The 286,418-nt window shown below is 39.2% G+C and overlaps 16 protein-coding genes and 3 long non-coding RNA genes across 42 annotated transcripts in view; 10 read left to right on the top strand and 9 right to left on the bottom strand.

Annotated features, from left to right (window-relative positions):
• The window catches only part of nhej1 (nonhomologous end-joining factor 1), a 23,182-nt gene extending 17,042 nt beyond the window's left edge, over window positions 1-6,140 (top strand). The window contains exons 7-9 of one of the 2 annotated variants that reach the window (XM_042404517.1): window positions 4,654-4,831; window positions 4,914-5,026; window positions 5,622-6,140. In XM_042404517.1, the coding sequence (XP_042260451.1) occupies window positions 4,654-4,831; window positions 4,914-5,026; window positions 5,622-5,702 (372 nt within the window). In that variant the 3' untranslated portion in view covers window positions 5,703-6,140. The remainder of the gene's footprint in view (window positions 1-4,653; window positions 4,832-4,913; window positions 5,027-5,621) is intronic. The other variant, XM_042404519.1, reaches the window with a different exon arrangement.
• A 1,493-nt stretch (window positions 6,141-7,633) lies between these two features.
• On the top strand, window positions 7,634-22,451 carry LOC121891860 (indian hedgehog B protein-like). The gene is made up of 3 exons (XM_042404501.1): window positions 7,634-9,686; window positions 14,880-15,141; window positions 20,437-22,451. The coding sequence occupies exons 1-3, from the start codon at window positions 9,387-9,389 to the stop codon at window positions 21,132-21,134; spliced, it is 1,260 nt and encodes a 419-aa protein (XP_042260435.1). The 5' UTR covers window positions 7,634-9,386; the 3' UTR covers window positions 21,135-22,451.
• A 668-nt stretch (window positions 22,452-23,119) lies between these two features.
• bin1b (bridging integrator 1b) lies at window positions 23,120-50,011 on the top strand. 8 transcript variants are annotated; one of them, XM_042404492.1, is made up of 16 exons: window positions 23,121-23,283; window positions 34,523-34,603; window positions 35,445-35,499; window positions 36,615-36,709; window positions 38,016-38,111; window positions 39,998-40,105; window positions 40,562-40,654; window positions 41,625-41,710; window positions 42,142-42,217; window positions 42,325-42,380; window positions 42,487-42,531; window positions 42,972-43,014; window positions 43,316-43,462; window positions 47,147-47,200; window positions 47,345-47,446; window positions 48,463-50,011. In XM_042404492.1, the coding sequence occupies exons 1-16, from the start codon at window positions 23,203-23,205 to the stop codon at window positions 48,562-48,564; spliced, it is 1,320 nt and encodes a 439-aa protein (XP_042260426.1). In that variant the 5' UTR covers window positions 23,121-23,202; the 3' UTR covers window positions 48,565-50,011. The 8 variants fall into 8 exon arrangements, with proteins under 8 accessions (XP_042260428.1, XP_042260429.1, XP_042260433.1 ...); XM_042404493.1 differs by having other exon boundaries at window positions 43,325-43,462; XM_042404494.1 differs by lacking the exon at window positions 42,487-42,531 and having other exon boundaries at window positions 23,120-23,283.
• A 2,742-nt stretch (window positions 50,012-52,753) lies between these two features.
• On the top strand, window positions 52,754-54,324 carry LOC121891858 (tubulin alpha-1D chain-like). Its single transcript, XM_042404500.1, has 3 exons — window positions 52,754-52,970; window positions 53,057-53,205; window positions 53,298-54,324. Exons 1-3 carry the CDS (start codon window positions 52,790-52,792, stop codon window positions 54,270-54,272), a joined length of 1,305 nt encoding a protein of 434 aa, XP_042260434.1. The 5' UTR covers window positions 52,754-52,789; the 3' UTR covers window positions 54,273-54,324.
• A 2,962-nt stretch (window positions 54,325-57,286) lies between these two features.
• LOC121891854 (tubulin alpha-1A chain-like) lies at window positions 57,287-60,124 on the top strand. Its single transcript, XM_042404489.1, has 4 exons — window positions 57,287-57,304; window positions 58,118-58,340; window positions 58,503-58,651; window positions 58,734-60,124. The coding sequence occupies exons 1-4, from the start codon at window positions 57,302-57,304 to the stop codon at window positions 59,712-59,714; spliced, it is 1,356 nt and encodes a 451-aa protein (XP_042260423.1). The 5' UTR covers window positions 57,287-57,301; the 3' UTR covers window positions 59,715-60,124.
• A 1,263-nt stretch (window positions 60,125-61,387) lies between these two features.
• Window positions 61,388-65,304, top strand: LOC121891855 (tubulin alpha chain-like). Its single transcript, XM_042404491.1, has 4 exons — window positions 61,388-61,491; window positions 63,482-63,704; window positions 63,895-64,043; window positions 64,150-65,304. The coding sequence occupies exons 1-4, from the start codon at window positions 61,489-61,491 to the stop codon at window positions 65,122-65,124; spliced, it is 1,350 nt and encodes a 449-aa protein (XP_042260425.1). The 5' UTR covers window positions 61,388-61,488; the 3' UTR covers window positions 65,125-65,304.
• Window positions 65,305-67,363: 2,059 nt separating this feature from the next.
• ptprnb (protein tyrosine phosphatase receptor type Nb) lies at window positions 67,364-109,096 on the bottom strand. 5 transcript variants are annotated; one of them, XM_042404450.1, is made up of 23 exons: window positions 108,690-109,096; window positions 98,281-98,331; window positions 95,047-95,157; window positions 94,833-94,938; window positions 94,561-94,723; window positions 93,681-94,125; window positions 92,650-92,793; window positions 92,280-92,314; window positions 90,590-90,780; window positions 89,969-90,055; window positions 87,670-87,749; window positions 86,467-86,531; window positions 81,169-81,378; window positions 79,646-79,942; window positions 78,429-78,576; window positions 76,953-77,026; window positions 76,592-76,669; window positions 76,175-76,294; window positions 75,041-75,207; window positions 73,891-73,944; window positions 73,572-73,636; window positions 72,848-72,921; window positions 67,364-68,452 (listed from the first exon to the last, which is right to left on the bottom strand). In XM_042404450.1, exons 1-23 carry the CDS (start codon window positions 108,766-108,768, stop codon window positions 68,381-68,383), a joined length of 2,916 nt encoding a protein of 971 aa, XP_042260384.1. In that variant the 5' UTR covers window positions 108,769-109,096; the 3' UTR covers window positions 67,364-68,380. The 5 variants fall into 5 exon arrangements, with proteins under 5 accessions (XP_042260384.1, XP_042260383.1, XP_042260382.1 ...); XM_042404449.1 differs by having other exon boundaries at window positions 79,646-79,957; window positions 93,681-94,122; window positions 108,690-108,842; XM_042404448.1 differs by having other exon boundaries at window positions 79,646-79,957; window positions 108,690-108,842.
• A 1,915-nt stretch (window positions 109,097-111,011) lies between these two features.
• Window positions 111,012-124,228, bottom strand: LOC121891851 (aspartyl aminopeptidase). Of its 2 annotated transcripts, XM_042404487.1 has the most exons (16): window positions 124,131-124,228; window positions 123,994-124,052; window positions 123,614-123,704; window positions 121,898-121,986; window positions 120,575-120,688; window positions 119,809-119,934; window positions 119,292-119,416; window positions 117,847-117,931; window positions 117,250-117,357; window positions 116,753-116,830; window positions 116,222-116,302; window positions 115,324-115,484; window positions 114,842-114,881; window positions 114,193-114,294; window positions 112,213-112,380; window positions 111,012-111,395 (listed from the first exon to the last, which is right to left on the bottom strand). In XM_042404487.1, exons 3-16 carry the CDS (start codon window positions 123,693-123,695, stop codon window positions 111,345-111,347), a joined length of 1,410 nt encoding a protein of 469 aa, XP_042260421.1. In that variant the 5' UTR covers window positions 123,696-123,704; window positions 123,994-124,052; window positions 124,131-124,228; the 3' UTR covers window positions 111,012-111,344. The 2 variants fall into 2 exon arrangements, with proteins under 2 accessions (XP_042260421.1, XP_042260420.1); XM_042404486.1 differs by lacking the exon at window positions 123,994-124,052 and having other exon boundaries at window positions 124,131-124,219.
• Window positions 124,229-131,878: 7,650 nt separating this feature from the next.
• desmb (desmin b) lies at window positions 131,879-145,839 on the top strand. Its single transcript, XM_042404488.1, has 9 exons — window positions 131,879-132,550; window positions 137,222-137,282; window positions 137,993-138,088; window positions 139,196-139,357; window positions 139,755-139,880; window positions 139,977-140,197; window positions 140,715-140,758; window positions 141,050-141,138; window positions 142,898-145,839. The coding sequence occupies exons 1-9, from the start codon at window positions 131,973-131,975 to the stop codon at window positions 142,937-142,939; spliced, it is 1,419 nt and encodes a 472-aa protein (XP_042260422.1). The 5' UTR covers window positions 131,879-131,972; the 3' UTR covers window positions 142,940-145,839.
• Window positions 145,840-145,946: 107 nt separating this feature from the next.
• Window positions 145,947-172,461, bottom strand: tmem198b (transmembrane protein 198b). 6 transcript variants are annotated; one of them, XM_042404511.1, is made up of 8 exons: window positions 172,147-172,461; window positions 171,804-172,016; window positions 168,716-168,836; window positions 151,349-151,427; window positions 149,835-150,151; window positions 148,411-148,992; window positions 147,932-148,134; window positions 145,947-147,699 (listed from the first exon to the last, which is right to left on the bottom strand). In XM_042404511.1, the coding sequence occupies exons 5-8, from the start codon at window positions 149,992-149,994 to the stop codon at window positions 147,547-147,549; spliced, it is 1,098 nt and encodes a 365-aa protein (XP_042260445.1). In that variant the 5' UTR covers window positions 149,995-150,151; window positions 151,349-151,427; window positions 168,716-168,836; window positions 171,804-172,016; window positions 172,147-172,461; the 3' UTR covers window positions 145,947-147,546. The 6 variants fall into 6 exon arrangements, with proteins under 6 accessions (XP_042260445.1, XP_042260447.1, XP_042260448.1 ...); XM_042404513.1 differs by lacking the exons at window positions 168,716-168,836; window positions 172,147-172,461 and having other exon boundaries at window positions 171,804-172,140; XM_042404514.1 differs by lacking the exons at window positions 151,349-151,427; window positions 168,716-168,836; window positions 172,147-172,461 and adding an exon at window positions 160,504-160,683 and having other exon boundaries at window positions 171,804-172,140.
• A 2,712-nt stretch (window positions 172,462-175,173) lies between these two features.
• On the bottom strand, window positions 175,174-193,535 carry si:ch211-113j14.1 (sterol 26-hydroxylase, mitochondrial). Its single transcript, XM_042404476.1, has 10 exons — window positions 192,903-193,535; window positions 186,365-186,555; window positions 185,825-186,024; window positions 185,555-185,752; window positions 185,289-185,452; window positions 182,243-182,409; window positions 177,905-177,986; window positions 177,580-177,825; window positions 177,023-177,171; window positions 175,174-176,349 (listed from the first exon to the last, which is right to left on the bottom strand). The coding sequence occupies exons 1-9, from the start codon at window positions 193,158-193,160 to the stop codon at window positions 177,055-177,057; spliced, it is 1,623 nt and encodes a 540-aa protein (XP_042260410.1). The 5' UTR covers window positions 193,161-193,535; the 3' UTR covers window positions 175,174-176,349; window positions 177,023-177,054.
• Window positions 193,536-198,937: 5,402 nt separating this feature from the next.
• map3k2 (mitogen-activated protein kinase kinase kinase 2) lies at window positions 198,938-211,459 on the bottom strand. Of its 2 annotated transcripts, XM_042404464.1 has the most exons (17): window positions 210,366-211,459; window positions 204,951-205,023; window positions 204,277-204,395; window positions 204,088-204,128; window positions 203,898-203,997; window positions 203,509-203,622; window positions 203,288-203,384; window positions 203,036-203,166; window positions 202,299-202,378; window positions 201,976-202,040; window positions 201,706-201,798; window positions 201,385-201,618; window positions 201,144-201,292; window positions 200,513-200,644; window positions 200,181-200,310; window positions 199,866-200,043; window positions 198,938-199,640 (listed from the first exon to the last, which is right to left on the bottom strand). In XM_042404464.1, exons 2-17 carry the CDS (start codon window positions 205,003-205,005, stop codon window positions 199,421-199,423), a joined length of 1,938 nt encoding a protein of 645 aa, XP_042260398.1. In that variant the 5' UTR covers window positions 205,006-205,023; window positions 210,366-211,459; the 3' UTR covers window positions 198,938-199,420. The 2 variants fall into 2 exon arrangements, with proteins under 2 accessions (XP_042260398.1, XP_042260397.1); XM_042404463.1 differs by lacking the exon at window positions 210,366-211,459 and having other exon boundaries at window positions 204,951-206,526.
• Window positions 211,460-213,163: 1,704 nt separating this feature from the next.
• On the top strand, window positions 213,164-217,823 carry sumo1 (small ubiquitin like modifier 1). 2 transcript variants are annotated; one of them, XR_006094189.1, is made up of 6 exons: window positions 213,164-213,299; window positions 214,016-214,090; window positions 215,183-215,260; window positions 215,426-215,497; window positions 215,755-216,075; window positions 216,926-217,823. XR_006094189.1 is itself a non-coding variant. In XM_042404526.1 (5 exons), exons 1-5 carry the CDS (start codon window positions 213,288-213,290, stop codon window positions 215,821-215,823), a joined length of 306 nt encoding a protein of 101 aa, XP_042260460.1. In that variant the 5' UTR covers window positions 213,164-213,287; the 3' UTR covers window positions 215,824-217,823. The 2 variants fall into 2 exon arrangements, 1 of the variants encoding a protein (XP_042260460.1); XM_042404526.1 differs by having other exon boundaries at window positions 215,755-217,823.
• Window positions 217,824-218,452: 629 nt separating this feature from the next.
• Window positions 218,453-223,607, bottom strand: LOC121891869 (claudin-34-like). Of its 2 annotated transcripts, none has more exons than XM_042404522.1 (2): window positions 223,499-223,607; window positions 218,453-221,374 (listed from the first exon to the last, which is right to left on the bottom strand). In XM_042404522.1, exon 2 carries the CDS (start codon window positions 221,199-221,201, stop codon window positions 220,479-220,481), a length of 723 nt encoding a protein of 240 aa, XP_042260456.1. In that variant the 5' UTR covers window positions 221,202-221,374; window positions 223,499-223,607; the 3' UTR covers window positions 218,453-220,478. The 2 variants fall into 2 exon arrangements, with proteins under 2 accessions (XP_042260456.1, XP_042260455.1); XM_042404521.1 differs by lacking the exon at window positions 223,499-223,607 and adding an exon at window positions 222,115-222,799.
• Window positions 221,106-222,858, top strand: LOC121891892. Its single transcript, XR_006094213.1, has 3 exons — window positions 221,106-221,192; window positions 221,332-221,402; window positions 222,792-222,858. It is a non-coding gene; the product is annotated as an uncharacterized LOC121891892 (long non-coding RNA).
• Window positions 223,608-226,327: 2,720 nt separating the features above from the next.
• Window positions 226,328-257,811, bottom strand: LOC121891828 (protein Shroom2-like). Of its 3 annotated transcripts, XM_042404440.1 has the most exons (12): window positions 257,664-257,811; window positions 256,537-256,787; window positions 253,714-253,862; window positions 239,320-239,337; window positions 237,983-238,105; window positions 235,187-237,518; window positions 234,763-234,818; window positions 231,515-232,126; window positions 229,732-230,277; window positions 228,920-229,094; window positions 228,524-228,796; window positions 226,328-228,431 (listed from the first exon to the last, which is right to left on the bottom strand). In XM_042404440.1, exons 2-12 carry the CDS (start codon window positions 256,744-256,746, stop codon window positions 228,159-228,161), a joined length of 4,767 nt encoding a protein of 1,588 aa, XP_042260374.1. In that variant the 5' UTR covers window positions 256,747-256,787; window positions 257,664-257,811; the 3' UTR covers window positions 226,328-228,158. The 3 variants fall into 3 exon arrangements, with proteins under 3 accessions (XP_042260374.1, XP_042260375.1, XP_042260376.1); XM_042404441.1 differs by lacking the exon at window positions 239,320-239,337; XM_042404442.1 differs by lacking the exons at window positions 256,537-256,787; window positions 257,664-257,811 and adding an exon at window positions 255,952-256,016.
• Window positions 257,812-268,416: 10,605 nt separating this feature from the next.
• Window positions 268,417-269,853, bottom strand: LOC121891895. The gene is made up of 3 exons (XR_006094216.1): window positions 269,723-269,853; window positions 269,365-269,408; window positions 268,417-268,523 (listed from the first exon to the last, which is right to left on the bottom strand). It is a non-coding gene; the product is annotated as an uncharacterized LOC121891895 (long non-coding RNA).
• Window positions 269,854-274,946: 5,093 nt separating this feature from the next.
• Window positions 274,947-277,248, bottom strand: LOC121891889. Its single transcript, XR_006094210.1, has 3 exons — window positions 277,100-277,248; window positions 276,288-276,404; window positions 274,947-275,513 (listed from the first exon to the last, which is right to left on the bottom strand). It is a non-coding gene; the product is annotated as an uncharacterized LOC121891889 (long non-coding RNA).
• Window positions 277,249-277,838: 590 nt separating this feature from the next.
• Window positions 277,839-283,351, top strand: LOC121891866 (growth/differentiation factor 8-like). Its single transcript, XM_042404516.1, has 3 exons — window positions 277,839-278,365; window positions 279,828-280,201; window positions 281,216-283,351. Exons 1-3 carry the CDS (start codon window positions 278,038-278,040, stop codon window positions 281,594-281,596), a joined length of 1,083 nt encoding a protein of 360 aa, XP_042260450.1. The 5' UTR covers window positions 277,839-278,037; the 3' UTR covers window positions 281,597-283,351.
• Window positions 283,352-286,418: the final 3,067 nt, after the last annotated feature.

The following is a 286,418-nucleotide window of genomic DNA, read 5'->3' on the forward strand; positions in this document are numbered from 1 at the left end:
AACGTTCACACCCGCTTCACACAGCGATTGATCAGCCTTTCTTTTATCATTCTTTACGCAACTATTTTGACATTGTACAAATAAGTTCTGATTGTGCTTAAACCAACTCTTGTACTTTAATTAAATTACATGAAAATGACACCAAAATAATCAAACACACCTTTTAAAACACTGGTGACGTTTCATGTTAGATTCTTGAGATTGATTGATGCTTCACTGTGATTGGCTCATGTGTTTCAGAGCTAAGAAACCAGTAACGTGATTGGCTCAAAAACTTTTCATCCATTTTTTTTTTTTTTTTCCCTTTTCTTAGCAGTATTGATCTTCCATAGGAAGCAGAGGAGGAGCTTTAAAAGATCAAATAAGACAGTTGATTTTTAGCGCTTCAGGGCAGCCGGATCCAACAAATTGAGCTCAACATTTCAGATCAAATAATCTAAAGTGAGCTGGTTGGCAGCCAGAGAGGAGGGGGGGGGTGGGGGGGGTAAGTGAATAAAAAGAGAGAATAAGGTGGGCTTTCTGCTGCTTTCTCTCCCCTCAGCACATTGGTTTCTCTGTGCCCAAAGCAGAACTAAGCCTCACCAGAGCATACATTTATTTTTACGATATTTAAACAAACAAATAACAAAAATAAATCAATGTGAAACCTCGAAACCTGACCAAAGTGTGTTTAGGAGCCCCTCTGCCCTGACAGCGAGCGGGAGACCACCAATTTCTCCCGGTCAATATTTGAGGAGCTAATTTGGAGAGTTTGTCCTCTCCATTGGGGGAAAAAAAAAGAAGGATTTAGTGAATAGTGAGTGTTTTTCTACGCGTCGGCCGTGCGTTCGCATAATGTCGCATGAGTTTACACGCACCCTTATCTGTCAGGGTTGTGGTTGACAGAGCCGACGTGTGTGTGTGTGTGTTTCAGTTGTTCCTGTTCGCTGGTCTACCTGTGGTCAGCTGTGCCAATAATGCAGCTTTGATTAGAGGCTTATCGCAGCCTCGGCACACCCTGCATCACACCCTGCATCACACCTCGTGCATGTGACTCCCACAGCAGGGCCATAAAACAAACATACCCGACGGCACCAAGCTGTGTGCTTTAAGTTCATATGCACCTGATTTATTTCTTTTTTTATTTCCATGGATTCGTTGGCTTTCAGGCTGCAGAACAGAGCAGACTTTTTTATGTCCAAAAGTGATTTGATATATGTTCAAATAAAACCTTAAATCCAGAGAGGAAACATGCAGAATCTCATCACGTGAGGTCATGAAATAAACACTGATCATCACTGAAAGGAACAGCTCAAGACTGCAAGACTTTAAAGAGGCTTTAATCAATATTTTTCACAATAATAGCATCTCTGCAGCTCCTCTCAGCTTTACGGAGCTTTATAGTGAGTTTCAGCTCATTGTTTAGCTCTCCGGCTGCAGCTTTACTGTTTTCGGCTGCAGCAGGCAGCTGTTTTCAGAGAAGAAGCTGTAAAAAGCCACTGTACACTACCTGCTCAGCACCAAACAGCAAACAGACACAGTTAGCTGTAGACTAGCTGGTGAACATAGTGGAGCATTTAGCAGCTAAAGAGCCAGATATTTCCCTCAGGAGTTGGTAGAGAGCAAAAACAGTGAATATTGGACTTACATTCACCAGGTGGACAGAAACACGACTCCGAATGAATGATAATGTCGCTCCATAACTGCTTGATGTGGAAATAAGCAACTGTTTGCTAACAAGTTCAACTTAAAAGTTGATGATACAGGTTGTTTCTGCTGCCTCCAAGTGGCCAAAAAGATCAGTTAACGCAGGTTCAAGTTCATCGTTCAGGTCATTTGTAGGCGTTTGTATTGTCTTCTGTTTTCTCATATAAAAATAGTGTTAAACATAGAGCGAGTGACCCGATTTCATCACATCAGGTCTTAAAATAAAGACAGATCCTGGTGATTGTCACAGACAAGTTCATCATGGAGTGGATTTTATAGGCGGGAAAACTTATTTCCTGTGCCGATTAACTTCTGTTTCCTCACATAAAAATAGTGTTAAACACATTGAAGATCGACTGAGAGAAATACAGTGAAGAAATTCAGAGCTCAGAACGGTACACAATGTCCATTATGTAAGAACAAGCAACGCAGATACAGAATACAAATAGTTAGATATGAAACACACAGACTAGGGACACACTGTACTGAGAAGTCCACATACCAAAGAATACAAATGACCCTTGAGGACGGCCTTAAAGGGGACATATTCTGCTTTTTGTCTGTTGTTTATATCCTGATCTGATGTTGGATGTTAAGCAAGGTCAAAGGTGAACATATGATGAAATGCTGCCTGGGCTTCATAAAGAGCCAGTCTAAGATAAATAAGGTTTTAAATCATGCAAAGATATTCCAGTACAGCCCCAGAATATAAATATAGACCTGGAAACATGCATGACATGTCCCCTTTAAAGGTTTATTAATTATTAAGAGGGAGTCCCAACAGCGAAGGTGTGGTCCCGCTTCAGTCTGGATCAACCTGAAACACCCAACCACGCTCAGTCAGAAGATCTCAGAGAATCAGATGAGATCTGAGGTTTTAAAAAGTCTGAGATGAAGCCAGTTACCTGCCTTAAAAAAAACAAATAGTCTGATTTTAACATCTGTTCTACACAGCACTTAAAGCCAATGAGTGGAGGCCATTAAAGGAGTAATGTTCACTCTCAGGAAGCCGTATGTAGAAGGCTAATGGCAATTATCAGGGAATTACCAGAAATGAAAGGGTGAATAACTGTCTCCTTATAATGAGGCAGGAGGAAAGACTATTTTTGTTCCTTTGGTCATCATGAACTCACCAAGTTAATATCTAAGACTTGAGACCACAGTGACACCACTGAAAAGAAACTCTAGCAGTCAGACATTTATTCAGACTATCTAAAGCACTTTATTTGGAGGTCAAACTGAAAGTGAGCTCACCTTATAAATGCCAGTAAGAATCAGGCGCTGCAGGAAAACAGTGTGAGCACACAGTTACAGTAAGAACAGTATTATAGGTCAGAGTTGAAGCAGGAAGTGAGTCTGTAAACTGTGGGTCATAATTTCACAGTTCATCTTTGTTCGCCTGTTGGTTTGATTCCAACCTTTCTGACTGTGCTTGTTTGACAAAGTACAAAAATAGGACTTGTGACTGAGTTTATCATAATGTATCTCTAAAATAAATTTATTGCCATTTTGTAAATTGCTGGGCAGCACTGTACCAAACATTTAACCATTCAAAATGTGTATAATGGTCAATGTCAGGCCAATTTTTTTTTTTTTTTTCTTTTTAAAGGTTTCCAAATGACAAATACTTCATATGAGTAACAGGACTGAAAGTAACAGGACTGATTTTTTTTTAGCATAGCATTAGCAAATACATGAACTGTAGCCACATGGCATCAATGCTAATAGCATGAGAACAGTTAGCACCTTCAAATGGTTTTCCAAAACTATCTTAAAAAAAAAAAACGTAATATTTAAGAGAGGATTTAGGTAACAGGACTGAACACTGAGATTGACATTCTCAGTCACACTTACAATATCATCAAAAATACAGAAAATAGAGTGAGAGAACTTACTTTTGGCCTTCAGGAGACTCAAATGATTCTACTTCCTATTGATCATGTGACCTGTGTAACGTCTCAGATTTTTAGAGGGGGGAATGTGTCAGGGTAACAGGACTATAAGTAACAGGACTGAATTTTTAGCATAACATTAGCAAATACATGAACTGTAGCCACATGGCATCAATGCTAATAGCATGAGAACAGTTAGCACCTTCAAGTTGTTTTCCAAAACTATCTTAAAAAAAAACAAAAACGTAATATCTAAGAAAGGATTAAGGTAACAGGACTGAACAATGAGATTGACATTCTCACTCACACTTACAATATGATCAAAAATAGAGAAAATAGAGTGAGAGAACTTACTTTTGTCCTTCACAAGACTCAAATGATGCTACTTCCTATTGATCATGTGACCTGTGTAATGTCCCAGGGGAGAATGTGTCAGGGTAACAGGACTGAGTGAAAACCTGGGGACTAACATATTATGAATTTTCTGATGAGAAAATGTATTTTATGTCTAAATGGGGAATAGAGTCACACAATTTGCCTATTTGATGCTTTTTGTGTGTCATATATGATAATAAACAGAATATTTTTTGACTTTTGGTCAAATAAAATGACACTTTTGAATATGTTAACTTAGGTTTTGGGAATTTGTGACAATTTCTCACCATTTTCTCACATTTTATAGACAAAACGATGAATCAGTTAATAGAGAAAATAAAAAGCAGATTGATAATTGACCGATAACAAAAATAATCATTAGTTCTGGTCGTTCTTTGCACCTTTTACGACCTGCTAGTGTATTTTTTGTGTGTGTTTGTTTGTTTTGGTGTTTTTGGGGAGAATTGATTTTAATTATTTTTTCTGCTGTTGTTATTATTGAACTGATTTGTTTTCTGTAGTTTTTTAATGTCCAGCCAGCCGGTGGAGGTGTGGGGTTGACATAAAGGAAATGGACATTCTGTCGGGGGGATGAGGAGACGTTTTGTTCACTGTTGCTCCTTGACGTCTTTTCAGTTCTTCCTCCTTTAGCTAAATACAAAGATTTATAAAGAGGTCTCTCCCGTCTCTCCTGCGTCAGGCTCTTCCTCAGGTGTGCTCCGAGCAGCGGGACTCTCTGGGCTTCAGCAGTGACCTCCAGCAGCTGTACCGCGCCATCGTCGCCCACGGCAACACACGGAAACGCAAACCGTCAGAGGAAGGCTCCGTCGAGCAGGAGCAGCTCGCCACCGAGGAGCCCGACCTCACCCCATCTTTAGGTTTGTTTCATTAGCTGGAAGTCAGAGCTTCGCGGTTTACATCTGAACATTTCAGGCTAATAAACACCCTGTCGTCGTCCAGCAGGTGATGGATCGATCGGCGGGGAATCAGGTGAGACGGGCAGAGAGCAGAGCCAGAACAGCCAGGCGGACGCACCTGGAGACAAGATGGCCGACAGACCGACAGCACAGCAGGTAGGAGAGGAAGAAGACGGCAGCCTGAGTCACGTTTTACTGAAGCTTTTTATGAAAAGAGTCTGAAATAAACAGCAGAGTTTGATTTTAATCAAGTTAAATGAATAATCTGTGTTCACTAGAGATGCAACTCAGTCGACTGCGATAAAATTAATCCTCTATTTTGATACTCGATTCATCATGTAGGTCGTTTTTTAAGCAAAAATGACAAATATTTCATGGTTTCATGCCCTCAAATTTGAGAATTAGCTGTTTTTCTTTGGTGTACATTACAGTAATGTGAATATCGATTTCTTTTTTTAAGCTTTGATGACATCACTTTGGGCATTTTTTTGTTTTTTGATGTTTTATAGAGCAAGTGAATGGTAAATTAATTGAAAAAAACACGTGGTTAAATATTAAATACTACTAATAATAACAATAATTTAGATTTTATACAAAACTTTCACTAAACAGTGTTAAAAGTGACAAAATCAGACGATTTATGGATTGAAAACAGGAAATTAGATAAAACGAATTAATATAAAAGATGTTAGAGATAATAAGTAAAGAATATAAAAGACATTTCCCTCCTTCTCTGTCTTGTCGTCTACAGTCTCTCTCCGTCTCGTCCGTTCCTGCAGAGCGACCGTCCTCCAAACCAAAGAAGAAGAAAGTGGTTGGACTGTTCAGATGAGCCCGAGCAGTAGGAAACAAACACAGACCATCATTAAGAACTCTATTTAAAAAAAAAACGTGCTTTTTTTTTCCATTTGGTGAAAAATGGAAAAATGGGTTTTTATCTAAAAACGTATTTTTAAACATCAAAGCTTTTACAGTTTGAAAGACTTTAAGTGGATTTAAATAAAATCATATGTACAGATTTTAGATAAAAATGTGTCAATAAATCTGTTTTTCTATTTTTAATGATTTTTTTGATGAGATATTAGACTTAATATTACAATATTCCATCACGCTCATGTTTCAGAAACAATATTTAAAATACGCAGCTAATGAAACAGCTTAATCAACCTTCTTCTAGTTTGTAGCAGGTTTACATACACAAGTCTGGACTTTGGGGGGTTTTAGAGAAGTCAAACAAGCTGTTGATTAAAGATTAAAGATGTAAATATAATTCTGACGGCTGTTTTCTTCTGTTATTTGCAAAATCAACGACAGAAAATGGTCAAAATACAGCGAGACGTCCTAAAACAGCCGTAAACGTGACATGATTTGGCCTTTCTAGTGTTGAAAAAAGTGAGTTATTTAAGACTCTTGTCCACAATAACTTTCTACTTTTTAACATTTTTGCTCAGAAAACATTTTTGTCTTCTCATACACAAGCTTCCAGATCTTTTTCTTTACATTTCATCTGTGTTAAATCTGTAAAATCTTGTGTAAAGATGCATTGTGGAGTCACATCTCTTTGTTCCTGAGCTCAGACAGAAGGATGGAGGGAACATAATGAGCTGACAGCGGTCGATAGAGCAGCGGCCTCTCTCTCTCTCTCTCTCTCTCTTTTCAGAGCTCAGTGAGATGTTGACTCAAGGTGTTGCAGCATCTTGGGAATGCTATTGAAGTTTTTAGTTGAAAAGTCACTGTTTGCTTGCACGACTCCGACAGATTTCAAGTGTTTCTGTGTGACAAACGTTGCTGAAAAGTGGCTTCTTCTTCTTCTGCACGAGCAAAGATATATGTATCTTTTTGTAAGGCTTTATATCACATTTTATGTTTGTGTTTTCCTCCTTTATTTATCTTGTGATCCTGTGAATGGACAGACCCCTTGAATCCTTTGTAAAGGCCCGCTGATGGTCCTCGGACCCCGGTTTGTCCTCCATCAATGGAGGGTATGACATCAGCAGGGGGCTCAGCGGGCTCAGCGGCGGGGTGTTGGGTGTCGTGTCTCCGTTAGTGAAACCGGACCTTTCCCCTCGCTGCATTATCCACAGCTGATCTCCAGCACAATGACAGAGTCAGCCGGCTCAGTGCACGCTGCTGTATCTGTCTCTGCAGACGCCTCGTTGTCCTTTTATCTCACAGCTGATGTTTCTTATGAATCTTCATGTTTGGATCCAAAAACCATCAATGAACTGATCTACTAACAAGTGTTGTGTGTGTGTATCATAGTCTGATATATCTTATTCCTGCACTGGGTGACATGTTTGGTCACGTTAGTTTGTTTAGAAACGGCTCCAAAGACTAATAACAGCATCGTGTTTTCAGTCTCTGGAGAGTAGTTCTGTGTAGCAGACGCCACCGAGCATGTTGTTACCTCTTGACTTTGTACTACGTTATAAATTTCTCAAAGAACTGCAGTGAAGATAGGTAAATGTAATCTTATTAAGGCTGCAAATGTTTTCTATATTAATTGATTAGCTGTTTGGTCTTTAAAGTGTCAAAAAATGGTGAAACATGTCAATCAATGTTTCCCAAAACCTGAAATGACGACACAAAGATATTCAGTTAACTGTCATAGAGACTAAAGAAACCAGAAAACGAAGCTGGAATCAGAGAATTTGAACATTTTTTCTTTTAAAAAATGTCTCTGAACAATGAATCAATTAACAAAACTGGCGATTAATTTAATAGTTGACAACTAATCGATTAATTGACTAATCATTGCAGCTCTTCATGCTAGCGTTGATACATATATAACAGCAAAACATCATGTTTGCTGTGGCAGGATTTCAGTAACCTGATGCGTTAGATGGTTTGTTACATAGAACCATCTGAGAAGTCGACCGTGGAAACTGTTCGGAAAAGTTGCAGGAACTTTAAAAAAAGTACCCGGCAGGTGATTGGATGAACCATCTGTCTGTCACCTTGTGAGGCAGCCGGACACTGATTGATCCGAACCATCGGTGGTTCGGACACAAGCGTATAACTTGAAGCCTGACAAGATGGATTCTCACATGATCTCACAAATCCAGCTGCCTCTCAAAGTTAAGATTCAAGGTTAGACCCAATAGTTCCTGGTCCATTGGGGACTTCTTGGGACAGGAACTAAATTCAGACCCTGATTCCTGTAATTTAGAAACTGTTGTTTGATGAAATAACCAGATGTCTTTGTCTGTTTTTGGCTAATGCAGTGAATTAAATACCTCATAACGAAGGTTTTTGATCAGAGCAGAAAAGACCAGAATGCAGAACAGGATCTGAAGCTGTTTGCATTAAAAACAAACAATGCAATTTAAGAGCTCTTCATGTATCAGCAGTGCTCTCTGTCTGCATGTGTAAAGTTCAAGGCCGCTCTCTGTCAGGTTGTTAAAGGGAGTTCTGGGAAATGTAGGAAACCACTGAGAGTCACTGAGGTTGAAAAAGTTCAGAGAAACTAGTAAATTTCAACACTTTACCACCAAATACTCATTATAATCATGTTTTGAACTTCCAAACTGGGCTCCTGAGCCCTTGAGAGGGTCCTTGGGAGTTTCCCGGGAACATGAGGGCTAGTTTAATGTCAGTAAAAGGTGTCTGCACAGTGAGAGAGCGGATAAAGGTGTGTTCACGGTCAGGAGTTCATTACTTCCTCACCTACAGCTCAGACTGTTACGTCATTCTGTACCTAGTCTGAAATCTTTAAGGGAGGGGTGAGAACGTTTCGGAGCGCAGGTCTGAATGCGCGCACCTGCGCTCCTGCTCCCGCGTCTTGACTTGAAGACGAGGGTCCAAAGGGACAGAGTGAGCACGCGCCAGCCGTGACAGTCTCGTGGCACGGTGTTTGTGTGTCCTTTTGGCTGAAACACCGGCTTGACAATAAACAGATGAAGGCGGCCGCGGGGCCTGTGCCACCCCGGTGGGAGGAGAGGACGGAGCAGAGGGCAGGTCCAGCAGGGCGCGGTCTTCTTCTTCTCCCGCGGCACCTCATCTATACTGTAGTAGGATCTCTTCCATTTCCATTTCTGCCAACAGCCCTGCGCCACAGGGACGCATTGAGAAAAAACCCGAGAGGCAGAAACCGCTGCGGGGACACCCTTTGACCGCCGTGCCCAAAAGGCGCAGCCAGCCTACGCACCGCGCGCCTCTGTGTCTGTCTGAAGCCCGTTTCTCACAGCTCCGACACAGAGAGGCAGCTTTGAACCTGCCTGCCAAGATAAACTCACCTCGCCTATTTATGCCCCTGCCTCTGCGTGCACTCGGGACAGGAGAGTGTCAGCAGCTCAGAGGACAGGTTCAGGTCGTTCCAGCTCGTCTCCAGCGGCGCACTGGCCACTTTTACGCGCCGGGAATGGCGACTTTTGGGGACTCGGGGATGAGTCCTGCTCCGTTACCTCCACTCTAAAATTATAAAGGGGAGCCCACGCGGGGGGGAGGCACATCAAAGAAATACAGCGGTGACATTTTGGCCACCCGCCCGGGGGTTACACACCGGCCCCGGGGTGGAATGCTGCTCCCGACGCTGGTGACGTGCCTCGCCGGGTGCGCCTTTCTCCTCTCGCCGGTCAGCGAGGGCTGCGGGCCGGGTAGAGGCTATGGCAAGAGGCGGTCACCGAGGAAGCTCGCGCCGCTCGCCTACAAGCAGTTCAGCCCCAACGTGGCCGAGAAGACTTTAGGGGCCAGCGGGAGATACGAAGGGAAAATAACCCGGAACTCTGAGCGCTTCAAGGAGCTCACCCCGAACTACAACCCCGACATCATCTTCAAGGATGAGGAGAACACAGGTGCAGACCGCATGATGACACAGGTAACCCTCCCGGCTACCGTAGTGCCCTTTAGCCTGGTCTGTAAGCATTCAGTGCATTACTTTGCGCACTTTGCCCTGTCTTTAAACTCGTGGACGCTGTTATCTTTATCCTCATTTCTTGTTGACTCAAGGCTCGTCACTGCAAAATTACTGCAATCTGTCTTAACAACCCAATCCGTGTTTATCTTGTGTCTCCTAAGTTCCTTTTAAATCAAATGAGACATATTGTTTTCAAAGCTGTTCAAGAGCAACACGTGTTTTTACCGAAAGTCACAGCAGCAGCAGGTTCTCTGGAAGTTTATTTCTTTTAATAAAACTATTTTCCTGAGATGAAAATAGTTTTAAGGTGGATATTTTTGCTGCTCTTTTGGGAAACTCTGATTACAAAATCTTTCTGTTTGCACAACTCATTCTTCAGTCTTGTTCCAGAAAAACTTTGCAGCAGCTTTAACACAGTTGAGTTTGTGTGTGTGTGAATTGTGTAGGTGACCAGTTTTGAATCACAGCTCTTCTGCTCCAGTTTCAGAGGTTCACTGTGGGCAGCTCGTGCGTAAAAGAGGGCAACCCCGTCTAAAAATGTATGGAAAAGCGGTCGCTCTTAATTAAAACACTATGTCCTCTGTTTTACATCATGTTTTTTGGTGGAAAAACAGCCAAAAGTCGTATTTGGTTAGAGCCCGGGTCAAGCGTGTACTGATGTTTACCGTTTTCGTTTTTAGCCCGACTGGCCAGAGTTAACAGTCGCCTTTTGGACTGTCAAAAATTTTTACGACACCGTCATTGATGTGGCCCCGGGTGGAATTTATTTGACTCCCAATTTCCCCAGGAATAAAGTATTTATATCTGGCTCTTGTGACCGCGGGCTTCCTCTCCGAGCTGCAGCGTTTATGTCCACAGACCCACGTGGGGAATGAAAGCGCGCATTCCCGTCTGGAGCTGTCACCTCGCTGCGCGCACTGCAAGAAATGTCCACCCGGGGAAGAGAGTCACTAGAGCTTAGGGGCTGAGTGTGAAATAGAGCAGATAAATGTGTTTTTAAAGCGTGAGGCAGAATCTGCAAGAGTGGATGAGTTGATTTAAACAGACTTTTAATGCGAATAAACCTTTCAAGATCGAGTAAGTTTATCCAAATTTAGTGTTTCTGCTTTACTTTAAGATGTGCTTCTGTGAGACAGTTCCTGCAAAAAAAAGTGCAACCAAATAAATAAAAGAGAGATTTCAGTTAAGCTGCACATTATGAAAGAAAGAGGATGCTCATGAGTCTTTAAAAAAAACCCTCCCTAGACTGACATTTTTTGCAGCGCGCACCCCCGAGCCGCTGCGCGTCAACGGCGCTGACCTGCACACAATTTATGGGCTCCAAGCCGCAGCAGACAGCCTCCTGTTTGTCTTTTACTATTCCGTGTTACTTTTTGTTTGTTTTCGCAGCACACATGTGCAAAAATAACCCACTTCACTTGTGATGAAGCCTTAATTATACCGGGTTTTTTTTTTTTTTTTTCTGCCTCTTGAGTTTTTATTCGCTTTTTCCTGGGCGCTCCGCTGCTGCATACAGACGCGACTGTTCAGGGGAGAAGCCACACTGCAAAAAGAGTCATTTTGTCACATTTAGCTATTAGTAGATATGTTTTCTTTTCAAAGCACATGTTAAATTGCAAAATTATTTCACTTATTTCCATTACATGTTCTCTCATTTCAGGGATTTCGTGCAGACATTGATGCGTATCGCTCCAAAAAGGCAGATTTAATTCAAGAAAATCCTTTAAAAAATGAGCTCATTGAATTGGAAACAAGGGAAGTAATCTTTAGCCTTTTTTTTTTTTTGTAGATTTTTTGTCCCCTCATCTCAAGAACACAAGACTATTAGACGCCACATGTGACTAAATGGCCTGTTCAGAGAGACATTTTTTGCAGCGCGGAGGTGTGCATAGGCGCATGTTGTCAGCCTGTGCGTCCAATGTTTGTGCAGCCCGGCGGTTTAGTGCTAAAACCGCTCCTACAGAAACCCCCGTCGATCTGTACACCTTGAAAGGAAAACCAACAAAATCTATCGTCTGATTTATGAAGTCCAGCTCGTTGCTCTCGACCGCACAGAGAAAACACGAGACGTTCAGATCCACACTGAACACTGTGAAAAGGCATCTGTGGCCACCGAGCCACGAGCTATTCTTATCACAGCCAACATGGAAAAAGACATTTATAGGGTTTAATCCCAGTTTTCACCCTTAATAGACTGAGATTCATGCAGCGCTGCATCACTGAGAGAAGCTTTCAGAGGCTGCGAGCTGCTGATTGAGCCAAATCAGAGCAGTTAGACACTTTAAAAGTTTAGATTTTGACCTTTTTTGAATACAGGATGTTTCATATCTGACGGTGTAGGAGTTCACACTTTTTCATTCTTACATTGCAGGCCAATTAAACGGTCCTAATGGACATTTTAGGAAAGAAAAATGCATCATTCCTGCAAGTTAGATGAAGTACAGGAGGGGTAAAGTTAAAAATAAGCAAAACTAATGAAGAAAATAACATTTATTTTTAAAAGTATTACTAAAATTGCAGCCTCATTCTAGTCAACACACTTTTCCTTCATTCATTTAGAGGTCAGTGCTGTTATAAGTCTCATCCTTTTAAAACTTCATCCAAATCCAACAAGTAAAGGTTGAGATATGGAGACAAAACTACACATTTTAAACTTTATTTATATATGTTATATATTGTATATTATATATTGGACCAGTCTTGAAATGTCTTGACCTTTTTAAAAAGAAAAACAGCACCCTCTTCAGGTCATTATTTGCCATTTTTAATAATAAATTCTTCTCTTGTGGAAAATTGGACAAGATACAAGCTTTATACAGCCCAGGTTTATCTATCAGACAGATCTGCTGCTTAGAGAAACAATCAGTTTTTGTAGTTGGGATTAACAATGGTGTTCATTCATCGATTCAAAGCTAACACCACCACACCCATGAAAAACAGAAATATACGGTCATAAAAATGACGACAAACTTGGATGAGATTGACACAGTTGTACAAGTCGAAGGAGAAGTTCTCAGGTGTTTTATATGAACAGAGAAAGAGGTTTTCATTCCTCCTGTTCATACTGGCTGTTCAAAGGTCATCGTGTTGTGCTAAAAATGCATTTAAAAGTTAATGTGAAGCTTATATTCAGCTTCAGCAGTCTGAGTTAGTCATATCAAGTGGATATCTGACACATTTACAGTCTTTTTTAGCATCTTTGTGTTTCCCTGTTGAGCTGCAGTGGAAGTATAGTAAGAAAAAGAGGGACTTTGGCACTAAAAAGACTGTAATGTTGAAAGATATCTACTTGTTTTAGCTTCATATTAGCTTCAGATAAACTTTTAAATACATTCTTGCACAGAAGGAGGACTGTGGATTCATCACTTCCATTATAAGGTCATTATGATCAGGAGGAATGATTACAGCAAGAAAAACATGAAAAGTTACTGGTTGAGTAAAAAATGTTTAAATAAATAATGTAACTCAACATTAGACATTTGACACATTGAGTTTGGACTCTTCTGTGTGTTCCTCAGAGATTATTGGTGTCTTTTTCGTTGCTGAAAGACTATTTATAAATGTTTGGTGTGATGGGTGGAGCCGAACATGAAGCCCCTCCCTGAGAAAAAAATCAGACCAGGTGTGTGTTAGAGGTCACCTGACATGTTCTGACGCCCTCGGCCGCTTTAACAATGCGGCCTGGGTGTCGATTTGATAAACGAGGCAGACAGGAGGATTTATTAGCGTTATTTAGAGCAGGAGGGAGTTTACGAGTCCCTCAATAGGCCCTCTCACCTTCTGTTTGCTCACCCTGACCAGACTCCAGGTTTAGAGGGACGCTGAGGACCTCTTGTTCAGGTAGCAGTCCCCCCCCCCCGCCCCCCCTCACCCACTCACCCACTCACCCCTCCATCCATCCTTAACATAGCCTCCCGGCTCCCTTCGCTCACCACAGAGAGCAAACATGAGGCCGAGCTGGGACAGCAGGGGTGCATTGTGGGAAGGCTGGAGCCACAGAGGGGTGACGGGGGTTTGGTGAGGTTCATGGGTGCAGGCAGAATGAGTCTTTGTAAAGAGCTCAGGCGTCCTCTGATTGGTCGGGTTTAAACCTCCACGTCATCAAGATTTGAAACGCACAGCAGGAAGGAGTTCAAGGGTCAGAGAGAGGAGCGTCATGTGACAGGAAGAAGAGCTGAGGGAGAGAGACTGAAGGATTACTTTGCTTTTGGAAGAGATTTATATATATTTTTGGAAACTATGTTGAGCAAAAATCAGAAAACAGCCAAAATAGATGCATAAAGTTCTGTGTTTGAATAGAAAAAATAAAGTTTCAATGAAAGTTTTGATGGAACAAACACTGAGAGATCCAAAAACACTGAGTCCTACATTTCCCATAATGCAACTCAATAGCATATTTTAATTAAACTCTCTTTGCCTGTATAGCATCTGTATATATACAGTATATAAAATATGTAGACAACCTCAACTGACTTCTGAATGTACAGCACTGCTGCATTTTTTACATTTTTATTGTTGTTGTTTTTCAGTTATTTCTTCTTTTTAAGCAATTAATTCATATTTTGAATAAATTATATTTTAATAACACATTTTGATAATTAATAATGTATTCAACCATAATAGATGTATAAATAAACAAGTTCTGAGTTTTAAATGAAGTGCTTGTGGCAGAATAAAATGTTTTTACCCCCTAAAACACTAGATCATACATTTCCCATGATGCAATTGGATAGCATGTTTTCACTGGACCCTCCTTGCCTGGTAAATGTCCACATCTCTCAAACTAAGGCAGCTTTCTGTTATTATTATTATTATTATTATTATTATTTTTATTATTATGTAGTTGTTGAATATACTAAACCAACATTTAAACCTACTTTTATGTAACAAAGATGGATTTCTTTGCTGCTGGTACTCTTAAACTTCCATAGATTGATGCTGAATGGGATAAAATTCTGGTGGAAAGCCTGAAACTAGAAGATGATCACATGTTCAACTATCATTTGGTAGCAATATGCAGCTGTCCACATACTTTTGGCCGTATAGTGTATGTTTACATGCTGTATATGGACATGTATTTTGAGCTGTTTACCATATTTACATTCATTCCAAAATTCAAATTAACAATAAGTCCTGTTCTCTCGTCTTCTGCAGCGCTGCAAAGACAAGCTGAACTCTTTGGCCATTTCGGTGATGAACCTGTGGCCCGGGGTCCGGCTGCGGGTCACCGAGGGCTGGGACGAGGACGGCCATCACTCGGAGGAGTCGCTGCACTACGAGGGCCGGGCGGTGGACATCACCACCTCAGACCGGGACAGGAACAAGTACGCCATGCTGGCTCGACTGGCGGTGGAGGCCGGGTTCGACTGGGTCTACTATGAGTCCAAGGCCCACATCCACTGCAGCGTCAAGTCAGGTGAGGGACCACAGCGGCTGAAAACTGCACTACTGCTGAATGCAATTTTATAAATAACAAGATTTAGCTTTTTTTTTTTTTTTTTTTTGTTAAGGGAGAGCATGCAGAGAAAGCAAAACATGCGCCCTGTTCTTTTCATGCATCTGCTTTCTCTGAAAAATTTATATTCTTCTAATTTGCAGAATAGAAGAATACATTAGGCTTTCTGGGAAATGTTTTTAATGAAGGTAGAACTGGTACACACCAAACTCTAATATTAAGTTTAAGCCACAAAAACATTTTTTTTAAGTCCCCTTATTCAGCATTAATACTCACTATATAAACAGTTAATAAACCATTTATAACACACTATAAGTGAAGCGTTTGCTGCTGGATAAACAGATGAAATGAAAGCTGTTCCTAAAAGAAGTTATATATCATATCTGCTTATAACTACAAGATCTATTACAGCGGCTTATATTCAGAAACATTTAATGTTTTATAGAAGAACATGTTAATATTCCATAAAATAGTGGTAAAAGTGGTATTGATTGTTAAACTCGAGCACTAGTTTCAAAAAATGTTGAACAATACCCAGCCCTACAAGTAGCATGTAAATTTAGCTGTATTTAAAAATAAATAAATAAATAAATAAATGAATGTCTAACAGTAAGAGAAGCATAAATTACTCAACGCTGCCACAAAGATGCCTTTTTCTATCTGATATTCAAACACTGACAGAAATTTGACGACAGCATTTGGAAGAAACTGCTTCCGCTGCCATTTCCTTTTTCCATTCTAACAGTTTTGGTTTCACTCCTCTTCTATCTCTGACCGCCAGCTAACTCTCTCCCTGCTTGCATCTTATGGGCGCTTGCTGGCTCTTATATTTTTCTGTCATCTTCATCTCTCTCATCTGCCACTCACCCCCCCCCCCCCCCCCCCCCCCATGTTCCCTGAGTCAGGCCATGTTCTGCATCACATCTGAAACGTTGCCTCTGTGAGCTGTTAATGGCTTTCTCGCTTTACTCACACAGATGCAGGCTCAGTGGTACTTTATACAACCACTGTCAGGTGATTTAAGAAGGGCTATAAAGCCTGTATATTGTGCACAACGCAACAAAAACTTGAACATAATGGTTATTGCAAATGACTCTACAGAGAAGATTAGCATTTATGAGCTAACTCGTTAAATAATTTGAAATGTGAGGAATGATGAGTCAAAATTATGAAAAAATAGTGATATAAGTCAAAATATGAATTTGCTAGGCCAGAATTATGAGATTTAGTAAGTAAAAATTATCAGATATTAAAGATATTAAAGAAAAATTTGGATTTTCTTTTTGAAAATTATAAGATACTAAGTACATTTTTTGAAGTTACAATTTTGATATAATACACAGAAAACTACAGAATGCCAAATCAAAAATTTTGACTCATGGCATCAAAATTGTGACATAAGTCAAATTATGGACTTGCTAGGCCACAATTATGAGATTTGGTAAGTAAACATGATCAGATATTAAAGAAAAATGGGGACAATAGATCAAAATTACAACTTTTATTTTTGAAAATCATGAGATACTCAGTAAATTGTGACTTTTGAAGTTACATTCTTGAGATAATACATAAAAATTCCAATTTACTAAGTCAAACATTTTATCTGATTACATCAAAAATTTTGCTTTTTAAGTCAAAATTGACATGTCACATGAATTATACTTGGTAAACCAGAATTATGTTATTATAAGTCAGATTTTAAAGAAAAATTATGACTTATTTTTGAAAATTATGAGATACTTTGCAAATTTTTTTAAGTAAAAATTTTGACATATATCAAAACAACATACTAAGTTAAAGATTTTGACTCATGACATCAAATTTATGACTTTTTAAGTTAAAATTGTGACAAGTCACACTTGCTAAACCAGAATTATTAGACTTAGTAAATCAAAAATTATGGGTAGTTTAATTGAAATGATAAGTAGAAAAAAATCAAATAAAATGTATACTCCAGATTAGATACTGAAGCTTATTGAGATGTTTCTTTTCTCTTTTGGTGTCCAATCAGCTGCTGAGCTCTGCAGACATTTTGCTGGTGCTATAAAAGTGGTCAGGACGTAACACATTCTCATCAAGGTTCAACATATTCAACAGAGCGTCTGTGCATAACAACATATAGTGTGTTTTGGGAAAATGTGCAGTTAGCATGAAAAGTAACACAAGTGTGCCACCCAAAATGTGCTGAAAGTCACACATGCTTGTAAAAATGCATCAGAGTTTAAACCCCCTCCGACACATTTTACACTGAGTGGTAACTGAGATTTTCCTTTTTCCTACTGTATCTCTCTTTTCCCTTCCTTCTTCTTCCTCTCCTTCCCTCCCAGATCGGGTTGCGAGGGCCCAGTCCTTGACTTGATCAGACGGGCAACCAATCAAGTTGGTATTTTTTTCATGTTTTTGATTTCTCCTCTTTTTCCCCTGTTTTTTTCCTCAAAGTTCCTCAAAACAAGACAAGGAAAAGAAATCAGTCTCGGGAAGACAAATCCAGCCAGCTGAGGAAAAGAAAAGATTGAGTTGTAACTGAGGAGCTCTCCAACAACAAATCCCCCAAATCCTTCTTAAAGGCACTTAACGGGGGGCAGCTGAGCAAGAGGAAGTAACCACTAGGGGGCAGCAGGACCGCTGTAGATGAAGGACTGGACTGAAAAAAGGGGGGACACATGAGAAAAGGAGGAAACACGGGGATTAATGGAGTTTATTAACACTCAACACTTTCACCTCAGACTTCAGCTGCTTCAGATGAACAAGATGAGAATTATTTCTGTGGTCGATCCAGGAAGAGAGTTAGGAAGGTAATATCTTTTGTTCCATAGTGACATAATATGGGAAAATAATGTTATTTAAAAACTATTTATGGCAGTTTTTGTCTGATAATGGAGGAGCAGTGTCTGTATGATGAAGCATATGGTTCAGGATTAGGAGTTAGGATTAGATCATGCTCATGAGGAAGATTTTAAATCCATTGTTCTCTCAAAGGCAACGTGGAAAAGACGATTCATGAGATGCTGCATCACTTTTAGAAAACCTCCAGTTTATTTGTATCTATTTATTTAACCAGGAAGATACTTTATCTTTTTTTACAAGATAGACAAAGACAGAGAATTACACTGAAGAGTAGTTAGATTATAATAACATGACTACATTTCACAACATGCGAAGGGGAAGTAGTGTTTCTGCTGGTGGTCGGGCCTGGAGCCAAATTTGGATGTCAAGTTAAAAAATTGTGCCTACAGCATTCAAGGTGTAACTTTTTTTTTTAAAAAAGTATATAAAATTTTATGAATATTCTGTTGTAAAAAAAATAGGAAGCCAAGCAGTGTGGGGAAAAACAATTTGTGTGCACAAATTAGTAAATCATGTTCTCACATTTATCATTTGTATTCTCAAATAAATATTTCTTACTAAAAAACTAATTAACACAAGAGAATGTTAAACAGTGTTGTTAATATTTTATGTCAAAGATAATAAAGCAGGCTAATTCCAAAGTATATCTAGGTATCTCCATCCAAAATCAGTTTAAATTGCATTAAATCCAAGAGTGACAAGTCAAATTTATGATTTTATGTCAAAATTATTAAACTTTTGAAGTCAAAATTGTGATATAAGTCAAAATATGGACTCGCTAGGTCAGAATTTTGAGATTTACTACGTAAAATCAATGACATGTCAAAGAAAATTGTGATAATAGGTCAAATTTATGACTATGAAATTAAAAGATTTAAGTAATAATTTTGAGATAATACATCAAAATTGCAAAATTTGACTGATGAAATCAAAATTGTGACATAAGTCAAAATTATACCTGCTAATCCAAAATTTGTATTTATTACGTATAATATAATAAAATGTACACCTGACAAATTCCGGGCTCTGTTATAAAAAAATATTTAAAAAATATACAAAATACATATAATTATATAAAAATCTAATAAATTAGTGTACACAATAAATAATTTACAAAAAACATATATAAATTGAATTGAATTGAGTAATTTTATAATTATACTGTCAATTTATGTAAAAAGTCATAAATGTTTAATTATATCATGATTATATTTTTACAATGTAAACTCTTTTTACATTTTACAAATTCACATTTTTCGTCACACTGAAACTGAAAATTCGGTTCAATGTTAAACCTGGAAGAGATCTTTTAAAGCTGTGTTGCTGTCGGTTTGTCAGATGATTAACCTGCTGGCTGGTTTTCCTGCTCTGCTCCTTCCTCCTTCAGGTGACTTATCTTATCACCTGGCCTTGGCTTTCCTACCTTCCCCAAATATTTATCCCCAGATAGACTTGAGACAGTCCTCAAGAGTCACTTTCAAGTGCCTGGACGCATTGTCACGTACATAATCCTGCCCGGACACTCGTGTACACACACATGCAGGGTTGAAAAACAGGAGCTTTTATCTGGCAGCTTGGTTATTGTTCTTTTATGTCGAGTGTGGGAAAGAAAAAAAGTCAATATTTAGTTTAAGGGAGTTGGAAAGATTTATTGTGTGGCCAAGCTTTTAGTATGGAGGTCCATTTCTGCCAGAAAAATATAAGAAGAAATGTAAGGAACAGCAAATATTAAAAGACTCAGTGTAGGTTAAAATTCTGAGATAGTAAGTCTATATTCTGACTTTTTACAGTAAAAATTAGATAGTAAATTCAAATTTTAACACATAAATAAAAATTATGATTAAAAATTCAATATTTATCATTTTATTTCAAATTATGAGCCAAAATTTTGACTTTTCAATTCATAATAAGTTCATTTTTTTTTACCTTTTTAGTCAAAAGAGACTTGAGAGAGCAAATCAAAAATGTATACGTACAAATTGTGACATTCTAGGTCAGAGTTATGAAATATTTTGAGATAGTAAGTCAAAATGATGAGTTATTAAGCCAGTATTATTAAATTTCGTAAGTTTTTATTAAGTTATTAAGTCTCAATATAAGATATTAAATAAAAATTTTGACTTTCAAAATTATAAGATTAAGTCAAAATGATTATTTATGACAATTTCATAAATTTGACTGTAATTATCTCATAGTTTTGACCAACTACTCAAAGATAGAGAATAGTATCCATAATTTTGAATTAAAACAGCATCATTTGAAATTGTATCTTATAATTATGATTCATTGTTTCTGTCTTTCCTAACTTTTAATTGTTTACTTGTTATTTTTCTGGCAGGTTTGGGCTTCTATACTTCAGGAATATTTACATCTTTTAAAATCTTCTTGTGTCTCTTGTTTGTCTTTCAGATCACTCAGTGGCAGCCAAGTCTGGAGGCTGTTTCCCCGGCGAGGCGCTGGTCAGTCTGGAGGACGGCCATCAGAAGTTCATCCGTGACCTGCGACCTGGCGAGCGAGTCCTGACCTCATCTGGCAGCGACGGCAGCGGTGAGCTGGTATACGACGAAGTCGTGACCTTCCTGGACCGCGACCCAGTGACCCAGAAGCTCTTCTACACCCTCCAGACAGAAGCTGGTGCCCACCTCTCGCTGACCGCCGCCCATCTGCTGTTTGTATCCGAGGGTAACTGCTCAGAAGGGGCAGTGCCGGCCCGTGGCGCCCTGAGGACTGTGTACGCCAGCGACGCCCAGCTGGGACAGTGTGTCCTGGTGGTGGAGGGTAACGCGGGACAGAGTTACAGTGAGGGGCATCTGTCTCGGATTACCCGGGTCACTGTGAGGGAGAGCAGGGGGGCGTTTGCACCTTTAACCAAGCGGGGGACGCTGGTGGTGGACGGCGTGGTGGCATCCTGCTACGCGGTGGTGGACCAGCAATCCCTTGCTCACTGGGCCTTCTCGCCGCTCAGACTGATGCACAGCTGGACCAGCGCCGTCGGGTACCAAGAGGACGGGGTCCACTGGTACTCACGGCTTTTACACTGGCTGGGGGGGATGCTGCTGGACTCAGGACGCTTCCACCCGCTGGGCGTGGCTCAGGCCGACAGGTGAGGACAGAAACTCAACCCCCCTCACCTTGTGACTTGGATGTACCCCAAATACACGCCTGCTCTGACATCATCAGAGCTGTACGGGACCATGATGGACCACCTGACGAAATGCTGCTAAGGCCTCATGGGAGTTTTTCAACTGGAAAAACAGGGAAAAAGAAGAATAAGAAGCTGTGAACTGACACAGATAAATTCTCCCAAAACACAGACAGCAAATACGAGCACTCAGAGTCAGAAAGACCACAAAGAAGTGCACAAACAGACTTTTTATAACACTTGTATCCTTAAAACACTATGAAACAAAAATCCCTTAAAACACTCTTAAATAATCTGTAATTTACTCCTGAAAACACTGAACCAGACACCTCAATCATGTATCAAGGTGTTTGGTTTAGAGGTGTAAGTTAAAACCCATCATTAATTTTAGGGGCTACATCACTTTCCCCTTCATTTACACATAAATGAAGGTTTGGATCTGGGTTCACATTTGGGTTTAAGGTTGCAAATGAATTAACATTTGAAGGGATTCTTATTCAGTATTCAGGTATTTAATATGTTGACCTCATGCTTGGGGTTCATCAGGAGATAAATAACCAGATTATAATATATTTAGGGCTTTTAATGGGGTTTCCTCACTGCATTAAAGGGTTAAAAACACTTCACACAATGACATGAAAGCCATCTGTGAAATTTCACCATAAGCGAATAATTAAGGCACTTCTAAAGTATAAAATAAAGGATGGCTTTCATGTTATTTGATTAGTTTTAAAGGGTTTTAACCCCCTAAAAAGCTTCTAAACCATGCAGGTAATCCATTAAAATCCCTTCATATGCATTACAATCCATTAATTTACCCTAAATATGGTGCAAACCTATAAAACTCCTGAATACTGAATGAGAATCCCTTAAAATATCATTATTTTGCACCTCCTAAACCAAAATCTCAACCTTAATAATACATTCATCTGATCTGTCAAATACTTTAAATGTCTGTGTAAAAGTCTCTAATCACAATACGTTAATTGATCTATAATCATCCCTTAAAATCTCGTACAAAACACCTCAGTTTCATCACTATTAAATGGTAAATTAATGGTATTTCAAGGTAAAAATTTAAGGGATTCGGTTTCATAGTGAAATGGGGTTTTGTGCTCGAGTTGTATGTAACTTTTACTGCTTAATACAGAAATTTTTAGGACGAATGATAGTTGATATTTAAGTGTTGTTTGTTTACAGAAATCCAATAATGTTTATGAAGTTATTGTGGGTGAAGAGATATGAAAAGATCTATTTTTTAAATTAAATTATATGGAAATGAGCTGTGTGTGTGTGTCGTTTCATTTTCTGTGTATGTGGCTGATCAAGGTGTGCGTGACTTACCTGGCGTGAACGCGCCTTTACTGACACCTACCGGCTTTGTGTTGACAAAGCACGCGCACCCTGTTTTCCTGTCTGTCATTATATATCCGCAGCTGATGAATGCGCGCGTCTCCAGCGGGGATCAGGACTGATTTAGCCCTCACATCTGACTGGAAAGCGCTCCGTGTGCATAAATAGTTCCGTGCGTAAAAAGCAGCGACACACCAGTTGCATGTATGCAACAGTTGTCGGCTAATAATAACAACAGGGACGCTTCTGCTGCGCCTTTAAGAGCATGAGAAGGAAACCTAATATCTCTCCATATCCAGCTCAAGGCTCCATCAATTAAGAGTGAGAGCCGAGAACCGGACGATATCCGCATCTGCGCGTCTGCTCTTCGTCCAAACTCCACCTGCTTTTTGTTGTTGTTTTTTTGTTTTGTTACGCATAAACCGGATTAAATTACGCATTGCACCTTTAAGAAGTTGTCACCGGGATTAGAGTTACGCGCAGCGAGCCAAGTCGCCCTCCGGAGTGGGTTTTACGCACCGGAGGCTCTCTCTCCTTCACCTTCCTCTCCCCCCCTCCACCACCACCCCTCCTCCTCCTCCTCCTCCTCCTCCTCTCTCTCGACGACATTTCTCCCCTCCGTCCTCTCCTCTTCGTCGCTGGTCCTGACACCGCCGGGGAGCCCTGCACACCGCGCAGACATGGCCGAGATAGGGAAAGGGGTCACCGCCGGGAAACTGGCCATCAACGTCCAGAAGAGGCTCACCAGAGCGCAGGAGAAGGTACGGAGCAAAGTTTTCATTCAGCTTGATCAGCTCGCATGGCAGCGGGACACCGTGTCCTCCTCTGTCACTGTGAAACCCAATCCCTTAACTTTTCACCTAGACATGACACCAGAACACATGAAGACGTTTTAATGGCTTTTATTCATAGTTTTAAGGAGTAAAAATCCCCTTAAAATGTAGATTAACATTTACCTGAACTCCAAATGTGAGGTCTGTAACATTTAACATCCCTTAAATAAAATCCCCTTTAGAAACGTTAAATTGATCATTAAGGGATATTGAATACATGTGTAACCAAGAAGAAAGTCTCACTAATTAACTGCTCTTTTTAATGGACTTTTATGCGAAATTTAAAATCTCCTTAAAATTAACCAACCAGCACAAACTTCTACCCTCAAAGATTAATTTTTGCCCCTTAAATTCTACTTTTTCAGCTTTAAATGAATTAATTGACCTCTCTCAGGACACTTTAATCTAAACTGAGGCGTTCAGGGGTAAATTAAGGATGAATTAATTGTATTTTAAGGGATTCTTGTATCATAGTTTGATATCAGACTCAAGTGTGAAGCTGAAGTGTCCTTGAGCAAGACGCTGAACCTGCAACCAGCTGCCGGTTTGTGTCTGAGTGTTTCCACTGGAGGGCGACAAGTAGAGCCTCCATATCATATGTTTTACTGCTTCTTAATACTTCTGTAGCATCTAAAGTCAGAGAACAAGTCCTCAAATCCATCTAAAGATACTCAGTTTCAAGTATTATTATCCAAAGGATTTTTGTCTTCAGATCAGTTTCGGAAGCAAAGGAAAGAAAGTGAAGTAGCTCCTCTGTGTTTTCTATTGAATGTATTAACTTCTACAATACTGCAAGAAAAAAAGTCCTGAAATCCATTGAAATAGTCAAAAGTCCTGTTTTTTTAAAGTTTCAAAGCGTATCCACCGCAAAAGTATACATATTGAAGAAGAGTCGAGTTTAATTTGGCTGCTGTGTGAAAACCATGTCTCCATTTTTGGGTGATTTTTTTATGATTTCTGGTCAGTCTGGGAAGCAAAGGAAAGTAAAGTTTTAACTATTAACTACAATACTGCAAGAAAATGTCCTCAAATCCATCAAAATATTCAATTTCATGTCAAAATCCTGTTTTCAACTTTCAAACTTTTATTTAGATTATTGTTAAATTATACCAGCAGGTGTCCAAAGTAAATATATGTGAAATCCTCATACAGTTGAGGCTATTTTTATGCTTTCAAAACAGTCGGAGAAGCAGAGGAAGGAAAGCAAGAAATAAAGGAGAAAGAACAGGAGAAAACGCTGCAGATAATGTGTAAAATACAGCTTGTTATTGAGCTGAAATGAGGCTTTTTCTCTGATTACAACCGTCTTTATGCCACTTTAAAAGAAGACTCTTTATTTGCAAACTAACCTGTGAGTTTAAGAGTGTAAATGTAGGACAGCATGCAGTATTTGAGTATGAAAGGAGCCCTAAAAATGACCAAATGCAACCTGATCGAGCGTGTGCGTCCAGCTCTCTGCGACTGAGTTATTATTGTCTGTCCTAATCACTCTTGTTGCTTAAGCCTGCCGAGGTTTTACCCTCTAATCACCTCACGCTGTCAGTCAGTCGTCTGCCGAGTCTCTGGCAGTTAAATTATATATTTATTGTTTTTAGTTCGCTTGTCTTTGTGCTGTGTGGTCAGAAAGACACGTGGCTGTTTATGGAGCCTTGACAGGCAGCAGGGATCAAACTGGTAACTCTAACCCTCCTCTTCCTCGACACTCCTCAGATGAATATCAGCTCCTGGTGGCAGCTGCACATATTCAACTGCTTCATTTCAAAACAACTACAGTGTATTAGACGTTCAGACTCACCAGCGGGCGTCTTTTTCCTCCAGAATCTCCTTCTTTTCAAGTCATTTTATACTTTTATTTAGTTGTTATAGAGGCTTTAATCGATATTTTTCACAATAACGATGCATGAAATGACAATGTGTAGTGTGTTGGAGTGTTTTTAAGGTAAAAAACAGCTAAATTTAGTCCAGAATTAGATAAAAAATTGCATTTTCCACCAGAATTACATAATACTTAATAATGTAGGGAGATACAATTAACAGAAAATGTGATTTAATATGTAAATAGACAAATAAAATGTTAAAATTGTGATTTTTCTTAAATATTCATAAAGTTTTAAAGAGTTTGGTTGGTGACTGGACTTTGGCTCTTTCATGAATGTTAATCTTGAGGAAATCCACCTGTATAGATTGTGGAGAAGTTTGATTTTAACACAGAAAATAATCAACACCCATTTAAAGCAGCATTTTGATTTTTTCTTCTTTGTTTACTATCTAAGACTTCAGGAAGCTTCACCGACTGTTGTTTAGCTAGAAATAGTTGCAGCACGTAACTCACAAATTGTTGTTTTAGATTAAACAAAGACGAAGGTGACAAGACGAGACAAGAAGGTGTTAATCAGTGATTTTTAGAGGTGTTAGTAGGTGTATTTTTAAACTGTGGACAGAGCTAGGCTAGCTGTTTCCCCCTGCTTCCAGTCTTTATGCTAAGCTAGCTAAGCTAAGCTAAGCTAAGCTAACCACGTGCTGTCTCCGTCTTCTTCTTTCACTCTGACTATTCCTTAAAGATAATGTTGAGTTTTTAGGATTGTAGTGATGAGTTACAGATAAATATAACTTTATAAACTGTGAATGTTGTCATTGAGTCTCAGATTATGTTAATTTTATTTTTGTTGGTGTGTCGTCCTGCTGCTGAATGGATTTTGAACAGCAGCTGTTGAATGAACGTTCCTAATGTCTTAACATGAGCAGCAAAAATATGCATCCTGCGTTCACATGATAGTTAATAATGTGGGAAAATGACACCGACATGAGGAGTGAAGCTGGTTTTCAGGAGGAATTCTGGGAATTTCTGACTCAGTTTTTCAGATGTGGTGAATCAGAGAGTTTGATCCGTTCGGTGCTGCCGACAACGAAGGAAAGAAAATAGTAACCAGGCAGGAAAGAAGACTGTATGTAAGTCAGAGAAGAGTTACTTGGTTCTGGAAAAAAGAGGTCAGAGGTATTTTAAAGAGTCATTCTGGATATTTGGGAGGTTTATAAAGACATAAAGAGAAGTTTACATCCTGCAGTTATACATGCAGAGCTTTTTAAGGCTCAGTATAACAATATTTGGCTAAATTTGACAATTTTTAGGCAAAAAACCAGCAAATTTTAGTCTAACATTAAATGAAAATGAAATAGATTTTGTATTTTACACAAGAATTACATAAAACCTGGCAAGGTATCATAATGTAGGGAGATTTTAGACAATTTAGGACACCGTCATCATGTTTTTGGAAATATTTCTGGAAATTTGTGGGATTTATGACATAAAGAAGAGGTTGAGCTATTTAAGGCTGATTTTTTAAATTCATTTAAATAAAAATGAAGAGATTTAGTATTTTGCTGGCAACATACCATAATGTGGGGAGATAAGAGCAACAGAAAATATAATTTAAGAGTTAAATAGATCAATAACATTTTCAAAATGTGATTTTTTTTCTTAGATACTCCAACGTTTTTAAGAGTTTGGTTGGTTACTGGAGCGAGTTCTTTGGACTTCAGTATTTCTATTTTTCTGGCTTCAGCCTTGAAATTCTTGAAATTAATGTTTTTCTGCTCTTTCATGGACGTTTATCTTGAGGAAAATGCAGCTGCAGAATATAGAAACTTGTGATTTTAACACAGACAGCCAGTCTGACAAACTCGCAGCGATACTGAGCCTCTCAGCCGGAGCGCTCGGAGTAAAGAGGAAGGTCAGAGTATCATCTTCCTCCTACTGACGGCCCGGCGGAGGTGGAGGAGGGGAGCTTCAGTCGGCTTCAGCTGTCTGTCTGCTGGCTCGCCGCCCTCCAACCCTCCAAACCTGCATCTCATCCGACTCACAGTCACTTTTTTAGCGTCTTTCCTGTAAGCAGGAAGACTTTGGAAGATGATGTCATCAATCTGCACTGAGCGTGCTCCTGTTTACTAACCTGTGAGCTTCATGACTCTCCTAAAATATCATGACGTATCAGTATTAAGACTTTATTCTACTTATTTTATGACTTTTTATGTGAAAAATGATTATTTATCTGCTAATATTATTCCTTTCCACCAAATTCTGGCTTTTTCTGCTGTTATTTCTTTATAGTGTGAACATTTTCACTACAAAGTCTGGTCAACTTTTAGGAGTGAGAGCTCTGAACCTGAGACAAACATGTGACATCTCAGGTAGCAGTGATGTCACGTGTGACATGTGTGCAGAAATTTAAAAAAAGTTAAAGTAAGCTACAGAAAATGACCAAAAACAACCAGCAGTGATGTTAAAATCACCTGTAAAGACTACTGGTAGGTTTGTACTGTTAACAGGTTGACAGTCTGTTGTGTGCTGTGATCCAAACTCATGACTTTACAGGATACAGTACTCACATGCCTGTATATGTGTTGGTGGCTGTAATCATTCCTGCTGCTCAGACTGGCTGTAAAAAGATCTCGGAGGTTAAAATCCACAGTTCTTGTTCTGTTTTAACCTCTAAAGTTTAAACAAAGCTAATATGAGACTTTAAAGACTCGTATTAGCTTCAGCTGTATTTTAGACGTCATTTTGTCGTCCATCTATTACAACTGTGCTGTGCTTAAATCTAGAGTATGTTCAAAACAAACTAGCTGAGACTGTCCTCCCATGAAAACTACCCCAAAACAACATGTGCTCCTGGTTGCTGTAGTAATTATGATGAGAGCAAAGGAGGAAATCTGGTGACGTTATTACAGAGCGACAGATTCCACGTAGGGAAGGTCGGGTTGTTTGGTTCCTGTTTTCCACCACGATTCAAGATTTTTACCCTCCTAAGAAAATATTCATTTTAACCCAAAACTATGATCCTAAACTTACATCACATGACATGAAGACACAGACGGATGATGTCGTCAATAACTTCTATGTGTCGTTCTGGAGTTCGTTGTTTAATTTGGACGACTTGTTAGTTAAGTCAGAAGTTTTACAAACAGCTGCAGCTTTGTTCACGTGAAAAGTGACAGAACAGTCCGAATTCTGACGTCAGAAAAGTGCAGGAGGAAGAGGAGCAAACACCAGACAAGTATTTGACACCTTAGGAAGCATCTTTTTGTTGTCATTGAATGCTTTGAGTCACAACCTGATGATGAAGTTCAGAGTCAGAACATGCAGACGTCTTTAATTTCACTTTGAGTAATAATTTGATTCAGAGCAGCCTCGTCCGGTTGCCGCCGTGGTTGTCATAGTGATGTAATGTCACCCGCTTGTGAACCAGTCAGTTGTATCGGAGAGCATGCTGGGAACATTCCTCCCATTGGAATCCGGATGAGTGAGGCGATAGAGGAGGAGGAGGAGGAGGAAGGGGAGGGTGGAGGGTGGATGCCCTTTAGAAAGCAGTTGGAGACCCGGTGTGGTGCTGGGAGTCAAAGAGGCAGGACCCCATGACACTTACCTCTCCCTTCCCAGCACCCAAAGGTCTCACCCTCCTCCTCCTCGACTCCACAAAAAACCCCACCTGACCCCCCCCTTCACCTCACCTCCTGCCTTAAGTTACACTTTTACCCAAAATGTTTCCCCAAACTGCTCCTATCCTATTATTATACACTTTTAGAGAAGTTCAGTAAATATTCTCATATATGTTTTGTATTTTTGAGCTAATATGACCTCTAACTGAAACAACTTCAAAGGCAGGTAGCAGAGGAAGTGCAGATCAGGTTATATAGATGTACATATCAGGATATCAACAGATTAACTAATAATGAAAGTAATCATTAGCTATCTAACTAATACTGCAGTTTTAGGGTATTACTGTGTAATACCAACATCAAAATATCACTAATATAGTAACAGATTAAAGGCAGTTCAGAGTTTGGATCGAGGAAGAAATGAAAAAGCCTCCTACAGTAAAAGTACATAAGTATTATGAGCTTGATGTAGTTAAAGTATTGCAGTAAAAGTACATAAGTATTATGAGCTTGATGTAGTTAAAGTACTGCAGTAAAAGTAGTGGTTTGGTCCCTCTGACTGATATATTATTATATATGACATCATTAGATTATTAATAGTGAAGCATCAGTGTTAGAGCAGCATGTTACTGTTGTAGCTGCTGGAGGTGGAGCTAGTTTACACTACTTTATATACAGTTAGCTAGTTTAGTCCAGTGGTTCCCAACCTAGGGGTCGAGGCCCCTCCAAAGGGTCACCAGATAAATCTGAGGGGTGGTGAGATGATTAATGGGAGAGGAAAGAAGAAAAAACAAAGTTCTGATACACAAATCTGTTTTCAGTTTTTTGGACTTTTTTCTCTAATCTTTGATTTTTGCTGAAATATTGGATCATTTGAACATTTATTGAAATGAAAGCATGTGAGAAGTTTAGAGGGAAAAATCACTATTTGGTGGAGCTGTTAACAACTCATAGACATGTGAAATGTGACCCCGACTACACACTGCTTTTTGTAAGACGTCAAAAGCCAAAAAGGTTGGAAACCACTGGTTTCATCTTTAACAATGTGTTGTATTTTAAAAGCTTGTTATATTATCCATTGTGTCAAATCTTCATCTGAAAAGTAACTAAAGCTGTCAAATAAATGTAGTGGAGTAGAAAGTACAATATTTCCCTCTGAAATGTAGAAAGTAGCATCACATGGAAACATCAAAACTTATAGAATAAAAAGCACAAAAAGCTTATTGATTATACAAATACATGAAAATACAATCTTATTCTCTTATAGCTCAACACAGTCTTTAAAAAAATCTGTTTTAAAAGCTCAAATATGACTATTTTTATAACTCTTAAACATTAGTATTGTAATTTGGATCCAAACTTATTAAACCTTGAAGCTCCACTGTCACACCTGTCCCTCCCTCCCTCCCTCCCAGGACTCCCAGCATGCCTCACTGCTGTGGGTGGGGCTCACGTATGAGTGTGTGTGTGTGTGTGTGTGTGTAGGGAGGGTGTATCTATCTATAGCCCCCTCCTGGGCCTCTTCCTCATCGCTCTTAATACCCCACAAACTGTGTGTGTGTGTGTGTGTGTGCTGGGTGTATTTTTGGGGGGTTGAAATTGAACACCAGTGGGTGACAGGCGGCTCTGAACACACACACACACACACACACACACACACACTCAAGCATGTTCCTGTATACCTCACTTTACAGAATAAGTAATATTTAACATGATCTCACTTGATATTTCGAGGGTCACCTGAATGCACCGTGAAACATTTGACTTGCACACAATGAATGCAGAGGATGCACCAGCTGCGACGTCCAAAAATAGCTCCAGATTTTAATAGATACAACTGATCAAATTATCAGCGAAGGTATTCAGTTTGCAACCTGAACTCAATCAATAATAATAATGACATTTATTATGTCTGTCTGTCTGTTGACTATATTTCACTTAAGTCGTTAAATAAGCTGCACTAAGTTAATGTATTTTTGGGGAGTTTTGCAGTACATGTGCACAAAAATGCAAAAGTCTGACCTCATACATGATGTTTAAACTGTCAGCTTTGTGACTTTTTGCACAATTGTCATGTAAACTTTAAATAAAACAGTCAGTATTTGTCTAAATCTGACTTCAATAATGTGAAAAAGCCTTTAAAATTTTGAGGTCTTTCCTTTTGAGGTCACCTGAAACAGACATTAACAAGACTAACACTTTTTTCCAAATCCATACTGCAAACTAACTCTATACAGTACATAATAAATACAGTATATATCACACTGTAATGTTTTTGGAACAAATGAAGCCGACTACTCGTCTCAAACTAAACTGAAACAACTCGTCTTATGCTGATTTTCTTCCTGCTGTTTCTAGCAGACTGAACACTACGAGGTGAATAAAGCTGCCGTCTACTTTTGCAGTTTCTCCCTTGTTTGTTTCTGTTGCATTGTGGGACAAACACATCCACAGCTCACTCAAAACTCGACCGTATCTGGTTTGATATCCGTCAGGTTCGAGTGAATACACATGGTACGTTTTAGAGACCTGCCGATGGCTCCTGTATGAAATGTCAATTACAAGATCTGGACAGTTTTTACACTCGTGAGTTAAGTGTTAAAATTGTCCAGACCTGCAAAAACTTGACAGATGCCAGATTGAGATTTTGTGAAAATACAGATGTTATTGTGTCAAAGGCTCAGCAGCAAATATTTTATTCCTCTTTTATTGAAAGTATTTTAATCTAGATCCAACAAGAACCGACTACAAGTTGTTGTTAACAGCCCTGAAATTATTGACAAAACACAAAGATCCCATAAGATGATGAACAACTGACTGCTTTAACGTAACACCATCAGGAATATGTTTCAGGCCTTTATGTCAAACTAATGCAGCAAAGTTTGGTTTTATTTACACCAATAAATGTTCACTTTACCTCGATAAATAACTGATAAATGAACCTTCACAAGTGTCTCTGTGCTGCTGTTGGATATTGTTGGCGACTACCGTTAATCCCCATGTATTTTAACTCTTTCTAACATCGTCATATTTGTATTTTTAGATGCTCTTGAACTGTAAATATGTACTTTGTTTGCCTCAAATTGCAGCTTTTGTTGTAGTATTTTGAATCGAGTGAGGAACATGAACCGAATCTCACAGCTATAAGTTCAATAATTGTTGAGATATTTGACAGAATAAATGAAGACTTTGACCTCACGGTGGCACTAAAGGAAAAGTCAGAGGATCGTCACAGTCAGTAGGATTCATCCTCCGGGCAGCATGAACGTCTGCACTAAATTTCATGGTGATCCATCAAGTAGTTGTTGAGATATTTCAGTCTGATGACACTCTGGCAGCGAGCAGGTGTGTGTGTGTGTGGCAGCAGTGGGGAAGTCCCCGCCGTGGTGTTGCTGCTGGTTTGTGTATCTGTCACAGGATTAGGGCGGCAGGTGGTGGCGATGGCGGCTCGTCCATGTGCTTGCAGTCAGTCATCTGATCAGATTAGCCGCTGACCTTGTCTGACTAACAACAAAATCTCGATTTCTTTCTCTTTCTCTTTATCCCTCCGTCACCTGCGCGAGTCCACGCCGCTCGTTTTAACTTCAGTGAAGTAAACACATGTCATTATTAATAAAGATTAAATATCATGTGAAACTGAACTTTAAATTGGTGCCAAAACTATTTAAAATATTCAAATCTGACAACTGAAGTACAGAATAAATCTGCTCAATACAGGCAGACTAGTGTAATCCTCAAAAATAGAAATACAGCAGCAATAAAATAAAAAATAATTATATGTGATAAAAAAAATCCACTATTAAAGTACAATTTAATTTTAGAAAATATAAAGGAAATTAAAATAAATAACATGGAAATAAAAAATATAGAATATAAAACTTTAAAAAAAGAAAAATGTATGAAAATAATAAAACTTAATTAATAATAAGCTACTAATAAAGAAAATAACTATAAAATGAGTTTTAAAATATATAAATTAAAATACATATTTTCAAAAGATTTTAATTATTTATTTAAATTTCTTGATTGTATTGAATTGTATTGTAAATGTAATTTATGTCGGTGAAGCACTTTGTTAAATTGTTTTTGAAAAGTGCTATTTGAATAAAGTATTTTATTATTATTATTTTTATTTTTAAAAATCTGAAAATCTAAAAAACACAAATTTAAATAAAAAAAATTAAAATGATAAAATTGCGGTAAAAGAAAACTGCAAATTTTGAAAAAGTGAATTGTTTTGTCGTTATTTTCCTAAAATATGAAAACCTTGAATTTCTAGTTTGTTATTTTTTGGGGGACTAAAAACAATGAAAAACATGAACGTTAAGCTAAAAACAATTTCTTTAAAACAACCACAGAAACCCACTCAGGTGATTTTACGTCCTCTCAGTTGAACCCAGACTGGGATTGATCACACCTTCATCCTCTGGTCTGGACCAATCAATCACTGGACCAAACCAATAACAAAAACAACAAATCAATGACGTTCAGGTGGAACATTAATCTATATCAGCTGTCAAACTGCAGCAGGTGGTAAAAATGCTGTTTTTTAGTGTCAGCTGGTTTCATTCATCAACAAATATCCAAGTGAAATATTATTATTATCATCAGTCGCTACATGTTTGTTTACTCGTCACACAGATCTTTATGTGGATTTCCATCAAACTCTGTTGAGCTGTTGTTCAGTGATAAACGATAAATCTTCACAGTCGTGTTGCAGCAGTAGAAAGTTTCTTTATTTATCTCTTTATCTGATTCAACCTGAACTGAAACTCGCTCTCAGTTAACTGGGTTTCAGTGACAACGTTGTATCTCCAGTTTGATTTTCATGCTTTCCAATATGTTGAAGGACGACCTGCTCCTCCGTGAACTTTTCCCGTTTTTGCATCAGATTAGATGCAAAAAAAAACAACAAGAAATTGCATCCAGTTAAAGTCAGGATCATTTTCATGTCATGAGGTTTTCACTGACAAACATTTTGTTAATCCTGGATTTCTCTTGTCATACTGAGGCTTTGATCTTTGACCTCTATCACAGTGAAACATAATCCCTTAAAATACCATCAATTACTTCTTAATTTACCCTGAAAAATGTTCTACTTATTTTTCACCTTAATTGGTAAATTAGGGCCAATTAAGGTATAAATTCAAGGTGGTTTTTGGTCCATTTTAAGTTTTTTTTCTTCCCTTAAATACTCTTTAAATGCAAGTAATCTATAAAAAATATCTTAATTTATTTCATTCCATTAATTGTCCCCTTACAATCCAATTAAAAACACCTCAATTTTATCATGATTAATGGGTAAATTCATAAAAATTACTTATTTCAATCTATAAATGTATCCATTTATTGCTCCCTTTAAATCCTGTAAAAAAAAACCTTTTTATCATTTTAAAATTAAGGGATTTAGTTTCATATCTGAAGATATCTCACACACACACACACACACACACACACACACACACACACAGCTGGTGTTAACCGCAGACGTCGGGGAGACACACGGCTTTGACAGGCTGAAAATAGACAGATACATGCCTCCAGTTATAGATCTGAACAAAGCTCCATGAATGACAGGAGAACAGAGATAAAACTTATTCTTCTTATGGCTTCCAAAGGGATTTCCTCAAAAGTCGGATTGTTCTTTTCACTTTCAGGTGTGTGACGTAATAAAAATGTTCAACTGAAGCTTTTGTGGAGTGAAATTCATGGTTACTTTTCTCCTCTGCAGGTTTTGCAGAAACTCGGCAAAGCAGACGAGACCAGAGATGTTGTGTTCGAGGAGATGGTGGCCAACTTCAACAAGCAGATGGTCAGTCGTTCTCATCTTCATCACACAGTTTTAATCTTGATTTGTGTCTTTAATTCCATTTAATTCTTCTTGAAGCAAGTCAAAAAATCAGTGAAAAGATTGAAGACATTCAGCTTTTTTTAATGCAGCTGGTTCACACATAACTGAACGATTGTTTCTCTGTAATATGTTAAAATATTTTAACTATAATCTCCGCCAGACGTTTGGTTGTGTGTGTATCTGTCTGCAGCTAATCTCAAACACTACTGGACTCATCAGCGTTATATTTTCTGTGCACATTTATGACTTTACGCTCAAAGACGTCTTGTGGTTGCAGTGATTTACCATTTTTGAAAAAACAATTTGATAACACCATTCCTGGCCATTTTATGATATGTATTACGACATAGAAAAGGCATTTCCAGCAACTTGCTAGGCTAAAAACAAGACTTACCTACTGTTGCAGCCTTTTTTGACCTTTATCATGGCTCAAAAACTGACATCCAAAGAAAAGTTTGGTGTCATCTTGAACCGGAGCATCTGCAGATTAATTGTATACCAGATATGTTACGATCCACTAAAGTTAAGCACAGTACAAGATGAATAAACCATGTTGACTGTACACATCTCTTCTAGTTAAAGTATATTTTGGGGTTTTATTAGAGAGAGCTGACAGGAAATGAGGCAACAAGTCAAATATTTCCAATTTTTCTCACTTTTCGGACATTTTTCAAGGCTTACTTCTAGTTTTCAATACTCTATCTTCTCCTCCATTGTTATTATTTTTATTCATTATCCCTCCTGGTGATTAAGTCTTTTATTCTCCCTCTCAAACGCTCATCTTCCTCACTTGATCTTTCAGGGTGAAGGCACCAAACTGCAGAAAGACCTGAAAGCCTACCTGGCAGCAGTGAAAAGTAAGCGAGCACGGTGTGTTTAATGTGCTGTTCAGTTCTGATATATTGATTCCATTCATGGCAGTAATGGGATGCAGGAGTCACCACTAGATGGCAGCACTGGCAGCACTTTCAGCCTGGGTGTAGTTACTCCTTTTTATTTTTATATCTTATACGTCTTTATTCTCTGCCATAGACCTCCGTTATTGTCCAAAAACTCTTAAAAACTCGCTACACTGGGTTTCACAAGATCACAACATCACACCAGAATCCATTTTATCAGGCTTCAAGTTATGAGGATTCTCGCGTGACCTCGTGATCTGGTGAAACTCAGCTGCCTCACAAGGTAAGACGGTGATAGACGGATGGTTCATCCAATCACCTGCCAAGTATTTTTTGAAAGTTCCTGCCCCCTTTTCCAAAACAGTTTCCAAGGACGACTCCTCAGATGGTTCTGTGGGTGACATGTTCCTTCCCACATGCTGCCAGAAATACTCACTGGAGCACCAAATGTGGATTAATCCGCCTCCAAAAATAGTCCCCAACAAATGCTCTATTTCCTCATGTTTCAGTAACGTTTCCTAAAAACTGGCCAGCAGTCTTAGGAAAGACATACTAACACAGTTTTGGTCTTTTCATGAAGTTTGTTGAAACAAGAAAAATACCATTACCCTTTAAATCTAACACAAAGTGACAGCTCAGTTATTTCAGTGTAGTTTAGACCTTAATTGTCACACAAGAGGAACATAAAGATGCAAAAACATTAAACATGAACATAATAAAAACACAATACGACAACTGAAGACGAGCAAGCAACAAGGAGAATGAAGACAGACAAATGAAATGTTGTTATTTGCTGCTTTGACAATGTTTCCCAGTTGATTCCAAACCAACAAATCATTAAGAAGGTAAGAACTAACTCTGTGATAAGATACAAGAACCTTTATTGTCCCTGAAGGGTCATCCATGAGAGCATACAGATCTAAAAGACTCACTAAATAAATAAATGAAATACATATATGTACACAAAGACGAGCAGCAAAGAGATATTACATGTGTCCACTACAGATCGATCTGTAAGATAACACCATCAGCAGAAAATACAGAGAGAGAAACATTGTGTGTTTGTGTTTCAGCGATGCACGACGCGTCGCGGCGGCTGCAGGACTGTCTGGCTGACATGTACGAACCCGAATGGTTTGGCAAAGAGGAGATAGACGCCTTGGCGGAGGTGAGTGTGAACACCGAACAGCATATTCATATGTAAGGCTGACGGTTAAACAAGTCTTCATCTTAACTTCTTTACGTTACTGTGTCTCCGCTTTCACCTCAGCTATTCTCAGCTTGAAATGAGTGAGAATCCATTCACATGATATATATAAATTATACTAGATATACTATATACTTAGATACTCTCATGTCCCATTTTCAAACTTCAGTCTAGAAAAATAAAGAATAACGTTCATATTATTGTTATAAAAGCCTTTTTCTAATGAAATAATAAACATTTTCTTCCACAAATGAATCAGCTAAACAAATAATGTTAAATAAATGAATAAAATGGACTAAAATGCATCATCTGCATCAGGGACTTTCACTCATTCTCTCATTCTTGAGTGTCTTTTCCTTCTTTTTCTAACTGCTAACACACTTTCTTTTTCTTAACTGCATGCTTCTCTCCTTCCACCCTGAAGGAGTTGATAGAGAAGGAGATGGACATTAACTTGGAGGTAAATGCAGAAAGCATCCAGTGTTTCCCACAGTACTAAACTAACCATCTATACAACATTTCATGGCAAAACATCCGAGAGGTTTCAATATATGTCTGAACAAAAGAGCCACGATTGCAGTTTTATAAATCAGAAGCTCCAAAATGTTCCCTGGTGTTGAAGCTACATGTGCAGAGAAAGTCTCAAATATCTGTTTCCTGTCTCTAAATATTTTTCCGGAGCATTTTGAATCCCTAAAACAGCACAAAGGAATGTAAAACATGCACTTGAATTCATATATAAAGTGCTCACTGACTCTGTTTTTGGTCAGAGCCATGCAGCTGTCGTCTTTAGGTGGAAAGACGGAGCAAACAAACAAACAAAGGAGTTATTTCGGTGGTTATTGCTTATATTTTTGGCTGCATGTGGGAAACACTGGTTCAGCTCTGCAGTAGAGGAAGCAGACATGTTCGGTTTGGTTTTAGATCAGACTTTATTATAGATGAGACATCAGATCACTTTCACACTGCTGGACTGCAAATGTTTTAAAGCAAGCATCAAGCATCAGTTCATTTATTAGTGAAAATACACAAAAACACACCTTCTTTTTTTAACTTGGTGCTTAAAACTCATTTTAACCTGCAAAAAAGGCAGAAATTGCATAAAAAAACAACAGAAAACAGTCTGCAGCAGTTCTGGACTGATGTAGAAGCAGCATCGCAGTGTGAAAATAGAAAGAGATGCCTGATTTTAGTGAGAAGAAGAATATTATTTTATAAAATGTGTTGTTTGTTTGTTTGTTTGTTTGTTTGTGTGTGTGTGTTGCAGGACACAGACACTCTGTGGTTAGATTACCACCAGAACCTCACGGACAAATCTTTGACCTGCATGGACACGTACCTGGCTCAGTTTCCTGAGATTAAGGTGTGTACGTCTCTGTTCTCTGTGTCTGTGTGTGAAAATCCAATACAAATATCAGCTCAGTAAAATAAATCCAGTGTTGATCATCCAAATTCATCGAAATTAAAGAGGATCCTGTTCATGTTTAAGGACTCAAGCAAGTGTAAAAATGTTCATTTGTGGTGGATATTTCATTGTGGAGTCATATTTTGAGTTTTAGTTTGCAGGTTTCGGTTGGATATTTCACTTAAGATATTTTGAAAATTACTGTGTATTTTGTTGAGGGCTTTTTTGGGATTTGGGGAAGTTGACCACGTTCGCAAAAATATTTGCAGCCCCTGTTTCATTACAAAACTACATTTCCCAATAAGCCTTGCAGCTCTGTGCCTGTTTAGTCAATAGTTTTATCTTTTTTATTAGTATGGATGTATTTAATGTTGGAAAAAAGTTTTTTTTTAGCAGTTTTTATTGTGCTTTCAATGATTGGAACACGGAAAACACAACTCTCTACATGAAAGGACATACAAAATATAACAATTAAAATCATAAATTTATAATAAACAGTATATATGTCATACAATAAAAATATACAATATACAGAGAGACTTTAAGCTGCACCAACAGAGAAAAATAAAACAATGATGAATTTAAGAAAAAGGTAAATAATGATAATAAATAAAATAAAAAATGAGTAAAATATTGTCCTGCTTGTCCTCACAAGAAAAACAATAGTATAGGTCTAAAATTCAGGCTGACAAAAACAACATTTTACACCATCTAGTGGCCGTTGTAATTATGACCACAGGGAAGTGATGCTGTTCAGGTGACTTCCTTACCTGGCTAGATAGTTAGCAGTTAGCATGATGGCAAAAAGGCAAAAATTAGTCTTTGCTGCAGGAGACCAAACGGCTCAGGTGTCCAAACCGTGATCCCTCCCTAAACCTGAACCAGACCTGAACCACAGCGTTGTCCCACATAGCAGAATTGCTGTGGCCCAGATCCGACCCACATACTGCATGGAATGATGGCACTTGTGTGGTCCACTTCCTGTTTGCCATTTTAGGAGCATGTAAAAAAAATTAAAAAACCAAACAAACAAAAAAAACCCTAAAATAAACAGATTATTGTGCAGCTTAGTTTAAAGCCTTTTGGCTGATGGTAGTGTCGCTGTGGTAAGGACTTAGCCTCGAGATGTACCAGTGCTGACTGTGTCGTATCTTGGCCAAAACTGGCCCAGATATGTTTTAAGATGACTGGGCCACATTGGCTACATCATATGTGGGCCACTTCAGGCTCACATCCAGATTAGCAGGTACTAATTGTGCCGCATCTTTAACTAAAGCAGCCCAATACCAATATTTGGGGCATATTCACTATTTCAAATGTGGGTTCACACTCTGACAGCCAGTGGTGACTGTGCAGTATCCTTGTCAAAACTGGCCCAGGTATGTTTTAAGATAACCGGGCCACATTGGCTACATCATATGTGAGTCACTTTTGGTTTACACCCACATTAACTATTGTTGACTGTGCCAGATCTTGGCCAAAGGTGGCCCACATTTGTTTTGGGATATTTGGTTTATATTTGTTATTTTACATGTGGGCCAGAGGAAGTCCAGTAGTGCCGCATCATTGCCTGAAGTTGCCCACATCCGGATGCTATCTGGGAGTAATTTCCTAAAACAGCTGGTCTCTGTGCAGTAATTTTAAAAAAAGAAAAACAAAAAGGAGGAAATAGTGCATTTGTTGAGGACTATTTTCAGCGGCGGATGAATCCACGTTTGGTGCTGTAGTGAGTATTTCCAGCAGCGGATTGAGTCAAAATGTTCATGGTGATGAATGGTGAGACTGATTGACGTGTTTTTACATTATAAATTAATGCTGCTCTAATTAACTGACCTCTCCAACAGGCTCGTATAGCGAAGCGCGAGCGGAAGATGGTGGACTTTGACAGCGCCAGGCATCACTTCGCCTCCTTACAGAAAGGCAAGAAGAAGGACGAGGCCAAGATCGCCAAGGTAACCATCTCTCTGTGTGTGTGTGTGTGTGTGTGTGTGTGTGTGTGTGTGTATGTGTGTGTGTGAGTGAATGCTCAAGACAGCAAGTAAGTGCAGTGTGTAAATATGTTTTGTGCCTATACTGAAGTTTTTTAATGTTTTTAAAAGGAGTTTTTGACTTAAGGTGGTATGATTCACTCTCTGGTAGCGATTATTGATGCATGGACGATTCAAACCACCTTAAGTCAAACAATGCAATTTACTGCATCACTACAATTTGTTTAATTAATCCTTAATGAAGTAAAACTGGCTGTTAAAAGTGTGTTTTCTCTCACTTACTAAATACTAATGAACATGTTTGCGTTTGTTTTGAACTGTTTTTATTTGCTTTCCGTCTTCTCCACCTCCTTTTGTCTCTCTTCTTCTTCTTCTTCTTCTTCTTCTTCTCTCTCTCTCTTGCATGGTGTGTGTGGTTAGCCAACAGCCCTGTTGGAGAAGGCGGCTCCCAGCTGGGCTCAGGGTTTGATATCAGCCCACCAGGTGGCTCAGACTAACCTCTCCTACAACCAGGTGAAACTCTGGTTCATTACTGACTCACCTCCTCACCCCAAACCTGTAAACCTGGTCCTCCGCAGGCTCTCCACACAGGATCAGAGGCAGATGTGCACCAGGCCGCAGAAAATATGGAAAACCAAACATTAAAAATCAACTTATCTATAAGATCTGTCTTATATATGTATTGTCTGTCCAACATGCAGATGTTGGAACTCCATCTCCAAAACAAAGAAGAAGAAAAAAAAGTCTACTTTTATGATGTTTGCTCTGGTTTAAGGCTCTGATTGGGCTCTTTAGTCTTCCGTCTGTCAACACTGCGGATCTGTTATCTCATTGGCTGAAAGCTGTGATGCTTCATGCTGCTGCTTATCATGTGTAGAGAGCTTAACTATAATTTGATTCCCATTCAAAAACTATTGTTTACATTCCTGTTGTGTCATTAGAAACCTTCACATTTGACAGAAACACCCTTAGTTTGATTTGCATCATTTACACAGTAAATTATTAAACCCTGTATGTGTTCGTCTGCATGTATGTGTGATCATGAAAAACCAAACTTAAAGCCTCCCTCCACTCAAAAATGTTGCTCTCTTCTCTGTGCAGAGTTTGTTTCACATTCATCTGCTTCTCTGAGCTCATTAAAAAAAAAGAAGTTATGAGCAGGATTTGTGACATCACAACTAGTTTGGAGCCAATCGTGGTCCAGTATTGAACTTACACATTTACATGTTCATAGATTCTGGGTTTTTAATGAGTTAGAAGGAGGAGGCGTCATTTTAAGAATCACTAACTAGGTTTTAATTGATTCTTCTTTGGAAAAACCACATCAGACAGAAAATTATTATTCAAACATTTCTTAAAACATGTCTGGAGGGAATCTTTAAGTATTTTGTATTGCAGACACACAAAGATATATAAAGATATATAAATATTCATTGTGTGTGTGTGTGTGTGTGTGTGTGTGTGTGTGTGTGTGTGTGTGCAGGCGGAGGAGGAGCTGGGCCGAGCTCAGAAGATTTTCGAGGAGATGAACGTGGAGTTACAAGACGAGCTTCCATCACTGTGGGACAGGTCAGACACTTTTCTATACTAATTACCTGAGTAATTTTAGGTGCAATTTGGTTGAAATTATGAGGAAAAAAACAGGAAAAGTGTTAAGTTGGTTTGGTAAGTGCTGATTTACAGATTTTTAAATGTATTTATAACATAGTTCACAGCTGCTCTGTTTCTGTGACGCCTTGAAGATATAAAAGAAACTTTCAAAGCTTTACTTTCTATCATTAATTCGTCATTTTAGGTGTTTTTTTCTCCAAAACAGGAAGTGGAAGACGTTAACGATGATTCATGATATACAGAAGTGTTCAGTGTAGTGTAGGTATATGGAGATGTGTATATTTTTATATAATTATATGTGTATAAATGTGCAGAATGTATATCAATCCTACCTCTATGTTTCTATTAATTAACATCATGTATTATCATTATTATTATCCTTATTGCAGTCGTGTTGGCGTCTATGTTAACACATTCCAGGGCATGGCAGGTCATCAGGAGAAGTTCCACAGAGAAATGAGCAAGGTGAGTCATTGTACATGTGTGATTGATTAAACCAGTAGACCTGACAGATTGATTAGTCGATATATTGATCAGCCAGTAATATTGATCTGCTGCTCGTGTCTCTTCAGCTCAGCCAAAACCTGAACGACATCATGACCAAACTGGAAGAGCAGCGGCAGCTGAAGTAAGTGAAACCCAACAGAGTTTTCATTGACACATTGTCGATTTTAAAGACTTAAGTGCAGAACAAATGAGTGAACAAATGTCCCTCACACCGCCCCCTACTGCAGAAAAGATGGTACTGCAGCAGCCAAGACAGGAGATGCTGCGAAGAGGTAAAAACCTGCAGCACGCCGGCCGAGTGTGCACGATCGTCATGCTTCCTTTTTATCTAAAGAGCATGATTTTTGTTTTGTGAATTAATCTACAAGCATTTAACAGAAAGCAAAAACAGTTTTCTGTATTCTGGTTTTTCTAGCTGTTGTGTTGGAGTGACACTGCCTGTTTCATGTTTTTGTTGTTTGAGGTTTTAATACTTGAAAACAACATTTTTTAGATGCATGTTTAGCTCTGAATCCTCCAGAAGCTTATTGTCGCCCTCGTGTGGCCACAACTGAGAACTGATCCTCTTTTCCTCATTCTCTTTTATAACTTACACTCATTCTTTATGTCTCATCTCTTTATTTGTCCCTCTCTGTCTCTCTTTCTCCCTGCCTGTTTTCCTGCTCTTAATCACTCTTCATTTATGTCTTTTTTTCTGTCTGTTTCTTCTCAGCGAGGAAGCCAACCACAGCGAGGCGGCCAGCTCACCAGCAAAGGTAAAAAAAAAAAAAAATGTCCATGTGAATGTATAAACAAAGTCAAATCTTGGTGATGAAGTTACAACATGAGAATGAAAACTTGAGCTTTGTTGCGTAGATACAAAGCACCCAAATAAAGATACAAGAAGAAGAAGAAACTGATGATGGACTGAAGGCTTCACTACACTTCAAACGAAGCTGAATAACAATGAAAAACTCCACCATCCGTCCTGTTGTGTGTACTAACACGTCTCTGTCTCCCTCACTGCTTCTGCATGCGTGCACGTGTGTTATTGTTTTTTTTGTTTAACCCCTGCTGGCGGTGCAGAGGCCCGGGCCTCCTCCCAGCCGGCCTCCGCCCAGACTGACGCCGTCCCCAGACCAGAGGCAGCAGCCTGCCGACGTGTATGCGGACGAGGCCTCAGCAGCTGACGATAACACAGAATCCGCTGCCACAACACCGCAGGTCAGACTGACTGTACTACAACCACATAATAAAGCTTTAATAAAGATTTAAAAAGATACGTCTGCATGAGAGATGAGATCTTCTGCAGAAGAAAACCAAGAGGAATTTCTGTTTAGTAACATCTCTAAACAACTACAGGCTGGTTTGAATAGGAAAAGTCAACTCGATTAATATATTTGCAGAGCTGATCTTACCAGTCAATATTGGCTAGTATGTTTGTTTTATTTCCTTTTGTTCAGCTGTATGTAACGAGGAAAGTCTCGCTGTGACTAGCAGAGAGTTACAGACAAACAAGACAGAACACGTTACAAATAGATCAATGTGAAATTATATAAGTCAAGAATGATATAAACCATCACACCCTAAAAACAACAACCTTGAAGACAACCTGAGAGCAAGTATGAGATGCTAGCTACTGTAAGTTTCCATCTAAATTCAGTGCAAATTGTACCTGAATTTCCAGTAAATTGTTGCTGGTAAGATGCTTTTCCAGTTTTTTTTAGACAGAAGTGAATTTTAGAGGTGAGTCGAAGAGGTGAAAGAACACAAATTTGATGAAAAGAAGAGCAAAAAACGTCTGTAAATATACAAAAACACTTCAGCAGACAAATGTGAGCAAGGTGACAGCTTGCTTAGCGCTCAGTCTGAGGGAGAATTTGAACTCATGACTTCAGTATTTCTAAAATCCTCCGAACCTGTTGGTCTTTGTTAACTTTATTCAGCCAGAACAAACTGTCGGTTACATCCACTGAAGTTTAAATGAACCGCTGAGTTTATTTTTGCTTGCAGAGCAGCTCACGCAGAGAAATGTTTGCAGATCTAAAAGCTCCAGTTTGCTGAATGTGACGCTTCATATCTACAGTGTTCCTCTTAACCTGAGTGTCTGTGTGTGTATGTGTGTGTGAGGCAGTGTGAGCCCTGGTCAGGGGTGAGCCTGCTGGATTGGGATCTGGAGGTATTACAGCCCGTCACATTTCCAGCTCCCGAGGTGGGTGCGCTCGCTTTGTTGAGGTCAAAGGTCGGCGGAGTTCTGTCAGAGCTGAAGGGTTGAAGACTGTGTTTACACTGAGTTTAAAGAGCTGTTAATTATGCTTCAGTTCACTCTGAACCTCACAAAACCAAAGAGGGTTGAAAGTTTTTTAACAAAAACTCTTGCAGCAACAAAAGATACTGATCTCAGTATTTTAGGCTCAAAGTTTCAGGTTTGTATTTAAATTTAAGAGAGTGTGCAAAACATATGAGAAGGGACTGAACTTTATATCTTCAGAAAGCTTTTATCCTGCAGCAGCTCCCACCTTCACTTTATTCTGCATCGTATCAGGAAGTAGAACTACAGCAAAGTAAAATGTGTGAAAAGCCAAATATGATTTTAGAACAACAGGATGCATCGTTTTGTTGTGTTTGCCATCTTTTTGGATAATTCCACTTCTATTTATTTATTTATTCTGAGGTTTAAACTGGAGTTCATCATCTTAAACTGTGTATGAACTTTTGGTTATTAATGACAAAATGAATTGTACCAAATCGATAGTGTTATATTACTTTGAGATATTATTGTGGGAAGGTTGTCCAAGTTTTTCTAGCTGTTCATTGTGAAACTGTTTATGTATGTTATGATCACATTTTAGACTCTGTGTAAACACAGTCGCTGCTGTCTGGAGCTGAGGAAATATATTACTCTGTGTGTGTGTGTGTGTGTGTGTGTGTGTGTGTGTGTGTCTACTTTTTGTATATTCTAATTTAAACACATCCCTTGCATGGCTTTGTACACGCATGCTCATTCAACCTCACTTTGCATGTTTCTTGACACTAATAAGTTGATCAGACTGATAGATGATGGTGATTGATAAGGTATATAACCAAAAAGACCCTAATAGAGGAGCAACCGTCTGTCTTTACAGCTTTAAAATGCATTTATCTGGTGCTGCGGTGTGTTTTTGGTGTCTTTCTTCGGGAATCTTTGGCTGAATTTAGCTTTTGTGGTGGTTGACTTTTGGATTTTTTTCAACCATGCACTATTTTATCATCGTGCAGTCAAAAAGTATCTTGAAATGATACTGAAGACATATACAGTGTGTCACAGTGTGATAAAACAGTGCAACTAGCAGATAATTGGTGGTAAAACACTTCTCAGCTTTCATTTTGGTACTTTAACGCCTCAGTGTTGGTTTCAGTCATTATATCTGTGTAATTAAATTATGTGTGGATTTGTTCTGAATGCTTTGACACTATGTCACATTTGTTTTGAAATATATTCATATTAATTAAAGTTCAACTTAACTGCAGATTTTCTGCAGCTAAAGGCCGTACTAGTTAAGGTTTTTATGTCAATTTGTACTTTATTAGACTAAATCACAAAACAGGGAAGTGCAAGAGCATCCTATCAATACTAATTTTGAAAAAAACAGATAAAATGAAAGTAAAATCTCACTCACACATTACTATCTCTGCAAAAACTGTTTTTTAAGCAGCAGCGAGTGAGCACACATTTCAGACAAAGCTAAAGGATAAATGTCTCTCTCATTGTTTTGGTATTCAAGAGTTAAAGCTTTAAAGTTTACTGCCCTCATACTTAAAAATGTTTAAAAAATCTAGAATACAAACAAGTATAGAAATAAATACTGTATGTGTAAATCTCAAGTCTGATGTCAAGCAGTTGTGCAGATTTGTGAAGTCCAGATGTTTCTTAAACTTGACAAAATATGGTAGAAAGTATGTAATTAATCTATAGACTTGATGAATGATATTGACTGTAACACACAGTGAATTCATGTGTGCTTCGTGAATATTTGATGTGAGGATAAAGTCTTTGACAAAGTCTTTTTGCATGTTTTCACTTTACTGGATTTCTTGTCTCTTACTGCCCTCCGGAAGGCGCCATCATGGGACTCATGGGTAAGAATGGGTTCATCTGTTTTACAGCCTTAAAGGAGAAAAGGCCACTTAAATTTTATTTTTTGTGGTTATTTCATTGTATGGACTGCATCTTTTTTTTATCAAAACTCCTTCCTTTGGCTTTGATACCCAACACAACCCCGGGTCGTGACCATTATTACAACCCAACTGCTCTTCTGGCTTTCACCAATACATCCTCCTCCCATCCGTCCACTTACCCTTCCTCCCGCCTCCAAACCCACCACGCTGCTCCACAACCCCCTAACCTTGTAGCGAGAGCAGACCGCTGCAGAGCAGGAACCCCAGCCTGATGAAGACCAGTACCCAGAAGAGGCTCAGGGTGGCTGGGATTACCAGGAAAGCAACTCCCAGAGCTACACTCAGCCCCGCTGGGACGATGCAGAGACGGCTCAGGGTCAGGAGAGCTGGAGCGATGACGCCGTCTGTGCCGCTCAGTCGTACACCGAGCCCAACTGGGACGATGACGGCACCCAAGTGGGACAGGGTGGCTGGAGCGATGATGGAGAGGCCCAGGTAGAGTCGGGTGGAGAGGGAGGAAGGCTGGACCTCAGTGGGGTCATGAATAGAGCTCAGGGTAAACCCTGGGATTCAAGGATCTCTCAAATTTGGGTGAAAGTCACAAAAATCCCACTTCCTTTCCGATCTTTTCATTCTTTTTTCTTTTTAATGCTTCAGACTTTCATTATACATCTTGCCAGCCACGTTGACCGTATTATTGGACTTTCTTAATAATACACCTGGACTTTTTCTGCTTATTTCTTGGCACAGAGTGCGGTGACCAATGGCTCCGATGGCGAACTCCCTCCAGGATTCATCTACAAGGTGAGACTCGGAGCAGTCATTATATAAATACACTGGTTTTTAATAATGATATGCACTTTCTTGTTTTACAGAGCTCATACACAGGTTCCATATTCAATTAAAACTTGTATTTTGTCTGTATTCTACCTTAATAATTCTACTTAGGTAAAAGCAATACATGATTATGCTTCCACTGATGGTGATGAGCTGGAGCTGAAGATGGGAGATATTTTGCTGGTTGTGGCCTTTGATAACCCAGATGAACAGGTCAGTTACAAACACTTTGGTTAACTGTCAGTCAAACTTGTGTATATTTGTATTTACATTTAGGTGGAATTATTGTTTAAAGATCTATGTGTTTGACTTATCCCAAATGAAAAATATCCACTCCTCTATATCTTCTGTATGTGTTTGTAACTTTTATTCAGTTCCACAAACATTAGGTGGTTGTTTTTAATTGTTTTGATCTTGAAATTAATCCTCATCCTAATGCTGCTCTCCCTATAGATCCATCTGTTTAAGAGAATTAGCTAAATGCCTGAAATGCACATGTACAAAATTGAATCAGTAAAACAGAAGTACATAAAAACTATGTATAACATCCTAACTTAACTGTTAGCAACCAAGCTAGCTAGCTTGGTTGCTAACAAGTTCACACATTTCATTCAAGAACTTTCAAGAGAACTGAACTTGACGCAGAAATTGGCTTAGATTACTTAGCTGCCATGAAGATGGTGTCAATTCAAATTTAACTACTAAAACTGCAACAATCCAGTCCATTAATTGATGTTGTTGATTGACAGAAAATTAATAGCCCACTATTTTGATAATCGATTCTGTGTCAAAACCAGAAAAATAAATGTGTTCTGGTTTCTTTAGTCCTCTGTGACAGTAAACTGAATATCTCGGGGTTGTAGACAAAAAAAGATACTTGAGGATGTCATCTTTGGGTTTGGGAAACAGTGATCAACATTTTTCACAGTTTTCTGACATTTTATACACAAAATAACAGATTAACAGATAATGAAAATAATTGTTAGTTGCAGTCCTACTACATTCATTCATGTGTTACTAGATACTAAGGCCCAATGGGACACTAGCTTTAAAGGCAAAATTAGGCAACTGCCTTTGAGTTCATTAATGAATTTAATGAAAGGCAGACAAAAAGTGTTTTCAGTGTTATTTAAATTTAAAACTTAACTGACTTAATAGTTAATTGTTTATCATGAAATTGTCAAGATTTTTGCAAAGAAACTATAAGTTTGTATTCTGCCTCTCTACAGGATGATGGCTGGCTCATGGGTGTGAAGGAGTCTCACTGGATGCAGCATAAAGATATTTCAGTCAAAGGTGTTTTCCCCGAGAACTTTACCCAGAAGGTTTGAGGTTAATGCTGCATAAAGATTCTTCCCCCTTCCTCTGCCCCAACTCCCCAGATATCCTATTTGGGAAAGATATGGTTGAATGATTGCTAAATGTCTATCTACACACCAAAATGTAAAACAACATGATCAGAAATGAGCACTGAAATACAAAGACAGCTATGGCTATGATACCAAATGATTTGTTTGTGCAGTTGAAAACAGTGCCAGTTATGTTCAATGATCTCAATAACAAATTTACATTAAACAAATTAAACAACTGTTAAGTTAAAAGAGAGACTTTGGTTTTGCCCCGACTCATAACCTTGTGCTAAATGATGCACAATCTAAAATGTTTGAGATGTTAGATTATACACCCAAAATTACTTAACTTACCAATTTGTTTTGATTTGTTCTTACTCAATTATTTACATTTTTGCTGAACTCAGACGAAACACAAAGCAGTGTGTTAGTATTTGAAAATGAGAAGTAAGTCATGGATGTACTGTATGAATGTCAAAATATTTTATGTTGTGTATTGTCATCGGTTTTTGAAAAAAATAATGTTTTGAGAACTTTTCACAGTTCCTTGCATGAAACATAATTGTATCGTCATTTACTTTGTAACACAACAAACACTGTGACACCAGGTTTGGATAAACGTGGGATCGCTTATGAAATGTGGCTGTGATTGTCTGAAAAATGCAGGTGTCCTAGACTAGAGCCCTGAGGAACACCGCAAATATAAAACAGTATGTTTGCAGGGCTTTGCCTTGCATTATCAAAATCTTTTACAGTGGGATTTTAGGATTGTCAAAGGGAACAGTAGTTTTTCATTTATTTTATTGGCCATTTTGAGGACAGAACTTTGATGTGTGGCTTAAGTTTTCTAATGCACATACGGTTTTATTTTGATTTTTGAGTCATCTTTTCATTGACGGATGACATACAAAACCTTATCATCAAACTCAGCTGCTGATTTTTTTCCTTCATCTTCTTTAGTTACCACTATTTATGATCACTGATTTAGATGCTATACTCTTGAGACAGGAGATGTATGTTATTTGACTCTTTCTAAACATTTTTAATTTGGATTTGAGTCTGGATCTCTGTGCTCTTTTTTGACTGGACCTTCTTTTCCTGTATTAAGTATAACACTGGATCAGATCTGGAGATACAATTTATTTTATTTTTTCACTAAAAAAACAAGGTTAGACTGCATGCTGAGAGTCCATTGCGACAACGTAATCAGCTATATGAGAGGCTGAGGCGAAAACATAAAATTTAAACCTTTGTCTGGTTTAAAATGATGAGCCTGTCCTCCAGAATAGTTAAGGTCTAAACAAATACCCTGCAGACAACAAAGTGAAACTGAAAATATTTTAAATTATGAACAATGAAGCAGTCCGTGTGGTAACTAATGCACCATCTGTTGGTTCAAATCAGTGTCATTAAAGATGAATGAAACATGTGCTGTGTCACTGTGTGATGTGTCCCACTTTTTCACTTTATTTTGATTCTACTGATTAAGAGTGACATGTTTCATATAGATGGATATTTCATTTTTGAATAAAATTATTAACATTTTAGACAATGTGATCACTGTAATATACTGAATGACATACATTAAACTTGTCGCATCTTTTCATGAGCATCAAAAACTGGTTATACAGTATATCAAGCGCGCCTATATATGATTTATTTTTATATATTATTTATTTATTATATATTTTTTGTTGATACAGTTGAATTTGAACTTAACATATGAACATTTTAATGTGAAATAATTTTTAATTTTCACTTTTACACCCAAACTAATAATTAGGTTGACTATCAGGAAAGTGAAAAAAAGTTTTACTGCCTTTACAACACTGTTGTTGTTCCCTAATAGGACAGCAGGTGGCATTGTGGTCAGGATTTAGTTCTCAGTTTTACATGGCTGCTTTATCACCATTAGAAATGTAGGATTTGATTTAAAGTTAATTTTAATTCATGCTCACCACTCATCAGATCCTCTGCTTGTGTAAATACAGTATATACACTATGATTATTTCTTAGGAAAATATTACAACCTTTAGGAAACAACCAGCTTTAGAAAAATTGAACTTTGTATGTAACCTAGTTTTAATGTTATCTATATTATGTAATCTGGTTTCACTGAACTTGATCTGTGTATGAATTTAGTTTCAGTCCCCAAACATGCTGATAAACTTCCTGCCACTCTGGCAACAGGCATTACTGTTCTGTAAATCCATATTGACACTGACATTTTGAGCTTCAGACTAGCAACAGCAATGTGACCTTCACTGTTTCTGTAACAACAGGACACCCAATCATGTGGAAAACACAACAGAGCAGCCCAGGCAGGCCCTGCAGAGGGGGGGAGGAGGCAGGAGGCCACTTCCTCTACTGCAACAATAGATCAAACTGCAGTGAAGGAGGAAACAGGTTTTATTATAATGAGATTCTGTTGCAACATAACCAATTTCCCCCGTTTTTAGTGTCTGTTAGTTATCAAATTGTCAACAGAAACATTACCAACCACCCACTGTAGGACCACAGCAGAATGTTTTAGCCTTTATTAGAAATCACACAGACTTTACAATACAACTAACCATTTTGTTAACCATTTTAGAGATTTGAATGCATAAGAAAATCACTTAGCAAACTCTTAAATCTTGCTTGAATTTTATTTATCCATCACAGTAAACATTAAGTCAGCATTGCTTTTTTGTCAAAGTAACATAGCTCTACGACTTACATCAAACATGATGTTTCCTGTGATGGATTACATAATGCAAGAAAGTTTTAAGAGTAGGCTAACTGATTTTCATAGCAATGTGGATATGTTATATGGCATATAGCATACGGAAACATATGGAACATATGGATTCCTGACACAGTAGGAAAATACATCAGAAAGTCTAAAAACAGCATAGAATGCATTCAAAAATGGTTTGCAAAAATGTAAAATATATATAATTTGTAGTTGAGTAGATGAAAAACAGTAGTGTGGTTCTTTTAAAATGCACTGCAGTCATTTCTAACAGTGCAACAGCTCACCACTTGGTTGGACTTTGAGTTTTGGACATCAAAGTTATGTCAACACATTTGTTTATGTTTCCATATTCAAATTCATATTACCGACCTGCACAAAACTATACAAAACTCAATACCATATCATGATATTTGGTTTCCATTGTTTATTTAAATAGTAATTTAAATATGTACTTGATGTACAGAAGATTGATGGCCAACTATTTTGAAATTGATTAATTGTTTTGAGTAATTTTTTGGTTCCAGCATCTTAAATGTGAATATGATCTGATTTCTTTGGTCTTCTTTGATAGTAAACAGAATATCTTTGGGCTACAGATTGTTGGACAGGACAAAACAAGACTCAAGATTTTACTCCTCCAAATCTGGGATTATGACCCATTGTGTATATTTTGCATTTGTGTATTACTTAAAGTATTTTGTATGTTTTAAATGCTACTTAAATTCCTTGTCCTACTAAAAGTCCAGTTCACCCCTGGTTCCCCTAAACCTAAACCCTACAAATGGCAGCATTGAATCTGCATTCTGCATTAGATTACTAATCTGTTCACAGCCTACGAGAAAGACTATTTCTCGATACAAGTATTTTGGGATTTCACTCAATCTTCTTGACAGACTCTGGTAGATCTCCATGGAGATCTCAGTCCCCCTCAGAGCCTTGACTTCATTAATCTCAGTGTACTTCACAAACACTAAAACAATGCACTGTTTGCTTTTCTGCCTGTGACTTAAATGAGTTCTACATGCCCGACCATACGTGGGGGTCAGGGTTATATATTATCTTGGTGCAGGACGAGGGGTTATTGATGTGTGGCGAAGCATGTTTGCACAATGTGTTCCACAGCTGAGTTATTGGCTATCTCCCCTCTGCGAAACCCGGTTAACCCAACATTTATCAACAACAAGGCTTGTTACCATAGAGTTTAAAGGAGCTATAAGTAACAGGGAACTCTTGAGAGACAGTCAGCAGCAGGTTCCTTCTGCAGATCCTCAACATCAGCAGCAGGAAATTGTAATCATGGTAAGCTTCAACAGTTTTACACCTTTAATGTTTTGCTTTCTTCTTCAGTATGAGTAGAAACTGAAATGTGCAATTTCATTCTTTTATCTATTGCAATCCAACATGACCTCTATTTCTATACTTCCCCAGCGTGAATGCCTCTCTGTCCATGTTGGTCAAGCTGGCGTCCAGATGGGCAATGCATGCTGGGAGCTGTACTGCCTGGAGCACGGCATCCAGCCGGACGGTCAGATGCCCAGTGACAAGACCATAGGAGGTGGAGATGACTCCTTCAACACCTTCTTCAGCGAGACTGGAGCTGGCAAACATGTTCCCAGAGCTGTCTTTGTAGACTTGGAGCCAACTGTCATTGGTGAGATTATTATTTTCTGATGCAAATTCAATGTTGGGCTGTATTTGGGAACCACTGACTGCATGGTTAGTGTTTTCTGATTACAGATGAGGTACGTACAGGAACCTACCGCCAACTCTTCCATCCTGAGCAGCTGATCACTGGAAAGGAAGATGCAGCCAACAACTACGCTCGAGGTCATTACACCATCGGCAAGGAGTTAATTGACCTGGTTCTTGATAGAATTCGTAAACTGGTGAGATTTCCTGCAATAGTTTCACATTTCAGTTCAGAGCATAATCAAGAATGGATTAAAGATTCTGTTGTCTAATTTTTGATTATCTGTAGGCTGACCAGTGCACAGGGCTCCAGGGTTTCCTCATCTTCCACTCCTTCGGAGGAGGAACAGGCTCTGGCTTCACCTCTCTGCTGATGGAGCGTCTCTCTGTAGACTACGGCAAGAAGTCCAAGCTGGAGTTTGCAGTTTACCCAGCTCCCCAGGTGTCTACAGCTGTGGTGGAGCCCTACAACTCCATCCTGACCACCCACACCACCCTGGAGCACTCTGACTGCGCCTTCATGGTGGACAATGAGGCCATCTACGACCTCTGCCGCAGGAACCTGGACATCGAGCGTCCCACCTACACCAACCTCAACAGGCTGATTGGACAGATCGTCTCCTCCATCACAGCCTCCCTGCGCTTCGATGGAGCCTTGAACGTAGACCTGACAGAGTTCCAGACCAACTTGGTGCCCTACCCTCGTATCCACTTCCCTCTGGCCACCTACGCCCCAGTTATCTCAGCAGAGAAGGCCTATCATGAGCAGCTGTCAGTAGCAGAGATAACCAACGCCTGCTTCGAGCCGGCCAATCAGATGGTGAAATGCGATCCTCGTCACGGCAAGTACATGGCCTGCTGCCTGCTGTACCGTGGCGACATTGTGCCCAAAGACGTCAACTCTGCCATCGCCACCATCAAAACAAAGCGCACCATCCAGTTTGTGGACTGGTGCCCCACAGGCTTCAAGGTGGGCATCAACTATCAGCCTCCCACTGTGGTTCCTGGAGGAGACCTGGCCAAGGTGCAGAGGGCCGTGTGCATGCTGAGCAACACCACCGCCATCGCCGAGGCCTGGGCTCGACTCAACCACAAATTTGACCTGATGTATGCCAAGAGGGCCTTTGTCCACTGGTACGTAGGAGAGGGAATGGAGGAGGGAGAGTTCTCAGAGGCCAGAGAGGACATGGCTGCCCTGGAGAAGGATTATGAAGAGGTGGGAACTGACAGCATTGGGGAGGAGGATGAAGGTGAAGAGTATTAGGTCACAAACATCTACAGCTTGCTGTGGCTCCATTTCAGACCACCGCACTCAACTCGGGTTTTATGGCTCAGCAATGTTGGAATCATTCCTTTTTAAATTCTGCACTCTCTGAGTTTAGTGCCTCATGTTTTTCATGCAAACTAATAAGAGAACATAAAGTCATTCTTTGTCCTGTGTTTACTTTAGTTCAGGTGTCTTAAACGGAAACTATCTGCAAACTAACTGATTGTATTTCAATTGTAGCAAAACTGCACCAATGTCGGTCATTTATTTTACACTGCAAAACAAGAATATTACACAGAAAATAACGATAACTAAGAATTTTTCTGGTTTATTTGTGTTAAATTGTGTTAGAGAGGTAACTAAATTTTGTTAGTTACCTAAGACTGCACACCCGAACACTGTGTTCATCGTAGCCAGTGATTTCAACCACCGCAACCTTTAGAATATCCTCCCAAAGTACAATCAGCATGTGAGCTTTCCGATGAGGGAGAGTAACTTTCTCAACCAAGTCTACAACAACATGAGAGGTGCCTACAAGGCTGTGCCGTGGCAGCACTTTGGACAGTCCGACTACATCTCAGTGTTCCTCTATCCACCCTACAGACAACTCCTCAAGCAAGCTCCTCCAGTAAGTAAAATTGTTAACGAAGATGAAGGCGAAGAGTATTAGGTCACAGAAACATTAGCACATGCTACATTAGCACATGCATTGAGATCATTGTTCCCACAAAATGCTGCAAGACATATCCAAACCAAAAACTCTGAATTAATTGTAAAGTTCGGTCCATGCTATGCACTCACGCCACTGCATTTGTCTCAGACAATGCTGAAGACTACAAAAAGGCCAGATATGACCTGAGCAGATCAATCAAAGATGCCAAGAGACAGTACAGATTGAAGCTGGAGGGATACTACTCCACCCCAGATTCCTGGCGCATGTGGCAATGCCTGCAACACATCACAGATTACCAGCAGAGGAGCAGGGGGGCCACAACCAGCCAAGCCACACTGCCAGGTTAGCTGAATGAGTACTATGCTCGCTTCGAGGCCCTCATTACCGTCTGACAGAGAGGGATTTTGGCCACGGAGCGCAAACAGAACACATCGCTCGCTGTGTCATCAGCGGATGTGCGTAAGGCTCTGAGGGGAATAAACCCACAGAAGGCAGCTGGCCCAGACAACATCCCCAGCCATGCAATCAGGGTTTGCTCATCGGAGCTGACTGATGTGTTGGCAGACATTTATAATGTGTCACTCACACAAGCTTCTGTGCCCACCTGCTTCAAGTCCACCACCATTGTGCCCTTCCCAAAGAAAAGCATTGTGACCTGCTTAAATGACTATCATCCCATTGCACTCACCCCAATCACAATAAAGTGTTTAGAGAGGATAATCAAAGAAGGATGTTCAGTATTCACACAACTAAAATATGATTGTATTTCAACTGTAGCAAAAGTGCACCAATGTCCGTCATTTATGTTACACTGCAAAACAAGAATATTACACAGAAAATAAAGATAACTGTAAGCATTTGTCTGGTTTAAAATGTGTCAGAGAGGTAACTAAATTCTGTCTGGTAACAATGAGAGTCCTAGCTGGAATGTTGTAACCAACGCCTCCCTATTGTGTGCTGATGATTAGTTTCTCCCTCTAGCTCTGTGTGTACTCCAGCAACAAGAGTATTTGCCACTGAATGCAATGCACACACACCTCTTTGAACAACTATTTTGCCTGTGAACATCAGCTGACATCCGAGAGCAAACAAGACCTGAGGAAAGAGTAACTAGGGAAACTAAATGGGAGCATGTTCTGGCAGTCCTTACTTGGCAGTTGCACACAGTTTTTCATTATGTCTCTAGGGTTACCTTCAGATGCAGAGGTGAAACATTTAACAACTATCTGAACTCATACAATGGTGTAAATTGATAGAGACACAATAGTTTTTTAACCAAAAATGAACATTTCACTCTTGTCATGAAGGGAATGCCTCTGAAACAGCATCATTGAGCTCTTTAGAGCATTTTGATCAACAAATACCTTTTCAGTATCTGGTGAAAGTCTGCTAAAAACAATCATTCTTGTGGATGAAATTCCTTGGGAGTTGCTCATATGAACACACCATATATAATCCTTTGTAAATCTCTAGCTTGAGGTATTGCATGCACCCAGCCAGCTCAATACAAACACCAAGCTGCTTTTCTCTGTCTTTGCAAAGTGCAGACAACCTTCAAGTGTGATAAAACTGTGTGGAAATATTCATCACACACATCTGTGCTCTGTAACCTGCAGTGTTGATCTCAAATGTCACCTGTCTTTGAGAGAAGTGTGCTCTGATATTTTCCCTAGGTGCCTGGCTATCTTTGCATAGCAAATGAATCTGTACCAAAGTGGTGATGCAACAGTGATCTGTAACAAAAGCCTATTCAGGTCACTCTGGGGAGGGATCCGTTTTCTTTCCTCTGTGAGCTTAGCAAATGTGCAGTGTTAACAGGGCCCACTCTTAATTTGAACAATGCTCTATGAAATTAAACTAAGCAATTCCCTTGGAGACAAAACCTATTTATGGAGGATCATGAGTTTGATCTAATATCAGGCAAACAAATGTGTATACCATCACCAACTTGCTGAAGTGTCCTGAAACAATATGAAGCCCTATCTGCTCACTTATTGTAAACTGTTCTGCACAAGAAAAGCTAACAGGCCCTTAGTGTAAAAACATGAAATTGGAAGAGAGGGGTATGTGTCATATTTCACAACTAGTCAGGTTATTGTTGGTGGTTACTCATGAGTGTAACAACAGCCGTTATTCCTTAGATCTGTGCAGGGGAGCATACTAGTTGATTTTCTTTTTTGTGCTCTTCTTCCTCCTCTGGTGTTTGCTTCTCCGGCTCCTCCAGTTACCACAACATGCCAGTCTGTTGCCTAGTGATGCTGCGCTATAAAGTAGCTTACTGCACTTGTACCTGACACAACATCCCCAACCACTCATCTCAGGTGAACAAGGGACTGCTTCAAGAGACGAAAACATGGTGAGAACCACTTTTATCTTATGTTTAAGCTCCATACATGAGTTATGTGGAGATAAAAAAAAAAAACAACAACACAGAAATATAGAAGTATTAGCTAGATGTGGACATATTGTGTGATATTAATTGGTCTGAGTTTAGTCATGATAGCTGAAGAGGCAGTTTGACAAAAATAAAGTTTAGCACTTGTATTTGGGACTTTTTGTGACAACACTTCTGTTTCTGTGTGATGTAAAAAGCAAACTGGGCACCTGCTAGAATTTAAAGCTGCAAACATGATCTTATCATATAATTCTGCAATAGATTTACAGTATGACCCTTACATTTTCAATGTTTTTTCTACTTCCCAAATGTGGGACACACTCATGGATGTCTTTTTTAAAAATGTTCCAGCAACTAATTTTGAACATACTGTATGCTGAGTGGTGCAGTCCCTCTAGATTAGCTCAGTTACTAGGTGTCTAAGGGATCAAGTAGCAGCTCCTCTCTTTGGGAAATACACCTTAGTGCTGGGTTGAACACAATGTCTTAATTACATAGAACACATTGGGAACATTTTTATGTAAAGTAACATGAGGTCTGAAATTGCTGTGGTGCCTAAACATGAGTTGTCGGCCTGCCATGACTTAATAAATGTAACTGATAGCAGAAACACTTAATTTATAATGACAATGAAAAATAAACTGTTTTTTTAAGTGGGTTGGTTATACCTGGCCGATACCCAATCATGTAGTAGTTATTGTTTTCTTTAATTAAAGAAGGGTAGAATAGTAGTTTGCAAGTAATTTTCAACATCTGAACCACTTGTTCTTGCAGCGTGAATGTATCTCTGTCCACGTTGGCCAAGCTGGAGCTCAGATAGGCAATGCATGCTGGGAGCTCTACTGCCTGGAGCATGGTATCCAGCCGGACGGTCAGATGCCCAGCGACAAGACCATTGGAGGTGGAGATGACTCCTTCAACACCTTCTTCAGTGAGACTGGAGCTGGCAAACATGTTCCCAGAGCTGTCTTTGTGGACTTGGAGCCAACGGTCATCGGTAAGTTCATAGGGTTTTTTGAAAGTTGAACTGATAACAAATAGTGATATTTTCTTGTTACGTTTTCTTACCTCAATCCTTACCATTCAGGATACAAAACCAGAGGAACTGGCTCTCCAAAGGTGAACTTTTGATTGTATTGTCAATGTTTTTCAATTACAGATGAAGTCCGCACAGGAACCTACCGCCAGCTCTTCCACCCTGAGCAGCTGATCACCGGAAAGGAAGATGCAGCCAACAACTACGCCCGAGGTCACTACACCATCGGCAAGGAGATCATCGACCTGGTTCTTGACAGGATTCGTAAACTGGTGAGATTGCCTTAACAATAGTTTAATATTTAAGTTAAGATTGTAATCAGTAATGGCGTTAAGGTTTATTTTTTCCCTGTAGGCTGACCAGTGCACAGGGCTTCAGGGTTTCCTCATCTTCCACTCCTTTGGAGGAGGAACAGGCTCTGGCTTCACCTCTCTGCTGATGGAGCGTCTCTCTGTAGACTATGGCAAGAAGTCCAAGCTGGAGTTTGCCATCTATCCAGCCCCCCAGGTGTCTACAGCCGTGGTGGAGCCCTACAACTCCATCCTGACCACCCACACCACCCTGGAGCACTCTGATTGTGCCTTCATGGTGGACAACGAGGCCATCTACGACATCTGCCGCAGGAACCTGGACATCGAGCGTCCCACCTACACCAACCTCAACAGGCTGATTGGACAGATTGTCTCCTCCATCACAGCCTCCCTGCGCTTCGATGGAGCCTTGAATGTGGACCTGACAGAGTTCCAGACCAACTTGGTGCCCTACCCACGTATCCACTTCCCTCTGGCCACCTACGCCCCAGTTATTTCAGCAGAGAAGGCCTATCATGAGCAGCTGTCAGTAGCAGAGATAACCAACGCCTGCTTCGAGCCGGCCAATCAGATGGTGAAATGCGATCCTCGCCATGGTAAGTACATGGCCTGCTGCCTGTTATTCCGTGGTGATGTGGTGCCAAAAGACGTCAACTCTGCCATCGCCACCATCAAAACAAAGCGCACCATCCAGTTTGTGGACTGGTGCCCCACAGGCTTCAAGGTGGGCATCAACTATCAGCCTCCCACTGTGGTTCCTGGAGGAGACCTGGCCAAGGTGCAGAGGGCTGTGTGCATGCTGAGCAACACCACCGCCATAGCCGAGGCCTGGGCTCGACTCGACCACAAGTTTGACCTGATGTACGCCAAGAGGGCATTCGTCCACTGGTACGTAGGAGAGGGGATGGAGGAGGGAGAGTTCTCAGAGGCCAGAGAAGACATGGCTGCACTGGAGAAGGATTATGAAGAGGTGGGAACTGACAGCATCGGGGATGAAGGAGAGGAAGAGGGGGAGGAATATTAAGTGTGAAATGACCAAACAAAACCAACACTAATTGGGTTCTTTTTAGGTCTGAGTATGCTCCAAACAAACTAGGTCATACATTGGTTGTCCGACCACATCCATAGGCAAAGATATAACCTGTTCCACCCCAATTCTGCTGCAGGAAAGGGAGTTTTAGTTACTGCTGGATGACCCAAAAACCCCTTTATTTGAAGAATACTGAAGCTTTTATGCCATTCATGTCCATTGCCCTATGGCATCAAGATTGTGTAAAAGTACATTTAATGACATATTAAGGATTATTTTTCACTGTGGTCTGATTGGAAGTTCTGTTAAAATGCTAATAAATGTTTTGTCCCTGTAGGTACTCAGATTCCTTCTGTTCTTTGTCTCCTTCCTGTGCAATGCTGTATAACAACAGGATTCTGTTCTAAGATTGTACACTCACTGTAAGGCTGTATTGTATAGCAAGAGAAGGCAAGGAAGAGTTTCAGAGTTGCTGAGAAATGCTAATTAGAAAATGCACATTTTAGAGTGTTATTCTATATTTGACATATTTATTTTTAAGTCAAGTCCTGAATGATCTGAAAAATTATGTTGCACAGCAGAACTTTTGTAATTATTTAGAGACTAAAAAGATGAATTTGGTGTCCAGATATCACTTTGCCTATGTGTCTTTGTCTTGGACCAATAAACTGAGATGTTTCTGTTGGTGTAGACACTGAACATTTAATTCCTCCTCACAGTCATGTGCAATGCCTTATATAACAACAAACCTCACCTAGGTTCTTTGATGGTGTTAGGAGTAGGAAGTAACAGATGAATAAACAAAGACTTATCATTTGTCACTCATATATAGTTTTAGCTTTTCATCATTTGAAATGTAAGTAAAGTTCTTGATGACAAAATTGTTACCAAATAATCCTGTGTAATTTTGCGATATTAACTGACCAGAACAGAATTTCACATGAAGAGTCAACATACACTCCACATGGCAGTCCACATGGCAAAACTGAAGAGCCCATAAAGGTGTTATTGCTCGTTTTTACTGATGTGTTTTGGCACTGTTAAATGTGTTATATCCTCATAATGAGGTTTAACTAAGTCGTGAATTATAAATGAAACCAAATGAATGAGTATACAATGACTGTAGTTACTGGCAGAGAAAGCAGAAAGACGTTTGAGGACATCTTATTATACTTTCAGTGAGTGTACTTCCCTACATGAGTCATGCTGCATTCAAGTACTCCTCATAAATTGTCCTTTTCAATTGCGGCTATCACTAATAGGACTGTTAGTGCACTCAGATTTCTTTATTAAGAAGAAATTACCGCAAAATGTAGCCTGTAGTCTGTTTTTGCCATAAATAAAGCAGCACAGAGTGACTCCTCTATCTTGGTTCAAAACATAAGCAGCTGGACTTCTTAGCTTTCTGGTTGCCATCATGTGCCATAGAATTTATGTGATTTGAAAGTAAACGTCAATATAAAAGTCTCAAATGTGGCACAAACTGAGCCTAGGATCATCTCTGCCTCTAAGATAAGACAAATCAGTCAAAATTTCGTTCGCAGCGTCCATCAGATACAGCTCACATCGATAAATACTGGAATATTCAGGGCTGGACCTGAAGGTAGCACCGCGAAACGTTCGCTCCCGCCGAGAGGGGATTCAAACCGCTGCTTTAGCTCCGCCCCCTCCACAGACTATAAATACGACTGCCTCCATTTCCTCATCACAGTCCGCCTTCTGCATCCGATACTTCAACGTCGGCGAGAAGGAGAAAAATAATTCCAAAATGGTGAGTATGGATGGTGAAAATATCTGAAAATGCTCATTTAGGCAGCTATATTTATGGGGAAAAGGTAGCAAGCTGTTACTGTAAGAAATAGAGCGCAGTTTTTGTATTAAATACATATTCGTCGTGATTAAACATCTGATAAATATATTTTGATAATTTATAGTTAATAGGCTACAAATAATCTGTATTATCCTGTAAAAATGACCTAAATAGTATATACGTATTAGTACTATAAGAACCGACGGTTGGCTGTTCTGGTTTTGATCCCGCGTGTCTGCGAACGTTATGTTACGTGACGTGGAACGAGGCCAAACTACTGGCGCAGTTTCAAATTTAAAAAAGTGATTAGAAAATTACTGTTAAACCGTTGAAATAGCTCGTTTAAACTCTCCCAACATAAAAATGACACTATTAAAAAAAAGAGTCAGATGTTAGACCTTTAGATACCCGCGTTAAGGTGCGTTTTAAAGCAGGAACTGATACTTTGAGGGGATTTTTAAGGCGGAGAGTTGGACGGCGCCATCAGATAACGCCCCGGCCGTGATGGGAGCACAAAGGTAGGGTGTTGCAGTAAGTTAGGGTGGGGGTGGGGAGGATACCGCTTCCTGCCGGTATGGATTTTTCTTCCCTCCCCTCCCTGTTGAGCGCTTTTCACTGATCCTTTGCTGCTGTTCCGTCTCTGTTTGGGAGGGGCGGGAGAGCAGACTTATTTAAGCCGCCACCGGTCTGCAGTAACCCGGTCTGTGACTCAGCAGACATGATCATTAAGCCGCATGAAAGTCATCCCCTGCGGCTACGGACTGACAAAGTCTTCCCGCTCGATTACCTTGAAAGCGGATTTTGTACAAGTTAATTCAATATTGAAAGCCTTTGCAAGAGTACAAAAGATCGAAATATTACATGTGCGCCGATATTCACTAAAGCATGTCGTCATAAAGATGAATCGGCAGCCATTATAGATGATCAATAAATCGTTTCAGTTGAGGCAAGCAAAAATCTCTGGTTCCAGCTTCACAGAGGTCAAAAGAGGTCTGATGCTTTTTCTGCTTTTTATTTTAAATCGAACATTTATAAAATATTAATTTAAAAATCAAAGTTATATTTTTTTTAATTTAAAAAAAAATTTTTTTTGGACATTTTATAGACCAGTGGTTCTCAACCTGGGGGTCCTTGAATGGGTTCCAGGAGTCATAAGAATAATGGGGAATAATTTAATTTCACTATTTTAATGACTAGAACTGGCCCAAAGAAGGATTTATTCATGGGCTTCTGTTAATCTACCAATCTATAGATGGATATGAAATGGTTAAATCTTATCAGATGGGGATCTATGAGGCTACATCTTATCAAATACAGTCCCAGCCTGACGCGTATCAATTAGGGGGTCATTGACACCAAAAAGGTTGAGAACCGGGGTCATAGACTAAAAGGTTAACTTGAAATGTAAAGCAATTAGTTGCAGTCAACTTAACTTCCAAGATTACGGTGACATCAGCCATAGATGATTTTGCAATTTTGCTTGATAAGTGACTGGAACAGTTAATCAGTAATCAAAATATTTGCAGATTAATTCAATTAAAAAGGTTGATCACCTAATCAAATAATTGTTTTAGCTCTGCTTAATTGTTTTGTTTTTATTTTTTAATAGTGACCAACGTGTAGTGAGTGAGAAGGTGTCATAAACATTTCAGTTTTTATCAGAAATGCTTAGCTGTTCTAAAAACTCAGATATTGGCACATTCATCACTTTAGCTGAGAATTTAAAATGAAACTAGAACATATGATGAGCAACAGTCTTATATGGAGGCTCTGAGTGAGTGAGTGATCTGGGTCATTGAGGGCACTGCAGATGAACAGCTGTACGACTGCAGAAATGACTGCTCATCCTCCCAGTACAAATTTTAAATCCGCTTAATGGTGCAGAATGACATAACTGACTGTGCTTCCTTAAGGATGATGTGGTAACTGATCTTTCTGTCTTTCTCTGCAGCGTGAGTGTATTTCTATGCATGTCGGCCAAGCCGGAGCCCAGATGGGCAATGCCTGCTGGGAGCTCTACTGCCTGGAGCACGGTATCCAGCCGGACGGTCAGATGCCCAGTGACAAGACCATCGGAGGTGGAGATGACTCCTTCAACACCTTCTTCAGCGAGACTGGAGCTGGCAAACACGTCCCCAGAGCTGTCTTTGTGGACTTGGAGCCAACTGTCATCGGTAAAAATGATTTCACTAAAAAAATACAAATAATAAATGCTGTAGAGATGATTTCTTCGTATCCAATTTATGTCCCTGATACTTAAGCCAAGAAATGTCTCTTGCAACATGATATAAAAACATTTGGGGTGTAAACTTATGTTTTTATTATTGATCAATAGGAGTAATATTATTTCTCATTGCTCTGCAGATGAAGTCCGCACAGGAACCTACCGCCAGCTCTTCCACCCTGAGCAGCTGATCACTGGAAAGGAAGATGCAGCCAACAACTACGCCAGAGGTCACTACACAGTCGGCAAGGAGATCATCGACCTGGTTCTTGACAGGACTCGTAAACTGGTGAGATCATACACTCAAAACTAATAAGCCATTTTGGAGATGAAGCGTTTTCAGTCAGGGGAGACTTGACTTTACAACATTTTAACACCTTTTCTTAAACTTTCAGGCTGACCAGTGCACAGGGCTCCAGGGTTTCCTCATCTTCCACTCCTTCGGAGGAGGAACCGGCTCTGGCTTCACCTCTCTGCTGATGGAGCGTCTCTCTGTCGACTATGGCAAGAAGTCCAAGCTTGAGTTTGCAGTTTACCCAGCTCCCCAGGTGTCTACAGCTGTGGTGGAGCCCTACAACTCCATCCTGACCACCCACACCACCCTGGAGCACTCTGACTGCGCCTTCATGGTGGACAACGAGGCCATCTACGACATCTGCCGCAGAAACCTGGACATCGAGCGTCCCACCTACACCAACCTCAACAGGCTGATTGGACAGATCGTCTCCTCCATCACCGCCTCCCTGCGTTTCGACGGCGCCTTGAACGTGGACCTGACAGAGTTCCAGACCAACTTGGTGCCCTACCCTCGTATCCACTTCCCACTGGCCACCTATGCCCCAGTTATCTCAGCAGAGAAGGCCTATCATGAGCAGCTGTCCGTAGCTGACATCACCAACGCCTGCTTCGAACCGGCCAACCAGATGGTGAAATGCGATCCTCGCCATGGCAAGTACATGGCCTGCTGTCTGCTGTACCGTGGCGACGTTGTGCCCAAAGACGTCAACTCTGCCATCGCTACCATCAAAACCAAGCGCACCATCCAGTTTGTGGACTGGTGTCCCACAGGCTTCAAGGTGGGCATCAACTATCAGCCTCCCACTGTGGTTCCTGGAGGAGACCTGGCCAAGGTGCAGAGGGCCGTGTGCATGCTGAGCAACACCACCGCCATCGCCGAGGCCTGGGCTCGTCTCGACCACAAGTTTGACCTGATGTACGCCAAGAGGGCCTTCGTCCACTGGTACGTAGGAGAGGGAATGGAGGAGGGAGAGTTCTCAGAGGCCAGAGAGGACATGGCTGCCCTGGAGAAGGATTACGAAGAGGTGGGAACTGACAGCGTCGGGGAGGAGGATGAAGGTGAAGAGTATTAGGTCACAAACATCTACAGCTTGCTGTGGCTTCATTTCAGACCGCCGCACTCAAAGAAAACCAACTCCAAAAAGGGTTTCACGGCTCAGCAATATTGGGACTCATTCCTTCTTAAATTCTGCACATTCCTGAGTTCAGTGCCTCATGTTTTTCATGCAAACCAATAAAGGAACATAAAGTCATTCTTTGTCCTGTGTTTTTACTTTAGTTCAGGTGTCTTAAATGGAAACTATCTGCAAATAACTGGAATCAGGAAGAAGTATGAATGGCACATTTGAGTCTGAAATCAAAGTCTTCAATTTGTGTCATGAGAAAGTGTTTTATATTAAAACAAAAAGGTCTCTAAAACTGCAGCATATCACTTATAAAATCAGATTTGCTTCATACAAATTGTAAAACCAGAACAAACCTCAGCTGACGCCAACGCCAGCTCCTCTAGATGCAGATTAAATGTCCATTTTATTTATATATATATACATATAATCTGTAGGTCAGGGGGATAAAACCTTTAATCTTTGGTGCTGAGTGATCATTATGAAACTATTGTGATGTATCTTGGGTTTAGTCTAATTCTGGACCAGGCTAAATGCTGGAGCAGCTGGATAATTTTAGGTTAAACCCACAGGAATACGTAGCAGAGAACAGGATATTATTTTGTAGGTCAGGACCAAAACAACAGATCACATGACACAGAGCTGAAACAGGATGTATGAAAAGATAACAGTTGAGGCCTGTTTGAGATAAAGCCTGAACTAAACTGTCCTGCACTCACATCCGTACATTATTGTTCCTCCATCACAGGATTATTTCAGGTTTACATTAAAGTAAAGGCTGCACTTAATGACTATTGTCATTATCAATTAATTAGAAACAAAGTGCTCATCTTCAAATGTATTGTTTTGTCTGATCAGTAGTCCAACATGTAAAGATATGCAGCATGTATGACAGAAATGCTTCAAATTTTCACATTTGAGGAGCTGAAACCAGTACGTACTGGGCATTTTTGCTTAAAAAAATGGCTGAAAGGATTAATTGATTAAATATTTATTGACTAATTGTTGCAGCTCTGGATAAAATCATTTATCCTGAGATACAAAACTGTAGACAAGTAAAGCAAAATAAACAAGAAAAAACTAAATGCAAGTCCAACAAGAGCTCGCCATCAACTTCCAAACTAGATTATTTTCATTATCGATTAATCTGTTGAGTATTATCCTGATTAATCATCTATGAAAATGTAAAAAAAACAGTGAAAAGATGCATTTACGGTCCTTCAGACACCACAGTGACGTCTGACTAACAGTTTAAAACCTTCAGATGTTCAGTTCATTAAAGAAAAGCAGCAAATCGGCACAAATGAGAAGCCGGAACCTGAAAATATTCTGTGTTTTTGCTTGAAAAATGACAAATAGTTGCTGATTAATTTCCTGTCAATCGATCAATCGTTGCAGCTTGATTCCAAACTGCCCTCCTGCACTTTTATTTTACACTTTTTACCTGCACAAGACGATCAATAACTAGAGAAATAAACCGTTAACCCTGTCAGAACCTCCAGTTCATCATTAGTCTTAAATGATCTCATCTGCTTGTGTTTTTAATAATTTACACTCTACAGTAGGTGTTGACCTTTGACCTCTATGAAGTCAGAAGGATCAGTGTCACGTCTGACTTTTTCCATTTTTAGTTCATAGTCGAGACCTTCTGAAGTCTAACGAAGAAAAAAAAGATACATCCTGAATAAAAAATAAACTTGAAATAGGAGAAAATATTAAATTAATAATAAAAATTGCTAAATTTATATACAATGCTACTAAAATAAATACATTGATGATAGTAGTTTAAATAAAAATACATATATAGTCTATTGCCTCAAAAGTCTTTAATGCAACTATTCACATTAAATATTTCCTCATTTTCAAACAGATCTGGTTGTTCTGAAAAAGAAAATGTGTCCATATTCAAAACTTATGATAAGAAATGGATAAAAAGTAATAAAAAAACCCACAAAATTTGGCCTGAAACTGAACAAACAAACCAAATTTGAACAATATTAAGTCAAAAATAAACTTGAAATAGAAGGAAATATTAAATCTATAATAAAACTTGATACATGTATGTATAATATCGGTAAATTAAACAACCATAGAATTTCTTAAGTTACTAAAAGCTTCTTAAAAGGTTTTAAAATCAGGATTTGAAAGTACAGAAAGTCACAGAAGTCACGCGGACTGATTGCAGCACTTAAACACGAAAAGATTTATTGAAGGTTCTCACAGTTACAAAATAGCTTGTTTTTTTCTTCATAGAATAGCATTTCTTTTTTTTATTTCATTTTCTGACTTGCGTGAGGTAAACAACAATATATCCAGAGACTTAAAATGATCTGAATGGCACACGAAGAGAAGGACGCTGTATGTCGTTAGTCATGTGAGGAGAAGACAGGAAGTTACAACCAGCAGCAAATCTACACTTTATCAGTATCAGTACAAATTTAATACTTTTTTTTCCCCCCTCAAGATTATCATTTTAGAACAATTTAAGCTTTTATAAAAGCCTTTTGATGCTTTAAAATACATTTTAAGTCATGTTGCTTCCTCTCTGAGACAAAAACACGATGATCCCAACAGCAGCACAGTTTACAACAAACTTCAACCACAAACGACGGGGAGAAAAAAAAAAAGCAAATTTCTGCTTCAATCTGGCTTCAACTGGAAAATATCTACCGGGCGTTCAGGCTGGATTTCAACAGGTAGAAGAAAAATCTGATGTTTAAATAGTCTGAGGCTCATTCTCCAAGCTATCAGGTGGTTCGGAAAAAGGCGGGAAAGCAACATCAGAGGAGTTTGAAATTTCAAGTTATGAGTGTGTTAGTCTGCTGGGAAAACACACATTTAGCTTTATCACCTGTTTGTCTCAAGGTGTTTTAGTAAAATAGTTCAGATTACCTGTGAATGCAACACTTTTGAGCAGCCAAACATCCCTGATACACTTGAACGCATCATATTGGCTCCACAAAATACCTAAAAATCAGATCCGCGCCTGCGTAAATCCTTCCTGACGTCACCTGATAGGTTTGTTTATTGTGACATCACCGTTAATGTTTCAAGGCATCACAACCTCATTCTTCATCATGATAATCATCGTCATCATTGTAGAGAGAAAAAGGCAGAGTAAGACAAGAGTGTGAGTGCGAGAGGAGAGAAGGGGGAAAGGGGAGGGGGGTCAGGGTCAGCGGACAGGAAGCTGGTTTCACTGGTTTCACTGGGGCAGAGCTTTGAGGATGGCGTTGACTTCCTCAGCGACGGCCGTCAGCGCGAACTCAAACTGGTCCTGAAGACGAGAGAGAAAGAAAGAAAGATGATTTTATAGAGCTGAGAGACAGATTAGCTCGTGAGGTTTTAATTTGAATATTTTTGTTGTTGTTTATATTTATTATTGATATTAATTTTTGGGGGTTGTAGGTTTGAATCTGTTGCCAGGAAGAAGTTTTAAAGCCAAATACTGAAGTGAAGATTCATTTTAAACAAAATATGTAATGTTACACTTAACATTTCATTAAAACACATTTTCTTTGGATCTTCATTTACTGCTTCAGTTATCTCGTCTGCACTGCAGCTCCCAGTGTCACCAGTCTGATGACCAGCAACACAGTTTTACGTGGAGTGGGGTGTTACCCACCCTTGTGGTAACGTTCTAACTGAAGATCGAAGTTGTGGGTTCGACCCAGAGCCAATCAGCTGTGTGAAGCTTTAGCTCACTGTGTTTGACAGCAACCCTGAAGTTTTAAGGTTGTGGGTTCAATCCTGACTTGATCAGTCAGTTTTTGAAGTTAGCAGCTGTATTTAAGATGTAAAACATTTGGTAAAGGTTTGACCCTTGATGCTCACTGTGTTAAATTATGCCACTCAAAGGTTTTAATGTTCAAGCCAGACCTGCTGGGAGCTTTATTGAAGCCAATATCTTATGTGATGACTGTCCTGGTCCAGTAGCTCAGTCTGTTTAGCAACTGTTTAATGGTTTAGATGTTGTGGGTTCAATCCTGAATCAGTTAGACTTCTTAAAAGTGAGACACAAGATACATCACTGAAGACTGAAAACATTTATGATACCATCCGAGCCAGTGGTGCAGTGTGTTAGACAGTACTGTTAAAGATTTAAGATTGTGAGTTCAGTCCTGGCTTGATCAGCTACCTTGATGAAGATTGAAAACCTTTGGTGAAACCTCTTGGCAGCAGTTTCACTCTGTGGCTCATTGTGTTAGACAGCAACACTCAAGCTTTAAGATTGTGGGTTCAATTCAGAGAAGCTTTTTTTGAGCAAATAACTTGCATACAGATTTAGATGCTCTGTCAAAACCACCTTTTTAGGGACCTGGTCCAGGAGCTTGAACTGTTTAGTAACTTTTTGACTTTGTTGAAGCTTTGGGTTCAATCCAGTCAGACCACTGAGGACTGAAAACACCAAATGAAAACATTGTGTCAGTGTGAATCTGTAGCTCACTGTGTTGCACAGTGAGTCTGAAGTTTTAAGGTTGTGGGTTCAATCCTGACTTGAATTTTGAAAGTTAGCTTCTCAATTGAAGATTAAACAACCTTTGGCAAAAGGTGTTTATGGCTCACTGTGTTAAAAGTTTTATGGTTGTTGGTTCAAGTCGTGGCCATTTGGTAACTTTTGAAAACCAATATCTTGATTAAAGACAGAAATGCTCTGACGAAACATCCTTTCAGTAGTCTGGTCCAGTAGCTCAACCTGTTTGGCAGCTGGTTCAAGGTTTTGATGTTGTGGGTTCAATCCTCAGTCTATCATTGAGCTTTTTCAAGTCAGACACACTGCTGAAGATTGAACAGCTCCAAAGAAAAGTCTATTGTACCATCTGATTCTGAAGCTCACTGTGTTAGAAGCTTCTTTGAAGCAACTTCTTTTGCAGTTTTAGTAACTTTCTGACTGAAGATAGAAAACCTCAAATGTTCTTTTTTTCAATTGGTCCAAAGCTTTAGCTCACTGTGTTTGACAGCAACACCAAAGTTTAAAAGTTGTGGGTTCAATCCCGACTTAACCAGTCTAACAGCTGTGAGGAAGTTTTAAGGTTGTTGGTTTGATCCCAACTTTCACTGAAGTTTTTTAAGTCAGACACACAGCTGGAGACTGAAAATCTCATGAAGACACATCAATCATCTGAGTGTATAGCTCAGTGTGTTAGACAGCAGGTTCATGTTTTAAGGGTCTGGGGTTCAATCCCGCATCAGTCTGTGACTTTTGAACGAAAGCACTAAGAGGTGAGATTGAAAACCATTGACTAAAGTTTCAAGAACAGTATGACTCTGTGGCGCAGTGTGTTAGTCAGCAGGTTTGTGTTTTAGGGTGGTGGGTTCGATCTCGATCTGTGACTTTTGAATGACATCACTCAGAGGAGAGGTTGAAAAGCGCTCAGAGAAGAGATGTGAGTGCGAAGGGGACCTGGTGGAGTGACGGCTTCGTCAACACAGATCTCAGATACGTCTGCGGACGTGAGGTGGCTGGTTCGATCCCTCTCCTTCACCAGTAACTGGAGCAAAACAACTGTGTCCCACATGAGTGGGTATGGGGGGGGGCCCTTGTCCTCCCCCGATGTTCCGCAGGTATGTAAGCAGGGGGTTATGAAACAGGAAGTCCCGTCCAGCTGAAGTTTTACCGACGCATCAAGGTGCGAACAAGTTTTTAAAAATGTTGGAAGTAACCATTGCATGTTTGTTGCTTGTTATGTTGTGTCATTACTAATACACAAAACCACCGCCTTCCTATCGGGGTAAAATGAAAACTTCTCAGATGAGTCAGCAGACTTGTGTTTGCTTCACATGTAACTGTGTGTGTCTGCTCTGTGAAACACTTAATACACCAGATTAACCAAAGATATCTTAGTTACCTTAATAGTGAAAACACTTATTTACTGACTTATCTTCAGTTTTTAATACAGATATTTGCACCTGCATGATGTTGTGGGGGGAGACTTTGACTTTCTTCTGCAGGTGTGGGATTGAACCAGTGATGTTCTATCTTCAAGCCCTCTTCTCTAACCTTTACACCATCAGTTCCCACCACCCTCCCCAAGAATAAAACTCCCTCTAATGTTGACTGAGACAGAAGTCCCACTTAATCAAACAATCTACCTAATAATGTTTTAATGTTTCTTTTCGTCTTTCTTTGGAGCTGCAGATTAGATCAGTTATGTTATATATTTATTCATCTGTCTGTCATGTTCTCTACAGTCGGTGTATTTATTTATCATGTTAAAGACTTTGGGTTTAACGCAGCAGGTGTGTTGGTGGGAGGGGCTTCAGTAATGAAGGGAGGTGTAGCAGACTTACTGAGATTCAGGGTGAGAGTGAAGCCAAATCTTTTTATGTCTTCTAGGAAAGATGGTTTAACACAGTTCCCAGATGTCATTATGATCATTTAAAGTACAAATTAGTGTCTTGTGTTTAGTTTTTTCTTCTTTCTCTTGTCTTTCATGACAATAACAAACATAAAATTTAGTTTATGATAATCAGCTTGACTGGAAATAACAAGGTGATATTTAGACTTGAGAGAACAGAAGAATGTAAAATATTTAAAGTTTTACTGGTGTTGATGTTTTTCAGTAAATCTCAGCTACAGTCTCACAAATCAGGAAGTTTCTCAGCAACTCTGCTCAGTTTAGACAATTTAATTTAACATTTTCTCTCAGTTTCTCTACAAATTCCAGTGGTCATTGTAAATATTGTGACATTTAAACTAAATCACATTAAGCTTTATAAAACAATCACTTAACTGTTGTACTTTCAATTATCTTAACTGTATATTTGAGAACAATTAAACCAGCTTTCATAAGAGAAATACAAAGATTTGGCTTCACATAACACTTGGAACATGTTGCACAACATTTCTTACCCAGAAGAGCTTTAAAGAGACAAAGAAACCTCCATCTTGTGTTTGATTGCTGAAGCACCTCCCATTAACACACCTGTTTGTTCCTCCTCAGCTCCCAGTTAACCCACCTGGTCCTGATTCAATCACACTACCAGTTCTATGTAAAAATGCACTTAAGAGCCGATTTAAGAGTAAAAAAGTTCACTAGAAGAATAATTCACATTTATGAGATGACTCAAAGTGAAGCTGTAAACCTTCAACTCTCTGGTGGTCATGTGATTAATCACATGTTTGCTCACAGAGGAGGAGCCAATCAGACACAAGGATATACTTGATTGTGTGAAATTAACAACAATCTATTATATTTGAAAGACATAAGAAGGAATGAAACATCAGGAGATCTGATGAGATGGAAACAAAAAAAACAAAAGAATCTGACGTCCTCTGCAGACAATAAAGACACAGAAAAACAGCTTTTAATTAAAGTGAAAGCTTTTAAATTTAGAAGTAGTTTTCAGTCCAGTGTAATTTGATAAACCTAAATGTGGGCCCAGTCTGACACACTACACTAACAAGAATACGTCTCCTCTGTCAGGGATCGAAGCAGCAGTCACATTAACCAGCTCTTCAACCTCTGAGCTGCTCAGTTTTCAACATTATATTTGTGATGAGAAACATTTTCAGGGTATGAAAACGTTCAGGAAATTGTGTTAATTTGAAATGCAACACATATTCAACATAGACTGTATTAAACATGACGACAAACTATCAAAATATACAAATAAAATCATATTCCTCCACAAGAAAAACACAAACCATTCCTGTCGCAGTGAGACTCACCTTGGTACGAACCATCCCAGGTCTCTGGTCCCGAACGTGCTCCAACGTCGCAGCGATGTCGATCTCCTTCACACCTGCAGGACAACAGGTGACACACAGGATGATTTCACCAGCAACACACACACAAATACAACACACACACACTTAAACAACACACACACTGATACAACACACACACAAATACAACAAAAATACAACACATACACTTATACAACACACACACAAATACAACACACACACTTATACATCCTGAAACAAAACTCCCGAGTTTGAACTTTCACTCTGGAAGGACTGCGGTCCGCACCACGTCTCGAGTTTTTTGTATAATATTTCATTATTTATCTTTATTTGTTTTATATATGTTTACACATTTTATGTTATGTGTTATTATGACATTTAAATAAGAACACAAGTGTTTTAGTTGCTTTCACATAACCATAAAAACAATACCGACATCGCAGGGAAAACAAAAGAACACTGACAACAAGGTCGTCTCAATCACGACTTTTTGCTCCTAATCCTGATTGAATCCTGAGTATCTGCCAATTATTAAACTGATTCAGATCCAATATTATATTGTTGAATTGTGTTGAGTATAGAGGAGAGGTTTAGACAGCTGGTACTTGGAGAAAATAAGTAAAAGTTTGAGCTTTATATAATAAAAAAATGAGTTTTACATGAACTTCTTTCTTAGAAAACACACATTTATACACACAAATCTCACCTTTAGCCATACGATTCAAAACCATGTCAATCAGGATGTAAGTCCCAGTCCGACCTGTACCGTCACTATGGAAACAACAAAGAACAACAAATTAAACTTGAAAATACAGACAATTGTCTCTCTCACAACCAATCAATGGACTTTATCATTTATTGATGATGAACAACCTTTTGATTGTCAGTGTATTGTTTGTGTTTTATATCAGAGGAGAATAAACTGTCATCTGTCTGCCACCAAGTGGCCTCATGTGTCACTACAACTGACAGCATGTCTGAGTCAATAAATACAATAACTTGTATTTATAATCTGGATTGATTACCTGCAGTGGACGATGATGGGGCAGGATCGTCCTCGGTAGCACTTATTCACCTTCCTGAGGAGAAAGAAATGAGAAACAAAATATGATTAATTAAAAAACTTATTTAACTTTATTTATGAGGTTTTGTTCTACACAAGCTTCATCAGGTCATACGAACAAGCTTTAAAGCAGAAAAAATAGGTATTAAACTTTTAAATATATCTGATAACATCACTGTCAAAAGCTTAGAAAGAGACAGTAGGTCAATAAAAATGGCAAATCTTATTATTTTATCATGCAAGGAAAGTCAAAGTCAAAAAACTAGAACACCAGTATTCATAAATTAACAGATGAATAGATGAAAACGACTCGACTACACATACAGTAAACATATCATACATTGTAGAAATATAGACAGACAGACAAAATTATTGCAAGTTCACATATAAACAGATAAATATTGGACTTTTGCAGCCACCGTACAGATGATTGGCCACAAAAAGAGATTTACGCACCACTAATATCTTCTTCTCATCAAATCATTCAAGTCTTTAACTGAGTCTTAAACATGTGACAGTATTTCTTATAAAAAAAATCAACTTGTTTCAAGAATCTTCAGACTAGATGCACTAGAATCAAGAAAATACTTGAAACAAGTTCGATTCGCACGTTAGACAGATAGAAAGAAAAGACCGGGGAGGAGTTTCGGCGATGGACCTCCTGCTGCAGCCACATCAGTCCATGATCATTTTTGTGACTATGCAACTGGACCCAGACTACTAGCTGCAAATCACAAGAATGACACAGACAGATATGTTCAAAAAATTAAAACCAAGGGCCCCGCTGACCTCCATCGCACAAGGGAGGGAGGACGGGAGGAGAGGAGGGACAGAGGAGCGGGAGGGAGGGGAGGAAAGACAGAAGGATGAAGGAGAGAATCAGGATATTGTTTCTACGGCTGGGTGTCAAATGATACTAATGAATACTTTCCTTAGTATCAGTGTCTGTCTTACTTCACTTGCCTTCAACACAGACCATAATAAAGACACTGCAGCCTTTTTTTCAGACATATAAGATGTCCCGGCTTGTGAAAAGTGCTGCTTCTTTAAAGGTTCCTGCAGAGAAAAGAAGCTACTTGTTTTTGTCTGTGCAGTGTTTATATGTGAAGTACCTGCGGAAGTCCAGCAGGGGGCGTGTGGAGGTGGGGATGCCCTGAGCCGGCCAGCTGAGGAAGTGGAACTGAGTGAGCGTCCTGGTTTCCTGCGTCTGCACGTTCTTCAGGTAGAAGCTTCGCACCAGGAAGTCGTTACACCAGATGTGCTCCGACACCAGATTCACCTGCAGGACGGACGGCCAATAGAAATACAGATGCTGACTCATCAGACGTGTTCTTTAAAACCAGCAGAAGAAGAAGTACTCAGATCCTTTACTGCAGTAAAAGCACATAAGTATTATGAGCTTGATGTAGTTAAAGTATTGCAGTAAAAGTACATAAGTATTATGAGCTTGATGTAGTTAAAGTATTGCAGTAAAAGTACATAAGTATTATGAGCTTGATGTAGTTAAAGTATTGCAGTAAAAGTAGTGGTTTGGTCCCTCTGACTGATATATTATTATATATGACATCATTAGATTATTAATAGTGAAGCATCAGTGTTAGAGCAGCATGTTACTGTTGTAGCTGCTGGAGGTGGAGCTAGTTTCAACTACTTTATATACAGTTAGCTAGTTTAGTCCAGTGGTTCCCAACCTAGGGGTGGGGCCCCTCCAAAGGGTCAGCAGATAAATCTGAGGGGTCGTGAGATGATTAATGGGAGAGGAAAGAAGAAAAAACAAAGTTCTGATACACAAATCTGTTTTCAGTTTTTGGACTTTTTCTCTAATCTTTGATTTTTGCTGAAATATTGGATCATTTGAACATTTATTGAAATGAAAGCATGTGAGAAGTTTAGAGGGAAAAATCACTATTTGGTGGAGCTGTTAACAACTCATAGACATGTGAAATGTGACCCCGACTACACACTGCTTTTTGTAAGACATCTAAAGCCAAAAAGGTTGGAAACCACTGGTTTCATCTTTAACAATGTGTTGTATTTTAAAAGCTTGTTATATTATCCATTGTGTCAAATCTTCATCTGAAAAGTAACTAAAGCTGTCAAATAAATGTAGTGTAGTAGAAAGTACAATATTTCCCTCTGAAATGTAGAAAGTAGCATCACATGGAAATACTCAAGTAAAGTACAAGTACCTCAACATTGTACTTAAGTACAGAACTTGAGTAAATGTACTTAGTTACTGCTCTCACCTCATAGATGTGGTAGAGGGACGAGCCTTCATCAGGCCAGTAGCGGTCACACTGTTTCTCTCCGTCCTCCACCAGAGCCGTCATCATCACTATCACCGTGCAGCCGTTCTCCCAGACCATCTACACAACAACAACAACAACAACAACAACAACATTATTACAACAGTAAACCTTTGTGGTTCTTGATGTTCTGACAAACTTCAGTAAAAATGTATGTTTCCCAAAAGTTTTTAGCTCCTCTCGTACCTGGATGTGATTGTGATGGATCTGATAATAAATAATTGCTTGTAAGAATTCAACTTGTTTACATACATCTGAGTTTTTCTTACAAATAAACCAATAAAACATACATTTGCAGATGTTTTTAATCCACTTCAAACTCTACTTGTATTCTTTTATATTTTGTGTCACGCTGACCTGCCAGAAGTCGGAGATGGTGTGTGACAGCGGGCCCTGGGTGGCGATGTAAGCTGGCATCCGGGGGTCGTGTTCAATCTGGAGGAAGGGAGGGAGGTGAAAGGTCACACAGGGTCACAAGGTCAGAGGTCAAAGTCTCAGATCCGATGGACCGACTACATTCTTTCAGGAGACTTTTTTTCAGTTTGTTTGGCAGCAACATCACATTTTCTGATTATTGGAAACTTAGATGAAAACATCAAAAACATGTTGTTTCTCCTCCTACAGATGATGTGAAACATGAGATCAGGGCTTTCTCTGGGATCTTGGGGGGGTGAATAATGTGGTTGCTATAGCGACCGTTTGATGAGAAAGGACTTACTATGGTGCTGGCGTTGATGTAGTCGGAGCGTGAAGGGTTGATCTCCGCTTTCAGCTTCACCCTCGAGTGATCATCTGAAGGACAACAAAGACATTTAACTCTTTCACATCCAGTTTCCTCCTTTTTATTTCCCACTTAAGCAGGTTTAAGGTTGTTAAAATCATCTTATTCCATCCCGCCTGACATCATATCACATATATTCTGCACTGATCCATCAGATGCAAATATGAGGCATTTATGTGGTGTCAGAATAATCGGAAAAATTAGATCCTGACTAGAAAAATGTACATGAAGTTAGAAAAACAACTCAGAAAGTCAACAAAAATTTTGGTTCACGACTTGCTGAAAGTTGACATCATATATGCAGAAACATGGTGGACAAAAGTAGATGTTTGGTTGATGGTAAGAAATGTTTTTATTGATTCATTTATTGCATATCAATTTTTTGCTCACATGTAATTTGTAATATGGTTTTAGGATGTAACCGTTTCCTTTGCTATTTGTTGTCACACAAAAACTAGACACAGCTATCAACATGTAGAAACGCTCTGAGCAATAAAACACTATAATAATAAATGTCTTTTCCACATTACGATATTATTATAAGCTCACGAACACACCGAAGTCTGAAGAACAACTTCCCAGCTTGGGAAATAGGATCATCCGAGGAGCAAGTGAATGCAGCAATATTCCAGACACATTTTCCCAGATTCAGCTGGACATATTTGGTACCTTTGGAAACTTTGTGATGTCCACAAGAATTTCAAAATAAAGTTCTGTGGGTCTACAAAGAAAATTTGGCTGCACAGCAGGACTTTGCAATGGCTTAAGACGTATCACAGGTGTTTCTACTCTTTTGTAAATAATATTTAATTTAATTATTTTCTCACTGGCACAACTACTTCAATTACAAACATAAAATCAATAAGGTGCTATATATAATTCATATAAATATGAGATATACTTCTTTTCTACTTGGCTTTCTGCACATTTAAGGCACTTTTAGACCTTTAGACAACAACTATCGTGTAAGTTTATTACATGTTGGACTGTGCAAGATTAACAAAACCTCGGTCCTGATCTGAAGTAAAAACAGATCAGGACTGTGAAAAAAGGCCTCTCAAAATTCTCTAAACTGTAATAAGAATCAGAGGAAATGTAAATAATTATGTTTTTAAGATCTGACCTTGGTTATATGAGTCTCCTGACATCTCCTGATTATTATTAGAATATATTTATTACAACTTAACCAATAAAACAAGCTATATCTGCAGACTTTCTTGTAAATAGAAAAAAAATACACGAGAGCAGAGACACGTCATCGGCTTACATCATCCATCCTCCATGAGAGTAATTGGAGGAAACAGCTGCAGGTGTTTATAATAACGGCAATTAAATCTGGACTGTATATTTGACAGTTGCAAGTTTTTGTTCATATCTAACTGTACTGGAAGTGAAGCAGCTGTCGGGACTCACAGGGTACAGAGTCGGAGCAGCGGTTCTTCTTGGCGTTGGCGTCGCTCTGAGCCACGGAGACGGCGCTGGGCTCGGCCTGGTAGGAGCACAGAGCCTCCCACTCCTTCATCAGACGGTCCTTGTTCCTCAGGTGGTCCTCCATGTAAGCCTTCACACAGAGAAGGTACTCAGTTAGTTTATCTTTGAGGAACAATCTTTCAATGAGATGCAGCTGTGTTATCATTTAGATCGAACATCTTCCGAATAGTCCCCAACAAAAGCACATGTTCCTACTTTTTTCTATGACATTTGCCAAAAATTACAGTTTCAGCTGCTTTAGGAAACTACTGAGCCTTTTTAAACATGAAACTATATTTGTGAGCTGTTTTTAAAAATTTATGTCTTCAGTAGGAACCAATGGGTTTGGAGCTGAGAGCCACAGAGTAGAGAAGTCAGCAGACTTATCCTTTATAATTGTCTAGAGAAATACTCTGTAAGCACTGATGTAGATGTCTTTTGACCAGTGAAAGGTTTTCAACAACAGTTAATTGACTGAATATTAAGCTTCAAAATAAAACAGTTAAATGCGCTTTAAACAACAATTATATGCAAACTAGACCAGCAGTTCCAAAGATTATGTTTTCCTTGTCAGATTGATATGTTTTAATATTAAGGTCAAAGGTTATTCTCTCCATATACAGCACAATGCTTATTATGAAGTGGAACAGTTCACACAATACAAAAAAAACAGACAAGTAAAAAGTGCAATGGATAAAAAATGTGTGAAACGGTCAAATGTTTTAGTGTTCAATAGATCTGCAGGAACTAGTCGATCAGTTGCCAATGATTAAATTAATCACCAACAATTTTGATGAGCAATTAATTGTTTTTGAGTCATTTTTTAAGAAGAAAATGTCCAAATTCTCTGATTCCAGCTTCTCAAATGTGGTTTCTTCAGTCCTCTGTGACAGTAAACTGAATATCTTTGGGTTGTGGACATTTGAGGATATTTTTCACAATTTTCTGACATTTTATGGACCAAACAACTAATCAATTAATTGAGAAAAGAATCAACAGATCAATCAGTAATGAAAATAATCATTTAGTGTACAAGAAAAAGGTTTATGGAGATAAAATGGTCCAAAAACTCACAAGAGAAGGAGAATTATTAGTGATGTGACCATCAAATCACCAATCAATGACACTTAGTGATGTCATACGATGACGTCAGTACTGACCAGGATCATGTGACCGGTGGAGATGTCCATGTTGGCCTGCGCTGGCTCCTCGCACCATGACGGCGTGCTGCTGTGGGAGCTGGGGCTGGGCTGGGCTCCGTCGCTGAACTGTGACGAGACGCTGCTCACCCTCGAGTCGGCACCTCCGCCTCCTGCTGCTCCTGCTCCTCCTCCGACGCCAGCACCTCCTCCTCCTCCTCCTCCTCCTCCTCCTCCACCTGCTCCTCCGCCCGCTCCTCCCACAGCGCCCAGGGCGGCAGCTTCCAGGCGTCCAAAGGCGCCTTTGGAGGCCATGTGCTGGCGACACAGGTCCTGGTGAGCCAGTTATGCATTTTTTATACTGCTCCTTAATATATTTTTAATACTTTAAAACCCATTTCTGCTACTTTTATTATGTTTTTCATAAGTTGCGTTTAAAATCTAAATCGATAAATCTTTAAAATGTTCTTTAACAGTTTTAGATATTTCAGTTTTAGCTTGAGGCCAATACTAAGATCAATATTTGAGAGTTTAAAAACCTTTTTTTTAACCATAAACATAAGTGGTTGGTATTTAAATTGGTTATTAAATTGTATTGTTATTATTATTATTATTAAATGGCACATATATTTATGCCCATTGATTAGAGAAATATACTCATATAGCATTCTGACTTTGATCTTTTTTACATATATATATCTATATTTCTCTCTCTTGTTTCTTTTTGTGTTGCTGTAATGTTGAATTTCCCTCCAGTGATCAATAAATAATCAATAACTTTATCTTATCTTAAAGACCATTTGAATAAGATTTGTACTGTGAGTGTCGGTTTTCACTGGAAAAATATGTTTCTCAAAAACGCCACCAGAAACTAAAAAAAGAGTAAATCTTAAACAGTAATCTTTACTGGAAATTCAATTACTATCAATGACAACTATTAACAAAACAAATACAACAAATAATTAAGTTGCGATAAGAAAAAAAAGATAAAATATAGCCAATAAAATTTAATTTATAATCATGTAGATATTATATATATATTTGTTAGGGTTAGGGTTAGGGGTTAGGGTTATTTTGCTGTAATATACTGAAATATTTTAATTTAGGGTTAGGGTTAGGGTTAAGGGTTAGGGTTAGGGTTATTTTACTGTAATATGCTGAAATATTTTGATTTAATCATGTATTAAAGTTAATTTTTAACAGTTAAAACAGCCTGTCATGACTGAATCTTTGTATATTATTTATCTTCATTAACCAGTTCTTCTTCTTTCATTGGCATATTTATAATTCTGTTTCTTCTCATGTATGTTGGCCAACATGGATGTTATATATTGATATACTCAACAATATTTAAGTACTTCATATACTGTTACTGGCTGGTTTAACTGGCTGACTGAAATGTATCAGGGAGGAAGTATAACGTAGCAAATAATCAATGAAGTTCTTGAGTAAATATACTTATTATTGATATTTTGAAGTGTGTATTTCTTCTTTGTAGAGTGACATATTCTATATTTGCAAGTGTTTTTGCCCCCCATCCTCACCTGGTACTCCTGGTGGCTGAAGCTGCCTCCCTCGGGTCCCAGGCCCAGCTTCTTCGCCGCCAGCCGGTGGGCGTGGTGACGCAGGCAGGCGATGGTCATGGCCGCCACCAGGATGCCTCCAATGCAGGCCATGGCCACCAGCGCGGCAAACACCGAGCGGGAGCCGGGCTGGACTCTGGTCGCCAGGGGCAACGCTTTCCCATCATTCCTCTGTGGCGGGAGGACAAAGAGAGAAGGACAGAAAAAACAAAGTACATTTACTTAAGTACTGCACTTAAATACAATTTTAGATACTTGTACTTTTCTTGAGTATTTCCATTTGATACTACTTTATACTTCTACTCAACTACATTAAAGAGGGAAATATTGTAATTTTTACTCCACTACATTTATTTCACAGCTATAGTTACTTGAAGATTTTACGTGTATTTTATATTTCTACTATATATATTTATATTTGTAATAAATATAGATCACTTTCTTTTTTTGTTGCTCAGTGTCTAAAAAACACATGAAATCCCCTTTGATTCAATGTTGTAACAATAATAATACAATATATATATATATTTTAACATATACAGTATATATAATATCACTGAGTGGAGCATTTTTACTTTTCATACTTTAAGTATATTTTGCAACTCTTACTTCTGTACTTTTACTTACTACTAAGTAAGATTCTTAATGCAGGACTTTCACTTGCAACGGAGTATTTTTATACTGTGTTATTTCTACTTTTACTTAAGTAAACAAGCTCAATACTTCTTCCATCAATTTCAGTTTTATTTGTCCTCAACTTTCTTCAAGCACTGTTTCCAACCGACACCTTGATTTTTAGTCCACAACAAACTGAAACTAGTATTGACTCATAAACACCCTAAACTACAAGACACACACAGTATTCTGATATGTCTAATTCCTCCGTTGTTGTATAAAAACTATTAAAAACACATAAGTGAGTCACACCGCTGCACTGGGTGACATGTTCCTTCATTATGAAGAGTTTGGTCACATTAGTGGTCATGTTTGTTTAGAAACAGCTCCAAAGACTAATAACAGCATCATGTTTTCAGTCTCCAGAGAGTAGTTCTTTGTAAGATAGACGCTACTGAGCATGTGCAGGAACACAGTTCTGTTTACAGCTTCAGTAGCTTGTTGTGCTACGAATCACAACCTCTGGACTTGAAGTTCTTTGAGAAATTCCTAATGTACCACAAGAAGAAGAAGATTCAGCATTTTTTCACTATTCTTGCTTGAAAAATTACAGATTGTTCTTCAATTAATAGTTAAAAATTAATGATTGAATTAATTAAAGATCAATGCGTATGATGAGCAGATGTTTTACTGGTCTTTTTAGATATGATAATTAGTCAATTAATCAATTAGTTGCCAACTATTAAATTAACCGCCAACTATTTCATCGTTTTGAGTCATTTTTTTAAGAAGATAAGTCCAAATTCTCTGATTCAAGCTTCTCAAATGTGAATATTTTCTGGTTTCTTTCGTCCTCCATGACAGTAAACTGAATATCTTTGGGTTGTGACGTCATCTTGGACTTTAAGAAACACTCATTGACATTTTTCACCATTTTCTGACATTTTATAAACCAAACAACTAATCGATTAATCCAGAAAAGTGAAAGTGAGGAAACTATTTTTCTGCTTCTCACTCTATAAAGGAGAGAAATTATGACTGTTTTTAAAAAGGCAAACTAATTAAATTAACTATTTGAACTCCTCTCTTTTACCCCTCCCCTTCCTCTCCTTTTCATCATCCCTCCCTCCCTCCTTCTCCTCCCACCCTCTCCTCCTCCTCCTCCTCCTCGGATGAATTGTCTGTCTTGACCTTTCAGACCTCCTCCTTCCTCTCCGTGGGCCTCAGGAATGTGAGGCGCTTTCTCTCTGTGTTGGTATCTGATAGACATTAAGGTTGGAGCTGTGTTTGGGGGTAGAAAAGGGTACTTCACCTGCTATTATGAAGGGGCCCCAATGGGGTACAATGTGTGTGTGTGTGTGTGAAGAGAGGAAAAAAAGAAAATGGACGACCAGGCTACATGTGGTTGATGGATTTAAGACGGTTTGCTGCTTAACTGTCGTCATATCAACAAACATTTTAATAGATCAGGATTCATTCACCACATGTCTTCCTTTATCAGTCGTTTTTTTCCTTTGATTTATTGCCTCTACAACCGATGCAGTTCATTTATCACAGCTCATAAAACAAACATAAATCCTCAAAACAGTCCGATACACACCGTTAATGTTCTACATCAAATATCTGCAAACAGATGTCTGCCTAACAGATTGGAGCTGCAGGGATCATATGATACATTTCAGAGGAATATAAAAGCTTTAGTTGTCAAATAACGTAGAAAATACACGATTAAACGACAGAAAACAGCTGCAGTCACACTCAGTATTTACAGCCACAGATAGATTACAAGTCCATGGAGGAAGAGTATTTTTTAAACAGACTACAGTGAGCGAGGACACCTGGTCTTTATACAAGAAGAATATTTTAGGAATATAAAATACAACAAATGCAATGAGTAAAAAGGCAAATAGAAGTACAAAAATGTCACTATGTACACTAAATAAAGTAGGTAAACTGTAACGTAACACTGTTTAAATGGTGTTTTTTCTTTGTAACACTGCTTTTAAATGATAATATATGAATAAAGTTTATTATTATTATCATTATTACTATAAACTGACCATTGAGAACAGAAACTTGGTCTTTACACAAGAAGAATATTTTAGGAATATTACAAATGCCATCAGTAATTAAGTAAAAATGTCACCACAGACACTAAATTCTTATACTGTAGCATATTACAGAAACACCATAAATATTACAAGTAATTTATTATAATATAACACTATAAGCTGACTATTGAGTACAGACACTTATATTATAAGAGTATTTTTTGTGTTTTATCAGACAAATACAAACTTAATGGTACAAATACTGCATCTTTAATCATGTAGGAATACTATAAACATTGTATGGATAACTTAAGTGATATGCTAAGTATCTACAAACTGATTATTGAGTAGTATTGACACTCTTTATAAGAGTAAAGTATTTTTTCAGTTGGATAAAAAGGTTAAGTGTGTAAATTACATTCATAAATATGACTTTTATATCTTCTGGTTTAACGGCTCCACATATAAACTCTTTGTAAATAAAAATACTTAAGTATAAATGAGTTAATTTCATGTTTTCACTCACCAAACGCACGATGCAGAGCAACTCCTGACGCCCTGCTGCTCTCACATGGAGCCGGTCAGTGCAAACAGCAGAGTGTCAAGCTGGATGTCAAGTCAACAAACTGCACTTCCGAGAGAGACTTTCACAATGATGGTACAAAATAAGAGCGTAATTTAAAATGTAATTAGAGTATATTTCTCTGTACACGTTTAAATGAAGGATAGTTTTGCAGTGTCCTACTACAGTAAAAGTACATAAGTATTATGAGCTTGATGTAGTTAAAGTATTGCAGTAAAAGTACATAAGTATTATGAGCTTGATGTAGTTAAAGTATTGCAGTAAAAGTACATAAGTATTATGAGCTTGATGTAGTTAAAGTATTGCAGTAAAAGTAGTGGTTTGGTCCCTCTGACTGATATATTATTATATATGACATCATTAGATTATTAATAGTGAAGCATCAGTGTTAGAGCAGCATGTTACTGTTGTAGCTGCTGGAGGTGGAGCTAGTTTACACTACTTTATATACAGTTAGCTAGTTTAGTCCAGTGGTCCCCAACCTAGGGGTGGGGCCCCTCCAAAGGGTCAGCAGATAAATCTGAGGGGTCGTGAGATGATTAATGGGAGAGGAAAGAAGAAAAAACAAAGTTCTGATACACAAATCTGTTTTCAGTTTTTGGACGTTTTCTCTAATCTTTGATTTTTGCTGAAATATTGGATCATTTGAACATTTATTGAAATGAAAGCATGTGAGAAGTTTAGAGGGAAAAATCACTATTTGGTGGAGCTGTTAACAACTCATAGACATGTGAAATGTGACCCCGACTACACACTGCTTTTTGTAAGACGTCAAAAGACAAAAAGGTTGGAAACCACTGGTTTCATCTTTAACAATGTGTTGTATTTTAAAAGCTTGTTATATTATCCATTGTGACAAATCTTCATCTGAAAAGTAACTAAAGTTGTCAAATAAATGTAGTGGAGTAGAAAGTACAATATTTCCCTCTGAAATGTATAAAGTAGCATCACATGGAAATACTCAAGTAAAGTACAAGTACCTCAAAACTGTACTTAAGTACAGAACTTGACTAAATGGACTTAGTTACTGTATTTTTGCTGCATTTAATAATTTAAACATTACTAGAGAGTCCATCTATTCATGCACAACGGAGTGCATGAATAGATGGAAGTTGTTCAAGTGTTGCCACATTGAACAACTTCTCCTCTGGCGCCACCATGGTGCAAAAAACTCTACTTGTTCTCAACGAAGATCAAAACAAACGTGCAGATTGCAATGAAATTAACTTTACATTCACCTGACACACCTGAGACAATTCTCACTTTGGACACTTCATGATCTTTTTCCTCTTTTTTAAAAAAAAAAAATAATTTAGTAATTTTTTAATGATGTAGCTGATTAAAAGTTGATACCTGTGTAACACAAACTTTGATTTTGTAATTGTTAAACTAACCTGACTCACTGTCATCTGTATATGAACCAAATAGCTAAAAAAAATATAGAATTCTAATGTAATCAATGATTATTAAAATGAAAATTAACCTTTAATTATGTACAGTTTGATTCTGGACTGTAGCGTCTCCAGAGGACACATGAGAGTTGTTTTATAGTAATAAACTGTTGATTGTTACTTTACTTATCATATTATTAGAGCTGTAATGATTCACCCAATTAATCAATACATCAATAAACAGAAAATGAATCTACAAATTATCAAATATTCTCAAGTTCCAGCTTCTCAGATGTAAAGATTTGCTGCTTTTCTGTGTTTTATATGATTATAAACTGAATATATTTGGCTTTTGAACTGTTGAAGACATGAAGACATCATCTTGGTTGTACTGTTTATAGATTAAATGGTTAATTGATTATCTGAACGAGTAATGTGGCAGCAGTAGTAGCTTTAGTAGTAATATCATTCCTATAGTAGTAAACGCTATAAAGAAACACTATACAAATTTCCTTCCATCCCTGCGCTCATAATTCTGTCTTTATCCCTCTCTGCTCCTCATGTTGACCCTCTCTGCTACCTTTCTTCTTCTCTGACATCTTCTCACGCACACACTCACCTCTCCGACGCCGCTCTGCAGCACCTTCAGCCCCGTCTCAGACTCCAGGAAGTTCTTCTCTGCAACTGAGCGCGTGCAGAAATGCAACAACAAGAAAATAATTTTATTTTATGACATTTAATTCAACCAAACATCTCAGGTATAGTCACTGAATACGTCGACTTTTCCTGGATTTTCACTCAGCTTGCTTTGTCTACGTCTGTTATCAAAGAAGGGGTAGACAAATTAATGTGAACACTTCAGCAGAAAGCATGAAGGAAGCTGCTCACATGTGAAGATTTGCTGCTTTTCTCAGTTTTCTGTCATTGTAAAGCGGATATCTTTGGGTTTTCGACTGTTGAAAACATTTAAAGACGTCAGCTCGGTCTCTGGGAACTTGACAGGGACATTTTGTACTTTTTAAAGATTAAATGTTCAATTTTAATAACTGAACAAAAACGCCAAAACATGAGTTGGTTGCAGCTTCTCAGATGTGATGATTTGATGCTTTTCTTTGTCAACCATGACAGTAAACTGAATATCTTTGGGTTTTGGACTGTTAGTCAGACAAAACAAGACATCTTAAAACGTCACTATTGACTTAGATTTTTCACTAATTTCTAATATTTTATAGATAAAACGATTAATAGAGAAAATAGTCGTTAAATGCAGCTGTAATCCAGTGATTAATAAACTTGATGGGAGCTTTAGTTTGTGGAATGAGATCAAATTAATTGTTGTTTAACTGTGTTAAAATCACAAAGAGTTTATATTCTAACATCTAGTTCTGCAGTAGATAATGATTTGTCCTAGAATATGGACAGTAGAGCTGCAACAATTAGTCGATTAATTGATTAGTTGCCAACAATCGTTTTCAGCCATTTTTCAAGAAAAAAATGTCCAAATTCTCTGGTTCAAGCTTCTTAAATGTGAATATTTTCTGGTTTCTTTAGTCTCTATGACAGTAAACTGAATATATTTGAGTTGTTTTCTGTTTTCTGACATTTTATGGACCAAACAACTAATCAATTAATCATGAAATTAATCATTAGTTGCAGCCCTAATGGACACTAAACCATTAAAACACATTTCACTCTTTCACAGAGGCTCTTTTCATTCATTCTGGCTGCAGGAATTATAAAGACGAGATGCTAAGTTGTCTTTGTTTACACACAGAAACAAGATAAATGTGTAAAATCATGAAGACGACAGGACTTCATGTACCGGCTTTCTCCGCCACGTCTCCCGCCGTCAGGTTCTTGGAGTTCGGTCGGATCCGGAAGGTGATCGCAGGTCCGACCACACTGCAGAGGAGAAAACACAAGAGCCAAGATCCAAACATGAGTTATACAGAGAGAGAAAACACAATAACTGAAATATTAAATATAGACAATGAAGTGGAACCAACATCCAACAACATCAGCAAAAATCTCCTTCTGTTAAAGCATTTTTCTCTGTAACTGAGATTAATTTTCCTCAAACAGGTTTGTGAAACAATTTGCATAAACTGTGAGAATAAATCAACTTGTTTAATGTGTTTAAGTCAATTTAATAAATCATTTATTAAAAACTAAAATCATAGAAAAGTTTTTCTCAAAAAGTCACAGAATTCTCATAAAAGTTAAACAGTCATGGTGCAAGACTCTCTAGAATAATAATTATTATTATATATATTTTTAATATTTTTTCTCTTTTTAATCTAAATGTTATATATTAATTTTTCATATATATGTATGTTTATTATATGTATTTGTATTTATGTGTATTGTATATATATATATATATATATTAGAAAATATGGAAAAAAAACTTTAAAAAAAAAGTTTTACTTTATTTTCTATTGTTCTTTTGGACATTTTCACATCGTCCTCCGTTGATGCTGTGATTTTATTCTTTTCTTTTAATCTTCACACTAAAATATTCTGTATTTTTAGATTTTTTTTGTGTGTTTTTAAATTTGCAAACCAACTTGCCTCAAATTAAGTATTTTTGAATTTAAATTAATTTTATTTCTATTATTATTTTATATGGACTTCATGAGGACTTGCAATCATTTTGTGGCATCAGATAAAAATGACTTGATGAGGAGATTTTTGCAGTTAAAGGACGAGTTCAGTGAAAACAGTGAAAGAGGTTTTTCCTCGCTGTAATCAGTCCTCCTGTTCATACTGGCTGTTTAAAGATCCTCGTTTTGTGCTAAAAATGCATTTAAAAGTTGAGCTTATATTCAGCTTCAGCAGTCTGAGTTAGCCATATCAAGTGGATATCTGACACATTTACAGTCTTTATAATAATAATAATAATAATAATAATAATAATAATAATAATAATAATAATAATAAATTAGATTTATATAGCGCCTTTCAAAACACCCAAGGACGCTTTACAAAAAAGGAGAAAAAGAAACTAAGCCGAGCTTAAATAATAAGCAACTGAGAAGACTGTCTCCAAAATTGCGTCGGCTGGTGCGGGGGGGACGGAGTGCAGCCCCGCGTCCGAGGACCACAGGCTTCGGGAAGGTGTGTGTTGGTTGAGGAGGTCTGAAAGGTACTGGGGGGGCCATGGAGTGGAGGGATTTGTAGGAGCCAGTGTAGGTGAATGAGAGTAGGGGGTGATGTGCTGCCAGGGTTTGGTGTGGCAGCTGAGTTCTGGACATATTGGAGCCTGTCCGGGGTTTTACTGGGAACCCCCAACAGGACTCCATTGCAGTAGTCCAGAAGATTTGAGATGAAGGCATGGATCAAGGTCTCGGCAACGGTGTTTGAGAGCGACGGCCGGAGTCAGGAGATGTTCTTGAGGTGGAAAAAGGCGGATTTGGTGGCAGATTTGATGTGTGACTGGAAGGAGAGCGTAGAGTCCAGGATGACGCCCAGGACTCTACGCTCTCCTTCATCAAATTCACCTCTTTGTGTTTCCTCAGACAGTGTTTCCCTGTTTGTTGAGCTGCGGTGGAAGTATAGTAACAAAAAGAGGAACTTTGGCACTAAAAAGACTGTAACGTTGAAAGATATCTACTTGATTTAGCTTCAGATAAACTTTTAAACACATTTTGTCCTCCATCACTTCCACTGTAAGTGCATTATGAAGGGATCTTTCACTGTTGTTTTAAGACACACGTGAAAAATTGTGAACTCATCCTTTAAAGTTTTCAGTTTCAGGTCAAAGGTCAGGAGTTTAGTGGATAAGCAGGGAAAGGAGAAACGATGCGGTGAATCACTTCCACATGCAGAGAGTCAACACACACACACACACACACACACACACACACACACACATCACATCACACGCTCGTCAGCTCCGACACATTTCACGTCTCATTTGGCGTTCAGGTAGCTGCTCCGACCCGGGTTTTAGGTTTTTAATCCCACGAAATAAAACTCAGTGATCCTGCAAATTTGTTTCCAGCAGCAGCGTCAGGCGAGCAGGTTGAAGGGGGGGGGGTTATTTATTTATTTATTTATTTATTTATTTATTTATTCACTCTGAGGGTTCGTGAGCGGGCCGGCGTCTCCTTCGTTCCTACCTGATGTTGATGGAGGAGCTGGTGGAGAGGCCGATCCTCTCTGACAGCAGCTGCAGCAGACGCACCCCGTCGTTCAGACTGAGGGGGCTGCGGCGACAAAACACACACACGTTCACACACACACACACACACACACACACACACACACATAAACACATGAACACACACACACACACACACACTCTCTCAGGTGCTTATCAGAGGCGTCCCTCCCTCGCTTCTTTACTTATTTCTCTCCTTTTCCTTCCCTTTACTTACTTTTCCTCTTTCCTGTTTTCCATATTTTACTGTCATATTTCCCTCCTTTCTTTCCTTTCTTTACCTTCTTTTCTACTTTTCTTTCATTCTTCAGTTCTTCCTTTGTGATTTGTTTTCTTTCCAGCTGATCTTGGAAGCATGAAACTCTCCTCACTTGTTCACTTTTGTCACTTCAGAAGTCTTTAAAAGTGTTTCTGAGAACTTTACTTTGATAAAGTATTTGAATATTTACTCCTCTGAGCCTCCTGATCTCTTTAATTTCCCCTGAAACCTCTCACAGCATGAGAACAATAGAAACATTCATTCATTCATTCATTCATGAATTCATCGTGACTGTCGGGAGGAGACGAGCGTGTTTCGTACCTCTGGTTGGTGACGATGTAGCCGTACTCCTCCGTCTTGGACGCCACCGGTTCCTTCTTTCCCAGTTTGTCCTGATTGGCCGCCGCCGGAGGAGTCGTCTCCTTCTGAGCCCGGACTGGTTCGGCGGTCTTTATGGTGGAGGGTGGAGCCTTGAGGGCGGCCATCTTGTACGCCATCGAACTCTCTGTAACCTGATAAATGAAGACATGAAATAAGAAACATTAGAGTTAATAAATGACGATGTCATGTTGCTTCAGTTAGTGATTTCCTACATTTCCCAGAATTATTATTAATCTGAATCAGCTTTTATTTTAGCAAGTAAGTTTTTACGCACACCAGAAATCAGACGCAGGTTTCTATTGGCTCTCATTAGCTCACATATAACGAAGCCAAACATATAAACATATAAACATATAAACATATAAACATTAGGACTGATTTTCACTACACGATTATCGTGGCCAAAAGAATCACGATAACGATATTATCGCGATATATATATAGGTTTTTTTTTTAATGCTATCAGTCAATTTCAACTTTAAATTAGTTTATTGTGTATTTTGTCTCTTGAAAATTAATTACACTCAAAATACAAGTGTAGAACAGTGGCGAGAAAATCTTTAATTACACTTAATGAGTAGAAAAAAACTGATGTGTGTGTGATATGAAGATATAAAGTGAGAACAGAAAGAAACAGAAATGATTTAAGAGTTGTGGATTATTAACATGATAACAATATTTTCATTTTTTAAATATCACAGTTATCGTCAATACTGATATATCTGGCAACATCCCTAATATACATATAGAAACAATAAATAATATCTATATACAGGTAGAACTACAGGTAGAGTGTTTATATACATACAGTAGCTGTTTATGTACTGATTAAATATATATTATATAAATATATATTTCACAATAAACCTGTAACACTGAAACATCCACTGTACCTACAAATTGTAAATATTTATATTAGTTTAAAATACAAAATGTGCAAAATCCATTACTGTTAAATATATATTTAAGCAGGCAGTTTATATTGTGCGTAAAGTAACTTATTAACAATCACTATTTGACACAGATTTCTGTCTTTGTCATCATAGTTTTACCACGAGGAAGCGATTACACAACAACGACAATAAAAATACAAAATGTACTTAAAAAGGCTCCAGAGGTATTTTAGGGTGAATTCTGCCACCTGCTGTTTTATTTATGTAACAGCAATTTCCATCATGATAGAAACACATTTTACTTCTCTCTGCTGTGACTTTTTTAAAGCAAATAATAATACACCATATGGCCAAAAATATACGGACACCCCGTCTGCATACTTTTGTGTATTTACAGATTTCAGACACTTCTTCCGTCTTTGTGTGTTTGTCCCTCTCTGGTTTCATCATGACAGAGCCCTCAAGCACAAATCCAGCCACACAAAGAAATGATTTTCCCAGTTTGACTCCATCCAACACCTTCTGGGATGAACTGGAACACTGACTGGGAGCCAAACCTCATCACCCAACATCAGTGTCGAACCTCATTAATGTTTTTTTTTGTGGCAGAATGAGAGCGAATCCCTGCAGCTGACATCAGAAGAGTGGAGGCTGCAGATTTAAAGCCTGTTATGTTTAAAGGTGTCCACATACTTTTGTCCATATAGCACATTTAATAAAGAAAGAAACATGCTCACCTTCTTTCCAACAGCAGCATTGTTTCCATATTTATCTGCACGGTGGATACAAACATAATAAAATCATCAATAATGCAGGTTAAAAAAACACTTTTAATTATTAATAAGCAGTAAATTAACACCATAAATGTGTCTCTGTTAACACATTTTGTATTAGCAGCCACTTTTCCAGCTTATTTTTAGCACTTTTACCAGATTAAAACTGTTATTCTTTATCACTTCATGCATTAGATGACATGTTTGTGAGCAGAGGAGAACACTAGAGTCGGTTAAACGCTCTCTGAAGCTTCGTCGTCGTCAGCGGTGAAGAGCGACTGATGAGCGGATGACGTCAGCGGGTGAAATGAAGAGGCCTTGAAGCGACTACTACCTTTGCCTTGTTTGTTTGCGTAGGAGCTCTCCAGCTGCAGCTGCTTCAGAGTAGCCGGCAGGTCGTCTCTCTGCTCGGGGAACAAATCCTTCACGTCGAGGCCGTAGTGATCGAGCAGCAGAGCCAGACGCTTCAGAGAGCGCTCTGCAAAAAAAACACAACACGGACACCGATTATAGTCTTTAAAAGGTTATTTACTCGTGTAGTTTTCATTCTGTGAGACGTTTATTTTACTGGTTATTTTAACATTCATGCAACATTGATGCTGCTCAGTCATGAACTATCAGGTGTTGCATTATTTATTGGTGCATGTGATGTTTGTTATTATGTTTTATTCTGTTATTAGGATGCTTCACATGAAAACCAACCTTCTGTTGTTTAATGAACATCATCATCTCTGAGAAAAAAAGCACAAATAAACTAAAAAAAAAGCCTTTTTTTTCTTTGATCCGTCCTCCCTTCACTCTTGTGTTTTTACATTTATCTGACAGCTGGAGTCACTTTGCTCGTTGGGATTTTATATCCGACATCATAAAATCATCATGAAATCGAAGCGATATTGTTTTTCTTTCCTTCATCCGCTTCTTTTTTCTGTTTATTTCACCACATCTATCGACAGCTGGAGTTAAAATAAACTTCTTTCTTTCCTCGTTTCTGTTTGTTTATCTTTCTGTATCTCCGTCATTTCCATTCTTTGACTTCTTTATACTGACAGCTGTTATTACTTGTCAGGTTTTGTGTTCGACATGCGATAAAAAGCCTCTTGTTTAGTAAAAATCTTGTTTCTCAAATGTCTTTAGATATATAATGTATGAATCTTTGTTTCTTTCTGTCCTATTTTATTTATTTCCGTCCTTCCTTTCTTAGCTTCTAATTATTTTATACTATGACCATTTCCTCACTTACATATTAATAATTGATGCTACTTTCTTGACGTCACATGTCAGCGGGGAGGATTATTTTTTAAACACATATCAGGATGATATTCTTCTTCTTCTGTCTTTACATCTTTATTTTCTCTCCTCTCTCACCGTCCAGCCCTGCCAGGGCGTCGTACGCCGCCTGCGCCTTCTTCTCCGCCTGCTGCTGCTTGCTGAGCTGTGCGACCTGGGAAACGTAGTCCTCGCCGTAGTCCTCGCCGTAGTCCAGCGGGAAGTCCAACTCCGGGAAGAAGGAGGAGGACGAGGATGGAGAGGAGGACGAGGAAGGGAAAGCTGCTGCTGCTGCTGGTATCGCCCCCCTGTGGCGGGAGAGGGTCTGCACAGGGGAGGAAGAGGAGGAAGAGGAAGAAGAAGAGGAGGAGGAGGAGGGAGAGGTGAGGTAAAAGGAGACAAGGTCCTGGAGCAGCTGCCGGTCTCGGTCTATGGAGTTTCCTCCGGAGCTGGAGCGAGCAGAGGAGGCGAGGAAGGGGAAGGCTGGATTATCGTCCAGGGAGTTGAGGGAACGTTCTGCCTTCTCCTGATAGCCGAACTGCTGCTGCAACCACAGAGAAAAACACCTACTGAAGTTTCTCTGGTGAACAAACAGCTTCTTATTTCAACATCCAGCAGACACAGAACAACGTCATCGTCCCAGTAAAGTCATGTTTGTGTCCACTTGTAACTCTCCTTTTAGCTCTGGTTTGGTCTCCACCAGCTGCTGAGAACGATATCTTTACCTTTATTTGCTAAATGTTTCACTTTCTTCACCAGCTAGTCTGTAACTTTGTCTGTCTGCTGTCTGCTGCTGGACAGATAGTTTACAGTGAGCTTGTTTTATTAAAAAAAACAGCTGCTGTAAAACCAAAACTAGCAGCTAAAAGAGGCTAAAAAGCTGATTTGTATTGTGGAGCTTTACGTTTTCTAGATGTACTGTGCAACACACAAAGATGCACCATAATGCCAAATTGAATCACATGACATTTTGTCCCACCTGGCGGTACTTGTAGGGGTCCAACAGGGGCGTCTGCATGTGGACGGAGGATCGGGAGGGATCGAGGATCATGTAGTCCACGTACTGCTGCATCTCCTCTGGGTCGGCGGCATCCTCGGGTCCCTGAACCCTCCGCTGACCGGCGCCCAACAGCCTGGAGGACCTGGTTAATAAAACCATTACATGTTGAGTTTTTTTTGTTTGATTTATCAGTATTTTCTGTGTCAGATGATCCTGATGATGCTTCCTGCTGCTGCGTGTTGTTTTCTTACTGTTTGGGCGACGTCTCGTGAAGTTTTGAGGAGGAACTGATGGTGGGAATGCGGCTCAACTCTCGAGCGATGATCGCCTGGGTGACGTCATCCCTCCAGGTCAGACCTGCACAGCCATCAGGCGACAGAAACATCAATCTTTTGCTGCCTTTTGAGCAGAAGTTAAAGCTTAATTCTCCTGTTTAGCAGCTTGAAATGTGACTCTGAGTCTCACCTTGCACCATCAGATCTTTGAGGACTTCCTGCAGTTTGTGCAGTACAGGTACAGACACCCGGTAGAGGACGGGCTCCTGGTGAGGAGCCAGACACTGTCCGAACAAACCGTCTGCACAGGAAGACAATCAGAGTTAAAGGTCAGCAGAGTAAAACTATAAATCATGCAAAGATTGTCCAGAAGAATAAAGATATAAACCTGGAACTGTGCAGAATCTCAATATACAGACTGAAAGATTCAATATGCAGAATAAATGAGTGTGTTGTTGATTGACACCTTACAGAACTGCATACAGGAAATGACTAAAATAAGCAGCTCTCAGGAAATAAATAAAATAATATGAGGTAAATACATTATTGATAAATCCTGTGGAGTGCATTCATTTCTTATATGTTAACTGCCAAAACAGTATGAAGATTTTATATGATTCTACAACGATTAGTCTTGAATAACAGTTTAGTTTTGTCTCCAAATGTTTCGCGGTTTTCCAACTGACAGACGAAAACCCAAAGATTCAATTTAAAGTCAAACACAACAAAGAAAAGCAGCAAATTATCACATTCGAGAAGCTGAAACCATAAAGTTTTTGGTATTTTTGCTTGAAAAATGCAGAAGAAAACACACATACGTACTGAACAAACACTCCAGAGTATCTGCACATATGCACAAAACAGCAGAAACACACACACACACACACACACACACACACAAGTGAAACAGTGCGTGTGTGTGTGTGCGTGTGTGTGTGCGTGGGCTGTGGTGAGTCATCACCTCTGTCTGCCTCCATCTCTCATCAAACACACGCGCACACACACACAAAACGAGGGAGACACACAGTCGTCAGGCAGGTGATGTCACTGTTGTCATAGAAACGCCAGCGCGAGCAGCGATTGGCTGACAGCGGCTGACGGAGGGAGACCTTGTTTACGTTGCGCTCTCGCTCTTCTTCTCTCCTCCTTGTTTCTGTCACTCTGTCGATCTGCCCTCTCGCTCCGTTTATCTCTCGCTCTCTTTGCTCTGTGACGAATCTCATTGATAAACACAATAATTTTTCACACACACACACACACACACTCACACACACACACACACACACACACACACACACACACTATCACATTACAGCACAATTACTCACACACGTCACCGTCACAAACACACACACACAGTGTAGTGTAAACTGTGGACAAACACACTAAAATGTTTTACTTGCTGAATTTAAATTTATGGTGATTAAATAGTTTACAGATGTTTAAGGACATAAAACTGTAGTTTTGTTAATGGAGTCTGGAATTAAGTTTATTTTACTCAAATATTCCAGAGGTTGAACAGATTACAGATGTTTAAAGACACAAAATGTGTTATTTTTTAAATGCAATCTGACTTTGAGTTTATTCTATTTAAATATTCCAGAGGTTCAATACAGATTACAGATGTTAAAGGACACAAAAAGGGTCATTTTTTAAAATGTAGTTTGGAATTAAGTTTATTTTGCTAAAATAATACAGATTACAGATGTTTAAGGACACACAACTGGTAGTTTTGTTAATGAAGTCTGAAATTAAGTTTATTTTACTCAAATATTCCAGAGTTTGAACAGATTACAGATGTTTAAAGACACAAAATGGGTCGTTCTTTTAGTGCAGTCTGGAATTAAATTGATTTTACTCAAATAATACAGATTACAGATGTTTAAGGATACAAAACATGTTGTTTTTTTTCACGCACACTTAATTCACAGTGCAGAGTTTCAACAGAGATTGAAGATGTTTAAGGACATGAAATGAATCACTTTTGAATGTTTTTAAGGGTTTAAAAAATAGTTTTTCAAATGCAGTCTGGAATTTAATCGATTTCCCTCAAAAAATCCAGATGTTTAACCCAGATAACAGATGTTTCAGGCTACAAAATCCATTGTTTTTTCAGTGCGGTCTGAAATTATTTTTATTTTGCTCAAATATTCCAGATGTTTCACCCAGATTACAGATATTTCAGGCTATTAAACTGATAATTATTGTACAACCTGTTCCTCACTATGAATGCTGCACATGTTCCATAAATGTTCCCGTCTCTGGAAAAACAGGGAACAAAACATCCTCAGGGTGGACGCAGAAACACGCCGCCATCAATAATGCAGCCGCCTCTGCAGGCTGACACACACAAACACACACAGACACACACACACACATACACATACAGGTGCACGCTCGCACACACTCGTGTAATGACATCCTCATCATGTTTGAACAGGCGGGAGGAAAGCAGGAAACCCACTGAGGGATTATTGGACGGCCCTGTTAAAGCTGGCTGACCAGCTCCTGACTGTTTGATGGACAGGAGGCACGTCACAGCTTCCTGAAGCGTGTCGCTGCAACCGGAGCCTGCTGGGATTACTCACTATTGGTCGATTTACTATTCACGTCACGTCGCATTCAGGGTACAGTAAATATGAGCCTCCTCCTGAGGAAAAAGGTGTGCACGTCGGCCTCTAAGAGGAGGATACGTTACAAGTTTTAGCTGCAACTTGGTGTCTTGAGTGTGTGAAAAATATTTCTCTGTATCTTTTACTTCCTGCATGTTGTTAACAGTTAACTGTCCATTTATGTTTGCAATTAGAGGAACTGTTTTAAATGCCATGTTTTGATCCTTTGAGCCCTACAAATGTAATTTGCGTGGCGACAGAATCTGAGCAAAGAGTCTCTGTAACTGTAACATTAAATAAAACCAATTTTTTTTAACTTCTTTATAAATTTTTCCTTTTTAAACCATATTTATAGCTATAAACTAGTCTTCTTGTAAATAATGTTTGCTCTTTCTGTAGCTTTAACTGAATGAACCCATTAATTTTTGCTTTGCTTTTTCTTTTTTTATGTTTGACCTTGTCTGTCATATTTGCAATTGTGATGTGATGGGACCAGTTGCCAGGCAACGAGCGGAAATTTCCAGGATTCCAGGAAATTACAAGTTTTTTTTTTTCCTTTTTAAATATAAACATGTTGAGAGTAAATGTTACTTTACTTACTCCAATTAGCAGTGAAACAGCTGTGAGGATTTATTTAAAACGTGCGCATATGTAGAAATAATTAACACGCTGTTCAACATGTGAACTCGTTAACGCAGTGTCATTTCTACGGCGGCCATATTGAGCTCATGTTTTGTTTACATGGTCGTAAAAACAGGTATCATCTTTTTCATGCGGCGCCATAAAACGTAACGTAAAAGTTAAATACTCACCATCGTTGCACAGCTGGTCTCTGGCACAGAGCTTCTTCTCAAACAGACAGCCTGCAGAAATAAAAATAAACAACAAAAACAGAGAAATGAATCCACACTGTGAGTCCTGCAGCGTTCCTGAAAACCTGGATGAGCTGCAACAGACGAACATTTTCAACTAATCAGCCCATAAAATTGATTGTTTTTGTAAAAAACAACCAGCTTTTGCACATTCTTGAGCCTAAAATTCACAATTTTTTTGCATTTTTTTCTATTAATCCTGGTGAAGTTAATGCGTGCACACACAGTACAAAAGTCACTGTAACTTGAAGGCTCATTGATTCAAGGTTTTTACTTTTTTTGTTACTTTTTAAGTATTTTTTATAAAATTCTACTTTGTCAGAAGAAGAGCAGAAACAAACATGGAATTTAGGAGAAAATGTCTCATTTGCACCTGATGAAACTTTGCTTTTTAATGCTGTAAAACTGTAACATACGTCATAAAAATGCCACACAGACCAAGTTTATTATAGGACTCAATCATAGACAGAAATGACTCGGGGGGGAAACCCCGGCCAGAGCTGGCAGCTATGTTGGACGACAATTTTGTGTTGCTAAGTGTCTCTGAATGGGAATATATGTGTGTGTGTGTGTGTGTGTGTGTGTGTTACAGTTGACCTTTTCCCGGCTCCTAATCTGTTGCGAGGCAGTAAACAGCAGCAGATGTGAAGCTGTTCTCTCCGTCCTGTTTGCGTTGGGTTTTCATTAAGGATTTATATAATCCTGTCTATGTATTATTCATGTATCCTGTAGATAACATAAGAAAATACACCTTGTCCTACACAATCACACCACGCTCTCTTCTCCAATTATTTCACTTCCTTCGTTCGAGCTGTTTGAACAGACTTTCTTCTCCATTTTAATTACTGTTTCCACTCCCACAGTGACGCTGCCGGACTGACGTCAGCCCTCAAAAGTGGTTCTGTGACCGTAAAGTGAGCAGCAAAGGGGAGCAGAGAGAACATTTCTATCACTAGATTCACTGCAATAACTTCCTACTCATCATCTTTGTCTGGTTTTGTTCTGTTTTCATAAAGCAAATGAAAAAGTGGGAAAAATCAAGCGGTCGCCAATGGCAAACATTTACGGTGCAATGAGTCGCTGAAGAGCTCAGCGTGACTCTGTCATGACATGTCATCTTTCTTATTAGTCGGTTTGTCATCTGTAAGTGCTGTTATTGAGAAGTGAAGTGCTCGCAGAATGGAACAGCTGAGTACAGAAGCACTAATGGCACTTAAAAATAGTTTGTCATTCACTACAAACTGCCTCTGGAAGCAACATCATCAACGCTAAAAGTATTTAGTGGAAGCTGAGCTGAAAGCCGAAGATCATCATGCACAGCATTTTGGCGGATTGGATGGTAGTTTTTTCCTGGTTTCGGCTCCTTATAGCTCCAATGATGCTACAACATATAATGATATTTTAGACAATAGTGTTCTTCCATCTCTGTGTCAATAGTTCAGGAAAGGCTCTGCTCTGTATCGACAAGTCAGCTCCATAAAGAAAAAATGGTTTTCCCAGTCTGGTGACTTGCCTGCACAGAGCTTTGACCTCAACCTCATCCAACACCTTTAGGATGAACTGGAACATTTGACTGTGAGCCAGAACTTCATCCAACATCAGACAGGTTACAAAATCTGCCTGAAAACTGCAGAGTGGAGGCTGTTACAGCAGAAGATTAATGGTTTCACATACAGGAAGGGTTAGGGTTAGGGTTCGGGTTTTTGCAGTGTAACAGCACTTGCTTATTTTATCATGTACTTCTGCTTAAAAATGTTGTGTCTAATTGTACAGAAAACGTACAATCTGCAGCAATAAACATAATCTAGACTTATCAAGTCATTTCTGTCTGTAACTGAGTCCCAAAAACCTTTTCATCTTAACACAAGTGAAAGAATCTGATGGTACAATAAGAATATTTGAGCAAGTTTCCAGTACAAACCAGCTTGTTTCAAGAACTGAGCGTCTGTATCTTGAAACGGGAAAAAGAAAGAATTAATCACAGACAAAAACTGCTTGTTAAGAAGGAGATTTTTGCTTTTAATCGAATCAAACGAGCCCATCCTCACTCAGTGATGTCACGGCGCCACTTTTGAGGAGTCTGACATCATCTGAAATCTTTACACTTGTTTTTTAAAGGATAGAAGAGGAAAAAGGAAATCATTTCCTGTGAATCTCAATTATCGGAGATGGGATTTTCTTCTCAACTGCAGCCACTCGGTGCGACTCTGCCACTCTTTCGTTTAGCTGCGATCTATAAAAGGTCAGACTGAGTATCGACACACACACACACGACGATGTAAACAAACCGCCGGTTGCAGCAGCTATCGGAGGGAGAATCTCCATTAAACCAGAAAGCTGAGACGCAGCTAAACATAGAACGGAGAGATTCTCCATCCATCCATCCGTCACCCCCTCAGTCCAAACTCCACATGATGACTAATCTCTGCTCTGCTCTCTCTCCTCCGCCCACACACATCCCTCCCTCCCTCCCTCCCTCCATCTTATCTCTTCATCCCTGTTCTCCTGCCTCCTCATCCTCAACTGTTTCCAGAAGACCTCAGTCTTGTTAATCTCCTCCGTCACTGTCATAAAACGCTCTTCTAATACACAACTAATTAGAGGAAAATTTTGTGTAATTGCATTTGTAATGAGCAGACCGATGGATACACTGTAAATAATGGTCACTCCCAGTCTCATTTGAGCCTCATCTCACTGTATTTGTACAAATTTTATAAGATATGCAAGATGAAAACGTGGGCTGTGTTGTCATTCAATCAACCATTAGATCATTTTAACTCAAAGTATCCAAATATTAAAGGAGCATATGAGTTTGTTGTTGTTTTTGATGCATAATTTGTATTGTTTACTCTTCCAACTGTGAGTTCATTTTATGTATTTTCTGATTTTTGTGTTGCTTAATACTACTAAATGGGCGACAAAACAATTTCGTAGTAATTTTACAAATTTTCAAATTTGCAGTAATTCTACAAAACATACTACAGTCACTTAAAGGATTCTTTAAGAAAATGAGACTTTAAATACTCAATTACAGACAAAAATTAGATTATAAGAAGAAGATTTTTGCGGTAGAGTTGATTTAGTGATGCAGTGATGCTCCAGGGTGTCATGGAAACAGAGACAATCAGCTCTCCTGTTTGATTCGATTTCACCAGCAAAAAAAAACCCTTAAAATGACTCAAACCAGAGGAGGTTCCAGCCAGCAGCAGGTCTTTATATTTCTCAGGGGGGAAACTCCTCCAGTTTCTTCTTTTTTTCTGTTTAACTCACAAACTTCTTCACTCTGCAGCTAAAACTAATTAGAGAGAGTAGGCGTTGTGGACGGTCACCGTCTGGCTCGGTACCCTCACATCTCTTCCAGTAGCAGCTCCATTTTGTTATACGAGGAGGTTGTGTCTGTGCAGGAGAGCAGCCGACACTATAAGAGCTTAAATATGTTTAGGGTCCTTACATCATAGTAAAGGGAGACATCAGGAAGGTTTGTTTCATCCCTCACACATACAAATAAGCATTTTCAGTGTAATCTGACCAGAAAACAACGAACTCTGGCAACCATGAACAGCTATATGTGAATTACCTAAAGTTTTACATCACGCCGTCTCCGTTTTCTTATCCTGTGCTGACCTGGAGAAAGTTATTCATGTTTTTATCTCGTCCTGTATGAACTTTCTTTCAAAGCTGATAGGCTGATTCAAAACGAAGCAACGAAAAACTTGCAATTCAATAAAATGCAACAGATTCCCGCTTATCTGAGCTTCCTTAACTGGCTACTACGTTTAAACTGATGTTAAATTGTTACTATTATGTTCAAGGCAAGAAAAGGTTTGTAATAAATATACTAGGGCTGCAACTGACGATTATTTTCTCAAGAAAATGGTGAAAAATGTCAAGATGATGTCGTCTAATGTCTTGTTTTGTCCACAACTCAAAGATATTCAGTTTACTGTCATAGAGACTAAAGAAACCAGAAAATATTCACATTTAAGAAGCTGGAATCAGAGTATTTTAGCCTTTTTTTCTAATCGTTTATCAAAAGGAGGAAGTAATGTGATGTTGTTAAAGTGCCACAAAACCAAAAGCGTCTGACTTTAAAAACTGGAAACTGGGACTCACATTTCATTAGTTTCTTTTAACCATTACCAGAATATTTCCATATAGCCTCACCCAAGTAGGGCTGGGCGATACGGACAAAATCAAATATCACGATATTTTTAACCGAATACCTCGCTATTGTGATAATATTGTAGGGATGACGAAGTGGTTAAAGGCAAATAATAGAACAGCTAGAAAATTACATCACTTTACTGTAATGCAGCCTTTAAAAAACAGGAAACACTTTAATCACCCATATCACGATATTACGATATCAAAAAGACGATATCTAGTCTCGTATCACGATATCAATATAACATCAATATATTGCCCAGCTCTATACCCGAGTAGCTTTAGTTACCTGAACACAACCAAACCTTCATCACCATAGAGGTGGAAGATTAAAAAACATGGGTCATAAACTCTTTTAAAGATTTTATAAACTGACTTTTAATTAGTTTTATACTTTGATTAATTTAATCTATTTTAAGATTTGTACTTATTTGAACTTATTCTAATTTGTAACTGCACTGTGGACTTTCTGTGAGGCACTTTGGAAACGTGTTTTTTGAAAAGTGCTTTATTAATAAAGGATATTATCATGGGAGGCACTGACAGTACGAAGCCTTATTGCAACAGTATATTAACACAAAACAAAATAAGGGAGTGAGTTGAAGATTAGCAGGAAGATTTAAATGATAATTCAGTGTTAGAGAACGCCGGAGAAGAGATTAGGCTACAAATAAGCAAATAAATAAAGTGTGGGAACATTCCCTCTTATTTGCAGTTCCTACATGACTGCTGATATCCAGTATTTTTTAAAAAAAATAGCCCTAATATGTGCTGTATCTGGAACACGTTTGATTAAGAGAACGAGGCTGACTCATCGCCCAACTCAAAAGCCTCCAGGACGATCCAGCCCCCCGTCATCATCATTATCAGTGTCTCTGTGCTTTCGCTTTTATCGTCCATTAACTGCCCGCCAGATTGAATTCAGTGTCGTTTTCATAATGGTGCTGCTGGCGTTTGTGGCTGCTGCCGTGTGAGTGTGAGCTTGTCCTCCGGTCTGCGGGGCTGACAGAGGATATTTAAGGTGGAATGAGTCAGCCAGGATGTAGCAGAGTAAAGAAAAAAAAAAAAAAAAAGAGAAACCGCGTGGTGTTGCTGAGTGGCAGCAGAGGCAGCGAGGTTAAGACCCTCCTCAACTCAGTTAACCTTTTTGTTTTTTTAATTTTTTTCAGGCTTTTTGCCTTTTGTTGGCAGGCAGCGTGAAGGTGGAGGGATGGGAGGAGGGAGGGGTGTCACGTGGGTCGAGCTATGGATGTTGCTGTTAAGGCCACCAGAGAGACCCAACCTTTACCTCAACTAGAGGTAAAGGTAGTCAACTAGAGCTACAACAACTATTTTGATAGTTGATAAATCTCTCTGTGAAGATTCTCAGTCATCCAGGTCACGGTTGTCCAATGGATTATCCTCCTTGGATGATCTATTAATTGTTTTAGGTCATTTTTGAGTCACTTTTGTTTTATTTCTAGGCAGGCTTTGCTACTTTTGGAGTATTTTTGACCTGTTCCCACTTGATGTCATCGTCACCTGGGCCTGTCTCTTGACTCTTGTCTCTTGTCTTGCCATCTTGTTGTTTTTTGCCTGGTTTTTCTCAGTTTTAACTCCAGTGCTGCTGCTCCTTTCCTCACTGACATCCAAAAGTGATCGTCTCCATTGATCATTAGATGGTCTATCTGATTTCTGTCTCTTCCTTTGGGGGAACACCAGGTCGTAGGTGGTCCAGAGTCCTAACAGCCCTCCCTCTCCAAGGCTCGTAGTAGTTTTTGTCATCATTTCCTACTCTTGCATTCAAATCCCTCATTCTTATCTTTATATCATGTCATGGAGTACCTTCTACTTCTGCTTGCAACTGGTCATAGGATCCATCCTTTGCTATTTCTGTTATTTGTTGCAGAACAACACTGAATGATGGTGATGTTGTTTCCCCCATAATCTGACCTTTATGAGTCTGCTGTTGGCATTTCTCTCTTCCTTTTTTTTAGGACGATGGCTCCCTCCCTTCATGGTGTTGGTTGTCATCTCTTCCGGAGTAAAGAACTCCTTGATCTCGTCCATGTACTCTGGCTGATTCCAAGAATGTGCAGGTTCTCGTGTCGGCTGCCACATGAAGGAGCTGACTTGTTTCATACAAGGTTCGCACAGTCCAGAAACCAATCCCGGTCTTGCGTTTGGCGTTGTCCACCTTCTTGTCAGCAGCTTCCTTTACTCCTGTTGGCTCTGAAAACCCGTTGCACACAGTAGTGTTTATTTCCTTGATGCTGTAACTCTCTGTAACAGTGTTTTTTCTGGGTTGTTAGACCTGTGGATTGCTCTTCGTCAGGCCTCTACCCTTCGACCTGACCGACTTGGGTGTCCCAACCAGGAGACTAAGCTCCTGCCAGTATAGCTCTTGGGGTCAATGAGGCATGAAAGCCCCCTGACCATGATCAGGTGGCAATCCTTCAGGGAACAATACACTTCGAATGCCATTAAAATCATCAGAAATTCCACATTAAAATGCCCAAAAAATGGATCATAAGCATTTTCTCACAAACATTTGCTCTATCTGTCACATATTTCCGAATTAAATAGGACGTAACTGGTGGGATTTCACATTCTCTGCTGGTCGATATCCGTAATGTTGAAATATTCCGGCTGGTTGCCGTCCGCGGTCCTGGAACGCTGTACTGCTCTGAGTGCATCAAGGAGACAGGAAGCCATTGTAATTACTGAGAGCAGACGGAGCACAGAGGTCAGTCGTGAGTCATGACTGTGGTGTCCTTTAGTGTTAGTCTAATATTCCTGAAGGGATTTATAGTTCGTCTGGACAACTAAATGATGAGTTTATGGAGACATTTTTTTTTTAGGGGTTTAAAATGTTCCTCTAAGGATTTTGGATTTTTAAAGTGACCTTACAAGTCAATTTCTGACTTAATGGTGTTTAATTTGGGTATATTTATATGCATGTGTGGATTTTTCTGTTTCTTTTCCATTTTGTCCTTGTAAAACACTTTATAATCTTTGGTTTTGATAAGTCCTATATAAACAACCTTTATTATTATTATTATGTTCTATTATGTCCTTATTAAGGCCATGCTGAACAGGCATACTGGGGACAGATCCAGGAGCCACTGATCATATTTTTTGGGGGGTATTTTTTTTGGTCTTGATCTCAAGGTCTCCATTTTTTATTTCATTATTTTATTTAACCACAAACACCAGGTTTATCTGTTTAAAGCTGAGAAAAAGCTATGAAATGGACCTTGAGATGAGATTATTTTGTAAACTCGCTCTTTCCAAAGTCAAGAATGTTGTTTTACTTTCAACATGTAATGAACCTTTCATGGACAAGAAGGCGTTTAAGTGCTAAAACATTGAACTTTGATTGAATCAATTCCATGACCGCTGGGTAAACTCCATCTGCTGAGGACGATTGTGTGAAACAAATGGACCTTGTAGTGAGATTGTTATGTTTTTATTCATTTTTCCTACTTAAAACAGCACCACGGCATGTCCTTAGGCTACAATGAGCTTATATTACAACTGTTAAAGCAATTTAAATGTGTTTAACAGCAGAATAGTTCAGCTTTTCATCGTGAGCCATGATGTCCTATATGAACATTTGAACATTTGTAATTATCTCACATTAGACGTTTTGGTCTGTGCTGTTCTCTCTGTGCTCTTCTGACTGGTTTGAAGTGGGTGCGGCTCAGTTAATGAAATGCAAAGTCATGAACCTTCTAGCACCAATCAGGATTTCGTAATATTTGAATCAAAATCAATCCCATTTGATGAAACCGCAGAATCCTGATGAAGCAGATTAGCTGAGTTTAAACTCTTAATAAATAAAACATGGCTGAACCTTAATGTGATTGTTTCTTATTAAGCCAAGAACATCTACTGTTATAACCAAATACTTAACGATTTGAAGCCAAGTTTTCAGATGCACCACAGGTTTCCTTTGATGGTTTCTTTTAATATTTTATCTCATACTGTGTATCGATATCTGTGGAGGCTGGTGTCTGTGTGGATGGAGCAGGAAGCTTTGGCAAAGATTTATATAGCCTGTTTTCATCTCCTGAATGCACAAAATACTGAAATTCAGGTGCAGTTTTCAAGCCCACCTTCAGAAAAAACATGTAAAATGATCAGTAGGGGGGTGGGGGGTGGGTGGCGGGGGACTCTATTGTCTCCATCATCTCAATTTTTATTGATCCTATAAGACACTGACTGTTGTTTATTTCCTGTACAGCATGGTTATAGTATTTCTATTATATTCTTATGTGGACTTATCTGTGGAAGTATATATAGCAACCGTAAAGGCTTTTAAAGTAATTTTATCCCTGAACATGATCATAATATTCATATATAAGGACCCAGTGTGTCTCTGGCAGTCAATCACATGCTAAACTTAACTGACTTAATGATATTTTAATGTCCTCTATAATGTCGTCTGTGGGGACTATTATGTTACAGAGACTCATAATGTCTGTAGGCTCATTTTTTTAATATGTAAAGGAACTTAATTTATGTCCAATTATCGCCATTGAACAGTATATAATATTCCAACAGCCTGCATATGTTGTCATGATTTTGTTGTTATTAATCTGTTGACGTTTTTACTTCCTATTTATAATGATAACACCAATAATCTTCCCGTAGCAGCTCTGATGGTTCTATTGTGAGTCTTCATTGACATTATTGAGCACATCATGGTGCCTTTATCTCATCAAACAGGCTTCTTTTATAGGAATCAAACATGTTTTCTGCATTGTAGAAGGACACTTACAGAGGCAACAGTATTGGATTATGATGACATTTTATACATATTAGCTTCAGTTGCAACTCTGAAGCTCTTGGACACGAGATTTATTACCGCTGATAATTATAATGCTCATTATTGTGAGCTGTATGCTGAGGTTGTGTGATAGACTCTGGGTTTCATTTATTTATAAGGCCCTTTGTTGTCTTTTAATGCCCTTATCAAACACGCTCGAATTATTTGATTACATTGCAGTTCTTCACTCTGTGCACCTGAAACCTGGAATAACATGCAGAACATTTTAAAACTTACTTCATTTTTATCGTTAGGACATTTTAAATGTTTCATTTCATCTTGTTTCACTTCCAACTGTTTTTAGCTGACTCATTTGCTGTAAACTTGAACTGTTTTGTTTATCCAAAGGTTTCTAACATGTTACTATTTTTACTAATTTGTTTTTTATTACTTTTACTTTCTTTATTTATCGATTTTTTAAATCTATATGTCTTATCTGTGTTTTTGCTCGGCTATATTGTAAATATCTCAACATATTTCCAAGTCTAAATAAAGGTTGACTGAATTAATTAATTAATTAATCTCTATAATATTATCTAATAATACTTTTGGATGTGATATCTGTATTGTAGCCCTTTAAAATTGGCCACAGCACCACTGTATGTGATGTTTCAGAGGGTGAAACATCACAGCTGCAGCTACCTGATTCATATCCACTAACCAATCATATCATAAATCAATATCAAATATCTTGAATCAGATCTTTCAACCCAAACAAACCAAACCTCTCTCTCTGTCTCTCTGGGTTTCTGTCTCTGTCTCCTGCTGTTTGGTTGTGTTTTGTTGTTGTCGTTGCAGACTGAACAACACAATGATTCATTCAGGCAGCCAGACACATCCGAGCCGACCCTGGTCAGAGCATTTGCGTCAGTGACGCAAGTTAGCACCAGAGTAAACAGATCAGAGGCAGATAGACGGAGCCGAGCAGGAAAATATAGATGAAGTCTTTTAGACTGCTCTTCATTCGGATCATACATTTTGCAGGCGTGTCACAGCAAAATATAACTCATTATAGCCTAATTATTATTTTAAGATTTAATATATGGGATCAAACAAGCTACTTACGCATCTTTCACAAATCCTGCAGCAATTTTAAGAGAAATACACCTAAAATCTCAGAGGAAAAACTATATATTTTACAGTATTCTTAAGAAATGTTACAAAGAAGATAAAATCAGTGTCATAAAGTGCTGTAAGCTCGCTGAAAACTCGCTGTGAAGTGTTACAGTTACTATAGGAACACTGCAACAGGGACTTGTCATCGGGGGAAGTCGTGATTTACGCACCGGCTCCCCGCCTGGATGCAGTGAGTTCATTAAAAGGAGAAGTGCATCCGTCTCCATCAGATCTGATCTGATCCTGGAGGGGGGCTTACCGTGTCGGGCGGCCGCGCAGAGCCGGCAGGAGGCGGTGAGGAGGAGGCAGAGAGCTGCCCAGAGCCGCGGAGACCTCATGGTACATCCAACAACACCCACCGGAGCGAGGAGGAGGAGGAGGAGGAGGAGGAGGAGGTGGTGGTGGAGGGGAGAGCCGCCGCTGCTGCTGCGCTTCTACCAGCTCTCCATCTCTGAGGAGAAGCTGTTGCTGCTGCTGCTGCTGCTGCTGCTGCACAGGACTGATGGGGAGGAAGTGTTAGTGTGTGTGAGAGAGACACAGAGGAAGAGTGACAGAGAAAACGGTTGGTTGGAAAACACGGCCACAGGAGGCTCCACACTGCAAGAAATATCCAAAGACTACAAAACACTGCTCAGCTCTTACTCTAGAATAAAGTCAGTGGTAAAAGATCCTTTATTTCAGTAAAAGTACCAGTACAACAGTATAAAAATACAAGTAAAAGTCCTTCATTCAAAATCTACGTAATCTAAGTATTTTCAGCAAAATGTATTTTAAGTTTTATAAGTGGTTCTTGTTCTGCAGAAAAACTGCCCCTTTGATTAATAATTGCATATTAAATATTACTAGATTGTTCATACCAGTGTATCAGTGTGTAAGCAGCATTTACTTGGTATCATGTTTACTGTTACCATGTTGCAGGATCAGCCCCTCCAAAAGGTCACAAGTTAAATCTGAGGGGTCATGAGATGATTAATGGGAGAGGATATTCACATTTTGTGTTTTTCTGTGAAATACTGCATAATTTGACCTCTTTGGGTCATGAACAGTAATTGAAACTAAACCATGTGAGAAGTTTAGAAGGAAAATGTGACAAGGAGACACAAGCAGACACTGCTGTGTTGTTAGGGGTCTCAAGACAAAAAGGTTCGGAGCCCCCGGTTTAATATTTAACCAAATATTGTATTTTATAAGCTTATCATGTGTTTTTTAATGTAAAATCTTAATATGAACGTAACTAGTAACTACAAACAAATGTAGTGCAGTAAAAAGCAAAATATTTCCCCCTAAAATGTTGTCCAGCTTGAGTAACTGTACTTAGTTACTTCTCATCATTGAATTACATAAACGCTTGTCATTACACATAATTCAGTTGGAAAAACTTTACTAAACTTAGACCCTTAAATTATAATCAGCTGTTTTCAAATAGGCTACAATTTGTTGTATCTACTGTACTGGGAATGAACATTGAATCTACTGAAATCACATTTTCAGATGTGTTAATAAAATATTCAAAGTATGTTAAAAATACTGTTTGATTGCACTAAAAAGTGTATTACTAATCACATCTGTACTAATGTGCCCTTTTCAACATTATGAACTAATGTATAGTACTAGTTAAAGTATAACTAACTGCACTGTGCGCACTATTTTTGTACGAATCATACACATGAAATATAACTTAACTCAAATGAACATTACTGGTCTGATGTTTAGGTATTTTAAGTATATTCAACAGATATTTGTAGTGTATTAAATGTTTATTAATAGTTGTGACAATATAGTTTAGATATACACAAAGTACAAGCTCAAAAAGTCAGTATTATTGCAAAACAGTTTACTTAAATACATTTAATTACAACTTAATGGTGTTTTAAAATAGCAGTTAAGTACACTTAAGTATATGAAGTTGTACTAATTATGAATTTTTAATACATCGAGTACAAGATTAGTATAAATTTACATTAGTGCAGCCTGAATTGTTAAAATATATAAATTATATGATGTGTTACAAGTTAAAGCATGTTTGGTCAACAGAAGACCAACATTGACTTAAAAACTACACTAAAAACTACAAAAACGTCCATTAAGTTTAATTAACATCTCTGACAGGTTCAGCACAATATAATTATGAGCTTCAAAAGAATTATTTATTTATTATAAGCTGATTCAGTTATTTTTTTCACCTCCTGTATTTTCTCATTTCAGGATATTTCACTCTGCCAGGATCGTCCACTCCTTTCTAAGATAAATAAAGTGATAAAACTCAGAGTTAAGACTACATGACAGAGTGAAAACAGACATTTCTTGCAGCGTGGAGAGTTCCCATCTCCAGCCTCCTCACTCACTGCATCACGACGTGGCTCATGTGGATCTGAGGTTCACATCATTCTGACAAAAAAACACTCGGCAGAGCGGTAGACCTGCCTCCTCACATCGTTTTATTAAAACTGAGGAGGTGAGATTCAGTTACAGCAGCATCTCCTGCCATCATTTGTATATTTACTAAACTTCAGATGAGATATTTTGCTTTGTTTTTGACAGAAAGAGGAGACGACACACAAACTCAAACACCAGACGAGTCTGAGAAAAACTTTTCAATATTTTATTATTTTCTAAACAATTTCAGTCAGTAAGAAAGATGAAGAAGTGTTTGCCTGATCTGTGTTTGAAAGTGATTTCCTTTATTGGGAGTATAATCACAGCGTGTTGGAGTTTCAAGTAAAAGTGCACAATATTGTGCACGATAGAGGAGTTTTAAAAAAAGGATTTGACATTTTCAGCACACATTTTCGATGTTACCCTTCTTTGCATCAATATGTGTTGAAACCTGGATGTGCAGTATTACAAGTAGTGCAGCTTCAGGGTGAAAATGACACATGTGATCCTTTATTTCCGTCAGTAATAGTCCCTGCTTCTAGTCGACGACCAGCGTGCTCCTCACTGTGGGGAACAACTCGAAGAAACCCTGCAGGAGGAAGCAGACATGAAGTAGGACTGCAGTTTAAAACAGACACAAAATTAAAGAAAATGTGACACATCTGCAGGAGATCTACATAAAAAGAATGCTTATAAATGAAAACACTGTGACTCATCTGTTATTCGAGTCATTTAATTCCTGAATTACTTGCAGACCTGACGAGATATGTGAATAACGTCCATCTGCAGGATTCATGCGTGATGCTTCAGTGTTAAGAAATACAAACCAAGGAGAAAAAGGTGGAAATGTTTTACTCAAGATCTCCCTCTTCTCTCTGTTCTCTCCCTCTCGCTTTCTCTGTTTTCAGGGCGTTGGTTCAACAAAGTTTAAACGTCGGTATCATTAAATTAATTTCCATCCCTGATAGAAATGCCAGATCACCAAAACTGGATTGGCTGACACACATTGACCCATTCAGAAAGATCACGATGAGGGTTTGGCGTCACTCTGTCGGTCTGAATGTGGTGTAACAGTCCGAAACCCAAAGATATTCAATTTATAAAGATATTAAACAGAGAAAAGCAGCAAATTTGAGAAGCTGGAACCAGAGAATGTTTGGATCCAAACAGTTTTGCAATATATTCTAACTTTATGAAGCTCAGTTTTTGTTGAGACTGTCAGAGACGTGTTGATTCAACTCAAAACAAAGGGAGAAATTACATTATTGCCTTTGTAGTGTTTGTTTGCAGTAACGTTTTGACTTCCTACTCTTGCAATCATCACCAAACAACCCTCTGCAGTGGCGTTCTCACCAGGAGCCTCCCGCAGAGAGTGCAGGTGTGTTTGTTTCGCAGTTGAGGGTTACCTTGAAGAGGGAGGTGCTCTGCAGGACGCTGGAAGTGCAGCACATCTCCCTGATGGAGTGCATGGAGAGCTGCGGAGCTCCGATGTCGACCACAGGGACGCCGAGCCTGGCGGCCAGGATGGGTCCGATGGTGGTTCCACACGGGCTGTCGTTACGCACCATCACGTCCTGCAGGAGGAGGGGTCAGAGGTGATTAAAAATGATTAAAAATGACTGAAAACATCTGAATTTCTTTCATTTACTTCATTGTTTTCCAGAATAGATTTATTTAGTTGCTCAGTTTTAGCCTGTGTGCCCTCTAGTGGCCATCAGGAGGCTCTGCAGTGTCTACAAACAGCACTGAACCAGGATTCATAAGCTGTTCCCTCAGTCTTCAGGTCAAGTTGGAAACATCTTAACTATGACATGAACACTCCAACAGTGTAACGATTAACAGACATAAACCCAGAAGTCAGAAACTTTCTGACTTTTTGAGTTGGAAACATGTCCAACATTAAAAAGCTGCTCTGGTTGTTCGGAGTTAAAAAACTACAACTAGCTCTGCAGAGGAATTAGAGAAAACATTACAAACGGATCAAGAACAGTAAAGTACAGCTTTAATTAGCTATATGAGTCAATAAAACATAAACCTGCATTGTATTTGTCCACCAGCTTCCTCATGTTGTTTGTTTTCTCGTTATTTCAATCTGGTCCACGGTTGAAAATTAGCCACTTGGCTAACACTGATGCTGATAAATGTGCATTGTTCATGTTAAAAAAATTAAATAAATATGCATCATCTGTTCTTAATTTTGTTGCTTCTTTCTTTTGTTGGTTAAGAATCAGATGTAAATGACTCATTTTCCTAAACCTCTTCAACATGATATAACTTCAACTTTTGTTGATATTAAAGTGATTCAGCATCTGCTAGTTTCATTAAGCCAAATTAAAAACAGAAAATACTGATGAAGAGATTTGGTGTTTGTAGATATACTGTAGATTAAGATCCAGTCATAAACAACAACATCTTTTCAACGTGATCAGGGAACAAAAACTTGGTTTATTTGCATTTTGTTGTTGTTTTAGTTGCGCCTTGTTGTGTAATTGTGTTGTAATGTTTTAACTGGAGGATTTCACAGATGTGAGTCTGCAGCTGCGACGTTGCTGAAGCTGCTCAGGTGTCTCTGCTGTTATTAAACCTCAGCTCAGCTTTTCACTGCGGGCGACACACACAACAACCTTTCCCCCGTTCTTCCTCCTTATCTCCCTCTCAGGGGTAATTCAGAGGTTTTGTTCGCAGGACTGGAAAAGGATAATGTATGTATCACAGCTCTTTTGTTCTCTTCAATCTCCTTTTTCTCTTTTGTCGTGGTTTTTATTTTTTGTTCGGTTTATCTGAAGCAAAGCAGTGAATCGATATCTCACTTTACTGTTTTACAGCAATGTTTATAACATAAAGGAACATAATATGAACCCAAAATGTGTCTCATCATCATGTTTCCTTCACATTTTTTTTATTTGAAAAGTTCCTTTATTGACCACATATTTATGTCTTGTCTGAATGTGATTTTCATTAGTGTTTAAATGTCATTATGTCCAAAACAGATGATTCCTCACATTATAAACATATTGACTTGATGTTCTCAGTCAGATGAACACTGATTGACTGAGAACAATCTTTGTTTTGTGACTTTCTGTCCATTTCTGACACTGTTGCATGCGTGTTAGTCTGTCGACATCTGTGCACCATCCTGTTTTTTTGTAATTACTGTTGATGAGCTGCTCTTGTTTTTGTTCCCGAGTCTTTATTTCACACATATAAATTCTTCTCTTTTCCTCTCTTCCGTCGTCCTGGAGCAGCACAGCGCGTTGCTAGGATGCTGCGTTCGCTGCCGAGTGACTCAAGACACACAAAGAAATGAAAAGCTGCCGAACCTCCGTCTGCAAACAATACATCCGTAATCTCACACACACACACACACACACACACACACACAGTACCTGCAGAGGTACGTTGACCTGGCTGGCGACCTCTCTGATAACAGAAGCGGTGACGGCCGTGGTGGCGTAGCGCTGGTTGCTGTTGAACTTGATCACTGGACCCTGAAAGGAAAAAATGATATTGATAAAGGTGAATGACTCAGAACTCACACAGTATGTTATTAATATTACAAAACTTTATGATTTTAAGTAGCCTGAGTGTTTACATCGATGTTAATGTTTTTCTGAAAGTGAGGACAGTATGCTGGAAAGAAACGCAGCTGCTCATAATTGATTCTCAATTAATTTTGGTTGATGAATCATGAGACAGTTGAAACTATTGATGATCGATTAGCACGGTTATTAATCTGGTGTCACTGGAAACCAAAAAAAAAAAAAACCCAAAAATGCATCAATAATAAAAAGAAACATTATGTTTACATTGTTTTCAGTATTTTTACTTAAATAAGGAAGATTTTTAGGCAGCATCGATAAACAAAACTATCAAAATTTCAGCAAATATCAGATTTATAGTCAACGTACGTGAACCATGAGCCACATATGAAGCATTATAAACAGTATATGAGGCAGTTCAATGTCATAAATGTCTTTAAAAAACAGGTTTGTGTGCGTTTGTATGTTGTTATTTTTTATTGACAGATCTCTTCACCTTGTGGAAAGCTGGTCGATGGTTCTCATCGTGTTTCTCCCTGAAAACAAGATCACAAGTTTTTATTAAAAGTGAAAAGAATTCAACTTTCTGCTGTTGATTCTTTATAATCTGAAATAAAAAAAAGAACGACTGAACCATCATAACGTCTGATTAAATGATCTAAATGTCATTTTTTATTTCTTATATCTTCAGTTTCCTGCAGTATGTGTTTACATTTAGTTTATGTGCAACTGATGATAAAAATGACTGGATTTGAAGCTTTTTGATTGAGGATCAACTGTGATTCAGCAGTAAAATCACAATTATATGAAATAATACATCAAATATAAAGTAAAAGAAAATGTCAGTTTGCATGATTTCTTCTGTATTTTTGAACCAGAACTTTTCTGTTCAGTATTTCTATAATAAAAACATATTTTCATTCATCATTAAGGCTTCAGTCACTCTGCTGTGTTTCTTAGTGTGTCATTGTTACTGACTGGTAGTTCGGATGGACGGCGTGCGCCATGTCGGCGCTGATCATGAAGGAGAGCGGCGCCGCCTGCTGGAAGGCGGTGAGGTTAGACGGGGAGGCGGAGAGGCGGCTGAGGATGAGCTCCGTCAGGTTGGACTGAGCACCCTGAGCGCTCTCTGACCCCACCTGCAGGACACACACACACGGACACACACACACACACACACTTCATGAAGGCCCAAACACACTTTTTAAAACATACAGATGATACTCTGCTCATATTCAAATGTCTTGTTTTGACCAACCAACAGTTAAAACCAAATATATTCAGTTTACAAAGATGTGAAACAGAGAAAAGCTGTAATTCTTCACATCTGAGAAGCTGGAAGCAGAGAATATTTTGCATTTTTGCTTCATAAATACTGACAAGATTAATCAATAAACTGTTAATATCATTTCTGTGGATCAACAAATGGTTTAATCATTTCAGCCTTAGTTTCCGAAGCTTTTACTGAACATTATATTGATGTTTTTTAAGCCTTTGTTTCACTTCTTCCTCTGAAACTTCACTTTTTTTTCTCCTACAGACTCGAACGCGTCATCACAAGCTGACAGAAGAATGGAAACCACCTAAAAAGATCAACCACAGTTTCATTCTTTCTTCTTCTTTTGTTGATCGAAAATAAGTGAAACGTTCCAACACGACGGTCTGCAGGAATGAATCTGTTTGTTTGTACACTTGTTTCCCATTTTCCACAAGCTCTTTTTCAGCCACATGATTACTAATCACTTGAAACAATTGTGTGCGAAAAAACACAAAGCAACAGCTGTTCGGGAGACACAACACGCCACGAACCAACTGCCACGAGGCGTTCAAAGTCACTTTTTTTTCCCCCTCATCAGACGAGTCGAGGAGATCTCACCTCCTCGTTGTCATACAGGGTGATCATGCGGACGTTGGGATCTTTAGCCAGAGAGTCTCCTAAGCAGGACTTCATCAGGCCCTGAGAGGAAACAGAGACAGACAGAAAGAAAGAAGTGAGAACTGGACTGTTAAAACAAATGAAGCCGTCACTGCAATTACACACATCACGAGATATTATAAAAACATCTGGATAAAGTCTTTGTTAGCCAACAAGCTAATTTAATTGGATGTTTTGTGACTTTTTTAAAGAGCAAAAAGACTAAAAAGACTTTAAGCTTACTGCAAATTATTCTCATTTTTATGAATTAAGCAGATGTTTGTTGGACTGTCCAACAGTTGGGCTTTTAAAATAACCTCTATCATTGTTTTTAGACCAAACAACAGAAGAAGAAGACTTCTTAATATAAACAATATTTGCTTCTGAGTCTCTGGATAAAACCTTCAGATAGTAAAGGATGAAAGTATCGAGGCTGCAGGTTAACGGGTACAGAGATGTGATTATGTTGTGATGTGTAGTACAGACTCTGACCTGCAGGGCGCAGTAGCAGCTGTGCAGGTTGTCCAGACGAGGAGCATAAATGAACTCTTCATACACACCTCCCAACGCCTGCAGAATGTAAAAATACACAAATTACAAACAGATCTACTAAATACAAATAATGCTTTCATGTAAATTAATAATAATAATAAGTCTCTCTATATATTTTACCCTAATTTATCACTTCCTCATTGTCTTAATGAGACAGACGCAGCTGTGTTTTGACATGTTTGCATTTCTGGATGTGATTTCTGTTTGTTTTACAGTTTTTCTTGGATGAAAGATGAGAAAACAAACAGGTCTGAGTGTTATAAATGTTACATTATTTATAAAAATACAACAACCTGCTAATTGAAATATATATCTGATGGTTTAGAGACTTAATCGTTCTTTCCCTGACAAAGTCTCGTATGGTTCGTTGTCAATTAGCCTGACTGAACTGGACAACAGGAAGTGACAGGAAGTTAATGGTTTATTTGCAGACTCACCGCAGGCTGCGTGTCGGTCAGACAGAGCTCAAAGTCCATCAGAGCTTCAGGTTGGACACCAAGCTCCGAACACAAGACCTTCACCAGCGCCGGGTGGTGTTTCTCCGCCTGAGGAGGGAAAACAAAACACTAAATAATCAGCTCGCAGTTTCAAATCACTTGTTTTTAACATTTTTATTAACACAACAGATGAACAATCAGACATCAAACTAATATAATGTATTTATTCAGTAAGGAATATTTAGGTGATACAGCTTATGATTTCCTGACTTTATTTAACAATCTTTGTTTGTGTTCATGATATTATAAATGAAACTATGTAATATGAGTAAATCATTTTTCTATACAGTCAATTATTCAACCTTTTAAGTCCTGGAAATCATCTTGATTACGTCTCTGATCTCTAAAAAGTTAAAGAACTGCTCATATATTTTGGGAGAAGAGAGTTTTCTCTGAAAATTTATAAAGAAAATTATAACTTCCTGCTATGTGTCGCATTAAAAACAAACCAATAAATGCTCTTTTGGACTCAAGTGTTTATCCAGATCAGCATCTTAAATGTCAGAGAGTTAAATATGTGCGACTGTTGGTTTTTACCGTGTTGGCAGCACAGACGGCGTCTCCAGAAGATGCACTTCCTGTCTCCAGTTCCTCCTGGACGATAGTGGCGAGGATGGGGACGCTGAGACGAAAACACAAACAAACAAACAAACCAACAAGTAAGTTTGGGCACAAACTCCACATTTAAACGACATCTCATGTTCATTTCCTGTTAAACATCCAGTAGTCATGGTTCTAGTGATGTTTTGGTCCAATCGTGTAACGTTTTGTCCTTCAGTTCACACTTTAAATATTTAGAAAAATCACCCTTTTCCTACATGTTTTCTAAAACCACAATATAAAAAAATAATTATTAATTAAAATTTCTGGTGACGCTTTATCTAACAGATCCTTTAATTTTACAGTTTTGCTGTTTAATTTTTAGGACGTTTTGCAGAAGGTTTGATGCAATTTGGTACAAATTATAAGAAAAAAGATGTTAATTTGTAAAAATTCTTTTAAGAGTAGAATCTTAACAATTCTTTAGACAGAAAATACTTTGTTTTCAGTGTGTAGTTTGTGCATTAAATGATATATTAGCATATTAAGTCAGCACCATCCTCTCTGTAAAATGTCTTAAAAATTAACTACTAAATACCTGCAAAATTACCCAGAAAATTTCCAGATTTAGTGACATCCTTTTTCTACCCTGCTTATCCATCAGTTCACACTTTAAATATTTAGAAAAATCACCCTTTTCCTACATGTTTACTAAAACCACAATATATAAAAAATAATATTTAAAATTTCTGGTAACACTTTATCTAACAGGTCCTTTCATTTTACACAAATTTCCTGGAAATCTTCTGAGTTTTGCTGTTTAATTTTTAGAACGTTTTGCAGAAGGTTTGATGCAATTTGGTAAAAATTATAAGAAAAACCTGAAAAAAGTATTGAGTTGGTTTATTAAAGTAAACACTGATTATATTTATGTTTGTATGTAGATGTTAATTTGCAAAAAATCTTTTTTAGACAGAAAATACTTTGTTTTCAGTGTGTAGTTTTGTGCGTTTAATGATATATTAGCATATTAGGTCATCATCGCCCTCTCTGTAAAACATCCTAAAAATTACTACTATATACCTGCAAAATTACCCAGAAAATTTCAAGGAAATTAGTATAAAACTAAAGGACCCATAAAATGAAGAATAACCAAAGTATTTTCTGTTTGATCAAAATTTGTATCTCAGTTTCAAAATCATAATTATCAGTAAACATTCAACAAAACACTACAAGCTTAGGGTTAGGGGTTAAGGGTTAGGGTTAGGGGTAGGATTTAGGGTTAGGGGTTAGGGTTAAGGGTTAGGGGTTAGGGGTAGGGGTTGGGGTCATGGTTTTGTATAATTTTATCTGTTGTTCTTTTTATTCTATTTCCATCTGAACTCAGTATAATTAATTTTCTCCTTTAATAATCCCTCTAAAGCTCAGTGTTTGTTACTGACAGGTGGTTTTCCTTGTTGGGGCCGAAGGAGTCGTTGATGTCTCTCTGCAGGTGGATCGCCAGGTGAGGGATCCTGAGCAGAGGTCTGGACACGTGGATCAACCGGTGGACCAGCCTGCTGTCACTCTGCAGGAGGACGAAACACACACACACACACACACACATTTACACATTTTTAAGACTTTATTAACAGGTGTAGATCAGTTTAAATTCATTTTCACACAGATTTTATGTTTCGACAGATCAAAAAGTAGAAACAGGAGAAAAAAAACTACTAAAAATGACTGAAAATGCAAAATGTTTATAATACAAATTACATTTCTAAATCCAACTTTGACCAGTTTTTCTATTTAAGAGAAAATTAAAACTGTCTCACAAAATACTTCAGTACAAATATCTAAAATTGTACCGATTATACTGTGAAAAAATGACCTTTCCTGTCAACCAGATGTGCATCAGACATCACTAGTTTTACTTAAACTGTGAATGAATCCAGACCACAGTAATAATCTTCGTACCTTCACCATAACGCGGCCGGCGATGGTCAAGTCGCGGTCGAACCAGGTGTTCCAGATGCCGCCGCCGTAGCATTCGACCCCGACCTGCAGACAGCCCTGCTTCGTCTTCTTAGACCTCGGCTTCACCTGAACCACAGACAGTCAGAGATACAATCTGATAAACACACTTCATATTCACTCAGTTTCATGTTCTGGGTCGGATGCTGAACTCTCAGATTGACATAAATATGAGAATAAACAACAGAACAGTTCTACGTTCACTGTTATCACTTAAAAAGGTCATCGTATACATCTCAGAACCAGCTGGTGTTAAATCTGTTGCGATATACTGGAAAACCTGTTGCAGCAGAGACACTTTAATTGGGCAGTAATTAAAGTTAAAAGGAGACACTGTTATATAAGCTGCATGATCTGACTCCTAATAAATGTGATGCACTTACAATAAAAAGAAAAATGTTTTTATTTTTTAAAGTTACTTTCGATTTTTTGCATCATAGCGCAGCGTTTGGAGTCAAGACGCTGTCAGACTTTGGCTTCTACACGTCCAAACGTCTCATATTTAACACATAACTACTCCTCATGCACGACTCTTAGTATTATTAGTGTATCTTCACTCTGGGGAATTCTGTCTCCTCATATTTCGACTTCCCCGTCAAGACGTTAATTAAATGTGTTCAGAGTTTTTTTCGGGCTGCTCTTTGGGGATGTTAAGAAAAGTCAAAAAAGGTCGATATGATTGACAGGTGGAAGTGGGGCGGGCTCTCACCCTGAGGCAGGGACTATCTGTGTGGGCCCCGATCATGGAGAAGCCGTTTCCTGGCAGGTAGTGTCCGCCCACGGCGAAGGCGATGAGGCTGGAGAAGTTCCTGGTCACAAAGTACTGCAGAGAGAAGACGACGGAAATTAAATATTATGGACAAAGATTCTCATCTAACACTTAAAATTAGTGCTCCAATCAAACGATACCTGCATTTGATACGCAGATCTAGAAAAAATAAGACTATTTGTATGGTTTTGCTCGCAGCCAATCACAGCAAGCGTTCTTCTATTTAATGTGACGTGTGATTGGCTCACAGCAGCTACAATCCAAACAGTCTGTGGTGGTGAAAACAAGTGTGGTGTGTTTGACAGAGTTTGACAGTATGTTTATACTACACACCTGTCGACTGTAGAACTGTATTGGTGTCAGTATGACTTTAAGGGTCTGGTGTTGTAATTGTTTTCCTTAAAGTCAATTTGAAATAAAACATATTTCTTTTGAAACTCCTCACTCTCTATAATTTATAACTTTTTTGTGAAAAATCTTTTAGTTTTATTGGTGTTTGACAAACTTTCAAAAGCTTTCAAATCCTGCAACTTGTCTCATTTTCATATTTGTGGTTTTACAAATATATAAAAACACACTTTGACCTGAAAACATGAAGACCTGATGCGATATTTGCGTGTAAATCCCTTTAAGACCAGGCGCGACGTTCATGTGCTTCCCCCTTTAGAGCCGGACGTAATAAGAGAACATTTTAGATGATGTCATAGTTTTCAAGACAGGTGACCTATGAAATGTATCGTGATTTGCTGGGATACTTTTTGTTTGTTTGTTTGTTTGTTTTTTTCAGGACTCTTAGCCTGTTTTCAAACTATGCTTTAAGTTTAGGTCATAATGAGTTAATATACTGATGGATAATTTAAAAGCTGTATCATATATTGAACTTGCTGTAGCTAGAAAAAGAAACTGTCAAACTGACTTAAATTACATGATAAGTGTTTATAAATACTTATTCAACAAATCCCATTAAAAACCCAAAAAGTTCACTTAAAAAAAGTTCCCAACAAACATTTTATTTCTTCCTGTTTAAGTACGTTTGTTACAGTGGGCAGCAGATTTAGGAAATCACTACTGTAAACCTTTTTTATTTTAAATGAATCTATATATTTATGAGCCATTTTTAAAGCTTCAGATCTTCAGTAGGAACCAGAGGTCCCAGTATGTTGTTGGTTTTGGTCTTTTTCACAGGATTTATTGACCAAATATACAGTTTAACCTGCTTGTGTGTCCTTTTACTCCTTTGACCTTCCTTTAACCTTGACTCACCTTGCTGGACGGCTTGATGTCCCACTGCTCCGACTCCTTCAGCTCGATGAATCCCGCCTCCAACAGATGCCGCTTGCATTCTTCGACCACTGCGAGGGAGGAAAACGAAGAGGAAAATCTTCACGTCAGCCATGTTTCTCTTCTCTCTCTGAAGGTTTTTATAAAAGTCAAACTGATTTTTCACAGAAGCTGAAATTAGTTTCACCAGTTTGGCTACATGGAAATAAAAAGTACTTAATTTGTTGCCATTTTTCATGAATTTTCACCTTTTCAGCTCTGAAACTGAAGGAAAAAGAGACTTTGTTTTAAAAACTCATCTTTTGTTTTAACCTCTTGTTTGGGAAACAGCTGCAATAAACTACAAGTGTTGTACTATTGAACTTCATTTGTATTAAAGTCATGATCATTAAACACTTAATTTCAGCACTTTGCACTGTGACCTCTGAAGAAACTCTTTCTTATCTCTTATCTCAAGCTCAAAGTCGTCCGTCAACCTAAAAAAAAAACTACACATCTCACTTTCTAAACGCTGACACACTCACATCTCTTTGTCCTTATCAGATACGACTTATCTGTCCTGTTATTAAATCGTATAAATAAAAGCAATGATTCAGTAAACAGAACTCTAATAAAATATGAGCTTTAAAATAAATCCTCAACGGTTCCTGTGATGCGTTTGTGGTCCAAGATTTTTGCAGGAAAAAACAGTTGTTGAATTAATAAGCAAATCCGGATGATTTGATAAAATGTACAAAAGACAACGAGTCACATATTAAACAGCAAACTGCCAGAAGAGTGACAGGATGAGTTTTTTATGTTTTAATTTTAGAGGAATATTAAATGAAACATAAAATTAGTTGTAAAGAATCAACAAGGAGCTTCGTTTCTAAATTAAATGTTGATATTAGAGCTGAAACTGATCTGAAACTATTTTTTAATAAGTGAATTATTGTTTCAGTCTTTTTTTTTTAGCAAAAAAAAGCCAAAATTTCACCATGAAATGTGACTGTTTGATGCTTTTGTTTGTCGTATATGAGAATAAACTGAATATTCTGTGGTTTGGTTGAATAAAATGACACTTTTTAACATGTTAACTTAGTTTTGATGAATTTTGATGGCAGTTTTTACTTTTGTCTGACATTTTATAGACAAAAAATGAATTAATCAATTAAGCGAGAAAACAATCGGCAGATTAACTGATAACAGAAATAACCTATAGCTGCAGCCCTAATTGATTATTTTTTACATATCTGTCCCAATTTTCTGTCAGTCCGCATCAGAAGATCATGAATTAAGCAATTTGAAAATTTACCTACAAAAACAAGGAAAACAGCAGCTGACAGTTTAAATCAATGAGCAGGATTTTACATTATTACTTTAATGTGATGATTTGTTTGGTATTTTATTTACTGGATACTAAAAACCGACATTCCTGTCCAGAAACTTAAATATATTAAGACAAATATCAATATTTTGAGATAAAATTACAAATATCATGATACAGAATTTAGTCTAAATGCCTCAAAATGTATTTTTAATAAAGGCAAACATATAGTTCACCCTAAAAAGATATATTTCCAATATATATACATATATAGATATATATAATTTTAATGGTTAATGTGTGTGACCAGTCTAGTACAGGATGGGAAGTGTTGGTTTTGGGATAAAAGATGTCAAATTAAAGGATAAATCCGTAGTTTTTTCTGACTTTACCGTGATATGGAGACACTCCTCTGTTAACAAACTGCAGGAACTCTTTGGCAGCGGACTGCACGGCATCTTTGGAGCTCTTCATGATCAAAGACTGAAGGAAAAACAGCAAAAAAATCAGTGTCAAACGTTCAGAATCACCACAAGGAATGAGACAGCAAAGCCACCAGCTAACCACTTAAGACTAGTTCCAACATCGGACACAGCCATATAAAGAGCTCAGCTTTCTACTTTCCGATAAGCCAGAAATACATACAAATACACTTCTGCTTAATTATATTAAAGTAGTTAAAAAATTAAAAATTGGTTTTCTCCAGAGCAGGAAACTGCCCACTTGTCCGATAAAGGATGCACCAGCTCTTAGCTAATCTTTGCTAGCTAACCTGTACGACACTCGAGCTTTCCGTCTGTTGTTCTTTGCTCCTCTTCTTCTTCTGCGGGACTGAGTCAAAGCAGCTTTATGTGAAGGAGCAGCAGCTCCACATCCCGAGGAAACAATAATCATTTTTACGAGACTTACCTGCATTAATTGGACTTTGAAACTCTAAACTCCAGCGGAGAGAAACAGGAAACACAAACAGACACGGATCAGCTGACAGCAGCAGACAGAAGTAATCAGTGTTTTCAGACGCAGCGCCACAGCGACACCTAGTGGTCAGGCGGTGTAATTACAACACGCACATTATTTTATATTACAGATTTACTCTGCAAATTTTATTAAGAAAATTATAAATAAAATAGATTTTATGTTTATTTGTTTACACATATGCAAAATATGCAAACTGCTCTAAACATAAACAGCAGGAAACTATTAATTGCTCTCTGCATATACTGTTTACTCCTGGTGAACATTATGTACATTTAATTCAATTGACTTCAATTTAAAATTTATAAAAGTATATTTTACGTATTTTTTTATTGTAAATTCTTTCTATCTTGTTTATATTATTTAGCATTACTTCATTTTTGAGTATATTTTGACTGTTTTGTACCACAACACCAGGGCAATTTCCTTATGTATGCAAACCCACTTGGCAATAAACCTGATTCTGATTCTGAAAAAAAGGGTTTTCTGGTCCCCTGCTGCACGCATCCTTAATTGTATGTAAAGGAGAAACCCGTGTATAGGTACCAACACATTTCACTAAACACCAAGTGGCTGCTGGTGGAAAAGTCAGAGGATCAACAAATGATTCATCTTCTTCTACCTCATTGCATTTTTAAAACTTCAACAATTTTGCACACTTGTCTAATGTATAAAGTATGTTATCCTATGTTTATATTTGATATTTTATTATATTCATAGTGTATGCAAAGGTTTTTATCTCTTCTAGTGTTGATATGTATATTTACTGTGTATTTACTGCTGTAATTTATCTCCAGCTGCTAAATAGTTAAAGCACAGATAGACCCTACTTGCCCAATAGTGTCAATCAATTCTTAAAGTGCATCAATATCAATATAAAACGAAAATGAACAGTATATTTATACCTTGTTTGGCCACATACTTGATGTCTGCCTCAAAGTAACTCATGCATGTTTGTATTCTTTCCCCATAGAGGTATAAATAATATCTTGTAATTCTTTTGTTTCAGTCTTTGATGAGCAGCTTTAAGGCCTCCAGGATCTGGATCTCCCATTACAGACTGGGTGAGTTGTTGTGAAGCAGCAGCTACAATGTGGAAATGTGATGTAAACATAACAAGTACACTCGAGTACAGCTGAGTGAAAGCCAACTGACAAAAGCACGTAAACATCTCGGCGCCCAATAGCAAAACAAGAAAAATAATTAGTTTTTCTACTTCAACAGGTCCGGTGTGATGACTGCGGACAGATGGCTGAAGGCCAAGTGTCTGGCAACAGAATATGAAAAGGCCAAGAAAGGAAACTGGGAATGACGCTTCTGCAAATAGAGTGTTCCTCTGACATGTGCTTGAGTGGGATATGTGTTTTTTTTTCTTACAGTTACGCTTATCTCTATACAGCTTTTGCACCCATTAAAGGTATCTTGAGAGCTTTAGGCTTTAATTGTATGTGATTATCTCATCTATTTACAATAAATTCTTGGTAAATATTGGTTTTATACTGTACAAAAAAATAGGATCATGTGAAAATGGCTTACAAAAAGCATGATACATATTTTCTGTTTTTGTATTCTCAGGACAAGGCTTGCTGAGGCTCATTGCAGAGGATCACAGTCATCGTGACTTTCAATCTGCCGTATGAACTTGAGACTTTTTTTTAGCATGCAGATTCACATCTGTATGTTAACACTAATTATGTATTAGATTATTTGTTTGTGTCTGGAAGGAAACACTGATAAGACTCGACTTGACTTTGATTTGACTTGAAAAGACTTGACAGTTTTTATTTAGCTGAATTGCCTATTTGCATTATTGTAGATACTGAGCATGAACAGTTAACGTTTTGAGACATGTGTGTGCAGCCCAGACTTTAAAGACAGACCTAGAAAACACTGCAAGACAGGATTGAGCTCAAAGCTTGTTGAAAGCATTTTCCCAAGCCTAATATTACCAGACCGTTTCTGATTCAGACAAGACAGCTTATGAATTGACAGCTTTTCATGACAGAGCTTCATTATTCTGTTCGAGGTCCCTCACTAGTTCAAAGTCAATGTAACTCAACCACAGCAGAACGGTCTCTCCTTCTCTTTAATCAACTGTGTGACAAATGCAATCCTTCAAGATCAGGCAAACAAGATGGTGTTTTTCCTTGATGATACTTGACGTTTGAACAATTTCAGTCTTCTACATTAATGGATGTATTAGTCTACACAATCCACATTTGGCGAGTAAATATACTAAAATAGTCATGTGTTGCAGGCAGACACTCAGGCCGATGCTGGGCTGTAGTCCAATGTCCAAAGTAAATATTAGTACTTTTAAAATAAATCTCTGTAGAATAAGTAAAGGTTTTTTACTGTTATTTGATGGTAAGTGTTTGGCAACTTTTGCTACCAGACTTTTTACTGTTTTTTTACAGTGTAGATGAGACATTTTGTGCACTGTTTAACTTCTTGCAATGCATAATACATTAAAAAGAAAAAAAACATATATTCTCTACTTTCAGTTGTGACTCTAGACACCAAATTCTCAAAAAACTAATGTCATGTAATGTTATGTTAAAAAATCATTTTGAATTAGGGTTAATAAAGCAGAGTTACCCCCAATATTTTTGAATTAATTAGTAAAACGTCTCCCCTCCTCCTCCCTCTCTCATTCTGACTCACTGCTGTTAGTTTACATGCATTCATTTATCACTGTATCACCACAGGAACCGGCCTTATATAGTCCTGAACACCAAGGGAGGAGGAGGAGGAGGAGGAGGAGGTCTGAAGGCGATGAAGAGATGTTTACTTCAGCTGTCAGCTCACTCAGTCTCCTCTGCTCTTGAGGAAGCCCAGTGAGGCCAAAACACACACACACCAAAACACACACACACCAAAACACACACACACACACACACACACACTAGCTTTCAGGCTCTATTAATAGACGTGAGAGCAACAGGCTGTAAGAGTGAGAAGAGGAGGAACAGTAGTGATGAAGATACTGGGATCATATGAGTGTTTTTATAAATACACATCATTACTGTTGTGTAATTATACTGATATAATGGCAGCAGCAGAGTAACAGGGCTGAGCTTTCACTATACTGGAGTGTCTGCAGGTAAACGGCGTGCAGAGACCATCATGTACAGTTAATAGATTTATACACATGACTCTGACTGACATCAAAAGGCAAGAAGAAGAAGCTGCAATAAACTTTCCCATAAAGCCATAACTTTATTGCACGTGTCCCAAACACAGCAGCAGGTGTTCATACCGTAGCAGCATTTAACACGTTGGAGAGACAAGAAACCCAAAATATTTACAGTGAACTCTTTGCTCTCTGGAAGATAATCAAGACAGCTGTGAGAATAAATACGAGCACCACATGTTTACATTTTCAAGTGGTTTTAGTGTTACAGCAACTGAACTAGGCTTGTTAAAGAGTAGCCTCATAGAGAAAAAAGTTTTTTTTTTCCACTTTTTCACACTCTGGAGTACACTTCTACATCACTGCTGCACAAAAAAAACAAGATTTACAGCTGCTAACTTGCTCTTTAAATTTAAAGGACCAGTGTGTAGGATTTAGTGGCGCCTAGTGGTGAAGCTGCAGATTGCAACCAACTGAATACCCCCTCTGCTCCTCTTCCAAGCACGTAGGTGGCCATGAAACTCACGAAAAATACTAAAGGCCCTCACTAGAGCCAGTGTTTGGTTTGTCCGCTACTGTATAAACATGTAGGGCTGTAGTCTCCTGGTCGACTGGTCGACTGGTCGATTAGTTGGTCGATATGCTCTCGTCCAACTAAATTCTCATCGGTCGAATAATCTCCATGTTACTTTCATAAGAAGAAAAGTGCTACATCAACGGTCTTCCAGGATTAATCCATTATTTCCTGCGGCAGGAGGGACAGACTAACAAATTACCTGTGAATTACAATTACCTGTATTCAAAACACTCCCCGCTAGGCCAAAAGATATTTTTTTAATGCCAAAAATAACCATGAATATCGGTAGCGTAACTCCGTTTAGGAAAAGCTTAGCGATAAGTTCTCAGTCTGGCAATAAATGTACAATACAGACTCCAGTGTTAACAGTTAATAAATGCTAAAAAGTCAGGTCTGTTGTTTCCTCAAGTGCTGGAAAAGTGAAAGGGTTAGCTCCAAAGTTAGCAACAATAGGTTAGCCTAACCTGAAGAGGCAAAACGGAGAAATGTGAGTTCAGCCCTAGAAACATGGCGGTGCAACATGGCGGCCTCTGTAGAAGAGGACCTGCTAGCTATGTAGATATAAAGGGCTCATTCTAAGGTAACGAAAAAACAAGATGATTCTTATTTTCAGGTGATTATACACTAATTAAAACATACTTATGAATATTATATTCCATTTCTGCCAATAGATCCCCTTAAATCTTACACACTGGTCCTTTAAATTAAACACTTACTGGGCTGAACAGCTCAGTGTTCATCGTCTCTATTAAAATTATTTTTTTATAATAGTAGTTATTTTTTAAAAAGTATTAGAATTGCTTGTAATTAGATGCCATCTCATCCCAGATATCAATTATCTTTACTGCACTTTTACTGATGATGCTTTTGCACCTCGTTATTTGTATTTTTGTTGTATTTTATTGCTAATTTCATTTTATACTTTATATTTCTTATATTTTGTACTCATTCTTATTTATTCTTTGTAAACACATGTGAAGTCTTAAATACAAATGCACTATTTGAGGTTGACATTGTTCTTGCATAATGACTAATAAAGTTATTGAATCTTGAATCTATATAAGCCAGTTTTGGAACAGCAAGGAAAAAAAAAGTCATAAGCGGCGTCTAAATTCTCTCCATATGTGTTTAGATTATCTCAAATCAAATCAAAACAACTTTATTGTCCTCAGCTTGCATGACAATGAACAGATATCACATCATATGTCACAAAAACGACTGTAAATACATTTAAATACACTATATTAGATGCAACGTGTAAAAAAGCATGGAATTACTAAAAATGATTTGAAATAATTTGAAGTCCAAATTCCATTAATTACTAGTTTAACTGTTAGGTTACACTATAGTGAGCAGTAAATTAAGATTTTGGACACTTAAAAATCATTTCCTCTCATCACTAACAGGTCACCAGTCTATAATTTTCACACCAGTAATAGTGGGACCATTAGTAGGAAGTAATGGACATACTGCAACACTTTTTTATTCTACTGTTGGAATTACATAGTGCATAAAGTTCACACTCGGTGGACATTTTGACTTGTCACAGCAGGAAATGCACAGGTGCAACTAATGACATTAATTATATCCCAGTACACTGAGAATGAACCAGTCAACATGATACCAGTGTTGTATTACTGGAGCACTTAAATGAATTGCAGCTTTAATTAAGAATATTAGTTACACCTGCGTTAATCACAGTGTCAGCAGGGAGGAAGGTCTATTAATCCTTTATTGCAACAGGATGAAAAAGTAAAAACTTTCTGCTTTCCCGCCAAGAAAATGTGTTAATGTCAAACTTTTTAAAGACCTTTTCTCATTGGGATAAATATTTGTCCTTCAGGGCCACTTAAACCTTTTCAGCTTGATTATTTGGAATAACTAAAATCCAAGTCTAAAGTTTAGACAGTGTATAAAACTGGAATATCAAGCTTTTTAAACTCACTTTTGTCCCTTTTTTATTCTTTGATATATTCTAACAAGAGATTTCTTTATATAACGTGTAAATATCCAATAAGTTATCATACTGCATAAATTTAATACGTTTAATAAGTTTGTGGATGCTTCTGATGTCATTATAATAACAAATATCTTGCTAAACTATTCACAAACTGCACGTTTTGGCTTGCTGAAGTCAAATTAATCAAATCTGTTGCCAGATTTTCACCATCTGCTGTTTTTTTTAATCATCTCAGAACAACTTTTTAACAAAGTTTGCTTTAAAATTATCCCCCAAAATGGACGTACATCAGCAGTAGATGTTTTCGATCAGAGTTTTATTCCCTTTAAACATATTTTCGACACAGTTCGAAATGACTCAGAGCTCCTTTGAATCGGTGCGTGTGTGTGTGTCTGCTGGCAGTGGGAAACCTCCCTTTAAATCCACTTTACTGTCACACATCCTAATGATATCATCATTAATGGTGCGTATTGTTTGGGAATGTGGGCTTTCTCCGGCTCTGGGAGCGTCTGCAGGCACATACTGTACTTCTTTGTCTCTCGGGATGGGATAGTTTTCCTTTTTAAGGCAGGTTAGTCAAAGCTTTCCCCCCCCTCCCTCCCCACCTCCCCCAATGGATGCTTTCATTAACGACCTGCGCCGCCTCGCCATGTGAGGACGATTTGAAAGCCACCGTCCTCGCATTGTTATGTCATGAGATCACAGAGGCAGGAGGAAATTTGCTCATTTAACTGTGTGACCAGGATCCAACAAGTCCTCTAAACTAATTGGTAAAAGTGATGTTCGTCATCGCCTTCTGAAAACGACCCACGTGAGCATTTTTCTGCTCTGAAGCTCCTTCCAAAAACAGTAAAGACTCATTCATGACTGTTTTCTGATCTAACTGTGTTTGTTTAGATGATGGTTACAGTCAAAAACAGATTATGAGATCATTGGTTTAAAGAAAACATTGATGGTCAGTAGGAGCGTTGCACCACTAACCCAACCTCTTCCCAGACAGACATTAAAGGATAAGTTCACAGTTTTTCGAGTGCTTCTTAAAACAACAGTCTTGCTTGCTGTAATCATTCCTCCTGTTCATACCGACCATTAGATTTAAAGATTTAAATGTATTTATCTGAAGCTAATATGAGTTATTGGTTATTGGTGCTGAACTACAATGAGATTTACTGACACTAAGAGGGAGATTTGAACTATAAAGACTGTTATGTTGGAGGATATTAACTTCAGATAAACTTTTAAAAGCATTTTTTGCACAGATTTTGTCCCCCATGACTTAAATTGGAAAAATATATGCCAAGTATGAAGAGGAGGGATGATTATAGGGACCAAAACCTTTTTTGGTGTTTATTTAAGGACCTGACTGTTGTTTTAAGACAGATTTGAAAAACTGTGAACTTGTCCTTTAACACTACATGAGTTTATAGACTTCCTGTTAGATCACCTTGTTACATAGATGCTGTATTTCATTACAATTGTTGAGTAATTTGTTCTTTGGTATCTGGATTTATTACTCAAACTGTCCTTCCTGGAACACATTTCATTGTCTCGCTTGTACCTGAAGAAAACCTGACGCCACCATCACTGTCCCTCGCGTTTCCTGGGTCATGGTTGCCGTAACGACTTCTGAGAGTTGTAAAAGAAACTGTCTCATAGTATCATAAATTGCTGATATGATTCAAACTCATTATTAAAACTGAACCTCTTGGATTGTTACTCAATGTCTCACCTGTACTTGAAGCAACACACCAGTATGAACCCCCAGTAACACCACATTGAGACAGAAGCTGATGATGAAGAAGGAGAAATGAAGAGGATGAAAGGGGGTTTTTTTGTGTCGAGAAAAAGGGGGAATAGAAAGATAAAAGAGAGGGAAGTAATAAAGTGGTGAAGAAGGAGAGGAAGGGATAAAGGGCAGATGACAAAAAGAAAATAGAAGAGGGAGACAAACAGAGACGTCGAGACATACATGGAGAGCAGTTCACAGGGAGGGAGGGGTGGGTAAAAAAGCGAGGGAGGGGTAACTACAAATAGCCAGGGGCAGTTGCTTCTTCTTCAGTGCTCCTCTCTGCTGCAGCCCTCATCAGGCTTTCTGTCTCCTCCATCATGGCCTCCTACAGCTCCTCCGCCCAAAGCACCTCCTCCTACCGCCGTACCTTCGGTCAGGGCACCTATGCCTCACCCACCCTCAACCGCTCGCTGCTGGGCCACATTGGCGGTGGCGGCGGCGGCCACTCCAGCTCCAGGGTCTACGAGGTGACCCGGACCAGCGCGGTGCCGTCCTACCGGGTGTCCTCCAGCTACTACGGCAAGCCAATTTCAGCCTCACGAGTGTCTATGGGGCGCACGTACGCCGGCATGGGCGAGACGCTGGACTTCAGCCTGGCCGACGCCCTCAACCAGGAGTTCCTGACCACGAGGACCAACGAGAAGGCCGAGCTGCAGCACCTGAACGACCGCTTCGCCAGCTACATCGAGAAGGTGCGCTTCCTGGAGCAGCAGAACCAGGCGCTGACGGTGGAGGTGGAGCGTCTGCGCGGCCGCGAGCCGACACGCATCGCCGACTTGTACGAGGAGGAGATGAGTGAGCTGAGGAGGCAGGTGGAAATCCTGACCAATCAGAGGTCGCGCATAGAGGTGGAGCGGGACAACCTGGTCGACGACCTCGACAAACTCAAACAAAGGTGGGAGGAGCAATATGGTGTGTGTGTGTTTCTTTAAGAGGGGTTTAAGTGTGTTTGTGTCTATATAAGACATGTCTGTATGTGTGTGCATAAATGTATGTGTGTGAATTGAGAAGGAGTCGGTGTGTGCATGTGTGTGCATGTGTGTGTGCAAAAATGACAGAAAAGTAGAAAAAAAAGGGCAAAAATTCAACGAAACCGCTGACTTTAAGAGTAAAATCAACAGTGAAAGCCAACAGGACGATGCGGTTAAACGGTGCTGACAAAGTGTGAATCAGTCAAGCAAAGCAAGAAATATCTGGATGATTCACACCGACCACATGAAAGCGAGGGAACGTGTGGATGGAGTGATGCATGAATGGAGGGATGAGATGATACACAGACATTGTGTGTGTGTGTGTGAGTGTGTGTGTAATATCATGTCTGCTCAATTTAACCAGCCGTGTGGGAGATAAGTGTGTCTCAGCTGGCAGAGTTATCTGTTGTTTGTTGTGGTTACAGGAGGTATTTTTAAACGCTGATACATGGTGTTAAAGGGCCATTACAAGTGTTTTTACTGGTTTTTGGCCATTTTACAAATCACATATTTACGTTGCAGCTTATGATTTTGCCTGATTCAGTGTTTGAAGGCTCACATGTCCTTTTTGCTAAGAATCTTTACACATAAATAAACGTTTAGGACCATTTTTAAAACTTTTACATAGACAATCATGAGTATTATCAGTTTTTAAGTAATCAGTCATAAAACTCATCTCAGCATCTCATCAAATACACGTCTAACTCTTTCATTTGTATTGTGAGTCTGCCAGATCAATATTTTAATATTATATGTACATAACAAAAATGTTCCTTATGTTTAAAAGGGTATAACAACATCATAGAAGAGTGAAAATGTATTTAAAGACCTTATAGCTGCAACGATTAGTCAATAAATTGATTAGTTGACTGACAGAAAATGAATCGGCATCTATTTTGATCCTCATTTCAAGTCATTTTTCAAGAAAAACTCTTTTATTCCAGCTGCTCAAATGTGATTATTTTCTTGTTTGAGGACGTCACCTCAGGCTTGTGATCACTATTTTCTGACATTTTATAGACTAAATGACTAATCGACTAAAGGAGGAAAATAACGGAAATAATCGTCAGTTGCAGCCCAACTTATTTATCCATAGCTGTTGTGTCAAATGTCAAAAACCACTACTACCAACTACCACTACTAATATTTATACTATTTTTAAAAATTGATTTAGCCTTTATTTAACCAGGTTTGTCCCACTGAGATCAAAGATCTTTTTTACAACAGAGACATGGCCGAGAATAGCAGCAACACAGAGTTTCAACAATAAATAAACATAAAAGCACATAGATTTGAGTAACATTAAAATGATCAGATAAAACATTTCAACACAGACAATCTGGACTCAACAGATTTCACCATAGTTTTAAAATAAATCGTTCAGGATTACAGTCTGTAGATTGTTGTAGGTGCAGAAAACCTTAAAGCTTTCTTTCCCAGCTCAGTTCAGACTTTGGGAACGACAAATTGTCCTGAGAACAGAGATCATAATTCCCATATTTCAAGTTTAAAAGAGGAGATAAGTAAGTAGGAATTAAGCCAAGAATGGCTTTGTAAATAAAAACATACCAATGACTCATGCAGTGCACATTAAGAAGGCCAATTCACTTTTAAGTACAATGTTGAATAAGAGATCCACAGTTTGTAGTGAATCTCAGAGCTCCATGATAGAAGTTATCCAGCATGTGAAGACATTGAGCAGACGCATTCATGAACAACACATCACTATAATCAATGACAGGTGAAAAGGTAAACTCCACTAATTTCACACAAAAAGAAAAGCAAGACTTGTTTCTGTACTGAAATCCTCATAAAAGCTTCAGTTTTTTGTAACATACTGGATATGTACCTTAAAAGATAAGTGGTCATCAGTTAAAAACCCTACAGTAGGTACTTAAAAGTAGATACTGACTCAATTTGTTGACCATTTCTAGTAACAATTTTATCAGAAAATGCTAATCTTACTCATCTAATCTTAAGCATAAGCTTTGTTTTATCTGCATTCAGAACAAGTTGCAGTTGACAAAGCTGTTCTTGAACTCTATCAAATAAAGTTTCAGCAGGAGTGGATGCAAAGCAGTAAATGACAGAGTCATCAGCGTAGAAATGAAAGGCTGATTTTATAATAATCTGTCCAAGGAAATGTATTTGTATAGTAAATAACAGTGGGCCTGGAACTGAACCTTGTGAGACTCCCTTGTGGACTTGCAGTACCTCTGAGGTAGCACCCTCTTACTGAACAGCCTGAGTTGTGTCTGTGAGATAGTTAGAAATCTGCAATACACCCAACTGCATGTTCAGAAAAACCAATAGCTGTGAGACGTCCAATTAAAGTAATGTGATCAACGGTCTCAACGGCCTTAGAGAGGTCTATAAAAAGAGAAAGACAGCACAGCTTGTTATCTAAGGCCTCAGTTATATCATTTATGACCTTCATGGCAGCAGTTATAGTACAATGGTTTTTGCAGAATCCTGACTGAAATGTAGACAATATAGAGTCGCCTCCTTCCAAGAGGGGAATAACAAAGTCAGCTTTTCAGTCCTCTGGGTTTTTATTTATTGACAAGGTAAGTGTCATGCAAATTTAAAGGATGAATTCACAGAGAGCAAGATGCAAATCTTCCAGTTTGCTAGGATGAAAGAGATACCGTCTGAAGTTCGGTAATCATATTTGTATATACAGGCGTGCGTCACAGAACATCCCGTATTCATCATCCTGACAGGTGTCTTTTAATTAATGCACAATGTTCCTTTTCTATTCATTCAGAGTCTAATCTATCTTTCTTCTTCAGGGGGTTTCCTTCTCTGCCTCAGTCTGCTGAGAAGTAACAGTCGAAGGCCGAATCCCAGAGCTCACTTTTATTAACTTATCCACACCTGTCGGGAACCGGCGGTTAAACATGTTCACACGAGAAGCAGAGAAGACTATCATATTGTGCACTTAGCCGTAAGACGGTATAATATAATCTTAAGACAATAAACATAAGAGCATAAGCTTCCATTTCAGGACATTTAAAGACAGGCTCTAAGTTATCTGGACCAGCTGGTTTTCTAGGACTCAGTTCTTTTAGAGCTCTAATGACCTCTGTTGTGGTAAAAAAGGGTGAAGTTAAAGACCTGAACATTGCCAGTGGCCCTGTCGTTAACTGGAGATACTCTCAGTGTTCAACAAGACACCAGAGGAAATAAAATACTACCGTGAATACTTCTACTACTACTCTACATAATTACAATTAAATTTGATCAGATTAATGCAAGAAAACAAACATAAAGTAGATGTAAAAGAATAATTAAAACACGTTCCTCAAAACTAAAAGTGCCGAGAGCCTCGAATGAAAATTAGCATTAAAAATAGACGTGTGATTATAAAAGACATTTTCCAAGGCTTACACCAGTCTGGATCTATAAATATTAACATGCGTGCCGTAGAATAAATTTAGACCTGACAATGAGCCTCAAAGTGGACCAGGCACATGATAAGCTCTGATTCCTGCATCATCCTGCTGAAGTGCCTCTGAGCCAAAACACTGTGAACCCCCCAAAACTGCTTCATCCGTCAGCTGAGTCTCTGTTTTTAATCCGATATACTCTCTGTGTTGTTTAACTATGAAACTGATAAATGACGGACGACTGACGTGTGCGTGTTGCTACCCGAGTCTGACCAAAGTTAGAGCTCATCACACACACACACACACACACACACACACACATCATGTTTACACTGTGCTCTTCTATAAAAGGAGAGGAAAGAGCTCACACATATCTGAAGGATCTCTCCTAATGATCTGTCCTTTCTCTTTCTCCCGCCGCTGTTTACATTTTAAGTGCCAGTTTTGTGAGGATGCAGAGAGGAGAGAGTGCTACTGCAACTCAAAGCAGATATAAAATAGTCGCTGGAAGATCCAAGAGAGATTTAACTCAGAATAAAATAAAAATAGAGCTTTTATCTGAGGTTTTATCTCCTGTTATTGCTGCAGGGAGTTGATCCAATCTGGTTCTTTAACATTAAAACATACTTTGAATTTTCTGTCTCTTTCCCTTTGCAGGAACATCAATGTTATTCTCTTTTGCATATTTGGTCAGATGTTTCTTTGGCAAAATCATTTCCTAAACACATCTCACTTCAGATGAAGCAAACATGTAAATTACCTCTAAATGGTAACCAGGTGCTGTAGCTGCCGCCGAGGACGATGACGTCATGTCCTTCATCTTCTTACGGGAATTTAGGGGGTTTTAGCAACAGCAGGGATCTAACATCATGCAGTTAAAAACTTAATTTTTGGACTAATTCTAGTATATTTACATGTGACTACTTATAATTAATAGATTCTGGCAGAATGGAAAAGGCTTAGAAGTTTCCTGGATTCATTTGGTACTAATGAGGAAAACAGAGGATGTTAGGATATTTTATTATGGAGTGTTATGAGCAGTTATTGATTAAGAACTGGTTCATTTAAATACAATTTGCAGTATTTTTAGTGTGTGGTGGGGACAGAGGGAACAGCTCACAGCGTAAAATCCTCACTAAAGCTTTCATGTTGATCAGTGAACTAACATGTAAATGAATCTAAACTCGTTGTCCGTCTGTCCGTCAGACTCCAGGAGGAGATTATTCAGAGAGAGGAAGCAGAGAACAACCTGGCTGCTTTCAGAGCGGTGAGTCCTGCATGCCTCACTGATCCTACTGTATGTACAAGTACTCCAGTCAAACACATACACAGAAGTTCTTCATCTGACTTTCTCTACGATGTAAGACGTCGTTTTTATTCCAGTTATTATGAGAATACATGCAAAACATGTTCAAGCTTGATATGATGAGCACATTAGATGGTGACAGGTTGGGATTTGTTGGGTTCATTGGAATTTTCACTCAGTTTAGTGTTAAGTTGAACATTAATGAATAAAATTATGGTTTTATAAAACCTTAATCTAATTGAATCTGAATCTTTTCTGGTCCCTTATTGGAGCTACTGAGATTTAGAGACTTTCAACAAAAATAATCTCCTCTTTTGGTCCTTTTAATTGATGTTCTGGAGCTTTTGATCTTATTGCCCGATCTTCCTCAGTAGATGGAGTTTTCCCAGTTGTCATGTTTCCAGTTGTCATGAGAAGTCCTTAAAGTACTCTTTAAGGACTTCTCATCCATGTCAGTGGCTTAAAAGTGAAGTTTCAAAGTTAATTCTTGTCCTTCCAACATCCAGAATGAACTTTAAAACTTTAAACTTGAGATGTTATTGACCTTTGGAAATAAAGATTTCACATCCTCAGAACTTCATGAAAAGTTTGACATTGGACTTTAACTGTTCATTAAACACCTTTAACACAGTCGTGGATCAAACTCTCTGTTCTACTTTTAACCTCTGCAGGATGTGGACGCTGCCACTCTGGCCCGTCTGGACCTGGAGAGACGCATCGAGACGCTGCAGGAGGAGATCGCCTTCCTGAAGAAGATCCATGAAGAGGTTCTCTCCTCTTTTTTATTTGTCATTGCGACTGCTGTAAAAAATTGGCTTCTTCTCTGACACCTATCAGACTTTATTTACAGATTATTTACCCATGATGTGATATTTTCATAGTTTATAATATACGAATCATGAAAACTTTAAAAATCTATCACATCTGTTTAAAGATGAAGAAATCTTTCTATTTTGTCTGAATGCAGTTGGTCTGTCTGTCTGTAAGCGTCTGTTGTTACATCTGTGTGTGTGTGTGTGTGTGTGTGTGTGTGTGTGTGTGTGAGATGACAAACGAGAGGATCGGGGAAGTATACAGTTTCACGCACAAACACACAAACAAAGCTTGTAATGTTGGCAGCAGGCCTGAGCAGTGCTGCAGCAGAGCGCTGAGATCTCCCACAGCAGATGTACGGCTAAAATTACTCTGCGTACCAGCAGTTGATGTGAACTGTCTCTGAACAGCAGACGCTTGTAAGCTTAGATGTGTGTGTGTGTGTGTGTGTGTGTGTGTGTGTGTGTGTGTGTATGTGTGTGTGTGTGTGTGTGTAGCCCTGAGAATAATAAACACCATCCACTATTTTAGCTTTTCCAAAAATACAAAACAACACATAAGCAACACTTTCTCTGACTACTGCAACATGATGCCAAAGTCACCTGGTTGCTGCAGCATTAGCAGCTAATTGCTACGTGATCACTAGCAGTTTTTAAGTGATAATAGGTGATCAATACTTTGACTTCCTTTAAGTGTAAAATAGCTGCTTTCTCTCTGGCTATAACAAAATTAAAAATCAGGTTTTTTTACACATTTTAACACCTGAACTGGTAGATTTGTTGTAAATTAGGGCAGAAAGTGAAGCAAAATTGTGTAATTTGCACAAAATTCAACACATCTTCACCTCAGTGTCTTCACATAAATTGCATTTGTATGCATTAGTGATGTCTAAAATTCTCTTTTCTTCCTGTCTGAATAAACTTTATAGATACTTGTAACACCAGAAGATTGCAGAGTGAAATTTCTTGCAGTTACCTGAAGTTTTTAGGATGTTTCTAGCGATCTCATAGGGGATTATTAATGTAATCTGACCTTCCTCCTCCTCCTCCTCCCTCCTGCAGGAGATCCGCGAGCTGCAGGCCCAGATGCAGGAGACTCAGGTCCAGATCCAGATGGATATGTCCAAACCGGACCTGACGGCGGCGCTGCGAGACATCAGAGCTCAGTACGAGGGCATCGCCGCCAAGAACATTTCCGAGGCTGAGGACTGGTACAAGTCCAAGGTGAGAGAGAGATTATCGTCGGTCGCTGCTGGTTTCTTTCACTGATCTTTCTCAGAAGTTGTAAATACTGATCGGCTCTTTGAAAGCACAGCTGTGAGCTGAAATGCAGGTTTTACAGTTAAGTCAAACATGGACATAATATATTTAAATCTGACCATTAGAGCAGGAAATTAAGATACTGAGAAACATTTACCAACCAGAACTTGAACCTGCATTTAGAGGGCTTAGTACAGCTTAGTATTATGAGGTATTATTACATTATTACATAGTTAAGAATTAATTAATGAGACGTGAAAAAAGTCTAAATTAATGCGAATTTGACTTTGTCGTTTTAGTAGTACTGGGGTAGCAGTAGTAGTAGTAACACTATCTGACCTTTGACCTTTTGTCCCTGCAGGTGTCTGACCTGAACCAGGCTGTGAGTAAGAACAACGAGGCTCTGAAGCAGGCCCGGCAGGAGACCATGGAGTTCAGACACCAGATCCAAGCCTACACCTGTGAGATCGACTCGCTCAAAGGCACCGTACGTCTCGCACACACTCACACTTCTTCTCTCCTCCGTCCTCTCTGAGCTCCGTTTGACTCCAGCTTTGTTGTCTCCTCTTCAAACAAATCCCAGAACGAGTCTCTGATGAGGCAGATGAGGGACATGGAGGACCGTCACGGCCGCGAGGCCAGCGGCTTCCAGGACACCATCGCCCGGCTGGAGGCGGAAATCGCCAACATGAAGGACGAGATGGCGCGTCACCTCCGCGAATACCAGGACCTGCTCAACGTAAAGATGGCGCTGGACGTGGAGATCGCCACCTACAGGAAGCTGCTGGAAGGAGAGGAGAGCAGGTGACGCTGCACTCGGTGGTTTTTAAATATATTACAACCAGTTTTTTAGGGTTTCTGCAGCAGATTAAATGCTATTTCAAATGTAAGCAGCTGCTGGTTAAATCCTCTAATAGTAATTTAATCATTTGTGAAGCCAGAAAAAAGCTTCATCATCTTTAGACCAAATGGGATTTCACTCTTATTTGTTTCTAGAAAATTAATGCTGAACTGAAAGTAAACAGATGGACTAATTTCACTGTTGACTAGATTCATTTGTAATTGTCTTTTCTTCCCTTTTATGTCACAAAACAATATTAACTGACTGAAGAAGGGAAGAAAAACTGTGCAGAGTTTTTTTAATTGGAGAAGTTCTGTTAGTAAAGGATAAAAAGTGTGTAGGTGAGACTTTAAAGGACAGAAACAGAGAATCCAAATGAAGATAACGTGATAACAGAGATTCACTGATATTAAACAGTAGATTAATAATTTGCATCATGTTTTCAACACTCATAACTCGTCTGTTTTTATGTCTTTGCAGGATTGCCTTGCCTGTGCATAGCTACTCCACCGTGAGCTTCCGAGGTACGAACATGCACGCTGTTACCTGAACACACCACTAGAGGACTGTGTTTACAACCCACAATGCAGTTCACCTTCATATAGAGTTCTCAACACCAGATTTAAGATGCATCATTGTTTAAATGTCATTATTAACACATTATGAGTGTATCATAAATAATAGTAGTTTTCTCGTAATCTGCTTACTGGATAATAACTAAAAACTGAAAAAACAGTCTTAAGAGATTATTAACCTACTTTAGTTCATCTTTATATGAATAATATGTTTCATTCTGTCATGTTGTGTCGGTGCAGAGACGAGCCCCGAGCACCAGCAGCGCTCCTCTGAGATGCATTCAAAGAAAACCGTCCTCATCAAGACCATCGAGACCCGCGACGGAGAGGTACAACACACACACACACACACACACACACGCACGCACGCACGCGCACACACACACACACACACACACACACACACACACACACACACACACAAAGCCTTCAACATCACAACTGCAGGACATTTATCTCAAGTTTCCTTTTAGTTTAAGATTTTATGTGTGTGTATATACAGAATATTCTCAGTTATTAGTCAACAAACAGCCTTTTTGTTCAAATGATGCAACTATGACAAAAAAAGTCTCAGAATAAGTGAATTCGGGAGCATCTTTGCAGCTTTGTTGGTTAAAATTCATCTCATGAACTTCCTGTTTCTCTTCATTATAATTAAAACGAAGCAAAAACGCCCCAGAAAACAACTTTAGGTAGTAAAATCTGTGAAGTCTATGAAAGAAAGAGAGAAATATAACGAAAAACAGATTTTCTCAGCTGCTGCGGATCAACAGACGACATTTTAAACCTCTTAGTTCTTCACATATCGACTAGTTTAATCTCCCTCATTTCTAAAGCTGAACTAATGGGTTTACGTCTATATTGATCAGTATTCAGACTGGGTCACTTTTACTTAATTCTGCCCTAAATAGCCAAAGAATCAACTGACACAGAAACAAACTGTCCCTCTAAATGTAGTCTATTAAGCGGAGGTGGATAAAAGCTCTCTGTAGCTGCTATATGTACGATTCTAGCTGATTTTAAACCTTAAACATGACCTTTAACCTGAGTTTTTGATATCATTTATCAGCTGTGAGGTCTTTTTTTAAACAGAAGTATTCAAAATCTTTCCAAGTAAACACACCAACACACACAAGCAGCGACTAGTTCATCCAGAGATCCAAACATCCCGAGTGGAAACACGCTCCACCCGCAGCCTCATCTGGGGGGAAAAACACACGTCGCAGGCAGGTTGTGACTAGTCACAGTTGCTTCGTGTTACTTTTGTTTTTACATCTCTATCTTCCTGTGCAGCCTTGTCGACCGTGTTGAAGGATGGCGTGCGGCTGTTTTCGGGTTGAAAACATTTTTTCCACCTCTTGAAATAACAAAACCCTGTCAGCGCATAAAAACACACTGCGGAACATCTTATCAACACGTTCGTCTGTATCTGAGTCCCTGTTTGATTAAAACGAGAGACAAAATCTGGCAGATTATTTTAACAAGAAGGAATAAGACAGATGTTGCACTAAGAATAATAAGAAAAACTATATTTTAAACGTGCAATTAGGAAAATACTTGAAAATAATCTATATTCTTGCTGCACTGGCTGATTTCTACGTGTTTAAATTATTCCTCAAACTATGTTTTTGCCCCTATTGTAATCTCCTTCCAACCCTACATATATATAACTGACACATTTTAATATCTAGCTCACTGTTAGATCTCTGTACTGATCTAAAAACCACAAGTCACAAATATAACCGACAAGAAGAAACATCAAAGAAAAATTAAAGCGACAAGAAGAAAAATTAGAAATCAATAACATCTTATAATCCCTTCTTAGTTTATCCTCGAGCTACATGATCTTGAAAGATCATCTGTGCGGCTACAAAACATATAATTACCCAAGCACGTCTGCAGCTATAAATGTCAAAAAGCTGCAATAAATTACAAGACTTAGTTACAGATAAAAATACTTCAACAGTCCAGAAATGCGAGGATGCCTGCTGGCTGTTTATTGACAGCTCTGACTTGCAAATAAACAAACATTTATTCATGTAAATAACCCATCTGTTGACTCCTGACCGTCGTGTTTCTGCCCTGCAGGTTGTCAGCGAGTCAACGCAGCACCAGCAAGACATCATGTAACAATCTGAAGAAGAAGAAGAAGAAGAAGAAGAAGAAGAAACAATCTGTCCATCCTTCCTCTGAGCTGGATAGATGAGGAATAAAAGAAACAAAAAAAAAAAAAAGATGCACAAATAAAACTAAGCCTAAAGACTTTACAAACTCCTCGTTATGGCCTGTACTGTTCTTGTTTGTGAATTTAAAGGAGGGAACTTTATCCGGGTTTATTTATCTCTGCTTACTGATGTCTTCCAGCTGAATACAACATACATGTACGTCGCAATGGCTGCAAAAAATAATCTCCATCTCATCATTTACTGTCTATAACTGAATCCTAAAGACTCTATTTAATTTACAGATGTCTTAATAAGAGAAATCAAGAGAATCTGCGTCTTAAAACAAGACAGAATAAAGTTGCTGCACTAGAATCAAGAAAAAATACCCTCAAAGAAGTTTAAGGACTCAGTTGTAGATATAAAAATGACTTGATAAGATGGAGATTTTTGCACCGGATCACCAAAAATACAGCATTTATCCAAGAGGGACCCTTAAATAGGATATTCCAGTGCTGCACACAGTTCCTGCTCTGCAATTTTAAAGTTAAATGTCACAGAAAATTTGCTCTTTCATTCAAACCGAGCAAATCTTCCTGCTTTTACCACAAGACCGTGAAAAGGGCAGAAATATGGATTCTTCTTCTGGTTTCTCTTGCAGCAGCTTTTGTCCTGTTTCCTCAAGGTCGTTGTTTTGTCTAGTCAGTAGCGTTAGGAGAGCGAGGAGAACTATATGTGCGTGCATTTACGCTTATCGAACAAAAAAAGGGGACGCAGAGAGGACAGATAAAAAAAAAAAAAAGGCGATGGAGGAGGAGATTAGGAGGTGTCTGGAGATGAAGAGAGAGAGATACGAGGAGAGAGGTTGTGTGATGTAGAAAATACTAAGAAAGAGAAGGAGAGATGGAGGAGAGGGAGGGGGGGCAGCGATAATCCCTTGTGACTTTCAAATATTTGCTAATAAAAGTTAAGTGGATTACAAGTTAAAGCTGACTGACTTCTGTATGTTCTTGTGTCAAAGGACGACTCGCACACATTGATTGTATACAGGCCCATAGGAACACATGCTTTAATAATCATAGTTCAATATTTTTTTTTTCTTTTTTTAAAAGCATAGAGTTACTGGCCTACAAGTGATGAGATTGCACTCTCCTTTTACAGAACGGCTTGAGAAATAAATAAAAATCAGCAAATAAATACATCCGACTGGAAAAAGAAACATGTCTCAATTAAATTAGATTTCTAAGAAATGCAACAGAAATAGTTCAAATAAAACGGTAAAAATAACAAAAAGAAAAAGTTAGTTAAGTGCTGTGTTTTATGTACAAATTTCACATCGATGCACATGGAGGAGGAGGAGGAGGAAGAGGAGGAGGTGGGGGGTGTTTGGTGGGAGCCAAAGCGAAGCCAACGTGGCGGGGCAGATCATACGGGGGGGGGGGGGGGGGGACGGGACGGGACGGAGGGGTGAGATCATGCATTTCTGTTTCCAAAAAGGACGAATCAAAACGTACCATACATTCCCCCTTTTGCTTGCTGTTCCTTTATATAAAAAAAAATAAAATAAAAGGTAAAGACTATTCACATTTTCACTGTTGACAAAAATGTTATGTTTGTCCCAAAATGAAGAAAATCAATGCACATGATGGAAGGAGTCTAAGTACAAGTTGGTTTGGCCGCTAGTCCGCTTTTCTCATTCAAACTCTCTGAGCCTTAATTACACTGACATCTCAGCCTGGTTCTGTTTGTTAAAGGTGCTTTTGATGAGTCACATTTCAACCTCACTGAGTAATTATCATGATGATTATTATACTCTAAACGTAGAGAAGAAAAACAGGTTTCTCCGCTGTATTTTTAAACAGCTTTTTGAACCGATAGTCGGCAGTTAATCTGCTGCATTGCTTTACGGCGCAAAACAGAAAGAGGGCGCTGTTCTGCCACAGCAAATAGAGTTTAAGTTTCTCAGACTGGCAGGTGGTGAAACAACTGATTCTCTTTTTGAAATTTTAACAAATGAGTCAGATTTCATCAGAAGATCTGCTGCGTTGCTTTCGCTGTTCTGCCAGCGCTAACGGAGCTAAAGCTAACGCTAAAGCTAAAGCTAAAGCTAGTAAATGTCTCAATGCTTTCTCAGATGATGTGAGAGGAGTGAAACATCATCCCAAACTCAAAAACAGAAGATATTTGCACTACTTCACTCTCCACTTGCACAACGTAGTGTGACGTTTATCTGCTTTACGAACTTAACATATATTTACTTCCAGTCAACCTGCTGTCAACTCTACAGTAACGTGTCCTTCGCCTCCACCTCACTGTTACTTCACTTTTCACAGTTAATTTTGTACATATTGTTAATAGTATTTAGCACTTTTTGTATGTAGTGTTTTTAGCATTTTGGTATCACCTCAGTGTCTTTAAATAGCAAAGTTAGCCAATCAGCTATTCTAGCTGGATACCAAAATGTAGAAAAGCACCATTAAATTTATGAGGAGGGCCGTCAGCTCTACGGACTTTTGCTCAGTCCCTCTTTGCTTTTCATCAGTTGATTTCTCCTCTGTGAGCTTTTCATTCCTTTCCAGCTGATGCTGAGCTAAGGGCAAAGTAAAGGAAGATATAGCTGGAAACATTACAATTTAAACCCTTTATCGAGCAATGAGGTCGGAGATTTACTTGCTCGCTTTCGCAAGACGGTATACGTCAGTCACTTTTGGTTTTAGCAGCTTTTCCAAGCACCAAGTGTTAAAAAACAAGCAGCGACCCAACGTTAAAGCTGTGAAAATCAGCGTTGGTGTTACACTGAGTGACTAGCTAACATCGCTAACGGTTACCTAAGACACTGAAGTGATTATCAAAATGATCAAAAATACTTAAAAAACTATATACTAAAACAAACTGTAAATACTATTAATATGTAAAAAAATTAACTGTGAAAAGTGAAGTAACTGTGAGGTGGAGGTGAAGGTAACATTACTGTAGAGTTGACAGCAGGTTGACCGGAAGCAAACGAGACGTTCAGTTCATAAAAGTTCGGATATACGTCACACTACATTGTGCAAGTGGAGAATTACACTGTTAGGTTTACACAAACATGACCATCTCAGAGAAGATGACTGACCTGTCTACTGCATTTTTAAAACTTTCAAGATTTCAGCTAAAAATCTGCTGCGTTGCTTTACAGCACAAAAAAGGAAGACGGCGTTCTTCTGCCAGAGCAAAAGGAGCTTTAGCTTGAAAGTTTCTCTCAATGTTAGATGGTTGAAGGAGAGAAAAACATCCCAAACTCATCTGATTTTAAAAGGAAAACTTCAGCATTTTGGGAAAAATGGGATAAATTATTAATTTTAGCTATAGAATAAATATATTACTACTACTCTGCTTAGCAGCGTGAATAATCTCTTGGAGTAATCTCGTGAATGAAATTCAGGGATTGAGATTTCCAGCACTCAGAAATCCTCAATATCTTTTTACATATGTGTCTGTTGGGTGAAATATCTCATGAGGTGCCAGTGTAAATATGGCTTTCTCGCTGTCGACTGAAAGCAAATCCCCCTCATACATCCAGGCATCTGTGAAGACGACAAGCCAACAAGTCGACTCCGAAATTTTACCCTGTTCGTCAAGTCTCCTTCTGTGATCACATTTAATGCAAAAACAAGCCATTCTTCGGAGATCTGTCAGTAACCCCCCTCCTGTTGCTGAATGGTGCAGTCCGAGGAGGGGCAAGGCACCTGTTAAAGCAGAATCCCCCCGGCCTTCGAAGAGCAGTTTGATGCTTGAAGAGGTGTATAGTCCAGCACCATGGGTGACGAAGGATTTCCCCACCTTTAAAAAGGACGTTAAAGACGTCTCTCCCCGTTTCAAGAAGGGTTTTTGTAGTCCAGATGGCACAGAAAGCAAATAACGGACCCCGGTTTGCATTTAAGGGCCCTTACTTCCCTTCAGAGATGATCTTCGTTGGGTTTTTGGAGGCCTAATGAGGGAAGAGATGCTGCTTTTGCAGTTGAAAAACTAAAGCAAGCTGAACTTGGGTGATTTCTTTATACAATGTCTGTGTTAGATCCTGCTGCGGCAGGTTTGTACTGAAACTCTGATCCCTGATCTGGTTTGACTTGAGACGGTGACATACAGGCCCGGGGCCCGGTACGGCAGGCTGCTTCAGGTTTCCATGTCAACCCTTAAGATTGTAGCTGCGGTGTGTGTTTTGTGTAAGTGCATGCATGCATCTGTGCGTTTGTATCGACTGAAAGACAAGTGAAAAAAGGTCAAAACAGACCTCTGCACCATACTGACGGCTCCCATGAGGAGAACAGAGCCTCAGAGTCAAAGATTAAATTAGTAAAGGGTTAAACATGTTTTGCATTTTGGGTAAATCCAGCCCTACAAACATACTGTACAGGGGTGTGGCTAAACCCAGATTGTGTGTATTTAAACCCAGTATCTTTGCACCAGTGGTGGTTGTTGTTTTTGTAGCACAGGCGTGATGACACCCAGGTGGGTAAGTGATTGTAGAGTCATGTATCTCCCTGTTTAGTGGTGTGTTCAGGCTTCTGGGAGAAGGAGGAAGAGGAGGAGTGGTCAGACCCGTAGCGAAGGTCCTGCAGCGCCAGTGAGGGGCGTCGTGGAGCCGCAGTCGTAGCCCACATCCACGACGGCGTGAGGTCCGCCGACCAGCCGAGCCGGGAAGGGCTGAGCCTGCACCTGCCGTTCTCTGAAGCTCTGGATGTAGCTCTGAAAGAAAGAAAGTAGAGTGAATGACAACTTATAATATGAAACAATCTACAGCAAAGAAAATGGAAAAGAATGAATCCAATTACAAGAAACCTGATGCCAAAAAAAGAAGGAAAACATGTCAAAAGAAAATAGTTTCTTTCTCCCCCTTTTTAAAGTCTTAGTGGAAGCTTAAACAGAAAAAAACACGGAAAAAGATGACAACAAACACGGCATCAGCAAGGCTCCTCACCGGCGAAAGGACATCTGTGTCGTAGCGGCGGATGGGGTTGGGTTTGCGGCGGTAGGCGGGCTCCTGGTGCAGTTGCTTGGCCTGGTGCTGATGGTGGGAGGAGGAGCCGTGCTGCTGCTTCTTCTTCTTCTTATTGCGATAGCGGTCGTCCCGCTGTCGAATCCGCATCACCTGCATCCTCCTCTGCTGCCGGCTGATGATCACTGAGGGAGGGAAGTGGTTCAGTCAGTGGAACCCTTAACATCTAAAGATAATCTGAACTTTAATGAACACAGACGACCATTGGATGGTTTCACTGCTTCTTACCAACATGAGGAGCCCAGAGGAACTCCTTCACAGCAGGTTCATGAAATACACACACAGCTAAGTGGTTTTTAAACGATAAAAAGCAGCAAACAAGAAATACTAATAGTCACTGTCTATGTCATCATACTGGTGACAATCAATTGGTTTAAGAGACATTCACTAGCAGTCCTCACCCTTGGTATGGGAGTATCCCTCAGCGGTCACCTTCCATTGGACTATGACACCCAGCAGGGTGAGGGCAGGCCACACCCCGAGCACCACCCACGTCAGCCAGCACACCGGCTTGGCAGGCGCCGCTTTCATCCGCTCATACATGTACAGCACCAGGGCGAAGAGCTCCACAAAGTAGTCCAACGCCACAGTGATGACCGCCGCCCCAAACACCGCCGTGGACAGCGTGGTAAAGAGGCGCTGCCACTGCAGGGTGAGCACGGCGAAGAGCATGCCTAGGCCAAGCAGCACGCCCAGGGGCACCCAGACGGAGCGCGGCGGGCTGTCGGAAAGCTCCTCCATGCCTACCAAGGTGGCCACGGCCACCAGCAGGCCCAGCAGCAGGCCCACCATGAAGAGGCCCACGCTGCGAACCAGCATGGTGACCAGGCCGCAGAGCGTGCCGATGCCCAGGCCGATGCCCACCGAGGCCTCCACGCTCAGCTGGGTGTCCAGCACGCGCTCCTTGTAGCAGAGCATGAAGATGACGACGGAGCCGAACATCAGGCCGGTCAGGAACATCACCGCCTTGAAGCAGCGGTAACCTGCAGGGAGAGGAAGACATGTCATCATCAATGAGGGCCATGACTTCACAAATAAACCAATCACAGAGCAGAAAACTGCTGCTGCTTACAAGCATTTTGCACTTCTGTCCACACCTGCAAACACTGACGTCGCAACACATGTCTTATCTTATGCATAACCATAAATCCAGTGCAGGTTTGAAAGATTCATATCATATCATGGGAACTGAGCTGAGACCAGAACACTACTGTAGTTTAGTCTACGACCTCCAGTGACCCCAACTGACAGCCAGCAGAAATTGTAACCATGGAGAAAATAGTCCATATTTAAGGTACAACCTCAAGTTTCTGTCATTTCAATAAGCATCTTATCTGGACATTTACAATCCAACATTTGGAGTGAAACAGTTTCCCTACATTTTGTCATTCTCTGATGATGGCGGCTGCTACTGATTATAATCTGGACAGTCTGCTTTTGTCGTTGGTGCTCGCTGACTATATTTCCTGTTAGGACAAAGTGTGACAGATGAACCTCTTGAGATCATTTGTGGGAAGTTTAAAAAGGTTACAATGAATACTGCAGTGTCTGAGACAGTGGACAGAACAGATAAACAACCGTTGGCTGCAGGAACAGGTGGAGTCTTGATCTGCCATCATTTTAAATTGAAACAGACACATCTATTACAGTTATTATGGTAGCAAGCACTTCTATTTATTCTTCTGTTTATCTCCTGTCCAATATGCAACTGAAGTAAAAACTTATAGGTCAAAACAGATCCTCCTTCTCCATCCGTGATCAGCTGAACAATAGAGAAATCAGGAATATTCTCCGGTTTGGAAGAGAGCTGAGTTTTCCGACTCACCGAAGAAGCAGTAAATGATGCCGAAGAGGCAGCACATGGAGCAGACGACGGAGGGAACCACCTTATAGCGGCCGCTGGAGTCCTCGCAGCTGTCCAGCCGCTCGGGGCTCAGCTCCTGGTTGGACTGGGCCAGCAGCAGCGTCTCCAGGGTGGTCGTCATGGCGAACAGGAGGAGAGTAAAAGAGAGAAAAGAGAAGGAAGGAAGAAAGAGGGAGGAGGCTGGGGGGGGGGGGGAAGAGATGGAGGATGAGAGGTGATCAGGTGGGAGGCGAGGGACAGGGGAGGCTACGGAGCAGCGCCCAGCCGCATGGTTTCACCTGTAGATAGAGAGAGAAAACGGAGATATAGAGGGAGGAAATATTACTTTTTGTGTTTGATATGTATGAACAGAAGCAAACTGTGTGGTCTAAAGAGAGAACTAGTCCAGTTGCTAAAATCAATAAGTCGTAATGTCAATCCTAGGAATAAAATCTGATGTTATTCGGTTCACATAACGTTTCAAAATGACTATTTGGTGAATTATACCACCATCTTCACGTTAAAAAGTACTTATTGCGATCAAAATATGTCAGGTGGTGCATTCAATGTCCCTCTGACATCCGGGACTTCAGAATCAGGCATCAACAACAACCTTTATAGCACAAGAAACAACTTTATTCACATGATTAATGATTGATTTGGCAGTTTTGTCAAGTGCATGTGATTTGATGTTATAGACTAAACCATGAAAAACCTCCAGCGTGTGACACCATGCCAACAGCCGATAAAGTGGCTTTCAAATCTGCAGCAACATAAAATAGATCGCATGTCCACACACTGAGTTTGGCATCCCCCCCCCTGACGACGGAAACAGCAGATAATAATAGCTCAGATAACAGCGGGGTGTTCAAGCCGGGCGGACGAGGCCAATCAAAGCCTCTCGCTCTCTCTCCCTCTCTCGTTTGATCAGGAGGCATTTAAAAAAGGGGAACACGAAGTGACGTCCTCCAGGCCACAAAGCAAACACATTCCTCTAATGGCTCCTTTCCCAGTTAGTCAATATCCCATCAATCACTCTGACGTTCACGCTCTTACTCCAACCTGAAAATTAAATATCTAACAGGTGTCTTAAAGTGGGGATTCCTTACAGTCCTCCTTTGTTATGTGCTATAATATTACAGTTAGAGCGGTTTTAGCTCCTGTCGCAGCCTTTCTTACCACCTCAAGTGTCTTTTTCCTAACAATGCCACCTTCCTTTCCTTTGTTTCCTTCCCTGCAGCTTCATCTGTATTCTACAGTGTTGCTTTTATCTCCACTATGAGCTGCATGGTAAACGTACAGCACTTATATAGCGCTTTTCTAGTCTTATCCAAAGTGCTCGACAACACGTACCAACATTCACCTGTACATACATGCAGGATGCAGGGTGCTAACCTGCTCTTACTATACAAGCACGTTATTAATATATTTGCCTCGACTTCCTTCTTCCTCTTCTTCTTCGTGCTTGTTTACACCTGTCAGCAGCTACCTCTCACCTGGTTTCCTGCTGTCTTCATCCTTTCAGTCTCGTTTCCTGCCCTGTGCTTCTGTCTAGCACTCAGCACACACCACACGCTACAAACAAAAGGTTTTACAGGAAGTAGTTTGATAACACTATGATTGAGATAAATGTGAAGCTACAGAGCACAATATCATACAATCCACATACTACTGGCATAGAAAACAGATGCAAGACATGCAGCATGTTGCTATCTGAGAAGAGTATAACTGTTATATAAAATAAACTACATATAGTTTCAGTTTTCTTTCCTGTTTCACCTCCTCTCTCTTCTCCTCACGGCTCTTTTCATCGACTGTGGAAGGTTTTCTAGGTCTCGTCCGGGGGAGTTTTATCCTGATATTCATGAGCTCCTCATCCTTTCCACACTTTTCCTGTCTCCAGTCTCTTCTGGTTAATTACTTCCCTGAGGGTCGAATCATGAAGGGGCGGATAATAATTTGCTTGTGTCACGCAGGAGGTTGAAACAGGTCCGGCTTGTTCGACGGTATCATACGGAGGTGGGCGAACGAAGCGATGACGTGTTGAGTTGTACAGTAAATCTTTATTATATCCAGCTGACCTCTGACCTCTCTGAGGATACCAAACAATCAATAAACGGGGGCAGAAACAGTCTCGTTGATTGAGTCGACCCTCGGAAAGAATCGTTTCTATTTCCTGGTGGAGGCGAAGGTGATTGGATTTTCTCTTTGTCAATTTTCCAACTTTTCCCATTAAAATGTGCAAAAAAACAATATTTTATTTTTGTATTTGTGCTTTTATTTTGAATTTCTGGCATCTAAATTCGAGCTACTTCATGTGGAAACTGGAAAAATGCATAAAAACTGTGAAAAAAATGAATTGAAACTGTGAAGTTATGACAGAAAAGTGTCGCCTGCCTTCATCGATGGCTGGAAACAAAACACAGCAGAAACCATGAGACATGTAAGTTTAACAGGGTGAAGTTACTGTATGGCATCAAAAATGTGTCTCAGCATCTTTTTCTTGTTTGTTTTAAGCTACATTGACAATAGACGGTCAAATAAACAACTGTGCTGGAGACAAAATACTTTTTTTTGTCTTTTATGAAGCACTGAGTAAACTGAGAGTGTGTGTTTGGGACAATAATACAAACAGTCAATACACACACTCTGCTCAAACATATTCATACATTTTCATCCAAACATGTCATTAATAATCATCTTTTAGTGGAGGATTAGCAGGTCGCTGCCGATTGACCCTGCTGTGTGTGTGTGTGTGTGTGTGTGTGTGTGTGTGTGTGTGTGTGTGTGTGTGTGTGTGTGTGTGTGTGTGTGTGTGTGTGTGTGTGTGTGTGGAGGCATTAAGCCATTTTGTACCGCAGATCAAAATGTGCAGTTATTATGTTTGCAGACGGATCATCCTCTGGAAAAAAAAAAAAAAAAAAAAGACCCACAGAGGAGTTTCTTCTTCTGCTGTCCAAATCAGCAGCAACAACAACAACAACAAAACCATTCACCTCACTCCCGCCCCTGCTTCCTGTCTGTTGCCATGACAACGGCGGGATGCTGACAGACAGGCCAGGCAGGCAGTCAGCCTTGGTCCGAAGCCCGACCAATGGAAGAGCGGCTTAAACTCCCATAGCAACAGCGTGAGAGCCAATCGGTGGCTCCGTGTGTTCCCTCTGAATGTGTCGGTACACGTCAGAGTGTGTGTGTGTGTGTGTGTGTGTGTGTGTGTGTGTGTGTGTGTGTGCGGTGGTTCTGCTCCTATAGCAACACTCCTCTCACATATAAATAACAGATTCAGGTGTTAATGTAAACACACACACACACAGTCATCATCATCATCATCATCAATACGTTGCATTAACACGTCTGACGCACAGAATGAAACAAACTCTGCTTGTTTTCAACGACAAAATGATCAAATCCATTGATTATTTTTCTCTGAGTAAATGAATAATTTACTCTAAAGGTAATAATTCATTAGATGATCCAGAGATGACTGTTAACTGCTTATTTTGTCAGAGAAACTGCCAGAAAATCCTCAAAAATATTGACTTTATTAAGAAAAGTATATGTGAGACATTATAACCAGCATGTCATACTTGATTTCACCCCTAAAGAAATATGAAAATGATACAAAAACATCATTTTAGAAGCTTCCTCTTAATTTTCTTGAATCAATTAAGAAGTAATAAATATTAGTTTGGTTCCAGACCAGGTCAAAGGTCAGATGTTTGTCTCTATTTTTCCCATCTTCTGACATTACAATACAGATAAATTACTGCAAAGTAAACATACTATGTGAGATTGAGCTGAAGACAACTTTTATATTTCATAAAAATGTAATAATTTCTTCTTGGAAAACACCTGAACCAATCAGAGTCTTACAGGTTTGAGAGTGAAACAAGGAGAAAAACTTTATTGGGTGTTTCTCCTTGTTTCACTATCCTCCAACACACCTGTCGCATATGCAGTTGTACGTTGTTGACGACAGAATCCATCATAAACAAACATGTTGAGAAGCACAGATGAGCTTGAACACTTGTCTTAAATCTGCATTTTTCATCAAACAACATAACGTTAACGGCTCCTAGAAAACTTTACAGCAGCTTCGGTGTCAACTGAGTTAAAAGTGTTTAATATGAACATGATGTCAGACTGAATAATTAACAGACATTCAGTCTGATTATTGCAATAAAAACCATAAAAAGTGACAGAATCTTAGAGAAACTGTGTGTCTGTCAGCCTTAAATAACATTCAGATCATCTGAACTCAGTGCAGAGAGCCTCTTTAGTCTCTTTGCCTTCCGTGTAACAAATGAAACGTCTTTTGTAACCTTTTATCTTTGAACAGCGAGCAGCAGCAGCAGCAGCAGATCGATCGGCTGCGTTCAGACACAATGAAAACTACAACCTTGTCTCTCCGCTGTCTGAACAAGGACAAAACCCTCAAAACACAACACGCTCCGCTTTAAAAGGGTTTAAGCGGTTTGTGGATCAGTCAATAGGACCCAGACACACTGACACAGATGTGCAGCCGTTTCCACTGCTGACATCATCACTCTGAACTCGGCGGCGGCGGCTGAACCGCAGACAAAGACTCTTCATGAATAAAGAAAAGTGAGACTATTAATGCACAGAAAACACAGACTGAGAACCACATGCAGGCAGGTCTGACCTACATCATAAACTTTATACTACGACTTTATTCGCTGCTTTTCTCTTTATCCAGATACAGTAAATATCGGTTTCAGTTCATGTCAGTAAATTAGGAAAAGTCAACTTGTGTCATTGTTTCTGTGGAGGAGGAAGGAGGGAAAAGCATGATGTGTTCAAGTGCTTTCAGGAAGCTCCGACGTTCAAGCTGTGACAGCCAGGTGCTGAACGGTGATGCGTTCATGACAAATGTGGGTAGATTTTCTGTTTGATTATCAGCCACACTGGCGGGTAAACGTTTGTACCAACATACTCATGTAATAAAATATCTGGCGTGATGCCTCAGAGGGGATTACTCATGTTTGTCCCTACACATGTGTTTTCCTACATGCGTCTAAACAGCACTGTGAAATTGTAGGAGAGCTTGAGACAATCTGAGGTGAAGTTGCCGCTGGTCTGCTGCTTAAATAGCTATTATGTGGTGATATTATGGAAGTATACGTGACACAAAAAGGCAATTTATTATATTTGGCTGGTAAAAAATATGCTTGGCCGGTGGATTTTTTGGCAGGTGAGTCAAACTAACAAAACTGACAAAACGACGCTTTAACTGCAATGCAACTTCAGGGACACAAAACTAAGACAAACACACGTCTACAGCATGAAAACACCTCGTCCTGTTGTTTCCTCTGCTGCAGTTCAGCTTCAAGGCGCCTCGTCAACAAACATCACCGTCCTTCGTCTCACCGCTGACGCGTGTTGAAGCTCTGGAGAAGCAGCTCGACTCCTCAGATTGACACATCCTGGCTTCTGTAGCTCGACTACGTCTACCGTACGTGCAGCTACCGTGTCCTGAGTGTTACACTGGTGATGCAAAGCAAGTGTTATGATGCTCATTAACAGGAAAAGGCTGCTGATTCTCTCTATTTCTATTACTGTCGACAAATCTCATGTGCAGAGTCAAACCAACAACTGATCTACTTACAAGTACTGTTTGTTTACTCAAAGCCTTTTATACCTTATTCCTCTGTGCCGACTGAAAACATGATGCTGTTATTAATCTACAAACTAACGTGACCAAACTCTTCATGATGAAGGAACATGATGTCATCCAGTGCAGTGATGTGACTCACTGATGTGTTTTTTAATAGTTTCTGGACAGTAACGGAGGAATCAGATACATCAGGCTTTAGATACACACACAAAACTTGTTAGTAGATCAGTTCATTGTTGGTTTGGATCAACAGATGTTGACTGTAAGAAAAATACAGAAAATCCTTTAAAACAACAGAAAACAACTGTTCAAGAACTGAGAGCTGACTTAGCTTTTCTCAGATCTTCACTGTTAGCACACTGTGTCCAGAATACATATTAATGATCTACAGTTAACATGTTGCTCATTACACTGTGGAGGTTTTCCAGTTAGTATTGAACAAATGAAGCCGGCTACACGTCTCATACTGGATGGAAATGACTCATTGTGACGGTCACATCGTCCACGACAACCAACACATTTTAACCTTTTGTCCTTCTTCTCTTGATGAGATTCCCGCCAGCAGCAGTTCGCTACAATGCACATTGCATTGTGGGACACTACTGTCCACCTATACAACACATTCAAACATCTACTGGATTAAATATGCATAGTGAAGCAGTGATACTAGACGCTAGATACTCAAAACCTGCTTAGAATTAGTCATTAATATGGATTTGGGACACAGAATAAGATGCTACAGCGATGCTAGAAGGTTTAGCAGCAGTAGATGAAACGCCAGCGGATGAAAGTTATTATAATTCATCCTCTGGGGAGCATGAACGTGTGTAGCAACGTGTGTAGCAACACGTCTACTAGCTGTGGAGATATTTCAGTCTGCTGGACGACCGACTGACCGGCGCTGTCGTCACTAGTGGGGCTAAACTGAAAACAGTCCAGTAAAATATCACAACTTCACATCTGTACTCTCCATCTCTGTGATCGTGTCAAACAGGATTAAAAAGGGATTTTATCTTCTGTTTCCGCTGCATAATATAAGCAGAGGAGGGAGCCGGGGATTCATTTTGCATTCATGCATCGTTTCTCTGAGTCGTCTTTTTGTCTTTTTTTCTAGTTTCTTGTCTCTTGATGTGAGATAATTTTCCTTAAACGCTCAGTGGTTTCTCTTCCTGTGCAGATAAAATAAATTCAGTCAGCTGTGCTCGGTGCACAGAGGGCTATGCAGGTTTCATAACCCTGTGACTCATGAAAATCTGCTCATGATGCAGTTATTTTAAAATGTTCTAAATTCTGCTGTTTTTCTCACATTTTTCTCCAGATTCAGTTCTGCACAGTTAAAACTCCTGTCTTTGTTTACATCTATTTGTTTCCAACAGCTAGATATGAGAAAATGTTTAATCTACAAATTCTAATTGTGTAAAAAAACTAAAAGATTTTTGCATGTTTCCATATTTTAAGTCAGATTTTAAGATTTCAGCAGCGTGCGTGTGTGTTGAGCGACGTCCAGCTGTGTTAATCCCCCTCAGACGAGTCGGAGGATTCAGACGCTTCGACCTACGGCGACGACGTTATCTGAATGAACTCGTCTGTTGTCCTGCTTCAGCCAATGAGAAGGCAGAAAAACCCCTGTGACCTCATCAGCTGGCGTCTGGTCGGCCATATGTCGGTTCAGGGTTCAGCTTTATTAGTTGTACTTGTATTAATCTGGTGTATCAAAGTGCTGCAACGTCAGAAAAAAAAACTGCTTACTTGTACATTTAATCTGCTATTTTCGACTCAGATTAGTTGATTAATCGACTCACGGATAGTTTTTCTTAATCTTCTATGATAGTAAACTGAAGCTTTTTGGGTTAAATATGTCAAATCAGGGATTTTTCACTGTTTTCTACAGTCCTTCAAACCAGAACTTCTTCTCTAGTAGACGGCGCTGAAACGATGAGCTAATTCATCAAATATATTTAAAACAGCACAGATTCATGGATAATTAATTTGAGACTTTCTGCTTTTGTTCATCAACTGTTGTAGTTTTTACTCGGCTGTATTTATCTGACTGGTTACTTTTACACTACAAACATCAGATCATAGTGAAACATCATCTGTATTCATCTCTGCTTCTTATGATCTACTGATCTAAAAACATGGAAATCACCAAACGACTTTTACTTAAAGTAGATTTTACTGCTTCTTGTTAAAAAAAAAACAACTTCAGTGAAAGTTAAGTGTTACTAATTTTTCTCCTCGGGCCTTTTCTGACACAGTTTGGATGCTTTGAACTTTAATTTCTGTTTGAAACTGCAAATATTCCCAGACTTTTAACATGGAAAAAGGGAATTTTCGAGGTGCAACTCAGCTGCCATTAATAGAAGAAGAAGAAGCAACCTCCCAGTATGAACATGAAGACCATCTGCAAAACGCAACAAGTGCCTCAACAGATTTCACCGACACGAAAAACGACAGCAGCTAACGACGACGCACGGCCGAGTGTGTCACAGTCGTGACTGACGCCAAAACCCGGGTGATGGTGAGTAACAGCCCAGCGAGGAGCGATATGACACAACCGAACACCAACACGACTGTTCCTGCACCTGCTGCTGCGTGAAGCTCCGTTCCTGCCAAAAAAATATGTTGATCCAACTTCCTGTAAGGAGCCTCGGAAGCAAAAACACTGAAGTGAACTTACTTGAAGTGTAAAATAAAACAGTCACGCAAACAACACCCGTACATGTTCGCTTGTGTGCAGCCAGCAGAAGCAAAGACATGATGACGCAGATGAAAACTCCATGAAGAAGAGTTTAGTTTTAGTGTCAGGTAGAAACTCTTTATCTCACATCAGCTAAACAAGGAAGCAAGAAGAAAGATGGAAATTAAAGATATGTTGAAAGGAGTCGAGACAGAAGAAAGAGAGGAAGAATGATAGATGGTATCTGTAATATTTCACAATTTATCTCGTGTTATATATACAAATCTGACTCTGAAAAGTAAAAAGTGACTCCAGACATCAGATAAATGTCAAGCAAAGTCTCCCCAATACAAATGTGGTAAAACAAAAAAGCACTGAAGCACAGAACCCGACTAAATGTGTTTTGCACTTGTGATTTTAAGGGTTATTCAAGGTACAAAGTCATCAAATTAAATGTGAAACCTCTAAAAATCATTAAAATTAACAACCAAACTTATTTCTTAATAGATAATCCAAAGACACTGCATGACACCAATGAACCCAAAACCTCAAGAACCCTAAAAATATTTGACTAAAAGCCTTCAAAGACACATTCAAAGTCATATTTTAGACCTAAAGACACTATGTTGAGTCCAGGTGAGATCATATACTTCCTCTCATTTTATCTGCAGCTTGTGGATAAAAACTCACAGGAAGACGAACGCGTCGAAAAGGAAGGAAAGAACGAGAGAGCCGGAGCCGAAATGAAGGAGAAGGGGGAAGAAAAAGAGAGAAAAGAAGGCCAGTGGCCTTCCCACCATGTTGTTATGTAACTGCCTCATACTGCATTACTCACTGCACTTCAGCTGCTTTTCCAAAATCACTTTGCATTGGCAACGATTCCCTTGATTCAAAACAAGAAGAGAAGCACAAACCTCAAAAACATCTCTGATAAAATACACTCATAAAAACAGGAGGACTGTTCCTTTAGAGCCTGAGCTTAGTGACAGATTATCAATGATGGTTTTTACAAACTGATCAATTGTTCAGTCAATAAGGTGCCATAAATATTGACACATGGCCACGATAAGTTTCTAGAGCAAATGAAACCACAGCTGTTCCAGTCTGACTCTAAAATAACTGCTACAATGAACTAAATAAACTAAAAAAATACAATAAACATCTGATCTCAACTCAAAGCTTCACTGACACTTTATCTCACAACAAAATAAAATCACTGACAGAGAGACGCAGTAAATGATGTTATTCAGTCTGTTATGCAGCTTAATAAAAATCCAAACTGTTATATAGCTTAATAAAATAAAACAAATGTAAAACAGACTGATCTGTTTCATTTAATACATTTATATTTATGTAAATGTGGTGATATTTGTTCATATTGATCTCCAGCTGTTGTTCTGTCTGAAGCTTCACTTTACATTCAGACAAACTAACGTTGCAGCTTCAGTTATTAGATTTAATCTGTGAGACAAACGTTTATCATATATATCAAAATGCTGCGGAGACATTAGAGCCAACGATACGGATCAGTTCATGTTCTCATCGTCATGACGACATGTTGAACCGCCAGCGGCTCCAAACAGACGTTATTTGGATAAACTGACCACTTACTTTCTCGCCTGAAAAAACTTAATTAAGTCACATATTAACAGCTTGGTTCAAAATCTCCGCCATTGTGCAATCTGAAGAGAAGCAATGCATTGTGGGGAAGATGAGTCTGTCCAGTAATAATCTGATATACATCTATGCAGAGCGAAAACGACTATCTGATCAACAGAAAATTAATCTGCAACTATTGTGTTAACTGATGAACCGCTGAAACATCATCATTCACTTCTCAGTTTAACAAATATTCTGCTTCTCTTTCGTCTTATTTGACAATAAACTGAACATATTTCGGGTTTCGGACTGTTGAGTCGAACAAAACGAGTCATTTCATGGCATCATCTCGAGCTTTATGACATTTTATGGACCAAACAATTCATTAATTTGAGAAAATGATCAGCAGACTCATCAGTAAACCAACAAATAAAGATACTTGTCTGAGAAAATCTTTAGCTGAACATTACCATCTTGTTTGCACGCAAATATCACATGAAACAAGAAAAACATGAAAGAAACTGTTCAGATCAGTCACTTCTACGCTTCTCTTCAAATGTATAAAACTAAAACTTTCCACTGAAAGACAATAAATAATAATATTAAATAATTTCTCAGCTTTGTGTCCGTGTGAATCCTGCAGCTTCAACACTCAGTAAAACAATCTGATCTTAAAGTCAAGCGGACGTGGAGTTAAATCTCCTCCGTCGTCGTCGTCTCCTCTCTCCATCACTGACCTGCAACATGTTTACTCCTCCTCAATCTCGACGTCTCTCTCTCTCCTCTTCACCGTGTCTGAATGCCGGCGCTTTAATGAGAAAATGAGCCGGAGCGAGCGAGCACATGACGCAGACAGACCTCTCTCTGTCTTGCAGTGTTATTCATGAGCCATCCAAGGTAACAGGCTGGCGGGTGAGCTGCCAAAAAAAAAAAAAAAAAAAATTCAGGCCCTGTTTCACAACCGGCTCAGAGACGATTTTGTGCCAGCTCGCAGCGGAAGAACCGAGCGTGTCACCGGTTTACACGCCAGCTTCCGGGAAAGAGTGATGAGGACAGAGAAAGAGAAAGAGAGAGAGAGGTTGTTGTTGTCAATCGCCCTGCCGATAACCTGGCACATCCCTCTGTACGTGTCAATCAATACCGGCCGGGGTTGCTGTGGAAACGTGACCGTGTGCAGGAGGGGGGGGGGGATGGATGTGGACAGCAGGGTCGTGATGGCATGTGTGTGTCATCACGTGTCACGGACAGACAGAAGCTCTGACGACAGGCAGGTCAGGACGAGACAGGACGGACGGGATGCTGAAGACATGATGGAGGAATTCTGCTTTCCAGGGAATGTTGGGAATTTACACAGAAATAAAACTACAATTCAGTTTGTGCCTCTCGCTGAGCTTAACGCTTCTTTTCTGCTAGTAAATAAGTCCCTGGCGGTCTTTCAAAAACCCTGAAATATTCTTCTTGCTGCACAGCAAATTCATTTTTAACCCAAACTTGCAGCTCAACTTGCTAAAACAAAGAGAGATTGTAGCAGGAAGGGACGTGTGGTGCATATTTTCTTGCACTTTTGTAGGTTTTTCAGTAAAATTAGCATTTCATTGAGCTCCATTTTGAAGAATCTATTTCCACACCAAGAATATTGATGGATTATGGAATAATGGATGATGGAAACCTATTTTAAAGTAGCATCTATACAAGTACACACTATTTTGATATTGCACAAGATTACTGTTACTTTAATACATTCAGAGGCTGCAATCTCGGGTGATTTTCTTCCTTCAATTTTGTCTCCCTGCATAAACTTTTATGTATGAATCTGAATTTTCGACTGTTACTGGCTGATATCTGAGGAATGCAGCAGCAGACATTATGTTCCTATGTGACTGGGAAAATGATCCACATTAAGAATCTGTTGGCATCATTTTCATTCAGCTTTTTCCCCCAAAAAAACCTGCATAAATGTATAGTTTAAAGGATGTTATAAGTGCATTAAAATGTCTAAAAACATCTAGACCTATGCTATATATTTTGCTGAGTTGTGTACTCACATTATCTAAAATGTTTCCAACAATTTACAAGGTAACGGCCCGTTTCATTAGGTCATCTGTCAATGATGTCATACCAAAGAGTGTACGCACACAAGATGATACATCAGCGTTACTCAACAGAAACTGTTATAAATGGACTTTTATTCAGTTTTAAGCCACATTTTAATGATGAACTTTTTAGATTTTGGTCATTTTTAACTGTATCTTTTAACCAGATGAAGGATTTTAGTCATCGGACGTCTGGATCTTAAGTTATCAGAGAAACAAGCTGAGCAAATGTTAGCAGCAGCTCAGCTAACAGCCCCCACCGGAGGTCCAGTGCTCGCCGAGCAGTGTCACAGAAACACTGAATTTTTACATGAAACTGTTTTATTTGGTGTTTTTACCTGTAATCAGGAAAGGAGACCTTTACGGATAAAACATTCTGAACGATGAACACTGAAGGAATCCTAACCTGAAGAAGCTGGTTGTTTAACAATGAAGACAACAACTCCCATGATCCCTCACTACTTCACACCGTCATCACACTCCGTCTTTTGTTATTGTTTTGATCGAGAGACATGTAACGGCTGAAATTACGTATTGTGCGTTTAACGTGTGAGAAAGGCCAAAGATTATTTATAGGGATTATATATAACCCTAACCCTAACCCCCTAACCCTCTAACCCTACTCCTAACCCTACCCCTAACCCTAACCCTCTAACCCTAACCATACCCCTAACCCTCTAACCCTCTAACCCTAACCCTAACCTTAACCCTACTCCTAACCCTCTAACCCTAACCCTAACCCTCTGACCCTAACCATACCCCTAACCCTCTAACCCTAACCCTAACCTTAACCCTACTCCTAACCCTCTAACCCTAACCCTCTAACCCTAACCATACCCCTAACCCTCTAACCCTAAACCTCTAACCCTAACCATACCCCTAACCCTCTAACCCTAACCCTCTAACCCTAACTTTAACCCTACTCCTAACCCTAACCCTCTAACTCTAACCCTCTAACCCTACTCCTAACCCTAACCCTCTAACTCTAACCCTCTAACCCTACCCCTAACTCTCTAACCCTAACCCTCTAACCCTACTCCTAACCCTAACCCTCTAACCCTAACCATACCCCTAACCCTCTAACCCTAACCCTCTAACCCTAACCATACCCCTAACCCTCTAACCCTAACCCTAACCCTAACCCTCTGACCCTAACCATACCCCTAACCCTCTAACCCTAACCATACCCCTGACCCTCTAACCCTAACCATACCCCTAACCCTAACCCTCTAACCCTAACCATACCCCTAACCCTAACCCTCTAACCCTAACCCTCTAACCCTAACTTTAACCCTACTCCTAACCCTAACCCTCTAACTCTAACTCTCTAACCCTAACCCTCTAACCCTAACCCTCTAACCCTAACTTTAACCCTACTCCTAACCCTAACCCTCTAACACTAACTCTCTAACCCTAACCCTAAACCTTCTAACCCTAACCCTACCCCTAACTCTCTAACCCTACCCCTAACCCTAACCCTAAACCTTCTAACCCTAACCCTCTAACCCTAACCCTAACCCTCTAACCCTAACCCTACTCCTAACCCTAACCCTAAACCTTCTAACCCTAACCCTCTAACCCTAACCTTAACCCTCTAACCCTTCAAATCTTGCGCCTTCACAGATCAAGTCTCTCTCTTTTATTAAATGATTCCTGGTAGATTAATTACTACAAGAAGTGAACAAAAGCTCAGATACAGAAAGTCAGAAAAGGAGAAATCATCAAGTTCTCATAAAAGGTAAAAGTTAATTAGAAGAAGGTGACTCATGTTTCACAACTTTTTTTCACAACAGAACAACATTACGTGACTTGTTCAGATGAGTATTATTTGCAGCACTTGCCAGCTCTCACCCACAAACACCTGCACGACTCGGCAAAGATCAGGCACGACCGCCGGTGCCGAGAGGCCGAGGCGTTCTCACACCTCCTCAGACTCTCGCTGAGCTTGTTACATAAGGCTGCAACCAGTGAGTGAACGGCTCCGCTCCGGTTATAAAGACCACGTGTGACTGCTGTCATTTCCCCCTCCTCCCCTCAATTGGACAGAATGTGGAGAATTTTTGCTGATGGGAATCGGTGAGAAGAGGAAGAGGGGGAAGAGGAGAAGGGAGGAGGAAGAAGACACTGAGGTCTTTGTCCATGTTAGATTCTATTTTCACCGTGACAGACTGCTGAGTGAGCAGCAACTGACACTCGAAAGCTGCTTCTACATTAACTTCAGCCTCTAGTTCACCACCGTTCACACATTTTTTTAAAAAATGGATTAACTGAAAAAAAATAGCCTCAAAGCACAAGACTTTCTCAGGCGCTGTTATATGTTAAAAGTAATAGTTAACAGACTAAAAGGAGTCAAAACAACAGAAAAAGATCATCAAAAAGTGTCTAAAGTGATTTCTTCTTGATTGACCAACAGTCCAAAAACCAAAAACCAAAAAGAAAAAGAAGTTTTTACACTTTGCTAAGGTGGAAAAAATGTAAATAGACGTCACTGAAAACATCAGATCTGTGTGGAGAGACGAGGAGACTTTAACTTTCCTCAAATGAACACATGAAACAAACAGAAATGTCATATTTCCATCATGTTTTCCAGCTTTAAGTGGAGAAGATGGAAACAGAGAATTTGGGAAAAAAAAACGACTTAAACAGTTTTCTGTCGATCGACTAACAGATTATTTAACAGATTTTTTCAGCTCAATTGTTGTTGGATGTGAGATTTGACTCACTTGAGACTCGATTCTCTAAAAGATTTGATTTAACTAGAAAGAAAAACATTCAGGTGTCAGATTTTAACCTTGTAAACACCCCAAAAAAAATAATTTAAAAAGACGCAGCATCAAGACTTTGTGTCAGCTTTAAAAGAGATGATGTTGCTCAGGAAAAGCTGCTCCAAAAAGTCTGTGCAATTACCCTTTACTCTGTTTATCTTGGTCATATGATGTATGAAATGTTTAGACATAAAACTTTACCATGACAACAGTTTCTCCATCATCTCATCAGCAGGTGTAGAGATGAAACTCAACTCTTCCTTCACATCCTGAACTCGTTTTTTTATTTGACTTAAAACCAGGATTGAGAAGATAAAATCTCTGACAGTTTAATCGTCTTCACGCTGATCACTGGACATCCGTCTCTGTCTGAGCAGTGCTGATAATCCTCGTATCTGTGTGGTCGCTTCACCGCAGATACAGAGATAATGAGATTCGGCTGAACGTTGCCGCGGCGGCCGGCGGCGAGGTCGGCCGCGCTGTGGATTAACAGCGGCAGGCCTTTTACAAAAACACTGAGGACTGACTGTCTGAATCAAAAAAAAAGAGACGTCACATGACTTGACTCTCATCTGTTTCCTGCAGGTTCCTCTCAGGTGTCTTCAGTCCTGCAGCAGCACGTTGGAGATAAATACCCTCGTTTGTCTTCTAGTAGGTGAAGAGTCATTCTTATGTAACTGCCGCCCTCCTACAACAAAGGGCCTCTCTTTTTCACACCGTCTTAATCCCGCTGCTCAGTATGACTGAACATCCCCCGACCGAGCCGACCAGCTCGCTGTTTTCCTCCCCCGTCCTCCGCCGCCACTGCCACTGCCGCCGCCGCCGCCCTGAGGGATCCGCTCAGGAATATTAATGATGTTTGTTCCCATGGAGGAGAAAAGTAAACGCAGGGTCGCAGCAGCAAGAAACTGCTGCTGGAAGAGTTCGTTTTGATGAAGTGTGATGTCAAGAAATCTGTGAGGTTTTTTACACCAAACATTCACAAAAGGAAAAAAATAACGACACTTGTGACTAAAATAACAGACTCATCCTGTGTGCTGCACACTGAGTACCAGCTACTGCCGTCAGGGAGGAGGTTTAGAGCTCCACACTGTCGACTGAATAGATTTTAAACTCTTTTATCTCGACTTCTAGAGCTGTCGCAGTGAAGGAATTTCCCAGTCATATGCAGTATTGGCAACAGTTGTTTGTTTTTTTGAGAAAATCACAGTATGTTAGTCTGATTATGTGTCGGTCGAATGGAACAGCAGAACCTGACACACATGGAAAACTCTTTAAATCGTGTTGTGGCGGAAAATAACATTGGCCTACAGCTGAGTCCTCTTAAACCTGGGATTAATGAAAGGAGTCTGGCTGGACGCACCTTTAGATCCTATGATTGGTGGAAAACTACTTTACCTTGCATGTTAAATGGCAGCCTGCTCGGCCGTGTAGTGACCACAGATAATTTAAACATATAACCAAGACAAAATATTCACATGGGTGTGTTTTTTAACTACTGAGCATCAGCACCGACCCCCGGTCAGCTCACCCCGAGCCCGTCCCTGTTAGAAGGGCTGGGCGCCAGGTTAGCTACGAACATTCAAAACACACGCACTGAAGTGTAAAACAAGAAGGGCCTAGCCTCATGAAAACATGAACATAGCACGGTTGCGGCGGTTGCTTGTCATTCATGCGGTTGGCTTGTCTATAGCGCCGTACTGTAACAACCCAACTGCAATAAAAATTAAATGGCGGTAGATGAAATAAGGATGATGATTGACTATTTTCCAGGTTTGTATCTATTTAATATCAGTGTGTCTTTTTTTGTCTTGTTTATTGTTTGTTTTATTATCATGTTCTTAGATATGTTTTATGTATGTGAATGTTTTCTATGGATGCAGCGTTGGGTGGAAGTCTGATCCAAATTTCCAATAATGTGAAACAATAAAGTGAATCTTGAATGTTGAACAGATGTAAAAACAAACCAGCTGTTCATCACTTGTCTTCATCTGGAGGAGTTTTTGACTTTTTCCGCCCAAATCAGGTTTAAACTTTTTAAATTCTACTTTCCAATATTTAGCGGTGCTACAATTAGACACCAGCTGTGAACGTTTCTGACATCAGAGATTTTAGGCCAATTGAAATCCTCGGTTTTATCTTTAGGTGGGAACATTTTATCACATTTTTTATTTTTATTTGCTTTAATTATATGACTTTGGTAAATAAAACACCTTTCAAAAAGTGTCAGTGATGCTTATAAAGTCAATACAGTTGCCAGTCTATTGAACTTTTATAAAAATGACAAATGCAATCTGTCTTCTTTTCATAGTTAAACCAGCCTTTCAGTCTTTTTCTCGTCTTGACGTTCTGAATAAATCAAACATGTATAATATTATCGGTTTTTAGTCTTGTTCAATGATGTGAACGTTGTCAACAACCAACAGGTTTCGCTCTCTCCAGCACCAAACAGGAAGCAGCAAACCAGGTAGACAGTAAAGATGGCGGACGCTACAGGGAGGCACGACAGAAAAACTTGGACTGTAGAAAAGGAGGAGAAACGGGTGAGTAAGAGCTCCTCTTTGTCTCGTCCTCATATTTGTACCATGATAGACTGGAGAAGGACAAACAGTGGACAGAAATCGCTGGTTTTTCATAACAAACCACCGCACACAAAAGGGCAGCTGTAGCCAAAAGCAGCTTCTGTTTCTGCTCCATCGTTCAACAGTTTCTCTTCTTTTAAATTCCCACCAGGAGCAGGAAGGGAAATAATCTCAAAAGGAGTCTAGTTGTAGTCTTACAAATCACTGACTTATGACACAGTGTCTTTAGATATGATGGATGTCAGACTTCAGTCATTTAAAAGTCTTTTAAAAGTCTTCTAGTGTCTTATAGGCTTTAATTAAACTACTTATAATGTTTGTCTTGGTGGAGATTAAAAGATTAAAGAGTATTACAGAAATATAATGAATGGAGATGTTTCCATAAAGAACATAATATGAAAATGATGTGAATCTTCTGGCCTTCACAGTCACCACATCTCCAGATTTAAAGCAACCTGTGAAAGAAGTTCTCCACCACCATCATAAAAACACAAAATAAAAGGAATTCACACCTCCAGCAGAGTTCAGAGACTCTGAAGCTCGAGGCCCAAAGACGACAGCAGGAAGTAAACGTCTGTGTGACATCACAGACGGCCATGTTTTACTACAGTCTATGATTTTAAAACAATGTCAATACATTTAATCAAGCAAATGACAAAAACACAAATCTGCTCACAAAAATGATGATCAAACCCAGAAGAAACCAAAACCATCAAACACAGAGAACCAGCAAGAAAATCTATGAGGACACGCCAACAGTGGAAACCGCTGCCAACCGATCCATCACAATAAGAGCGCCCTCAAAACCACTAATCACCACCAGTACTCCATCATCATAAACTCTGCTGTAACAATCTGTTCAGATCTGACTTCATGATTCATTTTTTTTTTTTCGCTGTACGTGCCAGAAACAAACACAACCGTTTTCTGGCTCATAAAAAAACACTAAATTAAGCTGATTAACGTCTGCAGAAACACTTGATTACACTTAAGAGACACGTGCGGGGAGCGACCCATGATCCTCTCTGATCACCCTTTTTACACGCCAGCTGCAATAACAGCGCGGGCCCGTGTGATCACGCAGCGGGAGGGTCGATTCTGCTCGCAGGGTTTCCAACGTGAGGAGCTGCGATCATGAGCTGCCATCGACCCCAATTATCTGCAGCTCCAGCTGCCGTGAATAATGAAGCCGAGCGGAGAGAAGCAGAAGAGGAAGTTTGTGCGCTTTGATTTCCATTTTGTCACTTGAAAGAATCTAGTTTGACCTCTGTGCTCACAGCCTGCTGAGGTTTTATCCTTTCAGCTCAACTGGTGCTTTTAATTGTACCTGAAGAGCAAAATAAAAAGGAGGTTTTTTAAAATGTGAGTTTCTTTCAACGACAGTTATTAGAAGACTGCAGACTCTTCTCAGGCTGCTCGGTCTGCCTCTGTGCTCTAATACTCTAAACAAACATCTGGCCTTCAACAGCCTGCAGCTCAATGTTTGAGATTTCACACTAATTAGCTCACGTCGGTGAAGCGCCACACCGCAGGGCCCTGAACGCCTCGGAGGAAAACGCTGACATGGACACGATGCTTCCGGCTGCTTCTCAGGCTGCTGCTGCTGCTGCTGCTGACGCCGCCGGCAGACCTGAGAAGGTAGGAACTATTAAAAAAACAGGAGAAAACAACAACCGGTGTGTTTTTATCAACAGCTGAAGCTCTTCATCGAGGCTGAACTCACACAGTCACATCTGGTCAGTTCATGTGAAGGAATGTGGGAACAGACGCTGAACATGAATGCAACAGAATAAGAAGCAAATAACTGCAAAATCTTTTGTTTTAAACTCATCAAATGACAAATATTTATCTTTATCTGTTGGTCATATCGCCTGAGACTGGAAATTATGGACATTTTGCAGACTTTTATGGAGCAGATTCTTATATCTGTGACTTAAATCTATTTTTAAAAGTCTCAAATGTAAAAATCAATGACTCAGGAAGAGGCACAAGCTGGAGCTGGACCTGCACAGCAAACCTGCCGTTTATCAGATCATAGTGAAGCTTTAACAGCCAGAGAATAAACTTCACCACGTCAGACTGAGACAGACAGGACAGGGTGAGGAGGGGTGAGGAGGGGTGAGGAGGAGGAGGAGGAAGAGAGGGGGGGGACGGTGTGAGCAGCACCATGCCGGAGATGTTGACCCACTAGCGGATCTGAAGTAACGTGTTGTGGCGTTTTTCATTCCCCCGGCGGGCTGCAGAGCCCGAGTCGTGCCGCCTGACTGCGCTGATAAGACGGCAGTCTGACACGCATTGAATACACAAAGAGCTCGCGGAGCACGTTCAAGGTCTGCTGGGTTTTTATCAGGCAGCCGCTCGCAGTGTCTGAGCGGCTCCTGACATCCTCTCACTGTTTCATAACTTCAGTTTGTGATGTTCAAAACACATCGGGGAGCATTTTAGTGACTTCTTTAACCTGTCTCAACTGCTGCTAGCAATGTCCTACATTTCCCAGAATGCCTTTCAAGGACCTCCAGGAAGCATGAATCCAGTTAACTTGCACCTGTCATTTAAAAAAAGCTAAGAGTTAAGCTACTTAAAAGGGACATACTCTGCTTTTTGTGATTTTGTGTAATTTATATCCTGTTTTTGATGTTGGATGTTAAACAAGGTCAAAGGTCCAAAACTGAATGTATGTAAATTCTGCCTGCAAGTGAAAACTCAGGGCTTCGACCTGCTCTGAACGCCTCGTTTGCAAAGTTAACTCTACTAATTGTTTGCACATTCACACAAACGGCCATCCGATTTGTAGTTTTTGCTGCTAAGCTTGTTGCTAAGGTGGTTGCTAAGGTGTTTCCATGTGTTGTTCAGCTCCAACATGTACGGATGGAGTTGAGAAGTTGACATTTCGAGTAAAGAAGGAGAAAAAGAAGTGAAATCCTGCTGCTATAGTTTGTTTACGTAGCCTCCGAAGCTTCGGAGGAAGCTTCCTGAAACTGACCAATCAGAACAGAGCGGGCTCATCTTAAAGAGACAGGAGCTAAAACGGCCTATTTCAGACAGAGGCTGAACTGAGGGGCTGCATACAGGACCAGTAGAAGATAAATAAGGAGTTTTAATTGTAAACCATGCAAAGATATTCCAGTAGAGCCCCAGAATATAGAGCTGGAAATGTGCTTGAGATGTCCTTTTAATCTAAATTCTACCTGACGTGTGGCTGCAATGCATTCTGGTCCTGTGTACTTCCTGCCCCTATGGGTGTAGAAATGGTTGAATCTGTATCTGATGGATTTGTCCCACTATGATTATACGAATCAAAATAGCATCTCAGAGAAAACTGCCTCAGTTTGAGGGACTAATGCTGCCTTCAAATGCGACTCGTAAACCAGATGTTTGCCGTTGAAGTGGTTTACATCATAACAAACACTGTTGACTGACAATAAAAATGGTTGTTGCTGTTAATAAAAATACTTTAGTCAGCAAGAGTAATTAATAAAAAAGTAACTAGCATGGACTCCGGATTGTTTAAGTATGTTTCTAAATTAATTTGAATTAATTGATTGTTGACAGTTGACCAGTCTGTGTTAGTGAAATTAAATATTCATCAATACCTAAATTAAAAACCTGCTTACTCTTCGTCTTAGACCAAAAGTCCTAAAGTTCGGACCAAGTCATCCAGGATGTTTCATGAAGATCCCTCTCTCACTGTCCTCACTTCAGATTAATCAAATAAAGATGAAATTAGACTGGGTATGCTGGGAATACCTGTGGGTGTCTCCAACCTCCAAAGCTGCTTATACGTTTCCATGAACCGAAAATAGAAACAAATTAAAAACCTTAGAGTCCGAGTGCATCAGAGGCCTTTAAAACGAAGCCAGTTTAAGATGAGTTCTGGGTCTGTTTTACATCAAGTCTACAGCTGCAAATTAGGATTATTTCACTTATTTCAGCCAACAGATAATCTTTCCAATGTCAAAAAATACAAAAATACTCAAGGTGAAGTCTTTAAATGTCGACTAATACTCCAAAATTCCAGATTTAAGCAGGTTTAATCAGACAACTTATCCAGATAATTCAGTAAACCTGGTTCATGAATCCCAGATTAAACCAAGAATAACAGAAAATACATTTAAAATTCAATTATCGTGTCGACACACTAAATAATTAAGAATTTAAACTTAAACTGAGCTTAAAACTGCTCTTCGGTTTATTTGAGACCCCTTCAGGGACCCCTGGGAGAGCTCAAACTCCAACACAGGTCTAGACATCACGGATAAAGTCAACTCTGTCTGTCTGCTGAGCACATTATCATCCATCCATCTGCTATAATGAGAAGCAATTGACTGTGACTGGATGATCGACCCCGATGCGGCCATCAGGGTCAGACATCACCGACCTCCTCATCCATCACACGAAGCCAACTGACCTCAATTAAAGCCAAATATTTACTGTCGCCATCCGGAAGCCAGGCCTCTTGCTCCCGTCAAAAATCCCCTTAAATCACCGGTTCATCATGTGTGACAGCAGGTGTGTGTGTGTGTGCGTGCGCGCGTGTGAGTGTGTGTGTGTGTTTGAGACAAAAGAGACGCACGGTGCGCGTAAATCGGCCACTCACCATCATCACCGACAGGCTGACGCGCCTCGTCCGCGCTCACATGACCGCAAAATGAGCCTCCAGAGCCCGAAGCACCGAGCATTTTCATCCTTTTCAACCCCGAACAGGGTGTACTCCCGTCGGTGTGGAGCTCCGCGTCTCCCCGGCAGCCTGCAGGGCGGTGGATCTGACCTGACTAGTCCTCCATAGGGGGGGAAAAACACCAAAACCGGGCTGCAAATGAAGAATAACCCGGGTTACATGCTGGATAAGAATAAGGACTATGTGTTTTAAATGGAAATGAGCAGTTGGGCCATCCAGGCTGCAGTCTGGATGGATGGATGGAGGATATTGAGCCTCTCACATCAACACGGTGCGTCGGGTGAAGAAGGTGGCCGCTGTAAAAAATGACGAGTCCAGACATGTCAAAGCCCGCAGCCCATTACTTCTAATGTTAGAGGGAAAAATGTAAAGTGAGAAAACACCAACAGCAGCGGCTCCTAGAGGCTGAGATTTAAAATACATCCCAACAGAAATATCAACAAACAACATTAACAGCTTTTTCTTAGTTATATCGGAGGAACCATGAATGCATTTGAGCTGAGAAATGTACACAAAGCCTGTTTTTATAGTTTTATTTCATTTCCTCTGAGTGTTTACAAGCAGCACGTGATAAACCTTCACATGTTGTCAGAGGTGGAAAGTACATTTACTGGAATACTGTACTTAAGTAAAATTTTGAGTGATTTATTATTATAGATTACTGTAAGGTTTCCAGCAGTATATAAAGTAGTGTAAATCCCACATTTTACAGCTGCAACATTAAAGTGATGTTTACACATGAATGCATCAATAATATAATATATACTGTATTATTCTGAAATGAGCCATTCTGCATAATGAATACCTTTACTTTTGTTGCTTTATGTACATTTTGAATGGATGACTTTAACAGTATTTTTAGTATTCAAGTACTTTTAAACTGTGGTATTTCTACTTTTACTTAAGTAACAGATCTGAGTACTTCTGCTGCTGCATGCAGCCTGTAATATGTGATGAAATGATTTTTACATATATATTGATTGATAGTATTTAGGTCATCTATCTTTCCATATAACCACCATATATTACACTATTCTGGACATTTTCATACTGTTTTATTTTGCATAATATATCCTGTTTTTTTCTCTAAATGTGCTATGTGGCGCTCTGTACCTGTGCAAATGGCAAATAAAGTCACATGAACTTGACATTTTTTTGCAGTGCACGTGGCAGCAGCAGCACGACGTGCTCACGCAGAGGAAGGTGAGCGACGTCAAGTTAGAAACGATAAAGAGCACCGGAAGTTGAGATGTTTAACCTTCAAAACAATAATGAGATATTTGGGACAAACTGATGGTGCAGATTTTGAATGTTTAAGACCTTGTTCAGTACTAGAAAACGTTTGTCTTTTATCTTTCAGTGTTTTTATATGTTTTATTGTCTCTTCTGGTCTGTGTAAAGCTTCTTTGAGGACTTTGAAAAGCCCTCTATAAATGAAATGTAATATTATTATTATTATTATTATTATTATTATTATTATTATTATTATTATTATTATTATGTTGCACTAAGATCAAGAAGAAACATCATTTCCTTCCGCTGTATCTGGTATTTCAGGGCTCACACATGCAGTCCCAAACAATCTGGGACCAGATTTCCAGTATATCTGTACTGGTTTGTCTCTGGAGCTTTACAGTGAAATGTAATGAAGTTGGTCACAGTGTGCACTAGGGCTGAGTGATATGACCAACCCCTCATATCCCAATATACACTATGTTACCAAAAGTATTGGCTCACCTACCAATGACATCCCATTTTTAATCCATAGGGTTTAATATGACGTCGGTCCACCCTTTGCAACTGTAACAGCTTCAACTCCTCTGGGAAGGCTTTCCACAAGGTTTAAGGTGTGTTTATGGGAATATTTGACTGTTCTTCCAAAAGAGCATTTGGACGAGAAGTCCTGGCTCTCAGTCTCGGCTTTAATGAATCTCAAAGGTGTTCTATCAGGTTGAGGTCAGGACTCTGTGCAGGCCAGTCAAGTTCATCCTCACCAAACTCTCTCATCCATGTCCTTATGGACCTTGCTTTGTGCACTGGTGCACAGTCATGTCAAAACAGGAAGGGGCTGTTCCCAAACTGTTCCCACAGAGTTGGGAGCGTGGAATTGTCCAAAATCTCTTGGTATGCTGAAGCATTCAGAGTTCCTTTCACTGGAAGTAAGGGGCCAAGCTCATCTCCTGAAAGACAACCCCACACCATAATCCCCCCTCCCCCACCAAACTTTACACTTGGCACAATGCAGTCAGACAAGTACCGTTCTCCTGGCAACCGCCAAACCCAGACTCATCCATCAGATCGCCAGATGGTGAAGCGCGATTTGTCACTCCAGAGAACGTGTCTCCACTGCTCTAGAGTCCAGTGGCGGTGTGCTTTACACCACTGCATCCAACGCTTTGCATTGCACTTGGTGATGTATGGCTTGGATGCAGCTGCTCGGCCATGGAAACCCATTCTATGAAGCTCTCTACACACTGTTCTTGAGCTAATCTGAAGGCCACATGGAGTTTGGAGGTCTGTAGCAATTGACTCTGCAGAAAGTTGGCGACCTCTGCACACTACGTGCCTCAGCATCCACTGACCCCGCTCCGTCATTTTACATGGTGAAGAAGAAAATACACATTTGGGTAGAGACTTGGTAATCAAGTGATGTCTGGGAACAACTCCTTGATCAACAAGATGCCAACTGTGTGTCTTTCCTGCCTTTGACCCCTGCTGATTTGACCTTTTTGATCCTGCAGCACCCCCTCCTGTTTTTGCCCCCTTGATTTCACCTACCTGAGAGTTGCCCCAGTGACCCCAGTAACAAATTAATCTGGCCATGTGGTCCTCAGCCAGTAACATGTGACTGATTAAAAACAATTAAATAAATCCAACAAATCCAAAAGAAACAGCCGATGATGCCAGATGGAGCTACAGCAGCTTCATCATTTTCTCTGAAATTTGGTTCAAGATCAAAGTTGAGTTTTAAATGTTTTGACTTTATCCTCAATATACAAATCATTCCCTCGAATTTGATCACTTCAGTGATTCATATACTTCAGCTGGTTGCTCTAATTAATAATTTATGCCCTCAAATTACTTTAACCAAATGTTTAATAAGTCGAGTCAAAGCGTTTAACTCTTACTGACATTCACAGCTTTTTCTTTCAGGTTGGACAACTGCATGAATCAAAACAAGGAACATGTTCAGAAATAAAATACGATATTAGGTGCATTTCCTCCACATGGCTTTAAAATCATCTCTTTTATTCATACAATGAGATTTTACTTCATTTTGAAGCTTGTGACCAGAATTACAGTCGGTTTTTGTGTTTTACTTCCTCAAAGAATGAAAATACAGTGAAAATACACATTTATAGTTGTACAAAACCTTAAGAGCTAAATTACATCTCAAAATACATTTTAAAAGAATTTTATTCACAGTGTTAGCAAAATTACATCAGAAGGATATAAAATGTTTATTTTGCAAGTATATTAGTCATTGAGTAAAGATTTGTTACAATACGTAGTTGAGTATCATGTTGGGCGTTTTACAGAGATTATGTTGTTTTTACTGGTCAACAACAGAAACAGGATTTTAACAGTTGTCACCATTCTTCTCGTACAAGTTTTTAACTTCTGAGACATGAAACTTTTCTCTGGAGACTCTTAAAAGTCAGAGTGACTGAGTGTGACTGTCGTGTATAAGAAACATGTGCAAACTGCATTTTCTTCCCTACAGTTACTCCTCGTTTCCCTTCATCCCTCCTTCCTTCAGTGTCTTTTTGTTCCCTTCCCTGATTTTTCTTGTCGTTTCCGAACTTTCCCTACATCCTATTTTGTCATTTCTTCTTCTTTAAATCTGATTTTATGTTAAACAGGAACCTTGTGTAGGACGTGAAATACGTTCGAAGGTGACCAACAATCCAACAGTGGCCAAAATCACAGAAACAACTTCAGTCTTATTTAAATTTCTCAAAACTTAAGCCGGTCCGTACCACAGGCTGCTTTTACGCCTCATTGTCAGAGGGAGGCAGTGTGCATGTCCTCCACACACACACACACACACACACACACACACACACACACACACACACACACACACACAACCACACACACACTTCTCTTTCTATTTTAAACCCAGAGCTGTCACTTCAGTTCGTTCTGGCTTTGTTACAAATAAAAGCAATTAATAAAATCACAAGTCAGCAATGAACATGTCTGTGCAAAGTGCACTGAACACACATACACACACACACACACATACACACCTATACAGGAGGCTTGTTACTGCACACATACTGTCCATGCAGTGATTATATTTGTTATCGTACAGAAGGCAAAGTCTGAGCACTGAGTTAAAAGTTAAACACTCCAATAAAAGAGTAATCAGATGTGCAGGCTGCCAACATGTAGATTCAATTTGTCTGCAGAACAAAAAAGCCAAAAGTCTTCAAGTCCCTTTTTTTGTCTCCTGGAAACTCTGGAAAAAAGAGAGAAAACATCTAATTACTTCCAGTACAAAAAGGTTTTGAAAAGAACAGATTAATGCTGCAGTATCGCACTATCGAAGAACACAACTAACATTGTTCCCAGTTTTTGTTAAGTCAGTTAAGTTGAACTGACTCTGACTTTCGGTCTGAGCAACATTTTAATGAGATTTGGGAAACACTGACTCCACTGAGAATAATGTAGTTTAGGTAAATATATCACACCCATGTTGACAAATACCAGACTTTCCCTGTGATTTGGTCCCACAAATGAGTAACTTATGTTGTTCTTATTAATGTTCTTATTTATTCTCTAAATGTTCGTGCAAACATTTGACCCAAAGATACTCTGCGCAACAATAAGTCAAAGCTTTTTAACCGTCTCTGACTTTCACTGGAATCTTAAATCTTGTTTCATTTTAGATAAACACTGTGACACAACAGTATTCACCAGAAAGCACTATGAGTAGTGCGGATGGAAGAAAATACCTTGTCATGCCGCGTTCAAGTCATATCTAAGCTATCGTAATTAAGAGTTTCAGACTTGTAATTACAACAGAAAAACTCACATTTTTCTATAATATCTTTTAATCCGCTCATGACTATTTTATAGTGTCATTTAGACATTAACTAGATGCAGCCTGTGGGAATGTTTAATAGAAACACCTGTGCTGTGGCCTCTCAGGTTGGCCCTTCCCTCAGGCCCTGGGAAGGAAGCGCAGGTTGATGGGCTTTGCAGGGATGAGCAGGGTTCTAGTTTTGGGCTCTACAGTCGGTGCACCGTCCTCCGGCTCGACCTCGTAGTGCTGCATCAGCTGCAAGACACACAAACTGATTGCTGTGCTGCTCAAACAGTAACACTTTCTAATTGTTAAAGACACTTAAATCTGTTGGATATTTGACACTGACTTTAGTCTTTTCTTCCAAATCTGTACCTCTGCCAAGAAGGTTATTGTTTATATGGATATATAATATCTCAAAAACTTGTTGACAGAATTCTGTGAAATTCAGTGGAACTAATTATTAGTTTTTGGTTTCTCAGCATTGCAACATATGGCATGAAAGTGACTCTTAATGGCTTCCTGGAAGGCTGGAAAACATCTAGTCGAATTTAAAAATTGTTGCCAGGATTCAAAAAGAACTTGAGCGAAAAGTAAACAAAGAGAAATGCTGACGTGTCTAGCTTTTCTCAGATGAAGTAACTCTCTCTCCACGCCTCTCACCCTGGACAGAGCAAAGTACATCTCCATCTCCGCCACCCTCTTCCCCACGCAGGCTCGCACTCCCACGCCGAAGGGGATGAAGCTGTACGGGTGGTGTTGGAAGGTGCCGGGTGCCGCCCTGCCGCAGCCGCCACCATCTCTACTGGATGTCTCAGCACGAAGCCAACGATCCGGGACAAAGACCTCCGCATCTGCAAACTCTGATTCATCATGACAGGCGGTGTAATGACACAGATGGAACTGAGTCTGAAAAGAAAGAATAATTATTTAAATAGCACATATAAAGGAGCATAACTGCATCAGGTCCTGTATGTTGCTCCCTTACCTTCTTTGGGAACCAGTAGTTGTCCACAACCACCTCATTGTCCGAGATAAAGCGTCCGTTTCCAGGAACGACAGGATACAGGCTGGTGGAGGATGCAAGAGGACAATTAGAACTGAACAAGACCTGGAGCATGTACTCTATGTTGCCTCTCTGGTAATCACGACTAGTGTTTCATGCTTTGATTCACATCAGTTGTACCAGATGGCAAAGATAAAAACTGAAGTCAACTTCAACCAAAAAACACCAAACAGATGTGTCACACTGCACACACACAGGGCAGGGCAGAGTACAGCTACATTTAAAAACACTCCATTACAAGTAAAAGTCCTATCAAACTGTCAAAGTTCAACTATCACATCATAGTCCATATACCTTTTGCCCTGTAGTGCACACAACTTATTAATAATAATGATACTGATTTATCAGTCTGGATATATCAGCTCTGCATGTACAAACTTCATTCATGCGAAAGATGAATCAAGACTTTGTTATCAGGACTCTAATAAAGTATCAGGTGCGAACGGATTCAATAACTGTGTCAATAGTAATATATACTCTTGCATCATACAGTACCATATTGTGAAAGCTTTGAGTTTGTTCCAGGGCCGACACCTCTTACTTCCTCACAAGTGAACACACCATGTGTCACGTTACCTGTGAATTGTGTATTCAAGGTGTATTATTGATCAAAATGAGTCAGTTAAAACGAACTGAGCAAACTGGAGAGGAAACTTTCCACTTCCTGCGCCTGTCCAACTGTCAAAAACAGAGATCAAGGATCTATTGAGTTTCCCTCCATGTCTGAGAAATACCACCAAGCTGTAAACTTAATGGCGCCTGGATTTCTGCTCAGATTTTTGTGACATCTTCCCGTGTCAGAGCCAGAAAAACATGCATAAAACATGGCCAGAAAAATGGTGAGAAGCTTGGATGAGACTGATGCGACTAGACAGGTTGTTTTAAATCAATTTACAGAAATTAACAACTCTCAAATCGACACGTTTCTTTGTAGTGACCGCTACAGCACCTTCTGTGTCAGCTGAAAATTACGTAGATGGGATGGATACATTTCTGTCTACAAACATAACCAACATTAACACGATGGTGGGCTGAACAACAAAGTTGGAGCAACTTTGGAGCAACTACAGTCTAAGTGGAACGATGTGGGCGACCTCTAAAATTCTTCTACGACAGTTAAGGATTTAAACAATGTCAGGAAAGAAAAACTCCTAGTGTAAGCAATGAATTTGAATCTGTATTAAGTCACTATTGTTTAGTGTCTAAAATAGTGTAAACTACCACAAGTTCGGACAATCTGACATCATGATTCAGTTGTTGCGACAGTGTTGCAATAATGACTGACACCACTATCAGGATCTTGAATGCAGGTTAAAAAGTGCCTCAGTGAAATGTGAATCCACACATGCGTACATGCAATCGTTGACATTCATGAGAAATGCGTTGCACAAAAAGGCACTCGAGCGTTTGCAAATAGTGCAAATAGCATCCGTAAAAGCAGGAAATGGACCAGAATGCAAAAAAGATGTAAGACATGTTTTCCTGCACTTGTTTTAACTGACTGTTGGCAAAATTTGAGCCATAATAAGCAAGAGAAAGGCAGCATTAATTTATGTCCTTTCGGGTGTATTAAAGGCAAAAATTAGGCAGATTTTTTGGCAATCTCCAACATTTTCCTCTAATGAGAGGCACAAGTGTGGCTGACACTACAGTAAAGCTGGAAATGTTATTCGTGGAGTGTATTGAAAACCCCTGGATACAATTTTAAACTGCATTAAATGGATTAACAAGAACATTTAACAAAAACATAAATTCTAGCTCACCTGGCTTCATGTGTAAATAGATTAAAAAAAAGGCAGTGAATTGGGTCTTTTTGTCCAATTTTTTAGCCATAATTAATGTCAGAGACAAGGGAAAGTAAAGCCACTGACAGTGTTAAATCTACTAGTTTATCTTATTTCACCTTTATTTAACAAAGAAACTTTAATTGAGATTTTAGAAAATCTCTTTTTCAACAGTATCCAGGCCACAATATGTCACAAGATCTTAATTATATTGAAAAATCTACATAAAATCTCAGATAATAATCATTTGAAAGATCACGTTCTAAAGACGACCTAAAAAACCAGCAGATTTAACTGATTAACACCAACAAATTTGTTTAATTTGCATTAGTAAGTCAGTCTGACCGCACCCGCATGTAAGATTGCTTCACTACAGACGTGTTTCCTGCACGTCTGACTGTTCCAGGCTTCCTCTGAGGAATTAACCACATATAGAGGAAAGGCAAAAGAAGAGAAAAACAACAAGGGGTCACTGAATGGTTTGGTGAGTATGACAATGATGTGAATCATATGCTATGGTCTTCACAGTCACCATTTCAACACAACTGAACAGCTATGGGAGACTGACGTGTTAGACAGTGCTCTCCACGCCTTGGCATTGATCCTACAAGTCTCTGAACTATACTGGAGGGATTAACACCATTTTTCCAAAAGATATTCCCTTATTTGGTAGTTTGATGATGATGGTGTAGTGACCCTTCCCTCTAAGGGGACAATTGGACCCAAACCATGCCAGCAAAATCCCCCCCCCCCCCCCCCCCCCCCCCCCCCCCCACAGCATAACAGAGCCATCAGATCCCCTTATTGTAGGGGTCAAGCATTCAGACCTGCACTGGTTTCTGCTTTAATTTGTCACCCGTCTGTATCAACCACAAATTACACATATTGCACATATTATGCAATGAGTGACAAGAACCAGCAACTTATTTCACAACCCCTCTCATCATACCATGAAGCTAATGTACAAACCTGGCAGCCTCAAGCAACATTATTTAAAATTTTAATTGAGGTACGAATGAGTTTTTAAAATGATTGAGTTTACATTGGGGTACTTTATATCAGCTCATACTCTGTGTGGAGAATATGATAAGGATCAGACTCTATGTGCTTGTCTGGGAACAGACTGCTTATGTATTGGCTGGAGGGACTGGTGTTCATTCCTTCCCATAGCCGTCATGGCAGTCTGTACCAGATGATCAAGCTCAGATTTTAATTGTACAGAGAGGTTGCCATACCATGCTGACATCCCATACCCGACTATGCTCTCTAATACAGCCTGATAGAATAAAAACATAATCCTCTGATCCACAAAAAGCACCCTGAGTCTGCGTAGAAAGTATAATCTCTGCTGTAAACGAGAACACAACCCTTCAACACGAGCCCTCCAGCTGAAGGTGTTGTCCAAGTGAACGCCAAGGTACTTGTAGGAGCAAACCCGATGGATTGGTTCATGTGAAAGGAACTTGTGAGCTGACACAACCCTGAGGGGCCCCTATGCTGATGCATCTGGGTTGACCCTAACATGCTGGATTCGATTTGGTAACACCACTTAATTGTAAAAGAATTCTCATCTGTAAAAGAAACTCATCTGTTTCAGATTTTGGATTAGAAGATGGGGCCCCGCCACTTCCTGCGAGCAAATTCGAATGGATCTAGTACAGAATTGGCCTCTGCTTTGAGTAGAGACACTATGTATTTTTCAAAGCATTTCATCATAATGGAAGTCAGAGCCACTGGTCAATAATTGTTGTAAAGTGTAAAGTGTTTATTTGGAACTGGAATAATGATGCATGTGTGTTAATCAGTCACAAACGGCTGGGAAAACAGGACATCATGCTGGGGTGAGTTTTGTTAACACTGCAGAATAATCATTAGCTGTGTTGACAGCAACAAAAAGGAATATGTCACAGTATTTGTGCATTTTAAATTTTTAGATGTCAGTGGACTTCTGTAGCCTAGATCCATATGGTACAGTATATCAAGTGTGAGGGAAATGATTGTATGAATATGTATAAATGCTTGTGTGAACTTCTGACAGGTTTAAAACAGTCATAGGAACCATGTTTGTGTGTTTGAACAGTATGTTTCTGTTTGAAAGATGAACAGACATCTTTCAAACAAACATCTGTTCATGCTGAAGCATGTACTGCCGTTTCTCTACAGGTGGAGATGGATGGAAAAGTCACAATGACTCCCTGAGGTTGGTGTGAAGGAGATTTAAGAGTATTCACCCCATTCTTCAGGGTTCACTCCTCTGCAGCAGCTTGTATATCTGTATTGAGTGTGAGTGAGTCATGCTCTGAGCATTAAAGAAAGACTGACAATACTGTGTTGAGAAATTGTTTCTCTCCTCATTGAAGTCAAGTTCAAGAGGTGAATTGCCACGACACAAGTATCGGTTACACAGATAATTCTTGTTAGTTGGATAGGGGGTCACAAGCCAGAAAGGTTAGCTTAACAACAGCTGTCAGCTCACCGTAACGTTTCCTTTATGACGGCCTTCAGGTAGGGCATCCTGCTCAGGTCGTCTGTGGTCGGCTCCTGTCTGTCTGGACACACAGAGTTCACCTCCTGGTACAGACGATCCTGAGCCCCGCGGTCCCTCGCTAAATGGTACAACGCCCATGACAAGGTGTTAGAAGTCTGAGGTCAGGTGGGAGAAGATGAGTAGGCGAGAGCGGGGAGAAAAGAGAAAAAAAAAAGTTACTGTCCATCACAAGGTAAATTTGTCTTTCATGTGGTTCACACAGCACATATAGAATAAAAAAATGAACATTTTAAGACCCATTTACACCTTGACTCATGTGAACTCAAACCACTCTCCCAATTCCATAATACATACTAATTCTATGCAGGTTTTGAGTTTGTTGTTTTGACTATAGGTCACAAAATAAAATAAAAACCCTTTGTCTTTGAGTGTGTTCTCTATTCTCCCACAAAGAAATCCACAAAGGAAAGAAAGAAGCTAATCACAGCTAGAAAAGATCTAAATTAATTGTGGACGGTGATGAAACAGCACCAGGAACACCACATTAATTGGTAGATTCGTACTAAAGTTGCAATTTGATTGACATCCACAGACGTAAGTGTTGTATTATTTCCTCTCAGTATAAAACGGTTAAGTATGTTAATACTTTAGAACAGTATACTATAAAGATAGAATATACTTTGTACAATGAATATGTATTGCTAAAGAGATGTAGTACTCTGAGAATGTTTTAATTTGTTTTTAATGCAGAGGTTTTGAACCTATGTGTTTCAAGCAATACTGTTGGATTTGGAAGCATTAACCACTGCGTGTTGTCGCCTATAGGAGAGGAGGAAGTGAAAAAAGGAGGGTAAATGAAGGAGAAGAAGGGACAGACATAATGAACAAACATATAAAACAACAATCACACCTATAGTCCACACTGCAGTTTATGTTTCTTTTGTCTTTTGTCTTCTTGGATTTATTTTTTCCATCCAGTAGCGCATGAATGCAACACCCTTGTAGCAGTAGATTCAGATGTACGTTGGATGTTGAAAGATTTTAGAATTTCCTACTCACCCATAAACGCAACACAAACTGATCCGTCCACCAAATTTCAGTCACATTTGTTTGAATTTGAGACACCTTGACAACAAACTGATGCTTTATTTAAAAAGTATTTCAGCAAACAAGGAGTTAAACTTCCTTTTGACCTTTAAAAGAACTTCGTTTTTTTTTGTTTTGGCTAAAATATCGTGGTTTATCATTTAATCATAGTATTTTGACTTCAGCCTCAGCTCACGCTACAACTGTGACAACAGATTTAACAAACCTGCAAGCCTCAACCTCACCTGGGAATGCAGCCAAACGAGCTCTACGACTGCTCGTACATGCAGCAACAGAAGCAAAATGTCTCCTCTGAATGCGCTAGCCACCTGCATCCACGCGTGTTATGTGCAGAATTGATTGTCTGTTTTTGTTTGGTGCAGGTTTTGATGCCCTCAGGGTTTAACTGACCTGAGTTTACCACGAGCTGCAGAGCGCTTAAGGGAGTTTTCTCCCACAACAAAGGAAAACTGTGTCCCCTGCTGATTCAAACACACAGACAGACGGAAAAGATTAGTGATGACTATTTTCTGGGCCGTTCTACCTGTCAACACCTGCTCTTGCACAACCGTCACAGGTGACAGATTCTGATGATCTACAGTGTTTGAGAGCTGCCTGAGCATGCACGCTGGTTTTCACTGACACGTGTTACATTTTAGAGTACAGCATGACAGTCTTCAATCATTTGCCAATGAAAATCTCCACAGGACTGGAAAGTTTTAAAAACAGTAACGTAATAAAATTTAATAACTTTTCCTTAAAGAAAAGCATTCATCAATGGCATTCTGTGTTTAAACAGGGTAAGAAGATCATTCCCTCCATAGCTTGATGATGAGTCTATGTAATACTTTTTCCCATGTTGTCAACATAGACGTTAGCTTGAACTCTTTCTTTTCGGTCTTTGCAGTTTAGAACTGGCCTATGCATGAGCCTGGCAGAGTTCTTCTAACGAGACGTTTTGTTACGTAAAGCTTTCAGCTTGGCTGAGGTTCAGGTTTGGTTATCTCTGAATGTGCCACTCATCTGCATCCATGCATGTTATGTGCTGCAAAGCATAGATACACAATGCCCAGTGGGAAGTGGGAAAGAGACAGATGGCTTGCAAACAAATTAATAAACCTGTAGATGAAGCTATGAGTTCAGTCAGGTTGGGTCTTAAAAGACATGGGTACGGACCAGGTTTGAGTCTCTGCATGCAGAACTCAAGCTGGAATCCAATACTTCACTCATCCTCTGTTTGGAATGTTACAAACACTTAAAAGATCATCATAAACAGATGAGAGAATTGCTTCTTCTTCAATCATTGTGTACAAACATGTGAAGCTTGTTAGGGGTTGTGTAAAAGACCCAGCTCCTGGCTCATCCAAGTGTTAAAAGAAGTGTATTTAGTCATTATTTTTTTACAAAAATATGACTGTCTGGAACATATAAATGGACAAGGAGAAGTGGATTATACTGCAAGTAAAAGATTTTGGGCTTAGTGGCCTCTTTTAACTGCTCTCTGGGGTACAAGGACAGCTCAAAATTAGAGTCATGAATGTGAAAACTGATGCACATGAAACATATAGGCTTGTTGTTTCCTGTGATGCCTTAGCGTGCTCTGTGTATGTTGTTGTTTCTATAGTACCAGCAGAAACAGCAGCAAACTACTTCTTCTGAAGTAGCCAGCCCTTATCTATGCAACTGTAGCCCCTTTTACACAGCCTCATCAGGGCAGGAATGCTGCAGGATTATTCTACCTCGCTGATACAGCCGACACGGCGGGACAGGGAGCAGACGCCTCTGAATCCGGAACGCCGGCATGCTATTTGAAAGCACACACAGGGGCGGCGTTATGCCGGCTTTGTTTGGTTCAGTGCAAAAAAGCGAAGGCGGCTTGATGACAGATCTTCTTTACAGCTATAATGCAGGATCTCTGTATAAAAGAGCCTGTGCTTCTCTTCCTCACCGTGTCGACTCCTCCCAGCAGCAGCTCGGTGATGCTAATGTAGACTTCTGCTCTGGTCAGCTTGTCAGAGGACAGCAGGTAGGTCAGGTACATGCCCTCTGCCGGCTCGCCGCTGTGCAGCTGGGCCTCGATTTCAGCTATTCTCCTGTTGATGAGTTTCTGGGCTGCCATAAAAACACACACAAAACAAACAATTTACAAAATTAAGTGAATCCAAAACTGGAACCCCACAAATTTTCCCTTTTGTTGTTTCTGTTACTGCCTACCTACGTCAGACAGCTCGTCCCAGGCCTGAACAAAGCGTTTCCAGAAGGGGAGGATGCCACGGCTCCAGCGTGGGAAAAGGACCACCGTCTCAGACAGCGTCAGCATGCTGTTGACTGCGTTTATGAAGCGCAGCGTGTCTTGAGGAATTTCCTCCTGCAGGCAGCCCAGCCTGGTCTCAAACAAGATGGAGGAGATACCTGCAGGGAGTAAAAACAATTAAAAACTGCCCCCCAACCCTTCACCTCTGGTATCACTGTAGCAACTCCCACCTTCAAAGCCGAACTTGTAGAGCTCAGCAACCAGATCTGAAACAGTTGCCTGGTCCTCACTGCGAGTTCGGAGGAGCTCTATGCGATGCAGCAGATCTCGAACCACCTGGTGGATGATGGGGGCGTAGGCTGACACTTCCCGCAGCTTCAGCATCTTGGGGTTCAAGGCGCTGCGAATTCGGTACCACTCCGGTCCTGTGCTAGAAAGTAAAAGAGTTTTGGTGGTTCTTCAGATTACAAACTCAAAGAGGACCCGTGAAGGAGCCCGAAGGAACTCCTTCAACAGGTTCATGAAATCAGACTTCAAACACATGACTTTTTTATTCTAAGCAGATTCTTTAAGGGATCTTTGAAGGGAACTTTATCCACCAATTTGCTCACAGACCCTTGCAAAAGCTTTTCCATTTAAAATCTCAAAAACTGTTGTTAACCAAAGACAGAGAGGAGATCCTTGTCAGATCTAAACTTTGTCAGTTAATAAAATAGTTTAATAAAAATAAAGGTTTTTTGGTGATATCACTATAACGTCTCTCCACTCACTCCACGTGCAGACCGTAGGCTTGTCCCCTCAGGTCTCTGTACTCCTTCCAGTGCGGCAGCACGGCTCGGACCGGGTAGCGACCCTCCTGCCGGATCACCTGAGCAATGAGCTCTGGGCTCGCCACATTGACGATGTCGAATGGGCCGAATCTGGAGCGCCAGATGGGTCCATACAGACTCTTCTGTAGACCCTAGAAAATAATGTCAATGTTTAAAATTAAAAGTGTGAGCAGTTGTAGCTAACGTAGCTAAACATGCATTGTTGAAGATTAAACCACCCAACAGTATGTTAGGTATTTAAATTACATGTACCAGGTAAAGGTATATAATTAAAATTCTGCTTACATGTTAATGCATTAGTAAGAAGAACACAAGAATAAAATTTACGTAACAATACAACACTCTTAAAGGGGCACAATATACTGTGGTGGAAATCTGAAAATAAAAAGCCGAAAAAGACCAAGTTGTCTTTCTGTCTTTAATGAGAAACCTTGCAAGGGATCAGCATACAGTCACAACAGAGTGTAATTGCAGTCTGATGTCAGTTACAAAGTGTACATACTTTTTATAGACAAGGAGTGGGAAACAGTATCAGGATGTGTTTGTGTGGGGTCCAGTGATCTCATCAAAACTGTCAAACACTCAGGAAAATAACAGACGAAACTACTCCCTATTTGGATCCAGACCGTGAACAAAAACAAAGGTGAGCATAAACTAAATGATTACATGTTGAAGGATATACAATATGAGTTTTTCCAAAGTGCAAAGTTTAAAATGGTGTAGAGAACACAAAGTGGTTTTTTTCATTATAATACCGTATCTACCTGGATTCTTGCAAATATTTTCAAAATAAAGTTACTGACCAGTCTGCACAATTACAAATTAATTCATTACCATGCCATAAGTTTTATCAAGTACACGTTTTTCTTTCTTTTTCAGTCTTCCTTTGGTTAATACTGTTTCCCCCTTATGCTCTCTTTCCCCCCTGTATCTATCACACAGAAAACCCACACACACACCGATACACACACCTCCCTAAACACATGCGTGCTTTAATAAGAAAAAAAAATTATGTTTCGTTTTGTTTGAGTCTAGTTTTCCCTCTTGTCTTGTGCTCTGTCATATGTTGTTTGTTTTCATATCGGTCACTTGCACTATAAACAAACAAACAAACAAAAGAAATACAAGTTTTTCAGATTAATGATCTTGCCCTTTTAAACAGGTCTTTACACATTTTGTTAACTCAAATTGTTGTCAATAGTTAAAATACCTGCAAGGTTATTCTGACCTGAAGTTCATTTTAGAAAATATCTTATTTAATAAATAAATGGAGTCAATACGGCACAAACACTATTACCTATTGGGCTGCTGATACTATTACTTCTACTAGTACTACTACTAATAATAATAATACCACTAATTATCAGGGCCGTGCAGGGACCTTTAGAGGCGCAGAGGCCAAAGACAACATTCTCTGCAGGCTGGACGAGGTAAACTGAGATCTGACAAGCATAATGGCCACATCATAAACTGTGAGGACACTGTGAGGTTTTGTTATTGTAAAGGTAAAAGAAAGGCAGGTCAGGTGATGGTGACATGGACAAATTCAAAGCAGAAAAACTGGTAAGGAACTTGTAACTGTTTCTAGATGAATTACTGTTCAGATAAATATTTAAAGGCACCAAATTCAATTCAATTAATTCAATTTTTATTTATATAGCGCCATATCACAACAGAAGTCATCTCAAGGCACTTTTCACATAGAGCAGGTAAAGACCGTACTCTTTAATTTACAGAGACCCAACAATTCCACCATGAGCAAGCACTTGGCGACAGCGGTAAGGAAAAACTCCCCTTAAATGGGTTGAAACCTCAAGCAGACCACGGCTCTTGGTGGGTGGCCATCTGCTTTGACCGGTTGGGTTGAGAAAGAGAAAGAGAGAGGGAAAGGGGAAATGTAAACTAAAGGGCTCAGCCACTAACAAAAGTCAAAGCACAATATTGAAACTTGCGATAAAAGGATTTTTAAGGTTGTTGACCTCAGTAACTGTATAAACAAAATAGGTGACACGCAAGCCGAAATTTTTTTTTTAAAAATCTCTGTGTAAATATTTTAATACTTTGGAGATTATTCTGCCATACTTAGCAAACATTGTCTGGATGTTTCTGTTTGTTTAAAACAGTTTGTTAAACAGTTTGTTAAAAATGTGCCAATTAGAGGTAGAGATAGCAGAAAAGTGCCTTATAAATCAGAAGAAAGAAGTGGGAAATAATCACAATTCCTTTTGTTCTCATCTTGGTTGGGAAAAATGTGTATTAAAGTTTCCCACAAAGCTGAGTCTTTATTCAGTGACATCGAACATTTTAAAACAACATCCAGTAAGGTATTTCAGCCAAAACACAATGAAAAACATTATTCCGTTGTGTTACTTGGAGCTGTTTTGGATCTCAGAATGTTGATGTAAATTGAGATATCTTATGAAATGGCAGCCATGTGCAGTTTCTTTTAATATAAGACTTTATCGCTGTGTGGTTTTGTCTGTCTCTTGAACTACTTTTGAACTATTTTTTATTTTATAGTCTTTAAAGATTCTTCCCTTTCCATCCCAGTTGTTGCATGCTTAGCAATTTTTAATTTTCTTTGTAATTATGGGATTTGAAGTTCTACATGTTGTGCTCTGGATCAGAGAGATTGTCACCATATCAACAGTTTATTCTTTCTTTAGAAACTGTCACAAAGTAGCAGGAGATGGAGCTAAACACGGGACGCAGGAGCAGCAGGAACCGAAGAATAATTCCTTATTAAGGACATACAGGCACAGAAAAACTGAACCAAACAAAACAAAACTGAACACAGAGCTGAACAGAACGAAACAAAGGATCCAACGAGACTGAATTGAAAACACAAGTAGACTCAAGACAATCCCAAATACCAGCATGTAAAATACTTACAGAAAACAGTCTGTGACACAGAGACAAGAGAACTGCAAGACAATCTGAGATATGCAAACTCTTAAAGTTCATTGATCTCTTCCGTTACCCAAAAACTGATACATCAACACTTAGAGTATGAATTGCATGACAACTATTAAACCTGAAAACATTCTCAGAACAATGCGGCCATAAAACAAACTCATTCTGAACCAGATGAAGGCAAAAATATTTCAGACTTGACTTCAGTTCTTCATGTACATGAACTAGGCAGTAAAATGTCTGGACAAAGGTTCAGTGCAATGAGCAACAGTATCTCAAGTGGTCCTTTAATATAATCTACAACATATCTTATCTAACAAACAGGGAGAAAGTCTGAGGGCGACTGGTGGACTGCTGGAGAGATATAGAGCCAGACTGGGACAGAACCATGACAGAAACAATATGTTTAAGCTAAATGTCTGTAATGGAGCAGCCTTTTCACCACTCAGGGGGGGTTTTGTTATTGAAAGAGACTGAGACAAAAATATTTGAAGCCTAGAGCCAATTCTGCCTATAATAAATTTATCCTTAAAATGACAAAACCTCTGTCTTCTTTCACAATTTATGATGGGGATGTGCAAGCTAGCAGGGAATGTTGCCTTTGGCTGTGTGATGTTTAATGGGCGCCAACAGGCAACAAACACACACAATAGAGACATTGATATAGCATTTGGTTTTTACGGGTGAAGAAATGTGAATGCCTCTTGTTGTTGATAACATAGGTGCCTGAGCAATGGAGCAAGAGGACAAACGCATCCCTGTTGTTCAATCAGGGGGAGCAAAGTTATGGTTTTGACAGACTTGAGACTTCTTCTGTTAGACTTCTGCAGACTACTCTGCTTTAGTTTCAGTTTTGTCAGACTTTGGATGGAATTATTTTTAAATATGATGATCCATATAACGAGCTCTTATTGGACTGCTCTGCCCGGTGCTTTCATTATGATGATTATTCTCTCATTGCCTCATGCAGGGTAAATGAGATCTGAATTGAACTGATTTGAGATAATGTAGGTTAAAACAATAAAGTTAGAATTATTCATTCCTGTATAACACTACAGCTACAATAGCTCCCACTAGAACCTGAGAGTGGGATTAGATAGTTGCTGTGAGGCCGTTTCATTCTTCCAAACTGTTTTTACTTTGTTGCAGTTGTTAGACTTTGAAGATGCATTGTGAGTATTGAGAATAGCAACCCTGAGGTTTAACATTTGTAATGGAAAAAAACACACTTTGTATCCTCTGAATCACACAAACAGTTATTGCATTTCTGGTATTTTTGGTATAAACTGTAACATGTAATCATCTGTGCTCCTCCACTCATACTCTGATATCACATTCCTCGTCTATGAAGAGTATGCATAGTTTGTAACTGACATCAGTCTGTTGTGACTGTATGCTGATCCCTTGCAAGGTTTTTCATTAAAAGACAACTTGGTCTTTGTCAGCTTTTTATTTTCAGATTTCCATCACACATCGTTTAACCAGCTTTAATTATACAAATAATATTGCCATGTTGTTGTAAGACTATTTCATTTATATAAATTGTTTGTCCTAGTTTAATCTTGACACTGGCTTAGTAGCCTGCGACCTACTGACATTTTAGGCTAAATAATGATTTTATAAATATAATTTCAAATATGAAACAGTCATTCTTCTGATAATCATTTCCTGTCCTGATCCACCCAATTATAAACTGTTCTTGATTTAATCCAAGAGGTTAGGTAGTGTAGAAACGCAGGAATTTTTTTTTTTAATTACAATTTTTTGCTCCCCCATTTTTAAACTTTACGAGGTGCCACCATTTCATTTACAGAATGTTATACAGAAAGAACCAGACGAATATAAACTGGGTTGAACATACGATGCATCAACAGATGCCGTCACCATGAAGACCACGACACATTCCCCTGAAAGTCACCAATTAACAGCTCACCGGTTAAACCGAAACACCGCCAGCATGCTAACCTAAGCTAGCCGCTTTAGCTTCCCGCTCCGGTGTCACACGCTGACAAAAAACTCTGAATAACAGTAACTGCAGCAAACTGAAGTTCAGAGAGTTAAACAAGCTTCTTAGAAACAGAAAGAGACGACAGAAAGATTAAAAAAGAGTGAAACTAAAAGTGTAAAGGCGACAACAAAACAAACCCCGCGCCTCTGGTTTCCACTTAGGAGCAGCAGAGATACTAAACACCAGGTGATGTTTCATTTCCTCTGAATCCAGACACCACAGATGGACAAAAAACATACAAATAAAGTAGGAGTTTTTTTTTTCCTCCCTGTGAATTTTAATTTTATTTTTTCCTGAGCCTCATGGGCCCTTCCATGTCGTTGGGCCCGGGCTTGAACCCTGGTAAGCCTCTGTATTAAAACAGCGTTGAATCAGTTGCACCTTCGTCCTACTTTCTCCTTGTTTTTCTTTCAACACCGTTACATCCTGTGATTCCTCCTCACTTCTGTCTCCTCTCTCCTGATTCCTTCACTCTATCTGGAAATGTAAAAGCTTTCCTTTTAAAAGTCTAACAGAGCATGAGGCAGAGCTCCAACTTATATGGTTTTAATTACTGTCGTTGTGGACACACAGTTGGAATACACTAGGGATGGGCAGAGAGCCCAGTATTTTTGTATTGCTCATGGAGGTTTTATATTTGTAAAAACTTTCCTCGAGCTGAAAAAAACATTTAAAACCACTGTGCAATCAACACTTTCTTCTTAATGATAAGTTAATGCAAAAAAAATGATCTATTTCCAGTTTAACATCATTGTCATGTAAAGCAACAGCAGATAAACTAGACCATTAAAACCAGACCAAAAAAAGTGAATTTTAATAACTTTAGCTCCACTGTAGGAGAAGTGAATATCATAGGCCTATATGATCCTGTGAACCTCCTTTTGTTTGTCCCATGAAAGCAGCTCCAGTCTGCCTGCTGGCTTCCGCACAGAGGGTTCGTTTGTTTCAAAAACCCGCAGGAGTGGGCGGTGGTCTGTTGGTGCCCCTTGTCAACAGTAACGGATGGTACAGATACAATGTCCACTGTGCCTAGTTTACATTATTATTTTTTAATTGACATCGTGGGTGTATGTGATGTGCTGTTGTGTGTAGCTTTGTATTTTGTATGGTGTGTTCTGTGTGTTTTGTTTGTTTTTTGCTTTGTACTGTTGTGCCGTTCTATGTTTTGATTGTTGGGGACTACGGATGCAAATTAGCTTCAAGTTAACTCCGGTGCAGTGCTTCATTTATGCTTAAAACTGCACACTGTCCCAATCAATAAATCAAATCAAATCCAAAACGGAAAACAAAACGAGCGCTCCTTGAAGCCGCAATGTAAAGAAGCGGCGTAAAATGAACATAAAACAAGCTTTGACAAAAGGACATTTTAGACATCTAGGGACAATTATTATTATTGTTATTGCCTAATAATACAAACAAATAAACCTACAAAAATGATTTAATTGAAACGTGCTTAACACAACATAATTGTGCAGTTTAATATAAACCCAAATCCTTCCATCTAATCTTTATAATAAAAACTGAAACTTTGTCTGAAATATAAATATGGCTCTGTACCTGCAGTAAGTGGCTCTTGTCTGCGTATCCTTTGAAAAATAACCAGTACAGAGTGGTGGACAAACTGGGTCCCGGTAGGTCATCGATGCTCTTCAGTTTGCCTTCCTCAGCTGTCGTCTGGACGTTCAGGTGTCTTCTGGCCGAGACGGCAGCGGAGGCTCCGGGTCGGAGCTCCGGACCGGGTCGGGCCGCCGGTAGTATCCGAGCGCAGAGCGCATGGAGCCGGTGAGGTCTGGCTGCAAACGCCGGGGAGCCCATGATGGGAGCTGAATGTCAAGACTCGAATGTTCTCCTGTGCGTTTCCAACATAGACTGTATATAAAGATAAACGACGCGCCTCCACCTCCTCCCACTCTACTGAAGTTTTTTTATAAGGCAGACAAGTTCCCAAAACTAAAGGAGCATTACAAGTTAAAAAGCACCTTCAACTCTCTACGCAGACAGATGAGGTTCAAAGTGTGATGCACGTTTGAACTCGAAATGAGGCGTCAATAAACGCATCTGTGTAGTTATGATATCACCCTCTGCTGCTGTTTTTTTTTCATTGAAAACACCTCTTAACGTACAAGACACATTAGATGACAAAAAATAATTAAAAACGTAAAAAAGTGCACTCTAGATGTCAACATATATTTTAAGTTCTTCATAAGCTCTGAGAGACTTTACCTCCATCTGGATTAAACATTTCACCAGAAATATTAAGTTACTCTGAATTCCTTCCACGTTAACACCAAACAAAATGTTTCCTATTGGCAGAGCGGCAACCAGTTGGGTTTTCGTTGGCAGACAGGCCTGTAAATCCTCCCAGACTGACACAGAGTGAAATGAAAGCAGCAGTGATTGTTCTCAACATTAAAGTTCAATGGTTGGATAAATATTATTCAGAATTTACTTCTTTTATCTAAGGGTTTACAGGTGATTCTGTAGAATTTCTCTCAGCTATAAAGTCTTGAACATTAAATTGAAGCAAAGTTAAATCAAACAAGACTGTTTATGTTTTGTACAAATAGTTTTTATAAGACAGATAGTATCCCTGATTTAACTAGACGGGTTATTGACCAGATATTCGTTCCATCCGATGCTGTAACACATAATCTGTTGTTCAATTGGCAAATTTTATGAACTAAACCCCCTGCAGATGCCTTTCTAAACTGCAGGAAATGTTTACTTCAGTCAATTCATTTCAGCTGTTAATCATTACTTTAGTATCCTTGAATGGTGATAAAGACATAACAGCATATAAACACAATTTGTGCACAACAGGAGCCTAATAAAGCAATCAAATGTGCACTTATATCATAGTTAATTCAATCTTGTTTTAACGAGACCACAATCTCTTGTAATCCTGCCATCTAGTGGTCAGTTAGTGAAGGGATCTTAATAAAGTCCTGATTAGAAGAGAAGGTGCAGCAGTGTTTTATCACATCTCTGAAGAAAATGTTCTGAAACTAAAAAGTTCCATTTTTTTTTCTGACTAAAAGCATCTTGTGATCTGTCAGCAAGAGATTAACACACCTTTACTTCCTGCTTATGGATTAATCAATATGTACACGTGTTGTCTGGCATGGAGAGAGATTTTATGACTCATTTTTATATCTTTGGGTGTGAAGCGGTTACTCCAGGTTACGAGGGCAAAAGTCCAAATGAAGCTACAAGTCAAGTTCAAAGTCTAAAAAGTCACCAGATTCATGTCTCTAGTCTGACTCCAGTGAAAAACAATACACACAAACACACAGCAAAATAACCCAGCATGTGAAATAAATATCTTTTATTGTTTTCATCGTCATAATTGTCGTAATTATGAACACAAAGCTGTCGCAATACTCCAGAATTTTGCCAAAAAAACAGCAACTATTCAACGGCACCGCTGCGTCTCTCTGGACCCAACCATGCATAAAATCTCCCATTTAAAAAAAAGTAAAATAAAAAATATATATTAAAAAATTATGCGTACCACTGATATACAGATCTGATATAAACAGGCGTATTGGTCACAAACCAATTAGAATTATAAACATGGCTTCTTTTACAATACACAGAGACCAAACGTGGGATATAAGTGTACTTTTCTTTAAAAAAAGGGTACATTTTCACTTTATACATTTGTACATGATTTTTTTTTTTTTATTCATTTCATTTCTTTTTTTTTTTTTTTAATCATCATCATTATTTTACTGTTCTCACCCCTCCAGTCAGAATGCTCGAGGCATCTCGGGCGCAGTGTCAATTGAGCACAAATTGCAGTAAATGCACGTTTACAAACTCACACACACTCACACACACATACATACAAATACACACACACACACACACACACACCAGGAGTGGCAGCAGTGGCTTTAGACACTAAAAGAGAGAACTTACAGGTGTATCTTGGCGCTTGCAGGTGACAAATACTGGTACCGAAGAGTTAATCCACTGTGGTGAACGAGGCCATTTGAAGGTTAAAATGAGACTTTACATTCATGTACGAGTCATTGCTCACACACACACACACACACACACACACACGCGCGCGCACGCTCACACACACACTCATCTGCTCGCACTCACACTTTGTGTAAAAATAAAAAAATAGTATTTAAAAATGTGCAAAGAAAAGGTCGCTGAACTGAGCTGCACGAGCGACAGCTGACGAGTCGTGAAAAAGCATCAGTGAATTATCGATAGTGCATAATGGTAGTGCGTATCAAGGTTTAACCAGTGCTGGCGGCGTTTACAACTGAATCTCCATCTGTACCGGACAGTTACTGTCAGCCGCCTCCAACTCAATACAACCGCTAATGTTTTCATGACGGGATTTGCAGATTTTATGTGGTTTTTTTTTGTTTGTTTTTTTGTTTTCCTGTAGCTTCGTTCAGACGTGTTGAGAGTGCATAAACACGAGCGAGGGAGGAGGAGTTTGTTTTTCCCGGACAGAGGTTAAAAAGCTTCCACGGTCTGTGTGTGTGTGGATCCACCGGCTGATCTGCAGCGGAGGAGCGAGGATGGGTTTTTGTTGTTTTTTTTTTTTTTTAGACGAGCTTCACAAGTGCCTTCAGAGAAAATCAAGAGCTGTGATGAATGTTCAGCGACTGTAACTCTGAATCATTCAAGAATTGATAAGCAGAGGAAGAGAAATCAGTTTCTTTCTGCTTTCAAAAGGTGCTTTCAGTAAAAATGTGGCTCTCTAGTACCATCTAGTGGCAGCTGGAGGAAACTACAACATCTGCAAACATGATTCTTCTTCTCTATTCTTGTCTATTTACTGCTGATCATTGCAGGCAACCAAATATAGTAGCTGTTGTACCAAATATAACAAACTGAGGTCCTCTACACTGCGTTGTTTGCTGTACCACAAAGTTTAAGTACCGTAAGAACTGTAAAATCTATCAATTACCATTAAAATTCATACTGGCAAGTGTTCATTTTCCCACCAAGTACCAACTTTCTGTTCTGTTTACACCACATTGTGTGCACATGTGCAGACAGTCTCATAAATTCTGGGCTGCCTCTGAACATTTTGGAGGAATTAAACCAAGTGTAGAGCGAACACGACTCGTTCACAGCAACAAAAAAAACCCTGAAATATCCAGCAACATCTGCAACTTTGTGCAAAAAGCCAGTAAATATTACAGACTGCACCTTTAATAAGCAGAACTATTTCATCACCTGCTCTGCATTAACAGTCCAGCAAACTGCTCTCTAATGTCAGTCAGTCGGTCTGATTTTAATCAAACACAAAGCTGCAACTGACTGACAATTATTTTCATTGATTCATCCATTAGTTTGGTCTTTAAAATGTCCAATAATGGTGAAACATGTCGATCAATGTTTCCAAAAGCCCAAGATCACGTCTTCAAATGTCTTGTTTTGTCCACAACCTAAAGATATTCAGCTTACTTGTGATAAAAGACTAAAGAAACTAGAAAATATTCACATTTGAGGAGCTGGAACCAGAGACTTTTGGACAAAATAGTTGATTTCTTTCTGACTCACTAATCGTTGCAGCTCTGCACGTGCACGAGTCAAAGGTTGAGATACTGTCGGTTTAAATTATTATTACTGACTGACTGACGGAGCAGCTGCAGCAACTCACGCACGCACCAAGACTCGCTGTCGGATTAAACAACAGTTTAGTGGTTTAAAGTAAAGAAAACTCTCTACTTTCATTAAATAATCTGCTGCAAAGCTGTGGTTGCTTTGTTAATAGCAACACTAATTAATATTTAAGGCATTTTAAAAGCCTCAAAAATAATAATTTAAGTACCATTACTTAAATGCAGACGATCAAAAATCACTAATTCAAAAGTTGAAATGCTGCATCGGTGAGCGGAGTCGTTAGCGTGCACGTGAGCGTACAGTCACATCTCGCTCTGCAGAGACCAGGTCAGCATCAGCCGAGGTGTTGTTGGTTGTAGTACATTAACTTAATCCTGCTGTCCGGTGTGAACAGTGAGTCTAACTGGTGCATAGTTATGAGTCTTTACTATGAACGACTTCTAACGTATTCAGACGAGACGACGTGATGGAAGCTCGGCGAGAGAGAGAGAGAGAGAGAGAGAGAGAGAGAGAGAGAGAGAGAGAGAGAGAGAGAGAGAGAGAGAGAGCCGAGCGGCGGGTGACACAGTTCACGTTTTAACGGAGTGTTTGCGGTGTCGTTTAAAGTGACGAGAACTGATTGTTGTCCGAGGGAAACGAAGCTCTGCGGGAGTGCGCACATGTGGAGGAACTTTTAAATGTACCTGTTGGTTAAATGATGAGCAGCTAAGAAACGTGTCTTGTTAAGTTTGAAATAAAAAAAAATAAAAAAAACAACAACATCGGGACAGCGTCATACAGCCAGACTTCTCTGGCCAATCAACTGTGAGCTTCTCTGTTTCATGCAGCACCGGGGTCGACGCTCTTCAAATGCTCCTCTGCTGCTTCGCTGCTTCAAGTGATCGAACGGTTTTTGTTGTGGCAGAACTACAGCAGGGACTGAGTACCAAAACCTGGAGGAGAAGGAGGATGTTTCTCCATTTATACAGTATTTATTTTGTTTGTCTCTTGCTTGAAAGTGTTGTAGAAGTTTAGTTTGTTGCAAGAAAACTGGAGAAAACGTGTTTAAACTCATAAAAGTTTTGGTACCATTTCTGAGGACATCCAGGCCTGTGCAGGACTACAAAAGTCCAATTTAAAGACTTGATTTAGAAGTTAAACATTTCAGTTCACTTCCAGGGTTTTCAGTCATTTGTCAGAAGTGGAACCGACGTCCTGGTGGGAATTTCCTCCCAGCTGAACCACCTCAACTAATCTGCCGTTAACGTCGACTTCTACGCTTTCACTTAACACTTAAAGCAGCAGCAGGAGAAACATTTGAAGAGATAAAAATCTAAAATCGTCGACACTGTTCATGTGTCTAAAGACTGAAAGCTGAAGTCTTTTGAGTACCGCTTGGCTGCTGCGTCCTAAAATTCATCGGCGCGGCGAGTTTTTTTTTTTTTTTTTCAAAGAGTCTGAAGGATATTTGGTTACCAGCCGGAGCAGGCGGGTCGAGCAGGCAAACAAACTAAACGAGCTGAGCTGGGGATCAGACTGATCCCGGTTAAATAGCAGGAGTCTCTGTTACAGAAAAGGCAAAAAACAGACGTTATGGCTGAACTGAGATCAGCTGAGCTGTGATCAGCTGGGTTTTGGGCAAACAGTGCGAAGGCAGTTAATCCGGGAGGCAAAAAACAACGCTGAACGACAGAGACTCGTTCCTACACTGCGTTTCAAAAAACAGAAAAAGGCACATGGCAAAGAGCGAAGAGATGCGGGGGCGGGGGGGGGGGGGGGGGTGAAAGAGAAGGAAAAGGTGACAGTAAAGCAGAGACGAGACCACAGAGAGAAAGAGGAAGAGGAGGAGGAGGAGGAAGAATGAGGGCAGGCGAGTGGAAACTGTGTGTTCGGGGAGTGTTCTCTGCATCTGGGATTTAGTTTCGTCTATAGCAGCGGGCCCAGGTCATCACCATCTCTCTGGGTTTTGGCAGGAGACTACATTCTGGGGTCGGGTCAGCGAGATGGGGGGGGTGGGGAAGGCAGGGGGGGGGGGCCACTCCAGAGTCAGGCATCACCTTCCGTAGGTCCACAACACCGACACTATCCCACTCCGAAACAGGAGAGAAACCGTACAAACATAAAAAAAGGAGACGTTTTCAAAGAGTCGTTTGTTTTTTTGTTGTTTGTTTGTTTTTTTTGTCATCGTTTGAGGAGGAAGTGCTCGACGCCTCCTTGTTTGAGAAATTAAGGTGCAACTTGCGGAGAAAAAAATAAAATAAGAATTCATGTCCTCTATGGCAGTCTCATACAAACAGAGACAGGAGGCCGCCGACACGCCCCACCTTCTTCCAGCCGGTTCCTCCTGGTCCAATAAGGTTTCAGCATGGAGGTGGAGGGGGGTGGGGGGGGCGGGGTCAGAGGCAGGGACGCCCCCCGTCAGGTAAGGCCGTATCTGGCAGTTCGGCAGGCGGGCGGGGGGGGAATTAAACGTTCAGAGGGGAGGGAGGGGGGGGAGGTTAATGTACAAAGATGTGCCTCAGTAGCTCATCTGCAGACGGCCGCTGCTTGGTCTCTACGAAGATGCGTTTGAGGAAATCTCGGCAGTGGTCCGACACGTGGGCGGGCAGCACGGGGTTAGTGGGCTGAGTGGCGATCTTAAAGATGGCCGCCATGGCCTCGAACTCCGCCCACGGGGGTCGCTGGGTCAGCATCTCGACGACGGTGCAGCCGACACTCCTGAAGGCAAAACGATGAGTTTAATAACATCAGCAGGAGAAAAGAAGGAAGATTTACTGCATATGTGTTTGTTTATGTTTGTTTATTTCTCCTGTCCATGTTCCCCAGAGCAGAAATCATCCACAGGGTCCTTTAAGTCAAGCCAGATTTAATTTAACAGGTCAACTGTTTAATTTTTTGATGGTTGCCGTGGCTACAGGACTGTGTGTGTGTGTGTGGACCTACCAGATGTCAGCCTTCCTGCCGTAGCCTTCTCCACTGATCACTTCCGGGCTCATCCAGTAGGGGGTGCCGGTCACCGACTTGATGCCTGTTCCTGACAGACAGATGGTCTGTAGCCGCCGACTGGCCCCGAAGTCTCCCAGCTTCACGTTCCCCACCGAGTCCCGAAGGATGTTTGCCCCTGAACATACGAGAAAACATTTATGTTCCTGCTTCTACCTTTGGATTATATTCAGGGGTTCTTGTCTGAAATGGCAGAAGTTTCACATTAGACACACAAATAGCAGCGAAATAATGAAATTCAATTGTCGCGCTCACCTTTGATGTCCCTGTGGACGATCATGTTGCTGTGCAGGTAGGAAACTCCCTCCAGGATCTGCCGGGTGTAGCGGCGCGTCACGTTCTCCGTCAGCGCTCCGTACGACTTCAGCTGGTCCTTAATGGAACCCTGACGGCCCAACAAAGGAAAATATTAATATCACCTTCAAAAAAAACCTTTAAAAGTCTTTAATACTCACTATAAACACTATGAACAGCTACACTTGATCTTATTATTTAGGTGAGTGAGCAACATTGTACTGGTGATCTGTAGATAGTGATTTATTGCTCTATTAAAGCCTCAGCAGAGTAAACAGCGTGTGAAGACTCACTCCGGGCATGTACTCCATGAAGATGGAGAGCGTTCGCTCCATCGTGTCTCGCAGGCAGCCGTAGTACTGAACGATCCGCTCGTGGCACAAATTCTTCAGGAGCTGGATTTCACATTCCAACGCGCTCACCTCCTAACGACACAAACAATCACAAACATTTATTCTTTTCCTGCCATGCAGTTATCGGTCCACCTATAATTTATCATACATGATAATCCAGGTCGATATCACACTTAAAAGTCTTTCGAGTTGCAACGATTTGTCAAGTAAACTATTAGAAAATTAATCTGCAACAATTTTGATGATCAAATAATTGTTAAGTCAAGTAAAAACGCTGGTTTCACCTTCTCAGATGTGAGGATTTGATGTTTTTCTGTGTCATAAATGATGTTGAACTGAATATCTTTGTGTTTTGGTTTGTTGGTCATACAAAACAAGACAGTGAAGACTTCACTTTGAGCTCTAATAATGAAATTATAACGGCATTTTTTACTGTTATCTGACATATAAACAAAATGATTGATGATTAATTGAGTTAAATACTCTGCAGATTACTTGATAATGAAAATAATTGTTAGTTGCAGCCGTACAAACTTTAACTAACTGTAAAAAGCTTCAGAGGGAGACTGACCTTGCTGGTCTCCGGACTCTCCGGGTCAAACTGGACCTGTTTAACCGCCAGTTCCCGTCCAGTATCTGCGTCGTAACAGAGGAAAACTCGGCCGAAGGCGCCCTGACCCAGAAGCTTCCCCAGCCGCCAGTTGGTCGGAGCGCGTGGAGCTGATTAACAGATCAGATAGGATGTAATCAATCACTGGAAAAACAGCAGGTCAGATGCTTCGTATCTGCAGATAAAATCAACATCGACTCACAGCGGCTGGGCGGACTGATGTCCATGACGGAGAGGGTCGGAGCGGTAGTTGGGTTGGGGTTGGGCTCGATGTCGCTGCCCCTTCGTGGTCGCCTGGCGGGGCCTTCTTCCAGGTCAGGGGTGAAGACGCTGCTGCCGCTGCTGGTGCTGGGCGACTGTTCGGTGGGACTGAAGCTGACCGGCGAGCGGAAGCCGTGGACCTGCGTTCGCCGAGCCCGAGGGAAGGTCTTCCTCCCTGCCGAGCAGAGGAAGAGGAGACATTGGAGTTTGTGCTTCGCGCTAAACATTTGATCTTCCTCATACACTCAGAGAAACGACTCACCATCGCTGTAATCTTGAAGGCCGAAGGGAATGCCGTATCGCCGAGGGTACGTTCCCCCTTTCCCCGACTTCTCAAACACTGGGATGTCGTACTCTGCAGAGGAAGAGGAGACGATGAAGAACAACTCAGCAGAATTACAGCAGAGAGGAAACACGACGGCGCACAGAATTCATCTTTCTTTCTATATGTCGTTTCATGTGTGAGAGAAACTTTTTGGTGTTTTATTTTTATCGCCTACTTAGTCCAACACACACACACACACACGTTTACCTGGAAAGTCCTGGTGGTTGTCTGGGTAACTCTGTGCTCGAGGCATCCTTGATTTTGGGTAGTCACTATAACATAAAGACAAAAACAAGAAACAACACTGAGTATCAGACTTTAACTTTTATTTTAAATCACATTGATGCTGCTTCTCATAACTTTCCTCGTGTTTATCTTATATCCTGTTTGTGTGTTTTAAATCTTCTAATAGTGAAGAAAATTGAAACAAGGATGCTACAGAAGTGTCTTTTTACTGTATCTGTCAGCTTACAAACACACATGTATCTTGTATAAATGAGTACATGGTTGTATAATTAAAGTGTTGTAACCTGTCCAGCGGGCTGTCTAACGAGGGGCAACTTCCAGACGCTGAGTTCTCTGGACTGCTCATGGACAACGGGTCCAACATCTGCAGGAAGAGAAGAAACTCAGAAAAGGGAACTCTCGACACTGTCGATCATCACATCCTCTACGGCGCAGGACTCAAGTTATACTTCCTGTATCTGCACAGCTGCAACCCTCCGAATGACATACGATTCATTAACTGCTCATGCATGTTGCATCAGACACTTGAACACGTCCTCCACCAGTCACAGTAGCAGGTAAAACGTTCGTAGGTTACATCACGGACAAGAGGTAGGAAGGATTACTCACTGTAAATAATAACTAATAATAACATTTAGCTGCTTAAGGTACTTTCAGACAGCGAGAGTTTGCCAATATATCTGCCTCAGTAAACAAGAGGACAGCTGTTGCTGTCAGGAAGACACAAACAGCTATTTGTAGATTTTACCCCCCCCCCCACCACAAAAACCACAGCGAGGAAATGATAACAGCTCATTTTTTTGGAAACAAGCAAATCAATGAAGAGAAATTATCTATCATTATCTGGTCTCAGCCAGCGGTAGCTGCTCACAGTCTGAACAGCTGATGTAACAGCTGATGCAACAACCATGAAGAGTGATTCATATTCATATCTACAATATTACAACATCCCTAAATGACGACTACATGGTGGTGGTGGGGAGGGAGTGGGGGGGGGGGGGGGGGGGGGGGGGGGTCGTACCTGGTCCATGCTCTCAGGGATGAACTCTCCCTCGCTGTTGATGCTGGTGAAGGAGCCGTTCCTCGCCACCTGCTGGAGCGCGTCAGGGATGTATCCTGGTGGAGGAGAGCTGCGGTCCGTCGAATGGGAGCCTGAGGTTGGTTTAAGGACAGAGATGTTGTTATTTAATCAGCTGAGCACTAGAAGCAGATATTTCACACAATAATAACCTCGATTTCAACATTTTATTCTCTTAATTATTATCTCTCTCACCTATCAAAGCCAGCATGCTCTTCTTGTCCGCCACCCTGAATCCCGTGTTGTCCAGCTCCTCGTGGGACGGCAGGAGGTCCATGTTGGAGGAAGAGTTCTGGAGAAACAGAAGTAAAACAAAAAATAAATAAATCAACATTCCTCACAGTCTATAAATTATAAGTATTAAAACATGGGATGAGGATCAGTCTGGAGGTCGACTGAACCTCGGAGCAGCTGACCTGAGAGGAGATCTGGAGCACCAGGAGGATCTTCAGGCTCTTCATGTGAACGCTGCGATCCAGCAGCTCTACGGCCTTGTCCAGGTCGTCCTGAGTGGTCAGTGGAATCACCAACTGAGGAGTGAACACCGAGAACAATTAGGGACGAGAAACCAGTGAAAAAACACAAACAGACTGGGATTAACCGCCAAAAATTTGCAACTGGGAACGTTTTACTCTTTTAAGGATTGATATTAAATTAAAAACATGCCGTCTCTACAATTTATGCCCAGATTCATTTTAATGCGACACAGTGTCACAGTAAAGTACATCAAATCTTTAAACATCTCATTGACTAAAAACATGTGTCTAATGTTCTCCAGACCTACGAGATCTTTTCTCTTTTATACCTCGTTGTTGGTGTAGTGAAGATCCATCGTCTGACCGAAAGCCACTTTAGCTTTCGACCTCAGGTCGTCCAGCTTGACGGGTCGAGGGAACTGCAAGATCCTACAGATATGAAGAGAGGTCAGAGGTCAGGCTACAGGTTCACAGCTACAGGTCTGCACTGACAACATTGAGGTGATGGCGAAGCCTCACCTCTTTTCCCCTTTGAACTCGAACTTGACTCTGACATCGTTCTGTTGGACAGAAGAGTCACGTTAAAGTCAGCAGCAGATATTTTTATATATGAAGGAAGTCAATTTATAGCTTAATGCCTCCGCTGCCATTTGATGTATTTAAATAGACATGCGTGGACACAGTGTTGTTTATTTACTGTTTGGTTACCTGGTTCTTGGGCGAGGAGGCTTTGGGTTTGCCTAGGTCCGACAGGAACATGGCAGGACGGCTGGAGCGGTGCAGTTCGGCCAGGTCCTGCATGATCGAGTTCAGCGCCTCCTGCTCATCTGAGGGACGACGTTATTCCAGTTTATTTAAGAGATTTTCATATTAGAGAAACGGAACAATCAATAAAACAAGCATGAAACAAAATCCAAGTGATAAAAAGGGTCAAATATATGAATTTTAATGACAATTACAGCTTAATTAACAGGAGACTAACTACATGCTTCCTGTTTCAACATTAAATATTATTTAAATAACAATTGGATGTTAACTGTAGCGATGCTAATAGGAGCAACATGACTACAAACATCGTTCTTCTTCACAAAAACAAATGTCGCAGTATGTTTATTAGTAGGACGATACAGGATCTGATGTGGTTCTGTTTGCAAATTTGAAACTTAAGACGTATAAAATATTAAAAAGATACTTTCATTGGATTTCTAAGAATGCATTAATAACAATATTTAAACCAAAGCATATAACAAAAGGAGGTGATGTTGAGAGGCAAACATGTCAGAAATACTTAAAAAAAACATTCCATCAGTTGTAGTTTTGACAAAAGACGACCTCGGCTCACTGCCAAACAGTAACACTATCTTATAAACACACATACGTACCCATCATCATGGCACGGCGATTGACCCAGGAGGCCAGGAAAGAGGATTCTCCCATCAAAGGGATTCCTTTCTCCTGCAACGAGGAAAAAACAGACGACGTGAATCCTGACATGCAGTCGGATCAGAGCCTGAAGCTGCCGAGTGATCAGCGGACTGAAAGTATTATCACAATAAATAGAAAACATGTTTAATCATAATATCTGTTTCAGTAGCGGGAAAAAAAAAATCAGATGAAAGTCGTTTAATTGGTTCATTACGTTGATTTGCATGATAGTGGGAAGTCAAAATGTAACTGTCATTTCCAGCTTTAGATGTCTAGATGCCAAACTATTAATACTGTAATAATCATCCCTTTAAATCGATGAGCAGGACTGATTAATGACAATATTGGATCTTTATATGATTTTTGCATCTATCTGATGGTTTGTCAGGTATTTACACTCAACATGAATATAAAAACACAACACTTTTGTTTTTGCTCTCATGTTTTCATGAGTTGAAATGAAAGTTGTAAGACTTCTTCTATGCACACGAAAAAGGTTTATTTCCCTCAAATTTTGTTCACAAATGTATTTAAATCCGTGTTGGTGAGCACTTCTCCTTTTGCCAACAGGTGTGGCAGATCAAGATACTGATCAAACAGCATGATTACTGCACACATTACTGTGTGTTGGGTTGGTCACAATAACAAGGCAGCTCTAAAACGTGCAGTTTTATCTTGAAAAAAAGACATTTATTAGGCACTGAACTATGGATTTCACATGACTAGTGTATTCTGGGGGCACGCTGGCGTACACGCTGATCCAGACCATCCCAGACATGCTCAGTCTGGTGAGTATGCAGGCCGTTGTGTGCAGATCCTTGCAACATGGGGCTGTGTGTTATCATGCTGCAACATGACGTGATGGCGGCGGGTGAACGGCACAACAACGGGCCTCAGAATGCCGTCACGGTATCTCTCTCTCATTCAAATGACCGTCAATAAAATGCACCTGTGTTTGTTGTCTGTAGCTTATGTCTGCCTGTACCGTAACCACGCACACGCCGTCAGCCATCTGCAGACAAGGTGCAGAGAAAACCGGGATTCATCCGTTACGAGAACACTTCTCCGAAGAGCCAGACGCCATCGAAGGTGAGCAATTTCCCACTGAAGTCGGTCACAATGACGAACCGCAGTAAGGTCAAGACCCCGGTGAGGATGATGAGCTTTGGTTATGCAAACCGACTGTTGCGTCAGCTGGTCTCAGATGATCTTGCAGGTGAAGGAGTCGGATGTGGAGGTCCTGGACTGGTGTGGTTACACGTCGTCTGCGGGTTGTGAGGCCGGTTACGTGTACTGCCAAATTCTCGGAAATTACACAGGAGACGACTTACGGGAGTGAGATAAACATTCAATTCATTGGCAACAGCTCCGGTGGAAATTCCTGCAGTCAGCACGCCAACAACACGCTCCCTCAACGCCTGACACATCTGTGACGTTGTTGCTGTGTGATAAAACTGTACATTTTAAAAGCAGCCTTTTATTGTGACCAACCCAACGCACACCTGTGCAGTAATCACGCTGTTTAATCAGACTCTTGATATGCCACACCTGTTGGCAGAGGAGAAGTGCTCACAAACACAGATTTAAACAAACCTGTCAACGACGTTTGAGAGAAACGAGCCTTTTGTGTGCATAGGAAAAGTCTCAGATCTTTGATTTCAACTCATGAGAAACGGGAGCGAAAACAAAAGTGTGTTTATGTTTTTGTTCGGTGTAATTAGCCGAGAAAACCAAAAACAGACTTTCCTGTCTGGGATTTATTAACAGTTTCCAGATAATCTCTTTAATCATGATACACTTAGTTGGCAGTTTATTAGGTGCAACTAGTTCAAGCCGCAGCTCTGCAATCTACTTATGAAATGTATGATGTTAAGTTTTTGTTGGATTTGAACACAATACCCCCTTTTTTTTAAAGGATATGGATCTTCAGGATTGTGATTTATCTTCAGTGTAACTACAGGTTGTTTAAGACGTGTCTCTCGCTTGGTTCTGTGTACAGAATAAATCTGTCTAGATTTCACTGTAGCAGTCATAATAATAACAACAATAAGAAGAGTTATTACATGACTATGTCCCTTGACCATGTACTTAATGTTTGACAGGAGATCAAGGTGACAAGTGTCATTATATATTAGCTTTAGCAATGAGAGAAACACGAGTTGAACCATATTATTGGATTAATTTAATCACTGCGGCATTTAAGAGTATTCATAATAATATACAAAGTTAATCCATCTCTCTACATTTGTTAAAATAATAAAGGCTACTTTTAAGTCTGTATTGAATATTTACCAGAGAAGCTTGTTTACCAATTTGTGTATTTGTTTATGTATATACTTATTTTCTTCTTTCTCATTACTGGGAGACAAGCGTCATTCTGTTTCTTCAGCTTCTGTTTCTTTTGCTTCTTCTGTATAACTACGTCCATATATCTCCTTGAAGGATCATCATGGAATAAAGTAAGCCTATAAGTCTGAGTGTGTGTATATATATATATATATATATATATATATATAATTACATATCCCACTGCAAGATGATATATTTGTCTTTAAAAATAGCAAACATTATCTGGTTTCAGGTTCTCAAGTGTAACAATGTTCTTCTGTTCCAACCGAATGCTTCCAAAACAAGTAATCTGATCATTATTTTGATATGCAAATAAAAAAGATACATGTATGACAGTGAAAATAATCATTATTTACAGCTGTGGTGCCTGACAATTAAGGGATAGATTCACAATATTTCAAGTGTGTCTTAAAACAGCAGTCAGGGGTCCATATGAACAGTGAAAGAGGTTTTCCTCGCTGTAATCATTAAAAGATCCTTCAAATGTGCTTTAATGTAAGTGATGGAGGACAGAATCCACAATGTGTCCACACAGTCATTTTGATCTGAAGCTTCTATCAGAATCAGATTTATTCACCAAGCAGCAAGTACAAGTTCAATGTGGTTCAGATGTCAACAGAAAAAACAATAAACATGAACATTAAAAAGGTGCAACATGTAAGAATTTTAGTTTAAAACATTCAAAAATGAACTAAAAAGATCAACAAAATGTGAAGAAATAAAAGCCTGTGGACCGATTTCTATGAAAAGGACTCAGGACGGTTTTGCCGGGAGAATCCAAAGGATTTGATGTTTACAGCGCCAAGAGGATAAAACACTAGCTAACGTTAGCTTAGAAATGGAGTCCGCTAAGGACCGGCACCCACCACAACACAAAGTCCAACTAAGCCCCTAAAAACAAAAGTTTTATCTAGTGAAGCCCCCCATCAGCACGGCATTTGATTCATGGAGGGACCTTTGTTTGGTTTTGAAGATCAAAACCAACCCTGAGCTAGCTTTCTTCCTACTGAACAGGGACAAGGACAAGCTAACATCACTGCAAAGCATGTGAAATATATTGTGATGTTGTGGTTTTGGTTGGCTAATGTTAGTGCTGAGCAACAGGATGCTGACTGCAGCTCACTTAACGGCCAGCAGTGTCATTAATGAGAAGGAATTTCTGATTCTTACAAATTGCACCTTTATGTTCATAAACACAACTATAACAATGTGAGAAAGGACTAATTTACATTTCTGTGTAGCAGGGCTGGACTATGTGTTTGTATATTGACATGATGATGTTTGCATAAATAGAAATATGAATACTAACGTAGATATAAATATACAGAGTGTAAATAAACTGCGTGTGTGTATTAACAGGATATATATGTAAATCTATATATATCTACACAGTGCAGTGAAGTTGGTATGTTTACAGACTTTTACTGTCCTTGTTAAAGATCTATAACACCTATATGAGGCTTCAGCAGTCTGAGTTAGTCATATCAAGTGGATATCTGACACATTTACAGTCTTTTTAGCATCAAATTCCCTCTTTGTGTTTCCTCAGACAGTGTTTCCCTGTTGAGCTGCAGGTGGAAGTATAGTAACAAAACGAGGGACTTTGGTACTAAAAAGACTGTAACGTTGAAAGATATCTACTTGATTTGACTCATTTGGACGCTGAAGCTTCATATCAGCTTCAGATAAACTTTTAAATACATTTTTGCACAGAAGGAGGACTGTGGATTTTGTCCCCCATCACTTCCATTGTAAGTGCATTATGAAGGGATCTTCTGATGGTCAGTATGAACAGGAGGAATGATTACAGCAAGAAAAACATGTTTCACGGGTCATTTGGGCTCCTGACTGTTGTTTTAAGACACACTTGAAAGACTATGAACTCGTCCTTTAAGGCTTTTTTACTCAGCATTAGTGGTAAGTTGTATCTCATTTTTCCTCTTCAAAGTTTATTGCTATTATGAGAATTGTACTTTGACAGGAGAGATAATGGTAGTTAGTACCAATAAAAAGGCTTTTTAAACCTTTAAAATTGAATTGTTGACTTTCCTTAGTGCCCATTTAAAAATTAGTAGTGATTTTGTGCCATCAGCTATCTGAAAAACTAATTTTCTTTTATTTTTTCCTCCTATAAAACTGGAAGATTCAAACGGTAACTCAGAAACTACATTTTATAACATTCAAGTTTATCAATATGATGGAATAATCTAATCTTATGAACCTCAAAGGTTGAAAAAGCTCTTTCAATGTTCATTTGGGCTCCTGATTGTTGTTTAAAGATAACATTGTGAATATATCTTTTAGCAGCAAGGTAATATTTCCCCCAGATTCTCTTCTACACAACCATCACTCATCATAATATTACTATTAAATGTTGATTATCGGTGTTAAGTCGTGATGTTACCATACAACACTGGACACAAAGGCTCTCTGTGAGTCTAGAAATAAAAAATATGGACACTGTACAGTGAAGATGGCCTCTGCTGATTGAATATTGCTGATGAGAGTCTCTGATCATCAGTTATTGATCCCTGTCTGCAAGTGACGTATAAATTAACAATTCCATCACGTTGATGAGAGCGAGCTGCAACATTAACAGCAGCTTAGCACCACGTAATAAGAAATAACGTCCTCTACAAAGCACAAAGTTGACACTATTATGGCCTCCTTTGGTAGATAATTAGCTTTAAATGAACACGCTAGCGTTAGCAGTCTAGCCCCGCAAGCTACAATTAACTAACAACTGTTGCTAGGCAATTTGGCATCACAAGCTACACCATAATGTGCTTGATGAATGATTTGGCATCTTGTAATATCACCAAAACACACATGTATCTACACAAATCTAGCTGTTGAGGCAAGCTAACTGGCTAACATGTACAGCTAACTAGCTGTCAGGCCAGGGAAGTTGTCAAGCTAAGCTAAAGCTAACTGGCCGCATAGCCGTTCAAAGCCATAAAACACAAGCGATAAACACACAAATCACAGGGTTGGATGCAGCCGTTGCGTCGTTATTCTCTTACCTGGAGGGTTGATTCGAGTTTAGTTCACTTCCTCATCCACAGGGCCGGTGACAGGAGCCCCGGGCCCCGCGGAGAGCCGCCGGAGGAAGCAGAAGTTTGGCGGTCCGCTCCCAACTTCACTCGAGTCCTGCTGGGCCACGACGGCGAGGCCCGACGGCTGTCAGGTTATAGCCCGCTGGGTCTCTCCAGGCAGGAAAAATGACAATAATAAGATATATCCAGCGGAGTAGCTCCTTGTCTGTGCGGTATTAAACAGCAAACTTATTCGACAGCTTTCATTTTGTGGTACTTTACACTCCGGTTGGACCACGGCAGCTTTGCTCGCTGTCGCCTTTGAGCTGCGTCAAGCTAACGGATAATTCATATTCATGACAGGAAGTGCGCTAAATTTGATGACAAAATAAAAGCGCAAAAACGGTAAAATAATGGTTTCGTACATTAGCGGTTTTATTTTGAGATATTTTGTCCGGAAATGGGATTTCTACTTGTGACATACTTGACAGGTCTTAACCCCCCCCCGACCTCGTTGGAAGAGTCCAACAAAAACACAACCTGTGATGTCAGATGTTAGTTTCCTGGATCGCGATTGTCAAATCAAACAAATATATACTTGGTTGGTTTTATATAAATATATATATAAATATTTTTAGAAATAGAAAGTATATGACCAGTTCGAGCATTGAGAGTAAAAATATTTGCCCATAAAACTTCATTTCTGCAATGAGAAATTATGCAAAATTGTGGTTGTTGATCCTGTTTATATATAGCTGAAGTTTGGCTAAAAAGCTAAATGTATGCAGCCACAGCACCAAAATCCAAAAGGACTGCAACCTACTGTCACTCACAAATTGACTGACAGGTCATTAAATACACAGACTAAATCTAAATTAAACATTACAGTAATTAAACATTTTGTCAGTAATGTTTTTAAATAAAGGAGTAAAATGGGAACTTATTTTTTAATGATTATCTGCTTATAATGCAAAAAGATATATATTTTATCTATAGCTATAAGGTTATATCTGTAATTTATGTTCAAACAATTATAAAGCCCACAATAAACAAGAAAATGTTGCAAAAAGTGATTTACAGCAATTTAATTATGAAGCAATAAAAATATACAATAAAAAAGTTAAATATAGCCAATAAGAGATTAAAATGGCAAGTAAAAATAAACCATTTAGCCTTTAAATCATAAGTATATCCTACTTACTGTGAATGTTTATTATTATTAAGTTATTTGATTATTTTGATTATTAAGTCATTTGTAAATAAAAAAATATACAATTTCCTTCTATTAAAAATACACTATTCTTTAAATTGTGCCGACATTGTGTAAAACAACATAGAAAATCTGATTTTGTGACAAAATTGCAGCTGTAAAAGAGATCAGTGGGTGAGTGTTATTTGTTTTTACAAAAAGTACAAGTGACATATTAGGGAAGCATAAAATTAAAACCTTAGAAGTGTGGTTCCATGCATGGGCCTTGATGTTATGCAGGATTTTGTGTTTCTCTATCTCTCTCTTTATATGAGAGTTAAATTGTCTTAACTGATTTAAAATATTCCAAATGTTCTTTCACTGTCTATGCAGTTAATTTCGAATATGCTCATTATAGTTTATTATTTGAATCCTTTATCTTTTTATATCCAAGATGGCTTTTCATGAAGTGAGAGAGCCCATTCAGTGCAGCTTCTCAGGCAAATTCTCAATAAATGACAGGAATTCATTGTAAGTGTATAATATGTCCATTATCATTAAATGAATCAGAATGCCATGAGGGGGCTTATCTGTAAAAAAAATATGCATTTATTTTACACTTTTATATATGAATTAGTCTATTTAGTTATTGTATATAATTTATCCTTTAATTATATTTGTTTCTTTTACCTACCTCACTGTTTTTTGTATTTTTGGCTGCTGTAACACTTTAATTTCTCTTTGGGATTAATATAGTATCCTGTCTGCCTACATGCCTGTTTTGAAGCCTCGAGTTTGCATTTTGACCGTCGCCATCTTGGATTTTTGGAACCAGAAGTGACCATATTTGGACAGGAGGTTGGAGCTGACCCTAACGTTAGCTGCTAGCTGTTAGCTTGGTTGGCACGGTGCATTTACAGTCTACAGTTAGCTGTGATAATGCTAATGCTAATTCCCGCTAGCAAAAAACAAGCTTAAAACATTAAAACAAAAAGCACTTACCCGATAAACTGAACATCCGACTCCTTTGTCTTTTAGTACAACCAAACGCTGAACAAGACTTTTTTAGGCGACTTGTCAATCACAGCGCAGCCAAACCCTAAAGCATACAATGTTTTATTGTCTATTTTAATCTAAATGGGACCATAATTTACTTAATGAACAGCATGCTGTACTGACTAGCGATTAAGACCATAAACTCATTAGGAAACAGTTTACTGAGGTAATAAATCAAGTGAGAAGGTGGCCCATTTTCTCAGAGACTTCTATACAATCGGGCTTTTATTTGGAGTCAGTGGCGCCTCCCGCTGGCCACCAAAGAGAATGCAGGTTTAATTAAATGGCTTCACTTTACATTTTTTTTTTCCTAGGATGGCGAAGTCATGACCCGACCTACTCTGCCTCTGATTGGCTAATACTCGTTGCCTTCGTGGGTTGGGTTGGTTAGGTTTAGGCATGAGGAGTGAGATTGGTTAGGCTTAGGGTAAGAATATCAAGGTAAGCCAATCAGAGGCAGAGTAGGGTTCGGTATGACTTCTCCATCCTAGGAAAATAAAATATCGCGACCGGAAGCTTGTTTATGAGGAGTTTTATTTTGAAAGACAGGAGTGACGCATGCTTGTTTCCGGGTGACTTCTCACAACATCAGACTGAGCTGCGTCTGAGGGCTAACGCTACATCCATTGTCATTGTATTTTTCACATTACACACAGGGGGAAAACATGTCAGACACGGTAAGATATCATCTTTAAAGAGTCATAGTTGTTTATAATCTGTGTGAAATGATAAAAGAGACATACCGGTGTTTTTGTGGCTCCTACCTCGTATCAGGTTATCTAACATGCTAACTGTTAGCTCATGTAGCTTCAGGCCCACAACTCACTGCTTATTTAGCTGTTTAGCTTAGCAGCTAGCTTTGGTTTCAGTTCATTTTCTTTTAAAGTTTTGTTATAAAATAATAAGCGTTACAGCACGTTACGTTCAGCCACGTTTGTATTAACGTCAGAATTCATCATTAAAAGTAAAAATCAAGCTCTTCAGGCCTGTTTGGAAATGTGTGTGACGTTTAAAATGTTTTATTGCTGCTGAAATATTTGTTTTTGTTTCACTTCAATTCAAAAATACTTTATTTGCCCCACAAGGGGCAATTTGAGGCAAGGACGTTTGCAAACAAGCATACATATATAATTCATTCATACACATTTTAAAAGATTTAAATAAAAAATACAAATATTATAATGTCAGAAAGAGTTTAAACACATCAAGGATTAATGGCAGTGGCAGGTCTACAGCTGGACAACAATAATTAACACCACAAAGGCACAAAAGGGTCAAAGTGCGAGAACATGAATTTATCAGTCTGTACAGAAAGTAAACTGACTATTTCTTGTACTGTATGCTGTTCACAAGTCTAATGTCTCGGTCTGTTTGCTTGTTTTGTTTTGTTTAGGAGACAAAACCATCCAGCCAAGACGGGGGGGATAAGAAGGACGGAGAGTACATCAAATTAAAAGTGATCGGTCAGGTATGAATGAATGCCGGGATGACGGATGTGTCTCTACTTCCTGTTTTAAAGTCCTCTCACCTGATATTATCTGTCCCTCACCTGCAGAGTGTGTTTGAATTGTTGTTTGGTTGTCTAAGAATGTAAAAATATCATGTTTTCATCATGAGCTTATTTCCCAAACGCTGCGTGTTGTATTGGAAAAAATAATTGAAGTTTTCCTTTTGACTGTTGCGAGAGTTAAATCTATACAGTTTCACACTCACACAATCCTCTAAGGAATATGAGCTTCCAGCATCTTTTATGTTATATTATTTAAAGGGGCACACCAGTGATTTAGTAATGCACTGCTGTAAAATTGAGGGACTTGTGAGAGACAGAATAATAACAAAACATACAAAATTAATGCAGCAGAGGCCGAGAAACCCTGACTTTATAGTTAGTTGTATGGATTGAGCTCCAGAAACTTTCTATAATGCAATTTGTTCGAGTTCGTAACACTCAGCTCAGCTCAACTTTATTGGTATGGCACACAGAGGACACAAAAACAAAATACAGCAGACAAAATAAACACAATAGAGGCAAAGAAAAACGTTAGAATAACAACAGTGAAGGAATAATAGTACAAAGCTTATAGAGACAACACAGATGTACAAAGACGTAAGCAGAAATACCTGAGCTGCTTAAGTTTGGCATAGTTGTCTCTTGAAAATCTCAAAAGAAGGGGACGACTGGACGGAGAGAATTCCACAGTTTAAAGCTTCCTTCCTCGTACAAAACACGACTTTTAACAGAAAAGCTGTGATATCTGTCTTAGACTAACAGCTGATGTCATTTGAATAAATTTCTCAGACTTGACAACTGTTTTCACAGGATGAGAAAGACTTTCTGTGATCAAATTCACCTGCACTAAATTGTACAATTCCCCAAATGTGATCTAGTTTTAATCATAGTTTCCTTCTTGCAGCTTTTTCCTAAACTCCTCACAGTCATATCATTTAATGCATGTGTATTTATTCCTGCTGCTTCTAATCCTCTCTCTCTCTCTCTCTCTCTCTCTCTCTCTCTCTCTCTCTGTCTCTCTCTCTGTCTCTCTCTCTCTCTGTTCCACAGGATAGCAGCGAAATCCACTTTAAGGTGAAAATGACGACACATCTAAAGAAGCTGAAGGAGTCTTACAGCCAGAGACAGGTAAGAGGGAAGCGGGGAAATTAGCATCATTATCCACTTCCTGTAACTGAATGACAGCATCCAAAGACATGAACAAAGCTTCTAGTAAATGTCTCATGATTAAATGTCAGACTTTGAGTAGAAGCTGCGACTTCACGTCTGTGTTTTTTGTTTTGTTTTTTCCAGGGTGTCCCAGCAAGCACGCTAAGGTTTCTGTTTGAAGGACAGAGAATCGCAGACAACCAAACTCCAAAAGAGGTAAATTCATCATCAGTTTGTTGAAATATATTTTGATCCTGAGTGTCCAAATTTATTCAAGAGTCAAGAACTTTATTGACATTATGCAAGAGCAACAAAACTGCAGTTGCATCATTTATATTTAAGACTTCACACAGATTCACAAAGAATAAATAAGATGTTTATATGATTTAACTTGTGACTGTAGGTAAACATGTTGAGTATCTGAACTACATAATAAACGTGTCTCGTCTCTGTTTGTTGTTGTTGTTTGTCAGCTGGGGATGGAGGACGAAGACGTCATCGAGGTGTATCAAGAACAGACTGGCGGACTTTGGAATGATTAAACTTCCTGCATTTCTTACTCTTTTTTTTTTTTTTTTCTTTTTTTTTGTATTTTATTTTGTATGTATGTATTTTTTGTTCAGTTTCAAACCATCTGGATCAAAACCGACTATCAGGGCTTCCATGTGTGAGGGCAGAAAGGTGAACAGACCGAGGTAAGGACGAGGAAAAAAACGGGACAAGACGAGCTGTCGTCGCCGGTTCTCCGGAGCGCAGGGACGCTCGTGTCGTTGACCTGTGCAGTAGCATTCAACGTGAGTGTTGCACCTAAATTCACAACATGGTTTTTGCGTTGGCTTGTTTTTTTTATCCCTTTGTCTTTCCGGGTGGTGTCAGCAGGAGCGAATAATGCGATCAAGCTGCATTAAAGGAATAGCTCACCCAAACGTTGACATTATCTTCTCAAGGAGTGCAGTCGTACAGCTTTGTTTGAGCTTCCTGTAAAGTAGATAAAGTGGTTGAGAAGAAGTTTGAAAGAAGTCGGCGTTCAGGCTGAAACAAGGGGCTGCGTTGGTGGGTGTGTTCCTTCATGTACTGGTAACCAAGGAGGGACCAGTTTGAGTTAAAAGAAAGCGATACAGTTAAAAAAAAATCAGATCTTCACGTTACAAATGAAGCTACATGTGCTTGCATGTGTTTGATTGGCCGTCGCAGAGCTTCGCTGGGTGACGTCAGCTGACTTTTCTGGGGGACCCTGCTTTTTTTTTTTTTTTGTTAAGCTGGGAGTTTCTGTGTTTGCTGCGTCGAGGCTGAAGTCGTCGTGAGCTTCGACTTAGAATCATAAAACCAATTTTAAACAGCTGAATCAGAACTTAAAGATGAGATGTCTTAAACATTAAATGTCTCTTCATCGGTTGGTTTCAAAATCGGGGGCGCTCACTAAGAAAACGCTGCTCGTTTTTTAGGATTTTTGACCTCTCGGTGCTCGGAAATGCTGAAACTATGTGATCATGAAGCCGCTTGAGAACATCTGGACTCAAAAAAACACACACAAAGAGGCTGAAACAAAGCTGCATCAGCTGAGCAGATAATGACAGAAATGTAATTATTAATGCACTGTTCCTTTAAGTCTGGCATCGTATTGCATTTCCCTTTTTTGTACAGGAAATTAAACGTTTGCTTTCATACAACGTCGTTTTATTGAGGAAATGTGACTCGAGGAGTTCGACACACCAAGTTAAGACGTCAAAAGATGCAGCAGCTTAAACACGAGGCAGTTTCATTCCACGTCTTCTGTATTTACATTCAGGGCATTTCTTATCCGGAGACGGGCAGGCTGGACTCTGTGTCCTCAGCACATAACGGGGGGGGAAAGAAAAAGGAGTTTGTCAACATTTGTTTCTGTAGATTTGAATAATTTGCATTTACAGCCTCCGTGTGCCATGTTTTAAAGAACTGCATCATCATCAAATTGTAAAAAAAAAACAACCTGATAATATCTGACCTGATTCGGTAATATTTGAGATTTGAAACATCTTTTTTAAAAAATAATAATTGTGCTTTACTTGTATATGTTGTATTCAGTATTAGAGTGTGTTTGAATGATATGCCATATGTATCTCCAGTGTCGTCTTATATTTATATTTGAGGGTTTCATTCTGTAATGATGCATACTATATATACCTGGTATGGAAATATTTTTTTGCTTGCTGACAGCTACACGGTATTTTAAACTCAGATAATTCTGCTTTCCAGCAGTTTGTTCAAGGAAAAAATCCTGGAAATAGTCAAAAATAGTCATCAGTGACATGTGATACTGTGGCGTCAGCATTTGTTTTTAAAGCTTTTTTGTTTTTTTTGTTGTTTTTTTTTGTTTTTTTTTGGGAATGAAACTCTTAATCTGTGTACTGTATGAAGTTCCTCAAGAAGGTTAAGATCATCAGCAGCCCCCTCCAAACCGCTTCATCGTTGAAATTAGTGTGTAAGTGAATGAAAAACAAAGATATTTTGCATGATGGAGATGCTCAACTCCTAAAGGATGAAATAACCCCCCCCCCCCCCCCCCCCCCAAAAAAAAAACAAAACAAAACATGTTGATGTCTGTTGACAGTCTGGTGGTTATTTCACTCCTTAAATCACACCTCTGGGTCGGATCAGCTGCCTCTACTGACAAACACTTCTAGAAAATAAGACTTTTACAAAAGCGGCTTTTAAAGGCAACACATTTTCTAAATGAAGTGAAGCAGCGACTCGGTTGACAGATCATCTCATAAATGGTCATAATTTCCCCAGAGGTGTGTGCAATAATATATATATATATATATATATATATATATATATATATGAGAACTGTCCCACAAACTAAAAATATTGCCTCAATTGGATTTTCTGAACCTGACCGACTGTTATCGTCTTTCTTTATTGCTTCAGTAAACGGCTCAGGTGAACTCGACTCTACACAAAAAAAAAACACCTCCCGAGGCAGGAAGGGCTGTGATTTGAGCCATAAACACTGATCTCAGTGAGGTGAAGGGACTGTTCACCACTAGAGGAACATTGATACAGATGGTTTGAAATCCTGGAGATGAGCTTTTTGCTTTTTTTGAATAAAATATTTAAGAAAAAAAACACCCCAAAGTTCTTTGTATATTTTATTGAATACTTCTGTTCCACCACTAACATATGGATTCAGATAGCAACTCAAAATTTGTAGAAACTTTTATCAGTCAAAACATTTTGAGGTAATTTATTACATTATTACACATTACTGGATGTTGTAAACATTCACAATTATTTTAAATGTCTCTGAATGTCTAAAAATGATCCCTAAACAACCAATTCCTTCCCATTTTCTCCAGTAATCCACTTCATTTATACAGCATGTTATAAAAATCTGTAAAAACAATAGTTAAATCCTGTTATACTCATCAGCTACATCAGTTCTACATCATGTAAAAACCACCAGAGAACATGAGCACGTTTCCACCCAATTAAAGCCGCTCCTCAGGTGCTTCCTAAGCAGGAATAAAACTGGTAAACAACCTGCAATTAACACAACAGTTTCATTATTACTCCCACACATGAGACCAGATAATATTTACGGTGCAACAAAGGACAAAAGGGGTAATTCACAAGCGACGCCTTACAGGTGAGCAGTCATGAAAAGGTCGAAGCTCAAAGTCCTTTAGATAAAGAGAGTAAACGACAAAACTCTTCTTCACCTTCTAATAATAAAGGTGTTTAACAATGAAGACCAAAATGAAGCATCTGTATACTAAATAACAGACATTATCTATGTAGTTCTGTAATTAAAGGCGTTTTTAACCCTTACATACTGTTTAGATCAAATTTGACCCATTTTGACATTTGAAAGCAATAAAAACAACCTATATTACATTCTCAGAGTCTGAAATTTTATGACTTCAGTGACCCAGAATATACAAAAATGGAAATATTTGAAAATTAATTACTTTTTCCACACATAGAGTGTGTTCTGGGTCAGTGTTGATTGATGGTTTTAATGAAACCTACCATTCAAATGTTGTTGCATCCTTTACTTTCAATAAATTAATAGAGATAATTATGGTTGTTATGATTTAAATAACATGAGATCATAATATAGTGTGACTGTGTGTTTTCTCTCTAAACAAATAGTGTCAAACCAAAAGAAAACATTGTCTCACTGGATTAATCACCCATTTATTAATGACTGATAAGATATCTGTGGATGCTGTCAACTGGAAACTGGCTCAGAATAAAAACCAGTATGTAAAGGTTAAAGGCTCAAATTCAGTAAAACAAAGAACATCCAATGTTTCAGTGCAAATAAGAAACAAAAATTCAAAGCCCATCTTCTTGTAGGCTCAATAATGCTGCTTTTACCTTTAACTTACACATAATACAATATAGTAATTAATACAAAATGTCATGAAATCTGGTGAGAAAACTGCTGCTGACACAAAATAATCATGAATGTATTTACTGCAGTTAACATACAAGTACATATTTTTAATTAGCATACAGTGTGCTACAGTATATATTTGCAAAAATGTAAAAACGTGTGCACACGTAAAATGTTAAGCAGTTAACACACAAACACTGCAGCTGTAAATTAAAGATTTGAGAACCGTATTTATACGCAGAGAAAAGATTAAATGACGTTATTGTGAGAATGTTGCTGTTTTATTGACCTATAGATCCGTATTATTAACTCTTTAACTTAATTACAGCTGAGGTTTTTCTGCATCATCCCTAAAAATAAAAAATAAAAACATATAGTGAACAAAATAGTAAACTTTAAAGTTATTCTGAGGCACTAAGATGATGACGTCAAGTTTACTTGTTGTCGCGTGATGAAGATGAATCATCTTATTTATTCTCCCTCGAAGTATAAAGTTAGATGAGTCACTGTAATGTTAATAATTAAATACAAATCTATCAGCTGCTTGTCCATGTTGCAAACAGATCAAACCGGAAGTTGGTTTATAAAGCATTATATTGTATTAAATTTTGTGTCAACAGCAATTATTTGGAGATTTTATACGTCACATTTCAACTTGCACAACTACACACATGTATTCATGGAAATTTATTTCTTTCCTCTCGTGCTTCTCTGTCAAACTGAATTTCCTGTACAAAGGATCAATAAATGTACATCTTATCTTACATAGTCCTCCACTTTCACATTCACTGAGTCATCAACCACCAAACAAACTGATCATAAGTGTTCATGAGACTCAAACACCAGGTTATCTTTGCCCCTGGAGCTCGTTAAAGCTCCCCGAGCTACTGTCAAAGATGGCTGAATACTGGGCTGTGTCCTCACCGGTAACCTGTATCTACAGTAAATAACCCCAGAGACGACCATCAGGACCGAACCCACCAACCCGACCCAGATGCCGCTCCCCACGCGCTGAGAGTCAGGTGCTTTGGGCATTTTGAACTCAGGGGGGAACTTGATGGTCTGATTGGTCGCCACTGAGCTCAGGTTCCACAGGAGAGGTATGGACGACATCCCGGCGGCCGTCAGACACAACGCCCCAGCGGTGAAGAACAATAAGCGGATGGGGGAGGTCTTCTCCATCCCAAAGTAGACGTTCCTGAGGGCGTAAACACCTCCAGCGTTCCCGCAAAGCCCCGCAAGCAGAGACAGGAACATGAGAACCTGACCTGTTATGATTTCCGGCGGCGTGAACGCCTCAGTCAGACTGATGTACTTGCAATGCATGATCCTGAAGCCAGGGGTCACCAGGACGTGGCTGTTGAAGCAGACCCTCCAGAGGCCCACCCAGGCCACCCCTGAGCTGATGACCTCCCTGTCGGACACCTGCCAAATCCTCCACTGGATGAGTCCGAGGGCCACAGCGGTGAGAGTCCAGCCCACACAGCCCAGCCAGAGGGCGCCGAGCTGGGCTTGAACGGTGTGAGCCAGGTAGGTCATGACGATGAAGACCTGATCCCAACCAGACTGGGCTTCATTAGAACATCAAAGCTGGGCTGAAGGTGTCATCTCACATCCACCATCTCACTCACTCACTCTTGTTTTTCTTTCTGCTCGCGTCACCTCGCAGGTTGTTTCCTCTTTCTCGTCACCAGGGTTACCTGCAGCTTCCTCTGAGAGACCAGAAACACACACACACAGGTGAACATAAACAAAACTCCTCCTCACTGTATCACTGCATCAGCACTCACTAAACAAATCATTCTCTATTGTAAAACTGTTGTTAAATGACAAAATATTTAAAATAGAGCATTTATGAGCTGCTTCCTGTCCGGCCACAGAGGTGAAAATACATTTAAATAAGATGTGAAGCTTATATTCAGCTTCATCAGTCTGAGTCAGTCGTATCAAGTGGATATCTGACACATTTACAGTCTTTTTAGCATCAAATTCCCTCTTTGTGTTTCCCTGTTGAGCTGTGGTGGAAGTATAATAACAAAAAGAGGAACTTTGGCACTAAAAAGACTGTAACGTTGAAAGATATCTACTTAATTTAGCTTCAGATAAACTTTTAAATACATTTTTGCATTTTCTAATGGTCAGTATGAACAGGAGGAATGATTACAGCAAGAAAAACAGGTTTCAATGTTGTTTTAAGACAGACTTGAGAAACTGTGAACTTGTCCTTTAAGCCTTTTTTTTTTCTCAGAGTTATTATCTTATTTTTCATCCAACAGTTTTTCCTCTTCAAAGTTTTGTTTATTGCTATTAGGAGAATTATTGTCATGAGAGATAATGTTAGTTAGAACCCATAAAAAGGCGTTTTAAACTTTGAAAAATTAATTATTGACTCATGTCACATGTGGACTCAAATGCAGAGACTGAGGCAGAATGACTTATTTAAGATCTTTACGTAGACTTCAGCAGTCAGTTGACAAACTGGCATGAAACAAGGAGCTTAAACAAGCTGCAACACCAGAAACATAGACAACAATCTGACAAACAACTAGGAGAACAGACAGGTGTATATTACACAGCGGGACCAATCACAGAACACGGCACAGCTGGGACCAGAATAAGGAAGGAACATGATGATTAGGTAATAAAGTAATTAGGAGGAACACATGGAAAGGCTGACGAGGCTAACGTAGGACAGGTGAGCAGGGCTACGGGAACACGAAGAACACATGAGGTTACTAACCGGCAAGAATAAAACCAAAGCAAGGCGGATAAAACTACAGAGGAAACAACAAGCTGAAGCACTACACAAAGAAACAGTCATCACAAACAACTTATAACCCAAAGCACGTTAAAAACACACGCGATCCTCTTTATCACTGAGACAGATTGTGTGCAGTGCGAGTTCAGACCGGAGTGAAAACAATCAATAATCAATAACGCAACAACAGTCTTCTAAAATAACAAATCAGCTTTCTCCCACTCGGTCCAGTCCAGAACAAAAAGGTAGTAAAAGTCTGAGACGACTGGAAGCGTTACAACTTAGGCGCCATTTTAAAATTAGCAGTGGTTTAGTGCGTTCAGCTTTCTGAAAAACAATTAATCTTTTTGTTTTTCCTTCAACAAAACCAGAAGATTCAAATGGAAACTCAGAAAACTACAAAAATAACATTCAAGCTCATCACCATGATGGAAAAAACGAGTCTTATGAACCTCAAAGGTTTAGTTTTTTAGTCACACATCAGGACGTCTGTGTTCATTTAATCACCGTCTATTGATTGATTATCATAAAAGCAAATTGCAAATCTGTTCAACAACTAAACAAGAGGACAATAAAGTATCATCCATCATCTCTTTCTGCTGCCTTGAATCAGTTCAAATAGTTTATTTTGTACATGTTTGTCTCCAGAAGTAGAAAAAATGTGTTTTTATTAAGCTGTGAAACCAAAGACTTAACTTTATGATATTTCCAGTGCAAAAAACAATATATCTTATCCAAATTGTCATGTGAATTATTACAATATCTTAACAATAAGGTATCTTAATTATTGTCCAGTGACTGAAAGCAATGTTAGCAAAAGAGGAAGCTTGATTAAAATCTAAAAATAAGAAAAAAAGGTGTAAAGAATAAAAGGAAATGTTGCTTGTATATACATTTTCTCAATCTATGACGACAATTCTGTAGCAACGAGAGAAACCTGATCAAGTACATCAGAGACTTCATATCTCCACTTATCCTTTTTATATCAGTTTTACAGTATCTTTCTGCTAAAGCAATTAATATAATATAAAAAAGATTAAATCAGGTGTAAAAGATTTCTCTTGGTTGTGTCACGTACCTGTTTCGTTCTTCCGTATCTGAAGGATGTTAAAGTGAGTCGTCTTCAGACTCTTCTAGAGACGATAAAACTGAGAGAAAACCTTGAGCAGCTTGAGCAGGAAGGTCTTTTTATTCACTGACACAGCTCAACACTTCCTCATCCTGCAACCGATAGCCTTGATAGTTTATTGTCACGTCTGAGAAACTGTAAATGATTGACAGCATAAAGGCTCTAATGGAGAGAAAAGGCGTTGTTGTTGCTGTAATTCACCAGCATGTGTTAATCGTCATTGTGTAAGTGCTGTAGGAAGTAAATATGACTTTCCTCATTTGTTTGCTGAAAAAATGAGGAACTGACTAAAAGATAATAAAATGTGTTTTGAATCATGTTGAAATGTATCAGTGCAGCAGTTTTTCAGAGTAAAATGTGTTAAAAGTTGAAGTTGGTTTGTGGACGTTTGTTTTGATTATATTTTGTATCATATCAGTATCATTGTCATCTTTATTATTGCCAGTATCATCACTGATTTATCAATTTTGTGGGTAAAAAACCTGTAAGAAGTTTTATAATATAATAAAAATTAAATGTAGATACACTAAAAAATTTGTACAACTACAAACTACAACAGGAAAACATGAAAATGTGACTTTTGTGTGTGTGTGTTTGTGTGGCTGGTACATCAAAAATCATAAAAAACAGAATGTGTTTGCAGTTTTGGATTATTTTTGAGTAGATATATGATTTATCTATAAACTGGTGTTAGTATTTAGATGTACACCTACACTTTAATCGGGTTTTTCCTTTAAGGATAATCTGATTTAACCCGAATAACTCGCAGTCAAATGAAAGAAACATGAATATCACTGAATAATGGGGACTAAGAGGACTTTTTTTTTTAAAAACATACTTACTTAATTTAAACGTATTCAGCTTAAATCACTTTTCTTCTGGTACGTTTACATTTCACAGATAAAATTTCAACATTTTTCCACAGTATGATACTGTGTCCATGCCTGAAAACTAAAGTTTGATGTCTCACTAAGGCTCAATAAGTGAAGAAGGACTCTGTATAAAAGTGTATGTTGAGATATTCTTCAGTGATGATGAGGAAGGATGAAGCTGTAGAGTATTTTATTCAGATCCTGTGTGTGTTTTACTGGAAAATTAGCATCAATTTTCTACTTTCTTAAAGGTAAAAAAAAACACAATGTACTCAAAATTTAAGTACAGTTCACATCCAGAATGATGTTTAACTGCCAGCATGAAGCTATAAAAGTCTGAGCTTATGTTTACTTTACTTCTTGTAATTCTGAGTTGAGCAATAGATGAAAAAAAACGTCATCAGAGATTTGAAAAACAACAGGAAACTGAAGACTCGCTGTGTTGTACATGACTATGTGTACAAGCTAAATCCTGACAAAAGCACTAAATGCTTAGTCATGTTTCAGGAGGATTTTTTAAGCAAGAATGTCTAACGATAAGGAATAAAAATAATGACTCATTTATTTTATGCTCACCTGGGATCAGATCTAACAGCTATCTCTCTCCCCTGCCTGCCTCTTCCCGCTCTAACTGCGCCCAACCCAAGTAAACAATAGAAAGCACTTTTAACTGTTTCAAAGGTCGTTTTTAAGTCTGATACTGACAAACTGAAGCTGTTGATGTTGTTTTGTGCTTCAAATATGATTTTCTTGGCAATAATTACCAGAAATTAATTCTAGTGTGAAATAGCAGACCAAAACTGTTCACTGAAGTCCAATACTTGAAGATATATTCAGTCTTTAAGACCCAATCAGTATTTCTGATCATCTAAATTGAAGACATATTCAAGATATTGAGAAAAAAATGCATTTTACTTTTTTCGTCCTGTCATAAATTAAAAAGTCTTGTTTTAGTCTTGATGACAAAACTTTCAGATGAAAATACAATATTTCACATCTAAAAACATTACAAAGTGAGATGTTGTTCAGTAAAAGTCCTTGTGTTATGACATTGAGAGTATCAGCAGGTTCCAACATTGTGATTTGATTATTTGTGATGGACACAAAAGACTGGAAGCAGAGATAACTGCTGAATAAGCACCATCACAAGTGAAAACCTTGTTGTTTGCTTATTGATCGGGTGCAGAAACTGTTAGCGATGTATAAAGAAGACACTGCTTTTAGCATTTAGCAATTTGTCACAAACTTGCCCAGAATCAGTGGCAACAAAGGGAATCACACATGAATGAAGTTATTATATGATGTCAGTCAGCTACATGATTAATTAATGCAGTGTGAGGATGAAAGTGTGTGATTCATGTAAACACCAAAAACCTAAAACCTTAACCGAACCGGCCGGTGGAGGCTTCGGAGGAAGAGAGAGATGTTAGAAATGAAGCCACATAAATAAGCTGAAGCCCAGTTTACTCAGGTGAAAACAGTTTCCTGATGTCTTCTTCAACTCTGCTTATTGGCTCCTGAGCTGAGAAGCCAAATCAATCACGGGAGGAAGTGACGTCACAAATCTTCTTGTCAGGAAGGTAATTTTTATCTGTATTTTCTTAAAACAAGCCAAATTGTGTTTGTTTTAATTGTTTTCTTAATTAAGTGTCATTTTTCTTGATTCCAGAGCAGTGAGCAGCCTCACTCTTTCTTGTTTCAAGATAAAGACGTTCATTTGTAGAACATTTGAAACAACTTCATTTCTATTGTTGTTCTTACAGCACTGGCAGATTTTACTTGATTTGAGAACGTTTTAGGGCTTAATTATAGACAGGATGTCTTGACACGTGTGGACAATGATTGTAAAACATGAAAACAGCCAACCTGCTGCCAAGTTATTAGATACAAAACAAACAAACAACTCTCAGCTTAATCATTTTATTGCTTTCATTGGGTGAAGAGCGCACTGCATACAGGAGGTGTGGGCCGTACACGGTACCCTGCTGCACGCCTTCATCAGTCCATGGAGATCACAGTGGTGGGAGGCTACAGTAGGCACGTCTTCAGATAAATATATATGCAGAGAGACCCCTAAAAAAGGGCCAAACCAGAGAGTAAAGTGCTAAACTTTTAGATTAACCTCCACAGAAAACACCAGCTGCACCTCAGTCCTTTTAGTCTGAGAGTGTAGAAAAGGTTCAACAGCCAGTGAAGATCTTTGGATGGGAGCTTCAGCTAAAAGCACTGAATGAAAACCTGTAATTTATTAGCAGTATATTATTTTATAGAAAACAAGAAGGAACAACGTCTGTACTGCTGGAACCAGTCAGCATCGTCTTTATGAGAATAAAGTCCAGTTATCACATTCACCTCTTATTCTAGTATAATTTAAATAGTTCCACTCCAAAATGAGATATTTGCCGTGTGAAAAAGTGACGTCTACTCTTATAGAATGAAACGCTACACAAAGAAGACGTGGTTTGTTGTAAAAGCAGGAAAGATATCTTAATATCTTGCTTGACAACATGATGACACTTTTAAAAACTGGATTGTAACCTAAAAACAGATTTATAGCATTTTGTAATCTTCATTTCATTTAATTAGAAAACAAAAAGTACATCATGAGTGAAATTAAATTACCGGGGAAAACACCTTCCCCTTCCTCCATAGAAGTTTTCAAATTGGCTACAATAAATTACTAGAAAATATTAACTTTAAAACACACGTGATGATAATTAATTACAAACCCAGCCACGTACGGCAGGAGAGCGAGCTTGTGATACAACTTAAATACAACAAGTTAGAAACACAAATATTAACAGTAGACTGAAAATATAAAGAGACAACCAAAGTTTTGTGATCATAAATGTTGAGGATATGGTTTGGTTTGTATATATATGTGTGTGTGTATCTTTAAAGCTCAGGTCACACTGCAGTGTTTCACTTCACTTTTGTTCAATAAAATATGATTCTGATTAAAGTTTATGCAAGGAGGCTATAAAAAGTTAGTAATTTCTGGAGAATGGAGGCTCCAAAAGTGACTAGTTTTAAAGATAAACCATGAATACTTTAACTTGAGGATACAAATATATGGTTCACAAAAGGAGAGCATCTGCCTCTAACAGTATCTAGACCAAAACTTTTTCAGATTTGTCAGGTTTTTATGGAAAATGTCCTTTATGTCATCTTGCAACAGATTGTAAAAGGAGTGAAAGATCGACATAAAATCGTCTGTTTATCCTCTTCAGTATGAGAAAAAAGACATTTGTTTCCTGACTATCATCTTCGTTTAACTGCAGGAACTTTTACAGGAATCCAGGAAGCTATTTAGGACTTAACCTGTGTGTCTACAGTAGCTCATTTGTTTAACCAATGCAGTTACATATGTGCTTAAGCAGAAAAATAATCACTCTACAGAGAGGCGTCTTGCCTTTCTGGCGTTTTCAGTCTCCCTCTATCTCTGCACGTCTCTTGTCCGACATCTACAAACATCAGTCGTGAATCAGTTAATCACAAAGAACAACACGATAATTGTGTTCTTGTCTCGTCATGTGCAAAAACTTCATCGGAACATGGGAAAAGTAGTATCAACACCACTGGCATGCAACAGAGGCTGAAAATAGTCTCAATCATGTACTCAGTTTAACAATGATACGTCGGTGTTAAAAATGCTACATGGGTAGGAGTTCTTCCCGGAGCCCCAGTCTTGATCCAGTATTTCTCTTGAAAACCAGATGTTTTTGAAGCGAACGGTATCAGAGCAGCGGCCTCTGCTCCAGCGGCAGACTGTCCACCAGGCACTTCAGCTGCTCCTCGCCCAGCTTGATCTTGTCCTCCAGTTTGCGCTGCTCGATGATGAGGGCCGACTTCATCTTCACAAAATGGCGGTAGTCGTCCAGGCTCTCTGTGGCTAGGTGGGCCTCCATGATCCCAAAGACCAGACGCTCCCGACGGTCCAGGTTCTCCTTCAGCTCCTTGGCGTCCTCGTGCTGCCGCATCAGCAGCTTGCGCTTCTCCGTCAGGGTGCGCTGATGGAGGGAGATCAAGGATGGATGTTAGAACTGTTAAAATGTTATCTAAGTATTCACACCTGCAGTCATGTGACCAGGGGGGCGGTTACCTTCTCCTCTGGAGGGGCTTCGTCCTCCAGGCTGTTGAGGGCGTTCTCCACCCGGGCGAGACGTCCCGACAGCGACAGCAGCAGGCTCACCACCTTGTCCAGGTCGCCCACGAACATGCGGAACTTGTCGAGCTGGTTGGGCTGGCAGAGTCGCTGCACGGTGGCCTCCACCTCGCGGCCCAGAGCCTCGTTGTCCTCCACGTCCTCCTGCAGGCTTTGCCGCGCCTCCCGCAGCACCTCCAGCTTCTTCGCTAGGCTGGAGATCAGCTCTTGCTGGAGAGGATGAAGAAGACAAATGAGGTAAAACACTTAAAGAGGATTATAATTTCTCTGTTCTGTCAACATTGACTGTTTAAGGCTGATTAAGGCTGGTTAGTGTAGTCTATTTTTTTTTACCTTTTTACTGGCCAGGTCAACGTCCAGCTCGTCCTCAGAGTCCTGCTCCTCCAGCTGCTCCTGCATGTCCTTCATCTTGATGAGGAGCTCGGCTTTGGGAGCTGATGTGTTGTAGTAGGAGGAGCTGGGCACCAGGGAGGCCGCCGCCGACACAGACACGTCCTCCTCCTCCCTCCTAACGCACAGGAGAGAAGAGTATTTTCAGTTTCAACTTTTCCCAAAGGCAGTAAAGTCAATCTTTTAGTTCTGGTTGGAAGCTATAACTGTAATGCAACCTTTGACCAGCAGAGGGCAGGCTGAGAGAAGGTTGGAGAGGCTCATTTCTAGGCTGTTTACAAAAAGGCTTTAAAACTTTATTGGTGTGTAACACTTTAAATTGTCTTAATTAGTTCATTTAATTCATTAGGAACAGAAAGTTCATTGATTCCTTAGAGGGCAGGAGGGAAAATAAATTTTCCACACAACCAGCCACTTTGTCAGAACATCATATTGAGCTCCTATTTGATTGAGAACATCATTAAAATTGTGAAATTGCGGATGATGAATTCAGGATAAACCAGTCAACCTTGAACCATTCAGCTGCTACAGGGAGGTCAGAGTCAGTTAGAGAAGAGCTGACAGTAATTTAGTGTCTTGCATAAAGAACACTTCAGCAACAGATGCTCGAGGAGATGGAAAGTTTGGTATGCAATTATGCAGCCGGCATGCACAAAGACAGAATATTTAACAGGCAGAAGGGCTTAAATGTTTTTTGCTGCTGCGTTTCCGAAATTGCAAAAGTTACTGCACACCTGACGGATAAAATTTCCCACCTCTCTATGCTCCTGGGTGATGAGGTGAGCAGCCTGGAGCCAGCGGAGGCCCTCCTGCGCTGGTGGGCCCCCTCCAGGATCTGCTCCTCTGGGGGGAATAGTCCCTCCATCAGGTCCATGGTGGTCTTCCTACCGCTCTGGTCCAGGATGTCCACCAAGGACTTGTCTTTACCCATGATGTCCCTCGCCAGCTCTTCTCTCTTGACGTCCTCCTCTGAGTGGCGAGCCCCCATTGAGCTCGACTCGGGGCTGCTGGGGGTGGAAGCGCTTTCGACTCCTTGTTGGCCTGATGTCGCAGCATGACCCGGGTCCTGAGCGGTCTGGCGGGTGTAGGCACTGAACAGGGAGGAGGCCGGGCGCTCCGTGGCGCCCAGGGAGGAGATGTAAGAAGGCGGGTCGAAGATGCCGCAGGTCTCGCTGCTCTGAGGCAAGTAGGCTCGGCCCTCCCGCTCTGAGCTGCTCTCAGTGTGGACGATCCTCACGGGGACTTTCCTCACCACACTGTTCACATCCATCACTTCAGGGAGCCGCGATTCATCTTCAGACCTGGACAGGAACAAACCTCCATATCAAAGCCTGAAATTATTCCTCTGTAAACCCCAAACATCTGATCTGGCAACGAAGTTTTATTTTTAATTTGTTGTCCTCAGTCTGTTATAATGTAGAACAATATATTTGATGTTATATGTTGACATTTCCCACCAAGTTTCTTCTAATCTATTGATGGCATATCTTTCTTTTAAGGAAATAATTTCATTGTAAAATTGGTTATGGACTTTCACAAGAGAACCGATTTTTTTGTATTAAATTAACATGACTGACACTTAATATAGAATGGATTAAGGTAGATATACGAGGAGTAATGTGATTGGATAATAACATACTGATGTTTAACACAAATAACTTCACTTAAAAACTCTGAAAAATGCAAAATAATGCAAAAAAAGTGCAGAAAAAAGAGCAAAAATAGTACAAAAAGGCTTTTCCGGCTTAACACCTTGATTATGGGTATTTTGGGTATTTTGATGGGAAGAGGGAAATCACTGCTTTGTTAACTTCACTTTAAAGTCTCAAGAAAACTGAACACAAGGCAGAATGTTGTAAGATGAGGTGCTGTTCTGTACTGTATTCAAGGGGCAAATGTTACACAACTTCACATTTTTCATGATTTAGCAAGAAAATTCACCAGCAGTGGAATAATGAAACTTTTTAAATGACATGACATAAACTAAAAAAGTAGCATGGCTGAAAACACAGAACGCAGCAGATTGCAGAGTAAGCAAACTCCAACCAAGACGAAAAGGTAGAGAGCTAAGTTTTTAATAAACAGCAGAGCTACACAGTCAACCGTTTCTAATTAAAGGATGGATCGTACAGTAGAACTGCAATGGAAACCAAAGGTCACAGCAGCCATGTGGCTTTAAGAAAATTACAGCCTCCAGTTTGATTTGTCTCAGACTGAAAAGGAAATCGACTACAAACATAAACTCTGATCTTCCTTTTTGTCAGCACATTTTCTATTATAGAGATTCTATTTTTTCAACATTTTAACATTTTTAAACATGGCCAAAGGTTGTGATTCTTGCAGAGTACAAATTAATTACTCTTCCTCTTTTCTTTCAACTCTCTGTTATTGCCTCATTCATCAGTGCCTGACTTTCCTTCAGTGGTTTTTCCTGTTCAACTAAGACTGTTTCTACTGGAGCAGAAGGGAAAACCTTTACGTAACGAGGGGCTGAGAGGGGACAGAGCAGACCTGAAGCGCTTCGGCTAAGCTGCTTACCTGAGCGGTGAGTCATCCTGCACGGACACTGCCGGCGGTTTGTCGGTCAACCTCAGCGGTGCAAACTGTGGCGATGGTGACCGCGCTCGATCCCCTACAGGAAGGGACAGAGCGTCCGTCCAGGAGGAGAGCGGGGATGAAGAGGAGGAAGGTGCAGGCTGCTGCTGTTCCTCCTCACTTTCTACACCTCCTCTGCTCATATCTGGTCCAGGCGTCCTGCTGAGGCGAGGGGAGCCTGCCGGGGCGGTGCCCTGGGCAGTGTTATGGTGCTGGGTGTCAGAGTTGGAGCTGGACAGAGGCTGGAGCGCTGCCGGGTCTGCCTGGGCGCCAGTGAGGAATTCCAGGGAGGAGGATGTGGTTTCTGGGCCTAAATGGGGCCTGGGTGGCGGCAAGAGGCCCTTGGTTTGTGGAGGCTGGGCTGGGTGCTGGGAGCCAGGGTTGGGGCTGAGGCTACGAGGGCCAGAGGAGAGTGTGGTGTGGGAGGGATTGGCAGCATCTGGTTTGGACTTGTGGTCAGGGAGGCCTGGGACCGGGCCCTCGTTTTTGGGGACTGATGGGGCTGACTGTGGGCTGTGGTCAGGCTGGTATCGCTGCCTGCTCTCTGTCTTTCCTCTAGAGGTCAAAATAAAGACAAACTTCATCAGTACCTAAGGGTAACATGGGAAGGTTAAGGTTTTTTTTTTCTCACACACACTGACAATAAAACTGCACTAGTACTTAAAATCTTTACAAAGCAGTAAAAAGTGAAAGTAAAAGTGGAAATTAAGACGTCTGTACTTTATAAAACCCAAATACTTTTCCTGATCTTCACCCAGCAAAGAACTATTTAAAAAATGCAGGCAAATACTGACATTAGTTAACTTTTGTGACAACCTATTGTCAAATTTTCTGCCATAACTTATGTGTCTTTATCAAATTGTATCTTAATTTTGAAACATGTATTGTTTGGTGTTCTACAGGATAACAGATAACAGAAAGAAAACAGAACAGTAATGATTAGTATTCATACATTTTTATGAAGTGTTAATCCCCTGTAGCATAAAGCTTTTCTTGTAAATTAGGTGTACTTTATATTTATCTTTTGTCTTATATTTTATGGATGTTTTAACAGAAAATATTAGTTCAGAACAACTTCCAAAGCTGTATTAAAAGCTCTAAGTATAATTCTTTGCCATGCTGTAACCAGATTGTGAAAATCCTCCAGCTTCACATTTCCCTAAATATACAATGATCCAGGTTCCAATGAGAAAAGTTTGTTTATACTTTGGAAGAAATTGGGCATGAGCTCCAACTCCATCAAGACAACATGAGTCAGAGGTGGCTGGTTGAACCACAACTCTGTGTAGAAAAACAAGGCAGTTACTCTTTGGTGGTTTGAGTGCAACTAAAAAAAAAACTGTAATTCTGAAATAAAATTAAACAGTCATTTCCATATCTCATTTTGAAAAAACAGGATGGAGTTTAAGATTCTTGTGCAGAGTTCATCAGAAGTTGATTACCGGACAAAAGCATCGCCATGTTTACTCTACTAACGTGTTGTCTGATTGGTTTATTTGAATCACATTGAGACACTGTGTCGCCAGGTGAGAACAGGTGTGTGTTACAATTTAGGAAACCTGAGCCAGAGTGCTAAAAACCAAACGCGAAGGTTGGATTACATGTGAGCACAGACAGGACAAGTCTGACTACAAGGATGACTTCATATAGCTAGATAAATATCCTTTATACTATTTTTCACATGTTTTAATCAACCCCATGTGATATTTACATATATTAATTATCCTCTTCCCCAATATTTGCAGCTTTAATGCAATAGTGATTTAACTACAACCCTATCCAACATTTGTAAAAAATATTCCTTGGTTTATTTGAGTGAACACAAAAAGTGCTGAGTTGTTAAAGGAAGAGTTCACTGTAAAAGTGCAGATTCTAAACTTTAAAACACAGCTGTAATCTCTAGATTGTGAAAATCAGATTAGGTTGTGTACTTTAATTGTAGATATATTTTTGGAACTATTGTTTGACCAAAAAAAAAAGATTAGATTAAGATAAGAAGACAAATAAACCTTACATTAACTGGTTAAACCCCTTAATCATTGATGTGGAGGTAAACTGAGGATAATGAGCCACACTTCATTGTGTCTTGTTAAAGTTTTAGGATCAGATTCACTAGTTTTATTATAAGTAACTTTATGGGGTTTTTAATGAATAAAATAAGAGACTCCGCAAACCCTGATGCCTGTAAAGCAAAATTGCAAAACTGACCTCAGACGTCAGTGGTTGGAATTTTGTCTTGTTCAAACAATGCCCACTGAAAAGGTGTATGAAGTAACACTAGAAAGAATGAATTGGAGCAACACTTCAGCTAAGTCTTGGTGTAAGGTTTGTTGACACTTGTGGTTGAATGTCATATTTCCTGAAGGGTGCTTAACGTCCCACCCTGCACACAAGGCAGCATCAACAAAGGAGCAAATGCTATGGATTAATTTCACCAGTTTACCAAGAAAATGATCATGTAGGCTGCAGATAAGTCTTTGTCAACAAGCAGCTTAAGAATAAAATGATACACTCTCCACCCACCGTAAATCACCTGTGATTGCACAGACACTTTTGTAAATCTAGGTGTAGTTTACCACAGGAGTCCAGGAGATACTGTTCACCTCAACATGAGCTCTAACAACAGGAGATAAGGTTGGAAAGAGATCTAGAGTGACAAAAAATGAACCTGAAATGGGAAACTGTTCTCTTTCTGCGCGGAAATCTCACCAACCAACTACATTCCACATTTACATGAAACTTCACAAGCATTTCTTTTTGGCAGCTGTTCTAGAGGAATTGACAGGTCAGAGTGAGCAGGTAGGTGCTCAATATTTTGCTAAAACGCATGTGGAATCCTTTGGACAAATAGCACTCGGCTTTGGGGTCAAACACTCCTTCCGTAAACATGGACACATGGTTTTGCCATAATCAGGTAGATAACATCAAAAATAGCATCCACTTAAATATATTTAAAGGTAGTTTGCACCAGAAACGCCTGAACATCATGTCAAAAATTGTTTTCTTCTTCAATTTACTGATTTCAAAGACCTGCTGCTCTGTTTCTGTTTCACCTAGAATGTTTCTGACACTTTCACAAGACATTTTTGGAGGTTTCCTTTCTGGCAAGATCTTGTTTATGCATATAGTTGCTCTGGTTCAGGAGCTACAGCCATTTTAATTTGTGTATGTCATTTTAGGCATTTTCTCACCTGGTGGTGTAACCGCTCTGCCGAGCTTGAGGGTCTCTCCACGACGAAGGAATATTCTGCAAAAGAACGGTACCGTTACAAGTTTCTTTGCTAAATGGAGGGTGTCCTCAACAGAAAATGTTTGTTCAAACACTTTAAACAACATATGCTTGGATTGTGACCTCTTCTGGTCAGGCAAAATGATGACTTTATTGTCAGGAGCAAAGGCAGAAGTACCATAACACTGTTTCTTTTAACCATGAGCACAGTCTTTGCCTAATCCTAACCAAGCAGTTGTAAATGCCGTAACTTAAAGAAACCCTAACCATAGAGGTGAAAGGCACTCAGAAGCAATGTCAGATCAGAAAACGCTTTTATTGATATTTTGAAAAACAGACTTCTTTCACCATTCAGAAAAACGAAAACCTACATAATCTTGGCTCACCTGTATATAGAAATCTGCAGAGGGAGAAGATCTGGATCTCTCATGGACGCAAACTGTGTTTTCCTCTGCATCTGCATCCAAGATGTTCTCTGCTGAGTGATACCTCCCTTGCGTCTTGGCCTCAGATGACTTCTTCTGTTTGTTCCATGTGGCCTGATACTCAGCAAAGGTCCCAAGCCTCTGCTGCTCTAGTAAGTCCTGCTTACATCCAGGGCTGAGGCGGTTGGGGTCTACGGATGGGTTAGCCTCCTCGGGCTCTCCTGACGGAGTTCTCTCTTTGTGTTTGTCTGTCTCACCAAGGTCTGGGTTCGAGTTTGTACCCTGACTGGACTTGGGCACAGGCCTGGAAAATGCTGGTTTGGCCTCAAAGAACTTCCTTCGCTCTCCAAAAGACCCTGTTTGAAGCTCTCCCTCTACTCCCACTTTGTCTATCTTGTCAGGCTCTGAGAACGAGTGTGTCCTCTTGGCCAGGGGGAAGCGCTTACGTCCTCTAATGCGTCCATTAGAGGTTTTAACTACTGGCGCCTCTGGTCCGAAGGGCTCTAGGTCACGTCTCTGGAAGGAGGTGGCCTGGAGGACCCTGGCCTGAGCCTCTTTCAGGTGGTCCTTGTAGGTGCTTGAGAAGGAGACACCAGAAGATGTAGAAGTCTTTGTGGATCTCCACTCCTCTGCCTCCTCATCCTCGGCATCACAGGTGAGGGTCGCGGCGCTGCGGCTCTTTTGCAGCTGGGCTCGCTTCTGCTGGATCTCATTGCGGAGGGTGGTGGCGTACCGGTCACTGCGCCGATTTGCTTTCCCACCACTGGTGGCCATGGCGTCACCAACATCCTGGGTGGACATGACACTTGTGGTTGTAGTTGCTGGTTGCCTCTCAGCCAGACTCCTACTCTCCTGGGCCAGGGAGTGGAGAAGTGGGGTTTTCAGGGGGGATATTCGGTGGTCTTCTTGAGGCACCCACGGGTCCTGGTGCCTTGAAAGACTGACCTTATGATCATTGCTTTGATGAGTTGGGAACAGTCTTTTCATGTCATTAGAGTGTCCTTCACCCCTCTTAGCAGCATCCTCTGGGCTGCGGCTTCGAATAGAAAGTTCAGAAGTTTGGTGGTCATAGTGTAGACCATTCCCCAAATGGGAATGGCCATTGCGCTCCTTATTATCACTGAAAGGCATCTGGGACTGAGGTAGGTAGTACTTTGCCTTAACGTTCGTCTTCAAGGAACTTGGGAGGCCTTGTTCATTGCTGTTTACCCAGTGGGGTCTCTCTGCTTCCCCCCTCCAGCCCTCAGCTTTGCCCTGCCTGGTTTGGTGCTCGGCAGTCTGAACTGAATGCTTGTTCACTAGGCCGTAGTATCTGTTGTACCCCCCATTCTCTGGGTTTGGGTTTGCAGCAGAACTTACCATGGATGCTGTAGAGTGCCGGACATGTTTGCGGCTGAAGACATTTGTGGGCAGATCCTGGAGGCTGCGATAGTAGCTTCCTACACTCTGAATCTTGGTGGGGGGAGCGGACCTCGTCTGGAGGTAGAGGGGGCTTTCATCACTGTGTTGCCTCTGATGGGCAGGTACATTGGTGTAATGAGGCTGTCTGACATCATTGCTGGACAGGGAGAAGAGTTTGTTGGGGTGTAGCTGGTTGTGGTCAGCTGCCATGTTGACATGGAGGAAGTCTTTGGTGGGCAGGGGGTTGAGGCTACATCTGGCCTCTGAGGTTTTCTCCTTGTGGGATCTGAGGCCATTCTGGTTGTTACTTTCTGTCAGTTTTTCAATTGATCTGCCGTGGCTCTTCGTTGAACCACCAGGCCCTTCAGAGTAAGGGAACACCTTTGTGGCGGCAAAACTGTCGCTGCGCAGGGGAGGAGGGGGAGGAGGAGGAGACTGGGACTTCTTCTCTGGTACCTGCCACACTGGGCCGATGCTGGGCCTTACTCCACTGGAAACCCGAGAGGTAAGCTGCTCCTCCATGTGGGAACCCTCCCAGCCACCGTTCCCCAGCGTTGGCTGCAGGTACTTGGGCCGCTCGGCCTGAAAAGGCCCTTCGTTCTGAAGGCCCTTGAAGAAAATATTTTCAGTGCTGGTACCCTTCCTACCAGGTGCACTGAGGTCATGAACAGGAGGACTGGAGCTGCTGGAGAAACAGCTGAATCCAGAGTCTCTTTTGCCTCCTGGTCCACCGAATGGCTCAGGGCTGCTGGTGTATTTAGTTGGGGAAAGACGACCTTGAGGATAGGGATGAGAGGGACGCTCCAGTCTCTCCATGTTGTTCACTGAGCTGAGCTGGCTGGTTAGCTGACGCTGGTTGTTCTTGACCTCTTGACAGGAAGACTCTTTGGGCCTGGTGTGTAAGAACGGATAAAAAGCTTGTACCCTTAGTGCATTACAATTCTGAATCCATCCCTCTTTATTTTGTTAATTTTGTGTCTATTTCTTAGGACATTCATAAAGTAAACAAATCCCTACAAAAAAGCTGAAATTTGTGATTTTAAATCAGTTTAAAGTCAAACTTTTAAACAGTATGTGCTGTATTCAGAAGTTGAGTAGAATTTTCATTAGCCACCACAAAAATCTATTTGGTACTTTACATCTGAGATTTAAAATTAGAGAATAGAAAACCAGCCTTACCCTGAGTCTAGATCAGGAATGAAAACCACCACTCTATTCTACCACACAAATTACACTCTCAGTAATATTTTAAGCAGTTTCGTTTTGAAAGTAGCTGTTTAAATTGAACCCCCATCTCTTGTAGTTGTAAATAAAAAAATATCTTCTGCCCTGGTTAACACCAAAAGAGTGGCTCACCTTGCTTCATGTTTTGGCTGCCAAACTGGTGCTGGGGTGGCCTCTTTCCCGGGGGGCTCTGACTCCTCTTCTGTCAGCTTGGAGGTGTGCCAGGAGTGGGGCCGCGAGCTTGGATCATTCTTCCTGCAGAGCAGAGAGGCAATAAAACCCTTTACACAATCACAAGGGAGTATCTGGCATTTCAGCTTCTTTGGCATTTTCCAACCACTTACACTACAAGAAAGAAAGGACCCCCATCATTCCCCAATCCGTCAGATTTGCTGAATCTTTGAACTGTTTTAAGCGGTGTCTAAAAACTCATCTGTATAGGCAGGCGTTTTTATAGTTCTCCATCCCTGTCGTATGTTTTTGTTTGTTTTAGTTTGGTCTGTTTCTCAGTGTACTGTGTTTTGTAATTCATTTTGCTTTATTTATTTATTTGTTTATATTTTTATAGTGTGTGTGTGTGTATGTGAAGAAGCTTATTTTTGATTGTTTTTTGTATGTTTTGAAAAGTGATATATATAAATAAAGATTTACTTACTCCTCCAAGAGATGTGCTCAACACAAATACTATAAATATTCATACTTTAGCAGAGAGTAGCACAGAGTTGAGGAGGTGCACGGATTCTTCAGCCTTTTTTCTTGTTTTTTTAAAAAGGTATTTTTAGTGATTGCATGACTTTATTAAACAGTTGACTGTACAGAGATGACAGGAAACAAGAGGATAGAGAAAGAGGGAACAGCATGCAACAAAGGTTCCCGGTAAGATCAAATATCAAATATTTAATGCAAAGTTATAAACATTCAGTTGACTGGGTTGTTCGTCAAGGAGATTAAATTTCCAAATAACCAGAGGAACATTTGCAGATGATCCAAAAATCTATATTTAAAGATGTTACAGTCTTTCAATACGGATTTGGCTGTTGTCAAACTGTTGTCTGACTTTACTGTGACTTTAATAATCTTGCATTTGTGACACAAGTATTGGTACACAATAAGAATCAGCTAACAATCACTATGTATGCCTGTGTTGGGTTTCTACATAATTTGCAATTCTTCACTTTTCTAATGTTGAATTTCATAACTGGGTTTGAATTTGGTTTGTTGTTCAGTACGATACAGATAAAGGTTTGTCAAGCCAAGGACAGTGAATATTTTTCTAAATTTTTGTGTGCAAATGCCAAACATTACTCATCTGAGAATCAAATAAATTTCTCATATTTTCTAGTAATATCCATACTTTGTTAAGAATTCTTGAAGGATTATTTTTAAACAACTGATAGTGATGTTGCATTGTCCTAGAACTGATATAATTACTGTGCAATCCACTTTGCTCACACCAAACTTGCACATACCCTTTGAAGCGGTTCTTCCTGGGAAGCATGTTGGAAATAAAAATAATTATACTTCTTCAATAGATCATACACCTTAACTTAGCACAACATGCAAAACTAGAGAGATAATGATATAATGTATAATAAACTTTCACAGACACATGACACGTAAACAGGACAAAACCAACAAACAGGGCACAAGGAGGACTTTACATAACTTAAGGACATAAAAATAAACTACCACGAATGTACAAATGACAACTATGGGAATCTGATGAAAGCTGATGAAGTATGGGGGGGAATAAATCCTGGAGAATACTTAAGGGATCACACAGGACTATGAACAAACACGGCGACCAAAGACCACGTGGTTTCAGCAGTCGGAAACCGCAACAGGACGTGGCCGGGTGATGGTACCTCATAGAGCTTCGCAAAATCTTGGTGAGGAAGCTCCTCGCCACGTGAACCTCGGTTTCTGAGGGCATTGTGTGTGGCGATACAACATCGACCATTTTAGCCCTGACAGGCAGCGAGCGAAGGAAGGAGAAAAAGGAAAAAGGAGGAGGGGAACACATCGGCATCAATTGACAACAGAAGATATGACAATATCGTAGAATAACACACAATCAAATTGAATTTTTGTTCTTTCTGAAGTAGGGATAGCGTGAGGTCAGTCTTGGTTTTGCTATTACACAAATCTAATACAAATGAATAAAATCTGGCTTAACTTCAGGCTTAAAATCAACCATTTTAAGCCTCAAATACTAACCAAACCACCACCAATCTACCTGTGACATTAATTTTTCCCTAAACCTCGACCTCTAATCTTACACAACCCCGTCTCTCTATCAACCTTCCAAAAACTCTACAGGGATTGGACCACCTGTTTGAAAAAAGTAAATCTGTCAATCTGCATGAATGATGCAGGCGCTCTGTGGACCTATCAGAGCCAAGATGAACCACCCCTCTAAGTTACATCCAAGCTCGGTCTAAAGATGTCTGAGAATCATTGTTTTTAAATGCTTAAATGTCCCTGCTTTTTAGACCAGACCATGGAATGGACTTTCATCAAGAGTGTTTCATACTGGCCAAGCAAACAGGTGTTTAGTGCCTTGCTTTTCATTGGCTGTTGTTGAGAACGAACATGTGACCCCCCCCTTTTATTCATTCATGCTTCAACAACAGGAGAAAGACACAGATCTCTCACAGCCATATGGCTCCGGACGAGGCTTATCGCTGCTTAGCTTTTAGAAAAATTAGATGGAAGTGAGTCGGATCCACAGGATGGAAGTAAATCTGACCCTGAACCACCACAACCTCCTTCACATCCAATTTATTAGTTTAATTAAATAATCTTGGCATAGATATGAGGAAAGAGGAAACAATCAGGAGATTTAGTGTTCATCTTAAACGTAAGTCATCAATGATTTTAAATTAAAAGAATGTATTTTGGGACATTTTCAAATACTTGAAAATATTTCTCCTCAAAATTTAAAAAGTTGTTGTCTGAGATGTCCAAGTTCAAATGTCAGACCATAGTGAAAAATCACAGTCAGATGAAACTTTTTAACTCTGCCAGGCCATGATGGAGATGCTGCATTCTTTCAGCGGAGGAATGCAGGGAGGTATTTTTCCCTTCCTGCCGTGCCCTCGTTTCAAGTGGGACTGTTTGCCATCTCCCAGGAGTCTGAGAGTCTCCAACACTGCAGCGGCATAAAGGTGTGCCGCCTTCTTTCTGACTTCCTAATACTCCATCTGGCTCTGATTTCGTTGCTGATGCTGCTTTGTTGCACATAATAAATGACTTTTCACTTCCTAGTTTGCTTGTTTTTGATATTTAAACCTGCATTAACTGATTTTTTGGTGGCTTCGGGTCAGCGGAAACAAGTAGTGAACACAACACTGACGTATCATTACCTTTTAAGTTGATATGTTGAACTTGTTAGTTTCTTATTTCCACATCCAGCAGTTACGGAGCAACATTATCATTCATTTGGAGTTGTGTTTCTGTCCACCTGGTGAATGTGAGTTCAATATTCACTCTCTTCTAGCTCTGTTTTTGCTCTCTACCAACTCCTGAGGGAAATATCTGGCTCTTTAGCTGCTAAATGCTCCACTATGTTCACCAGCTAGTCTACAGCTAACTGTGTCTGTTTGGTGCTGAGCAGGTAGTGTACAGTGGCTTTTTAGAGCTTTTTCTCTGAAAACAGCTGCCTGCTGCAGCCCAAAAACAACGCTATGAGAGCGCTGAGAGTGAACCAAAACAGTAAAGTTGCAGCCGGACAGATAAACAATGAGCTGAAACTCACTATAAAGCTCTGTAGAGCTGCGAGGAGCTGCAGAGGGTTCATCACTACGAGCCAAACACATTACACACTGACGGATCAGACATTGTTATTACAAAAGATGCTTATTGGAAACTTTATCATCCATATATGTTGAATTATATGCTTGTGTGTAGACACATTTCAAATGATTGCATGTTCAGCTGACCTGCTGTGCACTGAATGAAACACTCATTAATTGCAACTAATTAGGAGTGCACCAAATGAGCTCTGTCATTGGTTTCCCTTTAATTGGCACCAAATTACATGGTGCGTTCCAGGAACCGTCCAATAAATGTACAGTTCCATATGAGTTCCTTTCTAGGAAATAGGAGATTCTAGGAAACTATGGGATCCGTAAATGATAATTATGAGTGGAAACTTGAAATAATTACTTCAATGTTTAAAACTAAAATGGCATTTTAAGTTAGTTTTCAACTCTGAGTGTAACTAAGAAGCTCCTCTTCTTGCTCTGCATATTCCAAACAAACCAGAAATGTGCCACAGAAAATGTTGTTTAGAACAGCAAAAGAAGAATCTTTCATATAGTGACCACTGGTTTCATCTCAAACTTCACAAAATATCACTTTAACTTACAAAGCTTCCCTCCCTCTGCTCAGCATGACACACAAAAGTGAGAGTTGTGTTGCCTCCTAACAAGCTCCTCAACAATGGAAATGCAAATGTCCTTTTTTCTAAAGAGCTGAGGGTCTATTGTCAGGGGATACAGCTGGTCTGTCACAGATATTCCACAGGGGAGGAGACGCCACCGTTTACTCCCAGGAAATATGAGCTGAATTCAAGAGAAAGAGCTAAACATGAAACTGAAACACAGATGACCCAGTTGGCTGCGAGTACATCCGTCATCGAGAAGGTTTGATAGAACTGAAGAAGTGCAGCAGAGGAAGAAAGATATTAGCAGTGAGCTGAAACTAGGTGAAGACTTAATAAAGACACATAAAAAAGGACATCAATAAATAAAAAAAATCCTTGAAGATGCTTATAAAAATCCTTATATCATTGAACATCATACTTTCCAAGAACTCTCTTATCTCATGCAGAACTAAAGAAGAACTAAACTTCTACAATAGCAAATAATTAAGAACAACATGCTGGACAACTAGTGGAGATGCGACAATAATATGACAAAGATGGTAGTTCATTTAGAGTCTTAAAAACTTCAGGTTGTGTCTTAAAAGAGCATGCAAACATTGATAATGATGTTCTAATATTTGTATAATCTGTATTTTTAGTTGATTAATTGATACGTTGCTTATCGAGTAAAATGACTAAATATTCTCTTCTTCCAGCTTCTTAAATGTTTAAATGATTTTTTACTGTTTTGTGTTTTATATCATTGTAAATTTAATATCTTTGTTTTCTGGACTTTCTGTTTGATCAGACAAAACAAGATGTTTGACGAAATTGTGATCAACATTTTCCCCTTTTTTAACATTTTATTGACTGAATGATGCAGAGCTGCAACAATTGTCAATGTCAATTAATCGATCGACAGAAAGTTAATCAACAGCTATTTTGATAATCGATTCGGCCTGTTTTTTGGGTTTTTTTTTAAAGAAAAATGCCAAAATTTTGCTGGTAGCAGCTTCTCAAATGTGTCATACGTGATACTACTACCACTACTACAAGACATTTAAAGATGTCACCATGGTCTCTAAGAAATTATAACAGCAATTTAAAAATTATTTTCTGACAATAAATTCCGAAAAATAATCACCAGCAGCTGTAATCTCGGTAATATTTGTGATAAAGGCCAAATGGCAACAAGCTACGCCAATCTCATTAAAATGTGATTTAAACAGCAGGTGTGACGTTGAAAAGTAACTAAAAAGTCGAATTACACGCAAAAATCTCTACAAATAAATTGATTTAATTGGGTGTCTCTTAATGAAACAGATAGAAGTTAAACAGCAACAAAACATGACGACTTACCCGTTATCTGAATCAGTTTTTTGTGTTTTGCTCTCTATGACAGTTGTAGCTCAGACTTTCACATCACTTCTCTACTGCAGACTCCATCAAAAAAAAAAAAAAAAAAGGCGCATTTTGACACCACAACTCACACCAGTCTGACAGAGACGAGCTGTGAGGAATCTGAGTGAGCTGCTACCCTCCTCCTCCTCCTCCTCCTCCTCCTCCTCCTCCTCCCTGTATGAACACAAACACACTCCACCTTGTGCTGCGGAGGAGATTTCCTCGGGGGATTATAACGGGGGATTTGAGACGAGGGGGAGGAGTTATTGTCCTGTCCGGCGTCCTTGCTGTAACCTAGTGTTTGGGCTGTAAGTGGCTGGGCGTGCAGAGCCGCTGGCTGACGGGACGTAACCATAACAACAGCTCACACTTTGTCACATGGTAGATAGATAAAGGACTTCATGTCAAAAATGTAATAAAAGCTTCTTGGTTGCAGAATGTTTATGAGTCAAAATCTGTTATTTAAGCATTTAAAAACAAAAAGATGCAAAAATATCTCAATCTGTTTGCAAAGTTTAGAGTATTTTTAAGTTTTCTTCTAACATCATATCTAACCTTTTAACTATTTTTGATCGTTAGAATTTGGACAGTCAAAGATTTATGACCTTATTCGACTATCAGACAGTTTTGAGGATGTAGAGACACCATATTTTTTAAGGTTTCAGTTGTGAATCTTGTGTACTTTGATTATTTTTACGACCATAAAGAAAATCGACCCATTACGACATATTACAGGCTCATATTTGTGCAGCTGTGTAGACACATTTTTACACAATGATAGTGTCCTGCAGGTGGAACAGTCGGTGGTAAATGGTTATTACTATTGGAAACAGATTCCAATAGAAGAATAATGAATTAGTCTTTTTGTTATTCATAATGTTTCACTTGTTTTAAGAAAATCAGTTGTTTTCAGACTGAATTTACATCACAGAAAGGATCAGTTGGAGGTTTTTGATGTCAGTCATCATTTATTTGCTTCACTTTCAAGCTTGCAAACAAATCCAAAACAAATAAACTGAAGTAAGTTGAATGTTTGAACTCACACTCTGGGTCGACGCCAATGTTAACTTGCTGTTGGATTTTGCCCTTTTTTTTTGTTACTCTACACTTTCTTCTTACATTTTATTATGACTTTTCTCTTGTTTTGTTTTTTGTTCAGACATTGTGCTGCTATTTTGGCCTCGAATTTCACCATAAAACATGTCATGAAAACATAAAAACATACAGACGACAACACATCGTCTCAGCATGCACATTCATAAAGAGGAGCACCACCCTGTATCCTCGTCTACCGAAACCTGGTTTCATTTATAACCTTGACGGCTCTCGGGACAAAGGATTTCCTGCAGATATTTCTATACTGAAAAGGAGACTATTCTGGTAAAATGATAGAGAGAAAGATATAATGAAGTCAAAATGTAGGATTTTAAGGCTTTAACTTATTTAAAGTGTCAGATTTAGCACTTTTTCAACCAAATGTGGCCCAGTTTTATAATAGTTTGTTATCTTTCTGAATGAAAAACTAGTAACTTTTTTGTTTAAACTCAGCTCTGACTATCAAACTTCTTTATTGGGGAATTTTTGATACCAATACTGTGCTTCAGCCTGATCTCTGATACTTCTGTTACCTCTAAATTCCATCATGACTCTATATTTCACAACCTTGTTTTTCTGTTGAAGATCTGATTCAGTGTCCTTGTCAGGAAACGCAGCACAGACAGGAATGTTTGGCTCGAGCCCACGTCTGTTTTGAGAGATACCAGCCAATGTCAGTCTGAGTGAGGGAGGGAGGGAGGGAGGAGGAAGATACTGAGAGACTCCTTCACCTCGACAAACTCCTCCACTGAAGGAGAAGAGAGGCTGAAGGCTCTGCAGGAATTTAAAAACACAAATCAAGTAGAAGAGAAGTTAACTGTTCATATAGTATTATGCACTGGGCCTGTGTGTAAAAGTATTATTTTAAACCTCGTCAAATAGCAAAATTTGGTTTAGCTGCTATAGAAATGAGAAAGATCTTTACAACGGTTGACTGTAAATTAGTTAAAGTCCTTGTTAATAAGTGATTTGAAGAGAGGATATGCACTGTTGACACTGGGAGCAAAACAAACTAATATTTAGAAAAGTAAAGGCCATTAAAATCAGAAATGATCCATATCATGTATAATGGATAATCAGTAGTGTCTGGACATTGAAATATGGTTGGGATTTGATCTTCCTGGCTTGTTCAAAACTAGCCGATACAAAAAAAGAGGAAGGTTGACAGTGAAAAACATGACTTTAAGGATGACTGGATCGAGAAATATGTGTTCATTTTGTGCCACTACGACACCAAACATGCCTGTTGTGAACGAAACTATCCCAAACACACGAAGACAAACCACAAAACTGGACCAGCTGAAGCCATGATGCAGTGAAGAACTCACTAGTGAACACTAACAACAGTGTCTCCGCCTGATCAACACTCCTTTTTATGCCCACGTTTAAGGACGTCTCCCATTAATACAGAAATGCTGTTGATGTGCAGAGTTTTGGAGTTTTTGTGCTGAAATATCATCATGTGATGCAGCCTCACTGGACCTTTGATGCTGTGGAAGTAAATTAAGTCGACCTCTAGGACTTAGTATTTGAGTAACCCTGATCTAGATTGTCTTTGAATCTATTTCAGTGTGAAGCAGATCATAATTACACACTGAAAAGCTGCTGAAATAACGACATGCTGTGTCCGAAAACTCACTCGCAGGTTTGATACAGTAAAACAAATACAAAAAGGTATAAAAGAGCTCAATATTCTAAAATAAACTATTTCCAAAGGCAGAAAAAGACACTCACTCAACAAGATGTTAAATGTGCATGTTCAATTCTTGGTTGACAAACACTAAACTATTATACTTTTAGCATCATCCCCAGACATGTACCAGAATAAAGAAAAGACTAATTATATTTATCTGTCTGTACAATAAGTAATGAACTGCTGGGACCATCATCTATCACTCCCTCGCCTTTTCATTTCCAGCTTCTATCAAACAGCTCAGTGGTGACACATCTTGCTGATTCACCAGCTTGAGCCCAAACAGCAGCAGCAGCAGCAGCAGCAGGAGCAGCAACAGTAGCAGCAGCAGCAGTAGTAGTCGTAGTAGTAGAAGCAGAAGCAGCAGCAGCAGCCTGTGGGGCCGATTTCGCCCCACTGAGCTCTAAACACGACGACACAATAGAAAGTGCCAGCGTCATCACAGCTGGGCTTATCGGTGTGTCACTGCCTGCACCGGCAACAAAAAAATAAAAAGAGGAGGAGGAGAATAAAAATGTCCAAACAAACTTTGACAGAGTGCAGACCTGAAGATGACAAACAGCTGGAACATCTGGACTGATATTAGGCCGATATTTGGCTTTTTTTTTAATATCAGATATCAAGTCGTCCACTTCACCTCAACAGAGTGTAAAAACCAAGGCTGCAAATTTTCATTTCTTGATTAAACTATTAATCATTTGGTCTGTAAAATGGCGCAATTTCATGTCATTTCCCAAAGACAAAGTTCACACATTTCAGTTTCACTTTTCCTGATCAACAATATTCACATTTAGGAAGCTTGAATCAGTGAGTTTTTGGCAGTTTTGCTTAAATAAATGACTAAAACAAAAAAACTGACTATCAAAAATACAGCAGATTCTTCTTCTGGCAGTCAGCTAACAGCTTCTCTACACAGAAGGTGTTTCAGATAGAAGATCTGTTAATACAAGCGTTTTATCAGCTCATGATTCACTTGTGCTTTACACACATAACTGCGACCTGAAACCGATTTTAATGCTTCAAGTCTATTCGCCAAAACGCAAGTGACCTACAGTCAATACTGCGCCTGAACACATCCTGAAAAAAGGGAAATTTTAGCTTTTATATATTTGTTTTCTCATTATTTACTCATCCAATAGTTAATATAAAGTGTAGGGTTCACGCTGTATGAAAGAGCTGATAATCATCTTAAAACTGGAATTATTCTGGAAGTTAATGGTTGGTTTTCCACTCCGCACTACACTCACATTTATTTCCGTCTGCATTAACATAAGACGTAAGAACTGACCCTTTAATGACCTCATCCTTAAAATTTATGGATATCAACTATTTATGCAATATATCAGCCTTTAAAACGCCACATTAGTCCAAAAAAAAACCCTGCGAATAATTCGTTCAGCTGCATAAGTGTCAGGTATTGATCTTTGTTTAGTTTTTAAACACATACATCCCATAACCAGCTTTCACTGTGTATTTTGGTGCAGACACAAAAGATTTTCTAAAGGCTTTCTAGTCTCTAAATAAAATGCATCTTCCTTGTTTTAGACCAACAACTCTGCTGCTGAGAAATGTCTCTCAAAATAACACTTGTTGCTTAATATGGACACTTAAGGAGAGATTTTCAGTCCTATGAATCAACACAAAAAGCTCTGGTGACATTAAGTATCCGTGGTAACAGTCACCTGCATGTGAGACAAGGACAACAGCTTTCAGACACTTCATTTGTCTTGTAAATTCACCTTTCTGCTACAGCTGAAGAATCAGTTACACACTGAGATTTAACATCCGTTTACCTGCACTAACGTTGTCATCCATCCTTTTTCCAACATCACATAAATCCTCAGGACATTTAAGAGCTTGCCAGGTTTTTTTTTCTTCCTAAATTTACAGCTGATCCTTTTGAGAAAACAGGTCACTGCTTCTGAACCTTTATGTGTCATCTAGCTGAAGAAAACCTGACGTTATCTCAAACTCATTCACTGCTTCCTGATCTAATCCCTCTGCTCAGGAAACCCAAAATGATTGAATCAGAGGTGAAATAAAAGAGAGAAAGAGGAAATACCTGTGAGTGAAAATCCTCTTTTATCTTCTAAAAAACAAACATGTCCAGAGAAAGAGAGAGAGAGAGATAGAGAGAGAGAGAGAGAGAGAGAGGGAAGCAAAACAGACAGGAGCGTCCTCTCTGTGCTTGCTGGAGTAGCCAAAGCCCCTGAAAACAATGAGCTCTGCTGATATGGCCTATCCCACTAAGCACTGTCAACTCACCTAGGCAACATGGACTGTACCACTCCTCCTGCAAACAGGGGAGGACGCCTGGACTGAAGCAAATCTGAGGACGACTCAACGATCTCTCCCAGCTGCTTTTTAAACGTCCTTTCTCAAAACGAGGCTGGCGTCCGCTGTCTCGACGCCGCTCGGATCGGGTGTTTCCTCAACCGACGCGGGTTGTTGAAACACATCGGCGGTCCACCTTTCCCTCCTGTTGACTCAACCCGACTCTGCAAAGCTGAGCCCACGCCTGTGGCTTTGCAACTAGTAATTGGATTCAAGCTTTAAGACTCTTGTTGCCATTTGCCAGTAAGCAGATGAGTATATAATTCTGACAGGACAGGACACCAGCGACACATGTAGTAAAAAAGATTTAAAGAAGCAGCGACGGAGGTTGTTCTTAAGGAGAAGCCCAAAATAAACACAAGAAATACTATTTAACTTTCTTTGTAATGTGGATGTTTAAATGAACTGACATTTACTTTAGTGGGTCAATGATCTATTTAATGTTTTGTAAGTTAAAAGTTTGGATTTTTGGATTTGGCATTTAATTGGTGGAGGCTATTGGAATAACTGTATTATATATTATATGTAATGTAATCAATATTTGTTGATATTTTGTATTTTCTAACCTTTTAAACTCTTAATTTTCTCTTAAATTTCCTTTAATTTTCTTTGATCCATTTTAAAACCATTTCTAGTGCTAAAAGGATCTGTTAATTAATCAGTTAGTCAATTGAAAAAGTCAGTTTATCAATTAAAATATACCAAATATTCTCTGGTTCCAGCTTCTCCAATGTGTTTTTCTGTTTGATATCGTTGTAAACTGAATATCTTTTGGGTTTTGGATTGTTGGTCAAACAAACACAAAGCCTTTGTTGACATCACCATGAGCTCTGGGAAACTAACAGACATTCTTTGCCACCTTTAACCCAGAAACAAAAAGCATTTTCCCGCCTTTGTTTAGTTCAGAATGTTTGTTTTTTTGGAGGTGGATACTGTCTGTGTTTATCTCTTCATCACAAATGATAAATCTGATGATAAACCGAATAGTAACCAGTAAACTTGTCCTGAAGCCAGGAGATTTAAAAGGAAGGAATGAAAAATATTCTCAAGTAACATCTTGTTTTCATTTTACTATCATTATAAGAACATTTGGAACATTTGGTCCTCATAAACATAACAGTTAAATACACGCACTCTTAAAAAAAAGAAATAACTTAAAATATGGCTAAAATCTACTCAGATGTGTGTTCATTAAGTGTTTTATACTTGTTTGACTGTGTTTTATGTTTAACATTGTTAAGACAGAGAGTTGTGTAAGATATTTTCCAGATTTTTCCTCTTATTTTGTTTGTAATTCTGCCGTATATGAAGTGTTTTATCCATTTAACAATCTTACATTGAGTTGGGACTATTAACCCCGGCACATTTACACTGATGTTGTTAAAATGTAAGTGATTAATGTGCAGTGTCTCCTGTAAACAAACAAATAAATAAATAAATAAAAAACATAAATGACACAAGCCTCCACCAGGTGGAGCTAATTCTATCAGGGGTTCATTATCTGCTTCCTGACTCTCAGGTCTGCCAAACTAGTGCAAAATGTGTATTTTAAACACAAGCTGTGGAGCACTGACATGCTGTTGCAAATATTAGTACTAGTATATTGTGGAAATTGTTTGAAAGTAAAGTTTTGGATATATATTTGTGGACCACATGACTGTCCACCTGTTGTTTTTTTCAATGAATGTATTATTTTTCAAACTCCCAAACCAAAAAGCACATTGCATATTTTCTAACTGATATGTTAAATGGTATAATCTCACAGCTTGACAACCAGTCAAAGACACAGAGCAGAATCTCCTGCATTAAACCAAACGGAGCATCGTTAAGACAACGAGCAGCAGGTGTGCAACAGCATGTTCACCTGTCAGTTAATTTTAGGACTGATAGTGTTAAAAGTTCCCATGTACAAGATGAAATAAATAAACTAAAATTAATTATGGAAACAATAGGAAAAGGATGAAAATATTCCAAAAAAGTCAAATTCAAATTAAATTTAAATAAAACCAACAATAATCAAATGAAACAGAAACTACACATATAGAAGATATCTGGTCTTCTGTATTATGGCGCAGTTAAGTCTAAAAAATATATAAATATCTGCACCATAAACATTCAAATACACATAAATCACAACATAATTGTAGCTGAAGACATTCTGTCCCACACCTGCTGCTTGTTTCATTATCAGCTTATATGTAGATTTTATGAACAATCAAATAATTTAATTATTTGTTCTATAAAATGTCAGATATATTAAAAATGTTTTGTCTGACCAATGGTCCAAAACCTAAAGATATTCTTACTTTCACTCATAATAAACAAAGAGAAGCAGTAAATCCAGCCCGTCCTCACAAGAAAAACGACAGTATGGGTGTAAAATTTAGAGATTTATGGTTACATTTACGCCATCTAGTGGCCGTTGTAATTAGAGGTGACGTCAATATAAAGTGATTTCATTATCAGGACGAGGTGGGGGGAGGAAGCTAGATAGTTAGGAAAATGGTAAAAAAAAAGGGCAAAAAGTGGCGTTTGCTGCAGGAGACGACTGTTCACTTCCTGTTTCTAACCAAGTGTCTTTCCCCGCAAAAGACACAGCGAGTCACCGCAGCTCAGGTGTCGAAACCGTGGTCTCTCCCTAACCCTAACCCTAACCCTAACCCTAACCCTAACCCTCTAACCCTAACCATAACCCTAACCAAGTGGTTTTTGTCCCTAAACCTAACCAGACCTGAACCACAGCGTTGTCCCACCATGAAACATCATTATATTATAAAATGGTTCTTTGGGTCGTTCTTCTTGTCCCCACACGTCCTCTAGATGGCGCTGAAAACACTCATATATGTTGTTTTGGGACCTTTTCTTGACGTTTTGGTACAAGGATGTGTTGGAAAAACAGGCTTTTTGCTTGATAAATTACATAATTTATTGACTGATTATAAATTTTAACTCTTTAATCTTTCAAACTGACATGGAGCAGAACATGGATTAAATCTCAGTTCTGCTACATTTCAACTTAATTTCAGTTTTACTTTGTTTTTGCAAACTTTTAAGTAAAAACTGGATAAAATAAGTCTTTTTTAAAGCTTAGTAGCACGTCTGTCAGTATCCATATAACTGTTGTTCATTATTTTTGTTGACCTGAAGGTTGGACTGCGCTAAAGGTCGACCCTTCTTGTCCCCTAGCACCACCAGTATAAAGTTGCACTGGTTTGAGGCTGGTGAGGTTTGGTGGGTCAGTGTCATGCCAGCTGACAGAGGGGACTCCTCTCTGTCTCATTTAGGAGTCATTATCTGCGCTCTGAAATAACACTGTTGGCTGGAGCTCGACTGCCTCCACAATACCCGCTTTTGTTTTACCCTCAGCGGGCAAACAAGCAGCGAGAGGCCCCTGTGTAAGGCTGTCAGGCCGGGTCCGCCTCAGCCGACCCCCCTTAATAAAAGAAATTAATGGCTGCTGAAGAAGCATGATGGGACTTTAGGATTTTTAGGACACAGTGTGATGATGAGCAACATGTTACTTCCTTTACATTCCTTACATTTTCTCTTCAGCTTTGGATAAGACCACTAAAAAGTCACCAAATTACATTGTTATATTGATCTGTTGTCAAGGAGCTCTGGCTTTGACCTCTGACCTCCTAATGAGTGGGTGTTTGTTAATCTAAAACAACTACTTCTACTGACAAAAACCGACCAATAAATTACACAAGAATCATGAATACAGCTGTGTATCAAACCTCAAAACTTTTTTGGTTCTGACAGAAATGTGTCGAAAACTGTCAAGCATCAAAAGCATCAAATGGTCAGATCTGTAATGTTTATTTATTAATTGATAAGACAGTTCCTGATTTCAATCCAAATTTTGCCGGTTTTTGACTGTTTTTCAATTAGGCAAAGATCTTGTGTTTCCGATTGTGTTTAGACAAAATTAAACATACAAAACAAAGGGATATGTCGAAAAACATGGTTACATATCGGTATTAGGATTGAAAAATCTCAAACTGTGAATGAACCAGGGAGTTTCTGTCTGCAGAAATACTATTTGATCTATGAATAATTCTGTTTTAACATTCAAAGCAACCAATTCACTGAATTTTTGCTAGTTCTTCTAGTGTTTTTGTAGTGTGAAGTGTTTATAGTTGCTCAGAACGGCCACACTCGAAGGCGGAGGAGTGGAAAGCTGTCTGTCATACGGGGGGGGGGGGGGGGGTCACATTTTCAGACAGACTCTGCTGGGAGGCAGTCATAGAGTTGCAAGAGGGCCTGGCTTATCACTGCATGAAGTCAGTGTGAATGTCAGATTATCAGTTTTGGGGAGTTATGGACAGCCAGACACCCCCCCCAATTCTGGCATCAGGAAGGTGCGGGGGGGGGGGGGGGGGGGTTGGAAGCTATTCAACCAGCCGAAGTGCAGTTGTGATGGAGTATACTGACAGCTTTAGTCTTCCAGATTAGACCTCAGTTCATGTTCAAGCTGGGGGTGTAGCAGCCCTGGTCAAACGTTCAGGGCAATTCATGAGTCATTTTGAGATACCAGAATAAATACTGAGGTCTGATGTTGTTCTCATGACCCAACATGCAGCTGTGGCCACGTGCAGGCAGTAGACTGACAGGTCAGTCTCTAAACGCTTCACTTATAGAAACTCCCAGCTTTCGTTGTTAAAACTGGGTGGAAACAATTAAAGTTTAAAAAAGTCCCTGCATTGCAGAATCAATCCAAAGTCTTTAGGACAGCTCTTCATATTGGAGCAGTGACATACAGGTCATTATGGGGGGAAAGCATCATTTCCTGTAAGGCGTGCTCTTGTAAGGGACGTCGGTTTGTTAGCCGCCGTTCAAGCAACTACCGTGCATTTAGAAATCCCCAGACTTCATTAGGCAGAGATCTCCGATAGTCTGGTAACAAGAGACTAGCGGGCGGTGACTCATTGATTCATGTCTAAGAACTGAGGACAGGCTGAGTAAATGCGGTACCTTCGGACCACCAGGGTCAGGGTCTTATGGGAGCTTTTCACCAGGCAGATGGCCTCCTGACGGGAGCCGCTGAGGGGAACGGCGTTCACGCTCACCATCTCATCACCGGCCTGGAGACGGACCGCCGACGCCACGCTGCCCTCCTCCACCTACAACACACACACACACACACACACACACAACCAAATCGTGATGCACATACAGTATGAAGCTGATTTCTAAGCACCTTTAGCCACTAGATGCTGGTTTCTGCCTCTTCTGTTTTGTTTATTTTGATTGTTGCTGTTTTTTGGGATATATTTATTTGTATATATTTGACATATTTGTATATTAACAGTTTGGTCTTCCGTTGTAGTTTTAATGCCTGCTGCAAGGTGGCTTTATTATAATTTTTCCCACAAGACAGCTAAAAATGCATCTAAATCCACCTCAATCTTGGTGGCATTTATAAACTATCTTAATAAAAGAATATTAAGACACCAAACTGAAATATGTTTACTTGCTTGACTGATAAATCTGAGCCTGTCAATATAACATGCAAAGTAACATTTAGTATGCAACGTGTAATAATGTTAACATACTAGCATGTATAGAACCACTATCATTTAGTATGTTGGAGTGTGTTAAGATAGAAGAAAAAGCCAATTTTAGAGACAGCACGATTGTTTTTGAAGTCAATGCAAAGACTCATGTGATGCATGAATTCATGAATGTATACAGAGAAGTAACACACTGACTAAATGTTCCTTTGCTAGACATTTTAACATAATAGCATAAGTAGAGCTGAGGTTGACAACGTCCTGCTTAGACTGAAAGTTCAGCCAAGTCTGACAATATAAAGCTGAGTCTAAGATGTCCTAAAATGGCTGCCATACAGAGGAAAAACCTCTTTGATTTAAGTAACAACATGACGCCACCCTCCAGACAAACTTTACATTTTTCTTTGCTCTGTTAGTGGTTAAAATCTCCAAATGTTTTCATCCATCCAGGTTTTGTTATCTGCTGTGTAATGAGCATTACAGCCTCACGGGGCGCTAGAGTCGCTATTGGTTACATGTCTGTCAAAACACACATGGCCAGAGGTGCCACTTGGTGTTAAGCAAACACCGAGTGATAAAATGAAGCAAGAAAATAAACAATTTCTGACTCTTTTTTTTAGACATTTTCAAGGTGAATGTTTCCCTTAAAATATTGTTTCATCCACATGAACCAGGAGCATCTGTGGAGGCCAGAAACCCGAGAGCTCTGATTAAAAATTTAAACCTGCACCGACTGTAACCTGAGCGTTCAACGTAAGCTGCAGTTCACAGAAGAGCGATTAACACCGCTAACTAAACCAAGCCAAGATAAACTGACTTTTTATGTCTTTTTGACTTTTTGTCTTATGGCTGCAAATAACGATTATTTTCATTATTCGTTAGTATGTTGATTATTTTCTGTCCACTAGAATATCCTAGAGCACAAAGTTGTGTCATTAAATGTCTTGTTTTGTCCAACAAACAATCCAAAACCTGCACATATTCAATTTACTATCATGTTAGACCAAGAAAAATAGCAAATTCTCATATTTAAGAACCAAGAACCGTGAAATCTTTGGCATTCTTGCTTAAAGTTACCTAAACAATTAATTGATATAATTTTCTTTCGCTCTACTAATCATCTGTGTTTATCTTCAATACTTTCAGTCACACCTGGATTCAAATTAAACCAGAGTTCATTTTAAAGGCTCTTTCAAATCTGAGATGAGGTTTCGACTTTGGACTCTTGAATTTATATCGATCTGCCTGACCACTTTAATTAGAGTCCAGAATTTGAACCTGAAGTGTAACATCTCTCACAGCAGTGGTGAAGATTTAGAGGAGACTTGGAGCAGCATCAGGAGAACTTTGGCACTGCTTTCAGCTGTTGTAATTAAAAGGTCAATATTTCAGATACTGAAAGGCCGTGAAATTTACACCGTAAGTCTAATTGAAATAAAAGTTGCAGCACAAATCTCACTGTTTGGCTGACGAAGGAGCTTCCAACATCAATAGTCTGTCCATCCAGTATGAACAGTATCTCACATTTCACTCGTTATTATGTGTTAAAGCAAAAATATTTGTCTCATTGTTGTAAGAATAAAATAGTAAAGATGAGCCTCTGTATGAGTGCTGCAGCATTTGTACTCGAGTTTTGCAGAAATTTGGAGAGAATATGAATCTCACTACTACGTCCTCACACCTTTAAAGCTAAGCTCACCTGCACGATGTCATTGTCATCAACATGTTTACACGATGCTGACAAAACTTTGGGAAAACGATCAATCTCATTGCTGCATCCCATGGAAGCAAATCATAATAATTTGAATTATATCAGCAACTGAAAACCAAATTTTTAAATGTAAACGTCACTTTCAAGTTGTGCAATTTCAAAACCTTTCTTTCCAATATATATTTATTTTAGGGTCCTCCAATTCAGATGAGAATTCACATGCATAATATTCAAAAACTATATTCAAGTTGCTCTATTTTAATATCCTCATTTGAGATCTAAAATTTCAAGTTGAGTGAAAAACTTGAGCCTCTCAACTGAGCCTGAGTGGAATTAATCTGACCTCTGGCCTAATATTACCGATACAATACCTGATTTTAGGTACAAAAAGACACTTTTGAGAAAAATAAAGATCTTTTTCTACATCATCTCACAAAAAGTTCTGCAAAATCTAAACACAAGCAGATGTACAGGAACTAAAACGTTGGTTTAAATCAGCAACTATCTCAGCAAAGAGTAAATAAACAAGATTATGAGCATACTTGACAGTTTTTGATACTACTGTCCGGTTACCTTCGTGATGACCAGAGGCTCTCGGTGCTCGGTGCCTCCTCTCAGGGTGAAGCCCCAGGGGGCTTTACCTCGGAGCAGCACCTCCACCAGCTGCTCTTCATCCTGCTCCTCATCCTCCTCCTTTTCCCTCTGCTGCCCCGAGCCTCTCCACCACTGCGGTCTTCCTCTCGCTGACACTCTCAGGTCATCTCTGTTGTCCACAACGTCCATGATGCCTCCGGTTCAGTGGGCTCCATTAACATCAGTTCACCCTAAAAGAGTATTTCACTAGTGATCATTTATATAAGCATAAAAACTCTACATGTTATATTATATTTTTTTCAAAGGAATAATTCACTAATCAGTCTCCACAAATACATTCATGATACAGCAAGAGGTTTAAATACCTTAAAATGTAATAATATCCTGTTGAGTTTAGACTTTTTGTCCTTAAAATTAAACATCTGCAAGTATTTTATAATCAATTACTCATTTAAGTCTTTTTATTAAGCAAAATGCTAAACATTTCTTGGTTTCTGCTACTCAAATTGTAATGTTTGAATGTTTTTTTAGTCTAAGATGATATTAAACTGAATATTATGAGGCTTTGGGCTACTGGTTGGACAAAATAAGTGATTTAAATATATTAATCTTTACTATTTTCTGACAGTTTATAACCCATAAGTTCATTAATTTGTATTATTTGAGAAAATAATTCAAAGATGAATTGATAATGAAAACAATTGTTGGTTGCAGCCTGAATCTAAATGCTGTTTGGGAGGTGAAAAAGATAATTTAAACATTTTATAAACCAATATAGTGCGGTTAGTTTTTACGTATTGAGGATATATTTGGCCTTTTTACATTTATATATTTATTTGTTATGAAAAAAGCAAATTTTCCTCCCTAAAAAACAGGCAAGTTGATGTAAATCAGTAAATGTACAAATGACATGACAATAACATTTTACTACCGAGCTGGTATAATGGTATAATGATTACAGCAGATTAAGCTAATCATGATCTAACATAAATAGATTTTTTTTAGCAGCATTTTCAAGACTTTTAAGATATTTCCAAATGTTCTCTGCAAACAAAAGTTCCAAACAAACCTCCAAGACGCATCAACAAGAAACAAGAAATACAAACCAAGTCGTTTTTTCTCGTGTGGCTCCAACAGGTGGTGGCTCGCGCTCTGCTCTTTATTGATCTTATAAATTAATTTAGTTGAGCAGTTTCGGGTCTTGAGCAGCGTTTAATGTGAACTGAACCTCCCTCGGTCCCTCTCTGAGCTGTTTCTCCCGTCACAACACAACATTACACAACCTCGCACTGACATCACCACCTGTCCTCCACCATCCTCACCGTCAGTTACCTTAACATATGACGTCACAGCGCCCCCTCGCGGCGCCGTGCAGCGTCACCTGGCTGTTTGTTGCCTTCAGGTTCTTCACGTAAACTTCCACGTCCCTACGTCACTATTAGGCCAAAGTTTTGGCATGTACACTGTCCCCCAACAATCATCTGTCCTTATTTTCTTTCTGTATTTTTCTCGATGAAAATCAACTTCTTTCAAGAATTTAATCATATGAAAAAATCAACTTTTTCAATGAAAAAGTATTTTCTTGTTTCTGGAACATTTTAAGCAAGTTGATTGAAATTAAAAACAGACTGAAATATTCTTTCTGCACTTTAAAATAAGATTTTTAAGATATGAATGTATGTATGTATATAAACTCTTAATCCAAACATAAACACAGACTAAAAAATTACATCTACAAAAAGGGTTCATTTCCAAGTAGTTTTATTGCATTACAAAAGACAATACAGCTGTTTATGATACTATATCACCAGGTAAAGGCAGTGTAGGATTACACCTGCACATCACATCAAATCCTAGGAATTACTATTTCAATATATTTACACAAAGTATAACATTTTGACCTGAAGGTTTCTGGTGAGTTGAACAATATTTCCACCTGACATCCTTCCAGCCACATTTCAGTACCAAGTTGATGATATAAAATAAATGTACAGTACTATAAAAAATAACACAAAATGACTTGTTACATTGACAGGTATACTTACAGTATATGTATTTTGGTTTTAAGATTAATTATTTCTTTACAGAAAACATGTAAAAAAAAAACAAAAAAACATTTTCCTTGATAATTCCATTTAACAACTGTAAAGGACTACAAGACATTTAATCAATAACTAAGGAATCATTTTGTACAGAGTATTGCTGATGATTTAGTACATCATTCGCCTGAAATATAATCTGTACAGATTGAACCAGCTTGTAAATGGCGTTGACTCTCCCACTCACAGCTGACACAGAGACACTGAAGGACTAAAATACCCAAATCTAATATCAGACATGAAGCCAAATGCAGGGTAGACAGGCTCAGTGAATGTGGTGTTGAAGGTGTGGAGGTGGATCAGTGTGTCAAATGAGACTCCATAGAAAGACAGAGTGCCTGCAGGATGGTCTACATACACTGCGAGTCTGTTCGACAGAATGGAGAGAGGATGTACAGATGTTACTTTGTTATTGTGAAAGACAGAGTACCCATCATCAGAGCATCTCAGACTCCAGGACTTAGTATTCCCTCCATGCAAACAGAAATTACTGTCTCCCTCCCTTCTGATTCCTTTGTAAGTCACTGCTACATGAACTTCTCCTTTCCTCTCCACCTCCCAGTAACAACGACCAGTCAGACCATTTTTACACAGAAGCTGTCTCCAGTGGTTGAATCTCTCTGGATGATCAGGATATTGCTGCTCTTCTCTCACTGCTGGCACTTTTCTGTTGTTGTCAGGTAGGATTCTGTGTGCTGTGTCTGGGTCCATTACACGTTCACAGGCATCTGAAACCATGAAAAAATGCAACACAGTGTTAATCCAATATAATTAATAAAAATATTTGAATCAAAATTTTGCCCGAAAGTTTTATTTAATCAATGGAACTATTATACTCCACATTTATATCATAAAATCACTTTTCATGTCAATGATGTTGTTACCAATAACACAATTAAACCCCCCCCCCCCACGTAGGTAACCAGGTAATTAAGTAGATTGGCTTGTGAGCTTGGATTTTCTCACTTGATATCAAATTGAGGAGCTAGTGTTAATAGCAGCAGCTAGCTGGTTATTGACATTCTGCTTCATTTTCATGAATCAAAACCAAAAATACACTTACACTTCCTCAGACCTGGTTTCAGCCTGGAGACTCCACCATGGTCCACACTGGAGGAGGATATACACAATCAGACAGTAGACCAGCATATTTCTTGGATAATGCATATATTGCTTGTCCATTTTTTCCTTGTTTATACTCATATGATGCACTAATGTGTCTAAACTGTAAACTTAGTAATTACAGACACTATTGTTTTAATTCCAGGGGGGTCTTATTTATCTATTGCTTCTCATTCTTTGTTCACTTTTAGGGAATTTTTATAATATTCTGACTAAATCAGACAGGTTGACAGGAACATATTCACAATGTGTAAAAGTAAAGTTACTTCAGACAATGAAAGAGTTATGATTGCTTTTTTTAGCCTCACTAGCAACGTAGCTCTGCAAACAGACATTCAAGATCCTCAGAGTATGAATCCTTGTGACTTTGGTGATCCCCTTTTCCTCTATTGACACCAACAGGTCAAAGTCTTCAGTTATTCTGTGAAATAGTTCTATCGAGCATTAGTTTTCAGACTTCATTTTCTAGGTTTCAATATTGATTGACAACAAACTTGCAAAAGTGGAATTCTTTGCTTATCAGCCATGAAACCTATGCAGAAAGTCTGGTTTCAGGAATAGCATGAGGATTTCATGAAAATGAAATTAAGTCAGACAGTTGTGCTTTTTGCTTGCCTCAAAGTTAAGGTTTGATGTTGGGTCACCTGATGGCAGCACAGCCCAGTACATTGGTTTTGGTGATTTGCAGGTAAAGGCTTATATTAAAACTGGGCTACATTTGGTTGGAAATAATTTTAGATGTCTAGCTTATAACTGCTGTTTCAACTATTTTTAAGTGTTTAGCAAAGTCTACTAGGCATCTTTCTTGGGAAAAGCTGAACAAAAGTGGTTTAAAAGCAATGTCCTTTACATACACTGTTACTAAATGGATTCATAAATAAGATGCTAATGAAGTAATGGTGGTTTGTTGACATAAGGCCAATTGGTCAGATATGCTGATTGATGGCTTAGTAACATCATTTTATAATATCAAAATTGGGGCATTTTTATTTCCCCATTCCATCAAATCTGCTTAATCTGTGGTTTGTTTTAAGCGGCTGCTTATTATTTCCTGATGATGCATTTACCATTAGTAGACATAACCTAACCCTAACTATTGATCTGAAAGAACTCACTTTGTTTATATAATGTTGAGAAATGTATATATTAATATGTGATGAAGTTCTATCATAAAAATCACTAATATCCAAAGCCTATGACATCCTTAGCTTAACTGATGTTACTGAACATTAAGTCAGTCTGGTATACATACCTATCTCATTTTTGGATAAGCTGTCGGATCTCCTCCGTTAGAGAATGATCCTTCAGCTCTTTCACACAGTGGAATAGATTGATGCTTCTCTCTGGAGACTGAATCTCACTGATCTTCTTCTTGATGTACTGGACGGTTTCCTGAATGGTTTCTGAGGTATCTCTTGTCTTCGTCAATAGGCCTTGCAGGAGTGTCTGACTGGTCTGCAGTGAAAGTCCCAGGAGGAAGCGAAGAAACATATCCTGGTGTCCATTTGGACTCTGTAAGGCCTTGTCAACAGCTATCTGGTAAAAAGTTTTTGCTGAAGAATCTGTGAATAATGAAGACCACAGAGGAGGTCCTGCCAGCAGATTGACTCCAGAGTTGATAAATGTCTGATGGACATGAAGAGCAGCCAGAAACTCCTGAACACTCAGATGGATGAAGCAGAACACCTTGTCCTGGTACAGCCCTTCATGCTCTTTAAAAATCTGTGTGAACACTCCTGAGCACACTGAGGCTGCTCTGATATCAATGCCACACTGTGTCAGGTCTGATTCATAGAAGATCAGGTTGCCTTTCTGCAGCTGCTCAAAAGCCAGTTTTCCCAGGGACTCAATCATCTTCCTGCTCTCTGGACTCCAGTGTGGATCTGTCTCAGCTCCTCCATAATACTTGATGTTCTTCAGTTTAGACTGAACATCCAGCAAGTGGATGTACATCTCAGTCAGGGTCTTGGGCAGCTCACCTCCCTCTCTGCTTTTCAACACATTCTCCAGAACTGTAGCAGTGATCCAGCAGAAGACTGGCATGTGGCACATGATGTGGAGGCTTCGAGATGTCTTGATGTGGGAGATGATTGTGCTGGCCTGCTCTTCATTTTTGAATCTCTTCCTGAAGTACTCCTCCTTCTGTTGGTCACTGAACCCTCTGACCTCTGTCACCATGCCGACAAACTCAGCTGGGATCTGATTGGCTGCTGCAGGTCGTGTGGTTATCCAGAGGCGAGCAGAGGGAAGCAGTTTCCCCCTGATGAGGTTTGTCAGCAGCACACCCACTGAGGTGGACTCTGTAACATCAGTCAGGATCTCACTGTTGTGGAAGTCCAGAGGAAGTCGACACTTATCCAGACCATCAAAGATGAACACAACCTGGAACTCTTCAAAGCTGCAGATTCCTGCTTCTTTGGTTTCAGGAAAGAAGAGATGAACAAGTTCCACCAAGCTGAACCTTTTCTCTTTCAGCACATTCAGCTCTCTGAAAGTGAATGGAAATGTGAACTGTATGTCCTGGTTGGTTTTGTCTTCAGCCCAGTCCAGAGTGAACTTCTGTGTTAAGACTGTTTTCCCAATGCCAGCCACTCCCTTTGTCATCACTGTTCTGACTGGTTCATCTCTTCCAAGTGAGGCTTTAAAGATGTCTTCTTGTCTGATTGTTGTTTCTGGTCTGTCTGGTTTCCTGTATAAATTTTCAATCTGTCTGATCTCATGTTCATTATTGACCTCTGCAGTCCTTCCTTCTGTGATGTAGAGCTCTGTGTAGATATGATTCAGAGAGGTTGGGTTTCCTGCTTTAGCAATCCCCTCAAACACACACTGGAACTTCTTCTTCAGAGTAGTTTTCAGTTTCCTCTGGCACATGGCAGCTGATGTTGCTGGTTGACCAAACAATAAGAGAGATCACTGAGTGGATATTACATTAAGTCCACAGCCACACTGACAGCTCTGTGAGTTACAGAGGTGCTTTGAGCTAAATACTAACATCGGCAATGAAACAATGAAAATGCTAATATGGACACAAATATAGTGATTATTATGTTCATCATCTTAATTTAGTGCGTCAGCATGCTAATACTTGCTAATTAGCAGTAAACATAAAGTCCAGATAAAGGTAATGGGAATGTCATTAGTTTTGCAGGTATCTGATCATAAACCAAAGTATTTAGAAATTAAAATGACCTCATGATGATGCAACATTAAAAGTCAGGAGATCACCAAAGCAGAGCCAATCTCTGCAATATAAGGTATAATTTCGGAAATAATTAAAAACTCATTACTTTGTTTCTGAAAAAGTAAGAACATAGTTCTTAATTTTCTTTTCTTCCTTCCATAATGTTAAAAAAAAACATCTTACTGCTTAAAAGAGAGTCAGCCAGTGTGTCCTCATTCATTCTTCTCAGGAAGTACAGAGCAACCTTCAGAAATGCCTGTCTGCTGCTGCTCCTCTGCTCTTCATCCTCACCCTGAGCCACCTCCTCATCCTCCTTCTGCTTCTTTAAGTTTTCTGGGTAACCTGGACTCAGAATCCTCTGAAGCTTCTTAAGCTCATTCTTTGCAAAGGTGACAATATTCTCCTCAAGACGCTGGAATCAAACAATGCTAATGAAAGATTAATGCTAAAATCATGGAAGACAACATTAAATCTATATTTCATACACCAACAACACATTAGTCGAAATGAATGTTTTAACGTTATATTTGGCATAAGTACAATGTGTTGTACAGACCATAAAAATGGAGTCCAGGTCTGTTTGATGTAGTTGGGCAGAATGATTGATGGATGGCTCTGATGTCTCATCAACACTTTGGGAGAAAACAATAGTACATCACATTATAAACAATTTTATAGTCCATCCACTATTATGCAGATGATAATCTGCTATATGCCTTTAATCCAGTTAATTTTGTAACTGGTCTTGCATACAAGCCTATCAGAAGAAAGTGTTGGATATCACAGAACTTTCTCCAGCTTAATGAATCCAAATCTCAGGTCCTTTTTATTTTTAAATTTAATTATTTAATCAAACCTTTTGGCAGTTTTCCTTTAATGTGAGGTGTGCTGCCTATGTGATTCTTAAAGGACTGGTTCACAATTTTCAAGTATTTCTTAAAACAACAGTAAGGAGTCCAAATGAACATTGAACCATGTTTTTCTTGCATTAATCATTCCTCCTGTTCATACTGACCATTAGAAGATCCCCTCATAATGCACTTATAATGTAAGTGATGGGGGACCACAGTCCTCCTTCTGTGCAAAAATGTATTAAAAAGTTTATCTGAAGCTAATATGAAGCTTCAGCGTCCAAATGAGTCAAATCAAGTAGAGATTTTGATGTTACAGTCTTTTTAGTGCCAAAGTCCGTCTTTCTGTTACTATACTTCCACCGCAGCTCAACAGGGAAACACTGTCCGAGGAAACACAAAGAGGGAATTTGATGCTAAAAAGACTAAATGTGGTGGATATCCACTTGATATGACTAAGTCAGACTGCTGAAGCCCTTATATAAGCTTCAAATCAACTTTTAAATACAATTTTGCACAAAATGACTAGACACACTGTTGATTTTGCCCCCCATCACTTACATTGAAAGCACATTTGAAGGGGATTTTTTAATATCCATTATGAACAGGAGGCATGAGGAAAACATCTTTCACTGTACATATGGACACCTGACTGTTGTTTTAAGACACACTTGAAACATTGTGAATTTTCCTTTAAGTCTAACATCTCTTTTGATTACCACATTAATACGGCTTGACAGTTTGGCCAATCTAAAAATCATGATAATATTAAATCCATCCTTGTTTGTCTTCACTGGTTATCCTACATCTAAAACAAGACTATAACTTTTGCTGATGACATGCTTGGTGCATGAAAAATGAATACAGTAACATACAGTAACATAGAGTCCTGATGGACTCTACAAAGACGCACACACACACTTCCATGCACACACACACACTTTTACACTAGTAAAAATCTAGAGTAAGAGACTTCCTGTTTCAATCAGTTACAAAGAAACCTATTCATGCACTTATCTCTTGTCCAACAATATTAAAGATTAACTTTTGCAGAGGAAAATTGGTCTGCAATGTGTGCACAAAATGTCACATACATAATAAAAACAAAAAGGAAAGAGAAACAATCAAATGACCAAATAGGTTGTCAGTGGTCTAATGCAAAATTAGTCCTAACTTGAAAGAAAAAAATTGATCATATCACACCTGTTTTTAGATATGCATTGGATTGTGTTTCAGAATTGATTACAAAATTTTACTTTTTTTCTTTAAAGCTCCACAGTACCTCTCTGACCTACTTATTCAACATGAACCTATCAGAACTATTCGATCATCTGGCAGCTGGTGAAGTGGCTTTGCATTTTTATGGTCTGAACTAGCAGCTGGAATACCTTGGCAGATCACATTAGATATGCACCAACATTATTCTAACTATTAGAGACAAAATTCATCACCTACTGCCCTCAACAGGCACTGATTTATCCCCAAACACAGGAACCTTAGAAATAGCTGTAAAACCTTTCACCAATTGACCTTCCCGAACTAACTTCAATTATTTCTTCATAAAAACCATCAACCTGTCTCTTAGACCCCATCCCAACTAGGCAGCGCAAGGAAGTCTTACCTTTAGTTAGCACTTCTTTACTAGATATGATCAATCTGTCTTTATTAACAGGTTATGTACCACAGTCCTTTAAAGTAGCTGTAATTAAACCTCCTCTAGCCTACTCTTGATTCAGTCGTCTTAGCCAACTATAGACCTATATCTAACCTTCCCTTTCTCTCTAAGCTGCTTGAGAAAGCAGTCATCAATCAGTTATGTGATTGTCAACACGACAATAGTTTATTTGAGGATTTTCAGTCAGGATTTAGAGCGCATCATAGCACAGAGACAGCACTGGTGGTGATTAGAAAAAGATCATATTTCTCCCATTTTAGCTTCGCTGCTTTGGCTTCTTGTAAATTCCAGAGTTACAAATGACCTCCTAATCTCTGTACTTGTCTTGTTAGATCTCAGTGCCACATTTGACACCAGTGACCATCACATCCTATTACTGAGACTGGATCATTTAATTTGCATTAAAGGAAGTGCATTAAGCTGGTTTAAATCCTATTTATCAGATTGATTTCAGTTTGTACACGTTAACGATGAATCCTCCATGCACACAAAAGTTAGAAATGGAGTTCCACAAGGTTGTGTGTTTGGACCAATACTCTTAAACTTATATACTTCTATGCTTCCTTTAGGTAATATTATGTGGAAACCAAGCGGCAACCTCCGGGGCTGTAAAATGAAGCCAATGCGGAAGTGCCAAAAACTGCAGTTCCTTGAATGGCCACTTGAGGCTCCAAAAGCGAGTCAATCCTCATAGACCTCCATGTTAAAATGCCCAACTTTACAGCAGAAATAAACATGTTTACAGCCTGGCTCAAAAAACGGTTTAGGTCTCTATAGCTAATTTCCCCTTTCATGACAACTGTACGGGGGGTGAATTTTTTTTATAACTCACCGTTTAAATTTTATTAAACCGTAAAGTTATGCATAACGAAGGACATAGCTGCTTTGAGTGACAGGTCCGCCAGCCGCTAGGTGGCTTGTTTCAGCCATTCGGGCCGCCTCTTCGCCCATTTTTCTTCCCTTTTTGCGGCTCACTTTGAGCTTCAAAACCACTCTTCAGAAACCAACGGGTGACGTCACGGTAACTACGTCCATATTTTTATCCAGTCTATGGTGGAAACACTCCATGAATTTTTAATGTAAATAATGTTTTTGTCAAAACGTATCCAATTGCACACTTTGAGAGGGGTGGAGAGGTTAGCTGGAAGAGGTTTACTGGTCACCCAAACCCACATTTGATTGGATTAATTTATGTATATCCCCAAATGCAGGATAAGTCATCAAAACTGTGGAGCTGAATGCAACTGAATGTAAGCTTACTTCTGTTCAGAGGAAATGTCAGCTCCTTTAAAATCTATTAGGCCTCGCATTGACCGGTCACTCTTCAGAGACACACAGCTGGGTTCAGGACAATCTGGTCTCTCCTGATGAATCCTGGTAGACAGAGACAGAATCACACACACACACACACACACACACACACACACACACACACACACACACACACACACACACACACGGTAGTGAGGTAATTAAAGGTGTGTTTGTACAAAGATTAATATAATAGTGCCATAATTTTGCTGATGACACAGTTATATCTATCTTTGTGTCCTGGAGACTTCAGCCCTGTTAAATCACTGGTTGAATGTATCACAGATATTATATTATATATTACATATATTATATCCCACAGTAGTTTATATTAGTCCCAAAACTTTCTGTAGCTTAACAGTGACAAAAATGAAATTCTTGTTATTAGTGCTAAAATTTTGCAGCAAGAAAAATGTTTTTATTTAGCCTTTCTGTCCATGGAAATGACCACACAGGTTTGATATCTGGGTGTTATTGCTGATTCAGACGTCCTGAGACAAATCGCCAGCTTGACCAAAACAGTCTTATATGACAATAAAATATATCTTGACTAAGAGACTTCCTGTTTCAATCAGGTACAAAGAAACCTATCCATGTACTTATCTCTTGTCCAACGATTCCTTAAGATTAAAGATGAACCTTATTCTTATCTCAGAAGGAAATTGGTTTGCCGTGTGTGCACAAAATGTCACACACATAATAAAAACGCACACTAAGAAAGAAAGAGAAACAATCAAATGACTAAATAGGTCGTTCTTTTTCTTTAAAGCAGCACACAGCCTTGCTCCACAGTACCTCTCAGACCTACTTATTCAACCAATCAGAACTCTTTGATCATTTGGTGAAACAGCTTTGTGTTTTTATGGTCTGAACTAGCTGCTGGAATACCTTCATAGATCACATTAGATATGTCCCAATATTAATAAAGTTTAAAAGCACACTGCAAGAAGGACAAGAGACAAATGAATAAAGTGGATTGCAACCATATATATAATAATGTTTTTGCCAAAACATATCCACCTGCACACTTTGAGAGGGGTGGAGGGGTCAGCTGGGTTTACTGGTCACCCAAAATCACATTTGATTGGATCAATTTATGTATTTCCCCAAATGTAGGATAAGTCATCAAAACTGTGGGGCTGAATGCAACTGAATGTAAACTTACTTCTGTTCAGAGGAAATGTCAACTTTAAAATCTATTAGGCCTCGCATTGACCGGTCACTCTTCAGAGACACACAGCTGGGTGCAGGAGAATCTGGTCTCTCCTGAGGAATCCTGGTAGACAGACAATTACACACACACATATTTACAGAAAACTAAATGTGAACATCTGCACTACAGTAAAAATACACTATTAAAATAATTTGTCTAGAATTAAACACTTGGTTAAATGTTAAAATATTTAGCTAATATTACACCAAATATTTCACTAAATTTCAAAGTTATAACTAAATATGTGCTAATATGCTCAGGAACAGGAACAAGAAATTATGTAAAGTATAAAGAGACTAGTGCTGCTAAAAATGAACATTTACATTTAACAAATAATCGCTGGAAAAATGCAAATGCAAACATGAATGGAACAAGATATTAGATATTAGTAACTACTTACGTCTGTTCTGAGGAAATGTGACCTTCTTTATAATCCAATACACCTTGCCTTGACTCGTCACTCCTCATGGACACACAGCTGGGCTCCGGGGAGTCTGGTCTCTCCTGATTAATTCTTGGTAGACACAAACAGGGCAGGTCACTATCTGGTTTGCCTTTGTCTTTGTACAAATCATCCAAACGTTAATTGTTGATGTGTGTCATTTGTTTTCCCTACAATATTTGCTCCTGACAACTAAAACATGATTATATTTTTTCGATTAATGCAACTGGAAATGTTTGGGAAAGACTGTAGCTGATATTTCCTCCCAAACAAATTGGACAGTGCAAATTATTTGTATTTGAACCTAATTCATAGGACACTGGGTTGCAAATGTTAAGATTACTAAAAGGATATTGACTTTAAAGTTAAAGTATGTCTTTTTGTGGAAATTTGTGACAGCAGATGATGAACGATGAAGTGTTTTTATAGCTCAGAGTTTATGATCAAAACTGTTCACATTGGAAATGTTTTTTCTCTGAATCCCCACTGCTTGACAGTTGAAAACAAACTTTAGCACCAGTGAACATTAGGCAGAGGATGGTACAGCATGTTCATTGGAAGTGAATTGGGATGAGGCTGCATTTTTAAACAGTTCTGATAGTATTGCTGTGCTGAATACCGTAAGAGTATACTGTAGCCTTGATATTTTAGTAGACCAATAGAGACCATAATAAAGTGATCTTACACAGCCCTTATAAAGTAATGTTAATATCAAAGTCCAAATTTAACTCCAGTATCAAAGTTGATCATGAGATATCATATGTCGTCTTATCATGAAACCGCCCAAAGTCCAAATATTGGCACACAATCAACAATGAACTACAGAGCCTTATACAGCCTGAAAATGAAAATAATAAAAAATGTTGTTATAGTTAATCATTATAAGAATTACTGTGTCAAGGAAACACAATACCTTTCCATGTTGTAAAGAACCTCCAGTTGATAAGAGACAACAGACTAGAAATAAGAAATAAGAGAAGGTTTAATGTTATTAGTTGATCCCAAAGTCCTAGAGGATTAAATCATAATTTTTTACTATATTTAAGAAGTATATAGTTCATGTATTATTTGGACATGCATAACGGTAAAATCTGAAATAAAAAACATGTTAAATTGAACTATATATTTTCAAAGACAAGATAAAAGATGTATCACTGACAACATTGTTAGGCTGTGATTATTTTCTGGAGATCAATACATCACAAACATTTTGTTTATGATGAAGATGAAACACTAGAGACTGATGAGAATTCAAGTAGAGTTATACTCACTCAAGTCGTTCCCAGATGTTTCCGTCTGTTCAGCAGCTCTCTTGTGTCTTTTTCAGGACTCTCTAGAAAAACAGATTTATGTCCATCTCATTGGGACTAACTGCTTAAATCAAGACTACATTCATAACTCTCAAATGAGCAAAGTGTGTGAAATGCTGCTTATCCTTCGTCAGTCCTCTTTGTCTAATGGTGGCTTTCACTTCCTCTAAACCTCTGTATCAAAACCATAAACCAGTCTGAGGTTGGTCAAAGGTCAGGTTTTTCTACAGTTTTATCATCATCTTTATCTTTGTGACTTGCTCTGTGCAAGGTGCTATGTTAATTTATCTTATAATCCTGAATGCATTGACAGGCCTGATAAAATATGACCGGTTTAGTCAGTCATGTCTATTTGTCCTTTTAGTCTCTCTTGGCTACAGCTGTGTACTCCATGGCAGCCGGTTGGTATGGGTGGAACCAGTGCAGAGAAAAAAGAAAGACAGTTCATTATTCTAATGAAGGCTGCTCACCTTGCTTATACGCAGCAACATTTTCTGTATTCGTGATTTGCTTCCACAAACGTTGTAATCTTTCTTTATTACATCAATGAAATGATTTTTATTCTTAATTCCTTTCAAGATTCTCTTGAGTCAGTTTCTTTAAAGACATCATTAGGTGACCTAACTGAGAGCGAGTGCAGGAACAAACATGTTGTTTTACTTTTGTGATAAAATAATTTAATGTTTATCTGTGACATTCTAATAGCAGGAGTATTAAAACCATAAAGTCATATTGACAGCAAACTGACTCAGTAATGTCAGTACAGCTGTAGCAGCAAATCCCCCGAGGGTATTGAATTGAAAAAAACAATAAGATGCATCCTGCATCTTATTGCTTTTTTCCTTTCTAAAAGGAAGATTGTGTTAACTCATCTTTAAAATATTATATAGTCTCACTTTAATGTGACACCCTCAGACCCAGAAAGACTTTTTGCTGTCATCTTAATCTGTGGTATGAACAGATGCCTGTCAAAATTAGCTTTTTGGAATTTAATAGATTAAGTTGTAAGTTGTTATGCTCAGGATGTTCCCTCAATAAAAGATAAAATCCACTTTTGGTGTTTTACTTGACCGAAGGACAAACTGGAGCCAAAGAGAAGCAAGACTCTTGATGGCTTTTTACTGTAATATAGTCTCACTACACCCTCCCTTTATGCTAACATGATTAGACAAGAATGCAGCTGTGCAAGACAGTGCTTATAAATTATTGTGCATCTTCTCTACACTGACAGAAGGCGACCGTTGTTTGTCTGCTGTCAATTTCATGTAAGTACACGATCTTATGTTCATGTCATGTCATTAGAAATGCAGGTTTTGCATGGAGTTTTGAAGATATTTTGTAGTGTCATAAATGTTCAATCAATTTACATGTTTCCTGTCGTGGCAGTGTCATCTCTATTGATCATAGTATGTAGTAACATTTTTCACTTCATTATAGTGTAACATTCAACAGCTGCTCTGATACTATTAGCTGCACTTCTTGTCAAAGTCCACTTTCAGAATCTGGAAAAACGTTTGGATTTTTTTTCTTCAGAGTCCACAAACTTAAACAACCCACTGACTTTCATTTTTAAAATGAAAGTAAAACTTTGGATGCTCATATGACTGAAAAAGCACCTGAAAGCCTTTGCCAATATTAGAAAGATGAACTCAAAAATGCTAAAGACACAAGTTGAGTGATGTTGACATCTTCTTCTCATTAAGTTTTTACCAAATAACAAACTGCTTAATGCTGTTAACGCATTTGTCAGGTGTGTAATTTTCCATGTGTCTAGTTAAACTGGTTCAACTGAAATGTAAACGGGAACCTCTCTGTTCTCTTTTAATTAGTACTGTATCATCAAGCAATCATCTGCCACAAAGACAAACATTGTTGACAGAAAATGTTCAGCACCAGTTCAGGTAAGATACCCAGTTTATATCTTCTTATGTTTACTCTCAAACATGAAGAAAAACATAAAAATGCTTCAGGATAAAGTCTCTTTATGTGGCTCTGTCCTCTGATTGGTGCTCCTGCAGACACCTATCCCTCAGGTTACGACATGGGCCCCCAGCAAGGGGACCAGGGGTCTTATGGGGGTCATGATGGGGACCATCATGACCCCATGAAGAAGATGAGTAATATGGAAGAGATGGTCACCATGGTGACGATCACCATGGAGGAGATTGCCATGGAGATGATGATGAGGACAGTCACAGGAGAGGCAGCCCTGACCGTGACCAGCATCGCCACAGCGACAGCCCACGCCGTCGTGGAAGTGGTGGTGGAAGCGGGGGCAGTAACAGCGATGGTGATGGTGGCCATCGTGGAAAACATGGGCACAAACACAAGCATGGGGGACACGGCCGCAGGCATGGACGAGGTGGATGCTGGTAGAAAGGTGAATACAGGTGAGATGTTGAAATGGTTTTTTAAATTCTGTTTTTGGTCCAGTCAGTCTGTTTTTTATCCAAAAGAAGGTCAGATTAGATCAGAAATAAACATGAGTGGTGGAAATGTATGTTGGTGGGATGACATCTGTATTTTAGGATGTATAGTTGAATGTTGTGATGAAGAAAAGTGTCCCTTCATGCTCCTGAAGAAGAAAATCAAAACAAAACCTCAGTTACAGGTACATCAGGTGGTGTAAGGCAGTGGTTCCCAACCTAAGATTAATCTAAGGGGTCACAAGAGGATTGAAAGATAAAAACAAAAGAAAAGACTTCTGTTACACTTTTTAAAATTTTTGCTTTGTTTATTGTGAAACACTGTCCACCTTTACCTCTTCAGGCCTCTTGAAACCCTTCAAATGAAACAACATAAGAGAGAAAAAGGTTTTTTGGTTGAACTCACAGTTCATATCCATAACCTGTGATGAGGGGTCATGAGTGATTTATTTTAAGAGGTAACAAGCCAAAAAAGTTGGGAACTACTTGTGTCAACTTTGAACAGCTTCTTGTGTTGTTGAATGTCATTATTTTGTTGACCTTATTCTATTATACATCACTATGAAAACTTATTTTTCTTTGTTTTGTCTTCCAGGCGGCAGACACACTGAGCAGCAGATGTGTTGTGAAGCTCTGCCTGCTGCTGTGTATTCATACTGGACCCATTGTTAGTAAAGTATCAGCATTTTGTTTTCCCATTAGAGAGAGGTGAACCAATATTTTAAAACCTTTCAAAAAACAAAACTTACAAAAAGAGTTAAATAAAGCTGCTTCTCTGTTTTTGTGGACTCAGTTTGGATTCGTTATAGTGTATATTAGTGTAGAATAAGACGTGCAGTTTGCAGTGACTCCAGCAGATGGCGGTCTAAGACACACTGACTTCTTTCATCAACTCCACTGATGAGGTGAATCCAGGTAACAGCCAATATCACATATTGATTTCTTTTATTAAACCTGAACTGACCACAAAGTAGGAAACTCCCTCCAATATTCAAAATAAAGATTCAAAGTGAATATTGTCTGTTGTGCACCTGGTCGACAAGTGCATCGAAAAATGAAGTCATGCAAACACACAGTCAGCTCTACATTTATTATAAAAGCAATGTTTCATAAGTTATTAAACTCACAATATGAAGACAAAAATAAAAACAATGGAAATATTATGAAAATACTAATTAGAGAATATCAATATATCAATATATCAGGCTACAAAAGACATTTTCATCAGAATGATCAAAATATTATTTTGAATAAGAAAATATTTGAGGCTAAATGGTTACCATAATAAACAGTTTATATATATCTTATATATATATATATATATATATATATCTTTTAAACCAGATATATTGTGTAATATTGTCAGAACATTTAAGAATTTCATTGCTTTTGTATTTGTCTTCATTTGTACATTTTTCAATTTAAATATTTACTTTTTTTCTTTTAAGATGCCAAATTATTTATGAAGTAAATAAAGTTTGCAGGTTGCTCGGTCAGGATGTTTTATATATACATATTCTTATTTTGTATTGCCTATCCAATATTCACAAATTTCAGGTTTCTTTTATAGATCCTGAGATACATTGTTGGTCTCATTTTCCAATTTTCAAATACAGCAGTTTGGATGCATCAAACAATGATTTCATGCCTCTCAACCTGCAGTAAACAAGTCATGATTAACCTCATGTAAACCTCATTTTCTGAATAATAAATTATTTTGTTTGTATGGACAAAAAGCTTAATCTTCCTCTGTTTTGATTGAATATTCTGTAAAATCCTAATAGGCTATTTTTCCTCATTTTAGTGAGCTTCTCTTCCAATAAGACAACCTTGCATATTTCTGTCTGTGTGACCAAAGTAAAGTTGAACTCTTTTTCTCTTCTGCTGCCAAAACAGAGCAGAGAAACGTTGACTTAACCCCCGGCCGCCCTCCTGTTATGTTTTCATGTCCACAGAAACTCAGCAACGTGCACGGTAAACATGTTGAATGACAAGGTCGTCCTGTAGAGCGGGTGTCCGGCACATATAATTTTCTCACTGACGCAGATGAAAATAATCAGTCCTGTCACTTCAGACCGAGAGACTAAACAGTGTGAGCTGTAATCACCAAAAATAGCCCTGTTTCAAATACTGTTTTGTATTTTTGGTGGAAGTTAAGCAACACTTAATTGTTACAAATTCCCCCCAAAAGCCAAAAAACATATCTTTGTGAACCTGTTTCAGTGTTTATATGGACACCTGACTGTGACTCAGCTGTATATGTGTAGTATGTGCAGTTGTGACAATTTCAACCACTAGGAATCTTTTTTCACCTTCTTTTGTTTGAATGCTTGATTAAAATGCTAGAAATGACAAAAGTTATTCATAAGTGTTGCAAAATGAACATAATTAGCAGAAATATGTTTTTTCTGCTTTATTATCATTTTAATGTCACAACACCTCATATTTAACTTTTTGTGCTGGAACCACTGATTTAATGCGTCTGATTTCCAAAATTACAAAAATTAAAGAGGGCCTAAGCATAATGTCATGATATTACCATTACATGATGTTCTGATGACAAGAAACTGATTTAATATCTCGGGATCAGATGAAGAAGTCGTGAACTTGGATTAAAAATAGATTTCTGTGAAGGAAAACATGATAAAAAAAACCCCCTATTTTTGGTGCTTGGATGACATGACATTTGAGCAGTAACATCAGGACTGGAGACACTGGAGAACTTTGATGGGCTTGGGTAGCTTTGATTTAGACACAGTTTTATTGCAAAATACACTTCCTGGTTGCAACAGACTTACATGTGTTGTGAAATGAGCACAAACTCCAAAAAACAAACAAACAAAAAAAACTTGAGGACAGAGACTCTGTGAAGAGGAACTACATTCCTCCGGCATTAAAGGCAGGATGTGACATTTTTGCCTTTTAAGTTAACAGTTCAGTCAAAAAATTCCCTTCAAGTAGAAGACTTGAGCTCATATAATGTAATCATGGTCACTGTCAATGAAAGGCAGCTCCTTGTAACGTATCTCCACTTCCCAGCAGAGCTGCAGAGCCTGAGCAACGATATCCTCCGACATCTTCTGGGCAAAATCCAGTATTGGTTTTCTGACTGATGGAAGGTCCAACCAGCCTCCATCAGCCGGTGTCTCCTCTGAAATAAAGCTTTTAGCCTCCTTCACGTCCTCGAGAAAGGCCTCCGTCTCATCTTCTCCTTGTTTGTCGACGACAGTCTGCTGTTCAGGTTTGTCCGAACAGGACCACAACCAGCATCTGGACTCACTGCATCCCATTTCAGCACTGAAACACTGCAGGAACAGTCATCATCCCTGCCAAGAAGACCAAGAAGCATTTCAGTTCAGTTGTTACTCAAACTGAGGACTGTTTACCCAAAGCTTCTGTTTATCCAACAACACTTAAATCAAGGCCAGCAAGTTCATGAAAAGTCTCAAATGAGGTGTTTTATACCAACAGTCCAGCTAATAAAACATTGAATACATTTGAATACAATGTCCAGAAAAATTCACATTTTTTAAGAATATTGTGTGTTGAGTATTTTGTAAATTTACAGTTAATGGCTGTTTTTACATTTTTTCTGCCATCAATTTACAATTAAATTATATAATTTACAAAACACTGCCAATCTTTCTTTTAGAAAACAATCAATATTTGTTATTTTACAGGATTTTGTGAGTAAAAACACATCAAGAAATTAATTTTACATTCAAATTTCATGGGCCAGTGCCAGTGATCATACAGCATGGATGTAGTTTTACATGGTTGTGGTTGTAAAAATACTTTAAAATTCAATCTTACAAGTAAATCCTATAATTTCACAAAAGAGGCAAGTCTTTCTTTTAAATAATACTGTGAAATGATGGTTCTACAATATCGCTGCAAGGTTGAGTTCATAAAAATAACATGATTTCCTAAAGCTTTAATAATCAATTAAATAATGGAATATATAGCATGCAACTGTGCTTTATTTAGATTAATATAAGTAACATTTAGATACAACAGTTGAGCCTAAATTGGAATAACTGTATCTTAACATTTTAACCAAGTTTGTTTGACAGATATAAAATGTGTTTTTCATCTTTTACCCTCTGCTCTGTGCTGCAGCTCCTCTCTGGACTCCCTGCAGGTTCATTTAACGTTTCTACAACCTTCAGAGCGGCTGATAAACGGGCAGCTGAACCAGTTTCGTCCTGCTGCTGCTGCTGGTGGGAGGAGCACATCACAATACCAACCAGAACACATCATCTCATCCACTAAATGTCCTTAACTTCACCATCATTGAAATATTTTTACGCAGTTTTATTGTATTTTATTGCTTGTTTGCAACCTCTGTGACTTGTTAAGTGCCTTTTTATTACTATGATATTAAGGTTTTTCCTTAAAAATGCAGTGTTGTCTTTTTCTTTAGGTGTTTAAATGTGTTTTGAGGATTTAAGGATTTTTGGGCAGTAGTAATTACAGGGTTTTCTGGTTTTCTGTTGGGTTTTTTTGATTTAGGTTTATTAAATGAGTTCAAGTAAAGATAAGGCATTAAATCTACCCACGATCCATTGAAAGAACCCTTAACGATTTCCTGCCATCATACTCAAATTGATAATTCATGGATTTTTAAAAAACACTGATTGAATCAACTACTTTAAAGGTATTAAAAGACTCTTCATAAACCCTTATACTGAGAAATAAGAGGATTTTTTTAGATTAATGTTATATTAATTCATTTTTTAAAACAGAAAACACAAAATTATCTAACTTTAACTTCAAATTTTAAGAGCTTAAGTAAAATTAAAGGTATTTCATAGTATAGCATCTACTTTTACTGACATTACTGTTGCAGATCAAGCATAACTGCATCAGAAACATGAGTAACTTAGATTTAATTGTCCAGTGTTCACCTTACTTTACAGTAAAGAACCTGTTGATCAGTTTGAGAGTGATGGCAGCTTCAAATTTTGATTGTTAGTGGTGTCCTTCTCCTTTTAATATTTAGATCAGAGATTGTGCCTTTAAAGTTATGTTTGGAAAAAAGTGGGTCATTGCTGTGTGTAGAGAAACCATCCTCCGGTCAGCAGGCCATGATGCCTTCAGAGTCCCTCCACAGGGTGGGAGTTTATACAACTCTATATGTGGAGACAGAGACTGTGCTGCCACCTGGTGGCATTATTAATCTTATTCTAGAAAGATGAGAGTTAAGCCTTCAAGCAAATATCTATAGATGTTTCTGTTCCTTAATGTTATAACAGCAGATGAAACAGTTGAGCTCTGTCTTGCACTCTGTGTCTTGGACTTCACAATTTGCATTTTGGATTCTCTATCTTGTTTCATTTTTGTGTTGAGTAACTTTACTTTAAAGCACAATGAAAACAAAAGTTCAGTATTCAGGTTTCAGTCCGGATCAGAGAAATTAAGCAGAAAACGACTGTTGACCTTTGAACAGTTTATTCCTTCAAAAAGAACAAGACAAGCATTGGAAATACCGAAAATATACAAATATATCTCTCTACTGCTTAAAACTGTCATTATAAGAGAAAATAAATAACATTTATAGTGCCTTTTGTCCATGTTCTTTTCAAAATAAAAAACATTAAATCAGTTGAAAAACCTAGAATACATTTTATAAAGCCTTGTTTCTTTTGTAGATGATGAAATTATCAGCGCCAATCAAACTACAAAGTGTTAAATGATAAATGATAAAAATCTGAAAATCTTGCTACCTCTTTAAATCTCCCTTCTGATTCAAAAAAGATCCTCCTGGCAGCCAATCATAAAGAGCTGAGGCCAGGGGACAGACTCATATTAGTCACAGCGTCACAGCACTGACCTCTTCTTCTCTCCAGGATGCTGCTCTTGATCGGCCTGATCGTCTTCGTCTCTGCGGGCTTCTCCATGGAGATGAACCAGACCTCCAAGCTGCTGACGGAGAGCGGAGAGCAGTGCTCGGCCTGCGACTTCCGGGAGCACAGCAAACAGATGAGGCTCCACAGCATCAAGTCCCAGATCCTCAGCATCCTGCGGCTCGAACAGGCGCCCAACATCAGCCGGGACATGATCCGCCAGCTGCTCCCCAAAGCGCCTCCTCTGACGCAGCTTCTGGACCAGTACGACCCGCGGGTGGAGGACGAGGACCACGCCACGACGGAGACCATCATCACCATGGCCACCAAGCGTAAATAAATCAAACCAACAAAACTTTTACTTAACTATTCTTATATTGCACCGGAAAATTTACGAGAGTGTTGTGCGTAAAAAGCGAAGTCAGTGCGTAAATCCTGTGCGTAAAGTTTGTTTCAATGCAGAAAACAGAGAGTGAAGGTGTGATATCTGCACAGAAATGCATAACAATGAATATAATCACCTCTAAAGTATATTTATATTTGTGGGGCTTCAAAAAAGCGATTATTTTCTGTAATTGAATAAAATACTTTAAATCTTTAATTTAAGTGAAATAATAACACGTTCTGAACAGGGACAAACTTTACTAACATTGTATATGAAAGTGTCTCAGCACCTCATTTAAAGTAATATCTACCAGTGGAGTGAGAGAAATTAATTTCTTTTCAATTATAATTGACCAGTTTCAGTGTTGGTGATGGAAAACAAAACAAAAAATTGTTTTTTATTGTCTAAAAAAGACATTATCTCTCGAGGAAACTAAATTTAAAGCTCTGATTAAGACAAGTTAAAGTGTTTTGTAATATGTCAACATGCTTGCCTCAATAAATGAATCCTGCATGTATCTGAGTTTGTAGATGCTTTTCCATTTTACTCTGAATCTTAGCTCCAGCACCTCCGCACAGCTTATATGAGCAGTGATCTTTATATATAGGACATTTCCTAACAAAACAATTTAATTATGTACATATACCCAAAATGTATCAGAAGAATCTTAATGCATGAGATTATAAAACAGAGGCAGAGCCAAATTAAAAGCTGCCAGTCATGACAGTCTGTAATGCAAACTCATGCTGGTGTAAACATGAATCTACAGAAAACACACACTGAAACAAAGAGGAAGATTTGTATATTTTTATAGACACTGTGTTGAATTAAATAGGGTTGTCTACATTCTGGAAAGTCACAGCCATTCAAATAACTATAGTTAGGGTGTTTGTTTAAACTGTGTGCTTCAGTAGGAGAAAAATGGCACAATCAAAACAGCAAATACCTGCAGCATTTTCAGCACAATCAGAATCCATAAATTCCCTCAAATAAGCACCCACTAACCACGCAATCTGTAGATTATAAGATATTTCATGTGTGAGCAAAGTTGACATTGTCCTGAGGATGGTGGAAATGTAAAATTATCTGTTAATCTGGCCATTAAATTTTGGATTTTGTGGCCTGAGCGTGATGCTGGACAAAATGTCAAAGGGTCACTTTAGAAAGAATGCTAAGATTCATCTCCTGTAGACCAGAAACATCCACAACAAACTGTCAAATTTTATGAAAATGTGTCTGCAATTTTCAAGATGTTTTAGAAAAGAGTATTCATCCGAGTGTAAATTTTGTCCCTCAAATTTTGTCTGACACTTATCTGTCAAAGTATTTAATGATGATTTCAAAAGTCAAGCTAAGTTGTTTGTATGAAACATAATCATTGAACTTTTTATATAACTGGTTTCTTGCAGCCAACCCGGTCGCCCAGGAAGCCCCTGGGTCCTCCTTCTGTCTGTTCAGCCTCAGTCCAAAGATCCAGCCTAAGAACATCCTGAGCGCTCAGCTGTGGGTTCACCTGCGGCCGGCCGACATGGTCACCACAGTCTTCTTGCAGATCTCCCGCCTCAAACCGGGTAAGGAGGGAAACAACACCCGTGTCAGAGTCCGCTCACTGAAGATCGACACTGACGCCGGCGCCGGCTCCTGGCAGAGCATCGACATCAAGTCTCTGCTGCAGGCCTGGCTGAGACAACCGGAGACCAACTACGGGATCGAGATCAACGCCTTCGACTCCAGAGGAGAAGATCTGGCTGTGACCTCAGCAGAGCCTGGAGAGGAAGGACTGGTGAGCACATGGACTCTGATATTTACTGAATATCTCAGATACATAGGATCTCATGTTGTTGAAACTTTATTGCTTAGGTGAAAAATTTCCAAGATTAGACACAGAGCAAACGGGAGCACTGCTATATGTGTTAACTTTTAATTAAATGCCAACTTTTTCTCAATATATGCATGAGAAATTGTGCAAGTGAACCAGTTTTCATACAAGAAAGTCAAGTTTTGAACAAAACCGTCAACATAACTGACAAACTTCACTCAATACACTGAGCCAAATGTCATTCACTGTCAGAAATGAGCACAAAATTTTGACATAATAATCTCAACTCAAGGTCCACTTACTCAGTTGCTCTGGAGCTTTCAACCATATCTTCACCGGAGGATGAAATAAGCTCTGTTGCATTGAACTGAAAATGACTCTGAGTACCTCTGATTACCTGTTAAACTCAAGAAAGTTGATTATTTTTATAATGAAACTTATCTTTTCTTTTACCTTTTTATATGATACTGAGAAGAAACCCAAAATCTGACGCTGCCAGTCACTTGTAGTCACTATATTTTGAATTTTAGATCTCGGCTTTGTTCAACCAAAACATGAAAACATTTGGATAACAGAGTTTTTGTCCCTGTACATACCTGTTAAGACTTGGTGGTGTGCAAGAACTTTGTTGGAGATTTTGTCCATTGGTGATGTCAGGAAAAATGTGGCTTTCATAGGAAACTTAAAACTTTAGATACATGTTACATTGAAGTCATTCAATTGTTTCTATTTAAACCAAAATACATTTATAAAAAATCCTCTTATTGCTGAATTGCAGCTCTGTATTATACATGGGGACAACTTGTTTACTTGTTACCACTTTCTGCACTAATCTTTGCATTTATTCTACTTGGTGAACCCCAAATATTTAGTAAAAGTTGCACTTGGAAACTTGCACTTTGGTGAAAAAGATCTATTTTAAGTCCAGCTTTTGGTTTGTCTACTGTCTTTATTAGTAATTTTTAAATTTCTTCCCAGCAACCATTCATTGAAGTGAAGATCCTTGACAGTCCGAAGAGATCCCGCCGTGACTCGGGCCTCAACTGCGACGAGGAATCTGTGGAAACGCGCTGCTGCCGCTACCCGCTCACCGTCGACTTTGAGGAGTTCGGCTGGGACTGGATCATCGCACCCAAACGCTACCGAGCCAACTACTGCTCAGGGGAGTGTGAGTTCATGCACCTGCAGCAGTACCCTCATGCACACCTGGTGAACAAGGCCAACCCACGGGGTACCGCAGGGCCCTGCTGCACGCCCACCAAGATGTCGCCCATCAACATGCTATACTTCAACAGAAAGGAGCAGATCATCTACGGAAAGATCCCGTCCATGGTGGTCGACCACTGCGGCTGCTCGTGAGGAAAACATCCTGCAGGACTATAGGTTTCATCATCGCAGCGCTGATTTCAGCAAAAGTGGTGGAAACATTCGGAAATGTCACAAAGAAAATTCAAACTTAGACACAGTAGTTTGTGGAAAGAAGCCGATGAACAGTTTTCGCAGGAGAGTATTTTCAAGGAAAGGGCTCCAAAAGTTTTACACTTTATGCTTTTATCCAAAAAAACACCAATATGTAACAAAAACACAGTAGAAATTCTGCACTAATCTAAACTTTAGAAATGCTGCTGAAACTGATGAATCGGTTGTAGTTTACACTTGACATGAAACCATTTTTAAACAGATTTGGGGGCAGCAGAACAGTCTGTGAGCACAACATTGACATAGGCTAATATCACCTTTTAAGTTTGTATCTTGAATTTAGCAAACAGTTTATTATTTACTCATCCAGCAGACACAGAGCAACATTCATTTTGAGCCGTGTTTGTGTCCATTTGATGAATGTTTGTATTGGGGCAAAATTAAACCTAAATCACAAGTCAGGTAGAAGGTTTGACTCATATTCCAGTATTTTGTAATACTCTTGTTCTGTAATTAACTCACAAATCCAACGAAGGGCGGAGATCTGATCTGGTTTTGACGGTTTATTAACATCTTTATCCATTCAGATATTCAATTTACATCCACAAGGTAAATCCCACTGAGCTTGTTCGTCCTTGTTTGTGATGATGCGAGTTATACGATGCGTTATGCGTTGTTATGTGTTTCCATTCATAAAGTTAGCTAACTCGCTTCCACCATTTTGTTGGATATCTCTCTATGTGATAATATGCGCATAACAAAAAACTCAACTCTGATATTTATAGTCTTACGGTTTGTGTCTCTTTTACCGTAGCTCTGTTTTTGGTCTCTACTGGCTCTTTAGCTGCTAAACACTCCACTATGTTCACCAGCTATAGTCGCCAACTTTGTAGGTAGTGCACAGTGGGTTTTTAGAGCTTTTTCTATAAAACAGCTTCCTGCTGCACCTGAAAACGACTCTATGAAAGCAGTGAAAGTGAACCAAAACAGTAAAGTTGCAGGAAGACCAAAACAATGTGCTGAAAGATACTAAAACGTTCTATAGAGTTGAGTGAATTGGCAGAGTTCTCCCTGCAGTAGTTTCATGTGAGGCTATGTATGCTTTAATGAACACAATCTTGTAATCCATGAGCCAGCTGTCTGATGAAAAATTCAGCCTTTGAGGGCAAAGGCCAATATTTCCAGGCTTCCAGTGTAGCCAGCGGATGTCTGGGTAGCAGATAACAGCCAAGACTTCCTCTTCTGTGCACGATCCAGACAACATTTCGGCTTATCTCTACAAACAGATATATGAATATCAATGCAGAACAATTAAAAAAACACTAATAAAAGCTGAATTGTCGTCAGACAATAGCTGATGGGTTCCGAGAATACATTTCAGCCAATGTGTTCTGCCACTTTTGCTCTCCACATGGACTGTTTACCTGCATGCAACCAAAGCCCACTCAAATGTGATTGATCAATACTACTCGGACTACAAATGGACTACAAATGGACTACAAATGGAAACCAGAACGCTTCCAGTACCACAATCTTGTCCTGTTGGCTACAGATTCTGAATTCATATGCTGATTTCTGTTTATAGAGATTATAATGAACACAAAAACACAGATATGAATTTGCCTAAATTCATATAAGTATACTATATATTTTTAAAAAATCCATGTTATAAATTATCTTTAACACAAATTTTAAACAGTTCGACATCGCCTGCATGAGGACAAAAGCATTTTGAGATTTTACCCAATCTTGGCATCTCTGTTCAACTTGTTTTAAAATATCATTTGTTACTTGGATGATAGATAGACTCCTGCTGCTTCCTGTCCTCCCGTCTTATGAAAATGTGTCCTGATTTGAGCCTTGACCAGAACAAACCCCCGCAGGACGTCTTCCACATGTGCCTTTATTTTAAAAAACATGAATCCAGTGACTCTGAGCTGACAGATTGCCCCTCCATGTGTGCTTGTTTGCAAACTCCTCGCTGTGATCATTTCTCAAGAGGGTCACAGAGATGGAAAGAAATATACTCCAATATTTTATGAGGATAATTCAGTGGAGGAACTTTACCCCTAACCTTTCTTCCACAGGGGGCAAGAATTTTAAAAAAGAACCAAAACAACCTTTGTGTAGAGGTTGTCTCAGATCTAAAAATAATCACTGACTGGTACATTTTTGTCAGACGGCTGGGAAAGATTTGGATCCATTCGCCCCTGTAGCCGCTGGATGAGAAATGACAATGTGAGAGCAGAAACTGTGATCTCAGAGGGAGGTTTTCGTCTCAATTTGAAGCCGAGTGCAGATGTCCTGACTGTTGCTGTGCTTCACGGGGGTTTCTGACCTAAAAGTCTTTGTTCTGCTGTTGGAACAGAACGTCCACCAGTGACACAGTTTCATGTTTGTGATTCTGCAATGAACTGAAGTTAACAGTTTTTTGAGGTCACATTGCTGCAAAAAATGCGCTCAAGTTATGTGGTTCACTTTGGTTTTTGTTTTCCTGCAAAGAAGAATCAGATCCTCTTTTGTATTGTTTCATTATGTCCATCAGAGAAAAGAAAAGAAAAACATATTTACTTTTTTAATAAAGCAGAATTATTCCACTTCATAAGGCTTTAACACATTATGATGGATGTTTTGATATGAATGTAAAATGTTGCCGTAAGAAAAGTGGGGATAAATGCTGAAAAGAAGTGGATATGGAAAGATTTTTCAAGCGGAAAGTTTACTAAGTTTGTCTCTAGATAAGTGAGGATGACTTGATTGTTAGAGTTTAGAAAATGTTCACTTACAATGTAAATATATGTGCTCTTTATTAGCACTTTATTAGGAACACCTGTGCAATCTAATGCAATCCAATACAACAGCTTTGCCATAAAGTCTAGTTCTATGAAGATTATATATTTTCAGTTTTTGTTGACATTGTCAGAAAGGTGATAATTCTACTTTATGTTTATTACTGGTGTCGTAGTGGGTGGTGGTGGTGTACTGGAGTGCATTTAGAAGTGTTCCCAGTATTTTTCCACCCCATTAACAAACATGAAGTGACGTAAACATAAAATGTTGATGGGAAATGAACAAAAAGATCAGTTATATAATTTAGCCACTCGGGGTCGCCAAAGTTCCCAATTTAAGACAATCATGTCTTGTGATCATGATTTGTACAAGGGATACACATTTTTAAAATGTAGTATTGTTTAAAAGACAGGTTCACAATTTTTCCAGTGTGTCTTAAAACAACAGTCAGGTGCCCATATGAACAGCGAAAGAGGCTTCCCTTGCTGTAATCGTTCCTCCTGTTCATACTGGTTAGTAAAAGATCACAGTGATTTAGTACAAAAATGCATTTAAAAGTTGATGTGAAGCTTATATGAGGCTTCAGCAGTCTGAGTTAGTCATATTAAGTGGATATCTGACACATTTACAGTCTTTTTAGCATCAAATTCCCTCTTTGTGTTTCCCTGTTGAGCTGCAGGTGGAAGTATAGTAACAAAAAGAGGGACTTTGGCACTAAAAAGACTGTAACGTTGAAAGATATCTACTTGATTTGACTCATTTGGACGCTGAAGCTTCATATTAGCTTCAGATAAACATTTAAATACATTTTTGCACAGAAGGACTGTGGATTTTGTCATCCATCACTTCCATTGTAAGTGCATTATCAAGGGATCTTCTAATGGTCAGTATGAACAGAGGGAATGATTACAGCAAGAAAAACATGTTTCAATGTTCATTTGGGCTCCTGACTGTTGTTGTGAACCCGTCCTTTAAAGCACAGCACTATGCTACCAGGACTGATGTCATCTTAGTGTGTTTTAGATATTTGCATCTTTCACAAGACGTGTTGCTCCTGGTGTATTGTACACTCTATATATGTATATGAATAATAATAAATGTACTGTAAATGTCTAAAATATTTACAAATACTCCAAAGTGTTGAAGTATATGACGAATTATATGTCAGTTGAAGAATTAGTACTAATATATATATATATGCTTTAATAACAGCATTATCACATTTTATCATGCTTTTGAGAGCAAAATAAAGCACTTTGATGCTTTTGTACATTTTCTTTATTTTTTCAGTATTGTTGATTAACAGTCACGTCATTCTCCTGTGCTACTGGATAAAATATTCATATTATCTGTACCACAAATTTCAAGTTTTCACCTTTAAACTTTTCAGATTGTCGTATTTGAATTGATGTTCAGGACCCAAATGGATAAAACTATTCAATATTTCACAAAAAAGAGAAAATATTAAACAGAAAACCATACTTTTGGAATTCTGTATTTTGCTACTTTATCCTATTAATAATCTCATGAACCCCTCAGATTTATCTTGTGACCCAAATGGAGGCTGAGAATCACCAAAAAGTGTTAAAAGTGTTACGAATTAGTCATAAAAAAAACTTCATCAGTAGTTTATAAATCAACTGACTTTTTCTCACAAGGATCATATCGTTATTGTTGTTATTTGGGTCAAATCTGACACACTAGTACTAAAAAATGCTTATTTCTGCTTATTAGTTTTTGTTTTCAAGCATATAATATTCAATTATGTGCATTAAAATAAAATAAAAACTCATTATGAGTTAGGTTTTAGTTTCGGAGGTGTAGGTGTCCCAGTTCTTTCGCTTTCTCTGAAAACACGTGGTCTCCCTGGGCTGTTCTGTGTATTGGCTTTCCTCCCTTAAAGACCTTGCGTTATTTTGCTTTTAATCAGTTAAGCATGACGTTGCCATATAGTTTAACGCCATATGAGTAT

Source organism: Thunnus maccoyii, chromosome 24 (genome assembly GCF_910596095.1).
Source record: "Thunnus maccoyii chromosome 24, fThuMac1.1, whole genome shotgun sequence".
NCBI lineage: Eukaryota > Metazoa > Chordata > Actinopteri > Scombriformes > Scombridae > Thunnus > Thunnus maccoyii.

Coding starts and splice junctions, on each gene's coding strand:
- LOC121891860 (XM_042404501.1), top strand. CDS start 9,387: ATGCTGCTCCCGACGCTGGTGACGTGCCTCGCCGGGTGCGCCTTTCTC. Junction 9,687..14,879: donor CAGACCGCATGATGACACAG/GTAACCCTCCCG, acceptor CGTCTTCTGCAG/CGCTGCAAAGACAAGCTGAA. Junction 15,142..20,436: donor CCACTGCAGCGTCAAGTCAG/GTGAGGGACCAC, acceptor TTTGTCTTTCAG/ATCACTCAGTGGCAGCCAAG.
- bin1b (XM_042404492.1), top strand. CDS start 23,203: ATGGCCGAGATAGGGAAAGGGGTCACCGCCGGGAAACTGGCCATCAAC. Junction 36,710..38,015: donor AGATAGACGCCTTGGCGGAG/GTGAGTGTGAAC, acceptor TGTGTGTTGCAG/GACACAGACACTCTGTGGTT. Junction 47,201..47,344: donor CTCCAGGATTCATCTACAAG/GTGAGACTCGGA, acceptor AATTCTACTTAG/GTAAAAGCAATACATGATTA.
- LOC121891858 (XM_042404500.1), top strand. CDS start 52,790: ATGGGCAATGCATGCTGGGAGCTGTACTGCCTGGAGCACGGCATCCAG. Junction 52,971..53,056: donor CTTGGAGCCAACTGTCATTG/GTGAGATTATTA, acceptor TTCTGATTACAG/ATGAGGTACGTACAGGAACC. Junction 53,206..53,297: donor TTGATAGAATTCGTAAACTG/GTGAGATTTCCT, acceptor GATTATCTGTAG/GCTGACCAGTGCACAGGGCT.
- LOC121891854 (XM_042404489.1), top strand. Junction 58,341..58,502: donor CTTGGAGCCAACGGTCATCG/GTAAGTTCATAG, acceptor TTTCAATTACAG/ATGAAGTCCGCACAGGAACC. Junction 58,652..58,733: donor TTGACAGGATTCGTAAACTG/GTGAGATTGCCT, acceptor TTTTCCCTGTAG/GCTGACCAGTGCACAGGGCT.
- LOC121891855 (XM_042404491.1), top strand. Junction 63,705..63,894: donor CTTGGAGCCAACTGTCATCG/GTAAAAATGATT, acceptor ATTGCTCTGCAG/ATGAAGTCCGCACAGGAACC. Junction 64,044..64,149: donor TTGACAGGACTCGTAAACTG/GTGAGATCATAC, acceptor TTAAACTTTCAG/GCTGACCAGTGCACAGGGCT.
- ptprnb (XM_042404448.1), bottom strand. CDS start 108,768: ATGAGGTCTCCGCGGCTCTGGGCAGCTCTCTGCCTCCTCCTCACCGCC. Junction 78,577..79,645: donor CCACCGGTCACATGATCCTG/GTCAGTACTGAC, acceptor CTCTGTGTGAAG/GCTTACATGGAGGACCACCT. Junction 77,027..78,428: donor CTGCTCCGACTCTGTACCCT/GTGAGTCCCGAC, acceptor GTTGTCCTTCAG/ATGATCACTCGAGGGTGAAG.
- LOC121891851 (XM_042404486.1), bottom strand. Junction 121,987..123,613: donor AGGAGTGTCTCCATATCACG/GTAAAGTCAGAA, acceptor CCTCCCTCGCAG/TGGTCGAAGAATGCAAGCGG. Junction 112,381..114,192: donor AGGTCAACGTACCTCTGCAG/GTACTGTGTGTG, acceptor CTCCTCCTGCAG/GACGTGATGGTGCGTAACGA.
- desmb (XM_042404488.1), top strand. CDS start 131,973: ATGGCCTCCTACAGCTCCTCCGCCCAAAGCACCTCCTCCTACCGCCGT. Junction 139,881..139,976: donor TCGACTCGCTCAAAGGCACC/GTACGTCTCGCA, acceptor AACAAATCCCAG/AACGAGTCTCTGATGAGGCA. Junction 141,139..142,897: donor TCGAGACCCGCGACGGAGAG/GTACAACACACA, acceptor TCTGCCCTGCAG/GTTGTCAGCGAGTCAACGCA.
- tmem198b (XM_042404511.1), bottom strand. CDS start 149,994: ATGACGACCACCCTGGAGACGCTGCTGCTGGCCCAGTCCAACCAGGAG. Junction 148,993..149,834: donor CATCATTTACTGCTTCTTCG/GTGAGTCGGAAA, acceptor CTCTCCCTGCAG/GTTACCGCTGCTTCAAGGCG. Junction 148,135..148,410: donor GGGATACTCCCATACCAAGG/GTGAGGACTGCT, acceptor TCCCTCCCTCAG/TGATCATCAGCCGGCAGCAG.
- si:ch211-113j14.1 (XM_042404476.1), bottom strand. CDS start 193,160: ATGGGCTCCCCGGCGTTTGCAGCCAGACCTCACCGGCTCCATGCGCTC. Junction 182,410..185,288: donor TGCTGGGAGGAGTCGACACG/GTGAGGAAGAGA, acceptor ACCTGACCTCAG/ACTTCTAACACCTTGTCATG. Junction 177,172..177,579: donor TGTACTTTGCTCTGTCCAGG/GTGAGAGGCGTG, acceptor TGTGTCTTGCAG/CTGATGCAGCACTACGAGGT.
- map3k2 (XM_042404463.1), bottom strand. CDS start 205,062: ATGTCAGGATTCACGTCGTCTGTTTTTTCCTCGTTGCAGGAGAAAGGA. Junction 204,129..204,276: donor CCTCCTCGCCCAAGAACCAG/GTAACCAAACAG, acceptor TCTGTCCAACAG/AACGATGTCAGAGTCAAGTT. Junction 201,799..201,975: donor CAACCACCAGGACTTTCCAG/GTAAACGTGTGT, acceptor CTTCCTCTGCAG/AGTACGACATCCCAGTGTTT.
- sumo1 (XM_042404526.1), top strand. Junction 214,091..215,182: donor AATTAAAAGTGATCGGTCAG/GTATGAATGAAT, acceptor TCTGTTCCACAG/GATAGCAGCGAAATCCACTT. Junction 215,498..215,754: donor ACAACCAAACTCCAAAAGAG/GTAAATTCATCA, acceptor GTTGTTTGTCAG/CTGGGGATGGAGGACGAAGA.
- LOC121891869 (XM_042404522.1), bottom strand. CDS start 221,201: ATGACCTACCTGGCTCACACCGTTCAAGCCCAGCTCGGCGCCCTCTGG.
- LOC121891828 (XM_042404440.1), bottom strand. CDS start 256,746: ATGGACGTTGTGGACAACAGAGATGACCTGAGAGTGTCAGCGAGAGGA. Junction 237,519..237,982: donor CAGCCAAAACATGAAGCAAG/GTGAGCCACTCT, acceptor CTTACACACCAG/GCCCAAAGAGTCTTCCTGTC. Junction 234,819..235,186: donor CTGCAGATTTCTATATACAG/GTGAGCCAAGAT, acceptor GTTCTTTTGCAG/AATATTCCTTCGTCGTGGAG.
- LOC121891866 (XM_042404516.1), top strand. CDS start 278,038: ATGCTGCTCTTGATCGGCCTGATCGTCTTCGTCTCTGCGGGCTTCTCC. Junction 278,366..279,827: donor CATCACCATGGCCACCAAGC/GTAAATAAATCA, acceptor GGTTTCTTGCAG/CCAACCCGGTCGCCCAGGAA. Junction 280,202..281,215: donor AGCCTGGAGAGGAAGGACTG/GTGAGCACATGG, acceptor ATTTCTTCCCAG/CAACCATTCATTGAAGTGAA.